We start from the raw sequence: 288,358 nt of genomic DNA on the forward strand, positions 1-288,358 counted from the left end.
GTCCTTGAGTGGCCCGGCCAGAGCCCAGACCTGAACGAACATCTCTGGAGAGACCTGAAAATAGCTGTGCAATGACGCTCCCCATCTAACCTGACAGAGCTTGAGAGGATCTGCAGAGAAGAATGGGAGAAATTCCCCAAGTACAGGTGTGCAAAGCTTGTTGCGTCATACTCAATAAGACTCAAGGCTGTAATCACTGCCAAAGGTGCTTCAACAAAGGGTCTGAATACTTATGTAAATGTGATAGTTTTTTATTTTTACGAAATAAATAAAAAACAGTTTTTGCTTTGTCATTATGAGGTATTGTGTATAGAGGGGCAAAAACTATTTAATCAATTTTAGATTAAGGCTGTAACGTAACAACATGTGGAAAAGGTGAAGGGGTCTGAATACCTTCCGAATGCACTGTACAGTATATATGGGAATAAATATACTGTACCAATGCAAGATCTGAGGTTGTTTCAATGAGAGAACAAATAACATAACGTAATGGTATCAGATAATAATATACTAATAAGAGTATGAACACAGTGAGAACTATCTGGCTACAGAGGACAGTCTGAATGGATAGTGTGATCCCCAAAGGAACTATTTTAAGTGAAGTGATCTAAAATGGTGGAATTGGGTTGTTTCTGTAAAAAAGAAAAAAGCTATTACTAATTTAGAGTGTCTCTTACTCCCCTCTCCATCCAAACGAAGATGGCAAATTACATCAAAATGAAAACTGAAAGGCAGAAAGATATATAAAGGGAACTCTAGGACAGACTGATAGGGAGGCGCAGCAGTCTGTCACACTGTGTTGATTTTTCTACTGATAGGGTCCTTCTCCTGCAGTCACACCCAGACCTGGGCTTAAATACTACTTGAAATATTTCCAATATTACTACTATTTGTTTAAGCCTGCCTGGAGTGCCAACGGTTTACAATTTTGCGACTATTCTATTGGTTCCCTTGTACCAGGCAAGCTCAATCAAGCCCAGCTAAAGTAATTGAAATGATTTCAAATAGTATTTGAACCCAGGTCTGGTCACACAGCTGGGTAATTGCTGAATAAGGGATAATGATTTGTCATCATTCCACACCATTAATCTGAGCATGGAGCCATACAAACCAGTGGCACTCTGTGTCTGCATCAATGATACCACTGGGTGGGTTGTGGAATAGCGAGTAGTAACAATGCTAATTTAAGATGCTGTATATTACATGTGACAGGTTCACTGTAATATCATATGTATTGTGGGAGATTCAATCTGTTGGCTAGTTTTACAGCTCATCTATAGTGTGGGTAATGGGAGGTGGATCAGATTACCCCCCATACTAACACACGCTCGCACGCAGACACAGAATGGCTCACCTGGGACACACAGACACCTGAAGCTAGTGCCCACACTGCGGCAAATCCCGTGGGCACAGGGGTTGAGGGCACAGAAGTCCACCAACTGGGCACAGGTCGGGCCGGTAAAGCCGGCGGCACAGCTGCAGCCAAAGCCCAGGCCGGGACCCTGGGGAAAGCAGCTCCCGTTGTTGTGGCAGGGGCTGGAGGCACATGGGTCCACCCTCTGTTCACACATACTGCCCTGATACCCTGAGAGAGATGAAGGGAGAAAAAGAGTGAGTGAGAGGAGCGAGAAAGAGAGAGCGGGGGGTGGGGGCATCTAGTCTGGTGGCAGGAATGCTGTAGGGTTCTGGGAGTGTGAAGGACCCCATTGTGGGTGTTGAGGTGGCTCTGTGGACTCACTGGGATGTAGCCTACAGCGTCTGTTTTGCCTTCACACATACACAAACCCGTCCCCAGTCTCCCGCCCACAAACAAACAGGCACTGTTCTTCAACACAAGCCAGCAAGCACATACTTAAAGACATGCTCCGGTACTTTGGCGACTAGTAAGTATTTTTTAAACATCCTGCTTTGGGCTGGATGTGTCCATGTGTAGTTCATACATGCATAATCTATGAGAAAGAAAGAAAATCATCTGTCTGAGACACACACAGAAACCCAGCGACTCCAGCAGATTATTCCTCCCTCTCTAAGGTGACAGTGAGATAATGTCCATCAGTCTGGGTGATCCTGAGTCCTCCCTGCATCAGGTAAATGAATCAGCAGACCCTATCTTCATCAGCCCGATGAACTACACACACTTACACAATCACTGACACAATCAACATGCTCCTGGGTTATATTGACTGTGTAACACACACAGGCCAACACACATACATAGGCTGACACAAAGTGCTCACACACTCATATACACACACACACAGTCTCTTCACAATAATGCAGTCTACTCTCTGAGCTACCATGGCGATGATCCTGATAAAAACACCATTCTCCTGAGGAGGGAGGACAGAGGGGAGGGTGGGGTGGAGAGAGGGGAGGAGGGAAGCGGCAAGGAGGGCACCTTGAGAGTGGCAGAGATTGTGGCAGCGATTACAGAAGGTGTGACAAATTGGAGGTTTGATTGAGGGTGACCTCAATTTATGATCAGTCTTTCTCATAAGAGCATCAGGGTGTAGAAGGCTAGTGGGAGTAGAAAAGCCAGGTCAAACCAGGTAGACTGCAGAATTAGACGTTTGCCCAGGTCCCCTGGACGTCGGGAGATACATTCAATACCAGTCACTAGGGGCAACGTGAGCGCCTGTTACCATCGAGCAGGCTCACGGCTTGCTAGCGCGTTGTGGATGGAGATAGAGGTCTTAAAGGTCCCGAAGAAAAAGGTCCCATGTAAAAAATAAAAACTTTAGAGTGACTAAAATATCACACAATATTTTGGGGGATAGAAATGCTCACACTTTTAGAAAAATGACTCTCTCTCATGGCCAACAACCAGGAAGTTTGAAAAGACACCCTGAGTGGGCAGGGAGTTTATATTCATGAGCTTGCCTTGACTTACAGCTCTTTGAAATGCCTATGTCAAGAAACTTGAACACAGTGAGCAGTAAAATCATCTCAAGCTAATTTGGTGATATACAATTAACTCAAACTACATTAAAATTGCATCACTAGCTCGGTTTCCATCCAATTGGCGACAAATTATCATGAGAATATTCAAAGAAATGACCAGTGGTGTGCTTCAACCAAATAGACTTGTTGCAGAGAAAAATCAGTATGTGATGACATAGTGAACACACAAAGACATGTTTCACTTAGGTTTTCATGTACCGGATCAAAATCTACAGTTCAATATGTTTTACACTCTACCGATAGTTTGTGTCAGAAAAACGATTGCTTTAAATAGCAAATGTGCCTACCTGGGACTGGGCACCTGCGCTCTAGCCGACAGCTCGCAGATACAGTGCAGGTAGGCTGTGTGAGTACAGTAGGCTAGTCTACATGATGAGATTATTATGGATAAGAAGGAAAATATTTGTATTTGTCAAATGGCAGTCAAGCAGCGATCATCATGTCACCAGAATAAGACCCTCGATATTTATTGGAAAGGAGCATCAAGATCACCATGCACTTTCACCACCCTGTTATCATAACTAATAACATCTGTAGACTAATAAACTGCATGGTGTAACGACGTTCGTCTGTTGTATGAAGAGAGTCAGACCGAAATGCAGCGTGTAGGTTACTCATGACTTTAATAAATGAAAACGGTACATGAAATAACTGAAATACGAAAACAACAAACGAAACGTGAAACTAATTACAGCCTATCTGGTGACTACTACACAGAGACAGGTACAAACACCCACAAAATACACAGCGAAAGTCAGGCTGTCTAAATACGGTTCTCAAATCAGAGACAACGACAAGCACCTGACTCTGATTGAGAATCGCCTCAGGCAGCCAAGCCTAACTAGACACACCCCTAATCAGCCGCAATCCCAAATAATACAAACCCCAATACGAATACAACATATAAACCCATGTCACACCCTGGCCTACCCAAACATATAACAAAAACACAAAATACAATGACCAAGGCGTGACAGAACCCCCCCCCCCCTAAGGTGCGGACTCCCGGACGCACCTCAAGAGCATAGGGAGGGTCCGGGTGGGCGTCTGTCCATGGTGGCGGTTCTGGCTCGGGACGTGGACCCCACTCCATTAATGTCCTAGTGCCTCCCCTTCGCGTCCTGAGATCATCCACCTTCTCCGCCGACCATGGCCTAATAGTCCTCACCCAGATCCCCACATAACTGAGGGACAGCTCGGGACAGAGGGGCAGCACGGGACAGAGGGGCAGCTCGGGACAGAGGGGCATCTCAGGACAGAGGGGCATCTCAAGACAGAGGGGCATCTCGGGACAGAGGGGCAGCTCGGGACCGAAGCAGCCCGGGACTGAGGGGAAGCCCCGTACTGAGGGGAAGCCCGGTACTGAGGGGAAGCCCGGTACTGAGAGGAAGCCCAGTACTGAGAGGAAGCCCAGTACTGAGAGGAAGCTCAGGCAGGTAGTAGGCTCCGGTAAATCCTGGCTGGCTGGTGGAACTGGATGATTCAGGTTGTCTGGCCGATCTGGCGGATCTTGGCAGACTGGCACTTCTGGCGGATCCTGGCAGACTGGCACTTCTGGCGGATCCTGGCAGACTGGCGACGCTGGGCAGACTGGCGGCGCTGGGCAGACTGGGAGCACTGGCGGCGCTGGGCAGACTGGGAGTACTGGCGGAGCTGGGCAGACTGGGAGCACTGGCAGAGCTGGGCAGACTGGGAGCACTGGCCGCGCTGGGCAGACTAGGAGCACTGGCCAGGCTGGGCCGACTGGGAGCACTGGCCGCGCTGGGCCGACTGGGAGCACTGGCGGCGCTGGGCAGACTGGAGACTCCGGCAGCGCAGGAGAGGAGAAAGGCTCTGGCTGTGCTAAACAGGCGGGAGACTCCAACAGCGCAGGAGAGGAGAAAAGCGCTGGCTGCGCTGAACAGGCGAGGTGCACTGGAGGCCTGGTGCGTGGTGCTGGAACTGGTGGTACTGGCTCGAGGACACGCACAGGAAGCCTGGTGCGGGGAGCTGCTACCGGAGGACTGGTGTGTAGAGGTGGCTCTGGATAGACCGGACCGTGCAGGCGCACTGGAGCTCTTGAGCACCCAGCTTGCCCAAGCTTACCTGGCTCGATGCCCACTCTAGCCCGGCCAATAGGAAGGGCTGGTATGTGCCGCACCTGGCTCTGCACCCGCACTGGAAACACCGTGCGCTCCATAGCATAACACGGTGCCTGCCCGGTCTCTCTAGCCCAACGGTGAGCACAGGGAGTATGCGCAGGTCTCCTACCTGGCATAACTATTATCCCTTCTAGCCCCCCCCAATAATTTTTTTGGGCTGCTTTTCCGGCTTCCAACCGCGTCGCCGTGCTGCCTCCTCATAACTGCGCCTCTCCGCTTTAGCCGCGTCTATTTCATCCTTGGGATGGCGATATTCTCCCGGCTGCGCCCAGGGTCCTTTTCCGTCTAATTCCTCCTCCCATGTCCAAATCTCCAAGTGGTGCAGCCTCTCCCACTGCAACTGCTCTTCACGATTCACAGGGAGAGTAGGCTCAGGTCTGACTCCTGACTCAGCCACTCTCTCTCTGCGCTCTCCCCCATTACTTTCGGTTTTCGCTCTGCGTCGCCGTGTTTTCCTTTTTGACTCCATTAGCCTGTAGCCCTCTTCGCACTGCTGAAGCGAATCCCAGGCGGGCGCCTGCACTCTCTCTGGGTCGGCCGCCCACCTGTCGATTTCTTCCCACGTCGTATAATCCATGCTTCTGCTGTCCATAACGTCCTCCTTTAGCTCCTGCCAGTTTACACACTGCTCGGTCTGTGAGTGGTGGTGGGTGTTTCTGTAACGACGTTAGTCTGTTGTAAGAAGAGAGTCAGACCGAAATGCAGCGTGTAGGTTACTCATGACTTTAATAAATGAAAACGGTACATGAAATAACTGAAATACGAAAACAACAAACGAAATGTGAAACTAATTACAGCCTATCTGGTGACTACTACACAGAGACAGGTACAAACACCCACAAAATACACAGCGAAAGTCAGGCTGTCTAAATACGGTTCTCAATCAGAGACAACGACAAGCACCTGACTCTGATTGAGAATCGCCTCAGGCAGCCAAGCCTAACTAGGCACACCCCTAATCAGCCGCAATCCCAAATAATACAAACCCCAATACGAATACAACATATAAACCCATGTCACACCCTGGCCTACCCAAACATATAACAAAAACACAAAATACAATGACCAAGGCGTGACACATGGTTTCCGAGTCTTAGTGGGAGGGCCACACACCATATCATCACGTGACTCTAAGTTTACTTCAATACAGTGGCGAATAAAATTAAAACATTATATATATGAGAGATTTTGTTTTTAACACATGAAAACACATGAAGCTTGTCTTTATGTCTTTTTTTGGGGGGGGGTTGCCTGTTAATTTTCCATTAATACATGTCACATGTCATTGTTTGCAAACAATGTAAATATATATATATATATTACACACACACACATAATTGAGTTAATAAAGCCATGTACAAACAGGCAGCTCCAAAATGCAGGTGTTACAGCCTAGCTCAGTGCTTTCTGTGGTGGTGGGGCAGATCAGCAGAAAATAGGAGCATTGTACCGTGATTGGCTCAGAATTAAACTGTGATTGGCTCAGTGTTCTGTCACTCATGGGGACACTACGTCACCCGCCTTTAATAAGAGTAGACATCAAGAATGTGAGCCCTTTGTGTGCTGCCATCGAGTTACATTAGAAGTGCCCTTCCAAGAAGGCTCAAGGTCATTGGCCACAGATAAAATTACATCCAATCTACAGTAGCTTTGATTGGACTGATCAAGTCAACATCTTACTTTCAAAATCTTAGCTAGCAGTCATCATCATAAATCAAGACGACAATCTACAGGCAAATCCTTTTCAATCCTTGTCAAATGAAGAGAAATAATGAAGAGAAATTATAGATAAAACGTATCGGTGCTCATCGACCATAAACATTACACAAGTTGAAAATCGCAAAGTGAGTTGATTGGAAGGAATCGGTGACGGTAGCTAACCGCAAGCATATCAACTGGGAAGTCAGACTGGGAAAATACGTTTTGAACAGTCATCCAACTCGGAACTGTAAATCTTTGATGACAATTTTCCATGAAGCACTGCCTCGCACAACAAGGCGAGTCCAAAAATGTATTGTATGCTGCTGCATAAATTATGTAATATGCCAGGGAGATATGGTCAGCCGTATAAGCAGTTTTTTTTAAGGCAGTAAACGAGGCTGAATGAACTGTTTCGCTGCCAGACAAGGCTCTGCTGATAGCCAGCAGTGGTAAGGATTCACTCTGTGGTGCTGGAAAGAAAGCTCTATTGTTGGGACAGCTTTATGTAGGACCTAACAGTTTGTGGGCACCGCTTGTCACCATTATAGTGCAATTCATGTATTGTTTAGTGTTGTGTTGTGGCGTTGCTGGCCCCACCAAGATTTACATGCTAAAAATCACCACTGCTTCGATATGATGGTTATTATATCTATATTTGCGCATAAAAGGCATTTCCACCACCATAGTTCATTTTATAGACACAAAAAAGTCCCACCATGTCAAACAAACAAATTATCTGTCTCCATTTAGAGAATTGTACTGACACTTCCTGTTTCCATCTCAGCTGTCATGATTTTCTTTCATATGGTATGACTTTACTTTGAACGACCCTTCCCGCTCTTTTGTTCCAAGCTGGCTGAAGACCTAGCTAGCCAGTAACGAGCTAACACCAGACACAGATGAAAACCTTGCTAGCCAGTAACGAGCTAACACCAGACACAGATGAAGACCTTGCTAGCCAGTAACTAGCTAACACCAGACACAGATGAAGACCTTGCTAGCCAGTAACTAGCTAACACCAGACACAGATGAAAGGGGAGACATATACGGTAAGTATCTTCACCATGGATGGAAGTGTAAAATTGTAATTATACTGTATTTGCTGACACGCGTAGGAAGGAGGGAAATCACAGCTCGATTCCTTTATCTCTGTAGCAAGATAAGTCTGCACTGCACAGTTCTCACACCCAGCTGCATGGTGGCATTTGCCTTGGGCCTTGTTGTCAGGGAGATTGGCACATAGCCTGTCTTCTCTTGAGAGCCAGGTCAGCCTACAGCGGCCTTTCTCAATAGCAAGGCTACGCTCACTGAGTCTGTACATAGTCAAAGCTTTCCTTAAGTTTGGGTCAGTCACAATGGTCAGGTATTCTGCCACTGTGGACTCTCTATTTAGGGACAAATAGCATTCTAGTTTGCTCAGTTCTTTTGTTAATTCTTTCCAATGTGTCAAGTAATTATCTTTTTGTTTTCTCATGATTTAGTTGGGTCTAATTGTGTTGATGACCAGCTTGATTAGGAGACTCTTCTGCAGGTTCATCTCTCAGTAGGTGATGCCGTTGTTATGGATGGTTTGGGAATCACTTCCTTTTAGGTGGTTGTAGAATTTAACATTGCTTTTCTAGATTGATAATTAGCGGGTATCGGCCTAATTCTGCTCTGCATGCATTATTTGGTGTTTTGTGTTGTACACAGAGGATGTTTTTGCAGAATTCTGCATGCAGAGTCTCAATTTGGTGTTTGCCCCATTTTGTGAATTATTGGTTGGTGAGCAGACCCCGGACCTCACAACCATAAAGGGCAATGGGTTCTATAACTGATTCAAGTATTTTTATCCAGATCCTAATTGGTATGTCAACTTTTATGCTCCCTTTGATGGCATAGAAGGCTCTTCTTGCCTTGTCTCTCAGATCGTTCACATCTTTGTGGAAGTTTCCTGTGGCGTTGATGTTTAGGCCAAGGTGTACAGTTGAAGTCGGAGGTTTACATTAAAAGTCATTAAAACTATTTTTTCAACCACTCCACAAATTTCTTGTTAACAACATCTACTTTGTGCATGATACAAGTCATTTTTCCAACTATTGTTTACTGACAGATTATTTCACTGTATCACAATTCCAGTGGGTCAGAAGTTTACATACACTAAGTTGACTGTGTCTTTAAAAAGCTTGGAAAATTCCAGAAAATTATGCCATGGCTTTAGAAGCTTCTGATAGGCTAATTGATATCATTTGAGTCAATTGGAGGTGTACCTGTGGATGTATTTCAAGGGATACCTTCAAACTCAGTGCCTCTTTGCTTGACATCATGGGAAAATCAAAGGAAAGACCTCTGAAAAAAAATTGTAGACCTCCACAAGTCTGGATCATCCTTGGGAGCAATTTCTAAACGCCTGAAAATACCACATTCATCTGTACAAACAAAGGTACGCAAATATTAACACCATGGAACCACACCAGCTCTGTCAGGAGCAATGAGCCAAAATTCATCCAACTTATTGTGGGAAGCTTGTGGAAGGCTAGATAAACAATTTAAAGGCAATGCTACCAAATACTAATTGAGTGTATGTAAACTTCTGACCCACTGGGAATGTGATGAAAGAAATAAAAGCTGAAATAAATCATATTTTTCTGACATTTCACATTTAAAATATAGTGGTGATCCTAATTGACCCAAGACAGGGAATCTTTACTAGGATTAAATGTCAGGAATTGTGAAAAATTTAGTTTAAATGTATTTGGCCAAGGTGTATGTAAACTTCCGACTTCAACTGTATATAGTTGTTTGTATGCTCTAGGGCAACGGTGTCTAGATGGAATTTGTAGTCCTGGCGGACATTTACATCATTTCAGAACAAATTGCAATTATTTTGGTCTTACTGAGATTTACTGTCATGGCCCGGGTATGGCAGAATGCCCCCCCCCCCCACCCCACCTCTGATCATGCTGACAACTCTCCCCAAGACCAAGCTCATAAGTCGCTATGACACAAGGGCGTATGGGTCAGCAGGCATGATAAAGACACACGTGAGTGCACGCATTCACACATATGCATGCACACACAAACACAGAGGAACCCCCCTCTCCACCACACACACACTTTACCAAGCCTGCACACTAAACCAGATTCCCAGGGGAGCTCTGATATGAAAGGAGAGCAGCTTTAGCAGAGCAGCTGTACTCCAATAGAGTTAGGAGTCTAAATATAGCACCTCCGGCCCTCCTGTTCCTCACTGGAGTGCCAGTCCCAGAGCTGAGCGAGAGACCTCAGAGGACAGACCGAGAGCTAGGAGGACTGCTGGGAGCAACCTCCTCAAGAGGCTCTGGCTGTGTCTGAAATGGTACCCATATATCATCGAGCAGATCGCTCAAGATTGACTTTGAAATTGGACGTCTGTCCATGTCCTGAGGATGTCAATCCCATGACTCAATCCGATTGCGCGGTCGATCCCAGTGGTAGACACTCATTTTCTACAGTCTGGTTTTAACCCTATCCCAAACCTTAACCCTTAACTCAACCATTCAGAATGGATGTCTAAAGTTAATGTGTTAACCTTATCCCAACCCTTATTTTCAAGATGTGACATTTGGAGAAACGTGAATAAAAGTCTGAATCTGAAGTCAAATTGGTAAAACCATGAGATATTGTTGCTTTCCTAATAAAGTGCACTACTTTTGGCCAGGGCTCAAAGCCGCTCTGTCATCTGACATGATTGGTCATGAATGGACATGACACCTAATAACCCAACTTGTCATGTTTATGATACTGCTCTGCTATCAAACTACTACTAGTACAAACTACAGGCCTGCTCACCTGCCATTTGCCTTCAGCAGTGGAATTTGATGATCATAAGCCGTGTTTCTCCTATGCTTGCCTCTGCTATTGTCGTCATCCATCACTTTAGGCACAGCCAAATGAAACCAAATGATCATTAAAGCTCTTCACTGCATGTGTCTCCGGAGACAGTGATAGTTCAAGAGAGGATCTAGAGTAAAGACACTTGTCATTTCTTCTCCAAATAAATGAGACAGTCGAGGTAAATTAACAACAGTACAAGAGTGTCTTTTCCTCACGAACACCATAATTCCAGGTCGGTCATCTCTTTAGCACTTCACAACGTCTCTGTACTAAGAGGTATGCTACAAAGCAGGATCAATTAGTTAGCCAGCTAACCTTGATAAGCAAGCAGAAATAACTATTGATTTCATAGCCAATTTAAAAAGCTAAACTTACATGACATAACATATGTCTATTTGTCTGTCAATTCAATTAGACCATGCCCATTTAAAGCTTATCTTTCTACAAAATAAAAGTTATCAGAATATGTAGACAACTTAGTTGGCTAACTCCATAATCCTGCTTCGTAGAATACAACTCTGCTATACTGCAGGCCTCACATTCACCTGCCAGAAAACAACTGTGAACCCTAACACATTCTTGACGTCTCTCCTGCTCAGTCTCTCATGACTGGATGGGAATCAGATGGACAGGAGCTGTCCGCTCCCACTCCTAGTGTGTGTGTGTGTGTATAAACAGAGGTAGAGGTGAGGCAAGGTGCCTCCTCTTCACCCTCCACTGGCTGATTGCGGTCACCTGCAGTCACATGTTCATTCGAGAATGTGATAGGCTAATTGCCACGAAACCCAGTAAAAAGGCTCCAAATGGCAGGATTACCTAACGAGCCTGTTCAATATTTAGTCTCTCTCTCTCACACACCTCCTTGTCGCACTAATTACCAAGTGCTGAAGCAGTTTCCACCCCCATTGTTGCACCACAACCATGATCTTTCTGTGAAAACAACCAAAGGAAAAAAACTGCTGTGGACGGATAAAAAAAATTCTAGTCAGCGTTGGCGTTCGTCCAACAGTGTAAGATTAATAATTTAATCCGAGATGCGTTGTTAGCAAGACTGTGGATCAGAACTCAGTGACCGCAGGGAATTGTACCTGAAATGTACCAGATTTTTTGGACCAGATTTTACATTCATACCTCTGTTGTTTTATTCATGTGTTCGAAGAGGATTATTCCGGAATGGTTTCGCATGGCAGTGTCTGTGTGGGTGTGCGTATTTATAAAAAGCGTGGATTGGGATGCCCTTATTTAGGAGTACTGTGTTTGTCAGAATTTAGTTTTCACGGGCGTAGATTTCCCATGGGGGGCAGAGCCGGTCGTTAGGGCTAGGACGACTAATTAGACTAGTGGAGGAAGGTTTAAATTAAGCAACGGTCTGGCACAGATAAACACTGAGTAGGCACAGAAACGAACGGCAGCGGAACTAGGATATCCTCACACACATATTCAGACACACACACACAGGACAGTCCAACACACACACACACACACACACACACACACACACACACACACACACACACACACACACACACACACACACACACACACACACACACACACACAACCAGCTAATGAGGCTCTGAATTTTGTTTTTAACAACGTGATATTGTGCAGTACATCCTTGCTATTGTTCATTGCTGTGGATCTGTACATGTTATGGCAATGGAGCATTGCTGTGCTATTGGTACTGGGGTACCTACTACCCTCAGGGCAGAGTTATGATAAAGTACCTACCCTCAGGGCAGTAGCACCTGGGTCCAGCCAGGCTGCTGGAGCAGGTAGCCCCGTTCCTGCAGGGCTGAGACAGGCAGTGGTCCACCTGCAACTGGCAAAGACCACCCTCGAACCCTGGAGCACACAGACGAAACACAGTGTCACATAGCATTAAACCTGAACACACACAGAAGGAGCCAAACATACACCCGCAACCCTTACGCACTGACATGCAAACCATCCAACTATCGCTATAACAAGAACACACACAGAAAAACAAATGTACGCAACACACACACACAGGCCCCCTATGTCTCACACTTCCCCATGACTGTCCATCTTCATTAGCTCATCAGGTCAATTCAAAACAGAACACTCACTCTTCCAAGAACAAGTCAACAAGTCCTGCATCTAGCCAATTACCCCCAACCTTACTACCCATCAATCATGTAGTGCGGTCTCCACATTGCTCTAGATGAGCCTGTGAGAACCCACTGCCCTCAGTCCGTCTGTCAGGCAGGCATACCACCACAGTCCTGTAATCACTCTTCTCTAATAAGATGTGGCTGGCCATCAACAACAGCTCCAGCCTCTGCTTCTATAACAAGGCAATTATCCTCTCAGGTGGCTCAAAGCTGCCCTCACTGGTCCGGGCCCGAAATATTTCTAATTGACAAGTTGAAAGGGTGGACTCTTCTCTGCGTCCCCCATTTCATTTGGAGAGACTCACACACGCAGGCCCCAGGAGGCTGGTGGCACCTTAATTGAGGAGAACAGTCGTGGTAATGACTGGAGCGGAATGGGTGGAATGGCATCAAATACACCAAACACATGGCTTGTTTGGTGCCATTCTCTTTGCTCCATTCTGGCCATTACTATGAGCTGTTCTCCCCTCAGCAGCCTCCTGTGATGCACGCATGTACACACAGACACACAGACACAAACACACAGTAGTTACCTGGAGGGCAGATACAAGTGAAGTTGCGGCCCTCGTCCCCCTGCCTCAGGTCACTACAGATGGCGTAGTTCTGGCAGGGCTTGAGGTGGCAGGCATCAAACTCCTCACAGAAGATTCCAGAGTAACCATTCTCACACTCACAGAAGAAGGTGCTCTGGAGGTCAAGAGGGGTCACTGTCACACACTGACTGACTATAGGTACCAAAACTAGTGCCAGTTTCTCCCAACCACATGACCTGACCAGGATAAACTCATGGCTCTATATGTGACTAGTATAGGGGTTCATGTGATGAGAAGAAAAACTGATGAGACTGAGTGGTCAGATAACATTGTGGAACATAATGCTCAACACTTTGTCTATCACTGGGATGATTCTGGTTACTGGGGCTACATGCGGCTCAATTGAGATGTACAACCCTAGGATTCTCTATTGTTAGTCCTCTAAACCCCACCGATGCCCTTTTCCTCCCAGCTCCCCAAAGTGTGGTGTGCTAAATCACCCTCTAACACTGCACCTGTAGGTGGGAGGGAAAGAGCTAGCAGGCCCTCAGTCTAACACACGTCTCCTCTCGCCCCTCTCTTCTCCCTTCCTCTCTTCTCCCTTTCTTATTTGTTCTCCCTCTCTTCACTTCTCTTCTCTCCATTTCCTCTCTCTACTCCTCTCTGCTGCAGTCTACTCCTCTCTGCAGCAGTGATTATTCTTCTAACTGCAATGCCTCTAGAGACCCAGGGAGCGGGGGAGCCCCGGGGAGCAGTAGGGATGCAGGACTTTATTATTAAGAACTCTGTCTCCATCCCACAATACATTTATATATTTCTCTGTTCCCATGGCAATAAGGTATGGTCTTTATTCTGTCTTGCTTATCTTTTTCTCCACCCAGTCTCCTGTTGCTATGTTACCGCATAGTGTATCATCAAGACAATAGTGTCGCAATCTTTCAATATTCTGCTGAATTACCAGTATATTGAGGGGGGAAATCTGAATATTTTTCTGAATATTGAAAGTGACATGTTAAGCCTTAAAATAGTGTTCACAGGATCAAGCCCAAAGACAAGGGATTGAATCACCAACCCATGAACAGGTGACATCACATATTTGACCCCTGACCTCTTACCACAGAGGGCTGGGTGATGCACTTCCCCTTCCCAGAGCATTGTGGGTCGCTGAAGCGGCTGCCAGGCTCCACACAGCTGCTGGCCTTCACTGTCAGATTGAGACGCAGGGTGACTTCCGAGCCACTGGGGGTGCCCACGCGCAGCACACCTACAACGGGAGAGAGAAAAAAACAAGATCAATCAAAAAACATTTATTCTATCCTAAGGTCCAAGCTGGTTCACCTTGATAAATATGAAAATACGGATTAAATGTGAGCAATATTGAATATTGCCAATGTAACTAGAGAAAAAAGTAGGGGAGGTCAACATGGATGTAGGGACAGAGGCATTGTGTTTAGATAAGGTGTAGAGAGAAGTAATGGTTCCTTGCAAAGAAGATTTTGGTCAAACATGTCCGCTTCTACACAAGTTTTCTATCTTAACACCATCGTACGTAACATTGACCAGAACACCTTGTGTTTGACAAATGTTCTAGGAGGGGTTGCTTATGGATCATTGCCTAGATAAGACACCTCTAGCTTCCATTGAAAAAGAGAAATGTATTTCCTGGCAACTCACTATTAGAGAAATGGAGAGGAACAGGCCATGCTAGCAAATATGAATCAAAACCAAAATAGATTAGTTCTTGTTTTGTTATTTATGTGTCATGTGACACACAGCAGACTGCTACCAGAAGTCTTTATTTTAAAATAGCCTCAAAGTGAAGATTAACAGCTGTTATTAGGGACCTGCTATGATCCAATGAGGCGTGAGCAAAGCCAGGATGAGTCATTGCCACAGCAAAGCCCTGCAGCCAATCAGGCGTCTATAAAAGCTGGTCCCCTAACACCTCACCATTTTCTGGTTAGGTCAGCCCAATAACCTCTGTTCCTCACAACACAAACTCACAAATGCAAAGTCACTGCTCTCTGATGCAGCACTTACATGCACACACACACTTACACTGCATTTAGACAGGCAGATATTTTTTTAGTCTTTTGACCAATCACATCAGATCTTTTCACATCAGATCTTTTTCAGAGCTTAACTGATTGGTCAAAAGACTAATTAGTGGGGGGAAAATATTAGAATTGGGCTGCCTGCCTGAATGCACGCACACTGTAATAAAAAAAATAAACTCACAATTGTAAGGCAACCAACTGCAATATGACTAAGTTTGCTCAACAAAATGCTCACACACAAACTTTTTGTTGTGAGTGAGCAAATTCACAATCCTATTGCAGCTGGTTGCCTTACAATTGTGAGTTGAATCATATACATATATATATTTTTACAATCCACTCTGCCACCATCGTTATTTCATTCACACTAGCTGTCTCAGATGTACGAACGTGTGGTACTTGCGTGCACGAGTGGGAGTGTGTGTGCAGTTGTTCGTGTGTACTGCATGTTTTCGCATGTGAGACAGATTATGTGAGATGCACACAAGCACACACACATATCTCCACAGCAGCCTTGCTCTCAAGGACATGACTAATTTACCATCCAGGGTCTTTGACTGGTAAACAACCAAACACGATGACAGAAAAACGACTCTCACTCTTTCTCTCTCCTTTTCTCTCTCTCTTTAATTCTCTCTCTCCTCCCACACTCCCCAGACAGAGCCGCAGGATCTCAGGCGGAGTGTCTCCGGCCAGCTCAAGGTCAGTGGACAGACAGGCTGAGACCTAATACAGCAGTGTTGGTATGGAGACCACGCACAGGGGTCAAGTAGACAATTCACTAAAGGGAGGGACACCAATTACGACGACGCACCTGCTGGAATCCACCGAACCTTCAGACGTACGTTACTGTAACATTCCTCATTGAAAATAGACTTGACAATAAAATATGCAGAAAAACAACAAACCTGAATTGCAGAGCCAAGTGTTTATGTGCGCCAGCCCCATACAAATGAGCCATTATCATACTGTTTATGAAATGTATGGATATTGTGCTCTTGATTGACATTCCATGCAAATTACTGATCCATTACTGAACACTGCAGAGAATGTGACTGTTAGTATAGAAAACATGATGGAATACCATTCCATCCTAATTACCCAATGGGCTTGTTTGATCAGGGGCGTATATCTCTGACTTTAAGGTACCTTATACCATGAAACTACAAGTATCTTCTAAATAGGAGTATGTATAATATGCACTTTTATCACTACATGTGCTATGCAAATATTCATTCCCTTGGAGTTGAAGATAGCCATCTCTAACGCAAAATACAGTTGGCACCAATGACAGGTTGGCAGAATGGAAGTGATAGCACTATAGCACCTGCACATTTACCACCAAATGGACAGACAGAATAAAGCAACCTATATTCCTACATATGCTTTTTAACAGTTGTATTGAGGTGGCAGGAAATCTTCTGTTCCACATAGGAACAGACAGGATTACGTAAGTAAGTAAATTGAGATGGAGGAGGGGCCTTACTGAGAAAGTAGTTGTGTCCAAGGGGGAGGGAGTGGTCAGGGACCACCAGTCCATCTGAGGCCTGCTGGAACCACATGATGGTTCCCTCCACCAAAGAGGAACGCTGGAAGCCATCCTCTCCAACACGCCAAAGGACGGGCGCTCCACTCACATTCACTACGATCCTAAAGGGAGAGGGAGAGGGGAGGGAGTGTGAGAGAGAAAGAGAGAGTCCTCGAAACCAGACACTTTAGTTACCAGCCTGCTACAGTGCATTCAGAATGTATTCATATCCCTTCATTTATTCAACATTTAGTTGTGTTACAGACAGAATTCCAAATTGATTCAGACACACATAATTCCCCATGATGACAAAGTGAAAACATGTTTTTTTTAATGTATTACAAATTAAATACAGACATATCTGATTTATATATATGCATTGCTTGCTGTTTGGGGTTTTAGGCTGGGTTTCTGTACAACACTTTGAGATATCAGCTGATGTACGAAGGGCTATATAAATAAATTTGATTTGATATAAGTATTCACAACCTTTGCGTTGACACTCCAAATTGAGCACCCTTTGCCTTGATGACAGCTTTGCACACTTGGCATTCTCTCAACCAGCTTCACCTGGAATGCTTTTCCAACAGTCTTGAAGGAGTTCCCACATATGCTGAGCACTTGTTGGCTGCTTTTCATTCACTCTGAGGTCCAACTCATCCCAAACCATTTCAATTAGGTTGAGGTTGGGTGATTGTGGAGGCCAGGTTATCTGATGCAGCTTTGGGGTGTGTTGGTTCATTGTCCTGTTGAAAAATAAATGATATTCCCACTAAGCGCAAACCAGATGGGACGGCTTATCGCTGCAGAATGCTGTGGTATCCATGCTGGTTAAGTGTGCCTTGAATTCTAAATAAATCACAGACAGTGTCACCAGCAAAGCAGACCCACACCATCACACCTCCTCCATGCTTCACAGTGGGAACCACACATGCGGAGATCATCCGTTCACCTACTCTGCATCTCACAAAAACACGGCGGTTGGAACCAAAAATCTCCAATTTGGACTCATCAGACCAAAGGACATATTTCCACCGGTCGAATGTCCACTGCTCGTGTTTCTTGGCCCAAACAAGTCTCTTCTTCAAAATTGTGTCCTTTAGTAGTGGTTTCTTTACAGAAATCTGACCATGAAGGCCTGATTCACGCAGTCTCCTCTGAACAGTTGATGTTGAGATGTGTCTGTTGAACTCTGTGAAGCATTTATTTGGACTGTAATTTCTGAGGCTGGTAACTCTAATGAACTTATCCTCTACAGCAGAGGTAACTCTGGGTCTTCCTTTCCTGTGGCGGTCCTCATGAGAGACAGTTTCATCATATTGCTTGATGGTTTTTGCGACTGCACTTGAAGAAACTTTCAAAGTTTATGAACATTTCTGGATTGACTGACTTTCATGTCTTAAAGTAATGGTGGACTGTCATTTCTCTTTGCTTATTTGAGCTGTTCTTGACACAACTGATTGGCTCAAACGCATTAAGAAGGAAATCAATTCCACACATTTTTAACAACGCACACCTGCTAATTGAAAAGCATTCCAGGAGACTACCTCATGAAGCTGGTTGAGAGAATGCCAAGAGTGTGCAAAGCTGTAATCAAGGCAAAGTTGGGCTACTTTGAAGAATCTCAAATATAAAATATATTTTGATTTGTTTAACACTTTTTAGGTTACTACATGATTCCATATGTGTCATTTCTTAGTTTTGATGTAGTTAGTTTTGATTATTCTACATTGTAGACAATAGTAAAAATAAAGAGATCCTGGAATGAGTAGGTTTGTCCAAACTTTTGACTTTTGACTGGTACTATATGTAAATTTTATTTTCAATACATTTGTTTTCACTTTGTTTTCACTTTTTCATTATGGGGTATTGGGTGTATATGTGTGAGAACACAACAAAATGTCAAATAAGTCAAGGGATGTGAATACCTTCTGAAGGCACGGTATACATTTTATAAGACACACAACCACCATGCTAATAGGATGGAATGGTAGACATGAGTAATGCCTGGTCCTGTCTGTCTCAGTGGGGGGTACTATACTGCTTACTGTGGTGACTGTACAGCTCTGAAGGCCAGGGAGTAGAGTTATAACTGCTGTGGTCAAGGGTCATTACTCATCTGACTTTTGGCCAATCACTGGAAGCGACCGTCTCCCTACACCAGTGGTTCTTAACCTTGTTGGAGGTACTGAACCCCAACAGTTTCATATGCGCATTCATCGAACCCTTCTTAATTGAAAAAAAATCAAATTCAAAACATAGGTATATATTTGACTGGTGCACAAAATGAACCGTGCATCAACATCACTGTGTTCAAAGAACAAAATCATCAAAACATTTTCACACAGATTATCATTTTCACACAAAAACAAAAACATAATAATGAATATTTACTGCAAATCAGTGTGACTTCTGCTGTTGCCTTTCAGAGACCAGTTCAGAAATGCGCAGCTTCACCTTGGCAAGTGCCACTCTCATGTCATTTTCGCAACAAAGTCTGTTCCTTTTCTTCTTTTTTATGTCCAGCATCCTCAAAGGATTGCTCGCAAAGATATGTTGTAACAAACGGTATGAAAATCTCCAGAGCTTTCTTAGCAATAACAGGGTACGTTACCATTTATTGTTGTTGTTCTGAAGAGTTGCTGTTGAACCTGGCTCTGCTGAATTTCAATGATTTCATCGAGGTATTCATCATTGACATCTGTTGTCTCAACACTAAACGTGAACGGCTGTCTCACCCATGCTGGTGAAACGGATGTGAAACGGCTAGCTTAGTTAGCGGTGTGCGCTAAATAGCGTTTCAATCGGTTACATCACTTGCTCTGATGCCTTGAAGTAGTAGTTCCCCTTGCTCTTGTGGAGCGATGGGTAACAATGCTTCGAGGGTGAATGTTGTCGTTGTGTCCCTGGTTCGCGCCCGGGTATGGGCGAGGGGGCGGTTTAAAATTATACTGTTACACTGGATATGACTCTCTTGTAGGGAAGTATCCGTCGAGAGACTTTGCAAGCTCATCTAAGTGCGTGGCAATTGCTTGCTTCAGTTCAGCGGGTACAGAAATGTCTCCGATTCCAGATACATCTTCGATCTTACTTACACAGTCGTCCAGCAGGGGAAAGTTTGCGAAGTTATTGTTCTCTGTTCGTCGTTTCCATAACGGTAGCTTTTTTTGAAAAGCCTTCAGGTTTTCCTCCGCTTCGATGATGTTGACTCCACCGCCCTGCATCTTTTGATTGAGATGATTGAGAGCTGCGAAGATATCGGCCATGTACGCTAAAATGAGAATGAACTCAGAATTTTTGAAGCTATCTGCATGACAATGTTGGTGCTCTTGCAAAAACAGGGACAATTCCACACGCACGGCAAAAACACGATTCAGCACCTGTCCCCGGGATAACCACCTAACGTTAGAATGGTACTCAAATTCAGAGCCCATTTCTTTACACAGCTCACTGAAGATGCGATGCCGCAGAGCACTAGTTCGCACATAGTTCACGCATTCCACTACAATTTTTAATACTTCTGCCAGTTTTGGAGGCAAGGTTTTTGTTGCCAACGCATGCCTGTGCAGAATACAATGCGTAACAATGATGTGTGGTGCATCGGCTTTCACTAGCGCACCAAAACCAGACTGCAGAAACCATATCCCACGAAAGACTGTTGTCTTTGAAGAAGTCATCCACAAGTTTCTTCACATCGGCTGCCTTAGTTGTTGTTGTAAGAGGCTTACAAAATAAAAATTCTTCCTTTATCACGTCGTCTTTCACATAGTGCACAAATAGATTGGAAACCTCTGTGGTCTCGTCGAGTTGAAGGCTGAATTTTGCCGGACTTGAAATCAGATCTGCAACTACTTGAGCCAAGATGTCTTTGCTCATGTCCTCTATTCTGTCGCTGATGGTGTCATTTGAAAGAGGAATTTGGGATAACTTCTGCCTCTTTTCCCAGCATGATATTCGCCATCTTCAACACAGCTGGTTTTATGAGTGTTTCACCAATGGTGTGTGGTTTGCCCTGCTTTGCGATCAGGTAAGCAACTTCGTACGATGCTGTGAGGATCGGTTTGTTGATGGGTACAAAGCCGAGAACAGGCAGAGTAGCCTTTTCATCAAATCTGGCTCTCTTCACCTTGAATTCAGCGAGCGTTGTGTTCTTGTATTTTCCATCTCCATGCAGCTTAAGGAAGTGTTCTCTTAGTTTTGCCGGTGCTAGACTAGAATTGCTCAACTTGGCATTGCAAATCATGCAGTTAGGACACTGACTCCTATCACGTTCGGTTATACATGTAAATCCATATTGTACATATTCGTCCGACCACTTTCTTTTTTTGCTCGACATAGTAAGTATGAAGGGATAAAAATATTAAGAAAGAAATCACAAGACGTACCATCACCACAATCACAAACTGAGCACACCAAATTCCCTGCAGCACAGATAGGCCAAGCGATGTATCTTGATCACCTGCAGCCAATGATGGCCAAGCGGAGCGTGTCATCATGAATCATATGAATCGGATGTTTGTCTTGACCTCCGCCGAACCCCTGAGACTGACTCACCGAACCCCTGGGGTTCGATCGAACCCAGGTTAAGAACCACTGCCCTACACAGACAGACAGTGTCAGCAAAGCAGACGCGCTCCAACTCAACACAAGACCAGCTACACTCCCAGACTCCTCCCTACACTCCCAGACTCCTCCCTACACTCCCAGACTCTTCCCACTGGCTGAGTCACGCACAGATAAATAAACACAAACAGGTAAGTGAGTAAGTATTGACATTTCAAAAGCATTTGATAGCATTGAGCACCATTTTTTGTTGTTGCATAAATTACAAACTTATGGCCTTCGAAATAGAGACCTCGACTGGTTTAGGAGTTACTTAGTTAATAGGAAACTGTTTTGTGGAACAGCACAGTTTTGGAGTTCAAAGAACGTGCCCTGTTGAGATTCCTCAAGGTTTGATCCTTGGCCCATAGCTTATTTATTTTAAAATTGATGTTAATTACAATTTTGATTGTGTACATTTTATATTGTTTGCTGATGACACCAACATCTTTCTGTCTGATAAAGATGGTCAGAAATTGATCATTAAAATGAATCAGTAGTAAAAAAAAATTGGACGACTGGTTTAAAGCAATTAAGCTGTCTTTAAATTAGGGCCGTCAACGTTAGCCAAAATCATGTAAAAGCTATGCCCAATATTACCACGCGAGCCGCAATTTTGGGTTTTGATAACGAACAACACTGTTTAGCTAGCTAGTCATGTTAACTTGACGACTGACTAGGATGCACAAATGTGGATGGCACAGGAAGAACTGAAAAGAAATAGGATAATCAAAGAGATGCTTCAAAGGCAGGCTGCATATACGTGTGTGTGTGTGTGTGTGTGTGTGTGTGTGTGTGTGTGTGTGTGTGTGTGTGTGTGTGTGTGTGTGTGTGTGTGTGTGTGTGTGTGTGTGTGTGTGTGTGTGTGTGTGTGTGTGTGTGTGTGTGTGTGTGTGTGTGTGTGTGTGTGTGTGTGTGTGTGTGTGTGTGTGTGTGAGTGAGAGAGTAAGAAGGTATGGGAGGGAGGAGGAGTGTGTAGGCCTATCTGTGTAAAGTTATCTGAACAGTACAGATGGTTAGTTTTCATAACATTGTTGGACAAGTTGAAAAACTGTTCTTTGTATCCATAGAGCCAGCAATGTTTACCTGTAGTCACACACCTTTAGAATGCCTGAAGCTTTAACAGTACTTAAAGCTGTGTGTGTAGGTCCTGTGCGCAAGTGTTCAACTTTTTCTCCCCAGTTTCGATCTTGTCTCATCACTGCAACGCACCAACGGGCTCAGGAGAGGTCCTCCGAGACATGACCCGCCAAACCGCACTTTTTAACACTCGGCGCTTAACCCGGAAGCCAGCTGCACCAATGTGTTGGAAGAAACACCATTCAAATGATGACCGAAATCAGCCTGCAGGCTCCTGGCTCGCCACAAGGAGTCACTAGAGCGCGATGAGCCAACTATAGTCCCCCTAGCCAAAACCTCCCCTAACCCGGACGACGCTGGACTTATTGTGCGCCGCCCTACGGGACTCCCGGTCACAGCCGGTTGTGACACAGCCTGGGATCAACCCGGGTTCTGTAGTGACGCCTCAGTCTAAAGCGATGCAGTGCTTTAGACTGCTGCGCCACTCGGGAGGCCCACACCTTGTTATTTTTTATTGGACTTTTTTATTAATGTACTGCAATGTTGAGGGAGCAAGCACACAAGCATTTCACAGCACATTTTATACCTGCTGTAAACTGTGTATGTGACGAATACAATAAGATTTTAAATAAGTTAACAAACAATCTCTCTCTCTCTCTCTCTACCATCTTCCATTCAGCCTCTTTGTCATTCCTAAAGTGATGTGTGTGTGTGTGTGTGTGTGTGTGTGTGTGTGTGTGTGTGTGTGTGTGTGTGTGTGTGTGTGTGTGTGTGTGTGTGTGTGTGTGTGTGTGTGTGTGTGTGTGTGTGTGTGTGTGTGTGTGTGTGTGTGTGTGTGTGTGTGTGTGTGTGTGTGTGTGTGTGTGTGTGTGTGTGCATGCATGCATGCATGCAGGCACTATCAGTAATTAGCACACCAATACAACAACGATATTTGCCTACAGCCAAGAACTGTTATGCTGATAAAGACCTCTTATGTTCCCACTCCCCCGTCATTTATAAAGAGACACTATGCATTGACCACTTTGAATGACCAATAAAGGACATTTATGATGCTTGCTTAAATCAGAACACATTGCAGTCAGGCACTATACTTGGGCAACACAATGGAGGTCATTTGCTACCATCCGGGTTGTGACTGAATAATGAAAGACTGCAAGTTCCATGTAAATGACACAGGAGGATAATCATAAGACAATGATCTCAAGGGAAGACAGATGTAGTGCAGTCTCCAGTGTGGTTTTAAGTAGAACTATAGTTCACTTGGGAGAGAGGGAGAGGTTAGGATAAACAAGGGAGGGAGGGAGAGGTTAGGATAAACATGGGAGAGAGGGAGAGGTTAGGATAAACAAGGGAGGGAGGGAGAGGTTAGGATAAACATGGGAGAGAGGGAGAGGTTAGGATAAACAGGGGAGAGAGGGAGAGGTTAGGATAAACATGGGAGAGAGGGAGAGGTTAGGATAAACATGGGAGAGAGGGAGAGGATAGGATAAACAGGGGAGAGAGGGAGAGGTTAGGATAAACAGGGGAGGGAGGGAGAGGTTAGGATAAACAGGGGAGAGAGGGAGAGGTTAGGATAAACAGGGGAGAGAGGGAGAGGTTAGGATAAACAGGGGAGAGAGGGAGAGGTTAGGATAAACAGGGGAGAGAGGGAGAGGTTAGGATAAACAGGGGAGAGAGGGAGAGGTTAAGATAAACAGGGGAGAGAGGGAGAGGTTAGGATAAATGGGAGAGAGGGAGAGGTTAGGATAAATAGGAAAGGGAGGGAGGGGATAAACAGGGGAGAGAGGGAGAGGTTAGGATAAACAGGGGAGAGAGGGAGAGGTTAGGATAAACGGAGGGGGGAGAGGATAGGATAAACAGGGGAGGGAGGTAGAGAGGGAGAGGTTAGGATAAACGGAGGGGAGAGAGGGAGAGGAGAGGATAAACAGGGGAGGGAGTTAGAGGTTAGGATAAACAGGGGAGAGAGGGAGAGGTTAGGATAAACAGGGGAGAGAGGGAGAGGTTAGGATAAACGGAGGGGAGAGAGGGAGAGGATAGGATAAACGGGAGGGAGGTAGAGGTTAGGATAAATAGGAAAGGGAGGGAGGGGATAAACAGGGGAGAGAGGGAGAGGTTAGGATAAACAGGGGAGAGAGGTTAGGATAAACGGAGGGGAGAGAGGGAGAGGAGAGGATAAACAGGGGAGGGAGTTAGAGGTTAGGATAAACAGGGGAGAGAGGGAGAGGTTAGGATAAACGGAGGGGAGAGAGGGAGAGGATAGGATAAACGGGAGGGAGGTAGAGAGGGAGAGGCGAGGTTAAACAGGGGAGAGAGGGAGAGGCTAGGTCGAACATGGGAGGGAGGTAGAGAGGGAGAGGCTAGGTCAAACATGGGAGGGAGGGAGAGGCTAGGTTAAACAGGGGAGGGAGGGAGAGGCTAGGTTAAACAGGGGAGAGAGGGAGAGGCTAGGTCAAACATGGGAGGGAGGTAGAGAGGGAGAGGCTAGGTTAAACAGGGGAGGGGGGAGAGGCTAGGTTAAACAGGGGAGAGAGGGAGAGGCTAGGTTAAGTATGGGAGGGAGGTAGAGAGGGAGAGGCTAGGTTAAACAGGGGAGGGAGGGGATAAACAGGGGCGAGAAGGAGAGGATAGGATAAACAAGGGAGAGAGGATAGGATAAACAAAGGAGAGAGGAAGAGGATAGGATAAACAAGGGAGCGAGGGAGAGGTTAGGATTAACAAGGGAGAGAGAGAGGATAGGATAAACAAGGGAGAGAGGGAGAGGATAGGATAAACAGGGGAGAGAGAGAGAGGATAGGATAAACAGGGGAGGGAGGTAGGACGGGAGAGGTTAGGATAAACAGGGGGAGAGAGGATAGGATAAACATGGGGGAGAGAGAGAGGGGATATGATAAACAGGGGAGATAGGGAGATGCTAGGTTAAACGGGAGGGAGGGAATAAACAGGGGAGAAAGGGAGAGGATAGGATAAACAGGGGAGGGAGGGAGAGAGGATAGGATAAACAGGGGAGAGAGAGAGGATATGATAAACAGGGGAGAGGGAGAGGATAGGATAAACAGGGAGAGGGAGAGGATATGATAAACAGGGGAGAGAGAGAGGATATGATAAACAGGGGAGAGAGAGAGGATAGGATAAACAGGGGAGAGAGAGAGGATAGGATAAACAGGGGAGAGGGAGAGGATGGGATAAACAGGGGGGAGAGAGAGGATAGGATAAACAGGGGAGAGGGAGAGGATAGGATAAACAGGGGAGAGGGAGAGGATATGATAAACAGGGGAGAGAGAGAGGATAGGATAAACAGGGGAGAGAGAGAGGATAGGATAAACAGGGGAGAGGGAGAGGATATGATAAACAGGGGAGGGAGTTAGAGGTTAGGATAAACAGGGGAGAGAGGGAGAGGTTAGGATAAACAGGGGAGAGAGGGAGAGGTTAGGATAAACGGAGGGGAGAGAGGGAGAGGATAGGATAAACGGGAGGGAGGTAGAGGTTAGGATAAATAGGAAAGGGAGGGAGGGGATAAACAGGGGAGAGAGGGAGAGGTTAGGATAAACAGGGGAGAGAGGTTAGGATAAACGGAGGGGAGAGAGGGAGAGGAGAGGATAAACAGGGGAGGGAGTTAGAGGTTAGGATAAACAGGGGAGAGAGGGAGAGGTTAGGATAAACGGAGGGGAGAGAGGGAGAGGATAGGATAAACAGGAGGGAGGTAGAGAGGGAGAGGCGAGGTTAAACAGGGGAGAGGGAGAGGATAGGATAAACAGGGGAGAGGGAGAGGATAGGATAAACAGGGGAGAGGGAGAGGATATGATAAACAGGGGAGAGAGAGAGGATAGGATAAACAGGGGAGAGAGAGAGGATAGGATAAACAGGGGAGAGGGAGAGGATATGATAAACAGGGGAGAGGGAGAGGATATGATAAACAGGGGAGAGAGAGAGGATAGGATAAACAGGGGAGAGAGAGAGGATAGGATAAACAGGGGAGAGAGAGAGGATAGGATAAACAGGGGAGAGGGAGAGGATAGGATAAACAGGGGAGAGGGAGAGGATAGGATAAACAGGGGAGAGGGAGAGGATAGGATAAACAGGGGAGAGGGAGAGGATATGATAAACAGGGGAGAGAGAGAGGATAGGATAAACAGGGGAGAGAGAGAGGATAGGATAAACAGGGGAGAGGGAGAGGATATGATAAACAGGGGAGAGAGAGAGGATAGGATAAACAGGGGAGAGAGAGGATAGGATAAACAGGGGAGAGGGAGAGGATAGGATAAACAGGGGAGAGGGAGAGGGATAGGATAAACAGGGGAGAGGGAGAGGATAGGATAAACAGGGGAGAGGGAGAGGATATGATAAACAGGGGAGAGAGAGAGGATAGGATAAACAGGGGAGAGGGAGAGGATGGGATAAACAGGGGGGAGAGAGAGGATGGGATAAACAGGGGAGAGGGAGAGGATGGGATAAACAGTGGAGAGAGAGAGGATAGGATAAACAGGGGAGAGGGAGAGAGGATAGGATAAACAGGGGAGAGAGAGAGGATAGGATAAACAGGGGAGAGGGAGAGGATAGGATAAACAGGGGGGAGAGAGGGGATAGGATAAACAGGGGAGAGGGAGAGAGGATAGGATAAACAGGGGAGAGGGAGAGGATAGGATAAACAGGGGAGAGGGAGAGGATAGGATAAACAGGGGGGAGAGAGGGGATAGGATAAACAGGGGAGAGGGAGAGAGGATAGGATAAACAGGGGAGAGGGAGAGGATAGGATAAACAGGGGGAGAGCGGGGATAGGATAAACAGGGGAGGGGGAGAGAGGATAGGATAAACAGGGGAGAGAGGGGGATAGGATAAACAGGGAGAGAGGGAGAGATTAGGATAAACAGGGGAGAGGGAGAGAGGATAGGATAAAAAGGGGAGAGAGAGAGAGAGAGGATAGGATAAACAGGGGACGGCTGGAGAGGGGATAGGATAAACAGGGGATCGAGAGAGGATAGGATAAACGAGGGAGAGAGGATAGGATAAACGGGAGAGGGAGAGAGGATAGGATAAACGGAGAGGGAGAGAGGATAGGATAAACGGGAGGGATGGAGAGGGGAGAGTATAGGATAAACAGGGGAGAGGGAGAGAGGATAGGATAGGATAAACAGGGGAGGGATGGAGAGGGGATAGGATAAACAGGGGAAAGAGAGAGGATAGGATAAACAGGGGAGGGCTGGAGAGGGGATAGGATAAACAGGGGAGAGGGGCAGAGATTAGGATAAACGGGAGAGGGAGAGAGGATAGGATAAACAGGGGAGGGATGGAGAGGGTATAGGATAAACAGGGGAGGGATGGGAAGGGGGAGAGGTTAGGATAAACAGGGGAGAGAGGGCGAGAGGAGAGGTTAGAATAAACAGGGGAGAGGGGAGAGTATAGGATAACAGGGGAGAGAGGGAGAGAGGATAGGATATGATAAACAGGGGAGGGATGGAGAGGGGATAGGATAAACAGGAGAGGGGGAGAGAGGATAGGATCAACAGGGGATAGAGAGAGGATAGGATAAACAGGGGAGAGGGAGAGATTAGGATAAACAGGGGAGGGCTGGAGAGGGGATACGTTAAACAGGGGAGAGGGAGGTTAGGATAAACAGGGAGAGAGAGAGAGGATGGGATATACAGGGGAGGGATGGAGAGGGGATAGGATAAACTGGGGGGTGGAGAGGGATAGGATAAACAGGGGAGGGATAGAGAGGGGGAGAGGATAGGATAAACAGGGGGAGAGGGAGAGGATAGGATAAACAGGGGAGAGGGAGAGGATAGGATAAACAGGGGAGAGGGAGAGGATATGATAAACAGGGGAGAGAGAGGATAGGATAAACAGGGGAGAGAGAGAGGATAGGATAAACAGGGGAGAGGGAGAGGATATGATAAACAGGGGAGAGAGAGAGAGGATAGGATAAACAGGGGAGAGAGAGGATAGGATAAACAGGGGAGAGGGAGAGGATAGGATAAACAGGGGAGAGGGAGAGGATAGGATAAACAGGGGAGAGGGAGAGGATAGGATAAACAGGGGAGAGGGAGAGGATATGATAAACAGGGGAGAGAGAGAGGATAGGATAAACAGGGGAGAGGGAGAGGATGGGATAAACAGGGGGAGAGAGATGGGATAAACAGGGAGAGGAGAGGATGGGATAAACAGGGAGAGAGAGAGGATAGGATAAACAGGGGAGAGAGATAGGATAAACAGGGGAGAGAGAGAGGATAGGATAAACAGGGGAGAGGGAGAGGATAGGATAAACAGGGGAGGAGAGGGGATAGGATAAACAGGGGAGAGGGAGAGGATAGGATAAACAGGGGAGAGGGAGAGGATAGGATAAACAGGGGAGAGGGAGAGGATAGGATAAACAGGGGAGAGAGAGGGGATAGGATAAACAGGGGAGAGGGAGAGAGGATAGGATAAACAGGGGAGAGGGAGAGGATAGGATAAACAGGGGAGAGCGGGGATAGGATAAACAGGGGAGGGGGAGAGAGGATAGGATAAACAGGGGAGAGAGGGGGATAGGATAAACAGGGAGAGAGGGAGAGATTGGGATAAACAGGGGAGAGGGAGAGAGGATAGGATAAAAAGGGGAGAGAGAGAGAGAGAGGATAGGATAAACAGGGGACGGCTGGAGAGGGGATAGGATAAACAGGGGATCGAGAGAGGATAGGATAAACGAGGGAGAGAGGATAGGATAAACGGGAGAGGGAGAGAGGATAGGATAAACGGAGAGGGAGAGAGGATAGGATAAACGGGAGGGATGGAGAGGGGAGAGTATAGGATAAACAGGGGAGAGGAGAGAGGGATAGGATAGGATAAACAGGGGAGGGATGGAGAGGGGATAGGATAAACAGGGGAAAGAGAGAGGATAGGATAAACAGGGGAGGGCCGGAGAGGGGATAGGATAAACAGGGGAGAGGGGCAGAGATTAGGATAAACGGGAGAGGGAGAGAGGATAGGATAAACAGGGGAGGGATGGAGAGGGTATAGGATAAACAGGGGAGGGATGGGAAGGGGGAGAGGTTAGGATAAACAGGGGAGAGAGGGCGAGAGGAGAGGTTAGAATAAACAGGGGAGAGGGGAGAGTATAGGATAACAGGGGAGAGAGGGAGAGAGGATAGGATATGATAAACAGGGGAGGGATGGAGAGGGGATAGGATAAACAGGAGAGGGGGAGAGAGGATAGGATCAACAGGGGATAGAGAGAGGATAGGATAAACAGGGGAGAGGGAGAGATTAGGATAAACAGGGGAGGGCTGGAGAGGGGATACGTTAAACAGGGGAGAGGGAGAGGTTAGGATAAACAGGGGAGAGAGAGAGAGGATGGGATAAACAGGGGAGGGATGGAGAGGGGATAGGATAAACGGGGGGGTGGAGAGGGGATAGGATAAACAGGGGAGGGATAGAGAGGGGGAGAGGTTAGGATAAACAGGGGAGAGGGCGAGAGGAGAGGTTAGAATAAACAGGGGAGAGGGGAGAGTGTAGGATAACAGGGGAGAGAGGGAGAGGTTAGAATAAACATGGGAGGGAGAGGGGAGAGTATAGGATAACATGGGAGAGGTTAGGATAAACAGGTGAGAAAGGGAGAGGTTAGAATAAACGGGAGGGAGGGAGAGGTTAGAGTAAACAGGGGAGAGGGGAGAGTATAGGATAACGGGAGAGAGGGAGAGGTTAGGATAAACAGGTGAGAGAGGGAGAGGTTAGAATAAACAGGGGGGGAGGGAGAGGTTAGAATAAACATGGGAGGGAGGGAGAGGTTAGAGTAAACAGGGGAGAGGGGAGAGTATAGGATAACAGGGGAGAGAGGGAGAGGTTAGGATAAACAGGGGAGGGAGGGAGAGGGGGAGAGGTTAGGATAAACTGGGGAGAAAGGGAGAGGTTAGAATAAACATGGGAGGGAGGGAGAGGGGAGAGTATAGGATAACAGGGGAGAGAGGGAGAGGTTAGGATAAACAGGGGAGAGAGGGAGAGGTTAGGATAAACAGGTGAGAGAGGGAGAGGTTAGAATAAACAGGGGAGGGAGGGAGAGGGGAGAGTACAGGATAACATGGGAGAGGGAGAGGTTAGGATAAACAGGTGAGAGAGGGAGAGGTTAGAATAAACAGGAGAGGGAGGGAGAGGGGAGAGTACAGGATAACATGGGAGAGGGAGAGGTTAGGATAAACAGGTGAGAAAGGGAGAGGTTAGAATAAACAGGGGAGGAAGGTACCAGTACATGCAATACAGGGCTCTTACTTGATGGCAGTCTCCTCAGGCACCTCTGGAGAGAGAGTCAGAGTTCCAGAGGTCAGCTCACACAGCTCAGGACTCACACAGTGCAGTCCCTCCGTCACCTGCAACAGGAACAAAAACATACACACATATGCATGCATGGATACACAGAGACACACATACACACAGGCACTCACATACATGGAAATACACAAAGATACACACATGAGGCAGCAAGTGGATAAATGTCATTATTTTATCAGACAAATAAAGAAGTTCTGTGAACTCTGAACCTAGCAAGCTGGTCAGCTGGACTGTTGGGACTAATCGAGTACAGGTAGCATTCATCTCTGACCTGTTCTTTCTCCCACTGCACCACCAAGAGTCTCTGTCCAGCCTTAGGCTGCCACGGCTGCAGCGTCGGAGGGGCCTGCGTGGTGCTGGACACTGTTGTTGGCTGGGAGGGCTGAGTGGCGGTTGTGGGTGTGGCGGGTGTGGCCTGTTCGGGGGCAGGGGGTGTGGCAGGATCCCAGTTGGAGACAGGCAGCAGGTCCAAGGTGCCCTGCTCACACTTCTCCCCCTCGTACCCCTCGCTGCACTCGCAGGTGTACTCCTCGCTCTCACCACTGCGGCTACAGTTGCCATGGAAACATGGGCTGTTGGCACAGGGGTCTGTGAAAAACTGACAACACAAAGAGGAAAGGGAAAATGACTATAGATGACATGGGAAACGAAACGTCCATATCAGACTCAATATATAAACCACTGTATATTATGGTTGCATCTCAAACAACCACTACTTCACAGGACTCTGGTCAAAAGTAGTACACTACATAGGGAATAGGGTGTCAATCGAAACGTAGGCTGTATCCTCACTATTCTGTAACAGCCATCACCATTGGCTCAGAGGATTCTCCCCTTGTCCATTATTAACACCTGGATGTTTATTACAACTTTTCCTGCTTAGGCTGCAAAACCAAGAGTGGCAGAGAGTGCAATGTTCTACGGCAGTTTTATATTTGCAGCGCGTCTAAGATAAGAGAGCTCAGTTTACCAAATCTCATTTTCATATTATTATTATTATTATTATTATTATTATTATTATTATATTATTATTATATTATTATTTATTATTCTTATTATTATTATTATTATTATTATATTATATTATTATATTATTATTATTATTATTATTGTTATTATTATTATTATTAATTATTTTATAATATTATTATTATTATTATTATTATTATTATTATATTATCCTTCCTATTGTGTCTCTCCTTTCATGTTCTTTTCCCTCTTTCTTGTCTTCTTTGCTTTTCACTCTCTCTACTTGCGAAAGCCTGTTGCAAATATGTCCACTCGTCACATGCTAGCTGTATTGTTCTTGTAAACGCCACAACAAATGATACATTAATGCACAGTTATAAACAGGCTTCCCGGTAACAGGCTTCCCGGTAACAGGCTTCCCGGTTATGTCCATAAGTAATCAGAAATGTTCTGCGAACAAACCTAGGGTTTGAACTCATATGTGCAACCAGAGGCACAAGGTTTGTCACTATCACGCACACATTACTTTAATGGACCCTGGCAGTCTCTTTCATGCTGCTTTCTCCCATTAATAATTCACCATATTTAGAGAGAGAAAAAAACTCTGACAAAAGTGTTTGAAGGTGAGAGAAGATCAAGCTAAGTAGGTTCCAAGATGGCGTAGCAGTCGGATGTGTGTTTTGTCTTGTCCTGTCCCGTGTAAATTTTGTTTTCCTCTGGGGTTTTTTCGTATATATTTCATACATATTTCCATCTCACTTTCCATCTACGGACTGAATATACTCTCCTGCAACCCGCCTCACCCAATGTGGTACGGATCTGCTATTTTTATATAGAAGCGGAACCCCCATCAGCAGCTAGCCAGCTAACTAGCTACTAGCTAGTAGTCAGTTAGCTACTGCTAGCGGTCTTCACCGTTAACTCGGACACCAGCCAGCCTCAGCTCAATACCCGCCAGTCTGCACAGCGCAATATCAACCCAGAGCATATCGGACTGATTTTTCTCTACCACATCTCCGGATTCCTATCGCAAGCTCTGAACCTTTACACCGGATCATCGCAGCTAGCTAGCTGCAATCAGAGTGGCTACACCTGGCTAACGTCTCTGTCCCGAAGCAAGGACCAGTTAGCCTTGAGCTAGGCTCATCTCCCGGCTACACGAGATGGTCCACCAGCTAATTCTTGGGCTACAATACCTCTTTTGCGAATTGGCCTGGACCCTTTACTGCCAACACGGAGCCCCACCGATCCATCGTGACTGGTCTGCCGATGTAATCGTCCGAGGTGATTTCAACAAACTCTTCCATTGTGACGCCTGAATCGCCATGTCTCCAGCTAGCGTAGTAGCGACAACTGAAACGGCTCCCTGGCTCACCTATTGCTACTCATTGGACCCTACGATCACTCGGCTACCTATGCCTCTCCCTAATGTTAATATGCCTTGTCTATTGCTGTTTCGGTTAGGGATTATTGTCTTATTTCACTGTAGAGCCCCCAGCCCTGCCCAACATGCCTTAGATAGCCCTTTTGTCCCACCCCCACACACGCGGTGACCTCACCTGGCTTAACTGATGCCTCTCGAGACAAAACCTCTCTCATCGTCTCTCAATGCCTAGGTTTACCTCCACTGTACACAAATCCTACCATACCCTTGTCTGTACATTATGCCTTGAATCGATTCTTCCACGCCCAGAAATCTGCTCCTTTTACTCTCTGTTCTGAACGCACTCAACGACCCTTTTAGCCTTTAGCCGTACTCTTATCCTACTCCTCCTCTGTTCCTCTGGTGATGTAGAGGTTAACGCAGGCCCTGCAGCCCTCAGCACCACTCCCATTCCCCAGGCGCTCTCATTTGTTGACTTCTGTAACCGTAAAAGCCTTGGTTTCATGCATGTTAACATCAGAAGCCTCCTCCCTAAGTTTGTTTTATTCACTGCTTTAGCACACTCCGTCAACCCGGATGTCCTAGCCGTGTCTGAATCCTGGCTTAGGAAGGCCACCAAAATCCTGAAATTTCCATCCCCAACCACAACCTTTTCCTGACAAGATAGATCTACCAAAGGGGGTCGGAGTTGCAATCTACCACAGAGATAGCCTGCAGAGTTCTGTTATACTATCCAGGTCTGTGCACAAACAATTCGACCTTCTACTTTTAAAAATCCACCTTTCCAGAAACATGTCTCTCAATGTTGCAGCTTGTTATAGACCCCCCTCAACCCCCAGCTGTGCCCTGGACACCACACGTGAATTGATTGCCCCCCATATATCTTCAGAGTTCATACTGTTAGGCGACCTAAACTGGGATATGCTTAACACCCCGGCTATCCTACAATCTAAGCTAGATGCCCTCAATCTCACCCAAATTATCAAGGAGCCTACCAGGTACAACCCTTAAATCGGGAACCATGGGCACCCTCTTAAATATCATCCTGACAAACTTGCCCTCTAAATACACCTCTGCTGTCTTCAACCAGGATCTCAGATATCACTGCCTAATTGCCTGCATCCATAATGGGTCCGCGGTCAAACGCTCCCTAAAACACTTCAGTGAGCAGGCCTTTCAAATCGACCTGGCCTGGGTATCCTGGAAGGCTATATTTTTCAAACAGAAAATTGCATCCTGTTATCTTTGTTATTGCTCGTTTTAACCCCAATATCTCTACTTGCACATCATAATCTGCACATCTATCACGCCAGTGTTAATGCTAAATTGTAATTATTTCGACTCTATGGTCTATTTATTGCCTTACTTCCCTAATCTTCTACATTTGCACATAAATGTACATAAACTCAGCACAAAAAGAAACATCCTGTTTTCAGGACCCTGTCTTTCAAAGATAATTAGTAAAAATCAAAATAACTTCACAGCTGTTCATTGTAAAGGGTTTAAACACTGTTTCCCATGCTTGTTCAATGAACTACAAACAATGACTTAACATGCACCTGTGGAACGGTCGTTAAGACATTAACAGCTTACAGACGGTAGGCAATTAAGGTCACAGTTATAAAAACTTAGGACACCAAAGAGGCCTTTCTACTGACTCTGAAAAACACCAAAAGAAAGATGCCCAGGGTCCCTTCCCATCTGTGTGAACGTGCCTTAGGCATGCTGCAAGGAGGCATGAGGACTGCAGATGTGGCCAGGGCATAAATTGCAATGTCCGTACTGTGAGACGCCTAAGACAGCGCTACAGGGAAACAGAACGGACAGCTGATCGTCCTCGCAGTGGCAGACCACATGTAACAACACCTGCACAGGATCGGTACATCCGAACATCACACCTGCGGGACAGGTACAGGATGGAAACAACTGCCGAGTTACACCAAGAATGCACAATCCCTCCATCAGTGCTCAGACTGTCCACAATAGGCTGGACTGAGGGCTTGTAGGCTTGTTGTAAAGCAGGTCCTCACCAGACATCACCGGCAACAACGTAACCTATGGGCAAAAACCCACTGTTGCTGGACCAGACAGGACTGGCAAAAAGTGCTCTTCATTGACAAGTCACAGTTTTGTCTCACCGGGGGTGATGGTCGTATTGTCGTTTATCGTCGAAAGGAATGAGCAGGATCGAGGCCTGTACTCTGGAGCGGGATCGATATTGAGGTGGAGGGTCAGTTATCGTCTTGGGCGGTGTGTCACAGACTCATGGGACTGAGCTTGTTGTCATTGAAGACATCCTCCTCCCTCATGTGGTACCCTTCCTGCAGGCTCATCCTGACATGACCCTCCAGCATGACAATGCCACCAGCCATACTGCTCGTTCTGTGCGTGATTTCCTGCAAGACATGAAGGAACGTCAGTGTTCACGGCCAGGGAAGAGCCCGGATCTCAATCACATTGAGCACGTCTGGGACCTGTTGGATAGGAGGGTGAGGGCTAGGGCCATTCCCCCCAGAAATGTCTGGGAACTTGCAGGTGCCTTGGTGGAAGACTGGGGTAACATCTCACAGCAAGAACTGGCAAATCTGGTGCAGTCCATGAGGAGGAGATGCACTGCAGTACTTAATACAGCTGGTGGCCACACCAGATACTTTTGATTTTGACACCCCCCCCCCTTGTTCAGGGACACATTATTCCATTTATGTTAGTCACATGTCTGTGGAACTTGTTCAGTTTATGTCTCAGTTGTTGAATCTTATGTTCATACAAGTATTTACACATGGTAAGTTTGCTGAAAATAAACGCAGTTCACAGTGAGAGGACGTTTCTTTTTTTGCTGAGTTTAAATGTTTCTGTTGTGTTATTGACTGTACGTTTGTTTATGTGTAACTCTGTGGTGTTGTTTTTGTCACACTGCTTTGCTTTATCTTGGCCAGGTCGCAGTTGTAAATAAAAACGTATTCTTAACTGGCCTACCTGGTTAAATAAAGGTGAAAAAAAAGTAAAAGCCATGTTGACTCCAGTCCAGGACTTATTGGTAATATTCATTATGCACCTAATGGAAAACGGACTGAAACAAGAAGAGACATCTGAACTTGTCTAAAAATAAACCCTTCTTGTTTTCCGTTGCAAAATGTTTTGTCATTGAGTGTGCCCTCAATGAATACGACCCTTGCTTTTGTTATGTGTGAGGAATGGTTCTGTAACCACCGTTGGTGGAAGGTGAGGACCAAGATGCAGCGTGGTAAGTATTCATCATTATTTTAATAAACTGAACACTAAATACAACAAGGAACAAAAGAAACAACCCGAAACAGCTCCGTCAGGTGCAAAACACACTAAACAGAAAATAACTACCCACAACCCATAGTGGGAAAACAGGCTGCCTAAGTATGGTTCTCAATCAGAGACAACGATTGACAGCTGCTTCTGATTGGGAACCATACCAGGCCAAAACCAGAAATACAAAACATAGAAAAAAGAACATAGAACGCCCACCCTAGTCACACCCTGGCCAACCAAAATAGAGAATAAAAAGCCTCTCTATGGCCAGGGCGTGACAGGTTCTTACAGGAGTCAAACATCTTTCTTCCCACCACAGAATTCCAGAAGCACCAGATATCTGCCACCTCAGGCAGTCACACCATTCAAACGTGTGTGTGACTCAGTTCCCATTAGCAAAAGAAACAGAACAAAAGTCTGAGAGTGTGTGAACAGCATGCTGATGATACTCATGTAGAATCCCCAAGTGTGTGTGTGTGTGTGTGTGTGTGTGTGTGTGTGTGTGTGTGTGTGTGTGTGTGTGTGTGTGTGTGTGTGTGTGTGTGTGTGTGTGTGTGTGTGTGTGTGTGTGTGTGTGTGTGTGTGTGTGTGTGTGTGTGTGTGTGTGTGTGTGTGTGTGTGTGTGATTGTGTGAGATTGTTTGTGAAACTATGTGTGAGAGCGTCATTAACAGCCCTGCTTTCCCTAAGACTGACTCACATCTTATTAGCACTAAACTCTCTCAAGTGTTTTCTCATGAGTCTCTATCAGAACCACTTAGAGCACTACACTGGAGGCGCACAGTGGCCCAACAGCCCACTCCACAACCCCTCAGAGAGACTGCTGACCTGGTCACACAGCTGTAGCACGGCCCACAGACCCAGCCACCGCAACCAAGACACACTAGGAAAACTGCCTCTGACGGCTAGCACCACACTCCCTCTGGATTACAGGTCGACCAATTAATCGGCATAGCCAATTAATTAGGTCTGATTTCAAGTTTTCATAACAATCGGTAATCTGCTTTTTTGGACACCGATTATGGCCGATTACATTGCAATCCACGAGGAAACCACGCTGACCACCTGTTACGCGAGTGCAACATCAAAAGGACCAAGTTGCTAGCTAGCATTAAACTTATCTTATAAAAAACAATCAATCTCCACATAATCACTAGTTAACTACACATGGTTCATGATATTACTAGGGTTGTTCTGCATTGCATATAATCAATACGGTGCCTGTTAATTTATCATTGAATCACAGCCTACTTACACTTTGCCAAACGGGTGATGATATAACAAAAGCGCATTCGTTGCAATAATGTACCTGACCATAAACATCAATGCCTTTCTTAAAATCAATACACAAACATATTAACAATATTAATTTTACCCCCTTTTTTGTGGTATCCAATTATGAGTTACTATCTTGTCTCATCGCTACAACTCCCGTACGGGCTCGGGAGAGACGAAGGTCGAAAGCCATGCGTCCTCCGAAACACAAACCAACCAAGCCGCACTGCTTCTTAACACAGCGCACATCCAACCCGGGAAGCCAGCCACACCAATGTGTCGGAGGAAACACTGTGCACCTGGCGACCTTGGTTACAGGAGTCGCTGGTGCGCGATGAGACAAGGATAACCCTACAAGCCAAACCCTCCCTAACCCGGACGACGCTAGGCCAATTGTGCGTCGCCCCACGGACCTCCCGGTCGCGGCCGACTGCGGAAGAGCCTGGGCAGGAACCCAGAGTCTCTGACGGCACAGCAAGCGCAAAATTATATTTTAAGGATTTGACCATATTAATGACTAAAGGCTCGTATTTCTGTGTGTTTATTATATTATAATTATAATTAATTAATTATATTTGATAGAGCAGTCTGACTGAGCGGTGGTAGGCAGCAGCAGGCATGTAAGCATTCATTCAAACAGCACTTTTGTGCATTTGCCAGCAGCTCTTAGCAATGCTTGAAGCACAGCACTGTTTATGACTTCAAGCCTATCAACTCCCGAGATTACGCTGGCAATACTAAAGTACCAATAAGAACATCCAATAGTCAAAGGTATATGAAATACAAATGGTATAGAGAGAAATGGTCTTATAATTCCTATTATAACTACAACCTAAAACTTCTTAACTGGGAATGTGGAACCACCAGCTTTCATATGTTCTCATGTTCTGAGCAAGGAACTTAAACGTTAGCTTTTTTACACATTTTGCACTTTCACTTTCTTCTCCAACACTGTGTTTTTGCATTACTTAAACCAAATTGAACATGTTTCGTTATTTATTTGAGACTAAATTTATTTTATTTATGTATTATATTAAGTTAAAATTGTTCATTCAGTATTGTTGTAATTGTCATTATTACAAATATAAAAATCGTCCGATTAATCGGTATCAGCTTTTTTTGGGGTCCTCCAATAATCGTTATCGGCGTTGAAAAATCATAATAGGTCGACCTCTACTCTGGATACAGTATATACTGTAGGCTAACATCTCTAAAGGTTCCACACACGTAACATAATACCAACATAGCATGTGAAACCTGTCACAAACTCTGTCACCTACGTAACTGACAACATATAGCATATAGGATCATATAACACCCAACATAATACAATCAGTTCCTCTGGGTGTATGAATGGTAAAGCTGTTGGTGCAATTGGCTCGCCTACTTCTCTTGATAGGCAACTACTGCCTATAAGCACAGGGATAGGGCTAACGGTGTGATCTAAAGATATTTTAGAGCAAAAATGTATTGCTTCACAAGTTAAAATGATCAACTTGCTAATTGTCCTGAAGCGAATAAGGATCAATAATATTGAAAGAAGGTTCTTGTGTACATGAGAGACAGAAAGACAGAGAGAGAGAGACAGAGAGAGAGATACAAAGAAAGGAAGAGAGAGACAGAGAGAGAGATTTGAGGCGGTGGGGGAAGTGGTGGTGGAAGAAGTGGGATGAGCTGCTGGCCATTCTTCAGCCCCTCACATACACACACACACACATATACCATTTATTATGGAATTGCTTAGGAGTAGATGAGAGAGCTGTCTCCGAGCAGAACTACCACGGCAAACAAAATGAACAAGCTCAATATCAACTCTCACCGCAGGCTGAGGATTTAGACGGAGCTGCTCTTCCTCCCGGGGGAAGGACTGCCCGTTCCATGATCTCGCCATCACGGTTGACAACTCCATTGTGTCCTCCTCCCAGAGCGCTAAGAACCTTGGCGTGATCCTGGACAACAAACTGTCGTTCTCAACTAACATCAAGGCGGTGGCCCGTTCCTGTAGGTTCATGCTCTACAACATCCGCAGAGTACGACCCTGCCTCACACAGGAAGCGGCGCAGGTCCTAATCCAGGCACTTGTCATCTCCCGTCTGGATTACTGCAACTCGCTGTTGGCTGGGCTCCCTGCCTGTGCCATTAAACCCCTACAACTCATCCAGAACGCCGCAGCCCATCTAGTGTTCAACCTTCCCAAGTTCTCTCACGTCACCCCGCTCCTCCGCTCTCTCCACTGGCTTCCAGTTGAAGCTCGCATCCGCTACAAGACCATGGTGCTTGCCTACGGAGCTGTGAGGGGAACGGCACCTCAGTACCTCCAGGCTCTGATCAGGCCCTACACCCAAATAAGGGCACTGCGTTCATCCACCTCTGGCCTGCTCGCCTCCCTACCACTGAGGAAGTACAGTTCCCGCTCAGCTCAGTCAAAACTGTTCGCTGCTCTGGCTCCCCAATGGTGGAACAAACTCCCTCACGACGCCAGGACAGCGGAGTCAATCACCACCTTCCGGAGACACCTGAAACCCCACCTCTTTAAGGAATACCTAGGATAGGATGAAGTAATCCTTCTCACCCCCCCCCCTTAAAATACTTAGATGCACTATTGTAAAGTGGTTGTTCCACTGGATGTCATAAGGTGAATGCACCAATTTGTAAGTCGCTCTGGATAAGAGCGTCTGCTAAATGACTTAAATGTAAATGTATTCATTCAGTAAAGCATACTGAATTATAGATGGCATAGAGATAATTGAAAGTGATGGTGTGTAGGGTATAACAATAATACAGTTTTAATGTACAATATATGGAGTTAGGATTGGTAAAACTCCCAGGTAGTCCTGGTGCTACACCTGGCCAAATCTTTTCAGGTCTGAGACTAGCACCACGGGGCAGTGGTGGAAAAAGTACCCAATTGTCATACTTGAGTAAAATGACTAAAGTAAAAGTAAATGTCACTCAGAAAAATACTACTTGAGTAAAAGTCTAAAAGTATTTGGTTTTTAAATATACTTAAGTATCAAAAGTAAATCTAATTGCAAAAGTATACTTAAATATCAAAAGTAAAAGTATAAATTATTTCAAATTGCTTATAATATGAAAATCAGATGGCACAATTTTCTTGTTTTTTAAATTTACGGATAGCTAGGGGCAGACTTCAACACGCAGACAACATTTACAAACAAAGCATTTGTGTTTAGTGAGTCCTCCAAATCAGAGGCAGTAGGGATGACCAAGGATATTCTCTTGAAAAGTGAGTGATTTGGACCACTTTCCTGTCCTGCCCAGTGTTAAGCACGTACTTTTGGGTGTCAGGGAAAATGTATGGAGTAAAAAGTACATTATTTTCTTTAGGAATGTAGTAAAGTAAAAGTAAAAGTAGTCAAAAATATGAATAGTAAAGTACAGATACAAAAAAAAAACATTTAAGTAGTACTTTACACCACTGCCACGGGGCCACCTCATTGGACAGAGGTGTAACAATGGGAAGGCCAGTGGGATCAGCAGGCCTGTAATGATTGATAATTGGGCCTGGTCAATTCATCCAGTTTATCAGGCAGTCAATATTTATGGCTGAGTCATCTGTACCGTGGGTGAGGCTGCGGGACAGCCGGCGTGGGCGGTTTAATGGCAAGCTGGTTCAATCTCACACGGACCACACTAAGGAAGATGGAAGATGTTTAGGAAGATGTAAGGCAAGCCTATGCCTTAGTGACAAATACGACATGCTTGCAAACAAACAAACACAACTCAATGTCCCAATCATGGGCCGGTAAAGTTGTGGCAATACTGGAACAAATTCCAAGAGTCCTTTGAGTGTTTTTCTCATACAAAGAGCATTCTGTCTTGAACATGGTTATTACCTGACAATCGGTGAAGCCAATATGGTCTCTCATGTCTCAAAATATTTTCTATCCATTTTATAACGACATATCCACGTTGCCATAGCTACAGTAGCTAGGTAGCCTGAAAGCAATACGCCTTGATGAAAAAAACATTGTGTCTGTGTGTGTAAAGTACATGAGTACAGAAACAGACAATAAAGTAGTAAGAGTACAAAGACATATCTGAGGGTCATATTTCATGTTTTGTCATATAGTAGACACTTATCCAGAGCAACTTATAGTAGTGAGTGCATACATTTTATTTCGTACTGGCCCCCTGTGTGAATCAAACCCACAACTCTGGCATTGCAAGCACCATGCTCTACCAACTAAGCTACACGACAAAGACACGAAGAACGACAACCCTTGATAGACAGCAGGCTCCATCACGCCACGCTGGAATTACTCGTCAAATCCCAGATAAATTGTCTGATCTCTGAGGCACCGCTGCTTGATTTTCCTGAATGTTTCCCGGTACTGCTGACAACCTTCCTGTTGAGGGGGCGCCCAGGACATTAGCATCTATTAGCATAACTCGGAAACACCCAGAAAGACATGAGACTGTCACATAAAAGTTTCATCAGACAGCGCCTCAGGGACACAGACACATTTTCCACGCCAGAGAAGATGTTATTGTTTCTGTGCACCTGCAGAGGCACTGATAGCGAGAGTTGGTTGGCTGTCTCTCTGATAGTTCAATCAGCCGTAAAGCGGTCGGTCGGAAAAACACAATTATAATGTCTCCAAACAGCTGTTGAGAATGAGAGCTTTTCTCCCCCAAATGGATCCCCTGGTTCCACTTTGAAACATGCTCAATCACTGCTTCTGAATGTTGGTATCTTACTCCTTGGGAGAGTATAAATTGTCAAAACTCTTACTTATACAATAGTTTGAAGTAAATGCCAAGTAATGCCAGTATTTTCCCTATCTTGCTTCCTCCTCCTGCCATACTTTACATTTACTGTAAGTGGCTCTCAGGGTTGGGTAGGTTACTTTTTAAATGTAATCTATTACAGTTACTAGTTACCTGTCCAAAATTGTAATCAGTAACTTAACTTTTGGATTACCCAAACTCAGTAATGTAATCTGATTACATTCTGTTACTTTTTGATTACTTTCCCATTAAGAGGCATTAGAAAAAGACAAAAATGTATGTTAGCAATTGAACAACATCTATTGCAGGATAAATCAATGTTAAAGTTTAATAAGCTGGCCATATATGGTTATGTAGACTTCTTCTAACCCATCACTTTCTACTACATATAATAATACAGTTCAATTATATATTTACATTAATAACCAAAGTCTTTCAGAATTCCAGTCATTCCAATAAATGTTATACCCCTTGATCTTCAAGAATAGGACTTGGAAATATGGAAGTATAGATTAGCCAAATTATTTTACCTGAGCATAACCCCAAAACTATAAGGACTTATTAGCCAGCCCAACTTTGTTGTTTATGATTTTGTTGTCATGGACTGATATCTTGATCATATGCAGCTGTTTAAATGGCAAATCCACAGATGAAACAATAACAAAACGGCCGCCCCGACCTCTGTTTTGGTAAACTACAGATTGCTCATTCAAGTCTATCAACAGTGTGCGAGTTTGAGCATGTGTCCATTAGGCCTATGGATTTTTAGTATTTTTATGAGCATTAATTTAATTGAGCACTAAAAGCCTCACCACATTCCTGTTCCCAAGAAAGCTAAGGTAACTGAGCTAAATGACAACCCCCCTTAGCACTCACTACCGTCATCATGAAGTGCTTTGAGAGACTCGTCAAGGACTATATCACCTCCACCCTACCAGACACCCTAGACCCACTCCAATTTGCTTACCGCCCCAACAGGTCCACAGACGACGCAATCACAATCACACTGCCCTAACCTATCTGGACAAGAGGAATACCTATGTGAGAATGCTGTTCATCGACTACAGCTCAGCATTTAAGACTATAGTACCTTCCAAACTCGTCATCAAGCTCAAGACCCTGGGTCTCGACCCCGCCCTGTGTAACTGGGTCCTGGACTTTCTGACGTGCCGCACCATTTACATTTAAGTCATTTAGCAGACGCTCTTATCCAGAGCGACTTACAAATTGGTGCATTCACCTTATGACATCCAGTGGAACAGTCACTTTACAATAGTGCATCTAAATCTTAAAGGGGGGGGTGAGAAGGATTACTTATCCTATCCTAGGTATTCCTTAAAGAGGTGGGGTTTCAGGTGTCTCCGGAAGGTGGTGATTGACTCCGCTGTCCTGGCGTCGTGAGGGAGTTTGTTCCACCATTGGGGGGCCAGAGCAGCGAACAGTTTTGACTGGGCTGAGTGGGAACTGTACTTCCTCAGTGGTAGGGAGGCGAGAAGGCCAGAGGTGGATGAACGCAGTGCCCTTGTTTGGGTGTAGGGCCTGATCAGAGCCTGGAGGTACTGAGGTGCCGTTCCCCTCACAGCTCCGTAGGCAAGCACCATGGTCTTGTAGCGGATGCGAGCTTCAACTGGAAGCCAGTGGAGAGAGCGGAGGAGCGGGGTGACGTGAGAGAACTTGGGAAGGTTGAACACCAGACGGGCTGCGGCGTTCTGGATGAGTTGTAGGGGTTTAATGGCACAGGCAGGGAGCCCAGCCAACAGCGAGTTGCAGTAATCCAGACAGGAGATGACAAGTGCCTGGATTAGGACCTGCGCCGCTTCCTGTGTGAGACAGGGTCGTACTCTGCGAATGTTGTAGAGCATGAACCTACAGGAACGGGCCACCGCCTTGATGTTAGTTGAGAACGACAGGGTGTTGTCCAGGATCACGCCAAGGTTCTTAGCGCTCTGGGAGGAGGACACAATGGAGTTGTCAACCGTGATGGCGAGATCATGGAACGGGCAGTCCTTCCCCGGGAGGAAGAGCAGCTCCATCTTGCCGAGGTTCAGCTTGAGGTGGTGATCCGTCATCCACACTGATATGTCTGCCAGACATGCAGAGATGCGATTCGCCACCTGGTCATCAGAAGGGGGAAAGGAGAAGATTCATTGTGTGTCGTCTGCATAGCAATGATAGGAGAGACCATGTGAGGTTATGACAGAGCCAAGTGACTTGGTGTATAGCGAGAATAGGAGAGGGCCTAGAACAGAGCCCTGGGGGACACCAGTGGTGAGAGCGCGTGGTGAGGAGACAGATTCTCGCCACGCCACCTGGTAGGAGCGACCTGTCAGGTAGGACGCAATCCAAGCGTGGGCCGCGCCGGAGATGCCCAACTCGGAGAGGGTGGAGAGGAGGATCTGATGGTTCACAGTATCGAAGGCAGCCGATAGGTCTAGAAGGATGAGAGCAGAGGAGAGAGAGTTAGCTTTAGCAGTGCGGAGCGCCTCCGTGATACAGAGAAGAGCAGTCTCAGTTGAATGACTAGTCTTGAAACCTGACTGATTTGGATCAAGAAGGTCATTCAGAGAGAGATAGCGGGAGAGCTGGCCACGGCACGTTCAAGAGTTTTGGAGAGAAATAATAAATGCCATTTAGCAGACGCTTTTATCCAAAGCGACTTACAGTCATGTGTGCATACATTCTACGTATGGGTGGTCCCGGGAATCAAACCCACTACCCTGGCGTTACAAGCGCCATGCTCTACCAACTGAGCTACAGAAGGACCACAGAAAAGAAAGAAGGGATACTGGTCTGTAGTTGTTGACATCGGAGGGATCGAGTGTAGGTTTTTTCAGAAGGGGTGCAACTCTCGCTCTCTTGAAGACGGAAGGGACGTAGCCAGCGGTCAGGGATGAGTTGATGAGCGAGGTGAGGTAAGGGAGAAGGTCTCCGCACCAGGTGGTGAGGGTAGGAAACAACATCTCCACCCCGCTGATTCTCAACACTGGGGCCCCACAAGGGTGCGTTCTGAGCCCTCTCCTGCACTCCCTGTTCACCCACGACTGCGTGGCCATGCACGCCTCCGACTCAATCATCAAGTTTGCAGACGACACTACAGTGGTAGGCTTGATTACCAACAACGAAGAGACAGCCTACAGGGGGGAGGTGAGGGCCCTCGGAGTGTGGTATCAGGAAAATAACCTCACACTCAAGTCAACAAAACAAAGGAGATGATCGTGGACTTCAGGAGGCAGCAGAGGGAGCACCCCCCTATCCACATCGATGGAACAGTAGTGGATAGGGTAGTAAGTTTTAAGTTCCTCGGCGTACACATCACAGACAAACTGAATTGGTCCACCCACACAGACAGCATCGTGAAGAAGGCGCAGCAGCGCCTCTTCAACCTCAGGAGGCTGAAGAAATTTGGCTTGTCACCAAAAACACTCACAATCTTTTACAGATGCACAATCGAGAGCATCCTGTCGGGCTGTATCACCGCCTGGTATGGCAACTGAAATTGTATGAAATTGTTAGGTTAGATTACTCGTTGGATATTACTGCATTGTCGGAACTAGAAGCACAAGCATTTCGTTACACTCGCATTAACATCTGCTAACCATGTGATGTGACAAATAACATTTGATTTGATTTGATTGTATTCCATAGGTAGGGATCCGCACTGTGCAGCTGTCGCAAGAGCGCATTTTTCACTGGCTGTCCACTGGTTTCAAAAACAGTGGTTGATAGGCAGCTTAAACTTCTTGAATTCAACCATTGTTGGGTTCAAATACACATTTATATTTGTGAACAGCCATCCACAACAACCACAATCCGTACGGCGCAAATAGCTAAAGAGCAGCAGTGTGATTCACATCTATGCGCTATGTAGATATTAATAATAAATGATATCCGTATCACCACTAATGTCATCCTTACCTCCAAGCGTTTATTCATTCAAGTTGGATAGTCTTTGGATGCCGACAGCTGTCGCACCATTGGAACACATAGCTTGGACTCAAAAGCTGTTCCTGTTCTTTTCCCGCGATCCATCAAACACATTTGATGTGTCATGATAGTGGTCTCTAATTTATGGTCACACTCGCTGACGTTGAACAAATTTAAACCTGCTCCTTTTTTCAATGCTGATTTGAATGTCATTCAGAAAACAGAGAACTGTCAAATATTGTTTTTAAAAAACATCCTTTCTGAATTGAAAAGTAATCCTCAAAGTAATCGTCTAATTTTTCTAAAGTATCTGTAACCTGATTACAATATTGTTGATGGTAAAGTAACAGATTATAGTTACAGTTTTTTTTGTAATCCTTAACATGTAACGTTACTCCCCAACCCTGGTCGCTCTGCTAAATGACAATGAGAAATGTAAATATGGGTCGGCTGAATAGTGACATGAGCTGGTGTTACATTGTGTTACAGCTAGTGTTACATTGTTATAGTTGTTTCTTCAGAAAAAGACAAGGCATTACATTTACATGTTAGTTATTTAGCAGACGCTCTTATCCAGAGCGACTTACAGTTAGTGCATTTATCTTAAGATAGCTAGGTGGGACAACCACATATCACAGGCACTGAACGTACATTTATTCTCAATAACAATGTAATCCATTTTAGAATAAGGCTGTAATGTAAATGTGGAAAAAAATGCGGAAAAAGTCAAGGGGTCTGAATACCTTCCCGATGCACTGTATATTTGGCTTTATCTAATGTGAATATGCATGTACACATCCATGATTGTATGCAGACACGTCTTTCGGGAACTGTTACGTGAATTATGGGAAGTACTCCCTGCCCTCCTCCAAATCTCTCATAGCCAGGTCGGCACCGAATTCTGCTCAGACAGTCTGTGTTTAAGATACTATAAAGATATATTGTACAGATATATTGTTTTACCCTAATTCTGACTAAAACTACACACATCATTAATTATATTTTTACTGACTAAAACTACACACACCATTAAGAATAGTTTTATGATTCAAATCAATTTAATTTGATTTCAGGGTGGAATTTTCTAATCATTAATTTAAACATATAAATTCCATTATCAAATATAAATCCCATTATCAGGAACCCAAACTGGCTGCGCCTGTGCGCCATCGTACGCTATTGTGCATACACGCAGGTTAAAATATCAAAACAAACTCTGAACTAATTACATTAATTTGGTGACAGGTCGAAAAGCATTAAACATGTATGGCAATTTAGCTAGTTAGCTTGCACTTGCTAGCTAATTTGTCCTATTTAGCTAGCTTGCTGTTGCTAGCTAATTTGTCCTATTTAGCTAGCTTGCTGTTGCTAGCTAATTTGTCCTGGAATATAAACATTGAGTTGTTATTTTACCTGAAATGCACAAGGACCTCTACTCTGACAATTAATCCACACATAAAACGGCCAACTGAATCGTTTCAAGTCATCTCTCCTCCTTCCAGGCTTTTTCATCTTTGAACTTATATAGTGATTAGCATCTAAACTTTCATTGTATTACCACGACAACCGACAACAATGTTCGTCTTTCAATCACCCACATGGGTATAACCAATGAGGAAATGGCACGTTTGGTACCTGCTTCTATAAACCAATGAGGAAATGGGAGAGGTAGGACTTTCAGAGGGATCTGTGTCAGAAATAGAAAGGAGTTCTATTTAAGTCCTTGGCGTCGCAGACATGGACATGAATAACATGGATTTCTAAATTTATTTTGCGATGCTTGCGCACGCGACGTGTCCGGTCTGGTCAGCATGTAATGAGAGTTAAACATGCTCGCAAAATAAATTTAGGAATCTATGTTATTCAATTATTGCCCCCACACTGCATTCGCACGCCAACGAGCGTCTAGTTTCCAAGGGCTAAAATAGAAGTCATTCTTCTTCTATGCGATCACCAAAGCCTGGAAGGAGGAGAGATGACTAGAAACGATTCGGTTGGCCGTTTTATGTGTGGATTAATTGCTGGAGTAGAGGTCCTTGTGCATTAAAAATCTGTAAAAATCTGTCGTTCTGCCCCTGAACAAGGCAGTTCACCCACTTTTCCTAGGCCGTCATTTAAAATAAGAATTTGTTTTTAACTGACTTGCTCAGTTAAATAAAGGTTTAAAAAATGTCACACCATCATTAGGACTTATATATTTAAGCAATAAGGCACTTCAGGGGTTTGTGGTATATGGACTCATTTATCGATGCCACACATTCCACGGCTAAGGGCTGTATCCAGGCACTCCTCATTGCGTCGTGCCTAAGAACAGCCATTAGCCGTGGTATATTGCCCATACACCACACCCCCTTGTACCTTATTGCTTAAATATATAACTAAGAGTGATGGTGTGGCATGGATAAATGAGTAACAGTCCAAGCTAGAGAGAGTCTCCAGTTGGGCACCCCCCTCACAAAAATCCCACTGTATAGAACCAATCTACAGTACTATTCACCAGAGTCCTCTAGCGTTCACTGTTCATATCGACAGAGCTGCCACATCATTCATCACAGAACTCTAGGAGTTACAATCAGGCCTATTCAGTCATCAACATTGGTCCCATATGACCAGTAAACACACAGCATGCTCTCCAATTAATGTATCATTTTTTCGGTACAACACAAGAGCTGATGTGCTGTTGTTCTAGCACTCCCCTGCCACCTTCACACTAGTGCTGTTTTGTCCCATCTTCATTAGAGCTCTCGCTAACCATCCCTTCCCCTCCTCCCCTTCCCCTCCTCTCCTCCTCCTCCTCCTCCTCCTCCTCCTCCTCCCCTACATCCTCCTCCTCCCTGTCTTCCCCCGCACAACATGGTGGAATCTGATAACTACCTTCACACCAATCTGTTGATTCTCTCGTTCTGGCTGCTATGGGATGGAGCGTAAGCAGTCAGTCACACGTAACAAGCATGCTCACACAAATAAACAAACACACACTAATGAAGCTGTTCTGTCAGGTACGTGGAATTATGTAAGTACATAACCCAACCAGAAGCCATGGATTACAGGCAATACTCGCACTGAGCTAAAGGTTAGAGCTGCCGCTTTCAAGGAGCAGGACTCTAACCACAGAAGCTTATAGGAAATCTTGCTATGCCCTCCGACGAACCATCAAACAGGCAAAGCTTCAATACAGGACTAAGATCGAATCGTACTAGACCGGCTCTGATGCTTGTCGGATGTGGCAGGGCTTGCAAACTATTACAGACTACAAAGGGAAGAACAGCCGAGAGCTGCCCAGTGACACGAGCCTACCAGACAAGCTAAATAACTTCTATGCTCGCTTCGAGGCAAGTAACACATGCATGAGAGCATCAGCTGTTCCGGACGACTGTGTGATCACGCTCTCTGCAGCCGATATGAGCAAGACCTTAAAAGAGGTCAACATTCACAAGGCCGCTGGGCCAAACGTATTATCAGGACGTGTACTCCGAGCATGTGCTGACCAACTGGCAGGTGTCTTCACTGACATTTTCAACATGTCCCTGATTGAGTCTGTAATACCAACATGTTTTAAGCAGACCACCATAGTCCCTGTGCTCAAGAACACTAAGGTAACCTGCTTAACTGACTACCGACCGTAGTACTCACATCTGTAGCAATGAAATGCTTTGAAAGGCTGGTCATGGCTCATATCAACACCATTATCCCAGAAACCGTAGACCCACTCCAATTTAGCATACCGCCCCAACAGATCCACAGATGATGCAATCTCTATTGCACTCCAGACTGTCCTTTCCCACCTGGACAAAAGAAACACCTATGTGAGAATGCTATTCATTGAATAGCTCAGCGTTCAACACCATAGTGCCCACAAAGCTCATCACTAAGCTAAGGACCATAGGACTATAATCCTCCCTCTGCAACTGGTTACTGAACTTCCTGACAGGCCTCCCCTTGGTGGTAAGGGTAGGTAACAACACATCCGCCACACTGATCCTCAACACGGAGGCCCCTCAGGGGTGCATGCTCAGTCCCCTCCTGTACTCCGTGTTCACTCATGACTGCATGGCCAGACACGACACTAACACCATCATTATGTTTGCCGATGATACAGCAGTGGTAGGCCTGATCACCGACAAGGATGAGACAGCCTATAGGGAGGAGGTCAGGTCTCTGACTGTGTGGTGCAAGGACAACAACCTGTCCCTCAACGTGATCAAGACAAAGGAGTTGATTGTGGAATACAGGAAAAGGAGGACCGAGCACGCCCCCATTCTCATCGATTGGCCGGCTGTAGTGGAGCAGATTGAGAGCTTCACGTCACGTCACCAACAAACTATCATGGTCCAAGCACACCAAGGCAGTCGTAAAGAGGGCACGACAAAACCTATTCCTCTCAGGAGACTGAAAAGATTTGGCATGGGTCTTCAAATCCTCAAAAGGTTTTACAGCTGCATCACTGCCTGGTATGGCAACTGCTCAGCCCACATTATTGGGGCCAAGCTTCCTGCCATCCAGTACCTCTATACTAGGCTGTGTCAGAGGAAGGCCCTACAAATGGGCAAATACTCCAGCCACCCTAGTCATAAACTCTTCTCTCAGCTACCGCACAGCAAGCGGTAGCTGAGCGCCAAGTCTAGGTCCAAGAGGCTTCTAAAAAGCTTCTACCCCAAGCCATAAGACTCCTGAACATCTAATCAAATGGCTACTCAGACTATTTGCATTATCCCTCCCCCCCTTTTTTACACTGCTGCTATTCTCTGTTATTATCAATGCATAATCACTTTAATAACTCTACCTACATGTACATATTACCTCAATTACCTCAACACCGGTGCCACCGCACATTGACTCTGTACCGGTACCCCTGTATATAGCCTCCTATTGTTATTTTATTTCTGCTCTTTAATTATTTGTTACTTTTATCTATTATTTTTTTAGGTAATTTCTTAAAACTGCATTGTTGGTTAAGGGCTTGTAAGTAAGCATTTCACTGTAAGGTCTATACCGGTTGTATTAGGCGCATGTGACAAATACAATTTGATTTGATTTGAATTGGGATAGTGACTCCGAGAATGAACAGGATTCCATTAAATATAGAGGGAAAAAAATAAATAATAAACTGTAAGGGATGGAGCATAAGCAAACCTAGCACACTGGGGACAAAGATACTTTCTGGATGGTGTCATCTCATGACGCAGGTAAAAAAGCCGAACAGGTTACGGTATAGGCTACGGTATAGGCTAGAGTACAGACTACAGTACAAGCTACAGTACAGGCTGCAGGCTACAGGCTACTGTACAGGCTACAGGCTACAGTACAGGCTACAGGCTACTGTACAGGATACAGGCTACTGTACAGGCTACTGTACAGGCTACAGGCTACAGTACATGGTACAGACTACAGCACAGGCTACAGGCTACTGTACAGGCTTCAGGCTATAGTACAGGCTACAGGCTACAGTACAGGGTACATGCTACAGTACTGGGTACAGGCTACAGTACAGGCTACAGTACAGGGTACATGCTACAGTACAGGGTACATAGTACAGTATAGGCTATAGGCTACAGTACAGACTACAGGCTACAGTACAGGCTACAGGCTACAGTACAGACTAGAGTATAGGTTATAACACATGCTACAGTACAGGGTACAGGCTACAGTATAGGCTACAGACTAGAGTACACTGTGCACAACAGCTATATGTAGGACACCAGAAGAACAACATGTCTTTCCTCATAGGGTACAGTATGTTAGCCTCAGTGTTTTCCATCATGCAGTTCAACATAATATCCTCTGTAGCTTGTGTTTTTTGGCCTAGGCTTTGGTTTAGCAGGCTAAAGCATTCTTGTGGGCATGCAGGAGACCTGGATTTGAACCGCATTAGTCACACGTTCTCAAATGTGATAGAGAACTTTGGAAGGGAACATTGAGAGAACATTGAGAGAACGTTCCAGAACATTCCAGTTGGAGGTCAAGCAGCTTCTTCTATTAGATTCAGTGTTCCAGAAACCAGACCAGACAGGACTGGAGATGTGAGTTATTAGAGACGTCAAGTGGAAGACAGAGGAGGGAGTGTTAAACCACTCACTACCGGCAGACCTGGGTCTTGTCTCCGATGGACAGTAACTCTTAAGGAGCAAAAGGAGTAGTATAAAAGGAGTAGTATACCACTAATGATGCACGCAGGCACACACGCATGCAAGCAGGCACACAGGCACACACACACACACACACACACACACACACACACACACACACACACACACACACACACACACACACACACACACACACACACACACACACACACACACACACACACACACACACACACACACACACACACACACAATCAGCCTGAACATTGGTGCTCTTTGGGTCATGAAGGTCTGATGAAGGCCTAGACTGAAGATCTATTGACCGAACTTCAAGTCCCTTTTCATGTCTTTCATGACACAGCCAACATCATGTCCCATCTGAATCTCAGACATACATTCTCTAGTGAAAGCAATCATCATCATTGTAATGTACAACCGCTCCACTTTACATAGACAAGAGTTAATACTAGAAGAGAAACAAGTCTTTTTGGCAAAGATTCCTGTCTACTTCCTTTAGTCTGCGATCAAAGCATGATCATTTCAGACTCCAGAGTCTGTCTTTGTCCGGGTGATTGACAGAGACTGACACCTATCATATACTATGAGAACTTGGGTGAGATCAAGTAGAAAAAGACATTCCAAAATAGAATCTCAAATCTTAAATAGAACCCACCCAGAGAGATGACAAAACCAACTACCACACTGTAAGGCTGCTGCATCAGACTGTAAGGCTGTAAAGCTGCTGCACCAATCTGGGTGGGGGGATATTGAATATTCATAGGGCCAGGAGTTTGTCCCGGCCAAATGACTCGATTAGGAAAAACTTCAGGGGGGGTAGATCAGCTTTAATATTCCAGATAGAGTGTAGGTTCCATCAATGTCATTTCTGCACATGAAAGCGTTGGCCCACCCTCACACACTCACTTCCTCCAGAGCCTCCTGGTCTGTGGCATCAAAGGACGCGCTTAAAAATCTGATCCATGGAAATCACACAAACACCTTCAAACACAGGGGGAAACTCACACCTGTCTTGTTGTATCAATACCAGCCCTTGTGTCCTGTCTCCCTTCTTCCCTCCTCTTTTCCCCCTTCACTTTCTCTTCCCCTCTTTCCTCATTTGTCATGCTCTAGAGTTTCATCATCACAACCCGAAAGACATGAGCATGATAAATCAACATTCTTATGTGAGGATCCCTTACTCCTCCAATAGATCACCACATATTAGGCCACAATCCCTCCAAATCAACCCACATGTAGATGACCAGACAACAGAGAGGATCAAGAGGTATAACTATGGGGAAGGAGAGCGAAAGGGAGCAAGGTCGTGCAAGAAAGAAAGAGAGAAAGTGTCACGGCTGATTTCCTCCTCTTCGTCTGAGGAGGAGGTGTAGCAGGGATCAGACCAAAATGCAGCGTGGTAAGTGTCCATAGTAGATTTTAATGAATAAACCGAAACAGTAGAAACCAATAACCGAAACGTGAAAAACCGAAACAGTACCGTGTGGTGAAACAGACACAGAAACAATCACCCACAAAGTATCCACAGAATATGGCTGCCTAAATATGGTTCCCAATCAGACAATGATAGACAGCTGCCTCTAATTGAGAACCAGTCTAGGCAACCATAGACATACAAATTACCTAGAAGGGAAACAGCCCCATAAACATTTTTAAAAACATAGACAAGACAAAACTAAGGTCAAGGTGTGACAGAAAGAGAGATGGGAGAGGATGAAAGAGAGACGGGAGAGAAGAAAGAGAAGAAAGAGAGACGGGAGAGAAGAAAGAGGAGAAAGAGAGACGGGAGAGGAGAAAGAGGAGAAAGAGAGATGGGAGAGGAGAAAGAGGAGAAAGAGAGATGGAAGAGAAGAAAGAGGAGAAAGAGAGAAGGGAAAGGAGAAAGAGGAGAAAGAGGAGAAAGAGAGACGGGAGAGGAGAAAGAGAGACGGGAGATGATGAAAGAGGAGAAAGAGAGACGGGAGAGGATGAAAGAGGAGAAAGAGAGACGGGAGAGGAGAAAGAGGAGAAAGGGAGATGGGAGAGGATGAAACAGAAACGGGAGAGATGGGAGAGGATGAAAGAGAAACGGGAGAGATGGGAGAGGATGAAAGAGAAACGGGAGAGACGGGAGAGGATGAAACAGAAACGGGAGAGACGGGGAGAGGATGAAAGAGAGAAGGAGAGACGGGAGAGGATGAAAGAGAGAAGGAGAGATGGGAGAGGATGAAAGAGAGAAGGAGAGGCAGGAGAGGATGAAAGAGAGAAGGAGAGACGGGAGAGGATGAAAGAGAGAAGGAGAGACGGGAGAGGATGAAAGAGAGAAGGAGAGACGGGAGAGGATGAAAGAGGAGAAAGAGAGATGGGAGAGGATGAAAGAGAGAAGGAGAGACGGGAGAGGATGAAAGAGAGAAGGAGAGACGGGAGAGGATGAAAGAGGAGAAAGAGAGACGGGGAGAGGATGAAAGAGGAGAAAGAGAGATGGTAGAGGATGAAAGAGAGAAGGAGAGACGGAAGAGGATAAAAGAGGAGAAAGAGAGATGGGAGAGGATGAAAGAGGAGAAAGAGAGATGGTAGAGGATGAAAGAGAGAAGAAGAGATGGGAGAGGATGAAAGAGGAGAAAGAGAGATGGGAGAGGATGAACGAGAGAAGGAGAGACGGAAGAGGATGAAAGAGAGAAGGAGAGATGGGAGAGGATGAAAGAGAGAAGGAGATACGGGAGAGGATGAAAGAGAGAAGGAGAGATGGGAGAGGATGAAAGAGAGATGGTAGAGGATGAAAGAGGAGAAAGAGAGATGGTAGAGGATGAAAGAGGAGAAAGAGAGATGGTAGAGGATGAAAGAGAAGAAAGAGAGATGGTAGAGGAGAAAGAGAGATGGTAGAGGATGAAAGAGGAGAAAGAGAGATTGGACAGGATGAAAGAGGTAGACAGCAAGTAAGAGTACAGAGAGAGAACGAGAGAGAGTATAGAGAGATTGTTCACTGTTCATTTGTATTATTTATTTCACTTTTGTTTATTATCTATTTCACTTGCATTGGCAATGTTAACATATATTTCCCATGCCAATAAAGCCCTTGAATTGAATTGAGAGAGAGAGAGAGAGAGAGAGAGAGAGAGAGAGAGAGAGAGAGAGAGAGAGAGAGAGAGAGAGAGAGAGAGAGAGAGAGAGAGAGAGAGAGAGAGGTAACAGTGTAAGAGAGAGACAAAGGGAAAGCGAGGAGTGAGGGAGAGAGCAGAGGAAGAGGGATATGAGAGGAGGAGTTTAGGGGTGGGCTGTCAGCAGTGCTCTATTTATACCAGGCGGAGGAGGCTGATGTATTTTTCAGGGGATTGCATAGCGCCGTGACGTCACAGGTAATTACCTGGCTGTTTTAGTCTTAGAATTACGGTTAGGAGCTGGGTTAGTTTTAGAGTTAGTGTTAGGGTAGGCGTATCAGTTAGGGAAAATAGGATTTTGAATGGGACTGAATTTTGTGTCGAGTGTGTGTCGAATTTTGTGTCGAGTGTGTGTGTGAGAGAGAGAGAGAGAGAGAGAGAGAGAGAGAGAGAGAGAGAGAGAGAGAGAGAGAGAGAGAGAGAGAGAGAGAGAGAGAGAGAGAGAGAGAGAGAGAGAGAGAGAGAGAGAGAGAGAGAGAGAATGGGAACAGTATCCTGTTCATTACAGTTAATCAGTATGTAGCATCCACACAGTCAACACACATTCATGCCCAGTCACTCCCTCCCAGAGCTCCTCTGCCACATGGAGGAGAGCCAAACACAGCTGGCCTGAGTGAAGATCTATTTCATGCACCATGGTACTTGATATATGAGGTGCCTGTTCACTATGACCTATATACCTGCACCTCCCTGCTGCCTGACAGCCAGTAAAAAGACCCCTAAAGAGCCCTGTTAAGCCTCAGCTTGATGTCATGGAAACATAGAACCGGAACATTCTGTTCCCTGTGTCAAACCAAATTTGTGCTGCAAATTATGATTGTTTCTCTTTTCTTTGCAGCCCTTACAGTAAGAAGAACGCAGCGGTTAGATATTGAGGGAGCTAGGGCAATGTGAAAGGATGAAAGATCAGTCAATAGAGATAGTAGTGGGGCATATTTCCTCTCCCATGGCCATTCGCATGCCTTCACCCCATGAAGGCTACCCAAGTTTTCAAATCAAATCAAATTGTTTGTCACATGAGCCGAATACAACAGGTGTAGTAATATATAATAATAATATAATAATATATGCCATTTATTATTTATTTATATTTATAGTAATAATAATAATAATATATGCCATTTAGCAGACGCTTTTATCCAAAGCGACTTACAGTCATGTGTGCATACATTCTACGTATGGGTGGTCCCGGGGATCGAACCCACTACCCTGGCTTTACAAGCGCCATGCTCTACCAACTGAGCTACAGAACCCCATAGTAGACCTTACCCTACTTACAAGCACTTAACCAACAATGCAGTTCAAGAAATAGAGTTAATTTGTAAGTCGCTCTGGATAAGAGCGTCTGCTAAATGACTTAAATGTAAATGTTAATAAGATATTCACTAAATAAACTAAAGTTTAAAAAATCTAATCAATCAAAAAGTAACACAACAAATGTACATAACAATAACGAGGCTCTATACAGGGGTCAATGTGCAGGGGTACAGGATAGTCAAGGTAATTTGTAAAGGGACTATGCATAGATAATAAACAGCGAGCAGCAGTGTAAAAACAAAGTGGGGGGGCGGGGTAGAAGCTGTTAAGGAGACTTTTGGTCCTAGACTTGGCGCTCCGGTACCACTTGCCGTGCGGTAGCAGAGACAACAGTCTATGAGTTTTGAAAACATTTTGGGCTTTCCTCTGACAACGCCTAGTATATACAGTGGTAGTCGGAAGATTACATACACTTAGGTTGGAGTCATGACAGTGTATGTAAACTTCTGACCCACTGGGAATGTGATGAAAGAAATAAAAACAGGGAATTTTTACTAGGATTAAATGTCAGGAATTGTGAAAAACTGAGTTTAAATGTATTTGGCATAAGGTATATGTAAACTTCTGACTTCAACTGTATGTCCTGGATGTCAGAAAGCTTGGCCCCAGTGATGGGCCATACGCACTAGCCTCTGTAGTGCCTTACGGTCAGATGCAGGGCAGTTTCCATATCAGGAGGTGATGCAACTGGTCAGGATGCTCTCTATGGTGCAGCTGTAGAACGTTTTGAGGTTCTTTTTGAGGATCTGGGGACCCCTGCCAAATCTTTTCAGTCTCCTAAGGGAGAAAGGGTGTCTCATGTACCACTGTATTTGATGGTTTTAGACATTGAAAGCTTCAAATGACATCCAATAGCTTTGCAGCTGTTTTTGTTAACAATAATCATCAACTATAAGTCATGACCATGTTGTCAGGCAACAATAAAAGGAAAGAGTAGGTTCTAGAAATGATGATGACTATGGAAATACCCCTTCTGGCCAGAAGTGACTGGTGATGTAAGATGTAAACGGAAAAAAAACTAGACACACTATATTTAGATTAATTAGGTGAGTTTGATGAGTTCCTTCATAATAGGAAAGTATCATGATTGCTTTGTCCATCCTGTGGAGATATGCAGGAAGGAAGGAAGAATGCTCCACACATCTAAAACTTAAGGCTTGGAGTTTTTACTTGTTCATGTCACCTGGTGAGGAATGTTGTGATATCCCTGTACTGTACAGTGGCTTGCGAAAGTAATCACCCCCTTGGTATTTTTCAAATTTTGTTGCCTTACAACCTGGAATTAAAATTGATTTTTTGGGGGGGGGTTGTATCATTTAATTTACACAACATGCCTTCCACTTTGAAGATGCAAAATATGTTTTACTGTGAAACAAACAAGAAAACTTATTAAGAAAAAAAAGAAAGAAAAAAGAAAACTTGAGTGTGCATAACTATTCACCCCCCCAAAGTCAATACTTTGTAGATCCACCTTTCACAGCAATTACAGCTGCAGTCTCTTGGGGTATGTCTCTATAAGCTTGGCACATCTAGCCAATGGGATATTTGCCCATTCATCAAGGCAAAACTGCTCCAGCTCCTTCAATTTGGATGGGTTCCACTGGTGTACAGCAATCTTTAAGTCATAACACAGATTCTCAATTGGATTGAGGTCTGGGCTTTGACTAGGCCATTCCAAGACATTTAAACGTTTCCCCTTAAACCACTCAAGTGTTGCTTTAGCAGTATGCTTAAGATCATTGTCCTGCTGGAAGGTGAACCTCCGTCCCAGTCTCAACTCTCTGGAAGACTGAAACAGGTTTCCCTCAAAAATTCCCCTGTATTCATGGCACCACCATGCTTCACTGTGGGATGGTGTTCTCGGGGTGATGAGAGATGTTGGGTTTGCGCCAGACATAGCGTTTTCCTTGATGGCCAGAAACCTCAATTTTAGTCTCATCTGACCAGAGTACCTTTTTCCATATGTTTGGGAAGTCTCCCACATGCCTTTTGGCCAACACCAAACGTGTTTGCTTATTTTTTCTTTAAGTAATGTCTTTTTTCTGGCCACTCTTCCGTAAAGCCCAGCTCTGTGGAGCGTACGGCTTAATGTGGTCCTATGGACAGATAGTCCAATCTCCGCTGTGGAGCTTTGCAGCTCCTTCAGGGTTATCTTGGGTCTCTTTGTTGCCTCTCTGATTAATGCCCTCCTTGCCTGGTCCGTGAGTTTTGGTGGGCAGACCTCTCTTGGCAGGTTTGTTGTGATGCCATATTCTTTCCATTTTTAATAATGGATTTAATGGTGCTCCGTGGGATGTTAAAAGTTTCAGATATTTTTTTATAACCCAACCCTGATCTGCACTTCTCCACAACTTTGTCCCTGACCTGTTTGGAGAGCTCCTTGGTCTTCATGGTGCCTCTTGCTTGGTGGTGCCCCTTGCTTAGTGGTGTTGGAGACTCTGGGGCATTTCAGAACAGGTGTATATATACTGTGATTATGTGACAGATCATGTGACACTTAGATTGCACACAAGTGGACTTTATTTAACTAACAATGTGACTTCTGAAGGTAATTGGTTGCACCAGATCTCATTTAGGGGCTTCATAGCAAAGGGGGGGAATACATATGCACACACCACTTTTCAGGTTTTTATTTTTTTTGTTATTTCTTTCATTTCACTTTATATATATATATATGCCATTTAGCAGACGCTTTTATCCAAAGCGACTTACAGTCATGTGTGCATACATTCTACGTATGGGTGGTCCCGGGGATCGAACCCACTACCCTGGCGTTACAAGCGCCATGCTCTACCAACTGAGCTACAGAAGGACCACACTTCACCAACTTGGACTATTTTGTGTATGTCCATTACATGAAATCCAAATCCATTTAAATGACAGTTTGTAATGCAACAAAATATGAAATGGGGATGAATAATTTTGCAAGGCACTGTATGTAGAGCAATGTATATACAGTATTGTATATGGTTTATATATGTTTATACATTTTATATATGTAATTTGTGTAAAGTGATGGCTTCCTATACAGCAGGGGACGCTGGACTCAGACAGAGATCCCCTACCCTCCCCAGGGCTCCTTAGCCCCCCTCCCCAGTCAGCACAGAGACCCAGCTGCTAATGCTATCTAATCACTCTGGTTAGCGCCCTGGGCTAACAACACACCCACTGGGAGGGGAACACAGACACTTCTCGTCCTATTCCTGTCAGTCTTAGGGGCCCTGCCTGTCTGTATTCTTGTCTATCTTAGGGGCTCTGTCTGTCTGTCTGTCTGTCTGTCTGTCTGTCTGTCTGTCTGTCTGTCTGTCTGTCTGTCTGTCTGTCTGTCTGTCTGTCTGTCTGTCTGTCTGTCTGTCTGTCTGTCTGTCTGTCTGTCTGTCTGTCTGTCTGTCTGTCTGTCTGTCTGTCTGTCTCTCTCTCTGTCTGCATTAAAAAAATATATGCTGTATGATTCAATGCCAACTACTTCTCCCAGTCCTGGTAAAAAGCTAAAAACCAGGTGTGAGATCACATTAATCTGCAGGCGGCTCTGATTATATTATCTGATCATCTAAGCTTGGTTTCCAACATCCTCAAGCCATTTCTATGCTTAATTTACTTTACAGAGGACTGTGGAAGTGGAGTTTGTGGCCTGTGCAAGGTTGCTGAGTTAGAGACGGGATACATCTCAAATGGCACCCTAGTCCCTATATAGTGCACTACTTTTGACCAAGGACCATGGGGCTCTGGCCAAAAGCAGTGCACACTATAAAGGGAATAGACTGCCATTTGGGACATAACTGAGTGTACAAAACATTGCACCCCCCCCCCATGTTGACTCCAATGCTTCCCACAGTGTGAAGTTGGCTGGATGTCCTTTGGGTGGTGGACCATTCTTGATACACATAGGACACTGTTGAGCGTGAAAAACCCAGCAGCATTGCAGTTCTCTGGCACCTCCTACCATACCCTGTTCAAAGGCACTTAAATATTTTGTCTTGCCCATCCACCCTCTGAATGGCACACATAAACAATCCATGTCTCACTTGTCTCAGGCTTAAAAATGATTCTTTAACCTGTCTACTCCTCTTCATCTACACTAATTGAAGTGGATTTAACAAGTGACATCAAAAAGGGATCATAGCTTTCACCTGGATTCACCTGGTCAGTCTATGTCATGAACAGAGCAGGTGTTCCTAATGTTTTGTCCAGAGTGTACACACACACAACCTAAGTAGATGTGTCACTTTGGAAGTGATCTATCCACATATCTTTAGTTGGGTTACAAGCAATTAAACACATTTCCTGTAAATCAAGATATTAAGTTTGTTCCCATAACATGAAGTGATGACTGCACTTTCTTTACATAAGACTTTCATATTAACTGGTTACAAAATTGAAACCAAATGGTGACTATCCCAACAATGGAAACCTTCCCAGGTTCTTTAGTATCACAGTACTTATGCGGATATCATTTAAGATTCAGTGCTGGCAGGGAACATATAATCATACAAAATAAAAAAATACAGAACAAATTGCCTGGAATGACATTCACTGTCACTGGTGGCCAAAAAGACCAAACAATAGGACACCCCTCCAACTATTCTGAGAGAGATTACGTTCATCTGTCAAATTCATTATTTGATTCTAGACAAATTATATCGAAAATATGTTAAACGAACCAAAGTGTAGTTTTAGATCATACCAATCAGAAAAATAACTTCAACTGAACAACAATGTCATTCCACTCAGCAAACTGGATGCAGTTTATCACAGTGCCATCCGTTTTGTCACTAAAGCACCTTATACTACCCACCACTGCGACTTGTATGCTCTAGTCGGCTGGCCCTCGCTACATATTCGTCGCCAGACCCATTGGCTTCAGGTCATCTACAAGGCCATGCTAGGCAAAGCTCCGCCTTATCTCAGCTCACTGGTCACGATGGCAACACCCATCCGTAGCACGCGCTCCAGCAGGTGTATCTCATTGATCATCCCTAAAGCCAACACCTCATTCGGCCGCCTTTCGTTCCAGTACTCTGCTGCCTGTGACTGGAACGAATTGCAAAAATCGCTGAAGTTGGAGACTTTTATCTCCCTCACCAACTTCAAACATCAGCTAGCTGAGCAGCTAACCGATCGCTGCAGCTGTACATAATCTATTGGTAAATAGCACACCCATTTTCACCTACCTCATCCCCACAGTTTTTATTTATTTACTTTTCTGCTCTTTTGCACACAAATATCTCTACCTGTACATGATCATCTGATCATTTATCACTCCAGTGTTAATCTGCAATATTGTAATTATTCGCCTACCTCCTCATGCCTTTTGCACACATTGTATATAGACTCCCCTTTTTTCTCTGTGTTATTGACTTGTTAATTGTTTACTCCATGTGTAACTCTGTGTTGTCTGTTCACACTGCTATGCTTTATCTTGGCCAGGTCGCAGTTGCAAATGAGAACCTGTTCTCAACTAGCCTACCTGGTTAAATAAAGGTGAAATAAAAATAAAAAATAAAATAAATAAGCTATCTGTCTGCCCACTTGCCCTTGTGGTCCTGTATGGTTCAGTTGATAATGCATGGCATTAGCATCGTCAGGATTGTGGGTTCAATTCCCCGGGCCACCCATATGTAAAATTTATGCACACACGACTGTAAGTCACTTTGGATTAAAGCGTCTGCTAAATGGCATATATATAGTGTGTGTCTGCTTTTCTGTCTGTCTGTCTCCTCAGGGGGCCTCTGTCATCGGCTGCCATCGACATTGCAGATGGAGTCATGCTATCTGAGGTAAAACAACAGGCCTCCTTTAGATTAAGCCCCCGTTTAGTGTCTCAGGGACCCAGCAAGCTGTTCAAGACGTACTCCAATACACAGAACAAACTGGGTATCATCCCACACCGCCTCATTAAATGCTGTTACGCTGATAAACTGTGTCTGTGGCTTAGATCAGTATGTGTGTCTGGATGCCCGTCTATGTGTCGGTGTGTGTAAACTATAACTCAGTGGAGACGGCAGGCGGATTTGGCTGCACTGTTGCTAAGAGACACCCTCCCCTGGAAGAACGAAGGGCAAAAGTACAGATGATGAAGACACACACTCGCTGGTGGTATCAGTCTTTCCACATCTCCATCCTTATCCTCCAAACATACATATACACATACACACACACACACGCACACGCACACGCACACAAGCACACACGCACACGCACACACACACATAGGTAACCACAATATGACTGCTAATTATTAGGAGGCATGTATACTAATGACCATGGTGGATGTAGGGTGGATACTTGCTGAGTAAGAGCAGTATGTGTTTTACCCCCAGCCTTGTGACGCAAAGCCTAGGGCCATAGAGGATATAAATAGAACTTAGGACAGACAAACAGCAGAAACATAAACACACTGGCAAAAGAGCCTTTCTCAATCTAGGACAGAGAAAAAAGACAAATGTCTGTGTCCTATGACAACAGACAAAAGAGTAATCTTCTCTTCAGTCCTCCTCCATCCCTCACCCGAACTGACATTGACCTGACAACAGCACCAATAGAGGATGAGATCAGAAAGAATAGGCTGGTGTTTGAGTTCCAGATCAGCTGGAGCTTTTTGCCAACTCTCCGAACGTTTGTCATTGAATAATAGTCTGGCAACCAGGTCATATTGGGATGGGTTGTGAGGTTGCCAGGTTGGATTCGGCTTATTGTAGCTCAACACCACAGAGCCTATTAAGGTTGGCAATGAAGGCCATGTTGGCCATAATCACCCCATCCATATGCATAGACCTCTCTCAGCCACAAGATCAAAGATCAAGATCAAAAGGGAAGGTGATGTGTGATGTGGAAATGAGCATTTGGCCGAGTGAGTGCTCTTCTCTTCAGAGAAATATGGGAAACATCACATCAAGAGGACACCACCCTGAATATGAGATAATTGATGATTGGTGATGGTTTAAAAAAATGATCCATCGTATTCGCTGACAGATACTGCATTGATGATATTGTATATTTTCGGGTTCTTCGAAACCAGCATTAATAACATAACAATTATTCTAAATCTGAATGTTTATGCTTTCCTTGATCTATGAACTTGTACTCAGGTGTGAAAAATCCTTGAAATATCTTCTTGACTATCCTTCCACTAGTAGATATAAGCCTTTTATGTTTATTATTCAAGGTGCATATTGGACCCTATTCCAGCTAAACTACTGAAAGAGCTGCTTCCTGTGCTTGGCCCTCCTATGTTGAACATAAATGGCTCTCTATCCACCGGATGTGTACCAAACTCACTAAAAGTGGCAGTAATAAAGCCTCTCCTGAAAAAGCCAAACCTTGACCCAGAAAATATAAAAAACTATATTGAATCTTCCATTCCTCTCAAACATTTTCGAAAAATCTGTTGCGCAGCAACTCACTGCCTTCCTGAAGACAAAACAATGTACATGAAATGCTTCAGTCTGGTTTTAGACCCCATCATAGCACTGAGACGGCACTTGTGAAGGTGGTAAATTACCTTTTAATTGGAAACCCAAATTGGTCTACACGGACAAGTTCTGGCCTGGTTTAGATCTTATCTGTCGGAAAGATATCAGTTTGTCTCTGAATGGTTTGTCCTCTGACAAATCAACTGTAAATTTCGGTGTTCCTCAAGGTTCCTTTTTAGGACCACTATTGTTTTCACTATATATTTTACCTCTTGGGGATGTCATTCGAAAACATAATGTTAACTTTCACTGCTATGCGGATGACACACAGCTGTACATTTCAATTAAACATGGTGAAGCCCCAAAATTGCCCTCGCTAGAAGCCGGTGTTTCAGACATAAGGAAGTGGATGGCTGCAAACTTTCTACTTTTAAACAAAACAGAGATGCTTGTTCTAGGTCCCAAGAAACAAAGAGATCTTCTGTTGAATCTGAAAATTAATCTTGAATGGTTGTACAGTCGTCTCAAATAAAACTGTGAAGGACCTCGGTGTTACTCTGGACCCTGATTTGATCATATTACTCCAGTGGTAGCCTCCCTACACTGGCTTCATGTCAAGGCAAGGGCTGATTTCAAGGTTTTACTGCTAACCTACAAAGCATTACATGGGCTTGCTCCTACCTATCTCTCTGATTTGGCCCTGCCGTACATACCTACAAGTATGCTATGGTCTCAAGACGCAGGCCTCCGAATTGTCCCTAGAATTTCTAAGCAAACAGCTGGAGGCAGGGCTTTCTCCTATAGAGCTCAATTTTTATGGAATGGTCTGCCTACCCATGTCAGAGACGCAAACTCGGTCTCAACCTTTAAGTCTTTACTGAAGACTCATCTCTTCAGTGGGTCATATGATTGAGTGTAGTCTGGCCCAGGAGTGTGAAGGTGAACGGAAAGGCTCTGTATATAAATACATTTGATTTGATTTGATTCTGTTCTGCCCATACACTAGGCTACCAGGATGTATATAGAAAATGACACTAAAATATGAGCTTCTATATGCCAAACTAAACCAACCCGGTTGAGTGAAAAAAAGAGGGGATACAATACTTCAGAGTGAGATACAACTCAGATAAAGAAGGCAAGAGGGAGAAATGCAAGGAAGAAAACTTAAAGAACGAGACAACGAGAGTAGAATACCCAAGGGGTGCTGTAGTCTAGAATAGTCCATGTTGCTGTTCTATTTCTTGTAAGACAAATGGGTGAGTGACAGGGTGAGATGGTCTGCAGTGCTGCAGGGCTGCAGAATGAGATGTTTCAGTCCAGAACTGTCAGTCTGCCTTACAGACAGTAGGACTTATGCTCCCTGCTGCTAATGTTAAGGTGGGATACTACGACTATATACATCAACCTTACCTAACACACTGAAACCACTGCAATTTTCATACCGCCTAAAAAGTTCCACGGACAACACAATCGCAATTTCGCTGCACTCTGCCCCATCCTAGACAAGAGGAATACCATCATTATGCTCAGTGCCCTGGGTCTGAACCCCTCCCTCAACAACGAGATCCTGGACTTCCTGACGGGCAGACCCCAAGTGGTGAGGGGCCCCCCACAGATGCATGCTCAGCCCCCTAAAGTGTATGCATGCTTCCCACCCAAAACAGTTTGGAAGAGTTTGTGCATATATTATGACAACATTGTGTGACGTTTTTGTTTGTTTTGGACTTTGGTAAGCGTTTCGGGCATACACATTGTATGGCCAGCTGAAGTCAATAGCTGAAGTCAGCAGCCAAAGTCTACGCCCTTTCGTCAGTGATTGATCAATAGTAGAGATTATTCAATAAAGTCTTTGTTGTGATTCAATGAGAGATGATGCACATTTTTTTATTGAGAAATACTGCAGCAAACACCTTAGTTAGATCTAAAATTGTGTGACTAAGTTCTCCGTCAAAATGAATGACAAATTTCTTGAATTATCTTAGATTCATTCGGACTATTGTGAGGAAGTGTATACTGGCTATGGCGTCTCAGAATGGACAAAGAGTACTACTTGTTCGGTTCGCTTAACCGACTTCGGCTAGGTGCCAGCCGAGCTGACACCTTTAGAGACTGTTTGCACTCTCCACACATCCAACCTTTACACACAAGCACACGCACACACACAACCACAAATAAACACACACACAAGCACACACACGCACACATACACGCACCAGACAACATCAAATAAACACACACACACATGCACTCACACAGACACACACACAGACCAGACAACCACAAATAAACACACACACATGCACTCACACAGAAACACACACACACATACAAACCACAGTTGACCAGCAGGGGGAGAGAGTCAGCATGACAATCTCCTGTTCAACCTGCTGACTCTCTCTCAGACTGGAAGCAGTCTTATCAGCAATGGAATAAAACAACATTAATTCTAATCCAAACATTATGATCTGATGGTAAAGACCACCGTAAACTCCCTGTGCCACAGTCTCTCTATGGTATTGTAATGATCATGTAAATACTGTAATGAGTACTCAATCTGCAGTGTTCGGATAAAAAGCTGTGTGGGTATTACCATATTCCTTGTGGCCTCTATCTTTCTGCTCCCCTAACAAGCAGGGGATATGAAAGCAGCTCAGACTGAGACTAAAGGGCTGTGTGGCGTTGTGCCTTGAGCTAGCCTTAACTGGATGGCACTGAAATGCTGGAACAAAAGCTGTAGCTCTGTAGCAACCCAGAGACTCTGAGAGCAGATCACCACCACCACTCACCACGAGCCAGTCCCTTCTCCTAGCATACCACATGTTAGTATTCTGCAGCGCCCTGGCCTGTGCATAGCAGAGGGTACCTGGTGGTGAGGGGGGCTGAGGAGCAGAAAGGAGACATTATTGGTGCTGGGAGGGGTTGAGGGAGTGCTAAAGAAAAGGTGCCATCTAGAACCTAAAAGGGTTCTTCGGCTGTCCCCATAGGAGAACCCTTTGAAGAACCCTTTTGGAACTATTTTTTTCTAAGAGTGTAGGGGTGTACAAACTGCTCTCAACCTCGAGATTCAGAAATATATTTTTCCTTTAAAGCTGTGATGCGCAGCTCCCTTAACTAGTGGTTCTGAATACATAGAGCCACCTGCCACTTGAAACAGTTCAAACCGTTTCCATTCCATCACAATGAAAACCCATTATGATAAACCTCCACACAATCTCCAGAAAAGTGCAGAGCTCAAACCAAATCCTCGCTAGGAATCATTGGAAGTGAGTGACCTCATAGAGAGGTATACTTTGTAATGGTAAACACAAAATGCTAGAGAAATGAGATTAAGTGAACCCAGCTCAACAATCCACTATTCACCGTCTCATAATGCTGAAAGGCTGAACAATCCAATAAGAGCTCATTGTGGGCTTGTCTTTAAGCGGTGATACACTCTACAGACTCCCTGACACACATACTTAGTTCAGGTAAACAAACAACTAAGCTTGATTCACACTATATGGCAGTCCTGAACAGTACTATAATGACTTGGATATCTTCTTTTCACAGCTCCCACCTGAACCAGCTCAGGATGAGACATGATGGTTAACTGACTCTAACACTATCGAACAATGGCACACCCTCGGAGGTCAAATCTCACTTTCTTCTCCTCCTACTCTCCAGCACAGAAACATTTAGTCTCCTAAACTCTTGAGCTCATTAGACAAATGATTATTTTAGGATATGATGTTTGACTGATTCTCTCTCTCTCTCTCTCTCTCTCTCTCTCTCTCTCTCTCTCTCTCTCTCTCTCTCTCTCTCTCTCTCTCTCTCTCTCTCTCTCTCTCTCTCTCTCTCTCTCTATCTATCTGTGGTGCGAGTGTGACGCACGGAGGAAGGATGCAAACAGCCAGTGTGTCCCGCTGTCCGTCCGACAAAACAGGTCATTTACCAAATCCCTATTGACTGCTGCTCCAGTTGCCATGGAGAAAGGGGGGGTGAGTGGGATGGGGAGAGAAGAATCAGTTACTCCCCAAAGTGTTTCTCTCATAGGCTGGCAGTGGCGGACCTGTGGTGCTGAGGAGCGGAGTGGTTGCAACAGTACCAAACTACCGCTGCTGCCCTCACCATTTCTATTCCAGGAGAAGGAAACAAGGCCAGCCAAGGAGACACTGATAAGGTCCCTGGCTGAATGTCCAATTAAGAAGGCCGCTGCTGTTCTGTCACTGCTGGTGGTGGTGCAAAGTCTATCCTGAATGTAGTAGAAGTCATTTGGAATCAGGCCTGAGACCCCAAATGTCATCCTCGGACCTTGAAGACGTCCTCTCGGCGTAATAGTTAAGACATTGGGTTGGAAAATGGGAAACCTGGGTTCCATCCCCATTGGTTGAATTTACACAGCCAGTCAGACAGCACACTCACCTCCACACACTTCTCCTTTTCTTCAGGTAGATTGGCCTGTGACCAGGCTCTGATTGTGGGAGGCCTAGCTGCCACCTGTGGGTTTGTAGCTGTCAAAGTTCTCAGCAAAGAGTCACCTTGAAAGTTTGTTTATGAGATACAATGACGCTGGCTGCTGTTTGTGGATGCACCCTCTTACACCTGAATAAATCAGATAGGGGCCTTACAGACTGAATCCTATTGCTATCTACCTCATAACAACAAGCAGTATTCGCTACATGCAGTGAATAGTTGAGTCAACTCTGAATCCCCTTGAGGTATCCTACAAAGAACTGGGTTAGGTAAGATTGAAATGCAAAACACATTCTGCTATTGAGGTCATTATGACCAGTGGTATGTGAAGCAAGGACATTGGCCTTTTCCTTAGGAAACAATCCCACCCATTCAGGTCATACAGTTAGACATGTTTCATCACACGCGTCAGTTATTCAAGCGCATCACCTCTATCACTGGTAAAGATGGTAAAGTTGTTTGAATAACTGGTAAAGTTATTTCTTGCTGATGTAAGGAATCATTAGAAATTGTCACAAAATTCAATGAGGGTCAAAACGCCATGGGTTCATAGAAATAGGTCATGATTAATGAATATAGCCATATCAATCGTAGGAGAGCACATTCATTGATAACAGCAGCATACCACTGCTGGCTTGCTTCTGAAGCTAAGCAGGGTTGATCCTGGTCAGTTCCTGGATATGAGACCAGATGCTGCTGGAAGTGGTGTTGGAGGGCCAGTAGGAGGCACTCTTTCCTCTGGTCTAAAAATGTATATATATATATATATATATATATATATATATATATATATATATATATATATATATATATATATATATATATATATATATATATATATCCAATGCCCCAGGGCAGTGATTGGGGACACTGCCCTGTGTAGGATGCTGTCTTTCAGATGGGATGTTAAACAGGTGTCCTGACTCTCTGAGGTCATTAAAGATCCCATGGCACTTATTGTATGAGTAGGAGTGTTAACCCCGGTGTCCTGGCTAAATTCCCAATCTGGCCCTCAAACCATCATGGTCACCTAATAATCCCCAGTTTACAATTGGCTCATTCATCCCCCTCCTCTCCCCTGACACTATTCCCCAGTTCGTTGCTGCAAATGAGAACGTGTTCTCAGTCAACTTACCTGGTAAAATAATGGATAAATAAAAAATAACAGTTCTCTATAATAGAATCAATGGCCCGATTAATGCCAATAGTTGTAGGTAAGTTCTACTCCGCTCACAACAGTGCTTATTCACGGTAGCCACACACATGTTTGTTTTACTATCCTTGTGGGGCTCAAACGATTGATTCCCATTCAAAATCCTATTTTCCTAACCCATAAAATAACCTTAATCCTAACCCTAAACTTAACCCCTAAATCTAACATAGCCTTTCTCCTTGTGTGTAACAGTGAAATGTCCCCACTTGTCCTTGTTTTACTATCCTTATGATGACTTCTGGTCCCCACAAGGTTAGTAAAAAAAAACACACACACACACATACAAATACACTGAAGATTGTATTTCAATGTATTTCATTGACACCGTCAGTTCTCAGGCTGATGAACCACTTGCCTCCAGCTATGAACAACTCAATATTAGCTGGTAGTACGACATGATGCTTCTGCTCAGCCTGTGAGGCTTGGTTGGTGTGAACCACCATAAACATCTGTGCCTCACAGTACTGTTGTACTGATCCATCTCTTTTTTCTATCATACGCACTCCCGTCTCCTACTTCGCTACTCCTCTCTACTCCTGTTGCCACAGCAACACAGCACTCCTCTTCATGTCTCGCTCACATCACATGCTCCCATTAAAAACCATCTCCAAGGGAGAAGAGAGAAAGAGAGGTGCACATTATGTCATACCGGTATCAACACATTCTAAATGTAATAGAACCAGGATAATATCAGACAGGCAGACAGACAGGCAGACAGGCAGACAGGCAGACAGGCAGACAGGCAGACAGACAGACAGACCAGGCCAGGCTCACCTCACAGTTGCGTCCGGTGAAGCCGGAGGTGCAGGTGCAGCTGTAAGCCCAGGTGTTGGGCAGAGTGTCCTCTGTCTCCAGGTCGGAGGGCTGGGCCGAGCAGGCGCCTCCGTTGAGACAGGGCCGTCCCTCGCAGGGGTCAGGCAGGGGAGTGGCCTGGGTGGGGTCAGCCTCAACCGGGGCAGCAGCCTCCGGAGCCGGGGGCTCCAGATCAAGGGGGGAAGAGAGACCCCCACCCCCGGCACTCAGCAGAAGCAGGAGGAGGTACAGGGGGCGCTGCGTGGGCACAGGCATCCTCATCTTCTCTTATGTATGTTTATCCCTTATTTGTCTCTTGCTCTCTGTTCCTCTTAGCTCTGGCTTAGTGAGTAAGCTGCTGGTCGCTCTGCTATCTCGGTGTGTTGATGGGGGAGCTGAATGGAGAGTGTGTGAATGTAAGAAGCCGGCTGGTAAGGATGCTGTAGACTGGCTGTGTGCACTGCTACTGAGCGAGAGAGCTGACTGGCTGATGAGGAGACTGAGGAAGGGGGCTAGCTACCGCCCCAGCTCTGATTCATAGTGACGACAGGTGATGACACACTATGTCTCTCTCTCTATCTCTCTCTCTCTCTCTCTCTCCCTCGCTCCCTCCCTCCCTCCTTCACACACGCACACATGCAAACACACAGAGCAGCGCACATATATGCACATAAAGTCTACACTTGTTGTATTCGGCGCATGTGGTAAATAAAGTTTGATTTGATTTTGACATGGACGCACACAAACACACCTTAGTTGGAAACTCATCATTCATGACCTCCTTGGAGCTGGAGGGGGGGCTATTCCATATCATATTCATAGAAAACAGATGGCCATTTCTGCTAGTTTTACCACAGAGTTTCAGCTAAGTAAAGCTGGTCACAATTCACATTTGAAATGATGCAGAGTATTTTCTGCACCACATAAGAGACATTCCACAGTGGAACTGGGAACAGATCTCCATCTGCTACACTGGTATCAGAGCAATAATCCAACTGACAAGCTCTTTGAAAACCAAAATTTAAGAAGAACAAATCTTGGTACAATGACTCAATAATCCATGCATTCTGGAAATGCTATTAAGTCCAAAACTTATGGGCGGAGATAGAAACTTGGCTGTATTACAATGAACAAGTATTACAATGAAAATGCACTTCTAATCCATTTGTTTGCATATTTCAAGACATGTCATATGAGGGTGCAGTGAGATACCCAATGGTTTGGACGATATTCTTCCTGTCAATTGCCTTGAAAAAACGTATACTTAAAAACTTGAAATCAACCATTCCACGTTAAGACAATGGAAAAATCATATGCTTCAATATCTAAATATTGAAAGACCATGGGCGATGGAGATGAACGCAATTGAGGACGTGGTGGAGAGTAGTGCAGGCACTGGAGATAGGGGTGAGAGAAGGTGGGTCTGGGCAGGTGTGACACTGTTGATGTTTGTGTTCGTCTGTATGTTGTCTTTTGTACGTGTATGTTTTGTACAATCGTGGCAAAAAGTTTTGAGAATGACACAAATATTAATTTTCACAAAGTCTGTTGCCTCAGTTTGTATGATTTACATATACTCCAGAACGTTACGAAGAGTGACCAAATGAATTGCAATTAATTGCCATGCAAATTAACTGAATCCCCCAAAAACATTTCCACTGCATTTCAGCACTGCCACAAAAGGACCAGCTGACATCATGTCAATGATTCTCTTGTTAACACAGGTGTGACTATTGACGAGGACAATGCTGGAGATCACTCTGTCATGTTGATCGAGTTTGAAATAAAAGACTGGAAGCTTCAAAAGGAGGGTGGTGCTTGGAATCATTGTTCTTCCTCTGGCAACCATGGTTACCTGCAAGGAAACACGTGCCGTCATCATTGCTTTGCACAAAAAGGGCTTCACAGGCAAGAATATAGCTGCCAGGAAGATTGCACCTAAATCAACAATTTATCGGATCATCAAGAACTTCAAGGAGAGCGGTTCAATTGTTGTGAAGAAGGCTTCAGGGCGCCCAAGAAAGTCCAGCAAGCGCCAGGACCGTCTCCTAAAGTTAATTCAGCTGCGGGATAGGGGCACCACCAGTAGAGCTTGCTCAGGAATATCAGCAGGCAGGTGTGAGTGCATCTGCATGCACAGTGAGGCGAAGGCTTTTGGAGGATGGCCTGGTGTCAAGAACGGCAGCAAAGAAGCCACGTCTCTCCAGGAAATACATCAGGGACAGACTGATATTCTGCAAAAGGTACAGGGATTGGACTGCTGAGGACTGGGGTAAAGTAATTTTCTCTGATGAATCCCCTTTCCGATTGTTTGGGGCATCCGGAAAAAAGCTTGTCCGGAGAGGACAAGGTGAGCACTACCATCAGTCCTGTGTCATGCCAACAGTAATGCATCCTGAGACCATTCATGTGTGGGGTTGCTTCACAGCCAAGGGAGTGGGCTCACTCACAATTTTGCCTAAGAACACAGCCATGAATAAAGAATGGTACCAACACATCCTCCGAGAGCAACTTCTCCTAACCATCCAGGAGCAGTTTGGTGACGAACAATGCCTTTTCCAGCATGATGGAGCACCTTGCCATAAGACAAAAGTGATAACTAAGTGGCTCGGGGAACAAAACATCGATATTTTGGGTCCATGGCCAGGAAACTCCCCAGACCTTAATCTCATTGAAAACGTGTGGTCAATCCTCAAGAGGCGGGTGGACAAACTAAAAACCCACAAATTCTGTCAAACTCCAAGCATTGATTATGCAAGAATGGGCTGCCATCAGTCAGTATGTGGCCCAGAAGTTAATTGACAGCATGCCAGGGTGGATTGCAGAGGTCTTGAAAAAGAAGGGTCAACACTGCAAATATTGACTCTTTGCATCAACTTCATGTAATTGTCAATAAAAGCCTTTGACACTTATGAAGTGCTTGTAATTATACTTCAGTATTCCATAGTAGCATCTGGCAAAAATATCTGAAGACACTGACACAGCAAACTTTGTGGAAATTAATATTTGTGTCATTCTCAAAACATTTGGCCACGACTGTATTGTTTGAAAAAGTCATTTTAAATCGTACAAAAAAAGGAATCAGAGCAATAATCAAAACTATACACCCTCTCTTCAAATACTCTAAATTACTAAGCAACCAGTTTCCATGGCGATTCCGAGGGGACCTGTACACTTGACAGGCATTATAGCTGTAATGTCAGCGACTCTTATTGTTTCTCTCCATCACCTTCAGAGGTGAGCCCAGAGGTCAGTTCATTCTCCACCCAACCATGAACTGCCTCTGATGTGAATTACCTCTCACCCTGCTCTTACACCAAACTCTGCTTATGAATGGTTCTAAAGACCTTCAAGGTGAAATAAAACCTTAGCAAGTTGCAAAAATCTAATTAAACAACTTTGCATGATAAATATAAAATAACGGTTATGAGTCTCTTAATGATCTTCAAATACCTTGATGAAATACCATTCTCTCAATCAGGATCTTATGTCAGAATTGTAAAAGCTCAGGAGTTTTAGATTATGTCCCAAATGGTACCCTACTACTACCTACACTACCGTTCAAAAGTTTGGGGTCAGTTAAAAATGTCCTTGTTTTTGAAAGATTTTTTTTTTTTGTCCATTAAAATAAAATAGATCAGAAATACACTGTGGACATTGTTAATGTTGTAAATGACTATTGTAGCTGGAAACGGCAGATTTTTTAATGGAATATCTACATAGGCGTACAGAGGCCCATTATCAGCACGGTGAAGAGGTATCGCCTCTTCACCGTGACCATGCGGTGTGGTCGATATAACGCACGGTGGTCATGAAAAGCACGTCAGCCCTCCGCTGAGTCCCAACTCTCTATTTCCATAATGAGTCTTCGCACCAGCCAGTAAATCTGTCAGCTCAACCACTTTACTCATCTCACAGAGAGAGCCAGGTACTGTAGCCAACTTATCTGCTTGCATGCTTTAAAAAATAAAAGGTAGAGAAGGTTATGGAGTTACTGGTTCTGGCAGTATTGTATGTAACCATTCATGACTCAATATAACTGGGATTCTGACCCGTCATGGTGGTGCAATCCCTTCACTGACAAAGCCATTTATTGGCACATTAGACTTTCAATGGTGCCCCAAGACAGATTAAATGTAAGTCTGATTTAAGTCGTGAAATATTTCCTTTGTAGTTGACTGCAAAGGGACACTTGGACTGTAGAGAAGAAAAAACATTTATTCAGTGGGATCCATTTATTGGCCATTTAGTGATATCACTTGGCAAAGACATTTCTAACTCAATTCCATTATGCAACAAATGATGCAGAACTTAAGGCAGCATTGAGTGTGTGCTACAGGTGAAACTGTAGCACAGCAGTGGACCCTATGCTTATTTGCTGTATCTCCAAAGCCTCACTACCCACTTCCTCAAATCTTACAATAAAAATATTGCCGTTTTGAAACTGCAGTAAAAGTGTAGTAACTGCAGTCTGTGGTATTCTGGACACAGTAATTGCAGAATAACTAGTTATACTGCACTAGAACTGCTAAATTACAGCAGTAAATTTTGTACAGTATTTGCAGCATACTGCAGTTATACTGCACTTGACCTATTTATTCAACAGTGTACTGCAGTTCCACGGCACTCTGAATGCAATCTTTGTTTCGTAAGGGAAGAGGTTAGACTCACCCTGCTGGGGTAGGAAAGGAAAACAAATTCCTCTGGAGGTGACATTCAAGACACCTCTCCGCCTGTCCCCTAGCCATCTCCCTGGCTGTGACCCTACTGAGGTCACGGCCTACTCTGAGGGTCTCAGGAAGAGTCGGGATATGCAACAAAAATTTCCAGTTCACACATGTATTAATACACACTTGTACATGTGTAAAAAAATATATAAAAAAGACAAATAAGCACCAAATTATACTGTCTCTCCCAGTTATGTTGTCTAATTCCATGTCCCTCAGAACATTAATGATTCTAAAAATAAAATAAAAAAATAAGTGAAGTTACCTATGAGGACAATTCAAAAACGTACATTTTACAATGCAAGTTAATATATACACACACTCAGTTCATTATATTATTCATTCGCAAGACCTTTGTCCACCATTCACTGAAACATCAACCCTTCAAGTGCTCCTCTTAATAAACCATGACAGAATTGGGTAGGGTCAGTGGTAATCAACTGTTAATATAAATTAGGTATGTTTTAAATCAAGCAACTCCTACCCCCATTGCTCACCTCCAAGACTCTCAGTCAGATCCACAGAATGAAGGATGAAAGGAAGAACAGGAGGATGGATTAAATAAAGAGAACACAGATGAGTCAAACAGTTACTTTATTTTATGTTCAGGTAAAAACATTAACCTGATGCAGTAAATTATTGCAGATCTTAGAAACCAGCACATGAACGATTGGGCCAGGAGAGAATTGAGTGGGGCCCTCCCCCTGGCCACAGACTGCAGGTGCACAACAAGGTTTGTTCCAAGCCAGCAGCCAAAAAAAAAAGACAGCAAGAAACTGAAAATTAAAAAAAGGTGAAGCAGACATCCCCACCTCAAACCGGGCATGAAACTGCATATAAACTCTTATTCCATAAATGAACTTGAAATGCTATCTGGCCGTGAAACGATAAAATTAGTCCAGCCAAATGGGTGCGCTCAGCTACAATAGGGATTTTGGGGGGGGGGGGGGGCTCAGAGCTTGGCCTAAGCCAGTCAGTCTGTCAGAGCGCACTCCCTCAGCATCCATCTGAGACACACTACTACTCTATCAAAGTGAGAGCAAAAAGTAAGTTAACTTATTCAACACACTGGATAACTCTTATCATGTTTGAGCTGAAGCTCTTTGTAATTATAGACCAGAACACAATTTCAACTTGGGAAAAATATATATATATAAAAAAAAAGATGTCATCACTACCCGCAGTCAACCAACTCCAACTCTCATTTCCAAAAAATGTATACGCAAACACACACAAAAGGAGGGGAAGCAGAACCAAAATGCAACACAAACTGGGGCCGGGCCGTATAATACAGGAGAACAGAATGGAAAACTGACAGACTGAAGGGGAAAGGAGACATGAGAACAAAGAGCTATTCTATCAAATGTGTAGAATGAGCAGTCTGGAATTTTTTTCTGTACAAATTATCTTTGGAGCTAAAGTGAACCTAGCTTGCTCTATGGACCTCCACCACAGACATTCACCACTGAGGAAACATCCCTTTAAATATCACACAGCAACGCATTTTAAAATGTAACTCAAGTTTTTTTTTTCCTTCTTGTTTTTTTTAAACATTACTCTACTGATAATTTTTTTGTTTTGTTCTGTGAGTCATTTAACACCTTTTTTGTAGGAGACAGGGGCAGCAAATATTTAACTCAAGTCCTTTAATTTCTGCAAGCTGTGTTCTCTAACAAGAAGGCTGTACACACTTGGCCTTGATGTAGGTGATTACAAAAAGAAAAAGTAAAAATGAAGTCATGATTTCGTCAGTTTGCTGTAGAAGGCATTTTGAATGGGAGAGATCAGGACAGGTGGAAGGACTGCTGGCCCTCACGGGCCGCAATCAACAGTTTCTTGCGCATTATCTCGATGCTGGAGTAGTCAGGCAGCTTCAGGTAGTTGACACAGGTCATAACCGACGGCAGGAAGTCGTCCGGGTTCTCCGTCGACTCAAATGTCTTCCGCACGATGGTCAACGGCGGGTTCAGACTACGGAAACCTGGAGAGAAGGAGGTGGAATGATCAGAATCAGCTCAAAACTGCCATGGCTGGATTTGTCTGTCGACATACTTTGTTGTCTTGTCCAATTCTCTGCATTTGTGGTTTTCCAGTTGAGTGAGCAGTGTCACACTCATTTGTTTACTAAGTGCATGAGGGTACGACATAACTACAGCATCAGTTAAAGTGCATTGCACACTGAAATGTCACCCAAAGTGTGGGATTGTTCAATTCTCAAATTGGAGAATGGGACCACTCAACTTCGGAGAACAACAAATCTTCAAGTGTGTATGGTGAGTATGTATCCATGACCACTCACCTCCAACAGGCAGCCTTGGGCTTCCTGTTACAAATTGCAGGAAGAGTCTCTGCTGCTCTGCATCGAAACTGCTGAGCACGTCAAAAAGGAACCTCACAGCACGACTGTGGAGAAAAACATAAAAACGTCAAACCACTGCACTCTGACAAGTCCTAAACATGACACTAAGTGTAGGTCTGGTCAGAGCTCTGGTCGGTGGAGTAACTCACCTGTCATGCGTGTAGCCGTGGTCGGGACGACAGCACTCCATCAGGGTCTTGACGTCCCAGGTCTCAGACTTGCTGCCACAAAGCAGCTGATCCAACTACAGGCGGAAAGGAAGAGCACAGAGGAGATTGGCAATGTGACATCCTGAAGAGGTCACCTAAATAAATGCTTTTTGGGATTATTGATAGCAGTACTCACCTCTTCAGGGTAGAAATACTGCAAGTGATGCAGGGGGAAGACTGACTCAAACCCTTCCCTGAAAGATTCAAACTGCCGGGACACACCTTCGTTCATCGTCCAGTAGACCACCAGCTGTGGAGAGAATGGGACCAATGGTCAGCTTCATTATGAGGTGGACACTGTTTTGTGGAGAGTCTATGTAGGAGCGATGTATGTGCGTGTGTCTAAGTAAGTGTGTGTGCACGAGCTACCCACCCTGAGGTACTCCTCCAGATTGTAGATTGTGACAGGGATATCCTTGCCTCCCTTCTTCAGCTCGATGTTGGGGAAACCGGGGAGGGTAAAGTCCAGGCCCAGATCCTCCACAGAGCAGCCGTTCATGTTGAGACTCTCCAGTGCCTGCTGCAGGGTCTCCCTCGTCTAGGAGGAAACAGGCCTTTTATTAATATGGGGAATGTAACAGGAAAAGCATCATCAATCTGATAGGGAGGGGCCATAACGGTTTTACACTCCACCAAACACTCTCCTTAGCAAAACATCACTGACACTTGAGTACAGCTGCAAATTCTGACACACATTAAATTTACGTGTGGACTGCAGAGCCCTTTGCGCAGTGCGTGGGGAGAGCCACTAAGCAGATGTCTATTGGAGTCTAAATCAAGCCTTAAAGCTACCACTATGAACTCCATCTCTGAGAAAGACCTCCATAAGAGTATCCAAGTTCTCATCACCAAAGACAAATGGTAATGACTGAGGTTAGCTGCATCTGGGGAGGTTGTGTATCGGGGACTGACTTGGGAGCGGTCCTGCTCCAGCCTCCTCTTCTGGCGGATGATGTCCTCCAGGTGCTGGATGGACTTCGCCACGCCCGGGTCAATGTTGATCAGGTCGTGGGAGCTGATGGAGGTCTCGTGCCGCAGCATCCACTTGTAGAAGGGCAGCCCCAGGGGCAGGTCCAGCTGGGAGGGAGACAGGTGTTAGATCAGCAGAGGGCTCCCTACTGAGAGGTTCAGGTAAGTGTACAATTCTGCTTGAAAGGTGAGAGCATGTAGGAGGGCTGTAGAAGAGGGGAGTTAAAGTAGGAGCGCAGAAAAAATTAATATACAAATCACCTTTAAGGCAAGGGCTTAAGGCAAGTAATGTAAGTGTAAAATAAAAACCACTCCAAAACAACTAAAAGTGAAGGTCTAGAAGCATTAGCAGTGTAGACTACACAGAGACTGGTCCACTGGTCAGAGGTACAAGTGTTACTGTTTACCAGTCTGAAGTCCATTATAGCCTTGGCCATCAGCTTGCCCAGGAAGCGGAACTTCATCTTGATTTTGGCGATGTGTGCCGGTTTGGTTGTCCTGCCAAAGGGAACGGCAAACAGCCCTCTGGAGCTGAACATGTACTTGGTCCCTTCTTGGCTTCCTGGGAGAAGAGGAAATTTAGGGAGAGGAAGAGTTGTTCCAATGTGGGTCTCAAAGACAAGCTACTCAGCAATGATCAGTCCTCTTTAGGAGCCCATATCTCTGCATGTGACTTCACAGCTGCCACCCAGGCACATCTTGGAAAACTGTAGGAAAGCCTTTAAATCTAAAATAAATCCTATTTCTGTCCAAATTACATTTGGTCGTTTGTTGCAGAAATCACTTTAAAATTATTTTAGGAGCTCCTATTTAGAGACAAATATATTCCCCAGAGGGTTGGAGTAGAAATTGACCTTTTGGGTTGGACAGGGCGACCTCCTCACCCCTCCACAGCCCGAGGTCGGCCCTCTGCAGCTCCTGGGAGACCAGGGCGTAGAACTCCAGAGTGGGACCCAGCCCTGTGCCCACCTGACAGAAGGACAGAGACCGGGGGAGTAAGGGAGAGACAAAAAGAAAGAGGCAGGAGAGCGATAGAGCTTCTATCTAGATAAGTCTAGGGTCATGTTCAAAATCTACCCCCCCAAACGACTCCAAGTTCTGTGGTACCTTATGAGAGGGACAAACTCAAAATGGAGGTGATTGAACAGTGCTCTGTAATGAGGGTGTGAACGCATGTACTGTACCTCGTTCTCATACTGGATCTCCAGCATGGCTCTGGAGCTGCCGAGGTCCTGCATCACAGACTCCGCCTGCTTCAGCAGCTCCTCACGGTTTATCGTTCGCTAGAGACAGGAGGAAGAGCAGAAATGAGGAGTTAGTGAAAAGACAAACAGGAGTCGGTAGAGTACAAAAAGCAGGCTGGATATTTTTAATTGGTGATGTGCACTCCTCTTGGCTACACTTATTAAACCCATTCCAGAAAGGCATACATCGAGTCGATTAGGTGACATTACACCAAAATATTCAACACCTTTTTTCTGTCGAGGCGGGGTGCCACACGGCTGTCCTGGGAATCTGACTGGTTGATCTCAGGATTGGTGTCGAGGAGGCGCTGCATGGCCCGGTCGCGGTCAAAAGCAGTCACATAGAAGAGCATCTGCCGTGTGTCGAATGGGAAGAAGAAGGGACTGGGGAGAAGGGAGTAACAATGATAGTTGGTCAAAATGCAAAGCATCTATGTACTCACCGGACAGTTTATTAGGTACACCCATCTACAATGAACAAAAATATAAAACGCATCATGTTAAACAACAGTGGTAGGCTTGATTAAAAACAACGACGAGACAGCCTACAAGGAGGTGAGGGAGGGCCCTCGGAGTGTGGTGTCAGGAAAGTAACCTCACACTCAACGTCAACAAAACTAAGGAGAGGATTGTAAGAGCGTCTGCTAAATGACTTAAATGTAAATGATTGTGGACTTCAGGGAACAGCAGAGGGAACACCCCCCTATCCACATTGATGGGACAGTAGTGGAGAGGGTAGTAAGTTTTAAGTTCCTCGGCGTACACACAGACAAACTGAATTGGTCCACCCACACAGACAGCATCGTGAAGAAAGCGCAGCAGCGCCTCTTCAACCTCAGGAGGCTGAAGAAATTTGGCTTGTCACCAAAAGCACTCACAAACTTCTACAGATGCACAATCGAGAGCATCCTGGCGGGCTTTATCACCACCTGGTACGGCAACTGCTCCGCCCACAACCGTAAGGCTCTCCAGAGGGTAGTGAGGTCTGCACAACGCATCACCGGGGGCAAACTACCTGCCCTCCAGGACACCAACACCACCCGATGTCACAGGAAGGCCATAAAGATCATCAAGGACAACAACCACCCGAGCCACTGCATGTTCACCCCGCTATCATCCAGAAGGCGAGGTCAGTACAGATGAATCAAAGCTGGGACCGAGAGACTGAAAAACAGCTCCTATCTCAAGACCATCAGACCGTTAAACAACCACCACTAACATTGAGTGGCTGCTGCCAACACACTGACACAACTCCAGCCACTTTAATAATGGGAAATGTAAAATATATCACTAGCCACTTTAAACAATGTTACCTAATATAATGTTTACATACCCTACCCATTATTAATCTCTCTCTCTATATATATATATATCTATCTATATATCTATCTATCGATATAGGAGCTGTTGGATTGCGTCCTACCTGACAGGTCGCTCCTACCAGGTGGCGTGGCGAGAATCTGTCTCCTCACCACGCGCTCTCACCACTGGTGTCCCCCAGGGCTCTGTTCTAGGCCCTCTCCTATTCTCGCTATACACCAAGTCACTTGGCTCTGTCATAACCTCACATGGTCTCTCCTATCATTGCTATGCAGACGACACACAATTAATCTTCTCCTTTCCCCCTTCTGATGACCAGGTGGCGAATCGCATCTCTGCATGTCTGGCAGACATATCAGTGTGGATGACGGATCACCACCTCAAGCTGAACTTCGGCAAGACGGAGCTGCTCTTCCTCCCGGGGAAGGACTGCCTGTTCCATGATCTCGCCATCACGGTTGACAACTCCATTGTGTCCTCCTCCCAGAGCGCTAAGAACCTTGGTGTGATCCTGGACAACACCCTGTCGTTCTCAACTAACATCAAGGCGGTGGCCCGTTCCTGTAGGTTCATGCTCTACAACATCCGCAGAGTACGACCCTGCCTCACACAGGAAGCGGCGCAGGTCCTAATCCAGGCACTTGTCATCTCCCGTCTGGATTACTGCAACTCGCTGTTGGCTGGGCTCCCTGCCTGTGCCATTAAACCCCTACAACTCATCCAGAATGCCGCAGCCCGTCTAGTGTTCAACCTTCCCAAGTTCTCTCACGTCACCCCGCTCCTCCGCTCTCTCCACTGGCTTCCAGTTGAAGCTCGCATCCGCTACAAGACCATGGTGCTTGCCTACGGAGCTGTGAGGGGAGGGGGACGGCACCTCAGTACCTCCAGGCTCTGATCAGGCCCTACACCCAAATAAGGGCACTGCGTTCATCCACCTCTGGCCTGCTCGCCTCCCTACCACTGAGGAAGTACAGTTCCCGCTCAGCCCAGTCAAAACTGTTCGCTGCTCTGGCTCCCCAATGGTGGAACAAACTCCCTCACGACGCCAGGACAGCGGAGTCAATCACCACCTTCCGGAGACACCTGAAACCCCACCTCTTTAAGGAATACTTAGGATAGGATAAAGTAATCCTTCTCACCCCCTCCCCCCTTAAAATATTTAGATGCACTATTGTAAAGTGGCTGTTCCACTGGATGTCATAAGGTGAATGCACCAATTTGTAAGTCGCTCTGGATAAGAGCGTCTGCTAAATGACTTAAATGTAAATGTAATGTAATACATGTATCACTAGCCACTTTGTTTACATACTCATCTCATATGTATATACTGTACTCGATACCATCTACTGCATCTTGCCTATGCCGCTCTGTACCATCACTCACTCATATCTTTATGTAAATATTCTTATCCCCTTACACTTGTGTCTATAAGGTAGTAGTTTTGGAATTGTTAGCTAGATTACTTGTTGGTTATTACTGCATTGTCGGAACTAGAAGCACAAGCATTTCGCTACACTCGCATTAACATCTGCTAACCATGTGTATGTGACAAATAAAATTTGATGTTAAGTGCCGGTCCCACGTTTCAAGAAAAATGTTGTTTTCACATCCCTGTTAGTGACATAATCCATCCATCTGACACGTGTGACATATCAAGAAGCTGATTAGACAGCATGATCAGCACACAGGTGCACCTTGTGCTTGGGAAAATACCAGGCCACTAAAATGTGCAGTTGTCACAACACCAGATGTCAAGTTTTGAAGGAGCATTGACATGTTGACTGGAGGACTGTCCAACAGAGCTCTTGCCAGAATTTCTCTACCGTAAACCTCCATCCTTTTAGAGAATTTGAGAATTTAAACTGTGGGTTTATATAACCAAATTATTTGCAAACTGTCAGAAACAGTTTCAGAGAAACTCATCTGCGTGCTCACCAGGATCTTGACCTGACTGCAGTTCGGCGTCTTAAACTTCAGTGGGCATATGCTCACCGTCGATGGCCCCTGGCACGCTAGAGAAGTGCGCTTCATGCATGAATCCCGGTTTCAACTGTACCGGGCAGATGGCAAACAGCGTGTATGGTGTCGTGTGGGCAAGCAGTTTGCCGATGTCAACGTTAGGAACAGTGCCCCATGGTGGCAGTGGGGTTTTGATACTACTGGCAGGCATAAGCTACGGACAACGAACACAATTTTATCGATGGGAATTTTAATGCGGAGGCAATGTGATGAGATCCCAAGGCCCAGTGTCGTGCCATTTACCCGCCACCATCATCTCATGTTTCAGCATGTTAACCTCTCTGGGATATGTGGGACGCCAGCAAATGCAGAGCGCCAAATTCAAATAAATTCCTATAAAAATCAAACTTTTTACCAAATTAAAGCTACACGTTGGCTGGATTCACAACATGTCAGATTTCAGAAAGGCTTTTTGGCAAAAGCAAACAATGCTATTATCTGAGCATAGCACCATAGCAAACAAAAAGAGAAAAAAACATTTCAACCCTGCAGGCGGGACACAGAAATATATAAATCATGCCTTACCTTTGACGAGCTTCTTCAGTCGGCACTCCAATATGTCCCATAAACATCACAAATGGTCCTTTTGTTCGATTAATTCCTTCTATATATATCCAATGTCCATTTATATGGCGCATTTGATCCAGAAAAATCAAGGTGACAACAAAATATCTCCAAAGTTACCCTTGCCAAAACATTTCAAACTACTTTTGTAATACAACTTTAGGTATTTTTTAAAGTAAATAATTGATAAAATTGAAGATGGGATGATCTGTGTTCAATACAGGAAAACAAACACAAGCATGCTTTCTGTTCTTGCACCTCTATCAAACAGTACACATGAAGTGACACTTGTTCAAGATGGCCATACATTACACAAAGGAATAGCCTCAACCAATTTCTAAAGACTGGTGACATCCAGTGGAAGCGGTAGGAACTGCAAGCAAGTCCCTTTGAAATCTGGAATCCCAATAAAACCTCATTGAAAAGAGGGTGAACTCAAAAACAAAACATGAATGTTTGTCCTCGGGGTTTCGCCTGCTACATAAGTTATGTTATGCTCATAGACATGATTCAAACAGTTTTAGAAACTTCAGAGTGTTTTATATCCATATCTACTAATAATATGCATATCTTATCTTCTGGGGATGAGTAACGGGCAGTTGAAAAGTGGGCATGCTTTTCATCCAAAATTCCAAATGCTGCCCCCTATCCTAGAGAAGTTAATGCATGGCCCCATGTCACAAGGATCTGTACACACTTCCTTGAAGATGAAAATGGCCCAGTTCTTCAATGGTCTGCATGTCACCAGACATGTCACCCATTGGGCATGTTTGGTATGCTCTGGAATGATGTGTATGACGGCGTGCTCAAGATCCTGACAATATATCCAGCAACTTCACACAGCCATTGAAGGGGAGTGGGACAACATTTCACAATCAGACTGAAATTCTATGTGAAGGAGATATAAATAAATATATATTTATATATATAAATAAATAAATATAAAAATAAATATAGAAATAAATATAGAAATAAATATATAGAAATAAATATATATAAATAAATATATATAAATAAATATATATAAATAAATATATATAAATAAATATAAAATATAAAAATATATAAATATATATATAAATATAAAAATATATAAAAATATATATAAATATATATATATATAAATAAATATATATAAATATATTCAGTTGCTTATGTGGGACCTTGGGCCTGGAAGAGAAAATTGAAGTCTCAGTTTACTTCCTGAATTGAAATTGAATTGTCCCCAACCTTGGTCTAGACATGCAGTTTGAGGACATTGCATTTGTGAATACTTGGTCAAATATTCAAGAAAAGCTAGGCGTTACCAGGTCTTGCCGAGCTCTGTGAGCCAGGTGGGGATGTTGCCGGTCATGATGACCAGAGGATCCTGCAGCTGTCGGTTGGCCTTGGCTGTCAGCTTACTGTTGATGAACTCACTGGTGGGGATGATCTCCTTAGAAACAGCATTCTGAAAAAAACAACCTCAGTTTACTGGAACTACAACACAGTGCCCCTTCTCTGATGCAAAGAAACAGGGGGCTAGGTTGTTTGAATGCAAAAAGGACCATTATTGTGGGCAACTGTGAGCACTAAGACAGCTGTCTAGCTAGCAGACAGTTAGTCATATGGTACATTGTGGTTTACCTTCAACAAGCGCTCAACTGACCTGAGCCCTAGGACCATGCCCCAGGATTACCTGACATGATGACTCCTTGCTGTCCCCAGTCCACCTGAGCGTGGCGCTGCTCCAGTTTCAACTGTTCTGCATTATTATTATTATTATTATTATTATTATTATTATTATTATTATTATACGACCATGCTGGTAATTTATGAACATTTGAACATCTTGGCCATGTTCTGTTATAATCTCCACCCGGCACAGCCAGAAGAGGACTGGCCACCCCACATTGCCTGGTTCCTCTAGGTTTCTTCCTAGGTTTTAGCCTTTCTAGGGAGTTTTTCCTAGCCACCGTGCTTCTACACCTGCATTACTTGCTGTTTGGGGTTTTAGGCTGGGTTTCTGTACAGCACTTTGAGATATCAGCTGATGTACGAAGGGCTATAAATACATTTTATTTTATTTTATTTAAAGATATCTTTAGCATTATGTAGAACATGACAGACAGTGGGCAGACATACAGGCTTGTGTCACAAATGGCAACGTACTCCCTACATGGTGGACTACTTCTGACCAGATCCCTATTGGTCCTGGTCAAAAGTAGTACATTATAAAAAGGTTATAGGGTGCCTTCTGGGACTCAACAAGTATGTTCAGTAAGTGCCAGTATCTGCGGGCTGGAGAGGGGATAGGACAGGCTACTCACGTCGTACAGGTAGAACCAGTAACTACTAATGGAGTGCAGCACCCTCAGCAAAAGGTTGACATCCAGAGACGGGTCGTCGAAGGTGATGCTCTCTGGGGGTTCTGACATGAGGTACATCTCCAACGGGCTGGCCACGCTGGGACACACGCCGTCTGGGAGAGGAGAGAGCAAGTCAGGGTCATAATTCGTGCACACTGTAGCAAAACATTTTGCAATGGGAAACAAAAACAAGCGTTTCTTATTGGACAAGGGCAGGTAGTCACTTGTTCGTCCTTTTCTTCCGTTTTGCAGCCAATGAATACGACACAGAAGTGGTAACTAAACTAACATGATACAATGTATATTATGAGATAAGGATTTGAGTGGACAGATTTAGTGTAGGTTAAAGAATGGTCAAATATCCTATGTAGTGCACTACTTTCAAAGTAATAGGGTGTCATTTGAGACTGTAAAAGCCCTTTGGCCAGGGGGTTAGTGCAAAAGTAGTTTTGGAAATGCATTTGATTAATTGATTAGACAGACCATTTCTGTGGGTTTGTGTGAAGAGGTCATCTCAAGTAACTAATTCAGATGGTAAAAAAAGTAAGTAAATTCAACAGTCACTAAGCACCGGCCCACCGATGGATAGCAACTGTAGTCCAAAACCTCGGACAAGCTCATGTTTAAAACCCTTGGAAGCCAAAGAGGGCTATGATTTTATTTTTTAACTATGATACATGAAATATAGAGCATGTTGTAATATTTTTCGAAAGCAAAAATATACTGAGGTTACATTGTTTGCTCGCTAGCAACGTACTAGACCATTTCGGAGGAGCAGAAGGGAAATATATATTTTTTGCACCAATCTCCGTAGTGTAACGACACTGATCGGCTACCATATGGAGCCAACAGTGTTTATTGGGATCTCTTCTTGAAGATAGTGGTTTCCTTATGTTATTATTTCACCTTTATTTAACCAGGTAGGCTAGTTGAGAACAAGTTCTCATTTGCAACTGCGACCTGGCAGAGATAAGCATAGCAGTGTGAACAGACAGAGTTACACATGGAGTAAACAATTAACAAGTCAATAACAATAACAATAATAAAAAGTCTATATACATTGTGTGCAAAAGGCATGAGGAGGTAGGCGAATAATTACAATTTTGCAGATTAACACTGGAGTGATAAATGATCAGATGGTCATGTGCAGGTAGAGATACTGGTGTGCAAAAAAGCAGAAAAGTAAATAAATATAAACAGTATGGGGATGAGGTAGGTCAAATTGGGTGGGCTATTTACCGATAGACTATGTATAGCTGCAGCGATCGGTTAGCTGCTCAGATAGCAGATGTTTGAAGTTGGTGAGGGAGATAGTCTCCAACTTCAGAGATTTTTGCAATTCGTTCCAGTCACAGGCAGCAGAGAACTGGAACGAAAGGCGGCCAAATGAGGTGTTGGCTTTAGGGATGATCAGTGAGATACACCTGCTGGAGCGAGTGCTACGGGTGGGTGTTGCCATCGTGACCAGTGAACTGAGATAAGGCGGAGCTTTACCTAGCATGGACTTGTAGATGACCCGGAGCCAGTGGGTCTGGCGACGAATATGTAGCGAGGGCCAGCCGACTAGCGCATACAGGTCGCAGTGGTGGGTGGTATAAGGTGCTTTAGTAACAAAACGGATGGCACTGTGATAAACTGCATCCAGTTTGCAGAGTAGAGTATTGGAAGCTATTTTGTAGATGACATCGCAGAAGTCGAGGATCGGTAGGATAGTCAGTTTTACTAGGGTAAGTTTGGCGGCGTGAGTGAAGGAGGCTTTGTTGCGGAATAGAAAGCCGATTCTAGATTGGAGATGTTTGATATGAGTCTGGAAGGAGAGTTTACAGTCTAGCCAGACATCTAGGTACTTAGAGATGTCCACATATTCTAGGTCGAAACCATCCAGGGTGGTGATGCTAGTCGGACGTGCGGGTGCAGGCAGCGAACGGTTGAAAAGCATGCATTTGGTTTTACTAGCATTTTGATCGCATACAGACCCTTCGCCAGTGGTTTAAAGACAATGTTACATATAGGGTTAATATAACTGGTTCTCCAAATGCATGTTAGCTAGCTAAGTTGGCTATATTCAAAGAAAATAATGCTCATCTGCTGTTGGCATAAGCCAACAATTAAGAGAGCACTTGGCAGAAAAAGTAAGAAAACCCTGGAAAAACATTGACACATTTATCCTCTTATTTTTGTTGCCACAAAACGACCTCCATATTTCCATGGGTTACCTTCAGATGAGTCCCATGATACTCGTGGGGGTCGTAGAGCAAAACAGAGAACATCCTCGTGAGTCATCTTTCCACTACAGACGTTTTCGTGAGAAGACCAATTTTCGGGAATGTCTCATGGTTGGAAAAGCACCGCTATAACTCAGCCAACTTCCATCTCAGATGCGGAAGGACGACATGGGCAGATAAGGTGGATTTAGATGCAGCCCATGCAACAAAAAAAAAACATCTCTAGCTCAAACTGACTTGTCGGTGGGGATTCTTTAAAAAAAATGTTTACTTAGATTGACGCACGGGTTCGGAAATAAAGTTAAGGATTAAAAACAGTTTGAGATCATTGTGAAGGGTTTTCTCCAGTGGCTTGAAAGATTAATTGGGCTTCGTGAAAATGTTGACCAAGGCAAGGCTTAGCGAAGGGTCTGTTAACTTGTAGCAGGTCAGCTCACTCCCTCCCCACTGTAAGGAGTACATTAGAGTTGTACGATAAAATAAACCAGCAGAACTTGTCTCAGTCTCCAGGCCAGTAGACAACACAGACACCCACCTAGGCCCAGAAGTGGTGGTAGTGGTTCCTACCGTGCCACAGCTCGTCCTGTTTCTTGGCATTGCGGGGCGAGGTCTTGGTGGGGGCAGTCTGTGCCCGGCCCCTCTTCCCTCCCACCACATCCTTAGTGCCATCCTCATCCTCCCTCACTGGCTTATACCTAATGGGATAGAGAGTCTCTACGTAAAGGATATCGTGGAACATGACTACACTGCCATGTCAGTTGCATTTGATCACCAACTCAGCCACCTATTAGACATGTGTGTTTGTGTGTGAGACATCTCAACCCTAACAGCCACCCACTACAAGCATCAGTCAGATATGTTCAGAGCCAAATCCATGTAGATCTAGGTATTGGCGGGCAAGAACATCTATTTCACCCGCCACAATGTCAGGTGGTCAATTTGCAGGGCTCTAGTGTGAGCATTACATTTGCGACTAAAAAAAGACAATTGCACATGTGCTTATACTTAGAAAAATGCTGCAGTAGCCATTTACACAGTATTTCTGCTGTTGTTTCATAGCTGTTTATTGCACAAATAAAAAAGGATCCTACCTCAAGCAGCAACACTGCCTGGCAGGGGAACTAAGCTCAGTGATGATAGATACATTTTTGGAGGCACTGGGCACAGGCATAAAAGATTGTCTAATATACTCTATTTACATTGTTTTTTTCACAAGTTCAGTTGTTTTTCAACGTTAGTTTGAGTCTGCTGCGTCAACTGAGAGCAGAGAAGCCTTAGATGCCAAATCTTAGACATGTGACTGGACTCAGGTGGCCCCGTTACTATGATAACCATGTGCCCTTAAAGGGGCAGCAGAACATTGTGTCTGATCATTTTAATTTTAAAAAAAATGTTTAAAAAATGAAATTGAGCAATACACTATTTCTTACTAATACATTTCTTGTTTTAGAAACATGGTCATCTGTTTTATGTAATTACAGCAAAAAAATATTTTTGCTGATAAAACAAATGAGGGGCTGGTAGATTTTCTCATCTACCTGCCACAGTGGCTGGTGGACCAAAAACACAATTTTAGGCTGTGGTTGTGTTCGTTAATCAGTCCAGCCTATAGACTGGTGTGTGTGGACAGCCAGCGTAAAGGGGATACCATATGGTGTGGGTTTTGGTCCAGATGCCGGCCCGTCCGAGTGGGTTGGCCTCGTCATCTGTTGACTCCCTCTCCTCCTCTGCCTGCAGGCTGAACTGCCGCACCGCCTGGTAAACCGTCATGTTGTAGGGCAGCAGGTGGTCGCCGATGTAGAACTGCAGCCGGTGGCGCACGCTGCCTGAGTTCAGGAACTGGGCCGCCTGGACAGAGATAGACGGTCAAGTTAGGGTGGAAGGTTACATCGTTATTGGTGGGGGAAAGAGGTATTATCCAATATGGAGAGTATTTTGCAAGGACAATGTAGCTTCGTACCAGAGATTCATCAATTTCATCGTCTGAACCATCATCGTCGCTGTCCTCATCCTCCTCTCTTATTCGTCCATAACCTGAAGAGACAAAAGTCCCATTGAGCACGTCAGCATGTTAACCATAAATGTCAGTAATACAAGGAGACATTCTATTCTGCCAGAAGTGAAGGACAGAAATACTCTGGGAAGGAACTTGAGAAAGCAGCCCCATTGGATGAAGATCATCTGTGGGTGACCTATGTTCCTCACAGAGTGAAAGGGCTTAAGTCAAGTCAGTAACTCAATGCAAAGAGACAGTTCCCAATGCTCACCTCGGACCACCAGGTAGCGTTCAATGGCCTGTACCAAAGCCAGGGGGTCAATTTTCACCGGGCCCCCCTTCCACTGCTTCACATTGGTGCAGTCCGGGTGCCTCTGCAGCTGACACTTGAGTTGGTGTGTGTTAAAGAACTTCAGAGCCTGAGAACCTCTGAAGAACACGCATGTCAGACAAGATCACAATGATACAAAAGAGGTAAATACGGGCAAGTCCCCTTTCTTGACCTACACCCATATAGACTTCAAAAGTAAACACGCATTAGTGAATGGCTGACAAAAACGGGGTTTGTGGAACAAAAGGAAGGGATGGAACTTGGTAAATTAACTAACCTGCTCCCGTTGCCGTTGCCACTGGGGAAGTCGTGCACCTTGACAGGGAACTGCTCCATCTGGCTTAGGCAGTTGTTCATCTTGCGCACCAGTGACAGCAGGGGCCCATTCTCAGACGGCTCCAGGCGGCCTGCCGGCTCCATCCCCGGGGTCTGGACAGGCATAACACAGGAGGGACACTTCAACCAAACTGCAAAGACTTGTCGTATTAAACAGGGCACACCGTAGAAACATTTTTGAAACAGAAAAATGTAAAAAATAATTTATTTCTGGGATAAGTTAAGGTAGTTCCTCCCTTTGTCAGTTTTATTCCATTTGTTTCCAACCCGAGTACAACCAGGGTTGAATATTGCCGTTGTAAAAAATAAATAAAAGACAAAGCATGGTTTATCAATCGTGTCATACAGTGCAAGGAGCTATAAAAAAAAGTTGAGCTGAAAAAGATGAAGCTTTTTGTGAGTATGGAAAATGTCTGCAATTCCCTAAAATGTTGTGCACAAATGTGTTTACATTCCTGTTACTGAGCATTTTTTCTTCGCCAAGATAATCCATCCACCTGATGCTATGGTATTAATCTTTCAAAGAGCTGATTTAACAGCATGATCATTACACAGGTGCATCTTGAACTGGGAACAGTAGAAGTCCATTCAAATGTGCAGTTTGAATGGACTTCTACTGCCACAGATGTCTCAAGTTGAGGGAGTGTGCAATTGGCATGCTGATTGCAGGGATATCCACCAGAGATGTTACTAGAAGTTTGAACGGTCATTTCTCTACCATAAGCCGCCTCCGTGGTTTTAGAGAATTTAACAGCATATCCAACCGGCCTCACACCCACAGACGACGTGTATGGTGTTGTGTGGTGTTGTGTGGGCGAGCTGTTTGCTGACGTCAACGTTGAGAACAGAGCGCGGTGGGGTTATGGTATGGGCAGGCATAAGCTACAGACAAACAATTGCGTTTTATGGATGGCAATTTCAATGCATAGAGATATCATGACTAGATCCTGAGGCCCACTGTCGTGCCATTCATTCGCCGCCATCAACTCATGTTTCCACATAACACACAGCCCCATGTCGCAAGGATCTGTACACAATTACTGGAAGCTGAAAATGTCCCAGTTCTTTAAAATGACCTGCATACTCACTAGACATGTCACTCATTGAGCATGTTTGGGATGCTATTGATCAATGTGTACAACGTGTTACAGTTCACGCCAATATCCACAGGGACAACATTGCACAGCCCACAATCAACAGCCTGATCAACTTAATGCGAAGAATGTGTCACGCTGCATGAGGATACACGCTTCTTATTTTATTAATATTTATCTTATTTTTAAAAAGTACCAACTCTATTCCCAGTCATGTGAAATCCATAGATTAGGTCCTAATGCATTCTTTTTTCAATTGAATGATTTCCTTAAATGAACTGTAACGAAATAAAATATTTGAAATTGTGGCATGTTGCATTTATATTTTTGCTCAGTATAAATAAAAAAGGAGCATACATTTCAGCCTTATGCCTTCAGAGCTGTACAAACAAATGAGACTTATTAAAACACCTACTGTGTGTAACATGAGCAAGCAGCTATAGTTCAGATACTGGAAAATTGGGAGTTAAATGTATATTAACAGGGAATATGTAGAAGAACATTAAACTGACAATTCAAATGTCACATATAATTGAAAAAATGACAACGATCTAGGCCTGTGTTTCCCAACTTCCGTTGTGTTGTAGCCCAGGACAAAAACACCCGATTCAACTTGTCAACTAATCACCAAGGCCTCAATGAGCTGAATCAGGTGTTTTTGCCCAGGGCTACAACAAAAATGTGTTAAGTTGCGGATACTCGAGGACCGGAGTTGGGAAACACATGTCTGAACTTCATAATGTAAGGCTCCCGAGTGGCGCAGCAGTCTAAGGCACTGCATCTCGGTGCTAGAGGAGTCACTACAGACCCTGGTTCGATTCCAGGCTGAATAACAACCGGCCGTGACTGGGAGTCCCATAGGGCGGCGCACAATTGACCCAGCATCGTCCGTGTTTGGCTGTCAACTGACTTGACTAGTTAAATAAAGGTTTACATTTAATAAAAATACTACATTATATAAGCAATAGATGCAATAATCTAGTAGGCCACAAAAAACTTGAGGGTGGGATACCTTTTGAACTCTAGGAGAAAAATATACATATACAGACCAGCTGCCATTCATTCTAGCCTGAGTGCTGTTGTGGAATTATCAGAATTAGTTGAGTAACATAGATAAGATGTGTTATTTTCATGATATGCTTGCGAGTTATTTCTCATAAGAATGTATTTTGTTGTACTATAGTTTTGGCCATTGGCAGTTATCTGTTCTATGTCAGGACTAAGTTGCATGGGCCACAGAGAGGGGAGAGGTCAAGGGGTCATCATGTGTAAACATATCTTTTCGGTGTGGCAGTGACTCCCTACTTTTCCCATGGGGGGGAAAAGAGGGTGGCAGTGTCTGGAATCATTCTATGCTCCCTCTTTGTTGACCTATAGAGTCACTCTCCTCTCCGTGAGTCTGTCCTCTGATTGGTTGCATCTAAATGACAATTTGATATACATCATAGGGTGGGGGTAATGTCTTGGTACAAAATGGTACCAAGGACGAGATAAGAGCTTTGTTTAGGAGACCAAACTGAATGATAATTTATAGCCCACTGTCTGACTAGGGGATATTCTCTCTGAAGTAAGGTTTTTTCTCTCTGTGTAAGTTCCTAAGACCTGTGTTTTGTCACGTCGTCTAGGAGGGGGTGGATCTTTGCTATAAAGGATCCCATTTGCCATTGTGTAAAGGACTCAACTTTTCATTAGAGATACTGAACTGTTGAAAGTCAAAATGCTATTGCAAAAGCTTAATTATTATTAAAGGTGAAGATTAAGCATAACTGACTCATGTGATTTGCTCTCTCATCATTTGGTAATTAAGGAAATTTCCACGACAGTGCAAATCCTCATACTGGCTTTATACTGTATTTAGAGCCATGAGATGTATAGCCAATAACGAGGGCCTTGAGTTTATCCTGGTCAGGTCAATCTGAAGTGGTCAGGGAAAGAAATGGATGCCCTACTAGCGCAACATGGCCCATTTGTTTGTGTGACAGCCTTCCTAGACAGATGTTTAAAAAATTAAAAAATAAATAAATGCCCTCAGCTCCAGTCTCTGCCAAAATGGCCTACTAGACTGGAGTTGGCTACATTCAGTCACTGGATACTGAGAAAGGATGAACGTCTTCATCGGGCGAAAGACAAACTTCTGATAATAGAAACAGAATCTCATTCTAGTTCTGTGTTTCAGACCTGCCGAACAGCCTTACCGGGCAGCCATAGAAGACATGCAGGAACCGCTTGAGGCGGATGTCACGGCTGACCAGGTCACGGTCACTGCTGGAGGTCAGGTAGAGCAGCAGCTGCTTGACCAGGCCGCTGTGCTGGATCTCGAACGACGACACGTCCGACTCCGACACGATGCTGCAGATCTCCACGAGGCACTCCACGCCACCGTCCATCTGGTGGAGGATTGGGGGTGTGACAGCCCAAGTCACTAACCATCATACCTTAATGACGTTGTCTTTAGCTAGCAATGTAGATAGTACCCTGTACCGTCAAAACAGCAAAGCAAAACAGCTGTTCTCAAGTTAGTATTAGCAAACAGGGTTTCCAAAGCAGTCTCCAAGGTTTCAACTAATGACTATTTACTTTCATCGAGTGCAATACTACAATGTGGGAGAGTGTTGGGAAGTACAGTACCTGTAGGCTGAGCTGTTGCGTGGCGGTGCAGAGTCTCTGGAGTACATTTAGTGCGGGGTTGCTGCCATCAATGTTTTCATTGTTGAAGTAGCGTGCCACAAACTTACAGGCCTGCTCTTTGATCCAAGCCTTGATCTTGTCCCTGTAAGGGGATGACCATCTTCATCACCACTACTACTATTGGCTGTCTTGTTTTCTCAATTCCCAACTCTCAACTCCCACAAAGCCCATTGGAGGTTGTACAAGGGGAGAGACCTTGGAACCAGGAGGAATCTAAGATTTGACAGCTTGGGTGTAATCGGTTTGACTAAACCAGGGGTCTCAAACAGAGCCCAAGGGCCAAATCCACGAGCCGATTCAATTTTAAGTGCTGCCCTCAGGACCGCCAAACGAGGGGCACGTTTTTTTGGGATTAAACTCGTGCTATGCCGCGTGACAGTCTGTACTGGATGACACCGTCCCCCAAAGCATTCAATATTCTTGAACAGACTGAGGTATGTTTGCACCGTGTGGTGGGGTGTGGCATCAAGCAATGAGTGACACATTTAAAGGGTAGCGGTGCATTTTGAATGCTCATATTTACACAACCAAACCTCTCCATGTTTTTCAACTGATCTTCAGGAACAGCACCGTTGCACACCAATTTTCATACTGAACACAGCCCTAGCTACATTTTCTGAGCGAGCCAATGATAATCTCCACCATTACTACCAACACGGCGATAAAATCATCATCACCACCACGGTTTCCGTCGTACCTGTTGTTGGAGACCGAGTCCTTGGGAAGGGCGCGTGCCAGGCCACTCACACTGGCCGTGCGAGAGGGCTCAGAGTTTGTGCTGTTGGTCTGGGCGCCCAGCTTGCCCCAGGTCTTGGGGTTCAGACTGGCCAAGAAGGAGGATTTGGGGGACTGAGTAGTGGTAGGACTCTTGGCTGTAGGAACAGTAGAAAGGTTAGTCACAGGATGAAAATGACAAAGTGGGTCTCAAATGATACCCTATACTTCAGTGTTTCCCAAACTCAGTCCAGGGACCCCAAAGGGGTGCACATTTTGGTTTTTGCCCAAGCACTAGACAGCTGATTAAAATAATCAAAGCTTGATGATGATTGGTAGATTATTTGAATCAGCTGTGTAGTACTAGGGCAAACACCTAAACATGCACCCCTTGGGAAACTCTGTTATAGTTGTTTGAAACAGACACCAGATTCTCTGGCAGATATTAAAGAATGAAGTCATGCTGTATGTATTTATTTATGTCAAGAAATCATAAGGATCAGTTTGCATTCTGCATAAATATCCCAAATTTTACCAGGACTCCAGGCAAAAAGAGGCATGGAGACCAATGATGCCACAAATGAGAACCAATTTTGAAGCGTCGATTCATGGTTTTACACACAAACAGTCAAAAGGTTGTGACACCTACTCATTCCAGAGTTCCTTTTTTTATTTTTTATTCTACATTGTACAATAATAGTAATGATATTACAACTATGAACTAACACATATGGAATCATGTAGTAACCAAAAAGGGGGGGAAAAAAAGCGTTGAACAAATCTAAATATATTTGAGATTCTTCAAAGTAGACACCCTTCGCCTTGACAGCTTTGCACACTCCCGGCATTATCTCAACCAGCTTAATGAGGTAGTCGCCTGGAATACATTTCAATTAACAGGTATACCTTGAGTTAATGTGTGGAATTTATTTCCTTCTTAATGCATTTGAGCCAATCAGTTGTGTTGTGATAAGGTAGGGTTTGGTATAGAGGATAGCCCTATTTGGTAAAAGACCAAGTCCATATTATGACAACAGCAGCTCAAATAAGCAAAGAGAAACAATAGTCCATCATTACTTTAAGACATGAAGGTCAGTCAATGCGGAAAATGTCAAGAACTTTGAACGTTTCTTCAAGTGCAGTTGCAAAAACCATCAAGCGCTATGATGAAACTGGCTCTCAGAGAACCGCCAAAGGAAGGGAAGACCCAGAGTTACTTCTGCTGCAGAGGATAAGTTCATTACAGTTACCAGCCTCAGAAATCGCAGCTCAAATAAATGCATCACAAAACTCAATTAACAGACACATCAACATCAACTGTTCAGAGGAGACTGAATCAGGCCTTCATGGTCAAAGTGCTGCAAACAAACCACTACTAAAGGACACCAATAAGAACATGAGCAATGGACATTAGACCGGTGGAAATCTGGTCTTTGGTCTGATGAGTCCAAATTGGAGATTTTTGGTTCCAACTACTGTGTCTTTGTGACGCGGTGTGGGTGAACAGACGATATCTGCATTTGTGGTTCCCACCGTGAAGCATGGAGGTGGTGTGATGGTGCTTTGCTGATACGCCGTCTGATTTATTTTGAATTCAAGGCACACTTAACCAGCATGGCTACCACAGCATTCTGCAGCGACACGCCATCCCATCTGGTTTGAGCTTAGTGGGACTATCATTTGTTTTTCAACAGGACAATGACCCAACACACTTCCAGGCTGTGTAAGGGCTATTTGACCAAGAAGAGTGATGAGTTCTGCAGCAGATGACCTGTCCTCATCCCAAACAATCTCAATTGGGTTGAGTTGGACAACAGATTGATGGAAAAGCAGCCAACAAGTGCTCAGCATATGTGGGAACTCCAAGACTGTTGGAAAAGCTAGGTTAAGGTGAAATTCCAGGTTAAGCTGGTTGAGACAATGCCAAGAGTGTGCAAAGCTGTCATCAAGGCAAAGGGTGGCTACTTTGAAGAATCGCAAATATATTTTGATTTAACACTTTTTGGTTACTACATGAATCCATGTGTTATTTCATAGTTTTGATGTCAACTACTTTTATACAATGTAGAATAGCCAAAATGAAAAAATTATTGAATGAGTAGATGTCCCCAAACTTTTGACTTGTACTGTATGTATGCATACATGCATGCATGTATACACACACACACACACACACACACACAGGAATTTCACCTTTACTACTACAAATGTATCATTGACATTTAGCACTATTTGTATCACCTGTGAGAACCATGTGCATCCAGGCTTAGAGACTGATTGTTATTGGAACTATTACCCTGATTGTCTACTTTGTCGTCATCCCTGGGAGGAGAGTACTTGGGCCTTCTGGGCCCTCTCTTAGGCAGACGTTTTCTCTTCAGCACATCACTTAACCGCCTAGGAGAGAGGGAGAGATTAATGTTGTTCTATGGAGGAGTGTGAGAGTGTCCTTGCGTGTGGTATCTGACCTATCATACATTCACATTCACATGTATTTAGTATTCGTGTTCGCTCACCCCTGTGGGCTGAGGTCCAGTGAGTCATCCATGCTGTGCTGGAAGCTAGGTGAGCCCAGGTCTGGGGTGGCGGCCGCCGTAGTGTTTGCAGTGCTGATGGTGGTGGTACACAGGCTAGCCGTGCCGCTGGTGCACGCCTTCGGGGGACTAGTGAGGAAGGCCTCCGACTCAGCCAGGTTCTTCACCTGGTGCATCACACCTGGCAGGGGAGGAGGGCAGAGGTGAGGGCTGATGGAACACAGCAAAATTCGCTCTTTTCCCAATTCTCTGATATTAAAGAAGTTGTTGTGAGAAATTGTGATTCAATAAATCAGGCATAACTAGATAAACAGCGTTCTGTGGTCCACGACATAAGTGTACTGTGGTGTGACATCCCAATTTTGTGACCTCAGTGTTGACGTCGCTAAAAATACATTGAAGCTCAAATAGCAGTGGAGGACCAATCATAACAGGTCCTCTGAACAGCAGCTCCTGGTGCTAGAAAAGAGCTGTGTGTTAAGGATCATTACAGGTCAGCTCCTCTAGGGAGGAGACACCGGCTCAGGCAGGATTTATCACCTTCTCTTCTGAAGAAGACACTGAATACGTCGGGCAGCTTCTGCATGAGGATCTCAGCCATCTGCAGAGAGCCCACTACAATTTTCAGGTCCTGGCTGGACAGCATGGAGGCAATGTGACTGGGAGAAGGAAACAGACCAACACTGAGGTTCAGGTGTGATGTGAAGACGCATGTCGTACTGACTATTTCTTTTTGTCATTGGAGGCAGCAATCTTGACTCAAAGGTTCACCTGGACACCGCGTGGTTCCTCAGCACGTCCTTGAGGAGCTCGGCATCGGCGAAGAAGATGATCCTGAGGATGGCTCGGAGGCACTTATGTCTGACGGCTGGGCCTGCCGACGAGCTGTACACCTCGTACAGCACCCCAAAAAGGGTCTTGATGAAGCACTTGGCCAGCTCAGGGTCTTCCTTCATCAGCTGGGCCCGTGCATCCTCCCGCCTCACCTCCTGGTGACCCCCTGGGGGACAGACAGGGGAAAACTCACGTAAGATTTGATAGTTCTTTTGACTAAAAAGGAGAAATTGGATTCCATCAGCTAGTGCAGAAGACACAAAGAAGCAGCCTGTTCAATTTCACGAGTTCACAAAAAGATGCATTAAGAGCACATCTGCATTGGGAAAAAGGTAATCTGCCCTCAATGGGACTAACTGGTTCAAAGGCTCAATAGAAATACCAATAACTTGGGGCACTGACCCCTTTCTCCACTGGGTCTATAGCGATCAATAAAATGTATATTTTCCAGTGAATAGAGCTAGTCTCAGAACCCAATCAGGGCATCATACAACAGCAACTGACATGCATCATCAGTTGGTAGAGCAACAGCAACTGACACACATGACTGTAAGTCGCTTTGGATAAAAGCGTCTGCTAAATGGCATATATATTATATTACACATACAACTGACACCAGTTTGGGGATAGTCTATGACTAGAGGTAATGGTCTCTCACCAGTAGTGGGGTTGGCTAAGGGGTTGGGTTTCCTCTGGATACCCCGTGCTGTGCCAGTGTCCTCGTTGATCTGCTGCATAGAGTTGAAGTCGATAGTGTAGACGCGGCCCAGGGTGGACAGGCTGATCTCGTCCTCTCCGTTCTGGTGGGCCGTCTGGAGAGGAAGAGAGAACCAGACACCCCCAGACGTTAGTGTAACACTGGGCTGCACAGGGGATTCACACAGCTCACAACATATCAAGACTGAAACAATCCACTTCCTTGTAGTATAGGCAGGGCATAGTTTTTTCTGACTACCTGACCTGAAGAGGACAAACTCTGGGCCCCAAGTCTGGAAGGAAATTCCCTAAAATGGAGCGGAGCAGCATCAAATCAAATCAAATCAAATTTATTTATATAGCCCTTCGTACATCAGCTGATATCTCAAAGTGCTGTACAGAAACCCAGCCTAAAACCCCAAACAGCAAACAATGCAGGTGTATGCATGTCTGTTCTTTACCTCAATGATGCGGCTGTCGATGCGGTTGTAGGGGTGCCACAGGCCCCGGTCGTCCCTCCACTGCCAGATGGCCCCCTCTGTGGCCTGGGCACTGCCCTTCTTCAGCATGAGATCCACAGCAAAGATGCCCTCTCTGGGCAGGCAGGGCATCAGCTCGCTGGTGGAGGGGGAACAACAAACAGTTAGCAAAGTGTATCAAGGAAATTCGCAAACAAGCCATCTGTGACGGGTGCATGGAAGCCGCCATTTTTATGCACATCCACCATTAGGGTAGAAAAGGTTGTTGCAACGTTGAGCGCAGCAGAGGGGGTTCCTTACCAGATGAGTGAGGTGAGTTCATAGAGCTCCTGGGGGCTCCGGGGCACCAGGTCAATCTGCTCCTGGCAGCTACCGTTGGCCGCTCCGCAGAGAAGGAAGCGCAGAGTCTCTGCAATATCTGAACAAAGACTACGTGCTTAGTTTGTCCTCTTTCCACAGGCTATTGGCTTGATACAGTCAGGGACTTTGGCCTTGGAGGCATTTAGACTGTCATTATATAGTTAACTTGCCCAAGATTTTGTAAGCTGCATTTTTAGGCTTCATTCATGTGAGCAATGTAAATGCGTACCAATAGCAAGTATGTTTGTCTGCATGAGCCACTTACTCTGCTTCATGAGCTGCACGGCCAGACAGGGGCAGTTGGAGCACATGAGGGAGAACATACGCACCACCATGATGAACATGCCCGAGCTGAGCACGGGCGGGGTGACCACCAGCAGCTGCTGGATGTTGGTCAGCAGGTCCCGCGAGGCCACCTGCTGTAGCAGGTTCTGTAGACAGCGGTCACACAGAGGTCAGTCATAATGAGTCTGTTCAGGAGGGTGAGAGATGTTAGAGCCATAGAAACGTGTTGAGTAGAACCGCCTCACTCACCTCCTCGTGTTGAAAGTTGTCCACCAGCCTGGCAAAACAGAGACAAGTGCTTTCAACAGATTTCTTATCCTGTACGGGGGGGGGAGAGAAATAACCACATTAGACACGTCTTCACAGGGAACATGCCACAGACAACACCAGTGGTGGAAAAGTCCCAAACGTACATGCTTGAGTAAAAGATAACTTGACTCAAGTAAAAGTGGAAGTCAAAGTAAAATAATACTTGAGGAAAAGGTTTGAAATATAGTTAAGTATCAAACATTTAAAAAATATATTTCCTTATATTATGCAAACCAGACAGCATAATTTGCTTGTTTCTTTAATTAACGGATAGCCAGAATGTAAAAGGTGAATATATGTGTACCTGGTGTGAAAGTCTCTGGGTCAGCAGTGGCAGAGAGTCAGAGACAAAGTGGAACTCGTCAGGGGTGATGCTCTGGCAGCAGTTGGCTGCAATGGCCAAGGCATTCCTCTGGGCGTTGATGCTGAAGAACTCCAGGTACAGTAGACAGTCAGCCAGGCCACCCTGCACGACACAGGAAACACATTTAAAACAAAACAGTTAAACAAGAATTATGGATAACTCACACTTCCATTGGGGCAAAAAAGTATTTAGTCAGCCACCAATTGTGCAAGATCTCCCACTTAAAAAGACTAGGACTGTCATTTTCATCATAGGTACACTTCAACTATGACAGACAAAATGAGGAAGAAAAATCCAGAAAATCACATTGTAGCATTTTTTATGAATATATTTGCAAATTATGGTGTAAAATAAGTATTTGGTCAATAACAAAAGTTTCTCAATACATTGTTATATACTCTTTGTTGGCAATGACAGAGGTCAAACGTTTTCTGTAAGTCTTCACAAGGTTCACACACTGTTGCTGGTATTTTGGCCCATTCCTCCATGCAGATCTCCTCTAGAGCAGTGATGTTTTGGGGCTGTTGCTGGGCAACACATGGGGTTGAGATCTGGAGACTGGCTAGGCCACTCCAGGACCTTGAAATGCTTCTTACAAAGCCACTCCTTCGTTGCCCGGGCGGTGTGTTTGGGATCATTGTCATGCTGAAAGACCCAGCCACGTTTCATCTTCAATGCCCTTGCTGATGGAAGGAGGTTTTCACTCAAAATCTCACGATACATGGCCCCATTCATTCTTTCCTTTACACAGATCAGTCGTCCTGGTCCCTTTGCAGAAAAACAGCCCCAAAGCATGATGTTTCCACCCCTATGACCATTAAATGTGTGAATTCGAAATGGCTTTTCAACCCAGTTTCATTTATTAAAGTGATTGTTATTCTGTATTTCACAACTATCATAAAGCAACCATTTATTAACACTGAGGGATCTCAAAATTCAAAAACGGCTTCCGTTCATCTCATCATTTTTGCACAGGTGTTATTACTAGACATCAGGCCGATGACAGCATTTTTAATATCGTCCGATTCCAATATGCTTAATGCTATATCGTGCATCCCTATTATTTTGCAATGGGATTGGGATGCAATGGGATGGTGTACAATTGGCAACGTCCGTGTTAAAGCATTGTAAATAATTTGTTCTAAAATTTTCTAGGGTAGAGGGCAGCATTCGGAATTTTGGATGAAAAGCATACCCAAATTAAACGGCCTACTACTCGTGTCCAGAAGATATGATATGCATATAACTGGTATATTTGGATAGAAAACACTCTAAAGTTTCCAAAACTGTTAACATAGTGTCTGAGTATAACAGAACTGATTTAGCAGGCGAAAACCTGAGAAAGATCCATTCAGGAAGTAGTTTTTTTTGTTGAGTTTGTAGTTTTTATTCAATGCCATTACAGTATCCATTGACATAGGACTCCATTTGCAGTTCCTATGCTTCCACTAGATGTCAACAGTCTTTAGAAATTGTTTCAGACTTGTATTCTGATAAATGAGGGAGTAAGAGCAGTCTGAACGAGTGGACCCTGACTTGTCACAGAGCTTTTTCATGCGCAATCCTGAGAGAGTGCATTTCTTGTTTACCTTTTATATTAACGACTTTATTGTCCAGTTGAAATATTAAAGATCATTTAGGCTAAAAACAACCTGAGGATTGAATATAAACATCGTTTGACATGTTTCTATGAACTTCACAGATACAATTAGGATTTTTTTGTCTGCCTGTTTTGACTGAGTTTGAGCCTGTGGATTACTGAAGAAACCGCGAACAAAACAGAGGTTTTTGGATATAATGAGACTATTGAACAAAAGGAACATGTATTTGAGTAAATTAATATATTCTGAGTGCAACCATATGAAGATCAAAGGTAAGGGATTCATTTTCTCTATTTCTGAGTTTTGTAACTCTTCTGCTTGGCTGGTTACTGTTTGTAATGATTTGTCTACTGGGCTATGTATGCTTTCGCCCTAAAGCATTTTTTAAAATTATTTTTTTTAAATCTGACACCGCTGTTGGATTCACAAGAAGTTAATCTTTAAACCTATGTAAAATATGTTTTATTTTCTGAATGTTTTATAATGTGTATTTCTGTATTTGGCGCTCTGCAATCTCACTGGATGTTGGCCAGGTGGAGCGTTAACTTGTTGAATCTAGGGGAATTTTTTTTCTCTCAAAGTAAACGGGCTATTTTTCAGGACCAGAAAAAAAGAATATGCATATAATTGACAGCTTAGGATAGAAAGCACTAAAGTTTCCAAAACTGTAAAGATAGTCTGAGTATAACAGAACTGATATTGCAGGAAAAAGAATGGATTTTTCTCAATCAGGAACGCAGCGGTTTCTAAATAAGAGTCGCTTCCTATGCTTCCCTATTGAGCAGTGAATGGGATATCAACGAGATTCCTTTTTCTATGGCTTCCTTAATGTGTTTAGTATCACAAGACATAGTTTCAGGCTTTTATTTTGAAAAATGAGCCTGAGCGACAACATTGCGTCAGTGTCCACCTGATGGCTCTTTGTGTATTTCTCACGCAAAAGACAGAGTTAGCCATTTTTCCACCCGGTCTTACTGAAAAAAGCTCTGTCCTGGTTGATATATTATCGAATAGATATTTGAAAAACACCTTGAGGGTTGATTATAAACAACGTTTGCCATGTTTCTGTCGATATTATGGAGCTAATTTGGAATATTTTTTCGGCATTGTCGTGACCGCAATTTCCAGGTGGTTTTCTCAGCCAAACGTGAAGAACTAACAGAGCTATTTTTGGCTACAAAAATGATTTTTCTGGAAAAAAAGAAACATTTGCTATCTAACTGGGAGTCTCGTGAGTGAAAACATCTGAAGCTCATTAAAGGTAAACAATTTAATTTGATTGCTTTTCTGATTTGACCAGATTGCCTGCTGCTAGCTAGGCATAATGCTATGCTAGGCTATCGATAAACTTACACAAATGCTTGTCTTGCTTTGGCTGTAAAGCATATTTTCAAAATCGGAGATGACAGGGTGATTAACAAAAGGCTAAGCTGTGTTGGAATATATTTCACTTGTGATTTCTTGAATATTAATATTTTCTAGTAAGATTATTTGTCCGTTGCGTTATGCTACTTAGTGTCAGTTGATGACAATTCTCCCGGATCCGGGATGGGTAGTTAGAGATCACTTATTATTTATTTATTTTTTTTACTTCCGTTCAATTTGGCCGGCAACAGTTTTATTTATCAACTATTATTTCCGGCTAATGGAAAACCTGAGACATATCTAACTTAGTCACCACCATCACTTATTTTAAGGTGAGTCCATGAGAGCCGGGTAGGGAGCAGAGATGAGAGAGGCAGAGCTGAGCCAGAGGGAGCAACACTTACAGCCTGCAGGATGGCTTTGCTGTGTCGCCTTGACAACATCTCCAAGGCAGTCAGGGCCTGCTCCGCCACGTCAATGAACTGAATCACCTGAAGCTGCAGACAGAGAGAGCCATTATCATATCCACCACCGTTTTATGACTGAATAAAAATGAAGAGGGAACAAGAACATGAGAAAGACAAGTGGAAGACAAGAGAACAAGGTGTGGGCTAGGAAAACCTGGGTTGCATTCAGTAGGTATTAATTGTTGGGACATGTTTTCAAACATACTAGGCAGTACTGAAATTTGAATGTGTGTTTGGTGCCTACTGAACCTGAGCAGAGTGGGTTATCCTACCTTCTCCAGGAAGACTGGGATGGCATCCACGACTACAGCAGAGGACCGAGGCAGCGCCTCCATCATGTAAGTGAGAGCACGGGAGGCGTGGTTCATCTGAACAGGGGCACGGGGTAAGATACAGATTTCACAAACATAACTCCAAAGGAATCCTTGTTGGCTGGAACCACAGTTAAAACACTACTGAGGTACAGTTATTTGCAACAAAATATAACCAGGAGAGAGTGTGGCACCTTGCAATGTAGGCCTAATGTCATGGTGAAAAACAAATATCACGCCCCCCCCCCCCCCCCAAAGACAAGCTCGGGATACTCACAATGTCAAAGTTATGCTCCATCTGTAACAATGTCATCTGTAAAGAAGAGGGGATTAAGGGATTTAGCAAATCAAGTCACGGTGTAAAATGACTTAAGACTAAAGGCAGACAAAGCATTCTGTGACTCACCAGAGCAGGCACCACACTCTTCACGGGGGAAGCCTCCTAGTGTCTCCTCGTTGCCCATCACTAGCAGCTGGCACATCTCGATAGCGGCCTGGAGCTGCTGGGACTCGTCGCCGGTGGCCTGCAGGCCCTGCAGCAGCTGCTGAGCCTTGGAGCCTGGGAGGAGAGGAGGAATAAAGCAGGTCAGAGTAGAGACTAAACAGCAGGGCCAGTATTCACAAGAGTAGGAGTGCTGATATAGGATCAGTTTAGCCCTTAAGATAAAAGCTAAACCCCTCGCCATATAATGAGATTATATGGCGACGGGGAATCAGACCCTAGATCAGCACTCCTCTGAGAAACATTTTTAATATGGGCCCTGCCAGGAGTGCAGTCAGCACACACTTGGATTAGAGTTGAGTGAATAGCAGGTTAGAAGAATAAAGACAGACATAAGTGAACTCAACATGCCTCCCCTGAGGGAGAATGGAAACATCCTGCTCACTCAGGGCTCCCGAGTGGTGCTGCGGTTTAAGGCACTGCATCTCAGTGCTAGAAGCTTCACTACAGACCCTGGTTCGATCCTGGGCTGCATCACAATCAGCGTGATCGGGAGTCCCATAGGGCGGTGCACAACTGGCTCAGTGTTGTCCGGGTCAGGGGAGGGTTTGGCTGGGGTAGGCCGTAATTGTATATAAGAACGTTCTAAACTGACTTGCCTAGTTAAATAAGTTTTTTTTTTAAGAAATAAAAAAATATGTTAAGTGGTAATTAAATGGATTCTGGACACAGACAAGATGGTGTAGCACTCACTGGCTCCACTGCCTATAGTTCTGTGAAACAGCTGGGACATGCGGGGTCCCAGGGGCCCAAAGAGGTGTGGGGGTAGACCCCTGGCCTCCAGCAGGGCTGTGGGGAGAAAACAGCTAGGTTAGACAACAACCAAAGATCCCGCAACACCAACAAGGGCTGACAGGGAACTCTTAGACAGGAACATTGGCACCTGTATCTAAGGAAAGCTGTGATCGTCATACCTTGGAGTCTGCCCATTTCAGAGTCATCGGACTCACTCTCACCGGATGTGGTCATCCCTACAGCTCCGGCCACTGAGCTAGAAGCTGGAGAAAATTAAGGGGCAATTAAATCACCATTGTCCTCATCAAAATCACAAATGTATCAAACAAAGAGTTCAAGTAAGGATCATACACACATAGGCAGGCCTAGGAAAACAGTCAACGATCTTTTAGTGTACACACACCAAGCAGAGGCTACATCAAGCTTTGGCTGGCTCCTATCCGTTTAGAACAAAGACATACCAGAAATTTGTGGGATAGTGCGAAGGTTTTTATCCACTAAGGGTCAAGGGGAGAGAATCTCTGCTACCACAAGCAGGTAGTGCTACACCTATAATGGTACACGGAGTGTGTCCCTGACCATGTGAGCTGAGAAGGAAAAACACTATGCCCTAGTCGCAGTAGGTACCTGTACCCGAAGCCCCCTGTGGGGCCTCATCAGTGCGGGCAGCCGAGGAGTTGGCACCATCCTGGTTGTTGTCCGAGTCAGCCATCTTCTCTTGTCGGCGAGCTTCGGCTGCCCCGCGCTTGCCCAGGCCTGAGCCTCGCCGACTGGGGGGGGGGGGGCATAGTGGGACTGAGTGACTACACAAACTAGACCACAAAGCCCACAATCAAACATGGCAGCACACAACTGACATTCCTGGTCATAAGGTATCACTAACTTACACTTGTGTTTCGCAATGTGAACATCTGTTCACACACACAGGTACCGACAAGAAGCGTGTTCATAAAATGAGTGAAAACTATGTCATATTTTAGAAAACAGGAAACACTGGACAGTTAATTGAAAGGAATAATTCAACTAAAACCACTAATTCAGTGTTAAATATATATTTGTATTTTTATTTTGTCATAATAAAGGTTGTTAGCAACATGTCGAAATCTGTTGCAGCTCAAGTCGACCATAACACACAATGCAAGGCGCTCTCACACGGGGGGCTAGGTAGCTGGCTAGCAAATATAGCTACACATAATAATGACAAAAACAATATTAGCATGTGAAGTAGCTAGCCAGCTGTAAAAATCGACAAACTGCAGGAGTATAGAACCATGTTCAACCTGCAGATAGTCTGCCTCAAGGAGGGGGGTGCTGACCTTGCTATGGCAACAGCCCATACATGCGGTAAAGAGGTTCATGGAACACTGGGGCAAGAGCAAGGATGAGTCATTGGCAGCCATTCAAATAAATCTGATCCAACAGTGGATATTGATGATTTAGGAGTTCTATAGGCCTCACAAATGTGGTTACTATAATCCGATATGGATATATTTAGTCCTTTTCGGGTTTGGAAAAGTGTCTGCTAAATGCAAACTCCTATTTATATAAGCTGGTAGAATAGCTAGTGTTAGAGATTGGTAGGTGATGTTTTAAGTGTGATGCAGTTGATTGGTGATGATGTTAACATGTATTGGGGTTGACATCCACTCAAGTATTATACTCTGATGTTTACCGCAACATTGTGTGAAACACACAAATAGCCTAAAAGTAGGCACAATAAGAGATTCTGAATCTTTCCCCCATGGGGGAGTTTCCATTGTTTTGGTCGAGTTCCATAGATCCATTTACAGAATCTCTGCCTTCCCACAGACATAGCCCAGGGAAAGAAGGGAGGAGAAACATTCATTGCAGATTTTTTCAACCCTTATTTTTATCAGGTAAGTTGACTGAGAACACATTCTCATTTACAGTAATGACCTGGGGAATAGTAACAAGGGAGAGGAATGAGCCAATTGGAAGCTGGGGATGATTAAGTGGCCATGGAATTTAGCCAGGAAACAGGGGTTAACACCCTTACGATAAGTGCCATGGGATCTTTAGTGACCAGAGAGTTAAGAAACCCATTTAACATTCTATCCGAAAGACAGCACCCTATACAGGGCAATGTCCCCAAACCCTGTCCTGCGGCATTGGGAAACTGAGTTGAATCATTTGGTCCACCGTTTAGTTTGAACACATCTAAGCGAAATATATACTTCGTCACAACAACAGACAGATTGATGCCCATACAACTATTGACTGATTTGGTCATCTGGAGTGCAGGTAATTCTTTTAAAAGCCTTATGAAATGTGATAGTGTTATTCCCCATCTCCAGTGACAAGAACTTTATGCTTTACAAGATGATTTCCTGATTCCACACTGTCAACTTAGAAGTTAAATCATGGTGAAAATAGTTATTTTACCAACTCATAGAACATAACCAAATTGACAGGATGTGTCATGTCTAGAGTGGATTTTGCCCTTTAAACATGTTATGGCTGACAACACTTGAATGCACTGAAAGATCGACTTCTCAGGGACAATTTCATTAGGTATTGCCAAGGAAGCCACCCACTTCCATAAAATATTGGATGTATAGTTTAATACTTTTTGTACACACTGAAATACAGCAGACTACAATTGACTTGGGGCTTTAGACTGGAGAAGTTGAGATGACCGAGCAGTGAGAGGCTGTAGTACCTGGTGCTGGCGCAGGAGCCCGTGGTCTTCTGGCGTGTGCTCCGCCGAAAGCTGGGGAGCTCTGCTGGAGGAGACTCGCTGCGCTTCTTAGTAGACTTCCTCAAACCTGATGAGACACGAGGAGTCAATGAGTAAACAGTCAAGGCAAAAGACAGGAAAAACCACAGAGATATAACACATTTCTAGTGGTTTACTATTGTTCTATCATGATAAGTGATGAAAATGGATGAACTGGTTAAGAGCAATTACAGTGGGGCAAAAAAGTATTTAGTCAGCCACCAATTGTGAAAGTTCTTTCACTTAAAAAGATGAGGCCTGTAATTTTTATCATAGGTACACTTCAACTATGACAGACAAAATAAGAAAAAAATCTAGAAAAACACATTGTAGGATTTTTAATGAATATTTGCAAATTATGGTGTAAAACTTTTGTTATTGACCAAATACTTATTTACCTCAATACACATTGTTATATACCCTTTGTTGGCAATGAGAGTTCAAACGTTTTCTGTAAGTCTTCACAAGGTTTTCACACACTGCTGCTTGTATTTTGGCCCATTCCTCCATGCAGATCTCCTCTAGAGCTGTGATGTTTTGGGGCTGTTGCTGGGCAACACATGGGGTTGAGATCTGGAGACTGGCTAGGCCACTCCAGGACCTTGAAATGCTTCTTACGAAGCCACTCCTTCGTTGCCCAGGCGGTGTGTTTGGGATCATTGTGATGCTGCAAGACCCAGCCACGTTTAATCTTCAATGCCCTTGCTGATGGAAGGAGGTTCACTCAAAATCTCACGATACATGGCCCCATTCATTCTTTCCTTTACACGGATCAGTCGTCCTGGTCCCTTTGCAGAAAAACAGCCCCAAAGCATGATGTTTCCACACCCATGCTTCACAGTAGGTATGGTGTTCTTTGGATGCAACTCAGCATTCTTTGTCCTCCAAACACGACAAGTTGAGTTTTTACCAAAAAGTTATATTTTGGTTACATCTGACCATATGACATTCTCCCAATCTTCTTCTGGATCATCCAAATGCTCTCTAGCAAACTTCAGACGGGCCTGGACATGTACTGGCTTAAGCAGGGGACACGTCTGGCACTGCAGGATTTGAGTCCCTGGCGGCGTAGTGCGTTACTGATGGTAGGCTTTGTTACTTTGGTCCCAGCTCTCTGCAGGTCATTCATTAGGTCCCCCGTGTGGTGGACCAACATTTCACCCAATCCATTTCAGTAGTGATAAGGGGTGTTTTTCCAGTAGAAAAACTGGAATTTCAGTTTACTCCCTAAAGTTTTTATTTTTACCCCAACCCTGATTTTAACTGACAAGTACAGGAGTAGTTAGTGGTTGACAAGTGGCATAACGGTCAAGAGCATAGCAAGGACTGGTTCAGAGGGGGTCAGGACCAGTCACTCATAACAGTAAGGGAGGAACAGTCACACACTGACAGCTCTGGTGTTGTTCTCAGTCGAGAGCCCAGTACCACCGACACTGGGTGAGAGTATAAATAGCCCAGCTCTCATTAGTACAGAACAACCTTCATGCTAAACCTGAGGGTCCCAACAGAATGCAAAAATATGACACCGACTGACCTTTTCAAGTAGCCACAAACGCAACCACACACCTCAGTCATGTCCCCCAGTAACACCAGTTACCCAACAGAATAATCAAAATGGTAATGTGTTGTTGCTACAGCAGGAAGCCTGTTGCGCGCCATCACAGCCACACCGCGCACCCACCATGCAATCTGGCTTACTCACCATTATAGCAGCAGAGACGACAGACTGAGAAGATGTGTGTGTGTGTGTGTGACAGTGTGCACTACAAGTGACAAAAATGTGCCCCTCCCCTCTTAATAAAAGTGGGTGAATCACTCGTACCCCCCCCAGTGAAAACATGATGCCTGCTAGTTGGCCGGCCGTCAGGCAGGGTGGGCCGGTCTAGGTCACATGTTTGGAGCTGGGCCCTGTGGCAGCGTGCCCAGCCTCAGTTACCATCTTGGAATCCCCTACCCCAAACCAGAACACACTGATCCTCTTCCACTCACCCGCATGCACTACATTTGTGACAGCTCCCCACTAAACCACCTAGGAGCTTTAAACTCAAGACTGTACGAGTCTGAACATTGAGCCATGCAGTCACTCTTCTTCAAAACAAACTACAGCCACCGTCTGACCTTCACCTTACACTACAATTACCATAATGTGTCGCTGTGTTGTGACCTCCGTAACCTCAGGGCTGATTCTGTCTGATCTGGCAGCAAAAATGTAATGCCTCCAAGCACGTTAGCGAGCCCTTACCACCTACCTAACACCTGAGAGGCTGTAGTAAATCAGTCTGTCCTTCACAAATATCCATTTGCGCCACAGTCCAACTGGCTACAGTAGAGCCACCAGACAGATTATTTACATCTTCCAGTTTGAGGCTGGCCTGGTACTGAAACCTGAAACAGTCAAGCCAGGTATTTGCAGATCTTTAAGGCACATTTTCTCCCCAATTTCGATCTTGTTTCATCGCTGCAACTGCCCAATGGTCTCAGGAGGCGAAGGTCAAGTCATGAGTCATCCGAAATACAACCCGCCAAACTACACTTCTTAACACCCACCTACCTAACCCGGTAACCAGCCACACCAATGTGTCGGAGGAAACACCGTTCAACTGACGACCGAGGTCAGCCTGCCACAAAGACTTGCTAGAGCAAGATGAGCCAAGTAAAGCCCACCCTGGCCAAACCCTCCCCTAACCCGGACGACACCAGGCCAATGGCGCGCCGCCTTATGGAACTGGAATCAAACCCAGGTCTGTAGTGACACATCCAGCACTGCAATGCAGTGCCTGAGGCCTCCCAAGTGGCGCAGCAGTCTAAGCAATGTGGTTAACCACTACACTTATACTAATCCATACACTCCAGATCTGTAAACTTTAAAGGGTTAGGGCCAAAGGGAACATAGAAGCAAATTTGGAGCACCTATATCAGTTACATGTGTGTCTGTGGGAGTTTATATGCAAGGTTCGCTCTGTGTGTCCATGCATGCTTCTCAGCACCGACTGTCTGCGCAGGGTTAATCCTCGCCTGGTGTGTGTGTATGTGGTGGAGTGTGCCTGGTGTGAGAAGCAGTCACCCCAGCAGGTCCCAGTGCAGAGTGAGTTTCTGTAACTGAAGCCGCAACAAGGTTACTGTGACATTTAATCCCGGAGTGTAACCTCTACCAGAGCACCACAACGACCCTCCAAAGACTGCTGCTCACACTGCCTACAACCTTTGAACCTGAAGGAAGCAAACCCTTGGACCCTGGCTGGCTCACCATTACAAATATGAGCACCCCAAACACAACTCCCCCTTGGTTGAAGGGAAATGTGACACGGTACACACAGGTACGAGGAGAGGGCAGGACAAACTCACTTGCTAGTTTGGCTTGTAGTCCTGAGGGTCCAGGTTTGGAGGCGGTCTCTGTCTTGGAGGAGCTGGGTAGGGACAGTTTGGGCTTTGGCAGGTTGACCTTGGGACTGAAGCGGGCCGCCCACTCAAACTTGGACGAGACGGCGGCTTTGGCCTGCTCCTTGTCACGGGTGCTTCGGCGTGGAGAGGGGCTGGAGGCAGAGCGGGAACGACGTGCCTTGTTCTGGTCTTTGCCCTGCTTGAGCCTGGCACCCTGTGTGGCGGTGGCACTGTTGGTGCCTGTGGAGGAGGAGGAAGAGGTGGAGGCAGAAGAGGAGGAGTCAGTCACCGTGCTACACCCAGCTTTGGCTGAGGCGGCCGACTTCGACGCCAGCTTGGTGGGTTTTGCAAATCTGCCGTCGGTACGGTTGGGGAGCGACCCAGCAGTGCTGCTCAGACAGGGGAGGGAGTCAGCCTTCTTCCGTTTAAGATTCGGTGAAGCCCCAGAGGCCCCGCTCTTCTTGCTCTGGCCGCGGCCTGTAGGCAACTCTGGAGCAAAGGGTCTCTTCTTGGAGGATCTGGCAGGGCCTTTCTTGGCCTCAGTGGTATGGTCTCTGGGTGGGGGGTTGGATTTTGACTTCTTGGCTGGGGTGGGGGTGTAGGTGTTAAGGTCAGGTGCAGAATTTCTCTTCAACCCTCGGGTGGTGCCTTCAGTCTTGGATTGGTGTCCTGTTGGCTCTCGCTCTGATGTACCTGCGGCCTCTGGGTCGCCTTGCAGCACAAATGAAGCCACAGACAGTGACAGACTGCTACTCCCAGGGCGGTGGAGGACAGGAGAAAGAAAGAACCTTTTAGCACAGTGTCCAAACTGGAAAGTGATTAAGTACAACGCTTCCATTCAGTTAATTTAAGCCTACATTAAATAGCCAATGGTGCTATAGATTGAAAAACAATAGTTACATTTTTATCTAAGCGCAATAGTCTGTCTAAAGCAGACCCCACAAACACAGTAAGTGCGAAGAGAGGAGGGGTACCTTCTTGAGCTGTGCCCTCTGGACTGGCCAGAGGCTGAGCTGGGTGCGGCTTTGGAAGCCTTAGATTTAGATCTTCTACTTTCAGGAGGGGAATTTGCTTTATGTTTTACCTGCTCTGACTGCAACCTGTAAGGTGGGGAATTAAAGAGCAAGTGAGTGTGGATTTTGTGTAAATCACTCCATATCATTATTAGAAGACTTGATGAAGTCATTCCCACATCATTGTTCACTCATCCTGTACTGCTCCAAGGAATTCCTCTGGAGAACACTATGCAAAAACAATCTAAATATACTTGAAGATTAATACACAAGTAAAAACCAAATAATGCTTTTTCCTTTAACTCAACACATTGGAAAGGCTTAAGACATTTGTAATACATTAGAATGAACGTCAAGCATTCCCTTACTTGTTCAGACAGACAGATAAACACACCAAAACAAAAACACAAACATGTGAGAACACAGAGATGTGCTGGGGGGGGGGGACAACGATGACTTACCTTCCTACGACTGTATGGTCTTGTGGCTGGGTCGCAGCAGTGTTCCTCTGTGAACGGCGCAGTGACCCCCCTGGATTGGAATTAGGCCGGTTGGACATTGGCACCTCTCTCCTGAAGGGACATACCCTTTCTAGACACTACCATTCACTAGGCAGAGGAGAAGAGAGTAAAGATCAGATCATGGGGGAGACATCAGCGTGCCCTTGCGATTAGCATGATCCCAAACAAAGTTAAATCCAATGGACAGATGTGTTGGCTATAGATGTCAATGCTGCCGTTTTACTCAAAGTATTCCATAAACCCCACTAAATGATCACATGAATTGGGCTGCCTGTGTAAACACAGCCCTGGTAAATGAATCACAAAAATGTACACCTGATACAAGCCCCTGCCTAACAAAACAATCGTATTACTCACATTACCATTTGTTTGAAGGCAGTAAAGGGCAGTATGCAAGATCAATGAGCCTCAGCCAAACATCACACGGAGACATACACCTCTAAATCTGATCAGACCAAAGATAGATGGTAGATTGATCCAATGAGACAATGACGACAGGCCCAAAATAACTGTACACCAACTTAAAACAAAGAAGCATATAGATTTAAAAGCAGTGATGGACCCATTACATTTTTGGCCAATACCGATATTTTACTTACCAAAAAACCCAATACCAATATTTAAAGTTTGTGGCCTTTTAAGCATTCTATTACGGTTAAATAGTTAACACACACAGACGCAGCGGTCTAAGGCACTGCATCTCAGTGCAAGAGGCGTCGCTAGATTCCCTGTTCTTAACTGACTTGCCTAGTTAAATAAAAGGTTACACACACTAGAGGTCGACCGATTATGATTTTTCAGCGCCGATACCGATTATTGGAGGACCAAAAAAGCCAATACCGATTAAAAATCAGCCAATTTTTTTAAACATTTGTAATAATGACAATTACAACAATACTGAATAGACACTTATTTAACTTAATACAATACATCAATAAAATCAATTTAGCCTCAAATAAATAATGAAACATGTTCAATTTGGTTTAAATAATGCAAAAACAAAGTGTTGGAGAAGAAAGTAAAAGAGCAATATATGCCATGTAAGAAAGCTAATGTTTAAGTTCTTTGCTCAGAACATGAGAACATATGAAAGCTGGTGGTTCCTTTTAACAGTTGTCTTCAATATTCCCAGGTTAGAAGTTTTAGGTTGTAGTTATTGTCGGACTATTTCTCTATACGATTTGTATTTCATATCCCTTTGACTATTGGATGGTCTTATAGGCACTTTAGTATTGCCAGTGTAACAGTATAGCTTCCATCCCTCTCCTCGCTCCTACCTGGGCTCGAACCAGGAACACATCGACAACAGACACCCTCAACTACACCAAGTCTCAGAGCGAGTGATGTTTGAAATGCTATTAGCGCACACCCTGCTAACTAGCTAGCCATTTCACATCGGTTACACTAGCCTAATCTTGGGAGTTGATTGGCTTGGAGTCATAAACAGCGCAAGCTTGAAGCATTGTGAAGAGCTGCTGGCAAAACGCACGAAAGTGCTGTTTGAATGGTTACGCACCTGCTTGTCCCTACCATCGCTCAGTCAGATACTTGTATGCTCAGTCAGATTATGCTCAGTCAGATTATACGCAATGCAGGACACGCTAGATAATATCAAATCAAATTTTATTTGTCACATACACATGGTTAGCAGATGTTAATGCGAGTGTAGCGAAATGCTTGTGCTTCTAGTTCCGACAATGCAGTAATAACCAACAAGTAATCTAACTAACAATTCCAAAACTACTGTCTTATACACAGTGTAAGGGGATAAAGAATATGTACATAAAGATATATGAATGAGTGGTGGTACAGAGCAGCATAGGCAAGATACAGTAGATGGTATCGAGTACAGTATATACATATGAGTATGTAAACAAAGTGGCATAGTTAAAGTGGCTAGTGACACATGTATTACATAAGGATGCAGTAATATCATCAACCATGTGTAGTTAACTAGTGAATTTGATTGATTGTTTTTATAAGATAAGTTTAATGCTACCTAGCAACTTACCTTGGCTTGCATTCGCGTAATAGGCAGTCAGTCTCCTTGGAGTGCAACGGTCATTATTGCGTTGGACTTGTTAACTGTTAAGGTTGCAAGATTGGATCCCCCGAGCTGACAATGTGAAAATCTGTTGTTCTGCCCTTGAACGAGGCAGTTAACTCACCGTTCCTAGGCCTTCATTGAAAATAAGAATGTGTTCTTAACTGACAACTGTGTAGCTCAGTTGGTAGAGCATGGCGCTTGTAACGCCAGGGTACTGGGTTCGATCCCCGGGACCACCCATACGTAGAATGTATGCACGCATGACTGTAAGTCGCTTTGGATAAAAGCGTCTGCTAAATGGCATATTATATATTATTATTATAAATAAAGATTAAGTAAAGGTGTGTAAAAATAAATTAAATAAAAAGTCCAAAAATACCGATTTCCGATTGTTATGAAAACTTGAAATCGGCCCGAATTGATTGGCCATTCCGATTAAATCGGTCGACCTCGAACACACACTCGCAAAAGTAATTTTGTTGGTATTTACATATACCCCCATTACCAGTAAAACAATCAAAACATTTCTTTCACTTGCTTGCTGTGCCGTTTTGTTGTTCAGTCGTTTCACTAAACCACGATTTCTCATGGTATGGAATGCCATTTGGGTCTTTTGAGTGTCAAATAAGCTTGTTGACCAATCAGGACCTGAATATGACTGCACGTCACATAATTGAACACGTTAATCAATTTTGTACATAGTGTAATAACTATCACTCGTATTTCACGTCACGATTCGTATGCTATGATTCCGGTAAAGTTCTCGCGCACCTACAGTGCTGGTCACAAAAAAAAAAAAACTTTCTTCCCCAAAAATAGATTAGCAAAAGGACATGTTTCAGTAGCTATATAGCTAGCTAGCGAAAACACCTAATAAACCCAACTTTATAACAGTTCTTATTTAATTAATGGTGGTCGGACGCATCTGTGAAGCTAGCCACATTAAGGATTAGCCACAATAGTTAGCCTTCAAAATAAGTGGCATAATTCTACTATTTGTATTGATTTACATAATTGTAAATTACATACTTATTTTGAAGGCAAACCGCAAATTCCACTACTGTGCCTAATCTTTATTGTGGCTAGCTTCACAACAACCTGCTCGAGCCTCACTAGCCTCTTGAAGCTAGCTGGCTGCTTATAAGGTTAGCTTTGGGCAACAGGGTTAACTGGCAAGCTACCGGTATTTATTTTCATGAATTAAAGTTCAATTTCAATAGGCGAACAAGTTGCTACGCACAAGATTCCTAAATCATTGCTAAGAATAATGAAAATGACTGCAGTTTCTACTGGTCATTGTTTTCAGGCTGGTGCTAGCTAGGTTCCAAACTAAAGCTAGCTACCCCAGAATTTGCAGTTGAACAAGTAATGCCTTATTACCAACGTGGTATTGTAAACGCATCGTCCGTGGCCAGTGTGTGCTTGTTTGCAGACTTGTTGTATAGCTTTGACAGTACTACTGATAGTGGTGGCGCTTGGCTTGCACGTGCAAATTCAGAACACACAGTCTATAACTTATTTGACATACATCTTTTTTGACACGCAAAGACCCAAACGGCATTCCACAGTATGGAGTGAGGCTAATAGCAGTGACTATTACTGTGTAACTCCGGTAGGGCAACATGTGTACTGGTGCTCGACCAGTCGGCGAAAGCCAACTTCACACAAAACAGAGAATGGTTGATTGTCAAGGGCAATGATTTGCATTATCCTGGCATTAATAGATTTCGCCTGAGTTGTCTCACTGAAAATGTCTTAATCTTTTTTTTCTTTCTTCAATTTAAAGTTTTATTAAGTTCTTGTTTTTCAATCAACCAACAAAACACATTCCACATTCACAGATGTGACAGGCTTAAAAAACATGGTTAAAAAATATAACACATTTGAAAAATTAAAAATACAACTAAAATGAAAGATTAAGAAAAAGTAGTTTTATTTGACTTTATGTATTTTCCTTGGTGCATATACACACACACACAAAATTAAAATAAAAACATAACACTTGCAGCAGCACTATCAAGGTTCTTATCAGATATTTCTAGCATTCGCTGAGACAGGCCAATAATTTGTTTTTAGGTTTTACAGTACCTTACACAACATGTATTTGCGCATTTCCCTAGTCACCCCGTTCACTCTGTCCAGTTTGAAATATAGTTGAATAGTGGAGACCAGAGTCTATCAAACTTGGGCTGTCTCTTGTGGAGGTCATAAGTGAGCTTTTCAAGAGGAAGAAAGTCAACAATCTGGTTAATCCACATTTTAAATGTAGGAGGGGTATTAGAGGCCCACAATAGAAGAATACATTTCTTAGCAAAGTATGTAATAGTCATAAGCAAAGTCCTGCTGGGCATTAAGAATATACACAGGGTCATATCAAACTGTACCTCTAGTATTTTCTGTGCAGCAGTATGTATAGAATCTGGCAATCGCTCTACAGCTCCAAAACACATGCATATAGGTTCCACTTTCAGAGGTACATCTTTTACAGTTAGGAGACATTTGTTTTCATTCTATGGAGTCTAAAAGTAGTATAATAAAATTTGTACAAACATTTATAATTAGATTCTTTCATTTTTACATTGGTAGAGGAGCAGTATACCCTGTCGCAAACCTCCGCCCATAACTCATCACTGATAGTCAGACCAAGGTCCTTTTCCCAGATTATTTTCAAAGGAGTAAAGGAGGAGCCTCGTTTCTCAGAAAGGAGTCTATAGATTTAAGATATTTTGCCTTTAATGGATTGTGCTGTGACGAGAAGGGTTTCAACTTCATTCAACTGAGTTCTAAACCTCCTCTTGGAGGTAAATGAGGAAATTACATGTCTAATTTGAAAATATAGATATTTTTTAATGGGATCTTGGCACATCGAATTCCCTGCAGAGCTCTTGAAAGGATTTCAGTGTAGTGGTTTTCTGATGAAATAGGTCTGAAAAGGTAGAATATGCCAAAGATTAAAGTTGGCATCCCTCAGGGCTTTTGGCAAGTCTGGGTTGCCTACTATAGGCGAGTGAGAACATATTTGGGAGGAAATGCCCAGGTATTTCTTAGTCACTCCACGCTAGAAGGGTGCTGTAAATCAAAGGTTTTGGCTATGTTGCCCACTTCACTAAAATTATTAATTAATATAATTGAGCTTAAGGGCAATGAACCACAGGATTGGGCTTCTATCTGAATCCATGTTGACTCGTCTGTTTGTGATCCATGTTAGCATGTTCCGGATTTGGGCAGACCAGTAGTACAATTGACGGGAGGGAAGGGCAAGACCACCCTTAGATTCAGGTTTCGATAGAGTGGAAAACTTGATCCTAGGTTTTTTATTACCCCATATAAATTTGGTGATGCTTTGGTTAGTTGTTTTGAAGATGGAAACTGGGAGATAGCATGGGAGTATCTGAAATAAGTAGTTCAGTCTAGGGAGGATGTTCATACGGATGACATTAATTCTTCCAACTAAGCTAATTGGGAGGGAGATCCAGGTTTGGAGATCGTTCTTGATTCGATCCAGGAGTGGAAGATAATTTTCCTTAAAAAGGCTATTCAGATCTGGTGTTGTGAAGATCCCGAGGTATTGAAACCACTGTGTTTTCCATTGAAAAGGACATAGTGTCTTCATAGAGCTGGTAAGTGTAATATTGAGAGGGCAGACAGTGGATTTGTTAAAATTGATCTTATAACCTGAAAACTTGCCATACTGAGCAATTGTGTCTAAAAGAGGGAGGGATTTCTCAGGTTTGGATGTGTAGAGCAAGACATCATCCGCGTAAAGCGATATCTTGTGCTGCATGCCGCCTGCAGAAACACCCATAATACTTGGATTGCTTCTTATCAGCTCTGCCAGAGGCTCCGCCCCCAACAAGTAGAGCAGGGGGGACAGCGAGCACCCTTGTCTTGTGCCCCGTTCCAGAGGGAATCTGTCAGAGTTCAGTCCATTAGTAGTCACCATGGCATTTGGATGAGAGTATAGTGATTTGACCCATTTAATAAAATTTTGGCCCATATTGAACTTTTCTAAGACTAAAAACAGAAAACTCCATCCTGTCAAACGCCTTCTCAGCATCCAGTGAAGCCAGCAGGACAGAGGTCTTCTGTGCGTTTACTTGATCAATAATATCAAAAAGACGGAGAATGTTATCAGAAGAGTATCTGTCTCTAATAAATCCAGTTTTGGTCCGCTTTTATTATTTTGGGAAGAAGAGTGTTTAGGCTTTTGGTGAGCAATTTGGTAATCATTTTATAGTCGAAATCCAACAAGCTTATGGGCCAGAAGGACGAGCAGGATAGGGCGTCCTTGTTCTTTTTTAGCAACACTAATGCGAGCTGTGTGCATTGAGTTTGGGAGAACTCCGTTTTTGCAAAAATCCTCCAGCATTGAAAATAGGGCTAAGTTGGGGCCAAAAAGCTTTGTAGAACTCTCTGGGGAATCCATCTGGGCCTGGGGACTTGAGGTGGCATGGAGGGAATTGCCTCCAGGATCTCCTCAGGAGTGAAGGGGGAGTTGAGATCTTCTTGGTCAGTCTGATAGGTAGCGAGATTCCCTCTAGGAAAGAGTGGAGTTCTGCCTCAGTGTGTTCTCTCTCAGGTGTATAGTTTGCAGTAAAAAATCATGAAAAGTTCAATTGATATTTTTTGGGTCATATGTGACCTCGTCCTCTGCTGTTCCGACAGCCATGATTGTACGCTCGGACGGCTCCTTTTTTAATTGGTAAGCAAGCAAGCAAGCAATCTACTGGGCCTATTTGCTATACTCGTGGTATTTCTGTTTAGTAAATATTATTTTTTTCCCGAGTGTAGTCCAAATTCAGTTTGGCTTTGGCTGCTTTAAGATGACTCCAGGAGGTGCTGTCTGGGGATTGTTTATGTATTTTTTCACTGCATTCCAGCTCCCTCAAGATCTAGCCTGTGTGCTTCCATTGTTTTTTTCCTTGGAATGGAATCATATGCGATTAGATGGCCTCTTAGTGTGGCTTTAGCAGCGTCCCACATTGTGGCCAGAGAAACAGGAGAATCTTTATTGTATTGTGTGTAGTTATCTATCCATGTAGTTACCAATGTATGGAACACTTCATTTGATAGCATGGAGGTGTTGAATTTCTAGCTCTTTGAACTCAGGATGTTTTTGCAGAGGTCAAAGCGGAGATGGACAAAGGCGTGATATGAAAGTGCTATGGGTCCGATTGTACATGTGGCTGAATTTATGAAACTCTTTGGGATAAAAATGTAATCTATATGGGAGTAGGTGTTATGGATATTAGAGTAGTATGTATAGTCCATAGATGAGCTATTAGTCTCTCTCCAGATATCTATCAGTCCCATCTCTTTAGTAAGAGAGTTCAACATCTTTTCAGATCTTGGATTTGTGGTGGGGACTTGAGATGATTTGTCTAGGGTTGGGTTAAGGGTACAATTAAAATCTCCAGCCACCACGCCAAAGGAGACAATGCTCATTGAACAGGGTTATCATTTTTGACATGAAGGCAGGAGTATGTGTGTTAGGAGCATATATTTTTAATATAGTAATTGGTTGACCATATAGGGACCCAGTTATCAAAATAAATCTCCCCTCCGGACCAGATATGTTTTTGTCAATTATGAATGGAAAATCTTTATGGATAAGTATGGCTGTGCCTCTACTGTTTGATTTGACAGATGAGAAATACACCTGTCCCACCCAAGCTCTGCGGATTTTGGCATGTTCAGCATCACAGAGGTGTCTCTTGTAATAGCACGATGTCTGCTTTTTCCTTTTTTAGAGTTTTTCCCGTTTTATCGCATGCCCTAGACCATGGCAGTTCCATGTCAATAGATTTAAGGTACTAGTCATCGAACAGTAAATAAACTTTAGTGCAAGTCATCGCTGGGTAAAAGTGGATAGTAGTTACAGCTGCGTTCACATAAAAGGAAAATAAATGGTGTACATAAAAGAGTCATCTCTGAACACCCCAGCCGAGTTCCCAAACAACTCGACACATCCCGTTGGATCCATTACCCACCCGCTCAGTCTCAATTCTGTGTTCCGAATAAAACAAAAACCGGGAACAGTTAGCAACGCACAACGTCTCCCTCTCCCCACCAAAGAAATGCCTCATCCTCTCCACCCCGCATTGAGTAAATGACAGTTTCCCTCGTCCAGACCACACTAAAAGAGGGGAGAAAAATAAAGCCAATAGCCCAGCCTACATATACCTCCTCCAAGGGACATGGGGAACACCAAGTAATAATAGCAACAAAACAGGGAAATAAAAGTAGGCTGACACATTAGTAGGCCTAGGTTAGGCTATAGAGCCCATCCCTCTCAGTTAAAGGAAAATAAATATAAATTGGACGGCTATAATGACATTTAGGGGGTGGGTCTCTGGATATGGGCTATATGTTGTCTTACCTCCTTTAGTAATGGCATTAATCGCATTTAGTCATTGGTCCGTTTCTAATTGACCAGGGTTGTCTTTCAAAAAACGTTTTGCCTCGTCGGGAGTTTTGAAGTGTCGCAAGGCTCCTTGGTGAAGAATCCTGAGCTCGTTTGGGCATTTGAATCCCCTGAAGATGCCTCGGTCAATTGAGTATTTCTTCACTTTGTCAAACTCTCTGCGCTTTTGGCGTATTCCAGCTGACAGGTCCTGGTGTAAAGAGAGTTTGGCGTTTCCCACTGTGATGGTGTTGTTTCTCGCCACCTGTAGGACTCCTTCCTTGTCGGTGAATCTCAGGAAACGTATGGTGATTGGGCGCGGTGGTTGTCTGGCTGCTGGTGGGGGCCTCAGTGCTCGGTGAGCTCTCGAGTTCTATGGGCCTGTCGGTGGACAGGTGGAGCCACTGTGGAAGATTGTCTTGCAGGTAGCGGATCAGTGGCATGTTTCCCCTCTTCTTTTTCACCCAGATTGAATAGAACACAATTATTCCTTCGCTCCCTGTTTTCTCTTCTAGATGCTTTATTTTCTTTTTAGCATATGCTATTGTTTCCATGGCATCTGTCAATGTTTTCCATGGATAGGATTCGCCCCTCTGCCTCCACCATAATCGCGGGGCGCCTGGACATCTTGTTGTTGATGTCAGGCAAAGCGTTTTCCAGGATTGTCACCTTGCCCCCTATCGCACTGAGCTGAGAGTTAATGGCATCTAATAGGGTGTTTTGTTCTGTACGTTGGGATCTCAACCCAGAAAGGATGTCTTCGACAGAGTGCGAGGTTGGCATTCGTTGTGCCTCGGGGGGTTCTCTTGCTCCTGGCTAATGGCGCTAGTTTTTTCTTCTTCGAGGCTTTTTCCATCGCTAATGCTCGAGTCCAGGTAAAAATGTCACCTGTAGTGTCTCCTTTTGTAGCCGCCATGACTTTTTCTTACTAAAGCTAAATGAGTTTGAACTTGGAGTGGAGGTAAGATTAGGAATTGTAAACTACTTGTGCGGAGCTCTTAGTTCATGCGGGCATCTCGTTCAAGGGTCACGTGATCCCCCCGTCATACTATTTTTAACAGCTGCTCAAATTTTTGACTGCTCAAGCCACACAGGAGACATTGCGGGCTAGGTTAGGAATAATGTGTTGCACGTGGCATTATTACGTTACATAGGTATGCACTGTTGCATAGACATTGGTTTTTAACGTCGGCGTTAAACTAGACATCGGGCCAATACCAATGTTGGCACTTTTAGCTAATATCGGCCTATTCCGATATATTGTGCATCCCTAGTTAGATTTTAGATTATTACACCTAGCTATATAGTTAGCTAATTACAGCTACTGAAACAGATGTTTTGCTACGTTTTTGGAGAAGAGCAGTTTGCATCCATGAGCTAGCTTGCCTTTTAATTTTTATGACCAGCACTTTTAGGTGCCCGAGACAACCAGCATCAAAGCATATGTATTGATGAAACGGTGTGACATGAAATATGAGTGAGTGTAATAACCACATTTTTTTTAACGTATGTGTTAAATTGTGACGTGCAGTCATTCAGGTCCTGATGGGTCAACCGGCTTATTTGACACATCAAAAAAGTGTATCTTTGACAAACAAAGACCTAAACGGCATTCTATAGAAATCCTGGGTGAGAATGAAACGACTGAACAACGAAACAGCACAGCAAGCAAGCGAAAGAAATAGGTTTGGATTGTTTTACTGGTAATGGGGACATACGTAAATACCAACAAAATAACGTGTGTAACCTTTATTTAACTATGCAAGTTAGTAAAGAACAAATTGTTAATTACAATGACAGCCTACCCCAGACCACTTGTGCGCCGCCCTATGGGACTCCAATCACAGTCAGATGTGATACCGTCTGGATTCGAACCAGAGCCTGTAGTGACACCTCTTGCATTGAGATGCAGTGCCTTAGACCGCTGCATCCATGTGTGTGTTTCAACTATGCAACTGCACTAGAACACTTAAAAGGCCCCTACAGTTGTAAATAAAAATCGGTATCGTTTCTTTTGCCAAGAAAAATATCAGAATCGGCCAAAAATGTTATATCGGTGGATAACTAATCTTGATGTCTTGTTTTGACGTGTTAACTTATTAGCAACGACGTGAAATATGTCTCAAATTGACTAACTTTGAGACTAAATATAACTCACATGTCAATATTTTACCCCAAAGTTGTGGATGAATTGGTTGTTGCTAAAAAACCCACGTGTCTATATCCAAGCCATATTGATGGAGAATGGTGATATCGTACAGGCCACGAATACAAATCATGAGTAAGATAATTGACAGTTCCCTCCAACCTTGATATTGAGATACCAATGGCGTGCTGTTCTGTTGCACAAGACTTGATTCAACCCTGAATTGAATTGCTAAATTTAAAAAGCAAATGCCCAATATCACAAGATAAACGCTGCAGCTTGAAATTAAGCAAATCTAGATATTTACATTTGTCTTCTAATAGAGTGGAGGTGAGAATGCCAGCGAGGTTGAAATTAACAGCTTTAGCGGGGGTTCCAATTTTATTTAACCTTTGATTCACGCAATGCATCCTCAGATCCTCAAAAAGTTCTACAGCTGCACCACCGAGAGCATCCTCCTGACTTGTTGCATCACTGCCTGGTATACAACTGCTCGGCATCCGACTGCAAGGCACTACAGAGGGTAGTGTGTATGGCCCAGTACATCACTGGGACCAAGCTTCCTGCCATCCAGGACCTCTATACCAGGCGGTGTCAGAGGAAGGACCTAAGAATTGTCAAAGACTCCAGCCACCCTAGTCATAGACTGTTCTCTCTGCAACTGCACGGCAAGCGGAATCATAGCGCTAAGTCTAGGTCCAAGAGGCTTCTAAACAGCTTCTACCTCCAAACCATAAGACTCCCGAACAGCTAAACAAATGGCAACCCATACTATTTGCATTGCCTCCCCCGCTATTCTGTTTATTATCTATACAAAGTCACTTCACCCCTACCTACATGCACATATTACCTCAACTAACCGGTGCCCCTGCACATTGTACTAGCACCCCTGGTATAAAGCCTCACTAGTTATTTTACTGCTGCTCTTTAATTATTTGTTATATTTATTTTGTATTTTTCTTAAAAACTGCATTGTTTGATAAGGGCTTGTAAGTAGGAATTTCACTGTAATGTCTACACCTGTTGTATTCGGCACATGTGACAAATACAATTTGACCTAGGCCTACTGCCACCAAAAAGCATTACAGAGGAACTTAACAGCCGTGAGTAAAAGCCCCAACTGGAAGGAAAGGGAGAATGACATTGCAAAAAAGGGGTCAACTTTATGCAAGAATCAGATACTAGTCACTCTTAAATTATGGCTGACATTCATTAATGCACTTCCAAATTAAAGTCATATTGTATTATACGCAAAAAATAAAATATAATTTGATTCTGCAACAGGCAACTTTGAGATTCCATATTATATACACTGAACAAAAATATAAAAATGTGTTTTTCACAAGCTGAAAAATGAGATCCCAGAAATGTTCCATATGGACAAAAAGCTTAGTTCTCAAATTTTGTGCACCAATTTGTTTACATCCCCATTAATGAGCATTTCTCCTTTACCAAGATAATCCATCCACCTGACAGTTGTGGCATATCAAGAAGCTGATTAAACAGCATGATCATTACACAGGTGCCCCTTGTACTGGGAGCCAAAAAAATGTAATGCTAAAATGTGCAGTTTTATCACAAGACAATGCCACTGATATCTCAAAATTTGAAGGAGCGTTAAATTGACTTATTGACTGCAGGATTGTCCACCAGAGCAGTTTTCATCCCTCCATGGTAAACAGCCTCCAACGTCATTTTAAAGTATTTGGTGTTAAGTCCAACTGGCCTCACAACCACGTGTAACAACGCCAGTCCAGGACCTCCACACTCATCTTCTTAACCTGCGGGACCGTCTGAGACCAGACACTCTGACAGGTGATTGAACTGTGCTTTTGAACTAAAGAAATTCTGCACAAACCTTCAGGGAAGCGCATCTGTGTGCTCATCGTCCTCACCAGGGTCTTGACCTGACAGCAGTTTGGCGTTGTAACAGACTTCCATGGGCAAATGCTCACCTTTGATGGCCACTGGCACACTGGAGAAGTGTGCTCATGGATTAATACAGGTTTAAACTGTACCGGGCAGGTGGTGTTGTGTTGTGTGGGCAACCGGTTTGCTGATGTCAACATTGTGAACGGAGTGCCCCAGAGAGGCGGTGGGGTTATGGTATGGGCAGGCATAAGCTACGGACAACTAACACAGTTGCATTTTATTGATGGCAATTTTAATGCACCGAGATACCGTGACGAGATCCCGAGGCCCATAACCGTGCCCTTCATCTGCCGCCACCACCCCATGTTTCAGCATAATGCAAGGGCCCAATTCCTGGAAGCTGAAAATGTCCCCGTTCTTCAATGGCCTGCATACTCACCAGACATGGCACCCATTGGGCATGTCTATTTATTTTGCTCCTTTGCACCCCATTATTTTTATTTCTACTTTGCATATTGTTCCACTGCAAATCTTACATTTCAGTGTTTTACTTGCTATATTGTATTTACTTTGCCACCATGGCCATTTTTTTGCCTCCTTTACCTCCCTTATCTCACCTCATTTGCTCACATCGTATATAGACTTGTTTCTACTGTATGTTTGTTTTACTCCATGTGTAACTCTGTGTTGTTGTATGTGTCGAACTGCTTTGCTTCATCTTGGCCAGGTCGCAATTGTAAATGAGAACTTGTTCTCAACTTGCCTACCTGGTTAAATAAATAAAAATGTTTGGGATACTCTGGAATGATGTGTATGACAGAGTGTTTCAGGTCCTGCCAATATATCCAACAACTTCACAGAGCCAATGAAGAGTGGGACAACTTTCCACTGCATGAGGCAAATGTTAGTCCCACCAGATACAGACTGGTTCTGATTCACGCAACTACCCTTTTCTATATATTTTTTAAATTAGGGAGCCAATTTGTTTTCAGCACTGATTTCCATGACTGATCAAACCTTGTTCTCTCATGCATCTCATCACTATGCAGCAGACAGACATATGGTGAGCAATATTTTGGAACATCAAATCACAATAAAATCTCAGTATGGAATCACAATACATATCGAATCACATTACATATAGTATCAGCAGCTAAGTATCGTGATAATATCATAGAGGTCTGTGGCAATTCCCAGCCCTAGAGTCAACACAGTAAGATGGTAGGTAGACAAACATGCTGATTCGTAAACAAGATTCCTGCTTCCATTAATTAGCTAAACATTTCTTTAAGCAAAGTATCACCATCAATGATTCACTAAAGATCTTACACAAATCCACATGAGCAATATCCAATGAAATATGGCACAATGACAAATTAATATTTCAGGCTCTGCATTCTGAGTAAAAAAAAATAATCATAGGCTACATCACAGTAACGGTTCCAGAAACTCACCTACAATAAACACGCGAGTTTAAGTAAATGCTCATGTTAAGAGTCGAGGGGACTCAAATATGGAATTTGAACAGACTTATTTCATGAGTTGATTATGATGCACGTCTTAAAACATTTGAAACCTGATAAACTAGCTACATGTTCTTCACGCCCGATGTATGCAGTCACTCATGTTAAGACCCAATTTAAATGCGATATTTATCATAAAATAAGAATACAATTGGCAAGCTCGCAAGGCCATCTTTGCCAGGCCTTCTCTGACTCCGTCCTATTCTTTATTTATTCGCCCCAACTGACAATTAGTGTTTTACCATGTTCCACTGTAGTCATATACAATAGACAGTTAATTACTATAATAGCGGTCATTATTACTAGCTTTTATTAGCCTACACTAATTTCAAGCTCGTTTTACAAAGCGGCCTTCATGCTGACGTAGTTAGCACCAGCTAGGTGGTTAGCAAACCCAGTCCCGTAATTTCAATTTGACAGTAAAGTTAGCTACCAATAGACAAAGAGCCTAGTATGGCACCTTCCAGATTGTAAAGCGATAACGTATGACTTAGCTGAAATGTCTGGTTATTAATGTAAAAATACATTTAAGTCCGCAAATAACATGTTAGCTAGCCATGTATGAATGTAAGATGAGCTATGTGACATGAAAATGCGTAGTTGGTGGACTGTTGTCCTAAACATTCAGCTAACGTTAAAGACAACCGCACAAAAACATGTAGTTAAAAAAAACAACTTAAGCATGGGAACCACCTCAAAGGGAATGGCTAGCACATCTAAATAACAATTGTCTAATCTTTCCATCGAAAATGGCAACATCGGTAGGACTAATGTTAACTTCACACCAGAGCAAGCTTGCTAACGTTAACTAGCTTTCTTGTTAGGACAGGCTAGCTACGTTAATTTAATAGTTGTTCAAATGGGATGTCAGACAAACTACATCCAAAGATATTCACACGGCATTAACTAACGTTAATCTGGTCATTTAAGTTTCGTATTTAGCTGACGTTAGCTAGCTAACATAATCTAGTTACATAGCTAACGGTAGTTCGCTGGCTAGTTTTGATAATTATTGTATCGCCTCAGTAATTTGCCAGCTGTCTACGTGTAAGAAACGCAAGGTTTAAAAGTAACGTTAGCTATGTAGCTAGCTGAACAAGCGTTTACTTGATTAGTAATGGCTAGCCAGATGGGAAGCTAACGTTTCTTGCCTCTAGTTAGCAATGTTAAATTTGTTACCTGCTTACTTTCTAGCCTGACGTTATAAATTACTGTAGCTAGCTAACGTTAGCTCTATTAAATGGGGAATGCCATATTCAATAACACGATAACTTTTACACACAAGTTGCAAGGTGGTAGCCAGCTAACGTTAGTATCTAACATAATATTAAAAAGCGGCTAACGTTACATGTTGACCTTAACCCGACCAATATCGGGTTAGGTAAGTTAGCTAAAAAGTTAGTGTTAACCGGCTAACAAATGTCGCTAACTTCGACAATTGCTAACGCCGTTAGCTATATAGCGAGGTACCTAGCTGGTAGCCAACCAACTAGCTAAAATGTTTGTTTCGCCGACTGGCTAACCGTATGCCATTTCCAATTCAAGAGTTATTGTTTGGTTAGCGAGCTTATTTTGTTGCACTAGCTACCTATGTTTATGGAAGAGAAATTGCAACACGAAATGGCCTCTGAACCTTCTTTGCTGCTTGCATCACACAGAGAAAGCAGGAACAGGATTCGAGAGATGACAATTGGAAACCATATTTTTTTCGCGAGACGGATACTCCATTCCTCACAAGTATTTCAGTCTTATATTATAAATGAGGCCCCCCAAACTACTGAATAAGACGCCACTGAACGTTAAATATATTATGTTATTACCTATTTGTTCCAGTGTTGTAGTTGTAACAGACAGTGCACCAACTCCACTCTCTCAGCCTTCACATCAGCTGAGGTACCTGCAACTGCAATATACCTCCGCTCTGAAGTGCCCCATTCTTCCGCTCGGAACTACTTTCAATTTAGATGATAAAGTCGACAATGAAACAAACCTGCGCCAAATAAATACACGTATTCAATAACAATTTACTGAATGTATTTACTATTGTCTACAGTTGTGTTCAGAAAATGTACAATTATATTTCACAGTAGGATAGCGACGAAATATTAATCCGCTGGGTCGTGACCCCCTAATCCAACTGTTTTCTCGAAAATATACATGACATTGTGGGTTGATCATTATTTTATTTATATACCTAAATTATCAATCACTCAATATACAGTTGCGAACAGAATTCGCTTTCATTGTCACACAAAATATTTCGCTGTTGTTTTCTCTCCGTTGTCATAGAAACTCTTTAGCGTCTAAAAATGGCGTCTTTATTTGGCAAGAAAGTGTTTGAAATTAAATAGCCCCCTCCTACAAGATATATATTTTCAGTTTACTGTCACTTAAACTGAGGTAAATTATATTTTATCACCCATTTGATATGTATCTTGGGATTGCCGAGAGTTAAAAACAGATAAGTCAACTTTATCAGCACAATGCTGGACTGTGCCTGTGGAGAAAGGCTACACATCAAGACAGCAGCCATGGTACACAACACTGAATTTGTTAGTGTTGCTCTCCATTGACATGATTGTACTTTTAAATGCTACATATCAACCTTATGTATCTGACATTTCTTTCTGCGAGTAACTTTTCTGTTTCAACATGCTTTGAACATAGATTAAATGCAAGGCTCTGATGATTGGAGAGAACTGAGTTGTATAATGGGCCTATTTATTTTTTAATTTCTCTTCAAGTGATATGGAGATCATGGAAGATTTCTTTGCGGATTGAATTCAAGGGTGCTGCACCTGGAGAAAATAAGATGACCCACGATGACCATTTGCATGATTCCCACATGCAGTGTAAGGTTTCCATTACAAGTCTCTGCCATGAAACTCTTTAAGCCTACATCAGCTACTGTATTTGTTTTTGTGTAGATACACGTGGTTCTGTTGGTGTCTTGAAAAGTGCACTGCCCTGAGTAGGTATGTACTACTCCTTCTCTAGAACAGGTAGGTGTGGTGTTTGGCCAGCAGATTTTACAGTGCACCCAAGCACTGTGCCATGGGAACTTTGATTACCTGGAGCGCCTGCCCAATGACTTACTGCTCCAAATCCTGGCCTTCTTGGAACTGAAGGACGTTGCACTGCTGGCACAGACCACAAAGAGGTTCCACAAGGTGAGCCTGGGCTTTACAAACCCAAAGGTCAGGTTTCTCAGATGAAAATGAAATCTACTCCTGGGAAAAGATTCATATTAAGAGAATTTCCATTTTTTAAATATATTTTTTTACCCTTTATTTAACTAGGCAAGTCAGTTAAGAACAAATTCTTATTTTCAATGATGGCCTAGGAACAGTGGCAGAACAACAGATTTTTACCTTGTCAGCTCAGGATTCGTTCTTGCAACCTTTTGGTTACAAGTTCAACGCTCTAACCACTATGCTACCTGCCGTCGATTGACATTGCTTGCTTTTAAATCCAGGACTAGTCTTAATGTGTCCAGGAAACCAGTCCATATTGTGCACGCAAATAGTTTACAAAAGCACATTTTACTTTCATATGCACATTCTTTCATTAAGGGCCCTGACAAGGAAAATCTCAGGGCTCTAGTTAGGCTATAACATGGCCAAGAAAATATGATCTGGGTTTAGTTAGTGAGCTAGTGTTTGTCTGCCTGTCTGTCTGTCTGTGTGTGTGTTGTATTTCAATATGGAATGGGATATCCCAGCTCTGCAACTCTCCAGAGTTCTGGGAACAGACTGTGAGGGGTCGCTGTGATAAACTCACACCTGACATGGAGGCCCTAGCCAACGCCACGGGCTGGAGGAAGATATTCTTTGCCTTCAACACCAAAGAGAACCAGCAGTATGTACATGGAGGTAGCTAGACACTTAAACAAGACAGTGTTACTCATCTCATAATAAAGATTTGAGGAAATATAACTTTCTCTGCCATTAGCACAAGGAGTTATGTATGCATTTGAATGGTGTGTTGTGTCTCTGTGTTTAAAATGCACTATTGATTGATTTATGTTGTGAATGTGTATTTCAGAGCTTGTTTATTCTCTCTGCAAAAATAAAAAAGTGCCAAATGCTGTAGGCTTCCTTTGAAAAAATAACATTAAATTATTTAGTTTTGGTTTTTGTTATTGCATTTGAGTTCTAATCTAGTATGTTATATGCACTGTTTACAAGTAAAGCCATACTATTACTGAATGAATGCATGTTGCAATGGAATTGTTGAGGTGTTTATTATACTCTCTGGGTGTGACTGTGGGTCGTGTTCTTCAGTTGAAATTAGATACTTGGTGTCCAATCTTTATCACACTCAATAACAGTAGGAACACATTAGTATGGTGTTTTAAATTGTATTAAAAATATTGTTACGTGCATGCCTGTTATAATAAAGAGTATGCTAAAAACAGATTCAGCTACTTATAATGAGCTCATGGGTCAGACGTAATGCTGGAGATGTTTCCTGTTTGATGACCGATTTAGCGTTCCTACGCCCTCTGCTGAAAACTAACTGTACTGAAGGAGCTGTGTGAGGAGGGGGGGACCTGATACAAACACTAGTCAGCAGAGGGAGCAAAGTGGCAGAAATACACATCCGTACTTCAGGATGTGGATCAAGTAAAACAAAGGTGACGTGTGCAGACCAGGTGCTATCAGTCAGACAAATGTAATCCTGCTGTTGAACTGTAACCACACTGGCATGAGTTTGAAGGTTAATCGAAGATAGGCTTAATTTAGCGCATGTATCAGAGAAAAATGTGTGAACCCTCCAAGTGCAAGGGAAGTTTGGTGAAAGGGGATTTTTTTAAGAGCAAACATTTTAGTAATATAATCAGAAAGATAGGCCACATAACCCAAATTCATTTGTTTAAATAAACTAACTCATACCCATCCTTTACATCATAAGAGGATAGTCATGTAAAACAGAACATGTTTATATATATTTTTTTAAATCTGTCTTTACATTGCAACATTACAAAGGACACGATGGAGATGCGTGTATTGTTGTATTTAATGCATGTATTGTTGTTTAAAAACGTGTCTTTTAAGTTGTAAAGATCGACAAATCATTCAATCTTGTCCAAATACCTCACTTTGGGGGTGAAATGGATCAGATTCCCGCACACACACGGCCCTCACTGGTACTGAACTCTATTATTAGCCTGAGTCAGAGTCGCTAAACACCGCCTCCTCAGCTGGGTCTGGGAGGAAAAATATTCATTACGTAACAAAATATCTGTATCTGGCTCCACTTCCTGAACAGCACAGTGGCTAGGCCTGCGACAGCCGACCAGCCCGGAAGCCTCACTTTCTCTCTATTTATATGTTTGGGCTCTCTTTCGTTTATCCCTTGCAACACATTCCCACCACCCCTCATGTCCTCATCTCCTCTTTGTGGGTCAGTGATGCAGCAGGAGTGACGCAGCAGTGTCAGCGCCTCATCGGCCTCCAGACGGGCAGCGTCTCAGGAGTGGACTGGAGGGAGAATTTGTGTGCCCAGGCTGGGCACAGACACACACACACAGGCAGCCAGCCACCAGTAAACAGAGGAGAAGGCGGAAGGTAAATTACATGGCTAGGCAGAGAGAGAGCAGGCCTGGAGCTGGCAAACAACAACTCTCCTTCCTACACTCTCTCTCTCCAGAGGGACTGCTCACTTCCATAGCGATAGCAAAAGGGCCTGTAGGACCATCAGGAAATAAAAATGTTAGTCGGCTACTGAGCATGTGTGAGTTGGATGTGCCAGCGCAACAGTAATGAGGATCAGTGTTTATATACGCTGTGTGTGTGTTTTGAGAGAACAAGGCCTAGTCAGGCTTGCGCTATGGGCTCTGTTTCCCTGCCGATCAATGTTCCTCTAGTCTACTCTCTAGCTGGGCTCTGCAAGTGGCTCCAGACAGACTGAGGCAGTAAAGGCATGTCTTCTTTTGTTGTGGTTTTGAAAATATCCCGGCCTTAAAACAGTTGTGTGTGTGCCCCAAAAAATAGAGGATGTCAGAAGGAATATATCTAGACCATTTCTATTAAAACTAAATGAAATGTTAAAAGTAAATGGTGAAGTCACATCAAACATTGTTGATATGTGATCTGTCTGACAGGGATGAATCTCCAAGCAATTATTCAAGAGTGAAAGAAGAATTCATCCCAGAGAATGGCAACAATGAATCAACAGGTTGGATCATTTTAATTTCTCCAATATCCACAAATAATCATGTGTTCATAGCAATATAAATTTGTCCAAATGATTTGTTCAAATTTCAACCGCTCTTTATGTATTCTTTGTTTGCAAGACATTCGAAGTACTAACATACTGTGGGAGAGGGGTTGTGGTAATTGAAACAAACAGTAGGTACTGCAGGCACTTAATTTGCAATTCTTAAAACAGAAAAACTTGTTTTTAAAACAGCATGGATGGTAAAGGAGGGCTAGACTTACTATTTGTTTTGGGATGTTGAGTTCCCCTGCAGTTCACCAGTGGAAATCGATTGTGCAGGCAAGACTACAAATACAGGAAAAGTGGGGAGGAAGCAGGCAAGACCATTAACCATACATAGCAGGAATGTCTTAACACTGAAGGAAGAGAACGGAAAGACACCAGAGGAAAAACTGAGATAAAGGCATGATAGTGGCCACTCAAACATGTCAAATCATATTTCCTTTGGCTTTAAGAGGCTCCCTCCCAGAACGTGTAAGGTTCGCAACCTTTACTCTTTCATACCACCATGCTGTTAAGGTAGCACTGTTTTCTTCAAAGGTTGCCACAGCAACAAGGTCATGCCAAAGTGCAGCGGCTTATAGAAGTGTGAGGGCTGGCGTGCTCCAGGCTGGTGTACTGCTTACCCAGGCCAATGCAAGCAGACAGGGGCCTTGATCGCACTCAGGTAATGTCAACAATCAAGCCGGGTAGGCCTGCACCAGAAATAGCTGGCAGACAGCTGAGCTTGTGGTTAATTGTGTGCGTCTCGATCACAACCACAAGGCCATGTGACTAGTAATGAGCAGAGGAGAGAGAGAAAGCACAGAAAGTAGGAGTGGACAGAGGCATGGGGATTTTCATGATAAGCTGAAGGAACACTGGTAGAAAGTGCACAACAAATGTCTTCCATGCATTTTATGAGGCAAATCTGTTCTGTGAGACCAAGTAACTGTAAAATGTGCATGGATTTCACACCCGGGTGCAGAAGCCTCATCCCTGACCCTGGAAAGAAAGCAAAGACACGTTTGCAAATTCAAAAACACTTGTAATAAAACCCCTCCACCTTCATATGCATAAAGCAACTGTGTGCATCTACAGCAGCTGGTGGGGCTAGCATTGCCCTGCCTGCCTGGTTTAGCCCCTCCCTCCTGCACTCTGCAGTGCTGAGGCATCCCTCTGTGTTCCCATCCATCAGCAGCCTCCATAAAGATGACGGTCCTCCTCTCCCCCTGCTCTCTTCTACATCCTTCTTTCTCTCACTTTCTCTTACTTTGAAAGTGCAGAAGTAGATGAGAGAAATAAACCATATATAGTCACAGATATCTCATTGATTATGCTGCTATATACAAACGAGCTTTGTAGGCTTATCATGTTCATGAGGCAATGCACACAGATGTGCTGACAAAGAGCGAGAGAGGGTTGAGTGTACACAATAGCACACACAAAGAGAAAGTGCATGTGTGCATAGGCATGAGGCAGATGGAGAGCATGATGTGACTGTTTGAAAGTGAGCTACAGATCCAGCTTCCCTTTTGGACTGTGAGATACAGTATGAATGGTGTCGGTGTAGAAGTTGAGCAGAAATGTGATTGTGGGTGCACTTTGTGGTATGGTTGAAGTTGTATCGCCGTAACCCCGATAGCAGGCGTGCAGCCTAGGTGTTTTCTCTGTGATCTGTGCAGCACGGCGTAGTGCTGTGTGATGTAGCACTGAGCCACTCTCTCTTACCGTCCTCAGCCATGATTAATAAAGTTGCCGTTTCCTGCTTGGCGACTGCAAAGTAGATGCCGCTGGGCTTCAGTTAGCCAGGCAGCACAGAGGCAGCAGACAGACCCATAGTCCAGTCTAGCTATTTTTAAACTTCAATGTGGGAATCCTGTGGTCAATGGTCTGAGAGCTGGGGCAAGCCAGGACAGGACTTGGGTGGAAGAGGAGAGTGCGGGAGTACTCGACCAGGACCTAGGGAGAGACGAAGGACGTTGAAGCAGAGTGAGCAGCGTAGAAATAGAGAGGGAGGGAATGAGAGAGGGAGAGGAGGAAAGAAAGACAACAGCGAAAGCTCTGCCTCCAACGGCACCACTGAGCAGCGACGAGTCTAGAAAAAAAGTGCCTACTTTCGCCTTCCTTTCACAAAAGTTTTTTTTCCTGTACGGTAGAGAATATGGACTATAGTGGAAGGACACTGCGTAATGTTTTTGGCTGTTCGCCTTCTGTGTCAGCTGTTCGCCTCCTGTGTCATTTTATCTGATTCGCAAAGGTATGTTCTGCACATTTCCAACCAATCTTTAACGGAAATACACATATTGCATGGGGTGGCTTGACTGGATTCTGCTATGCCATTTTCGCTTTTTGTTTGACTAGACAGCTTGTATTCAAGACAGTTTCGTTCTCGCCTTGTGGATCACAGAAATTAGGGAATTTAAATTTTTAAGGGTTTGAAATGCATATCGCATGATATTCTAAGGCACAGTGAACTAGGGTGTGGCAAAGAGACACCCGTTCATGACAAATTCAACATTTCCGCTCAATGTGTGAACAGAGTAAAGCACATCAAGATGAGAGAAAATTGGTCATTACAGCCCTTATTGAAAAGAATCAACTGAAACCGCAGATATGCAGGCAATTTCCAGATGAAAATACAAGGAAAGCGGCACAAACCAGGGGAAATCAGCATCAAGGCTGAAGCACATCGCCTGCCATAAGCAGAAGAGAGAAAAGTCCATCGGCTGCTGCATTTCTGCTGCAGACTCACACACACCCTGACACATATCCAGAGTGGAAACAAAGGGCGGAAAGCCTCCATTGCGGTGGTGTTGGAGGCTGGGAGCTCTGCGGTGTTGTGGCTCTCAGACAGGCAGGGCTCGCTGCGAGGAAGGACCAAACCAAATCCCTGGACGGCTAATGCAGTCGCCCACCAGCCCCACCATCCGTCTGAATCTGAATCCCAATAAGTGCTGCGCCACAGCACGTTGCCATGACAACATAGGCCTGTCAGACGGGGAGGCAGGAGGCTGTGTTTCCCAGCGATACGCAAGGCTTCTCTTCTCTGTCTGCTGCCAGCCATATTGTAATCGTGGCACCTAGAGAAAACATGAGCAAAAATATGTATTTTATTAAGATTTATTTTTCTTCAAACAAGTGTGCTTGATCATTTTAATAATAAGTTAAGTGACTACGCATTTTTATGTTTCAATACGGACATTTGAAGTCAAATTAGTGTTTATGGCCTGGGGCGGAATGTATGGTTCATTGCTGTGCAATTATGTAAATCTAACCTCTGTCATTAGGTTATTCATTCTTCCCTGCCTTTTCTGAGTAATATGTAGAGTGTGATGCTTAGGACAGTCAGTTGAAATATAGAGACTGAAAATGAGTACAGTTTCAATATTAAAACACGTAGCTGTAATGTAGTTGAACAAGCAATTGGGTGCAATATGGATGCCTCTAGGGCAGTATTCAACTAAGGTTATATGGAAAATTATATTTTTGACTTACAAATTGGTATCTCATCTCAACATCATGGTCTAATGGCAATCTGGAACAGGGACAAATGGTACCCCATAAACGGGCAGCCATTTTAACCTACCCCAACAGCTCACCTTCAACAAGGATAAAGTAGACTATAGAAAATGGCTGCTAATGCCATGGAAAATTACAGTATCAGCATTTGGTAGTACACATTTATAACCTGCCCTACTATATGCATAACAACAATGCCACAATTGCAGAGCAGACCTATACCATCAGATAGCCTTGTTCTCTCTGTAAGCAAAGCTGTGGTGCGCTCCAAAGCACCTCTGCCGGACATCAGGGATTGCATCTTTGATGTCAGACAGGGAAAGAAGACATTTTGCATTAGGAAGTATGTTGTGACGCTGATCTTAAAATAAACATGTTTCCAGAGACCTCTTTGAATAGAAGTCGGGGACTAAAATCCCGGGATGCTAATAAAAATAGAACTATGTTGCCTAGGCTTCAGCAGCATATAGGCATAATCATTAATAGTCATGCAAACAGAAAGTCAAAAAGAAATGCTGATAGCCTAAATATAGCCTACCTCTAACTTCAGAAGCTACATGCCTTTGCAGATAGGCTTTTACACAAGATGATGCTTAGGTTGACAGAGGTGTTGCCTCAGACCAGTCCACACAGTGACATAGGCCCACTCCCCTGGTGTGTGGGCCTATCCCCTTAGTGTGGCAGCCTCCAGACTGTAGTCTTTCTGCGTTAAGTAGCCTAATGTGCCTCACCAGATTAGGAAACAACAAAACAGAAGAGTCTCCAGGAAGCCATACGTCTTCAGGAATAGGTTCACAAATATATACTGAACAAAAATATAAACGCAACATGCAACAATTTCAAAGTTTTTACTGAGTTACATTTTATATAAGGAAATCAGTCAAATTAAAATAAAAAATGATTAGGCCCTAATCTAAGGATTTCACATGACTGGGAATACAGATATGCATCTGTTGGTCCCAGATACCTTAAAGTTAAAAAGTTGGGGCGTGGATCAGAAAACCAGTCAGTATCTAGTGTGACCACCATTTTCCTCATGCAGCGCGGCACATCTCCTTTGCTCTGCATCAGGCTGTTGATTGAGGACTGTGGAATGTTGTCCCACACCTCTTCAATGGCTGTGCTAAGTTGCTGGATATTGGTTGGGAACTGGAACACAATGTTGTACATGTTGATCCAGAGCATCCCAAACATGCTCCATGGGTATGCAAGCCATGTAAGAACTGGGACATTTTCAGCTTCCAGGAAGTGTGTACAGATCCTTGCAACATGGGTCTGTCTGTGCATTATCATGCTGAAACTTAAGGTGATGGCGGCGGGTGAACGGCACGACAATGGGCTTCAGGATCTTGTCACGGTATCTCTGTGCATTCAAATTGCCATCGATAAAATGCAATTGTGTTTGTTGTCGGTAGCTTAAGCCTGCCCATACCATAACCCCACCAGTGATCATTTACCCACTGAAGTCAGTTATGAACCTGGTGATGAGACAGTTTGTGCAGAAATTATTTGGTTGTGCAAACCCACAGTTTCATCAGCTGTCCGGGTGGCTGGTCTCAGACGACCCTGCAGGTGAAGAAGCTGGCTGTCGTGGTTACATGTGGTCTGTGGTTGTGAGGCTGTGGGAAATATAGCCAAATTCTCTAAAACAATGTTATGGTAGAGAAATTAACATTAAATTCTCTGGCAACAGCTCTGATGGACATTCCTGCAGTCAGCATGCCAATTGCACGCTCCCTCAACTTGAGACATCTGTGGCATTGTGTTGTGTGACAAAACTGCACATTTTAGAGTTTTTATTTATTGTCCCCAGCACAGGGTGCACCTGTGTAATGATCATGCTGTTTAATCAGCTTCTTAATATGCAACACCTGTCAAGTGGATGATTACCTTGGCAAAGGAGAAACGCTCACTATTAGGGATGTAAACAAATGTGTCCACAAAATGAGAGCAATATGCTTTTCGTGCGTATGGAACATTTCTGGGATCTTTTCAGCTCATGAAACATGAGACCAACACTTAACATGTTACGCTTATATTTTTGTTCAGTGTAGTTCTATTACATGCGAGGCAATTATTCCGAAATGTAAAATAGAAATATCTGAAAGCAAGGAGTTTAATTGAATTGGTTTTCAGACAATGGTGAGTGCTCATTTCCAGGTGTACACATTTTTCCAATGTATGGTCAATGCTGTTTTTTCCAACAGAGAATCATCAGACATTCTTCATGTACGGCATTGTAAACATTTTGTAAGGGTAATGTCAATAGGACATTTTTGTACTGTTGTTACTTTTCACTGAGCAAATATTACATTAGTATATTCTCATGAGAACTAAGCATTGTTCTGGTTAATCTATTAAAATAGGCTTGTAGAAAATAAGATAGGGCCTACAGTTCTTCAAGATATGGTATGCCAGCATCATCTCCTTAAACTTTGCTGCCATCTAGTGTGACTAAGTAAGAAGAGCTGGATGGCTTTCTTATAAAAAACACACATTCCACTTAATTTCTATAAGGGCATTACTGCCAAATCCAGCCCATGCTTAATCAAAGTAACATAAACCATATACGTTAGATTATCTCTGTATGAAAGGAAATGTTATTGTTTGCACAATTATAGCCAACTAATATTTTGAATACTAAAGAATCTAACACAGAATAAATAACACAATTTCTAATTCCACATCAGAAAAAGTATGTACCCCTTTCATATGTTTTTCTTAAATTCCAGAATGACAATTTAGTCATTTTTACATTTTAGTCATTTAGTCGACACTCATCCAAAGCAATTTACAGTAGTGAGTGCATGTATTTTCATACTTGTCACCCCGTGGGAATCGTGCCCACATCATGACGTCGCAAGCGCCATGCTCTACCAACTGAGCCACATGGGACTCAGTTGGTACAAATGTAATGACGTGTACATATTATTCATTGTGACTATAAGCAATGGGTTAACAATGTTTCGAAACCTATTTTAAATTTCCTTTATGTCCACTATGCAGATGACCGTGACGTCTCCCTGCACCCAGGGCTTGATGGACAGCTCCCACCCCCAGGCGCTCCTCAGCAGGCTGAATGAGCAGCGCTCCCAGGGCCTCTTCTGTGATGTCACCATCGTGGTGGAGGATGTAAAGTTCCGGGCCCACCGGAACATCCTGGCTGCCTGCAGTGGATACTTCCGCAGCGCCTTCACCTCCACTGAGGTGTGGACTTCCAGCCAGGTGCTGGAGCTCATGGACCTCAGGTCTGAGGTGTTCGCCAGCATCCTCAACCTCCTCTACTGTTCTAAGGTTACATCATCACCTAGCACAGAGGACACTAGATGCCTGATGGCAGCTGGAAAAAGACTGGGGATTCCCTTCTTAGAGAAACTAGTGGAACAAGACAGGCAGGACTCAGGTGGGCCACAGATCCAGACCTCAACCAACCCTGTTAAGACCACAGGCCGTAGTAAGGCCCAAGGGCCTCGTAAAGCAAAGAAAGAGACCTCCAGGCCAGAGGAACCAGACAGTGCTAGAGGCCCGAGGATCACCAATGCTTTCTCTATCACTGAGGTGGGTCACGGGAACAACCTCTTCACCCCACTAGACCTGCACAGGGGGGAGAGGCCATCACCTGATCTTGGACAGACCCCAGCGGGCTGCCCTACCCCCTTCCCCCTCGCAGTGGACAATGAGCCCATGCAGGCGCTGTCAGAGCACTCCTACGCAGTCATTAGCCAGGGACCCAGGGACCCTGAGCACAGGGATGGCAACCAGGAAGACAACAAGAAGGGCACCAAGCCCACACAGTCCCAACCAAGACAACTGGCCAGCAGAAACAGTGGCCCACTCAAAAAGCGTCACAGACTGCGAGCCGCCTTGAGTAAAAGCACACCTCAAACACCGGCTGTAGCACATGAACCTGTGCATCCAACTGGAAGCAGCCCGACATTAATTAAGCCCATTGTACAACATGTGGGAACGTCACCCCCATCATTATACCCGCAGACAAGCAGGACCAATGAGCTGCCTCTAGCCATTGATAATGACTACAGGGAGCTGGACCCACCTCCACTTTCAGCCTACACAGATGATAGCATATCAATCTACAGCTGTGAGCACTGTCCAGAGATATTCACCAATAAAGCACTTCTCACCGTACACACAGAAATGCACAAAAAAAGGTTTGTCAGTCATTTGTTTTGCAAGTTTTGTCGCAGGAAGTTCATGCATTTGAAGCGTTTGCGGAACCACGAGACGGTGTGCACGAAATCACAGAGGAGCTCGCCTGAACACGAGCCCCAAGGCAAAGAGGCCGGGGCAGACCATTATTCAGACAGCATGCCAAGCACGACCAATACAGTAACTAATGTCCAGTTATCTCCTACTGAACTTCCTGACCCTTTCCCTCCAACCAGCCTCCAAATGAACCCCAAGTCAAAAACACTGCAGGCTGTAGATAAGTTAGTGAAACCTAGTGGAGGTCAGAGGGTCTACAACTGCAGTGTGTGTAAACGGGCCTATGTGACCATCTCCAGTCTGAAGCGCCACGAGAATGTTCACTCCTGGCAGAGGGCATACCCCTGTCACTACTGCAATAAAGTGTTTGCCCTAGCCGAGTATCGCACCAAACATGAGATCTGGCACACAGGAGAGCGCCGCTACCAGTGCATCTTCTGCTTAGAGACCTTCATGACCTACTACATCCTAAAGAACCACCAGAAGGCCTTCCATGGAATCGATCCCAGATTGTCTGTGAGTAAGAAGTCAGCAAATGGAGGATTTAAGGGCAGTGTTTACCCCATCAAACTTTACAGGCTTCTGCCTATGAAATTTAGAAAGAGACGGTACAAGACTTACAGTCAGACCTATTCAGAGGAGCTGGAGGGCAGTGAGCAGGCCCCACTGGGCTGCAGCTCTCCCATCCCTTCATTTGATCATGGTGGTGCTATGAGTAACCAAGATGCTGCTATATTCTCAATGCCTGTGACATTCATGGCCACTCCAAAAGTGGTGGCATCAGTAATGCCACGCATCAGTTTTGATCAGCCCTGTGACCAAGATGTAGACCAAGATGCAGGCACAGGAAAACAGGCCTCTCACTCTGAGCATAATGGGCCTCCATATAGCTATTCAACCCCCTTGGCCATAATGCAGGCAGGTGGGGAGTCCCCTGCAATGGACTATGGAGATGGTGCCGCATTCCAAAGGTTTAAGAACCAGGAGGGCAACAGTCACAATCTACCAATCCTAAAAATTAAACCACCCAGCTCTCTGAACAGGCTATGTGAGCTCTCAGCTGCAGCTCAGAGAATTGAAGCCATGACCAGTCAGCTTTTTCTGCCAGGGGCTGAGAGCCTGGTCACTAGCGAGACTGCAGGGGGGGGAACTGAAACATACATTGCCAAGCCTGCATGTCCAGGTCCCTCCGTGGATGGTCACGTTCTACCCCTCTGCCAGATCACAGTGAAAATTGGCAACGAGGCAATCATTCGCCGAAGGATCAAGGGCTCCAAGCTGTTCCCCAGGAAGAGGAAAAGAAGCAGCGGGAACCAGGTAGAGGAGAGGTGTTGGGACCAGGGCCGGCCTACAGAGGGCAGCATGGAGATCTCCAGCCTCCGCTTCAGGACAGAGGTCACTTCTGTCATAGAGCCAGAGCCATGTGAAGACCTCACTGACCGTGACACAGCTGACAGGCTCTGGCGTCCCTATTACTCTTACAAACCCAAGAAGAAGAGTAAGAAACTGAGATCCAAACACAGAAAAGAGAGACGTCGTCTATGCTATTCCATGACATCCTCATTAGTGCCCAGGGCCAGCAAAGACTACCTGGATAAAGGATGCAGAAGTGCTGAAGAGAGCATCTCCAGCGAGGGTACAGAGCTGAAACAACGTCTCAGAAACACCAGCCCAAAGACGGCATACACCTGTGACATCTGTGCAAGCACCTTCATAACGGCATCTGGTCTGAGAGCGCATGTCATTGGCTGTCACCCAACTTTCTGTCGGACCTGTGCAAAGCAGTGTCCCCCCGGCGAAGCCCCCAGTGCCAGCTTTGAGACCGCTGAGGACAGCAGGGATTACGTATGCAAGAGCTGTATGGAAAATGGCTCCTGCTTTGACAATTGTGCCCGCAGCCCCAGCACAGAGAAGCGGTATCGTTGCTCCTTCTGCCCCCAGCGCTTCCTCTACCTCGCAACCAAGAAGAGCCATGAAAAAAAACACCAAGAGACAGCAGGAAAGGGGTACAGCAGCGACAACTACTCCACAGTCCCAAAACGCCAAGCAATTTTGGATTTAGGCTTAAATCTGAAAAAGCATGTCATTAAAACAGAGGACGGGGAGGATCAATATAGCGTCGACAAGGAGGGCAAAGTGCCAGCGGGATCACTAGGCAGGTTCTCAACAGAGAAGATAGAGCCTAAGCATGAGGAATGGGAGGACACAGGTGACTACATGTCAGTGGCGCCCGAGAAAGATATTCCATTTAGAATTAGTGATGGACACTATCAGGAAACTCCAATGTCACCCCCCTGCACCGACACCTTTTCTCCTTCCCCTTCAGAGATGCAGTATAGAAAGCCTTCCCCTTCCAAGATGCAGTATAGAAAGCCTTCCCCTTCAGAGATGCGGTACAGAAAGCCTTCCCCTTCAGAGAAGCAGTACAGAAAGCCTTCCACTTCAGAGATGCAGTATAGAAAGCCTTCCACTTCAGAGATGCAGTATAGAAAGCCTTCCACTTCAGAGATGCAGTATAGAAAGCCTAAAAAGCGCATTGAACACAAACAGCAACATCAGACAAGCCTGACGTCCAAAAGGCAGAATCAAGTAGACTATATCGGTAGAGAGACACCCAGCCATAAGGCCCCTATGACTACACCGGGAGCAGACAGTCATTTTAGCTATGGGCAGTCTTCTACATATCTGAAAAGAGACTCTGTCACTAGGGCAACCACTCCCTCCTCGCCCAAGTCAGAGAAGAGTACATACAGTGCAAAGAAGAGACCTCTTTACAGACATAATACTTATCATTCAGGAGGGAAATACTTTTAAGTGATTATATGCCTATGTAGTTAAACACAATATCAAATCATGTTTTCAAAGTACTTGAGGTGAACTTGATTTAGTTTGGGTCAATTCCTTTGTGTCCATTATTTTGGGCAAACTAACTTAAATCAAACTAACCTACATCAAGCACAGCTTTGAAATCTATTGACATACAGTACCAGTCAAACTTTTGGACACAGCTACTCATTCCAGGGTTTTTCTTTATTTTTACTATATTTATAGAAAATAGTAAAAATAAAGAAAAACCCTGGAATGAGTAGGTGTCCAAACTTTTGACTGGTACTGTATGTCAATAGATTTCAAAGCTGTGCTTGATGTAGGTTAGTTTGATTTAAGTTAGTTTGCCCAAAATAATGGACACAAAGGAATTGACCCAAATTAAATCAAGTTCACCTCAAGTACTTTGAAAACATTATTTGATATTGTGTTTTTGACCTGGGCCTGGAAAACAGATCTGAAATAAGTTGTCAATGGAAAGCAGATATTGAATATGAGGACCTAACTGACAATTATGTAAATATAATTTTCTTCACTTATAACAAAATAGGTAATTTTTCATGTTTAAAAAAAAACTGATTTATTTTTGTACTTTATTTTGCTTTGAGACTAGTTCATAATTATTGTGCTGTCCATATTCTATACCTATGCATAGTTATTTGCACTTTATAATAATTTATAGTTACACTGTATAGGCTACCATTCATATGAATAGTCTGTCCACCATGTTGGTAGTGTCATTGCCACATGCACCATCAAAATGAATGAGTCCCTATGCGTGTCTTAAAATAATATACATGAGTGTTACAAAGTTGACAAACTGCAGTTTGTCAGAGGGAATAAATAATTAATCGATCAACCAGTAGATAATGACAGGAAGAAAACATACATGCTTGTTTTTATATTCCCGTGTCTTGGGTTATTTAGATAAATAAACAAACAAACCTGTCTGGAATTGCAGAGAAGAGCTGTTAAGCTACATTCTCGAATTAAGAGGACAAATTAATGCATGGCACACACACACACCCTCCTATTGTTTAGATTAAATAAGCACACAGGAGGACATCATTTGTAAGTCCTTGCACTGATGCAGTTTGCAGCTGTTACTTTCATAAGACAAATATAAATAAAAACAAATCTAAGCCATCTAATATTTTTACTCTTTACTTTACTGAATGCTCCTACCTTTGTGTTAAATGTTTTACCTAACTTCTCAGTTGTATTACCTTCGGTAAATAAAAGTGTGCAGAGTTTGCAAAAGTGCAAATGCTTAGTAAATCTGACTGTCTGTTTACTCTGGTGCTCTGTTGAATTCAGTTCTACAGTCACTTGGTGGCCTTGAGGGTCAGCCCATCTGAGAAGTTAATTCCTTTCCCATCATCCCTCAACAAAACCCAGCAACATTTTAGAGTTTGGCCCACACAAAGCAAAATCCAGATGTTCCCCTCTCCCCATCCCCATGGAGTCAGAACTGGCCCCGATCTGGTAACAGGTTTATTAGGTAGTACAGTACTTACCTTCTCCTCTGCAACCCCCTTGTTACCTAATGCTACCAGTTTCTGGATAAACCTTAACTACTACTCTCTGCTCCTTCAATTATTACGTTGACTGTGTTAATGAATATAAACCATTGAGGTGGCTGTGAGTCACAGTCCATGAGAGTTTAACTATTTACAATTGGCTACACAGTCTAAATAAAGTTATTGATGAATAATACACACTTGACAAATCAAAGCATAGTCATGGAGTAGTCATCATGGCTGATACCCATAAGGACCACATAACCAAATGCAAAGCAGGTTAGGTTTATACATTGAAACTTCCTCTGGTTTATAGAAACGGCAAATTGAATCACACTGGTCTCCTCTTCTAACACAAGCATCTGGTCATCAAATCTACTTCCTTCATGATGAGGTAAGTGGTCACATAGATAAAAACATCCATATGGGTGATTCCTCACAAAATTAGAACAAAAAGAAGAGTATGATTTGGGGGATTTTCATGAAATGTAGTCTATAAGGTTCCTTTGGTGGAAGATTTGTTGACATATTAGACATTTGCATCTTAAAGCATAATTGAGAAATCATTCATTGAAGCTGGAATGTGACATTTACCCAGGCCTCAATGGTTCATCTGTAGGTGCTACAAAGCAGAAATTGACATATGAAACCACTTGCTCTGCAATATGAGTAGTATTTTGATTACAAAACCAATTTTCTTTCATTAATTTATGAATATTTAAAATATACCATTTTTGATTTGGCTAATGTTTCAATATATTGTTGATCGTAACATACTCTACAAGCACAAAATTCCCAGAATGGGATCTCTGCTACTTTGGAGTTATAATCCAATATGTAAGCATTACCAACAGAGTGAATGTGAAAACAGTTGCCCTCTGCTGCCGATTTGCAGGATGTGCAATGATACAAATAAAGGAGCATGCTATGCCAATTTATCTGAATAAAATGGGCCATAACTTTAAAACTAGGAGACATCCCACTCTGGAACTTTGATATGTCCATATTGTATATTATGTTTATCACTATATAAAAACATTTGACTAATCACAGTTTTTATATTTTCATTATAAGATCATTTGTATTAAAATCAAACTACTACTCATTAAAGAGCAAGCGGTAAAGCTTCAAATAACACACATTTTTGCATTGTAGCACTTACAGATGAAACATTATGGAGCCTTAAACGAGGCCTGGGCAAGGCCAAAATGTTACAAATGTTACAACTAATTATTTCTCAAGTATGATTTAAAGCGCAACTGAAGGCCAACTACTTCTCTGATAGAAAACAGCCCATGTGGCATCGATATTAGTCAGAAACTGTAACGGCTTTCTTGTGGAGAAGGAGAGTCGGACCAAAATGCAGCGTGATGATGATTCATGATATGTTAATGAAGGAAAAAAACTATACATGAAGAAACTACAAAATAATGAAATGTGAAAACCGAAACAGCCCTATCTGGTGCAAACACAAAGACAGAAACAATCACCCACAAAATACTCAAAGAATATGGCTGCCTAAATATGGTTCCCAATCAGAGACAACGATAAACACCTGCCTCTGATTGAGAACCACTTCAGACAGCCATAGACTTTGCTAGATACCCCCACTAAGCCACACACCCAATACCTAACAAAACACCAAGATAAAACACACCACAATAAACCCATGTCACACCCCGGCCTGACCAAATAAATAAAGACAAACACAATATACTTCGACCAGGGCATGACAGAAACATTTATTCTAGTATTAAAATTGACGACAAAGTGTAAACAGGATTACATTTACATTACATTTAAGTCATTTAGCAGACGCTCTTATCCAGAGCGACTTACAAATTGGTGCATTCACCTTATGACATCCAGTGGAACAACCACTTTACAATAGTGCATCTAAATATTTTAAGGGGGGAGGGGGTGAGAAGGATTACTTTATCCTATCCTAGGTATTCCTTAAAGAGGTGGGGTTTCAGGTGTCTCCGGAAGGTGGTGATTGACTCCGCTGTCCTGGCGTCGTGAGGGAGTTTGTTCCACCATTGGGGAGCCAGAGCAGCGAACAGTTTTGACTGAGCTGAGCGGGAACTGTACTTCCTCAGTGGTAGGGAGGCGAGCAGGCCAGAGGTGGATGAACGCAGTGCCCTTATTTGGGTGTAGGGCCTGATCAGAGCCTGGAGGTACTGAGGTGCCGTTCCCCTCACAGCTCCGTAGGCAAGCACCATGGTCTTGTAGCGGATGCGAGCTCAACTGGAAGCCAGTGGAGAGAGCGGAGGAGCGGGGTGACGTGAGAGAACTTGGGAAGGTTGAACACTAGACGGGCTGCGGCGTTCTGGATGAGTTGTAGGGGTTTAATGGCACAGGCAGGGAGCCCAGCCAACAGCGAGTTGCAGTAATCCAGACGGGAGATGACAAGTGCCTGGATTAGGACCTGCGCCGCTTCCTGTGTGAGGCAGGGTCGTACTATGTTGTAGAGCATGAACCTACAGGAACGGGCCACCGCCTTGATGTTAGTTGAGAACGACAGTTTGTTGTCCAGGATCACGCCAAGGTTCTTAGCGCTCTGGGAGGAGGACACAATGGAGTTGTCAACCGTGATGGCAGATCATGGAACGGGCAGTCCTTCCCCGGGAGGAAGAGCAGCTCCGTCTTGCCGAAGTTCAGCTTGAGGTGGTGATCCGTCATCCACACTGATATGTCTGCCAGACATGCAGAGATGCGATTCGCCACCTGGTCATCAGAAGGGGGAAAGGAGAAGATTAATTGTGTGTCGTCTGCATAGCAATGATAGGAGAGACCATGTGAGGTTATGACAGAGCCAAGTGACTTGGTGTATAGCGAGAATAGGAGAGGGCCTAGAACAGAGCCCTGGGGGACACCAGTGGTGAGAGCGCGTGGTGAGGAGACAGATTCTCGCCACGCCACCTGGTAGGAGCGACCTGTCAGGTAGGACGCAATCCAAAGATGCCCAACTCGGAGAGGGTGGAGAGGAGGATCTGATGGTTCACAGTATCGAAGGCAGCCGATAGGTCTAGAAGGATGAGAGCAGAGGAGAGAGAGTTAGCTTTAGCGGTGCGGAGCGCCTCCGTGATACAGAGAAGAGCAGTCTCAGTTGAATGACTAGTCTTGAAACCTGACTGATTTGGATCAAGAAGGTCATTCTGAGAGAGATAGCGGGAGAGCTGACCAAGGACGGCACGTTCAAGAGTTTTGGAGAGAAAAGAAAGAAGGGATACTGGTCTGTAGTTGTTGACATCGGAGGGATCGAGTGTAGGTTTTTTCAGAAGGGGTGCAACTCTCGCTCTCTTGAAGACGGAAGGGACGTAGCCAGCGGTCAGGGATAAGTTGATGAGCGAGGTGAGGTAAGGGAGAAGGTCTCCGGAAATGGTCTGGAGAAGAGAGGAGGGGATAGGGTCGAGCGGGCAGGTTGTTGGGCGGCCGGCCGTCACAACAGGATCATTTTGATAAAGTCACTCTTGTCCAAAACAGTGTCATGTACACGTTTAAAGTGTTGTTTAAACAGAAAACAAATTGACAATATATTCTTTCATAACAGTTACATAAAAATAAAAAGAGACTAGCCTGCTGGCCTTACTGGGTCGATAGGAACATTAGCCCAAGCTATTTAGGAGGGATATCACACCTGGCACAAATTGTCTAGTTCTGTTTTCCTGCCGAGGGGTGCCCTATACCTACACCCAGAGAGGATTAGCTGAAAGTTCGGGTGGCTTGTTCTAAAATGATTTTGTGCAGAGGGCCCTGAACTTAAAGATCTCATCCAGACCTGTCTGTTTGACTCCAAGTACCTTGCTTGCTGTGGTGATAATCCTTCTCAGCATATTTCTCTTGCTGACAGTGGCATTGCCAAACCAACAAACAATACAACAAGTTTAAATAATCTCAGTGAAAGATTCAGTATAGCACAGTCAACATTAAAAGATCCCAGCTTTTTGAGAAAGTAGTCTCTGACCCTTTTTGTAGATCAGGTCTGCACATTTACTCTACTGAAGCTTATTGTCCAAGACGACACCCAGATATTTGTATTTCTCTACAATCTCTATGATCCCAAACAGTTTGAACTACTAATTTTGAAAATTACTCTCTCCAGAAACAAGTCTCTCACTGTTGCCGCCTGCTTTACCGACCCCCCTCAGCTCCCAGCTGTGCCCTGGACACCATTTGTGAATTGATCGCCCCCCATCTAGCTTCAGAGTTCGTTCTGTTAGGTGACCTAAACTGGGATATGCTTAACACCCCGGCAGTCCTACAATCTAAGCTAGATGCCCTCAATCTCACTCAAATCATCAAGGAACCCACCAGGTACAACCCTAACTCTGTAAACAAGGGCACCCTCATAGACGTCATCCTGACCAACTGGCCCTCCAAATATACCTCTGCTGTCTTCAACCAGGATCTCAGCGATCACTGCCTCATCGCCTGTATCCGCCACGGAGCCGCAGTCAAACGACCACCCCTCATCACTGTCAAACGCTCCCTAAAACACTTCTGTGAGCAGGCCTTTCTAATCGACATGGCCCGGGTATCCTGGAAGGACATTGACCTCATCCCGTCAGTTGAGGATGCATGATCATTCTTTAAAAGTAACTTCCTCACCATTTTAGATAAGCATGTTCCGTTCAAAAAATGCAGAACCAAGAACAGATACAGCCCTTGGTTCACTCCAGACCTGACTGCCCTCGACCAGCACAAAAACATCCTGTGGCGGACTGCAATAGCATCGAATAGCCCCGTGATATGCAACTGTTCAGGGAAGTCAGGAACCAATACACGCAGTCAGTCAGGAAAGCTAAGGCCAGCTTCTTCAGGCAGAAGTTTGCATCCTGTAGCTCCAACTCCAAAAACTTCTGGGACACTGTGAAGTCCATGGAGAACAAGAGCACCTCCTCCCAGCTGCCCACTGCTCTGAGGCTAGGAAACACTGTCTCCACCGATAAATCCATGATTATCGAAAACTTCAATAAACACTTCTCAACGGCTGGCCATGCCTTCCGCCTGGCTACTCCAACCTCGGCCAACAGCTCCGCCCCCCCCGTAGCTCCTCACCCAAGCCTCTCCAGGTTCTCCTTTACCCAAATCCAGATAGCAGATGTTCTGAAAGAGCTGCAAAACCTGGACCCGTACAAATCAGCTGGGCTTGACAATCTGGACCCGCTATTTCTGAAACTATCTGCCGCCATTGTCGCAACCCCTATTACCAGCCTGTTCAACCTCTCTTTCATATCGTCTGAGATCCCCAAGGATTGGAAAGCTGCCGCTGTCATCCCCCTCTTCAAAGGGGGAGACACCCTGGACCCAAACTGTTACAGACCTATATCCATCCTGCCCTGTCTATCTAAGGTCTTCGAAAGCCAAGTCAACAAACAGGTCACTGACCATCTCGAATCCCACCGTACCTTCTCCGCTGTGCAATCTGGTTTCCGAGCCGGTCACGGGTGCACCTCAGCCACACTCAAGGTACTAAACGATATCATAACCGCCATCGATAAAAGACAGTACTGTGCAGCCGTCTTCATCGACCTCGCCAAGGCTTTCGACTCTGTCAATCACCATATTCTTATCGGCAGACTCTACAGCCTCGGTTTTTCGGATGACTGCCTTGCCTGGTTCACCAATTACTTTGCAGACAGAGTTCAGTGTGTCAAATCGGAGGGCATGCTGTCCGGTCCTCTGGCAGTCTCTATGGGGGTGCCACAGGGTTCAATTCTCGGGCCGACTCTTTTCTCTGTGTATATCAATGATGTTGCTCTTGCTGCGGGCGATTCCCTGATCCACCTCTACGCAGACGACACCATTCTATATACTTTCGGCCCGTCATTGGACACTGTGCTATCTAACCTCCAAACGAGCTTCAATGCCATACAGCACTCCTTCCGTGGCCTCCAACTGCTCTTAAATGCGAGTAAAACCAAATGCATGCTTTTCAACCGATCGCTGCCTGCACCCGCATGTCCGACTAGCATCACCACCCTGGATGGTTCCGACCTTGAATATGTGGACATCTATAAGTACCTAGGTGTCTGGCTAGACTGCAAACTCTCCTTCCAGACCCACATCAAACATCTCCAATCGAAAATCAAATCAAGAGTCGGCTTTCTATTCCGCAACAAAGCCTCCTTCACTCACGCTGCCAAGCTTACCCTAGTTAAACTGACTATCCTACCGATCCTCGACTTCGGCGATGTCATCTACAAAATGGCTTCCAACACTCTACTCAGCAAACTGGATGCAGTCTATCACAGTGCCATCCGTTTTGTCACTAAAGCACCTTATACCACCCACCACTGCGACTTGTATGCTCTAGTCGGCTGGCCCTCACTACATATTCGTCGCCAGACCCACTGGCTCCAGGTCATCTACAAGTCCATGCTAGGTAAAGCTCCGCCTTATCTCAGTTCACTGGTCACGATGGCAACACCCATCCGTAGCACGCGCTCCAGCAGGTGTATCTCACTGATCATCCCTAAAGCCAACACATCATTTGGCCGCCTTTCGTTCCAGTACTCTGCTGCCTGTGACTGGAACGAATTGCAAAAATCGCTGAAGTTGGAGACTTTTATCTCCCTCACCAACTTAAAACATCAGCTATCCGAGCAGCTAACCGATCGCTGCAGCTGTACATAGTCTATAGGAAAATAGCCCACCCATTTTCACCTACCTCATTCCCATACTGTTTTTTTATACTGTTTTTATTTATTTATTTTTCTGCTCTTTTGCACACCAATATCTCTACCTGTACATGACCTGATCATTTATCACTCCAGTGTTAATCTGCAATACTGTATTATTCGCCTACCTCCTCATGCCTTTTGCACACATTGTATATAGACTGCCCATTTTTTTTCTTTTTTTTTTTCTACTGTGTTATTGACTTGTTAATTGTTTATTCCATGTGTAACTCTGTGTTGTCTGTTCACACTGCTATGCTTTTATCTTGGCCAGGTCGCAGTTGCAAATGAGAACTTGTTCTCAACTAGCCTACCTGGTTAAATAAAGGTGAAATAAAATAAAAAATAAATAAAAAATCTGACCTCTGATAGATGTTGCAGAGGTAGGTGGTGTATGCTTCCTTAAGTCTACGCACATCTCTTTGGTCTTGTTGGTATTGAGGACCAAGTGTGATTTGCTACACCACTCTACAAAGTCTTTTAGGACTGGGCCATGGTGTTCCTCGTCAGCATGCAACAGGCTGATCAAGGCAGTGTCATCAGTAGTAAAGTAACTACATGTAATCTAAAATGTAATTTACATCATCTCCAAAAGTCATTATTAATCATGAGAGAACAATAAACAGTAACTAGTAATGCATCATACTCCCAAGAAAGGTTAAAATCTCACCTTTCTGGTAATTGTTTTTAGAAATTGCTCAGGTGTAGTCAATTTTGAAGACACAAGCTCAAGTACACAGTACAAATGAGGAAAATATGAAATATTTTATATGACGTATATCCTATTCAACAAAACTGTATGAATATGGCCTGAAATGACATATGCTTTCTAAATGTAGTATAATCAAATGATAAAACCTCTTACTATAAGATTTCACCTTCCTTATAACTGTTAAATACATATTTGTTTGTCTAGTGTTAGAGAAAATGTGCATATTTTCTAAAGGTCTCTCTTGATCAAAACACCTGCCCCCACCGCTGTGAACATCAAATAGAGCTATATTAATTTCATATTAAATTTGTCCATCTATGACAAACAGAAATATTTTTTTGTTTAAAATCTATAGAATATTTCAGATTAATGGCTATAAATCAATCTCTGAATATGCTATAGTGATGGAACCACTCTCACCTGCTGCGCTATGATGTAAGGATTGCAGGCATGCACTTTTTCAGTGGATGTGATGTAGGGTTCAGCCAGGAGTTGATGGATAGTCAGAAGAGCAAATTAAATGGTAGGAGCTTCAAGTGGTTTCAGATTTAATGTCCTACGTCACACAATATACTACTGTGTCTGTGGGAACCAAGGTTATTGCTCAATGCATGCCATTTTGAGCTAGTGTCCACAGATCCAATTTCCAAGTGAAAATGTCAGTCGGAACGGTACCAGAACCATGCAGGTCCCCTAAACAGGGGACTTTACATCTAAGAGGGATACAAATTAATGTCAAATATATGTTAACAATCCTTCCTCCAAAGGACCCTTCTATTGATTACATTTTGCGAAAATCCCCAAAATCATTATATATTTTTTTAGTTTCATGAGGAATCACCCATATGGAAAAAAGATAAGGTTTATGATTGAGGTTTTCAAAAGGGCTTGCAATAAAGTGGGCACAAGGGTTTGGTTAGGGTTTTGAGGTCAAGATGGACTGGTGCTAAGGTTAAGGGTTATTAGGACATGGGTTACAGTTTTGAAAAATAAGTGAAGATAAGACTGGGGCTAGGGTTTTCTAAAGTTAATATAAGGTTGGGTCTAGGGTGCTGTTCCAGTGGTGTAAAGAAGATTGGCACCCGAATTGACAGGCACAAGGCACTATCATTTCTGCTTGCCTTGAGCAGGCAGGTGTGCATACCTGTATTCCCTCTGTCCTTGTGAATGTCCTGAATAGTCTTGGATAAGAAATCCACCATCCAAACTGTGACTACCTTGAAATAAGAATGAGATGAGAGAAGTGAACATAGCCAGTTCACTGTATTACTGAAAAAAAGCACATAATCCGAGTTTGAAAAACTATATCAGCAGTAGGCCTGAACATTTTTAAAACTTTCAAATAACAAAATATCAAGAAATGCTCCTATGGCAAGCACAGAAGTTACAAGTATTGTCTGTGCAAATTCCGTGTCTGTAGGTGGGGTACCGAAAGAGGAGGCGCATCCTCTCATCTTAGACACTTTTTTGGATTGTGAATCCTGCACAGAGCTTCCACTTGTTTTACAAACTGTGAGAGTCAGCGCAGTGAATACTATTCACACAAGTCTCTCCAGTCTAGTCTAATGTCAGCGTACGGCCAATAGCGCTCGTAGTGACGCTGCAGTAGGTTGGCCTTTCGCTTGCATTCATAAACGGATATTATAGCTAAGCGTTGAATGTACTAGCTACAGATACAGTCAAGTCGGACCATGGCGGAAGAAGAGGACACGAAAATACGGATTTTACAAAGCCTGCGGGGAAAGATATGTAAGTGCGAACAATGTATTTATTGTATCGGCATTCTTCAATTGAAGGGTTTAACAAAAAAGTAAACGACGTGAAAAAAAGAGGGGCGCGGTACGATCAACACAGCCAGTTCATGAAGATAGATTGAGACATTGTTGTGAATGAATGTTGCCCGGGCCCGATTAAACTTGTTCTATATTTTCAGAAAACGTTGACACAATGTAACTATTTATTTCAATATCACAGCTAGGCTATCTAACAAAAGCCTATGCAAAGACGGGCTAGTTAGTACAGTCAGTGGTTTGAAATCCACACACACGCATCAAAACACATGAGCAAGGACTGGCTAGTTTAACTGTTAGCTGGCTCGCGCTAGTTAGCTACGTTGCTAATTTAGCTGTCCATTTTTTTTTCGAGCAAACGTAAAGTGCTTTCCGTAATTGTGCCACTCCCTATACAGGTAATTCGTTTGTTTCAATGTATCTTATCTTAGCTAGCTATCTAATAATAATTTGTCATTCATAACTAGTTCACGCTACCAGTAGCTAGCTATAGTTACCTTGTCTCGGTTCTCATCTTGCGAAACGCTCGTGGCAGGAAGTTGTCTCCGTATGTTGGTTAGGTTCTGAAATGTAACTGTGTTGAAATAACTAACTAGTTTCGATATTACTCTATTCCAGGTTAGTCATCACTTGAGAAATGATTTTGAAATTTTAAGCCATAACCTTATCCAGCAGGGTTGGCTAATAGCTGGTTTTCGTTACTGTCATATTGATAAGAAATGGGAAAAACGTGAATTTACCCAGATTTTGAAAAAAATATGAATTTCATCAAAGATAATGGATACAATATATTCTTCTTTGAGTGGAACTTTTACACTTTCTGGATATATTTGGTCACAAACACCCTTGTCCATCCTTTGAGCAGGAAAATAACCTGAATTAATCAAAGTTCCATAATGCATTCTATAAGCTCTGTGTGGCCCTTGCAATGCAGTTTACTCACGTGAATAAGATCCATTAAAAGTCATAATCATAAGGACCTGTGGATTACTGAAATTGCTTCCTTCCCATGGATGTCTGGTGCATGCTTTTTTTGCCATTAAGAGACTTCTTGAGGTCCTAAACACAATTCCACATCAAGACCACATCCATCATTGTTATTATCCTCTGCATGTCATTTCATGACTTGCATCTATGAATAACAACTAGCCTATAGCAGATATTTAAGTAACTTTGTCAAAGTCCATTTGATAAAGAATTGGTTTGACTTCATAAACATGCACCTGGCTTTTATGCAGACAGTTTGTTAGTTTTTAATGAGCACAGTACCACACAGGATCTTTTGATGGAATGTTACTGGCACACAAACAATACTGTCAGCTTTGTTAGGGTAGCTGTGTGAGAGAACAACACCATTCACACTATCTACTGCAAAATGAGAAAACAACATGCTAACCATCACATACATAAACCTGTTTTGATTGCAGGAAGTCTAGTAAAGTATGAATTTATCTCAATGGTCTAAAAGATGGGACTCCTCCTTTGATCAGTGTTTTCACTAAAAAGGACTAATCAAAGTACCTGCCCTTGGTTATAGAATACTGTACCACTACTTTACCATTATTCGCTCTGGCTCTGATGCTTACTTCTGCAGATGCTGTCATGCGTGTACAAACAAGCACAGAAGTTGACATGCACAAAGTACTGTCATCATAGGTGTGCATTTAAACATAATAAATGAATGCATTATGCACTTGCGCGCACACAAATTGGCTGCAAAACAAATGGCATTTTCACTAACATGCATTGATTAGCACCCAGGAAACGAGAGAAATGGAGGAACTACCCATGGCAAGAAAATCAGTTTGCCATCTTGCGACACCTATTTTCCTCTTTGGGTTTCTCCTTGTCTTAAATGAAAAAGTGTCAATGGAAGTCGTAGTCTATTCAGTACAAACAGAGAATTGTGTATAAGTGTAACGTTTGCTCTTTGACCTCTTGCCTCTGTGTTTCAATGGCAACCAGTACTTTTTCTTGTGAGGATGGCATGGAGGAGGATGGAGTTAGCGAGGGCTTGAACTCTCCTGCAGGTCAGGCTCACCGGGGCTTAGTGGCAGCTCAGGGCTCTGCTGTAGGTTTTCACAGCCCTTTTCTGGGATTAGACCTATATTAATAGCCCTTTTAAAGAGCCTGATCCCCGACTCTGGCTTTTCTCCATTCAAGTTTGTTCACCCTTACGTATCCCAGACCAATTTAGATCACTGTCAACCACTACACAGTGAATAATATTGTGGTTCACACAGACATTGATGTGTGAAACTATTAAAACATGAACCTGGTGATGTGCCATATAGCAGATGTAGACAGACAGAGCTCTATTACAGGTAGTGGTGTGCAGTCCTTCTTATGGTGCAGTAGTATATACATTTTTAGTGGGTATTTGTTGCTGTGCTGTTGATCCAGGTGCAAGCAGTTTACCTGGCTGGATATTTCCGAGGTGTTTCACATTTGTGAATCAGCGCTCCACTTTCAGAGCCAGGAGCATGATGAGAGGAAGTTCATGCACTGTCCTCAGTATCCTGGCTAAATGCATCAATGAAATGACTAGGCCCCCTACATGCCACATCATGAAGTTATCAAAATAAATCTTCAGAGAAGGCCTAACTTCAGTTGAAACAAATTATCTTTAGGGTGTTTTTTACTTTTTAAATCAGGGCTGTTCAATGTCAGTCCTGGAGGGACAAAAACAATTGTTTTTCCTCCTCTCCTTCTAATAATGAACTACCAGGTAGAAACAAAATCCAGAAGTGTTTAGGCCCTCCAGGACCGGAATTGAACAGCGCTGATTTAAATGTTCACATTGGTATTATCAACCATAGTAACAGCAGGTCGATGGAAAAGAGACCTTGACAATTATTTGACTGAAGTCTATTTTCCACGTTAGCACCACCTGCCTCTCTGACCCTCCCCTCCATATTCTGCAGGTGAAGGCAAGAACCTGGGTCCGTGTTCGGGGCCCAACCGACAGCGGGACCTCTGTACCTTCTGCACCATCAGCCTGGACCAGGAGGAGGTATTCCGGACCAAGGTGTTTGACAAAAGCCTCAGGTAACATTTTTTAAATTTTATAGTAGTATTATTCTAATGATATTATATAATCTACGCCATTTAGCAGATGCTTTTATCCAAAGCGACACAGCCCTGTGCATACATTTTACGGATGGGTGGCCCTGGGTTTAAATCCACGGCTCTGGCGTTGCTAGCACAATGCTATATCAACTAAGCCACAATCTCCCTCCATCCTCAGACTAAAGGTAGTCACTATCTGGCCATGCTACAAAGGTCTGAATTCGGAAGTATGACTTTCTCTCATAAAATATGATTTTAACCACTAACGATAGGCCTAGTCCTAAATAAAGAATACACCATTCATATACTTGCTCATCATTCACAATAATCTAGCCAATTATGTTCTTTGTAGCATGGGCATCTAGTGATCACCTTACAAAAGGGCACATGTAGGCTACCTTTGTATGTTCAAAAGTACCTCACAGCACTGCCTACAAGAATAGCGCAGTGAAGACATTGCTCTTGTCATGTTAGCCTAGTCTATATTGCACTATTGCCATGGTGATATCATATGATGTGTAACATCCTCTTCCTGCAGGGCCCAGATCGTTTTTCATTGATCATTTTGTGTCAATGTCATCAGGCAGGGTAATAACAGTATGATTTCCTTAACATCTCTCCTAATGTTGAAATGTGTTCTTCACGATCGATGTGGAGGTGTCATGTAACACCATTGAAACCCTTTAGCCTTAATGTTTATTGTAACCTGGAGACGACTAGGACTGCCTCCCCAACTAGATATGCTTCTCGAGTCCAGGAAGAACAGAAGGACACCCTGCCGAGTTGGATGTTTGTGGGCATAGTGTCAGTTGGGCAACACCAGACGAGGACAGTGTTAGCTAGGCTAAATCCTCTACGATGAGAGCAGACATATTTGATTTGAAACGAACTATGCTGCTTACAAGCTCCCCATTCAGAGCTGTCTGGGGGAGATGGACACGGGTAGAACCTAATGTTTCTGGTTCCAGTCTCGCTCATCTCACTGTAAACATGGTGCTCGTCTTCTCTAGGTATTTCACAACGCACAGCAGTTTTTTTCTTTTTTCTCTCCACTGTCGCAAACCCGCCTTTCAAAGGGCTCCTTTTAGTGTCTAAGGAAGTGTATCCTCCCACTCTCTCTCTCTACCTCTCTCTCGATCTCTATCTCTCTCTGTATATTTATGGTCTTTCATATGGCTGTAAGACTTGACGAATCTCTCTCTGTAGATTCCCAAGGTTGTTCCCTCCTGCCACTGTCACGTTGCACAAAGTTGTCATATGTGACAACAATTGCAGTGGAGCAGCTATACCGGTACCATATTACTCCCTACTTATGTGGGTTCAAAGGACAATGCCACTCAAACTATATAGAACCTTCAAAATACAGAAAGCATAGTATGATGCATTTTGTGACAATCCGTGAGAACTGTGACAATTTTAGCATTTTGATTGCTGGCAAATGCCAGAAGAGTTTGAGTGGAATTTTTCTTTAACGTTAGGATGTGTTTTGTTGATTCTAGGGCGTATTCATTACGCCGATTCTGTTGCAAAATGTTTCTTAAACGGAAGCGAACTGGGCGAAACGGGGAGGGACCTACCTGAATTTGTCCAATACAAACTCTTTTTTTTGGACTAATGCTTACACCTGTTATCTGTCTGAGAGGGAAGGAACGGGACAATGAAAGAGAGCGAGAGAGTGTGTGTGTGTGTGTGTGTGGAGGCTACAAGTGCGTAAATCCATGTGATTATGTGCACTGAAGGATGCGTGGGCGTCTGCAGCCTGTTGCCAAACCCTCACTGCGGAAGTGACAGGCAAGGCATTTCACCAACCGTGCATGCAGTATTACATAGAAGCTAGCCATACTTGAACAGATCATAAAGTCAAACAGTGTTAATAACATTATCAAGATAATGGAACAAATGTCTGTCTGTTGTCCTGTTTTCGTACTGGTTTGTCATACACCTGCTAGCAACGCTTAAACCTGCTTAGCTTCTACTGTTTTGAGAAGGCTGCAGAATGGTGTAGCTAACAGCCACTCTGGCTTCTCTTTACATAAATTATGCCTCATACCAGAGTAACTACCAAAGTAACAATTTAGTATAATAACCATGTAACAAGCGAGTAACTATGTGCAGTTATGGTACATTACCATAATTGTATTTTCTTGAAAAATATTAATAACCTTGACTGTTAGGCTCAGAAGGGCTCTTTCTCAATTGTCTAAAAACATCTGTCCTCGCCACCTCCTTCATTGCACTGATCTGAAAGAACTGACCAGGTGAAGCCTGATGCGCTTTCCCCATATTGCTTTCACCTAGCAACTATTTCTAAGTGATGGGGAGGAGACAAAAATGTAATAGATTTTTAAGCAATTGAGATTGGGCTCAGGACTGCGAGCGAGACACTTAACCCAATGGAAGGGGGTGGAAAAATGTACAAGGTTTAAGTTGCACCAGCTCCTTTTCAAAACATTCTCGCCTGTTGGCCCATGCATAGTAATGAACACAAATGATCCTGGTCATAGCTGGATGGTACGTCTGCTTGGCACCCTCTCTGCCTGCTCTTCCAAACCACGTGTATGCTGGTCAGTCAGTCCTAGGAGGCCTGGCCACCACAGAGCTAGGCTATATTTAGCACCTGCTGTTTAATGATTGCTGATGGAGGGCGGCCTGTGGATAAGGCCTTGGTTTGTGTTGTCGTCAGTGTGTTGTCTTCTGGCCCTTGAAATAGTATCCTGGTCCCAGATCTGTTTTGTCTTGCCAACTCCTTGTCACATAAGTTGTTTGGCTCAGTTCTGGGATCAGGCTAATCAGTCATAAACCCTTCCCAATGAAAAGCCAACCAAGTTTTCAGTAAATGTTCCCTTTCCACAGAGGTCAGCCTGTTCTCTGAACGTAGCCTAAAGATGGCGTTTTACTCTTCACTTCAACGACCTCCTGTGTGGTTGTTTTCCAGCCCTTTCTACGGAGAGGACTTCTACTTTGAGATCCCACGACCATTTCAGTGTTTGTCCTTCTACGTATTCGCCAAGGGAGTTTTTCAGAGGGACCTGCCTGTCGGTGAGTAGGAACTGACACACACACAGGTACACTATGCTTTCAGCTGGAGGATTTCCAAGTATGTTGACGTCTGTCGGTCCATGTGTGGTTTCAGGGAAAGTGTCCATCCGGAAGGAGGAACTGTGTAAATTCAGTGGGAAGGAGCACTGGTTCGGCCTGCAGCCCGTGGACCCTAACTCTGAAGTCCAGGTGGGTGTCAGTCAGACAGTGTTCAGACCTCTTTATGTGTACCCAGTTGGTCTGGGGGGTTAAAGTTCACCTTCTAGTCATAGTGCTAGTTCCTATATGTGGTCATTTAGCCAACATAAGGCTGTCCAATGGTATTGATTCTAGTTGGTCACCAGTCAGACATTTGGCTTGGTCCAACTGTGTAACTGCAGCAGACACCTCCTCCTCACATCCTGTTGTTGTATTCTCTCTAAGCTGAGAGGCTTGGCAACTGGGCTGATCCACAGGGGCTCTAGCTCAATTGATAAAAAAAAATATCTTCTCACCTTGTCTTCTCCCCTTTAATCTACACTGATTGGAAAATACTTGACAGGTGAAAACAATATGGTGGAAGCTCATTGGTTGGCTTTCACCTGGTCAATTCTTTCAGATCAGTGATGAGGCAATGAGAGGATGTGCTTTTTTTGAAAATTGAGAAAGAACCAGGAGCTCTGCTGTTTCTGATGGCAGGACTTCTGGCTCAAAGGAAGGAGAAAGACTGGAAAAAAGAGGACTTCTGCTCTCCAAGGTGTATTCAATTGTTGTTCTTCTTACCTCTCTGTTACATAATGGTGTCATTAACCTGGTGGTGAGTTTTTTTGTTCTTGAGTGATGAGCAGAGTTTAGGATATTGAAATCTGGCGGAGAACGGGCTGAAATAACCCAGTGTCCTGCTGCCACAGCATCCTGAACTGACCCAAGCCCGCAGACATGTTACCCAATCACAGTAGGCTGTGTAGGACAGTTCCATTTAACCCTATTTCACGCCACAGTTGTAGCATTACATGTTTAGTGGTGCCCTAGTCTGGGCTATTCTGAGGAGTGATTTGCTACAGTGACTCACTCTGAAGATGACCAGGGCTGCCTCCCCAACTAGAGGCACAGCTTGAGTCCAGGAAGAACAGAAGGACACCGAGCCGAGTTGGATGTGTGTGTTTGTGGGCATAGTGTCAGTTGGGCAACACCAGACAAGGACAGTGTTAGCCAGGCTAAATCCTCTACGAAGAGAGCAGCCATATTTGATTTGAAACAATCTATTTTGCTTGCAAGCTCCCCATTCAGAGCTGTCTGGGGGAGATGGACACGGGTAGAACCTAATGTTTCTGGTTCCAGTCTCGCTCATCTCACTGTAAACATGGTGCTCGTCTTCTCTATGTATTTCACAACGCACAGCAGTTTTTTTATTTATTTTTTATCTCCAATGTCGCAAACCCGCCTTTCAAAGGGCTCCTTTTAGTGTCTAAGGAAGTGTATCCTCCCACTCTCCCTCTTTCTCCCTCTGCCTCTCTCCCTCTCTCTCTGCAGATGCATGGCCTTTCATATGGCTTTAAGACTTGTCGAATATTTTTCGATCTCTCTACAGAATCCCAAGGTTGTTGCCTCCTGTCGCTGTCATGTTGCACAAAGTTGTCATATGTGAAAACAATTGTAGTGGACTTGCCCTAGTCTAGACTATTCTGAGGAGTGTTTTCTACAGTGACTCACCCCGAAGTAGGTGTTCCAAGTCTTGTTACATCAGTGATGGACTGCAGTGTGTGCGTGTGTTCTCTCTGAAAAAGGGGTTGAAATTGATGCAGAAACTGCGAGTGCAGTTGGAAATAGGCTGAGAAGAACAGAGTGAGTTAGAAGTGGTTGCTTCTGTGCAGTTGTTTGATGGTACAGGTTGCAGTATCTTGAAGTTGCCCTTTCAGAAGTGCTTAAGGTTAGAGCTTGGGGAGGATAATCTGTTCCTATATCTGTGCCAAGTGGATACTTGTACATGGGCCTAATAGTACAATACAGGCCATGTTTTGAAGGTGAGTGGCAGTGAGCTGGGTCGCTTACATTAGGCCACGCAATAGAAAATGCTTTGCAGCAGAACATTAGTGCTTCTTAGTCCAGGTAGTTTGTCCCTGTTTCAGTCCATTTTCCTTCGTTCGGTGTCTAATGAACACGTACCGAGGGACATTAACTCTGCCCAGCAGGCATGCCAGGGTAGTTCTCACCATGTCGACCAAGGCTTATCTTCCATTAGCAACAACGTAAGCGACAACTATCACTGTCTGAGCTCAACTCATGCTGTATTGTGGAGGGGAGAGGGAGTGCGTGCATTTGTTTTTTTTTCTGCCTCCCTCTGACACCTCTGAAGGCAATGCAGCAGCCTTCACCACATCCGACCTGATAAAGACTTTGAGCGTTGGTTCACATGACAGCTAGCTGTGGCTTATCACACTCCCTAATGCACACACAGCCACTACAAACCTGAAGCCACCATAGAGAAAGACTGGGGAGGTTAGAGGAGTCGGCCACTTTAGAATGAACGTTTAACTCATTCATAGAGTAGGCTGCACTATGAATGTAACCTAACCTCTGAAAGTACATTCTAAACGTATGTTCAGAGAGTACAGGATCTGGAATATACCACCAATGTTGATGGGAGAAATACTGAAGTAATTCCTGTTGACTTTCAGAATGCTCCGATGTCACGTCTCTTCTCTCTCTCCCCCCAGGGAAAGGTCCACCTGGAGATGCGTCTGAATGAACTGATCATAGAGAATGGCTCCATGTGCCAGCAGCTACTGGTTCGGTGAGTACTGATCCAGGGTCAGACTGTTTTCTTCCCCTTGATGGGTAAGGTTAGGGTGGGGTGTGTAGTATAATCTGATCCTAGATCTGTGGTTAAGGGCACCTGTTACCCTAAGAAGCATTGGAAGACTTTAACACAAGTACATTAACACGTGGATTTTCTCTATGCTGTCTTATTTGCTGTCGTTAAGCCTTTGTTTGTGGCTGGGCTAGATCGGCCAACACCATTAAGCCTCCCAGTCAGGCATCAATAGGCTCTAAGGAGCCAGAGCCCAGAGACCCAACCATGGTTTACCCTCTCTTCAGTTCCTCTTACCGCAGCTGTTTTCTCCTACTCGCGAATTCACCTCTGCTGTGTTAATTTTCAACATCCCTCCACACACACACACACACACCGCTCTCACAAACAACTTGTCTCCTCTGTTGGTGTTTGACTGTGCATCCATACTGTAGCACTGTCCCTGAGCACTCCCTTTGGCATTGCATGTGTGTTTGTTTATTTCCAAGAGATTGTCATCGCAAGGGTTTTGTGTGCTTGCATTGTGCGTTAGTCAGTGGATGTTGTTGTTGCTTGGCTACACTCATTCAAACCGCGGCAAGCAGGTTAATGAGGAGGAAGTGATGGCATTTCGACAGGAAACTGCTGTAGCACTGCTCCCACCGCTATGGTCGCTGCAGCTGGTGTCTCAGAACCGCCGCGCTGCCGTCGTTGGCTTGTCACCACTACCTGCTCACTGTTACTGTCTCCTCCACCCTGCCTTGCCACTGTGGGAGGATTAGGGTAGTAAAGCTACTGGTAATTTCCCAAAGTTACCAGAATCTTTGGTAGTTTTGGTAATTAATAAAAAATATATGGCAATTTTAGTAACTTTTGGTTATTTTTATATATACTTTTTTGGGGGGAGGAGGTAATTTATACTTGAATAACTTTTAAACTATTTATAGTATTCATAATATACACTAAGGGTGCAAAATATTAAGGATACCTGCTCTTTCTATGACAGACTGACCAGATGAATGAGTTTTTAAAATCTACTTCAATCAGTGTAGATGAAGGGGAGGAGACACGTTAAAGAAGGTTTCTTACGCCTTTCGACATGGCTTGTGTATGTGTTCCATCCAGGGGGTGAATGGGCAAGACAAAATATTTAAGGTCCTTTGAATCAGTTGAGGCTGCTGAGGGGCTATATTAATTAGGAAGTTGAAAAAAAAAATGTTTTGTCCACTAAAATGTCATACATTTTATAAAAATGTAATAGCCTTACATTAAACATAGGAAACGATAGGGATAATCTTCCACTTCATATTCATCATCCCCCAACATCATTATATGTGAAAATGGCACGTTTTTATGTTTTGTAGTTAAAAATATAGAGGAAGCTAAGTGTTTCCAATGACATAATCAACCATTAGACCATTTAGTAGGCAATGCCAGCTCATAATTGGTTAAAAATCGCATGATGCTTTGGAAACCTGGAGAAAGATTTATTTTTTTACTACAAAACATAGAAATGTGCAATTTTCACATGTTGGGGGTGGTGCTGGAGATGAAGTTGAAACCTTTCCTTACAAAGACTAAATAATGTGCATGTTTACAGTTTTTGTAGCATGTTTAATCTATGTAGCACATTGTGAGTGGTAGGTCCGATTGCCAGAACACTAATATTGATATGAGAAACACTAAGGTCAATCCTGTCAAAGTTAAGTGTATTCTATGGTTTTATGAGTGTTTTCTCCTGTTGCTGTTGTCTCCCCCAGGATAATAGAATGCCAGGGCTTGCCTCTGATCAGTGGACAGAACTGTGACCCGTATGCCACTGTCTCGCTCGTTGGGCCTGCCAGGTAAGACAAGACTAGACTACAATCCTCTGCAGTGGAACATGATTATGAGCTCACTTCAATTGAACCCACATAGCTAATGCAATGTGTCAACATCTTAGGCATTATATCCATTATTCTTTCACATAGACCCCCCCGTGAGATAGGTTTGAGTATATTTCTGACTCTTCTGTCTCCTTAGGTCTGACCAGAAGAAAACAAAGGTGAAAAAGAAGACCAGCGACCCTCAGTTTGAGGAAACCTTTAACTTTGAGGTAAACTTAACTTAATTTACATCTGGGTGCTCATGTCATCTGTTTTCTTCCCAACAGAGGAAAACAGACTAAAATGGGGACAGACTAACAGGAATGCCCACATTTTGTTTTCCATTCCAAAATGTTTTAAACAGTTTTCCATTGCGTGCCCTAATGAACGCAACCTAGGTGTCTGGCTGGTTTTGACAGTTCATCAAATCAGATTTTTTCACATGCACCGAGTATAGCGGGTGTTGATCTTACAGTGAAATGCTTATTACAAGCCCTTAACCAACAATGCAGTTTTAAGAAAATATCAACAAAAAAAGTAAGAAGAATCACAAATATTTAAAGAACAGCAGTAAATGACAATAGCTGGGCCACAGTATATACAGGGGGTACTGGTGTCGTGTGTGGGGGGCACCAGTGTCGAGGTAATATGTACATGTAGGTAGAGTTAAAGTGACTATGCATAGATAATAAGAGAGTAGAAGGGGTGGGGGAGGGCAATGCAAATAGTCCGAGTTACCATTTGATTAGCTGTTCAGGTGTCTTATGACTTGGAATAGAAGCTGTTTAGAAGCCTCTTGGACCTAGACTTGGTGCTCCGGTACCGCTTGCTGTGCGGCAGCAAGAGAGAAGTCTATGACTAGGGTGGCTGGAGTCTTTGTAAATTTTTAGGGCCTTCCTCTGACACCGCCTGGTATAGAGGTCCTGGATGGCAGGAAGCTTGGCCCCAGTGATGTACTGGGGTGTACACACTACCGTTTGTAGTGTCTTGCGGTCAGAGGCCGAGCAGTTGCCATACCTGGCAGTGATGCAATCCGTCAGGATGCTCTCAATGGTGCAGCTGTAAAACCCTTTGAGAATTGGAGAACCCATGCCAAATCTTTTCAGTCCCCTGAGGGGGAATAGGTTTTGTCGTGCCCTCTTCATGACTATCTTGGTGTACTTGGACCATGTTAGTTTGATGGTGACGTGGAAGCCAAGGAACTTGAATGTGTGCTCAGTCCTCCTTTTCCTGTAGTCCACAATCAACTCCTTTGTCTGAGGGAGAGGTTGTTGTCCTTGCACCACTCGGTCGGGTCTCCGACCTCCTCTCTATAGTTGTAGGTGATATAGGCCTACCACTGGTGTCATCAGCAAACTTAATGATGGTGTACTTAATGATGGTGTTGGAGTCGTGCCTGGCTGTGCAGTCATGAGTGAACAAGGAGTACAGGAGGGGACTGAGCACACACCCCTGAGGGGCCCACGTGTTGAGGATCAGTGTGGCATATGTGTTGTTACCTACCCTTACCACCAGGGGGCAGCCCATCAGGAAGTCCAGGATCCAATTGCAGAGGGAGGAGTATAGTCCCAGGGTCCTTAGCTCAGTGATCAGCTTTGAGAGCACTATGGTGTTGTAAGCTGAGCTGTAGTCAATAAATAGCATTCTCACATCGGTGTTTCTTTTGTCCAGGTGTTGAAAGGGCAGTGTGGAGTGCAATAGAGATTGCATCATCTGTGGTGTGGTATGCAAATTGGAGTGGGTCTAGGGTTTCTGGGATAATGGTGTACATGTGAGCCATGACCAGCCTTTCAAAGCATTTCATGGCTACAGATGTGAGTGCTACAGGTCGGTAGTCATTTAGGCAGGTTACCTTAGTGTTCTTGGGCATAGGGACTATGGTGGTCTGCTTGAAGCATGTTGGTATCACAGACTTAGACAGGAAGAGTTTGAAATTGTCAGTGAAGACACTTGCCAGTTGGTCAGCACATGCTCGGAGTGCCCGTCTGGCCCAGTGGCCTTGTGAATGTTGACCTGTTTAAAGGTTTTACGCACATCGGCTGCGGAGAGCGTGATCACACAGTCGTCCGGAACAGCTGATGCTCTCATGCATGTTTCAGTGTTACTTGCCCTTGAAGTGAGCATAGAAGTTATTTAGCTCGTCTGGTAGACTTGTGTCACTGGGCAGCTCTCGGCTGTGCTTCCTTTTGTAGTCTGTAATAGTTTGCGAGCCCTGCTACATCGAACGAGCATCGGAGCCGGTGTAGTACGATTCGATCTTAGTCCTGTATTGGCGCTTTACCTGTTTGATGGTTCGTCAGAGGGCACAGCAGGATTTCTTATAAGCTTCCGGGTTAGAGTCCTGCTCCTTGAAAGCGGCAGCTCTACCCTTTTTAGCTCAGTGTGAATTTTGCCTGTAATCCATTGCTTCTGGTTGGGGTAAGTACATACAGTCACTGTGGGGACAAAGTCCTCGGTGCACTTATTGATAAAGTCAGTGACTGATGTGGTGTACTCCTCAATGCCATCAGAAGAATCCCGGAACATATTGCAATCTGTGCTAGTAAAACAGTCCTGTAGTTTAGCATCTGCTTCATCTGACCACCTTTTTTTTTTATAGACAGAGTCAATGGTGCGTCCTGCTTTAATTTGTGATTGTAGACTGGAATCAGGAGGATAGAATTATGGTCAGATTTGCCAAATGGAGGGTGAGGGAGAGTTTTGTATGCGTCTCTGTGTGTGGAGTAAAGGTGGTCACATTTTTCCCCCTCTGGTTGCACATTTTAACATGCTTATAGAAATGAGGTAAAACTGATTTAATTTTCCCTGCATTAATGTTCCCCGCCACTAGGACCGCCGCCTCTGGATGAGCGTTTTCCTGTTTGCTTATGGCCGTATACAGCTCACATTGAGTGTGTTTTTAGTGCCAGCATTGGTCTGTTGTGGTATGTAGACAGCTATGAAAAATACAGATGATAAACTTTCTAGGTAGATAGTGTGGTCTACAGCTTATCATGAGATGCTCTACCTCAGGCGAGCAAAACCTCGAGACTTACTTAGATATCGCGTGCCAGTTGTTGTTTACATATATGCATAGGCCCCCGCCCCGTGTCTTACCAAAGGCTGCTGTTCTGTCCTGCCGATAGTGTATAACCCACCAGCTGTGTGTTCTTAATGTCGTCTTTCAGCCACGACTCGGTGAAACAGAAGATATTACAGTTTTTAATGTCCCGTTGGTAGGATATACATACTTTCAGTTCCTCCCATTTTATTTTCCGACCGATTGAACGTTAGCTAGCAGGACGAAAGGCAGATTAGCCACCCGTCACTTGATCCTCACAAGACACCCTGATCTTTTTCCGCAACATCTCAGTTTCCTTCTCCAGCTAATGATTGGGATCTGGGCCTGGTCGGTTGTCTGTAGTAGTATATCCCTCCTGTCCGACTCATTGAAGAAAAACTGTTTAATCTGAGGTGAGTAATCGCAGTTCTGATGTCCAGAAGCTCTTTTCGGTCATAAGAGACGGTAGCAGCAACATTATGTACAAAACGACGCAAAAAAAATAAAAAATAGCATGGTTGGTGAAGAGCCGTTAAGACTGCAGCCATCCCCTCCGGCGCCATCACGTTTAACTCGTCTGAGTTGGTATTTGCTGGAGAAGACTGATGTAAATTCTGTCTTGTTGTTGTCCTCAGGTCACAAGGCCCAACAGTTACACAAAAAAGTCTAATTTCCAAGTAGAGGAAGAGGACATTGAAAAGCTGGAGATCAAGTGAGTGTACCGTCTCCCCCTTTCCTCTTCTTTCCTCTCCTCCTTTCTCTTCTATTTTTCTCTTCTCTTTTATTCTCTTTTTCTCCTTCTGCTTTTCTCTCTTTTTTTTTTTTTTTAAACTTTTTTTTCCCCCTATATTTTCCTTCCGACCTTTAACAGAACATCTGTGGGTTGGATTTTTTCCACACACTGACAAACAGACCACCATACCTCCATCTCTCTGGAGCGACTTCTGGGATGTAATCAGAAGAGGATTTTTCAAGTGTGTTTCAACTCAACCAGATTTGATTGGATTGTGTTAGTCACAACCGGTGTAGTGTGTAATGCAAAGTTGGTGGTTAAGGACCTGTGGGGTTTGTGTCTCTGTTTGCGTCACCTACAGCCGACTGACTCATAGCTACATAGCTCACTGGGTTTACAGTCGGGTAAGACTAGGCTGGGCCGAGAGAGGTAAACACACATGCATGACTTTCAGGTTTGGATTTGAGGTGATTTTAATTGCATGTGTATTTTTTTAAGTGTACTGCAATTTGTATACTTCACACCGGTAAGGAGTAACTCATCAGTGTAGTTTGTGTTTATGTGTTGAGATTGATGTGGTTGTGTTTTCCATGAGTGCCAGCCAGCCAATGGTAAGTGGTGTGTTTGGAAGGTGAAGGGGCATTGGTCCCTTTTTTGTAGATTTTTATAGTGTATTTGCAAATATCACATTCACTTAGTGTGTGTGTGTGTGTGTGTGTGTGTGTGTGTGTGTGTGTGTGTGTGTGTGTGTGTGTGTGTGTGTGTGTGTGTGTGTGTGTGTGTGTTCCTCTGCAGAGTTGACTTGTGGAACAATGGGAATTTGGCGCAGGATGTCTTCCTTGGGGAGACGCGGGTATCTGTCAAGATCCTGCGAAATGACCACATTCACAGGGCCTGGTAAGAACGGTGACACATCACAGCTTCACCTCGCACATTGTCTTCCTGATGCTTCCACGCCAGGTCACTCACACTAACTCGAGAGATTTCGCATACTGATGCAACAATATGCAAAGGTGCACGTAGTGTCCGCATGCCCACAGGAGCCCACAGCTCTAACTTCTAACTACAAACACACTGGTTGCATTTCGAAAGTGGCATGCTATTCCTTCTACACTGCACTACTTTGTACCAGAGCCACATAGTCTACTAGGGAAATCGGGTGACTGTGACACACTTTCTTTCTCTCACATGGACACGTCATGCACTCACTGCACGCAGCCACACGCCTGCTGCTGCTGTGCTCAACCTGAAGAATGTAATCTGACTGCCGCGCTAGCTAGCTGAAATGAATAGACTGATTAGCAGATGACAGATAAGGGGACATGACACAGAGGGTCTTACGTACTCCGCTGCTACTCGCCTCGTTTTATCAGCCACAACAATCCGGCGACTCTGACGTCACACCCGTCACAGTGCTGACCTTCTTTTCTGCGTAGATCCGTGGATGCTAGATCAGATCTGCACATTGTGAGGTGGATGTTAAAAAGGCCCATACTCACAAATAATCTGAGGGGTACTGTTGATCTAGGATCATGTTCCCCCTGTCCATGTAATCTTATTCATTATGATTTAAAAGGCACAACGGATCCTACAATATAGCAGTCCTGCTGCAATACTCTTTGTGAATAAAGGAATAAGGGTACATCCAGTTCCTTGATATTTTTTCTACTTAATAGTGAGTTTTTTTACTTGTGTTTTAAAGGTGCTACACATCAGATTTTTAAATTGTTTTGTATTGTAATTTCAGAATTTCCATTTATATCTGGCGCTAATAGTGGAATTATAGTGTTTCACAGTATTACTTGCCTGCCAGTGTTGTGATTGGCTATGATATTCGCCTATTGATTTCTCCTGCCAGAACAGCGTCTGTTGTCAAACTGGGAAAACTGTTCTGACTTTGGCTGTGTTATCTACTGGAAATCACTATCATTTTCCTGGTAGCTAAAATTTGACACCTCTCAATTTCAGTTTACCTGAGAAAATAAGCACTGAATATTGTAGGGAATCATTGTATTATTTTTGTAGCTGTTGTCGGTTTTGGTCTACCAGCTTCAAACAGCAGTTTCTGAAATTATACAAAATCCGACGTATAGCACCTTTAACAATTTATTATTGGAGATGAACCTGTGCCAGATCCTGTCTCCCGGTCTAGCAGCTCTATATCTGTGGTACTTTTTTGGACTGGTTACTTCTGTCGTCTTCAGACTGCTTTGAAAACTGCGATGGTGGTGTTCTGTAAACTGTGTGTGTGTGTACGCCTCTAGGTGATAAGGGATTATGCAGATACTGATCTATGTGTTTTGCATGAGGGCCGTGAGACTAGTGTGTGGGTGTCAGTTTGCATGGAGACAGCAGAACCCCATCTCCTGTAGAGGGAGGGAGAGAAAGCCAGGGATGATCTATACATACACTCTACCATACAGACCCACAACTCGGCTGAACAAAATGTATATTGATCTATTGACTGTCCCAGAATACATGGGCTCAACTGAAGTTTCTGGGTGTCTGAGTACTGCAATACGATTGCAGATTAGAGACAAACATAGCTGCAGCTTTCAAAGCGATGAAGAGTTCCAGCCTGATGTAAATCTGTGAAAACTGCTCCATCTGTTGGTGGCTAGGCAGCTATACAGGCTCACCCAGCTCATTCACACACTGCTTAAACACGCAGCTTAATTGCTCAACTATGCATTGTTTTTCGCGTTCTGTTTGAAATCTTTGCATAGTTTTTTATTTATTTTAAAGCTACTGCACTACCAGAGGTGTAAAACTTTAACTCCAAAGATTTTTTTGATATAAATGCTACTTTATTTTGTTTGTGAACAGGAAGTGGATTTAAAAGTGAAAAAGCACTATATGGCTGAAAATGTCACATTTCATGAACCATGTTGAGGACAGCATTGACAGCATCATTTGCGTCTCACCACTAGGGTTGCGAAATTCTGGCAACTTTGCCAAAACTCCCAGTTTTTCCAGACATTCTGGTTGGAGGACTCCAGATGTCCTGATTCCATGAAGCTTTCAACCGGTATTTCTATATTTAATCCTGGACATAAGTTATCGGAAATGTGCAACCCGACTCACCACTGTCAAATACAAATGTGTCGGCTGGCCATCACTCTTAACGCTGACTGGGTGTGTTTTGTTGGGTGTCTCTGGTCCACAGGTATCTCCTCCAGCCTAAAGGGAACGGGAAGTCCAAGACAGACGACCTGGGCTCTCTGAGGCTCAACGTAACCTACACCGAGGACAATGTGCTGCCATCCGCCTGCTACACACCGCTCCGCACGCTGCTGCTCAAGTCCCCAGACATTAAGGTGCTAACCTCAGACCGGTCTTGTTCACACACCTGGTCTGCCTGAATGGTACATTATGCTCATTAAGGAACTTAAAGGGATGCTAGCTGATACCCATATGCTTCCAGTCATTGTGCTAACGCTAGTTAGCATTGGCTCGGGAAACTTCCTTCATACTGGACACAGACATAACAATGGCATCCACAAGTTCATCTGACTCAGGGGAAGTAGATGCAGGGCCTCATTGCCCAAATCCCCAAGTTTCCCTTTAAGGAAGAAAGTGTACAATAGAGGACGCATAGGACCAACAATTTGTCAAAAACAATTTGTCAAAAACTATCAGTGGCCAACCATCGCCCACAGACCCCACTGTGTATTCCACACCGCTGCCAGTAGTTTGTAATGAGTGGTGGCCGTCTACACGTTGAATTGCGGTCAACTAATAATCATTAGTGCCTGACCAATCATCGCTCACATTATGGTGCCTTTTGAGAATAAGGCCATTTTTCCAGAACCTCTCTCTTTCCCACCTGCCTCTCTCCATTTCTCTCTTCCCCCCTCTCAGCCCATCTCGGCGTCAGCGGCCCACATTCTGGGGGACATCTGCAGGGAGAGGTATGAGGCGGTGCTGCCCGTGGTCCGCCTGCTGCTCCACCACAGCCGTCTGGTGTCCTTCGTCTCCGCCATCACTGTCCTGGAACTGGAGAACACTCAGTGAGTAGTACACACTTCTCCTGGGCCCTATCGGCTCTGGACAAAAGTAGTGCTCTATATAGTGAATAGGCATCCTGTCCTCTGAACCCCGTCTTGTCTGTCTAGGGAGGCCAACACCATTTTCCGAGGCAACTCCCTGGCAACGCGCTGCATCGACGACATGATGAAGATTGTAGGGCGGAGCTACCTGACCGTCACCCTGAAGCCTGTATTGGATGAGGTAATGTACATCCATATGTTACCTGGGGAATAATGTGAGGAAATGGATTATGTCATAGATAAACACTGATCGTAAGAAGAAAGCCCTGCTATGAACCACATCGTAGAAGCTCATTTCATAACCTAGGAACAACATGTTTGAAAATGAATTCAAAACTCCGCATAACAGCTAGTTCTTTTTTTCGTAGATTTGTGACTCCAACAAAACCTGTGAGATTGACCCGATTAAACTGAAAGAAGGAGACAACGTTGAGGTCAACAAGGTACAGTATATATTTGTCCGGTGCATCGCAAGCTGTCTATCAGTGTATTGTCTAGTAGTGGGGTGGTATACAGAAAGAACTGTTATAATAAGTGTTTGCGTGTTCACGATGTGCATGTCCGTCCTCTCCAGGAGAACCTGCAGGGGTACGTTCAGAAGGTGTTCTCGTCCATCACCCAGTCCAGCTCCAGCTGTCCCCCGCTCATGTGTGACGTGTTCCGCTCGCTGCGTCACATGGCCTCCAAGCGGTTCCCAGGTGAGCGGGGCATCACACACATCTTCGTCCTCTCTCCTCACCTTCATCCTACCTCATCCTCAGCAGGATTGCACAGTTCTGGAAACCTTTCCAAAGTTCCTGGGTTTAAAAAAAAAATCCTGTTTGGGGAATTGCTCAACTTTCAGGGAAAGATTCTGGAGTTTTGTAACCCTATTCCTCAGTCACAGCTCTCTTATCAATACTCACTGTGTCTCATCACATTAGAGAGAACGTCCACTAACCACAAATCAAGTTTCTGAGATGTTTTCATACCACAAATGTAGGGTTGATTTTGTGTAAGTCCCTTTTTATAATCATTAGTGTAGAAAGGTCCAGGTCTCTATCCAAAGGAAAAATGGTAGATTAGATACAGAAATATAATGCCAAATTTTCCCAAGTATTATCTAGTTACTTTTACAGAGTGGTTTTTATAAAGTATCTTCCATCAGTAAGCAGCATGTTGTAGAGACCATGTCCACCATGAGGTGGAGCCAGAAGCCTGACTAATGTGCAGGAGATAGTATGTATGACAATGAGACAGAGGCCCTTCAAGTAGAAGCTACTGAATCTGTGAGAAGGTCCTGTTAATGTGTAGTGTTAGAACTTTGTATGAGCCTTGTTCTCATAAACTGCTATGCTCATATGAATTGGCACCTTTTTAATGGTAGGAGGAGCATGACCTGTGTATGTATGTCTGTGTGTTTATAAAAGTGTGTGTACTGTGGACAGCAATGCACAGTCCCAAATCAATTATTGTACCCTTTGTTGATCTGAAAGTAGTGGATGGGTATCAACCCTGATATAGGGTCTTTGCTTACGCCAATCCCGATACAGTCCTTTCAAATCCACTAGGTGAGTCAATAAGGTCCAGGGAACAGATGAGATCAGTCTGGAACTGGGCCTGTCCCAGTTGTTAGCCTGTCTGGTGTCAATGGGTGTATCTGCATTGCTTGTTGTTTTAGGCTGAGTTTCAGTACAGCACTTTGTGACATCGGCTCATGTAAAAAAGGGCTTTATAAATACATTTGATTGATTTGATTAATGGGATAGTTCACCAAATTTTAAAAAAATGACATCCTAGTCAATGGATAAGGACAGGTAGCAAAGCTTTATTTTTATTTGTGCTTCTCCTGTCCCCTCCTCTGTCTTCTACGCCCCCCCCCCCCTCCTTCTCTCTCCTGCAGATGATCCTCACGTCCAGTATTCGGCAGTCAGCAGCTTCGTGTTCCTGCGCTTCTTCGCCGTCGCCGTTCTCTCGCCACACACCTTCCAGCTCCGCCCACACCATCCTGTGAATACGCCCATATGCCTATGTTTTTTACATTTGTGTCACATGGGAGGTATCCCAAGTGTTTGCACTTTAGTGTTCACTTAGAAGTGAAAGTGTTCCTCCTATATTTGGGCTCCCGAGTGGCGCAGTGGTCTAAGGCACTGCATCTGCAGACACCCTGGTTCGAATCCAGGCTGTATCACAACCGGACGTGATTGGGAGTCCCATAGGGCGGTGCACAATTGGCCCAGCATCGTCCCGGTTTGGCCGGTGTAGGCCGTCATTGTAAATAAGAATTTGTTCTTAACTGATTTGCCTAGTTAAATTAAGGTATAAGAAAAAAATATTAATTTAGAAGCGGGACCTCACTGCTGCTAAATCATTAACACGACTCCCAGAAATATGATTAGAAATTATTACGTCCTGCTTTTCAGATAATTGACAAAATCTTGCACTAAGTGCTTTTTCTACTTACCCAGAGTCTGATCTCATGGATACCAATTTTGTCTCAACATGCAGAAGTTGCTAACTAGCCTTAGCGCAATTGCTAACTAGCATTAGCACAATGACTGGAAGTCTTTGGAAGAGCTATATTTTGTTATTGTGCTAATGCTAGTAAGCATTTACTCACAAAAATACTTCAAACTGCACACAGAGACATAGACAAACTAAGGGATAACATTTTTGACTAGGTAAGTTGAAAAAGAGCTTTATTGCCAAAATCTGTTTAAAGTCAGTGACAAGTTATAACATATATTTGTAGCAAACCAAGCGAGCAGTGCCCTCGAATGAGAGTACGGCCACTGCTTGCTCTTCATCTCCCTTTAGTGCAGTGGCGGGCATCAGTTATATTTTAAGATGGTGTCAACATAATTACATTTTCATGCATTTTGGTTTAAGATTTTTTTTTTTGCAGTTGAATATCCCAAATACTTTACATTTTACTCATTTAGCAGACACTCTTATCCAGCACGACTTAATGTAGTGAGTACACACACATGCTAGTTAATGCATACATTTTCATATTTAGTTCATACTGGTCCCCTGTGGGAATTGAACCCATAACCCTGGCATTGCAAGTACAATGCTCTACCAACTGAGCCACACGGGACCACTTAAACTCTTCCATGAACAAATCGCACCAGCAGTTACCAGAGGCTACAATGGAAAAACAAACATTGACATCCAGGAACACTTTTGAACGACCAAGTAGCTCCCAAGTAAAGTAGGTTAGGCTACCGACAATGACTAAACCAAGCACGAAACACTAGTCGACTGTTTGATTATAAAGTTGTGCTAGGCCTAGCCTACTATCAAACTGAATTGTTAGCCAAGTTGTTCTAATGAATCGCATGTAGCCTATGATATTACTGTGTTGGCCTAATAGGCATTTTACCGTGTCATTTATTAGTAAATGTACCTGTACTGAAGCCTAAATGTTAGAATTGGGTCCTACAGGTCATAGGCCTATTTCTTTGTTCAAAACCATAGGACAATCATTTCACTTAGATTACTGCAGTAAACCCATCCCTTAGCTTTCTGGAGGGATATGTGGTTAAACATGAGCATCGCTCAAAGCATTTCATACTATTTTAAAATGTTAAGAGTCTGAATATTACTGCGGAAGTAGATGTTCATTGGTCCTTGAAAAGAAGGCCTAGAGCATCTATCATGGATTCAGGAAGGTGCGGTGAGGGGCCAGAGGTGTGTACTACTCTCCTCTAATCTGCCAGCCAGTGGTTGCACACATACAACAACCACTGAGCCCCCCCATAGGGGGCAGTGTTGGACCAGATCTCTCTATGGTCCAGGTTAGCCAGGTGTTGTAAAACAGTGGATTTTCCAGACATGTAACACTGTGTGGGCGTGTGGGACAAGGCTCTTAGCTTTAATCTCCCAGGGGAGATAGTGAATATGTGGAGCTATCCACAGGTGTCTATCCACGGGCCACTGGCCTCCCACAGAGAGGGGGAGGAATGCAGAAGGAGCCCTGTTCATTATAATGAGGGAGAGAGCCAGAGGGGGGCAGAAGAGAAGGAGGGAGAGGGGAGAACCCTGGTCATTATAGTGAGGCCCACCTGGCAGCGTCCAGTATTCTACTCCTTGCGTCAGTGGAGCACACTGAAGCAATTTGACCTCAAATTGTGTGCATGGTACTCAAAATGCATGCAGGTTGTTAGGTCTTGTGTGTGTGACACTGTGATGGCAGCAGCCCCCAGCGTCTCATAGCCGCCCTCTCTTCAAGAACTACAGGAGCCTGGCAGAGAAACCAGGAGCCTAGCCTGTGTGTGTGTATATATGTATATATGTATATGTGTATATATATATTTATATATATTCAGTTTGAATGATGGCAATTTGCATATACTCCAGAATGTTATGAAGAGTGATCAGATGAATTGCAAAGTCCCTCTTTGTCATGCAAATGAACTGAAACCCCTTCAAAAAACATTTCAACTGCATTTCAGCCCTGCCACAAAAGGACTGGCTGACATCATGTCAGTGATTTTCTCGTTAACACAGGTGTGAGTGTTGACAAGGACAAGGCTGGAAATCACTCTGTCATGCTGATTCAGTTCCAATAACAGACTGGAAGCTTTAAACGGAGGGTGGTGCTTGGAATCATTGTTCATCCTCTGTCAAATATGGTTACCTGCAAGGAAACGCGTGCCGTCATCATTGCTTTGCACAAAAAGGGCTTCACAGGCAAGGATATTGCTGCCAGTAAGATTGCACCTAAATCAACCATTTATTGGATCATTAAGAACTTCAAGGAGAGCGGTTCAATTGTTGTGAAGAAGGCTTCAGGGCGCCCAAGAAAGTCCAGCAAGCGCCAGGACTGGCTCCTAAAGTTGATTCAGCTGCGGGATCGGAGCACCACCAGTACAGCGCTTGCTCAGGAATGGCAGCAGGACAAGGTGAGCACTACCAATCAGTCCTGTGTCATGCCAACAGTAAAGCATCCTGAGACCATTCATGTGTGGGGTTGCTTCTCAGCCAAGGGAGCGGGCTCACTCACAATTTTGCCTAAGAACACAGCCATGAATAAAGAATGGTACCAACACATCCTCCGAGAGCAACTTCTCCTAACCATCCAGGAACAGTTTGGTGACGAACAATGCCCTTTCCAGCATGATGGAGCACGTTGCCATAAGGCTAAAGTGATAACTAAGTGGCTCGGAGAACAAAACATTGATATTTTGGGTCCATGGCCAGGAAACTCCCCAGACCTTAATCCCATTGAGAACTTGTGGTCAATCCTCAAGAGGCGGGTGGGACAAAAAAAAAACACAAATTCTGACAAACTCCAAGCATTGATTATGCAAGAATGGGCTGCCATCAGTCAGGATGTGGCCCAGAAGTTAATGGACCTCATGCCAGGGCGGATTGCGTAGGTCTTGAAAAAGAAGGGTCAACACTGCAAATATTAACTCTTTGCATCAACTTCATGTAATTGTCAATAAAAGCCTTTGACACTTATGAAATGCTTTTAATTATACTTCAGTATTCCATAGTAACATCTGACAAAAATATCTAAAGACACTGACACAGCAGACGTTGTGAAAATTAATATTTGTTTCATTCTCAACTTTTTGGCCACGACTGTACACATGAGACTCTGTGTCAAGTGTTTCCCCTATAATAATTTAGCAGGGGTGCACTGCTGCTGTGCTGTTGTGATATAAACTGGGTTGTATTCATTAGGGCATGCAACAGAACATCTATTTTATTTATTTTTTGCAATGGAACATGAACATTTGTGTTTGTAATTGACTAAGTAATCCCTCCCTGTTTGTTTAATTTTATTCAGTTTGGTTCCTAATGAACATGACCCTGGTATTTGACCGTGCTTTGTACACTCCTCTGTCAGGACCTTGAGGTCTCCCGAACACTTACTCTCATCTCCAAGACCATCCAGACTCTGGGGAGCTGGGGGAGCCTGTCCAAAAACAAACTGGTATGTATGAATGTCTCTTATCAGCCTCTCCAACATGCTTATCAATCTTCCCTTGTGTATATCAGTCAGTCAACATGTCTATCAATCATTTAATTCCCACTGGGCACAGATGTCAGTTCAACGTCTAAATTTGATTTACATTTGGTTGAGTTGTCAACTAACATGAATTCAACATGAAATCAACAAAACATTTCACTAAGTCATTGGATTTAGGTTTAAAAGTTGGGTGAAAAAAAATACATTGCCTTTTACGTTGATGACTTTTTGCAAATCCAATTAGTTTTCCATGTTGATTCAACATCATCATAGATTTTGGGGGGTTGAAGAGTACGTGGACACAATGTTGATTTTACATGTTTTTGCCCAGTGGGTTGTCTGTTGGTCCGCTCTGAGCAAAACTAACGCTTTGTTTTGTCTTTAGTCTAGTTTTAAAGAATCCTACATGTATGATTTCTTCAAATCATTCCAAGAAGACAAATGTATTGAAAAAGTAAAAAAGGTGAGTTTTTGGTTGTGAAGCGACCTTCCTATTACATTTTGATTTTGTAGGCCATGTGTCAAACTTAAGGTTTTACCAACCTCATGTTGGTAAATCTCTTTTCCATGTTAGTTTTGCATCTATTGCTGATTTAGCATGGTGTTTCCATCGTGTGTGTGTGTGTGTAGTTCCTAGATGAGATCTCCTCCAACGTCAGTAAGGAGTCCAGCGGGGTGGAAGACTCTGTGGTTCTCAAAGAGGGGTGAGTGGCTCACATCCAGTTATTGATTATAGCTAGTGGAGTAAAGATAATGTGTCCTTTTCCTGGACTGAAAGTTATTTTTAGTCCAGGACTAAATCTTGAAACTTAATTTTAAACGTTTGGTGTCATAACTAGGGCCAGGAGTTTGTCCTGAACAGAGGGGTTTGTCGTTAAGCGGGATCATTAACTTAGCTAGCTAACTAACTCTAATAAACAGTCCTGTATATTGATTGGTTGATTTTTCTGGTTCATAAAGAAAGCTACACATAAATATTGGTTGATAGCTGTGAAGTTAAACTTACTGTACCAATATCAAGTCACTATTTATTTTGCTACAGGGAGATACAGAAGCGGGCCCAGGGAAGGAAACGCATCGGCAAGAGGAACTTCAAGAAGAGGTGGCTCAGAGTGACCAACAGGGAGCTCTCCTACCACAAGCACAGAGGTGAGACATGCGCACACATACACCAACCACACACACACACCACAACTACTGAGCCCCCCCATAGGGGGCAGTGTTGGACCGGATCTCTCTATGGGCCAGGTTAGCCAGGTGTTGTAAAACAGTGGATTTTCCAGACATGTAACACTGTGTGGGCGTGTGGGACAAGGCTCTTAGCTTTAATCTCCCAGGGGAGATGGTGAATATATGGAGCTATCCACAGGTGTCTATCCATGGGCCACTGGCCTCCCACAGAGAGGGGGAGGAATGCAGAAGGAAGCTGTTCATTATAATGAGGGAGAGAGCCAGAGAGTGGCAGAAGAGAAGGAGGGAGAGGGGAGAACCCTGGTCATTATAGTGAGGCCCACTTGGCAGCGTCCAGTATTCTACTCCTTGCCTCAATGGAGCACAGCCATATATATACATACACACACACACAGGCTAGGCTCCTGGTTTCTCTGCCAGGCTCCTGTAGGCCTTGCAGAGAGGGTGGCTATGAGATGCTGGGGGCTGCTGCCATAGCAGTATCACACACACCAGACCTAACAACCTGCACGCATTTTGAGTACCATGCACACAATTTGAGATTAATGTAAACTGGTTTGAAAAACTATCCAAAAATAGGCTTCTAGTTGGCACATTGTGGTTTTTGACCTGACTGTCTGAAGTTGGAGCTGAGCCAATCAGAGGACTTGAGCGAGGATGAAACAAATATCTAGGTCTCATCTTGTTGTCATTGGTGACAAAGCAATGTTGCAGTAAAGCCTAGTAATCAGCCCTAACTTGATGGATTAGGTCAGGGATGGAGGTCTGCAATAAATGTAATAGGCCTAGTCTAGTTTCATATTCCAAATAGCCTACAATAAGCTACACTACAACATTGTATCCAGTAAATCCCTAAACAAAATGAATAAGCCAGTTTACATTTTCACTAGACTATCCACATAAATATATCTATTTGTTAGAATAATCATTACCCCTAATGTAACCATAAAAAGGCGAGTCATTGAGACCACCTCAATTTTTTATTTAATTCATTTAAAAATAAAAATAAGTATTTAAGCGGTGGATCAGCTTAATTTTGCTGAAAGATTTGTTGCTTCCATCAATGTAAATGTCTGCATCATTTCCAGTCCCCCATATTTTTGGGGGTAAATACATATCCATATACAGTGCCTTGCAAAAGTATTCTGCACCCTTGAACTTTGCGACCTTTTACCACATTTCAGGCTTCAAACATAAAGATATAAAACTATATTTTTTTTTTGTGAAGAATCAACAACAAGTGGGACACAATCATGAAGTGGAACGACATTTATTGGATATTTAAAACTTTTTTAACAAATCAAAAACTGAAAAATTGGGTGTGCAAAATTATTCAGCCCCCTTAAGTTAATACTTTGTAGCGCCACCTTTTGCTGCGATTACAGCTGTAAGTCGCTTGGGGTATGTCTATCAGTTTCGCACATCGAGGGACTGAATTTTTTTTCCCCATTCCTCCTTGCAAAACAGCTCGAGCTCAGTGAGGTTGGATGGAGAGCATTTGTGAACAGCAGTTTTCAGTTCTTTCCACAGATTCTCGATTGGATTCAGGTCTGGACTTTGACTTGGCCATTCTAACACCTGGATATGTTTATTTCTGAACCATTCCATTGTAGATGTTGCTTTATGTTTTGGATCATTGTCTTGTTGGAAGACAAATCTCCGTCCCAGTCTCAGGTCTTTTGCAGACTCCATCAGGTTTTCTTCCAGAATGGTCCTGTATTTGGCTCCATCCATCTTCCCATCAATTTTAACCATCTTCCCTGTCCCTGCTGAAGAAAAGCAGGCCCAAACCATGATGCTGCCACCACCATGTTTGACAGTGGGGATGATGTGTTCAGTGTGATGAGCTGTGTTGCTTTTACGCCAAACATAACATTTTGCATTATTGCATTTGTTCCATTTTGGTTTCATCTGACCAGAGCACCTTCTTCCACATGTTTGGTGTGTCTCCCAGGTGGCTTGTGGCAAACTTTAAACGACACTTTTTATGGATATCTTTAAGAAATGGCTTTCTTCTTGCCACTCTTCCATAAAGGCCAGATTTGTGCAATATACGACTGATTGTTGTCCTATGGACAGAGTCTCCCACCTCAGCTGTAGATCTCTGCAGTTCATCCAGAATGATCATGGGCCTCTTGGCTGCATCTCTGATCAGTCTTCTCCTTGTATGAGCTGAAAGTTTAGAGGGACGGCCAGGTCTTGGTAGATTTGCAGTGGTCTGATACTCCTTCCATTTCAATATTATCGCTTGCACAGTGCTCCTTGGGATGTTTAAAGCTTGGGAAATATTTTTGTATCCAAATCCGGCTTTAAACTTCTTCACAACAGTATCTCGGACCTGCCTGGTGTGTTCCTTGTTCTTCATGATGCTCTCTGCGCTTTTAACGGACCTCTGAGTCTATCACAGTGCAGGTGCATTTATACGGAGACTTGATTACACACAGGTGGATTGTATTTATCATTAGTTATTTAGGTCAACAATGGATCATTCAGAGATCCTCACTGAACTTCTGGAGAGAGTTTGCTGCACTGAAAGTAAAAGGGGCTGAATAATTTTGCACGTCCAATTTTTCAGTTTTTGATTTGTTAAAACAGTTTGAAATATCCAATAAATGTCGTTCCACTTCATGATTGTGTCCCACTTGTTGTTGATTCTTCACAAATAAATACAGTTTTATATCTTTATGTTTGAAGCCTGAAATGTGGCAAAAAGTCGCAAAGTTCAAGGGGGCCGAATACTTTAGCAAGGCGCTGTACATACACGTATGCATACATGTATACATACCTATGTAAATATACATACTTTATTAAGAATATACCTTTATTATTCCCCACAGACCCTACCACCCTTACCCCAATTGGAGTAAACCAATAAACACTTTAGGCTTCTACCTTCAGTTTATACATCTTATACACATTTTACAGACACAATCTATTTTACAATAGTTATATTTAGTTTGTGTTTAGTCCTTCCTCTATTTCTGATGTCCATCCAGTTTGATTTGTAACTGCTATTTCACAAAGTTTCCAAACCTATATACATTTTACAGACCCCATATGTTTTACATTGGTTATCGTGTAATTAGTCCCACCCTTCAGCTCCATTCAACCCCTCCCATCCATCTCTTAACACCAACCATTTTGGAATTCTATTTGCCATATTTTTTAACTGTGCTGTGATGCTTCACAAAAATACTGAACCTTTCTATTCTCATAGCTTTTACAGATTGTAATTTAAAAAATAAAAAATCTTGCTCAAATTAATATATTATTGATTGATTGACTATGGCTTTTCATATCACCCTGTATTGCTATCTGCAGCGTTTAGTTCTAGGGAAATGTTGCAATTCTTCAGCCATCCCTGGACCTGTGACTAAAAACGAGCTACATATGGACAATACCAAAGTAAATGATCTAATGACTGCCTCCTCACAGCAAAATCTGCAGAGCTGGGAAGATTGTACCCCCATATATATAACATTCAAAGTTTTGAATCGGACATTATTTTGCGTTCCTTCTGAGAGATTCTTCTGCCAATATCATTATTAGGCTAAATAATTAGCATTTGCCTATGATTTGAGTAGTATACCTCCAGTCCAAGTTAAGTACAGCTTGCCTCCTTTGGATCTATCAAGTTGGGACTGCAAAGCCAAACCATGTTCAAGTCGAGTCTTGTGATCTGTTTGGACTTTGTCATACCTTTCTGATCTCTGAAAGCGAATAGCAGCCAAATGGTTCAGGCCATACTTTACATGGTATGATGGCCTGGACGTTGCATAATGCAATGAGCCGAAGGTCTTGTGTAACACTGTTTTTCCCTCCTCTAATTATTGTGTAGATGTCAAATGATTTTTCGATCCGTTACGTAAATTGCTTGGAACGGCCCCCAGCCAAATCCAACCTTTTCGTTCAGTTACTGCTGCTCCCAGTTCCCCGGCACACTCTACCAAAACTGTTCCCTCATCCACTCTGCTCTGTCGATTTGGGTGTGTGTGTCAGAGGGCTGAGGAGGTGTGTGTGTGGTGAGGTAATATTCAGAATGGATTTTATATACAGTGCATTAGGAAAGTATTCAGACCCCTTGACTTCTTCCACATTTTGTTACGTTACAGCCTTATTCTAAAATGTATACAAAAAATATTTCCTCATGAATCTACACACCATACCCCATAATGGCAAAGCAAAAACATATTTAGACATTTTTACATGTGTGACATGGAGCCAGTGGGTTTGGCGACGAGTATGAAGCGAGGGCCAGCCAACGAGAGCGTACAGGTCGCAATGGTGGGTAGTATATGGGACTTTGGTGACGAAACGGATTGCACTGTGATAGACTGCATCCAATTTGTTGAGTAGGGTATTGGAGGCTATTTTGTAAATGACATAGCCAAAGTCGAGGATTGGTAGGATGGTCAGTTTTACGAGGGTATGTTTGGCAGCATGGGTGAAGGATGCTTTGTTGCGAAATAGGAAGCCAATTCTAGATTTAACTTTGGATTGGAGATGTTTGATATGGGTCTGGAAGGAGAGTTTACAGTCTAACCAGACACCTAAGTATTTGTAGTTGTCCACGTATTCTAAGTCCGAGCCGTCCAGAGTAGTGATGTTGGACAGGCGGGCAGGTGCAGGTAGCGATCGGTTGAAGAGCATGCATTTACTTTTACTTGTATTTAACTATGACAGAAGAAATGAGAGAAAAAAATCCAGAAAATCACATTGTAGGATTTTTTAAATGAATTTATTTGCAAATTATGGTGGAAAATAAGTATTTTGTCACCTAAAACAAGCAAGCAAGATTTCTGGCTCTCACAGACCTGTAACTTCTTCTTTAAGAGGCTCCTCTGTCCTCCACTCGTTACCTGTATTAATGGCACCTGTCTGAACTTGTTATCAGTATAAAAGACACCTGTCCACAACTTCAAACAGTCACACTCCAAACTCTACTATGACAAGACCAAAGACTGTCAAAGGACACCAGAAGCAAAATTGTAGACCTGCACCAGGCTGGGAAGACTGAATCTGCAATAGGTAAGCAGCTTGGTTTGAAGAAATCAACTGTGGGAGCAATTATTAGGAAATGGAAGACCTACAAGACCACTGATAATCTCCCTCGATCCGGGGCTCCACGCAAGATCTCACCCCGTGGGGTCAAAATTATTATTTTTTATTTTACCTTTATTTAACCAGGCAAGTCAGTTAAGAACACATTCTTAACCTCAATGACTGCCTGGGAACAGTGGGTTAACTGCCTGTTCAGGGGCAGAACGACAGATTTGTACCTTGTCAGCTCGGGGGTTTGAACTCGCAACTTTCCGGTTACTAGTCCAACTATCTAATCACTAGGCTACGCTGATCACAAGAACGGTGAGCAAAAATCCCAGAACCACACGGGGGGACCTAGTGAATGACCTGCAGAGAGCTGGGACCAAAATAACAAAGCCTACCATCAGCAAGGGCATTGAAGATGAAACGTGGCTGGGTCTTTCAGCATGACAATGATCCCAAACACACCGCCCGTGCAATGAAGGAGTGGCTTTGTAAGAAGCATTTCAAGGTCCTGGAGTGGCCTAGCCAGTCTCCAGATGTCAACCCCATAGAAAATCTTTGGAGGGAGTTGAAAGTCCGTGTTGCCCAGCAACAGCCCCAAAACATCACTGCTCTAGAGGAGATCTGCATGGAGGAATGGGCCAAAATACCAGCAACAGTGTGTGAACCTTGTGAAGACTTACAGAAAACGTTTGACCTCTGTCATTGCCAACAAATGGTATATAACAAAGTATTGAGCAACTTTTGTTATTGACCAAATACTTTATTTTCCACCATAATTTGCAAATAAATTCATAAAAAATCCTACAATGTGATTTTCTGGATTTTTTTTCTCATTTTGTCTGTCATAGTTGAAGTGTACCTATGATAAATTACAGGCCTCATCTTTTTAAGTTGGAGAACTTGCACAATTGGTGGCTGACTAAATACTTTTTTGCCCCACTGTATGTACGTACATGCATACATACATACATATTTTGGGGTCACTTAGAATTGGCCTTTTTTGAAAGAAACACTTTTTTTTACCATTTTAAAATAACATCAAATTGATCAAAAATACAGTGTAGACATTGTTAATGTTGTAAATGACTATTGTAGCTGGAAATGGCAGATTTCCTTTTATGGAATATCTACATTGGTGCACAGAGACCCATTATCAGCAACCATCACTTCTGTGTTCCACTGGCATGTTAGCTAATCCAAGTTTATAATTTTAAAAGGCTAATAGGTCATTAGAAAACCCTTTTGCAATTATGTTAACACAGCTAAAAACTGTTGTGCTGCTTTAAAGAAGCAATAAAACTGGCCTCCTTTGGACTAGTTGAGGTTCTGGAGCATCAGCATTTGACTTCGATTACAGGCTCAAAATGGCCAGGAACAAAGCACTTTCTTCTGAAACTCGTCAGTCTATTCTTGTTCTGAGAAATGAAGGCTATTCCATGGGAGAAATTGCCAAGAAACTGAAGATCTCGTACAACGCTGTGTACTGCTCCCTTCACATAACAGCGCAAACTGGCTCTAGCCAGAATAGAAAGAGGAGTGGGAGGCCCCGGTGCACAACTGAGCAAGAGGACAAGTACATTAGTGTCTAGTTTGAGAAATGAACGCCTCACAAGTCCTCAACTGGCAGCTTCATTAAGTAGTACCCGCAAAAACACCAGTCTCAACAGTGAAGAGGTGACTCAAGACACACTGATGTAGGTCGAAATAGACAACACCCATGGACATTTAGCAACATCTAGTTAGTTGGTCTTGGCAAATTAGCACTGGTGTGGTTGAAATGATTCAATAACAAAGTTGAGTACTAAATGCAAGTTTGAATGATATTGGAAAATGATTGATTCAGATACAAGGCTAAAGCTTAGGTTACAAGTTATCACCTGCACTAACAAAGCCATCACCTACAGAGAGATGAACCTGAAGAAGAGTCCCCTAAGCAAGATGGTCCTGGTGCTCTTGTCACAAACACAAACAGACCGCACAGAGCTTCAGGACAGCAACACAATTAGACTCAGCCAAATCATGAAAAAATGTAAAAGATAATTCATTTCCAACGTGTCAAGTAGAATGCTAGGAACTAGAATGCGATTTGGCCTTACCTGACCACTGTGACAAACCCAAAATGAAGAAAAGCTTGACTATGTATAGACTCAGTGAGCATAGCCCTGCTATTGAGAGTCCACCAAGGACATACCTGGCTCTCAAACCCACCATTTTTATAAACTCCCATATAGATATCTATATAACAGAATCTGACTGTTGCGTTAACTTCCAATAACATCCTCGTACTACATGACGTCACCACAACAGCACCTACAGAGTCACATTTGGGCCGTCTGATTGGTCCAGAAACCGATGGGTTGGGCCAGAGCCAGAACACGTGGGTAAAGCGAAAGTTTCAAAATTTGTCATTGGCTTTGATACTCAAATTGGTTAGATCCAATCCCTGATTACTTTGTTTTGTACAACGCCCCTTCTACCTTACGTCACCATAAATGACTACAGTTGAAGTAGGAAGTTTACAGACAACTTAGCCAAATACATTTCAACTCAGTTTTTCACAATTCCTGACATTTAATCCTAATAAAAAATCCCTGTCTTAGGTCAGTTAGGATCACCACTTTATTTTAATAATGTGAAATGTCAGAATAATAGTAGAGAGATAGAGCTGGTGTAACTGAGTCAGGTTTGTAGGCCTCCTTGCTCACACACGGTTTTTCAGTTTTGCCCACAAGTTTTCTATAGGATTGAAGTCAGGGCTTTGTGATGGCCACTCCAAAACCTTGACTTTGTTGGCCTTAAGCCATTTTTGCCACAACTTTGGAAGTATGCTTGGGGTCATTGTCCATTTTGGAAGACTGATTTGCGACCAAGCTTTAACTTCCTGACTGATGTCTTGATGTTGCTTCAACATATTCACATAATTTTCTCCCTTATGATGCCATCTATTTTGTGAAGTGCACCAGTCCCTCCTGCAGCAAAGCACCCCCATAACATGATGCTTCCACCCCCCGTGCTTCACGGTTAGAATGATGTTCTTCGGCTTGCAAGCCTCCTCCTTTTTCCTCCAAACATAACGATGGTCATTATGGCCAAACAGTTCTATTTTTGTTTCATCGGACCAGAGGACATTTCTCCAAAAAGTACAAGGAGGCTGGAGATTTGTGAGAAGACAACCTTTTACATATTGAATTCGGGCTAGAAGGTCGAAGGTTTGAGACCTACTCCCTGCTGTTTCATTACTTTGGTGTCAGAAGTGATCAGACCTTGCATCCACGACAGTGCGTGTGCTTGGTCAATGAGCACGTTCCTCTAAGACGTAGAGTTGCAAGCTAGCGCGACAACGCGCTCTTTCAAAGGAGGGAGTAGTGTAACAACCCTGGGTTTATAAGTGTGGATATTGACTCTGTCACTTGAGCATGCGGCACAGTCGATTTCGGGCTAGAAGGTTGAGGGTTAGAGACCTGCTCCCTGCCTGTTTCATGTTGATAAAAGCAGTGGCATGTATTAATGGTTGCAACGCCAGGCTTTTGACCAAGAAAAAATTTACCAATATATATTTTTTTATATAATAATAATGTACCCTTTGTCTCAGTTTCATAATTTCCCATCAATTCGCAAGAGACTGAATGTATCTCACAAGAGAACTCATCCAAGCGAGCGAAACCATGCCCCTCTACGTGTAGGCCATCTATCTGATGCTGTCTGGTCCAAATGAGTATGGCATTGTTGCTGTCCATATCATTGAATCCAAGGGGAGCCAGCAAGCATTTGGCCTCCCTTGATTAAAAAAAGTGACTAGCTAGCTAAAATTGTACCCTTTCCTAAATTAGCCTTGGATGGAGATAGGGATTTGGACTTGTACCATACTTAATTCTCTGTATAACAGGGATTCTGATCCAACCATTAATTCATACATTGTTGTGCCCCTGGCCTAAGAGGATGGAAGTTCAATATGTAGCTAGATCCTAGCTAATGTTAACTAGCTAACATTGACCATGAATGGAATTTAGGCTAGCGAGCAAGCATTTTAGCCAGGTAACCTAGGACAAAAAAAATAAAAGCGTGTACTGAATCACAGAGTGATAGACCGTTTCGTCAACTTGAAACGGAGGAGGATAACATTTGGCGTGACTCTACAAGTAATGAGTTAACATGTTTTTCTACTTGCACGAACGCGCACACAGAAATCAAAACCATTGACAGCTAAATTGTTTTTGGTATCTTTTAGTTGCCACTGTATTAGACTAAGCAGAAGTGGTTTGATGTGTGTATCTGTGCTTACAACTGTATGTTTGTGAACGGTACTGTTTGCTTGCTTGTTTGTGTCTGTCGGTGTTCCTTGTAACATTGTTTATGTAAATCCCGGCCTCTCGACTCAGGGCAATGGGCCCTAAAGCTCCAGCCACTCCTTCTACTCCTTGTCTCACTCTTTCTCAAGTATTGGAGCTATGTAAACTCTCATGAATTCTTTGAAGAAAGAAACCGCTCCCAATCTTTTTAGTCAGGTCCTGGTCTCCTGAGTGTGCTCCCAACTGCTTACAAGCTACCAACTCATTCACCGCCATGTCAACAGTCAGTCTGGACACATTTAATTATCAATTTATTTTGTTTTTATTGGAAAGTGGGAAAACCCGCTGTCAGCGTGTGCATCCATCTTGAATTCCATAGGGAGGTAGCTGTTTTTCATTGAACCGGGATGCACTTGAAACCCATGGTTTGATAAACACAGGGTATGCGAACAACTGCAATTTTAAATGTGTATTTCATCATATCAAAGTACATATTTGGTGAAGGAGCCAACTTCCTGATGTTAATTTATCATATTTAGCATTGGGTGTGTAGGTTTGGGAGATTGTAGATTTGTATTCTATACTCCCACAACATACTTCTCACTCATTCCTCCACAATCACATGACTTAGATGTTAAACATGAACATGCATGCACATTACATTTGTTTGTGTTTTGAGTGGTCTCTGGAGCTGTGCTCTGCCACTAAAGTGCTGGCTCTCCTACAGCAGAACAGGCAGACAGATGGGGCCTCTTGGTTGGTGTCACACTTTTTTTTACCTTTATTTAACTATGCACGTCAGTTAAGAACAAATTCTTATTTACAATGACAACCTACTGTTCCCCGGTAGGCCAACTGCCTTGTTCAGGGGCAAAATGACAGATTTGTACCTTTTCAGCTTGGGGAATTGATCCAGCAAGCTGACAAGGTAAAAATCTGTTGTTCACTCTAAATCGAATCAAACTTTATTAGTCACATGCGATGAATACAACAAATACAACAGTGCAGTTCAAGAAGAGTTAAGAAAATATTTTTCAAAATAAAGTAAGACCATAACAATAACGAGGCTATATAGAAGGGGTACAGGTTAGAGGTAATTTGTTCATGTAGATAGGGGTGAAGTGACTATGCATAGATCATAAACAGTGAGTAGCAACAGTGTACAGAACAAATGTAGGGGTGGGTGTCAATGGAAATAGTCCAATGTCCATTTGATTAATTGTTCAGCAGTCTTATGGCTTGGGGGTAGAAGCTGTTAAGGAGCCTATTGGTCCTAGATGCTCCGGTACCACTTTCCGTGCGGAGGCAGAGCGAACAGTCTATGACTTGGGTGACTAGAGTCTCTGACAATTTTATGGGCTTTCCTCTGACACCGTCTATTATATAGGTCCTGGATTGCAGGAAGCATGGCCCCAGTGATGTACTGGACTATACGCACTACCCTCTGTAGGGCCTTACGGTCAGATGCCCAGCAGTTGCCATACCTGGCGGTAATGCAACTGATCAGGATGCCCTCGATGGTGCAGCTGTAGAAATTCTTGAGGATCTGGGGACCCATGTCAAATCTTTTCAATCTCCTGAGGGGGAATAGGTTTTGTCGTGCCTTCTTCACGACGATCTTGGTGTGCTTGGACCATGTTAGTTTGTTGGTGATGTGGACGCCAATTAACTTGAAGCTGTTAATGGGGGCCTGTTCTGTAGTCCATGATCAGCTCCTTTGTCTTGCTCACATTAAGGGAGAGGTTGTTGTCCTGGCACCACACTGCCAGGTTTCTGACCTCCTCCCTATAGGCTGTCTCATCGTTGTCGGTAATCAGGCCTACCACTGTTGTCGTCAGCATACTTAATGATGTTGTTGGAGTCGTGTTTGGCCACGCAGTCGTGAGTGAACAGGGAGGGCCGAAATGCACACCCCTGAGGGGCCCCAGTGTTGAGGACCAGCGTTACAGACGTTTTGTGGATCTGTTGGGGCGGTATGCGAATTGGATTGGGTCTAGGGTATCCAGGAGGATACTGTTGATGTGAGACATGACCAGCTTTTCAAAGCACTTCATGGCTACTTACGTGAGTGCTACAGGGCGGTAACCTGCCTAAATGATGATCTTTGCTTCCTTGGGCACAGGGACTATGGTGGTCTGCTTGAAATGTGGATATTACAGACTCAGTCTGGGATAGGATGAAAATGTCAGTGAAGGCACTTACCAGTTGGTCCGTGCATGTGTTGAGTACACGTCCTGGAAATCCAGCTGGCCCCGCGGCTTTGTGAATGTTGTTTAAAGGTCTTGCTCATGTCGGCTACCAAGAACATTAGACAGTGACAAAAACAGGGTTTGGGAGGTGCAGCTGAACCACCATGACATCAGGATGCACTTGGGCTCTGGTGGTGCTGTTTTCAGGGCTTTGTAATAGTCAGTGCCAAAAAGGTTTGAAAGGCTTTTTGGAGGTTGTGAACGATGTCTCCTGTTGCTGTAAGTGTTTAATGTGACTCATAACTTGAGTATGGGTTTCAATTTCTAATGGAATGGAGAAGGACGGGGGTCTGTGTCAAGGGATTATGATGGTTTAGTATGCACATTTATCATTATGATCCCTGCAGATGGAACTAAACACTAGGACTACTTCTCAAATGGCAACCAATTCCAGAGGGCTCTGGTCAAAAGTAGTGTGCACTATGTAGGGTGCGCCCCAAATGGCACCCTCATCCCTATCTGTGTGTCCCCCTAGGCTAACGTGTGTGTGTGTCTGGGTTCACTTTCAGACTAGTAGTGTGTCTGATTATTCTCCCATGTTTTTCTCATAATATTGGCAGGAGGTTTCAGTAAAATTGTGACGAGAACCATCGATCAGAATGTTAAGATCTGCATCTGGTTGGCTAGACATATATTTTTTATTTAACTGTGCTAAGTGTGTGTGCGTGTGTGAGACTGAACTGGAAGGCAGAAGATATGCAGAGAATCAGATTGCGCTGGAGGTATGAGAGGTGGGGCCAGGGGGTGCCTCGGCCTGGAAATGCAGAGGAGGAAGGTGGCAGGCACAGAAAGGCGCTCCCTCTTAAATGAGAGATTGGGATGGCAACATTCATCACATACCCAATGCACCTGGATTCACGTATGCAAGGGAGAGAGAAGGAAGGGGGAGGGAATGTGTGCGTATGTGCAGTGAAGTATCATCAGTGGGTCAGACACTTCACTCTATCAGTTAGATAAAGGGAAGGAGTGTGAGCTGATAGGTGGAGATTGAAGAGAGACCAATGGCAGGAGCTGATACTGAGACTGCTTTTATAACTGTATATGGTTTTGTGTTTTGGCCTGGCTATTGTCAGACACCGTGACGGAAATGGTTGTCTATCAAGTTTAAAGACTGTTTTCTATTTTTGTTGGAAGGGTTGGTGTGAAATGTAATGGGGTCAGATGGTGTAAGACCTCAATGTTCCTCCTAGTGATGCAGCTTGACCAAGACATGAGTGCTAAGGGTGCACATAAGGGTAAGAGTCCAATGTAGACATTTTGTGTGTGTGAGTATATTGAACATTTCTTTCTGTTTTCCAAGGGAAAGAAGCACTCTGCATTATCCCAGTGAAGAATATCCGGGCTGTGGAGAAACTGTACGAAAGTGCCTTTAACCGCAAAAATGTAAGCAGGACTGTCTTTGTCTGATGTGGTCTGTTTAGAGCCAGGAGTTTACCCTGGCCACCTACCTGACCAGTAAACGGTCAAGCACAGTTAACCTCTGGGCCCTTGCATTAGCCTATAGTATTTCCTGGTCAGGTCAAAATATCAGGAAAAACTCCTTTGGTTCTGTGTAAGTTGTGAGGGAAGTTCTTTGAGTTTCCGCATTGAATTTGAACAGAAACGTGAGTACTATGAGTTTCTGTTACTCAAAAGAAAATCGTAATTGTCCGCAAAGGGCAATTAATTTGCACCTTATTGACAGCCTGTCAGATTTTTTGTTTGTGTGTGTTATTGACAACCCCTCTCTCCTCTCCCCTTTTTAGATGTTCCAGGTGCTCCACAGTGAGAAGCCTCTGTACGTGCAGGCGGGGAACTGCGTGGAGGCCAGTGAGTGGGTGGAGGTGCTGAGCCAAGTAAGCCGCTGTAACCCGGACCGCCTGGGCACCTTCCACCCCTCGGCCTACGTGGCGGGGGCCTGGCTCTGCTGCAGGAGCCTGAGCGACAGCCAGCCGGGCTGCAAACCCTGCACACCGTGAGTACTCACCCCTGAATCTCAAACCAACCTCTACTAGTCCCTAGATCAGTGTTACCCAATAACATTTTATAAAAATCACCAGTATCACCACACGTAGAGGGACATACAGTGAGCTCCAAACGTACTGAGACAGTGACACATTTTTGTTTTGGCTCTGTACTCCAGCGCTTTGGATTTGAGATGATACAATTGCTATATGAGGTTAGACTGTCGGCTTTCATTTGAGTGTATTTTCATCCATAGTTGGTGAACAGTTTAGAAATTACAGCACTTTGTGTATATATTCTCCCCATTTTTAGGGAAACAAAGTATTGGGCCAAATTCCCTTATGTGTATTAAAGTAGTAAAAATTTAAGTCTTTGGTCCCATAGTCATAGCACACAATGACTACATCAAGCTTGTGACTGTAAACATTTGTTGGATGCATTTGCTGTTTTATTGTAAATAAGAACATCATGCATTAATGTGGATGCTACCATGATTATGGATATCCTGTATGAATTGTGAATAATGATGAGTGAGAAAGTTAGAGGCATAAATATCATACCCCCTGTTATTGTAACCTCCTCTGTTATTGTAATGGTGAGAGTTTAGCATGTTTTTGGGACTATGATATAAAATGCTAACCTCCCAAGTTATTGTAATGGTGAGAGGTTAGCATGTTTTGGGACTATGATATAAAATGCTAACCTCCCAAGTTATTGTAATGATGAGAGGTTAGCATGTTTTGGGACTATGATATAAAATGCTAACCTCCCAAGTGTAATGGTGAGAGGTTGCATGTTTTGGGAATGATATAAAATGCTAACCTCCCAAGTTATTGTAATGGTGAGAGGTTAGCATGTTTTGGGACTATGATATAAAATGCTAACCTCCCAAGTTATTGTAATGGTGAGAGGTTAGCATGTTTTGGGACTATGATATAAAATGCTAACCTCCCAAGTTATTGTAATGGTGAGAGGTTAGCATGTTTTGGGGGTATGATATTTGTGTAACTTTCTCACTCCTCAATATGCACAATTCATTCAGGGGTATCCGTAGTAATGGTTGCATCCACATTAATGTAGATGTGTTTAGAAACATATGACATTCTTATTTACAATAAAAGTGACTCTAAAATGACAGCAATTATTTATTTCTATTGGGGACAAAATAATCTGAAACGCAACCAAAACAAGCAGCAAATGCATCCAACAAGTTTGTAGAGCCACAAGCTTGATGTAGTCATTGTGTGCTAGGAATATGGGACTAAATACTAAACTTTTGGCTTCTTTAATAAATGTGTAAGTGAATTTGTCCCAGTACGTTTGGTCCCCTGAAAGTGTTGTAATTTCTAAACGGTTCACCCAACATGGATGAAAATCCCCTCAAATGAAAGCTGACAGTCTGTTCTGTTCTCCAACACTTTGGATTTATTTACAAAAACAACAACAAAATTGTCACTGTCCCAATACTTTTGGAGCTCACTGTATGAACGTTTATGAATTTAATCAATGTTTGAAATTATTATTGGGACACGTAATACAAATTATTTATAACTATGTTCCGGCCCCCGACCGTTCGCTCAAGGAATGATTGTAATTGGTGACCTCTACCCTAGGTGCTTGTGTAGATCGGGTAGGTTTGTATAGATGGCTGTATGGTTCATTTGATTTATTTTCAGTCAATTCATTGTGATGGCTAAAAATACATCTTGTAACTGCAGATAGTAAGTCTGATTACTCCTGGGCTACAGCTCCCAAATATTAATTTATAGAACTTAAAAAGAGTTGAGCACAGAACATTTTTACATGGTTCATAGTTCTATCTTGGAATTTGCCATATTTTTTGTACTGATGCTATCCTTCCCTCTCAGATCAACACAAGTTCCTAGAAGATAGAGGCTGCTTCCTCAAAGAAATTGACCGTATCACAATCACTGCCTACTTGTATCAGACACCTGAGTCTTATTCAATAGGGAGCACGTAGCGAAATTGGACAATTCCAGCACGCGTTATTGGATAATTCCAGGTTCTTTTTTTCTTCCATTTGGTGCCTAATGAATATGACCCGGTCTTCTCTCCCAGTACCTTGCTGGCTAACCTGCAGCTGGACATCGACTGTGACCGCGAGACAGAGAGAATCTTCTCCCTCCTCACCTCCAGCTACTCCAAGCTGCAGAAGATGGAAGGCAAGTGGGATTCTACCAGTCAATTGCCCAACTCTCACATAAATGAATATAAAAAATATTCTTATCACAATAGATTATTTCTATAGTGGCTTATTGCATGAGGCATTTTCTCTTGAACCGTACGTACCCTGCCGGCTCAGATATTTTATTTTCATTGTCCTTTCCAGCTCAGTTCCTGCAACTATTGTGTATGACTAACTAGGCTAGTACAGCTCGGCTTGGCTCAGTTTGGCCCTTTAGTGGGAATCTGGCAACAGTAGCTTGGTGTGATAGCCTGTGATGATGACCTCATGTATCTGTCTCCTGTGATTAGATGCGTGTGCCAGCATCGCTGTGTACCAGGGACCTCCGAGGGAGCAGGACGACTACTCCCTGTTCACCATCCAGGACCCCAAGGAGACATTCCACACAGTGCAGCAGATCACACACATCCTGGAGGAGCTGCAGAGAGAGCACGACACTCGCAGCGGCACCGCGCAGTACGGCAGCCAGTAAGTACACGCACGCACTCTCAAATGCATACATACATATGTGTATACACGGACACGTTTTCACATGTACTCACATGCACACATGGATACACACATGCGTAGAGGGCCACGTAAATATTTATCCTCTTTGCTTTTCTGTGTCTTTCTAGAGAGAATCCGATAGTTGGGAAAACATCCTAACCAGTCTAGGTGGGTCTGTCTGGCCTGAGTTCAACACTGGAGCCCCAGGGTGGCACCGTCGGGATTGGTACTGAGAACGCTGCCTGCCTCCGCGAATACCAAGAACGCATTACCCCCAAGGTCGTGCTCTGCACCCCCGTCCACCACCGTGTGACTGGACGGACCGTCCAATAGAGGAAGTTAGAATTGTCACCTGACCCTGACCAGAAGCTCTCATTGGTTCAGAATAGGAGACCCTTAGTTGTTTTTTAAAATTCTCTTTCCCCGCCTGTCTCCATCCCTCTCTCGTTCTCACACACCACTGCCCTAATCAGAGGAGAATGTGCTTGCTCTCGTCTTCTACTTGATTTGCACAACAAAACTCAATCATTTCATTGAAATCTACCCTTTTTCTACAGTTCGGTGAAGACCAGACAACATCATTAGTTGGTGTGTGTGTGTGAATAGGCTGCTAAAATAATCCCTTTTATACACTTAATGTTTTCGATCATCAACCATCAAGATGAAGCTCTCAATCTCTTGGGGCTTCACTGTTTGACGTCTGTTTACAACTAAACAGCAAGCTGATTTTGTTTATCTCATTTTCTATAAAAGGGAATTTTTCTCTCCTCCTCCTCTACCCACCTCTATATTTTGTGCTTTGAACAAATGCAGGTGTTTCAGAGTACAGTTAAGTGGATGAAACCGATCTGCCTTATTTTTCTTAATGGATGTATGTGTAAAAGTCTCTCTCACATCCATCCTCGGGTTAGGGAATAATGCCCAAGCACTTTACATATTTGGAATATTCCAGATGGCATCATTTTAGATACGTGGTATCAGTAAACCCCCCCACATTGATCAGTTAAATGATCTCGTTTACGTTCTCGTTTCCATTCCTGTACGATGACGTTTATAGCCTGTAGATTTTAATAGCTATTTTTCTTACACCAAAGATGAAAATTTCGTAGGATCGACTTGGGAAAAAAAGGGTATAAATGTATTTTGAATACAGACTTTTTGAAAATGGAGAGAAATGCAGGATATATTTAGTTCATGTACATCCTTTTAACGATGTAGACGATTTGATTGAGTAACGTTCTAATGTTCTCTGGAAATGCAGAGGGGCCGTGGTCGGTAGTCTGTGACAACCGCTTCATCATGTAGTGATGTCACTGCATATCAATCACCATAAATCACAACAAGATAGACAATCCCCTTCACTTGCCAATCTAGCCCCTTAGATAGTCAACACTGCATCACTGGCCCACATTAACTAGTAGTCAAAGCTCAGGGATGATAGACGAGTTTCCCACTAGTACACTGAACAAAAACATAAATGCAAGATGCAACAATTGCAAAGATTTTCCTGAGTTACAGTTCATATAAGGAAATCAGTCAATTGAAATGAATTCATTAGGCCCTAATCTATGGATTTCACATGAGTGGGAATACAGATATGCATCTGTTGATCAGATACCTTTTTTTTAAAGGGTAGTTGCGTGGATCAGAAAACCAGTCAGTATCTGGTGGGACCACCATTTGCCTCATGCAGTGCGACAATTCTCCTTCACATAGAGTTTATCAGGCTGTTGATTGTGGCCTGTGAATGTTGCCCCACTTCTCTTCAATGGCTGTGCAAAGTTTCTGGATATTGGCGGGAACTGGAACACGCTGTTGTACATGTCGTTCCAGAGCATCGCAAACGTGCTCAATGGGTGACATGTCTGGTGAGTATGTAGACCATGGAAGAACTGGGACATTTTCAGCTTCCAGGAAGTATATACAGATCCTTGCGACATGGGGCCGTGCATCATGATGCATAAAGTGATGGCAGCGGATGAATGGCACGACAATGGGCCTCAGGATCTCGTCACAGTACCTCTGCATTAAAATTCCCATCGATAAAATGCAATTGTGTTCGTTGTCCGTAGCTTATGCCTGCCCATACCAACCCCCCCCCCCCCCCCCCCCTGTGGCACACATTTATTTGAGCAAACCACTCACCCACACGACACCATACACATGGTCTACCATCTTCCCGGTACAGTTGAAAACCAGGATTCAATCCATGGAAAGCACACTTCTCCAGTGTGTCAGTGGCCTTGGAAGATGAGCATTTGATGTCAAACTGCAGTCAAGTCAAGACCCTGGTGAGAATGAAGAGCACGCAGATGAGCTTCCATGAGATGATTTCTGACAGTTTGTGCAGAAAGTCTTAGTTGTGCAAACCCACTGTTTCATCAACTGTCTGGGTGTCTTGTCTCAGACCATCCCGCAGGTGAAGAAGCCGGGTGTGGAGATCCTGAGCTTGCGACATTACACGTGGTCTGCAGTTGTGAGGCCGATTGGATGTACTGCCAAATTCTCGACAACAACATTTTGGTAGAGAAATTAACATTAAATTATCTGTCAACAGCTCTAGGGGTCATTCCTGCAGTCAGCATGCAGATTGCACGCTCTGTGGCATTGTGTTGTGTGATAAAACTGCACGTTTTAGAGTGGTTTTTATTGTCCCCAGCACAAAGTGCACCTGTGTAATCATCATGCTGTTTAATCCGCTTGAAATGCCACACCTGTCAGGTGAATGGATTATCTTGGCAAAGGAGAAACACTCACTAACAGGGATGTAAAGAAAAGTATAAACAACATTTTAGATAAATAAGCTTTTTGTGCATATGGGACCATATGGGACATATGGGCTCATGAAACATGGGACCAATACTTTACATGTTGCGTTTATATTTTTGTTCAGTGTAATTACGAGTTGGGGGGCGTTCAAGTGGATTCCCGCCCCCCCCCCAGTCGTATGTGGTAAATGTCAAATCAAAGTTTTTATTTGTCGCACAGACAGATTCGCAGCTGTTAAAGCAGGTCCAGTGAAATGCTTATAAAGGATGCAGGTCCGATAAATATAATTTCTGGTGAGTGACCACCGATTTAATGTCCCAAAGTTGTTTTTGGTTGTAGGAAATAATACTACCTAATTCTACCACCTTCCCACTTGGTTATGAACACAGCATTAGTCCACATAGTCGCACCATTCTTTATCATTTTATCAGTCAACCCGTAGGAACGACAGTGTGTAAACAGTTGCCTAGAAACAACAAGAAGGGAACGTGTATCACTGTTAGTACAGGGTTAACCATGTTTCAGATAGTTTTGTTTGGCTTGTGGAACTATTTGCTGTCAGAAGTTTTGTCTTTGGTCCGTCATATATTCCAGACATGCATGTCCTGTATATTTAACTGTATATTTTTTTTATGAGTACATTTTGTATGTATGTTTGTTTTTTTTACACTCCAAAAGAATCTGTGTTGGTGTGTTGCGGCACCTTGTTCTTTGTCTTCAGTGGTACTAGGAAGCTGGCTGCTTTTCATGTCAGAGTCTAATGTTTGGTAGCTTGCTGGGGAGTCTACATCTATAGCTTATGCAACGTTACAGAATTTAACGTTGTCTGGAACACCAGGGTCGTGTTCATCACAGCACACAGCGGAAAACTTTTTGCAATGGATAAAGAAAATGGGCAACTAGCTGTGTCTGTTTTCTTGCATTTGGTGCCTAAATGAACAGAACCTAGGTTAGGTCCCACCTGACTTTGTTTGTCAGCGGTGTTGCTGAAGGCTCTTGGCCTCATGGTTCTTGTCCTTTGTCGGCCGATTCTAATGTGTAGGTAAAGATGTCATCATGAGTGAGCTTTTGGTTCATTGGTTATCTTTCACCAATCTCAAACGGTTTTCAATCATGAGGGAATTTTCAATCACCGCGTCATCTCCTCACTTTACCTTTGACAGTCAGACGTTTTATCATGATGTATCTTTAACGTTGTCAGAACCTTTTTTTTCTTTTTCTTTTAGAGCCATGAGAAACAGGCCTTGACTAACCCCCCCCCCCGAAAGGGAACAAGGATTATCAGAAACATGTCTTACATTATCTGTGTGTGTGTGTATAGCCCATTTAACAAAACATGGGAAGTCGAGTGATGGTTAACAGTCGATCCCTCGACAGGCCTTCATGTGAACAGTATCTGTGAATTCATCGCCATGACATAATCCGCAGTCTTTTGAATGTTAAATTCAATCATTGCAAAGAGAATCGGTTATTTTCATATTTCACCCCTGTAAACCTACCATTGCATACAGGACTGGAGTACCTATTTTTGTTATTTAAACTTTTTATTTTATTTTCCACAACCAGAAGGTCAAATCATATCTCCTGTTTTTTTGATTCGTTCATTTGAAATAATTTACAATAAACATGTTGCCAACCCTTTCACTTCGCGTGTGGTCTTTACTAAATGTCAGCTCTAGGGGAGGCGGAGTAGAGTAGAAACATTAGCCTGGACCCAGATCTGTTTGTAACACTTTGCCATCTCCTATAGCCATTGGAGTTGGTAAGATGCCACAAACAGATATGGAACCAAGCTATAAAGACATTGGAGGGAACACAAGAAGGGGCTATATTATGTAGCAGGCTGCTGTTTTATTGGGATGAGTTTTGTTCTGGAGGCAGAACTGCGCGATTTCTGATAGATGGGCCGACTGCATAGTCAAATTGTCTATATTGTAAAAATAAAATGAGCTTATTGGTCAGAGTTTTAGGTTAGGATTAGCAGTGTGGTTAAGGTTAGGTTTAAAATTGGATTGTATGACTTTGTGGCTGACTGCTAGTGCCTACTGCAGAGTTACCTGCAGAACTAGATTCATGACGCAATGCTAACCTTCTATCCTTTTCATGAGACCATTAGAGCTGTACAGTCAACTAGCCAACAGTGTATACTGAACTCTGCGATGTAGAAGTTGTTTTCAGTTTGGGAAATGGGTTTACTATTGGCAGCACTTCACATGGAACAACTAATCATCCGCAAACCATTAAAGAAAATGTTTCGTCTTGCCAGTAATTGCCTCTGTCACTTCAGTGGACTCATCTCAATAAGAATGACTTGAACGTCTGTGGCATGTTTGAATTTAAGTCTCTTCCCCCAGATGTTCTCTAGCTTTTGGAAGTACTGTAGATATGCTGTAATGTAGATTTCATAAATCAGTCTGTGTAGATCAGGGGTGCCCAAACTTTTGGACTTGGAAACCCCTTAAACATGGTTTATCAATATAAGATCATTCTGGAAGACTGGCAAGCCCAATCTAATTTTGTTGGGGGCCATGTTTGGCCCGCAGGCCCTGCTGTAGATCGAGGGAGAGACGAGGAATAGTGTGATAAGCCCGCCTCCCCTGTCCTAACCAAGGACTGCCCATGTTCACAACAGCATAAGTTACTCTTTAGCCCTGGTACACTTTTCAAGCACCAGCTGCATTCTGCTGAAGGCACATATTGGACTGTCACTTTTGATAACTTCCGTGACCAAAAAGTACATCTTAATACATTCATCTGTGTGAAGACAAAGACAGTTCTCTTTACACAACAAAGTTGTAACTGATTGACTAAGTCAGAACATATGTTTGCTGTTTTCTGCATTTGTTTTGTCCCTGTCATCGCACATTGCTTTGATGTGTTACTTCGATGTCGACCACATAGTGTGAGACTTCTCAATTTCCACCTGCAGTCTACCCTTCCCCTGCAGATTAACACCAGTCTTGCTTTTCAAATGAAAGAAAGCATGTAATATCAAAAACATGTTGGAACAAATCTCTTTATGATGCCACAGCATGACTTACGACGGATTTGGAAGCCATCTTTTTTCTGACACCAAACCAATTCCTTAAATAGCCTATTGAGATTCAAGTGTTTAAAAAAATATATACACTTGCCAAGAACAATGACTTTAAAATGGGTCAGTGTTCCCTCTGTGTTTGGACCAAAGAATTACATAGTGTCCAAACCACAGACACTATCTGACACACACAAACACACACACTCCTTGACCCAGACATTGACCTCCACATCATGGTTTATTTTGTTGGCTCATCTCCATCCTTATCTGCCAGGGCCAGGTTTGCCGAACTCTGGGAAAGAGACCAATTTCTCAAGACTTCTCAGCTTCCCTGTATCTCTTGTCTCATCAGGTGATGCTCCAGCCCAGTACATAGCCTAGAGGGCCAGACGAAGGACCAAAGAATCGGACTTGAGACGAGCATACAGCATAAACCCCTCAAGGAACGTCTGGTTAAGAGAATCAAGCACCCCAAAGGACAGTGAAAAGAAGTAGACGGAAGTAGATTGTTTGCATGGAAGAGGTTAGTGCTAGCACTGCTGACCCTAGTGATGTGGGTTCATCCAACGCTTGAACGGATACTGGAGGTAAGAGACGAAACAATGACATTATTTTACTATATGGTTTTACTCACACAGGGTTGGGGAGATACTTTTGAAAAGTAGATTATTTGTCACTAGAAAGGATTCATACGTTTTCTCAATGATATTCAATTCAGCATTGAAAAGGGTGCAAGTTTGCTTGTTCCAGCTGAGCGAGTCTGACCACAAATCAGAGACGAATAGATGACACACCAAATGCATTTGATGGATTTTTTTTGTCTTCTAATGCATTTTAAGGAGAAAGTAATACAAAAGTAACAAAGTAATCAGATTACGTTACTGAGTTTGGGTAATCCAGAAATTAGGTACAGATTTTTGGACAGGTAACTAGTAACCATAATGGATTACATTTAGAAAGTAACCTACCCAACCCTGCTAACACAGTTACTGTGAGTATACACACACACACACACACGTACACACACAAGTTTTTTCCTCCATCTAATTAGTGCAGCAATGGTTAGAAATGGTTTGGTAATGTAAATGTCATTTTTGTTGGTTTAGCTAGCTTTCCTATCATCACAAATTGTGCCTACATGTTGGGGAGTAACTGATTGCATGTTCTTAATGTTTTGTGTATGCTCAATAAGAGGTAACGCTGTTCTGATAATGTCTCTGTTTTGACATCTGTAGCTTTGACTCTGGGTTTGAGCTGCGTACTCTGGACCCAGGGGGGTGATATTCTTTGGGGACATCGACGGGCAGCAGAACTACTTCCTGCTGGCGGTGGTCCATGGGAATCTGAGCGTCCAGACGAGCCGCGGGGACAGACAGGTCCTCGTCACCTCAGGGCCAAGATTGGTGATGGGGAGTGGAAAAAGGTGAGGCCCTGAACCGTACCCACTAAATTACTTTGACAGTAGGCTATGTTATAACCATAACATAATTACCATGTGGAAAATGTACAGATAAATGCCAAAATAAAGGAAACACCAACATAAAGTGTCTTAATAGGGCGTAGGGCCACGACAGCTTCAATGCGCCTTGGCATAGATTCTACAAGTGTTTGGAGCTCTATTGGAGGGATGTGACACCATTCTTCCATGAGAAATTCTATCATTTGGTGTTTTGTTGATTGTGGTGGAAACCCTGTCTTTGGCGCGCTCCAGAATCTCCCATAAGTGTTCAATGGCGAACGTGCATAAAGATGTCAAAATTCTAATATGACTTCATTGTTTTACCAGTATGCAATGAGGTTTTGAACTACGGCGCACAATATTGTTCAATGTGCCAATAAATCAGCATAATCTACTTTTTCGTTTTTTCTAATTGCCGGCATCTTGAAGCTAAAATGGGGATCATGTTTACTGTGCTAGAGTAATGGATAATGTACAGTCGTGGCCAAATGTTTTGAGAATGACGCATATTAATTTTCATAAAGTCTGCTGCCTCAGTGTCTTTAGATATTTTTGTCAGATGTTACTATGGAATACTGAAGTATAATTACAAGCATTTCATAAGTGTCAAAGGCTTTTATTGACAATTACATGAAGTTGATGCATATAGTCAATATTTGCAGTGTTGACCCTTCTTTTTCAAGACCTCTGCAATCCACTCTGGCATGTTGTCAATTAACTTCTGAGCCACATCCTGACTGATGGCAGCCCATTCTTGCATAATCAATGCTTGGAGTTTGTCAGAATTTGTGGGGGGTTTTTTGTCCCACCCGCCTCTTGAGGATTGACCACAAGTTCTCAATCGGATTAAGGTCTGGGGAGTTTCCTGGCCATGGACCTAAAATATTGATGTTTTGTTCTCTGAGCCACTTAGTTATCACTTTTGCCTCATGGCAAGGTGCTCCATCATGCTGGAAAGGGCATTGTTCGTCACCAAACTGTTCCTGGATGGTTAGGAGAAGTTGCTCTCGGAGGATGTGTTCGTACCATTCTTTATTCATGGCTGTGATCTTAGGCAAAATAGTGAGTGAGCCCACTCACTTGGCTGAGAAGCAACCCCACACATGAATGGTCTCAGGATGCTTTACTGTTGGCATGACACGGCTGATGGTAGTGCTCACCTTGTCTTCTCCGGACAAGCTTTTTTTCTGGATGCCCCAAACAATCGGAAAGGGGATTCAGAGAAATTATTTTACCCCCGTCCTCAGCAGTACCTTTTGCAGAATATCAGTCTGTCCCTGATGTTTTTCCTGGCGAGAAGTGACTTCTTTGCTGCCCTTCTTGACACCAGGCCATCCTCCAAAGTCTTCGCCTCACTGTGCATGCAGATGCACTCACACCTTCCTGCCGCCATTCCTGAGCAATCGCTGTACTGGTGGTGCCCCGATCCCGCAGCTGAATCAACTTTAGGAAATGGTCCTGGCGCTTGCTGGACTTTCTTGGGCACCCTGAAGCCTTCACAACAATTGAACCGCTCTCCTCGAAGTTCTTAATGATCCGATAAATGGTTGATTTAGGTGCAATCTTACTGGCAGCAATATCCTTGCCTGTGAAGCCATTTTTGTGCAAAGCAATGATGACGGCACGTGTTTCCTTGCAGGTAACCATATTTGACAGAGGAAGAACAATGATTCCAAGCACCACCCTCTTTTTGAAGCTTCCGGTCTGTTATTGGAACTCAATCAGCATGACAAAGTGATCTCCAACCTTGTCCTCGTCAACACTGACACCTGTGTTAACAAGAGAATCACTGACATGATGTCAGCTGGTCCTTTTGTGGCAGTGCTGAAATGCAATGGAAATGTTTTGGGGGGATTCAGTTCCTTTGCATGGCAAAGAGGGACTTTGCAATTTTTTGCAATTCATCTGATCACTCTTCATAACATTGTGAGTGTATGCAAATGCCATCATAAAAACTGAGGCAGCAGACTTTGTGAAAATGTATATTTCATCCTCCAACCTTTTGGCCACGACTGTACAGCATGAGATATTTGTGGTAAGTGCAAGGGGGCCGCCACCTTTATGCACCTCTGCAATTGGGTTGAGATCTGGTGACAGATGGCCATGGCATATGGTTGACATTGTTCTCATGCTCAAACCATTCGGTGACCACTGGTGCCTTGTGGATGGTTGCATTGTCATCCTATGGGGGCATAGCCATGGTATCCAAAATAATGCCCTGCCCAGCATTTTTATACGCAACCCTAAGCATGATGGGGTATTAATTGCTTAATTAACTCAGGAACCACACCTGTGTTGAAGCAACTGCTTTCAATATACTTTTGTATCCCTCATTTAGTTACGTGTTTCCATTATTTTGACAGTTACCTGTGATAACCATGCAATAGCAATGTAATAACCATGTCAATACAATGTAAGACCCACATGGGCTATGTATTAGTTATCCAATACCAATGTATTATCCAATGTAATGACCATGTGGGCCATGTAATAACCATGTCAATACAATGTAAGACCCACATGGGCTATGTATTAGTTATCCAATACCAATGTATTATCCAATGTAATGACCATGTGGGCCATGTAATAACCATGTCAATACAATGTAAGACCCACATGGGCTATGTATTAGTTATCCAATACCAATGTATTATCCAATGTAATGACCATGTGGGCCATGTAATAACCATGTCAATACAATGTAAGACCCACATGGGCTATGTATTAGTTATCCAATACCAATGTATTATCCAATGTAATGACCATGCAATAATAGTGTTGGTCTAAGGGCCAGCGTAAAAGCCATGCCCACATATGACCCCTGAACTCATCTAAATCTAACCTGTACATTATGGATGCCGATTACAGTGATGAAACAGGAGGGAGCAGTGGCTGTGCGCGTGGGCTCGGAGGCAGTCGTCACAGTTCAGCAGTCCGCTGAGAGCCACATGGCCGAGGCAACAGAGTTACACATGGGATACGCAAATGTACAGTCAATAACACAATAGACAAATCTGTATACAGTGTGTGCAAAGGAGGTAAGGAGGTAAGGCAACAAATAGGCCATAGTGGCGAAGTAGTTACCCTGGGGGTGAGTCTTGTTAACACCCACCTGACTGACAGGGAGCAGAATGGGAGGATGTGAGAGGACCCATGGGAAGGAATGTGTCTAGAGGTGTTAGGACCTAACAGGGACACAGCAGGGTTGCAGACAGGCTGGAGGCGGGGGTGAGAGATAATTAAGGTGTAGAAGGGGTAGTGCTAGCATGTTGTGGGAGGTTTTTGAAGGGAATTTGTGTCTGCACAGTAAAGGTTAGGACCTTTACATTCCATGGTTAAGAGCAACAGTAATAAAACACAGGGTTGCAGATGGGGTGGGAGGCCAGTGGGACATTAAGAGAGGGCGTGAAGGGGTAGTGTCACGGTTTTCTTCTATCTCCTCCTCTGACGAAGAGGTGTAGGAAGGATCGGACCAAAATGCAGCGTGGTAATTTTCATACATGTTTAATAACGAATAAACACGAACAATACAAAAAACAAGAAACGTAACACGAAAACCGAAACAGCCTATACTGGTGCAAACTAACACAGTAACACAGAGAGAGGAACAATCACCCACCCAACACTCAAAGAATATGGCTGCCTAAATATTGTTCCCAATCAGAGACAACTATAAACACCTGCCTCTGATTGAGAACCACTTCAGGCAGCCATAGACTTTTCTAGATAACCCTACTAATTCACAATCCCAATACCTACAAAAAACCCAAGAAAAAACACACCACATAAATAAACCCATGTCACACCCTGGCCTGACCAAAATAATAAAGAACACACAAAATACTTAGACCAGGGCGTGACAGAACCCCCTCCCCCCCAAGGTGCGGACTCCCGGCCGCACACCTAAACCCATAGGGGAGGGTCCGGGTGGGCGTCTGTCCACGGTGGCGGCTCCGGCGCAGGACGTGGACCCCACTCCAACAAAGTCTTAGTCCACCTGCAATCGCGTCCTTTGATTGGAGACCCTCACCGCCGACCTTGGCCTAGAAACCCTCACCAAGGACCCCACTGGACTGAGGGGCAGCTCTGGACTGAGGGGCAGCTCTGGACTGAGGGACAGCTCTGGACTGAGGGGCAGCTCTGGACTGAGGGGCAGCTCGGGACTGAGGGGCAGCTCGGGACTGAGGGGCAGCTCGGGACTGAGAGGAATCTAGGGATTGAGAGGAATCTCGGGACTGAGAGGAAGCTCAGGCAGGTAGTTGGCTCTGGCAGATCCTGGCTGGCTGGCGGTTCCGGCAGATCCTGGCCGACTGGCGGTTCCGGAAGATCCTGGCCGACTGGCGAATCCGGAAGATCCTGGCCGACTGGCGGATCCGGAAGATCCTGGCCGACTGGCGGATCCGGAAGATCCTGGCCGACTGGCGGATCCGGAAGATCCTGGCCGACTGGCGGATCCGGAAGATCCTGGCCGACTGGCGGATCCGGAAGATCCTGGCCGACTGGCGGATCCGGAAGATCCTGGCCGACTGGCGGATCCGGAAGATCCTGGCCGACTGGCGGATCCGGAAGATCCTGGCCGACTGGCGGATCCGGAAGATCCTGGCCGACTGGCGGATCCGGAAGATCCTGGCCGACTGGCGGATCCGGAAGATCCTGGCCGACTGGCGGATCCGGAAGATCCTGGCCGACTGGCGGATCCGGAAGATCCTGGCCGACTGGCGGATCCGGAAGATCCTGGCCGACTGGCGGATCCGGAAGATCCTGGCCGACTGGCGGATCCGGAAGATCCTGGCCGACTGGCGGATCCGGAAGATCCTGGCCGACTGGCGGATCCGGAAGATCCTGGCTGACTGGCGGATCCTGGCTGACTGGCGGCTCTGGCTGCTCCATGCAGACTGGCAGCTCTGGCTGCTCCATGCAGACTGGCAGCTCTGGCTGCTCCATGCAGACTGGCAGCTCTGAACAGGCAGGAGACTCCGACAGCACTGTAGAGGAGGAAGGCTCTGGCAGCGCTAAACTGGCGGGAGACTCCGGCAGCGCTGGAGAGGAGGAAGGCTCTGGCAGCGCTAGACAGGCGAAGCGCACTGAAGGCCTGGTGCGTGGTGCTGGCACTGGTGGTACTGGGCCGAGGACACGCACAGGAAGCCTGGTGCGGGGAGCTGCCACCGGAGGGCTGATGCGCGGAGGTGGTACTGGATAGATCGGACCGTGCAGGTGCACTGGAGCTCTTGAGCACCGAGCCTGCCCAACCTTACCTGGCTCGATGCCCACTCTAGCCCGGCCGATACGAGGAGCTGGTATGTACCGCACCAGGCTATGCACCCGCACTGGAGACACTGTGCGCTCCACAGCATAACATGGTGCCTGCCCGGTCTCTCTAGCCCCCCGGTAAGCACAGGAAGTTGGCGCAGGTCTCCTACCTGGTGTCGCCATACTCCCTGTGAGCCCCCCCCAAGAATTTTAGGGTGCTGACTCCTGGGCTTCCTTCCAAACCGCCGTGTTCGTCTCGCCAACTTCATTCTCCTGTAACCTTCCTGGCACTGCTCCATCGAATCCCAGGCGGGCTCCGGCACTCTCCCTGGGTCGACCAACCACCTGTCTACCTCTTCCCAAGTAGTGTAGTCCAGATTCTGCTCCCATGTCCCAAAATCCTGACATCGCTGCCTCTCTTGCTCCTCGTAATGCCGCCTCTCTGTTTTTGCTGCCTCCAGCTCTGCTTTGGGGCAGCGATATTCCCCAGCCTGTGCCCAGGGTCCTTTTCCATCCAGGATCTCCTCCCAGGTCCAGAAGTCCTGTGATCGCTGCTCCTCCTGCCGCTGCCTGTCACCACGCTGCTTGGTCCTGTCGTGGTGGGTGATTCTGTCACAGTTTTCTTATATCTCCTCCTCTGACGAAGAGGTGAAGCAAGGATCGGACCAAAATGCAGCGTGGTAATTTTCATACATGTTTAACAACGAATAAACACGAACAATACAAAAACAAGAAACGTAACACGAAAACCGAAACAGCCTATACTGGTGCAAACTAACACAGTAACACAGAGAGAGGAACAATCACCCACCCAACACTCAAAGAATATGGCTGCCTGAATATGGTTCCCAATCAGAGACAACGATAAACACCTGCCTCTGATTGAGAACCACTTCAGGCAGCCATAGACTTTTCTAGATAACCCTACTAATTCACAATCCCGATACCTACAAAAAACCCAAGAAAAAACACACCACATAAATAAACCCATGTCACACCCTGGCCTGACCAAAATAATAAAGAAAACACAAAATACTTAGACCAGGGCGTGACAGGTAGTGGTAAAATGTGAAGTGAGGTTTTTGGAGGAAAATGTGTGACTGCAGAGGGCTTGGGAACAATGTTAGTAAGTACACTGGGTTTGCATCACAAAATACACCCTATTCCCTGTGTAGTGTACTACATTTGACCTATAAATCAAATTAAATGTCACATGCGCACAGGTGTAGACCTTACCGTGAAATGTTTACTTACAAGCCCTTAACTCCCGAGTGGAGCAGCATTCTTAGGCACTGCATCTCAGTGCAAGAGGCATCCCTGCAGTCCCTGGTTCGAATCCAGCTGCATCACATCCAGCCATGATTGGGAGTCCCATAGGGCGTTGCACAATTGGCCCAGCGTTGTCTGGGTTTGGCCTGGATAGGCCCTCATTGTAAATAAGAATTTGTTCGTATCCAGGCTGCATCACATCCAGCTGTGATTGGGAGTCCCACAGGGTGGCGCACAATTGGCCCGGTGTTTGATTAGTTCTGCAGTCTTATGGCTTGGGGGTAGAAGCTGTTAAGGAGCCTTTTGCTCCTAGACTTGGCGCTTTGGTACCTCTTGCCTTGCCGTAGCGGAGAGAGCAGTCTGACTTGGGTGACTGGAGTCTTTGACAATGGACTAACGTGCCATTTGGGACACAGCCTGGGTTGCGGAAGAAGAAGGGCATAGGGTGAAACATTGAAGGCTCACTAGTGGGACACTAGCTACTATGCCGTCCTTAATTATTGCGATAGTCAAGCATTTTTCATATTTTTTGGCTCTATACAAAAGTCTAAATTGAGTGAATTGCACCATTTCCCTGTCCTGCTAAGCATTCAAAATGTAACGAGTACTTTTGGGTATCAGGGAAAATATAAATAGGAAAATACAGATACCCAAAAAGTACTTTAAAGTATATTTACTTAAGTACTTTACACCACTGACTGTCTGTGGAGATGGGAGTTAACCAGGGATCTGTCTGGTTCTCATAACATTAGCTTTGCTCATCTAATCTGTGTGCGATGATAACCACTGTGCTCTTTCAAACACTAATAATGATTTTCAGAGTTGGACCGCACAGCCTGAGCCGGTTCTCTGACACACCAACTTTCTCACCATGATAAGAACAACAAGATCAAAGCATAGCACATGGCTCGGTGTTCAACCACTCCTAAGAGAACATGAACTGTAGATCATATCACTTGAACACTATTTTATACCCCACACAAACAGCAAGCCATGGTTAGGAGCAGCAGTAATAAAACACAGGGTTGCAGATGGGGTGGGAGGCTGCTGGGACATTAAGAGAGAGCGTGAAGGGGTAGTGGTAAAATGTGAAGTGAGGTTTTTGGAGGAAAATGTGTGAGTGCAGAGGGCTTGGGAACAATGTTAAGGTCAACTAACCCATAAATGTTTCCAAGGACCTAAAATATAGGTCCCAGAATTTTTCCCTGTCAGGGTGCGTGGTCAGAAAAAAATCCTGAGGGTTAAAGCCAACAGAGGCGACTCCAGGAAAGTAGGACCCAGGGGCAATATGTACCCAGCACCTCTGCACCTTAGAATCCTGCAGGCTCCGCTCCAGGATGCTGGAGTGCTGACTGACTCAGTCCCAGCTCCACATGCAGCCATCCAGAAGAGGGTTCAGCTTGACAGACAGACAGACAGACCGAGAGGAAATTGTATAGAAAAACAAGCCCCATGTGATTGTCCTTCACTACATAGCACTGTTTTTAGTCTAATTCAGATTAAGAGGGACAGTGGGTTCATTCAATGAACAGACACATGCTGTTTGTGTAGAGTATAAAATACCATGTTAAAATTCTATGAACTGCAGTTCATGATGTCTCAGGAGTGGTTGAACTCTGAGCTCTGCTTTGATCCTGTTGTTCTTATCATGATGAGAAAGTTGGTGTGTCAGAGAACTGTCCCAGGCTGTGTGGTCCAACTCTGAAAATCATTATTAGAGTTGACAAGAGCACAGTGGTTAACATTACACACAGATTAGAGAAGCAAATTTCACATTATGAGAACCAGCCAGATCCCTGGTTAACTCCCATCTCCACAGAGTCTTACATTCTTCATATGGTTAGTGTCCCACTAGGAAAGCTTCAACGTCCCACCCCATGCCCTTCTTCTTCTGCAACCCAGCCTGTATCCCAAATGGCACCCTATTCCATTTATGGGTAAAACGTAGGACACAACACAGGGAATAGGGTGTAATTTGTGATGCAACCCCAGTGTACTTATTAATATAGGTCATTGAAACAGTTCTGTTTGTCAACAATATCACTCCAAAATACATATTTGACTTAGAATTAAAGATTTTGGTAAAGAAGTTTCCAATGATTTTATGTCATAGTTTTCATACTCCCATTCCATGCATAATTTTCTTCACAGGGCTTTACGTTAGAACCTGTATCTGAATTTTTTAATTTTTTTATGTTATAGATTTTCAGATATGAGAACAAAAACAGAACAAACCCAACCTCTCATTCTCTCATCCATCCATCCCTACTTCCTGCCCTCCCATCTATCCTTCTCTCCAATCCATCCCTACTTCCTGCCCTCCCATCTATCCTTCTCTCCAATCCATCCTCCCTTCTGCCCTATAATCTACCCTCCCTCCAATCCATCCCTACTTCCTGCCCTCCCATCTATCCTTCTCTCGAATCCCCGTTCTGCCCCCTGAACAAGGCAGGTTAGGCGGTCATTGAAAATAAGAATTTGTTCTTAACTAACTTGACTAGTAAAATAAAGGTGTAAAAAAGTAAATGGGATAGAAATGAGAAAACAGAAAAACATTCATAAAAACAATGGAAAAAGTTCAATAAAAATTATTATCAGCACAAATGGCCACCAGAACAGACATGACTGCTTACCAAACTATGCAAGTTACTCTAAGTAAAAGACAGGCTCTCATCGTATTGTATTAATGGAGACCAGGTTAAGTCAAACTTATGTTGGGACCCAAGCACAGTGTACCTAACCTTCCCCAGAGGCAGAGATGACATCACCTCCTTAACACACTGCATAAAGGAGGGCGGCTTTGCAGACTTCCAGTAAAAGAGGACAAGGCGGCAAGCCAGCAGCGGGTAAGTTCCCCAAAAATGTCAGTGAAGGTTGTGGCTAACAGTTGTATTACACATATGTGAGAGTGCCTAGAAAATGGCAGTGAACGGGTTGTGGCTAACAGTTGTATTACACATATGTGAGAGTGCCTAGAAAATGGCAGTGAACGGGTTGTGGCTAACAGTTGTATTACACATATGTGAGAGTGCCTAGAAAATGGGGTCTCACAGTCACTGGACACATGTATTTAAATTCTAAGCGGAAACACAGAACTTCTCTCGCAGGAAGAAAACAATTCATACATTTGCCTCATTTATCAGATGCTCTTATCCAGAGCGACTTGCAGGAGCAATTAAGGTTAAGTGCCTTGATCAAGGGCACATTGGCAGATTTTCCACCTTGGCTGCTCAGGGATTTGAATCGGTGACCTTTCGATTACTAGCCCCACGCTCTTAACCACCAGGCTGCCTGCCATCCCCACAGAGAGTTTCACATGCTCCCATACTGTAGCTACTGTCCCACTGCATTTCATTCTTGCCATTACTTCACTAACTTCTGAAGCTGAAGTTTAAGTACTTGGATCAGGTGCTTTCCTTATTTTGTCAGTAATGTAAAAAGGGTGACAACATTCAATGGTCTGTTAAAGGAACACTGCATTGTTGTATGAACAAGAAAGTGCACCGGTTAGGGTGCAGAGTGATATGCATGTTATGTTTGTCTTTGTGTCTGCAGTGCTGCTGGGAAATTCTTCAGCTGAGCCAGATGGTGCAGACTGGACTCTCTCTGTGGAGCTAGCTCTCAGAACCGTTTCAGCCAGAGGCTCTCTCCTCATCCTCGTAGACACTCAGAATGACTACATTCTCTCCTTGAAACTAAACCACCTTTCACAGGTAACACACAGGAACTATACAGCCTCACGGCCCAACTGATCTGGACCAGCTTTTTGTTACGTTATTGTCTCTATCTTCTCTCAATCCTTCACTATTACTGCTTTGGAAATGTTTATGATCTTGAAGAATGGTACAATGGCAAATCCTAACAAATGGCAAAGAGATGGTCAACACATACACACATAACATAACTCATTCCTATTTTACAATGGCTGCCTACCCCGGCCAAATCCTAACCCGGGTGACGCTGGGCCAATTGTGCGCCGCCCTACGAGACTCCCAATCACGACCGGTTGTGACACAGCCTGGATACACATACAAACTCACGCGGGTCACTCAAACACACATGCATCCACACGCACACACACATACACGCAGCAGCAGGTCACAAAGAAGTCTCTCACACACACACACACTCCTGCCTCCATAGAGTCTGGGAACTGACTTGATTAGCCCAATGCTCACATGTTGTGATGTCATGCAAAATGCCAAACATGAAGAGGTCAAACTTTCCGAAAGAGGCTTTGTTCAAATTATGTCACTGTCAGCGTGCCATACTTTATAATTTAACTCCTGGAAATCCCCCCACATATATACATGATTCTTTCTGCTGTGTAGAACAAACCCTGACTTTGACCTTTTACGTCTTTTTAAGGCACAAACAGATGTGTTGCTGTTTCTTTTGCAGATTGTTTTATTGATACCGATTGTTGATCTGGCATTCGCCGTCTCTGTTTATGAAATTTGTATCCATTTGACAATGTGTTAACAATTTTTCTGGACCAATGGAGATCCTTTTAAACCCAAACGAAGCATTATCTCCAATCCCTATCCGAACACAGCCTTATGGGGTGATATAAAGCAAAAACAATCTCTCCTGGGTAAGTTTGTATTCATCCATTGTTAGTGTTTCCTGTGCCCTAGGAACTGATGCTGCGTTTGAGGGGGACTCTATTCTAGTTGTGCAGCTACCCCCAGGCCCTTTGCTCTGGTGAGAGTCAATACCTGCAGCTGTAGGTGAGGCCAGAACAGCTGGTGATTGGCATGGGAGTAACCAAGGCAAACATGAAGTTGACAAATGGGGACTATAAGCTCATGAAGAGGGTGTTGAGCCAACCAGGGAGCATGGTGTACCTGGGGGGCGGGCCAGGTGAGAATTGAGTCTCAAATGATACCCTACTCCCTAGATAATGTACTACCCTAGGCCAGATACTTTCTCTTCAAATCCTATTCACACTGTCTTCCCACAACAACTGATCCTATTTCTCTTACTCTTTCACCATTCTACTCTTACACAGCACTGCTTATAAGACTACATGAGACCACTTAAACCACTGTTTACTGTTTGGCCATTGTCTGTCTCTCAACGTTTTACTCTGTCTCATATGGCTATCTATGTAACATCTGTAACACATGTTACTGCAGAGTGCATTTATATTGTATTTTCTAATAGTTGTAATTTTATTTGTATTGAAGCATCTCTAACATGTGAGGGATGTTCATTTGAAGAATAAGAGAAGGATTGCATTTTCTTTGTGTAGATCGTTTTGTATAACTTTTTTGGCAAACTTTGGTACGTTACCACAAAACCACAGCATGGCCTCTTTCACTTTATTTGCTGCATATGTTTCTGTCATTTCCAGCAGAATTCCCCTCTGAGGTAAAGCTAAACGGTACAGCTGAATTACCATGTCCACTCTTAAGTCTGCGAATGGCAATAAAGCATTTGTTGCCTTTTATAGCTATTTGAGTAGCATTGCATTTTTTTACAGACATGCTCAAATTGGTTGGTACCCTTACAGCTGATTGCAATGATGCTTAATTCCTCCTGAAAAGTGATTAAATTAAAAGCTATTTTATCATGTGCACTTGCATGCCTTTGGTATGTCATAGAATAAAGCAAAGAAGCTGTGAAAAGAGATGAATTACTGTTTATTCTACAAATACATTCTAAAATGGACTGGACACATTTGTTGGTACCTCTTAGAAAAGATAATAAATCATTGGATTATAGTGATATTTCAAACAAATTTGTTTCTTTAATTAGTATCACACACACGTCTCCAATCATGTAATCAGTCATTCAGCCTATTTAAATGGAGAAAAGTAGTCACTGTGTTGTTTGGTATCATTATGTGCACCACACTGAACATGGACCAGAGTAAAGTAGTCACTGTGCTGTTTGGTATCATTGTGTGCACCACACTGAACATGGACCAGAGTAAAGTAGTCACTGTTTGTTTGGTATCATTATGTGCACCACACTGAACATGGACCAGAGTAAAGTAGTCACTGTGCTGCTTGGCATCATTGTGTGCACCACACTGAACATGGACCAGAGTAAAGTAGTCACTGAGCTGTTTGGTATCATTGTGGTCACAACACTGACCATGGACCAGAGTAAAGTAGCCACTGAGCTGTTTGGTATCATTGTGGTCACAACACTGAACATGGACCAGAGTAAAGTAGTCACTGAGCTGTTTGGTATCATTGTGTGCACCACACTGAACATGGACCAGAGTAAAGTAGTCACTGAGCTGTTTGGTATCATTGTGGTCACAACACTGACCATGGACCAGAGTAAAGTAGTCACTGAGCTGTTTGGTATCATTGTGTGCACCACACTGAACATGGACCAGAGTAAAGTAGCCACTGAGCTGTTTGGTATCATTGTGGTCACAACACTGACCATGGACCAGAGTAAAGTAGTCACTGTGCTGTTTGGTATCATTGTGTGCACCACACTGAACATGGACCAGAGTAAAGTAGTCACTGTGCTGTTTGGTATCATTATGTGCACAACACTGAACATGGACCAGAGTAAAGTAGTCACTGAGCTGTTTGGTATCATTGTGTGCACCACACTGAACATGGACCAGAGTAAAGTAGTCACTGTGCTGTTTGGTATCATTGTGGTCACAACACTGACCATGGACCAGAGTAAAGTAGCCACTGAGCTGTTTGGTATCATTGTGGTCACAACACTGACCATGGACCAGAGTAAAGTAGTCACTGAGCTGTTTGGTATCATTGTGTGCACCACACTGAACATGGACCAGAGTAAAGTAGTCACTGGGCTGTTTGGTATCATTGTGTGCACCATACTGAACATGGACCAGAGTAAAGTAGTCACTGAGCTGTTTGGTATCATTGTGTGCACCACACTGAACACGGACCAGAGTAAAGTAGTCACTGTGCTGTTTGGTATCATTGTGGTCACCACACTGAACATGGACCAGAGTAAAGTAGTCACTGAGCTGTTTGGTATCATTGTGTGCACCACACTGAACATGGACCAGAGTAAAGTAGTCACTGAGCTGTTTGGTATCATTGTGTGCACCACACTGAACATGGACCAGAGTAAAGTAGTCACTGTGCTGTTTGGTATCATTGTGGTCACCACACTGAACATGGACCAGAGTAAAGTAGTCACTGAGCTGTTTGGTATCATTGTGTTGCACCACACTGAACATGGACCAGAGTAAAGTAGTCACTGTGCTGTTTGGTATCATTGTGGTCACCACACTGAACATGGACCAGAGTAAAGTAGTCACTGAGCTGTTTGGTATCATTGTGTGCACCACACTGAACATGGACCAGAGTAAAGTAGTCACTGAGCTGTTTGGTATCATTGTGTGCACCATACTGAACATGGACCAGAGTAAAGTAGTCACTGAGCTGTTTGGTATCATTGTGTGCACCACACTGAACATGGACCAGAGTAAAGTAGCCACTGTGCTGTTTGGTATCATTGTGGTCACAACACTGACCATGGACCAGAGTAAAGTAGTCACTGTGCTGTTTGGTATCATTGTGTGCACCACACTGAACATGGACCAGAGTAAAGTAGCCACTGAGCTGTTTGGTATCATTGTGGTCACAACACTGACCATGGACCAGAGTAAAGTAGTCACTGTGCTGTTTGGTATCATTGTGTGCACCACACTGAACATGGACCAGAGTAAAGTAGTCACTGTGCTGTTTGGTATCATTGTGTTGCACCACACTGAACATGGACCAGAGAAAGCAAAGGAGAGATTTGTCTGAGGAGATCAGACAGACAATAATAGACAAGCATGGTAAAGGTTAAAGGCTACAAGATCATCTCCAAGCAGCTTGATGTTCCTGTGACAACAGTTGCAAATATTATTAACAAGTTTAAGGTCCATGGAACTGCAGCCAACCTCCCTGGGCGCAGCCGCAGGAGGAAAATCAACCCCAGATTGAACAGAAGGAGAGTGTGAATGGTAGAAAAATAGCCAAGGATAACTGCCAAAGAGATCCAAGGTGAAGGTACGTCAGTTTCTGATCGCACCATTCGTCGCTTTTTGAGTGAACGTGGGCTCCCTGGAAGAAGACCCAGGAGGACTCCACTCTTGAAAGAAAATCAAAGCCAGACTGGAATTTTCTAAAATGCATATTGACAAGCCACAATCTTTCTGGGAGAATGTCTTTTGGACAGATTAGTCAAAACTGGAGTTTTTTGGAAAGTCACATCAGCTCCATGTTCACAGATGGAAAAATGAACCTTTCAAAGAAAAGAACACCATACCTACAGGGAAACATGGAGGAGGCTCGGTTCTGCTCTGGGGCTGTTTCGCTGTGCCTGGCACAGGGTGCCTTGAACCTGTGCAGGACACAATACAATTTCCAGAATGCCTTGATAGTCTTTAGGGAAACGTACTGCCCAGTGTCAGAAAGCTCTGTCTCAGTAGCAGGTCAATGGTCCTCCAACAGGATAATGTCCCAAAACAGGATATTGTCCCAAGAATGGATAATAACAAAACATTTGACTATTCTGAAGTGGCCTTCTGTGAGTCCTGATCTGAATCCTATCAAATATATATGGAAAGAGCTGAAACTTGCAGTCTGGAGAAGGCACCCATCAAACCTGGGACAGCTGGAGCAGTTTGCTCAGGAAGAGTGGGCCAAACTACCTGTTAACAGGTGCAGGGGTCTCATTGAGAGCTACAGAAAACGTTTGATTGCAGTGATTGCCTTTAAAGGTTGTGCAACAAAATATTAGGGTAAGGGTCCCATTTTTGTCCATGCTCTTTTCATGTTTTATTATTTACAATATTATGCTGAGTAAAAAAAAAAGCAACGCCTGATTTCTATTAAATATGGTATAAACAATGGTAGACCACTGTGTTATTATTTGACCCTGCTGGCCATCTATGAACATCTTGGCCATGTTCTGTTATAATCTCCACCCGACACAGCCAGAAGAGGACTGGCCTGGTTCCTCTCTAGGTTTCTTCCTAGGTTCTGGCCTTTCTAGGGAGTTTTTCCAAGCCACCGTGCTTCTACAGCTGCATTGCTTGCTGTTTGGAGTTTTAGGCTGGGTTTCTGTACAGCACTTTGAGATATCAGCTGATGTAAGAAGGGCTTTATAAATACATTTGATTTGGATGCCAATTACTTTTGTCAGTTAAGTTATTTCAGAGAATTGTGCATTCTTATTTTTTGTGGCTGGGTGCCAATACATTTGAGCACGTCTGTATGTGTTGTAATTTCCCCCAAAGCTGTCCAGATGGTCAAAAAACATTGTATTCTTTCGCACACTAAGTTCCTGAACCATTTCTTAATGTACTGTACGGATGAGATGCAAGTTCTGTGTATTACCTTATACTGCCTATGAAACTAACTAAAGCAAGACAGAAACGCCTGGGACAGAACAGCTACTCTATATTCTTCATTGACATGAGAGGGACATGAACACCAAAACACAAGGCACTCATCTTCTTACCAGACAGAAGCACTCACATCCAGTTGCAGACCTGGATTCAAATTTAAATCATTTCAAATGCTTTAGCTGAGCTTGATTGAGCTTGCCTGGCGCAATGGAACCAATAGAATAGTCGCAAAGGTGCAAAACCTGCCCACCTGGCACTCCAGGCAGGCTAAAGCAAACGTGCAAAGTATTTGAAAGATTTCAAATAGTATTTGAACCGAGGGTTTCACAGTTGCCTGAGAATGGGAGGAGTCTAAACCAATGTTCTTGTGTTTTATTTTTGTCCTGCGGAATTCTTTGAACCCTGGTGAGGAAAGAGGTTTTTTTATTTGGAAAGAAAAACCCCAGATAATTACTCCATCCATCTTCTGTTTGTACATTTCCACAGTTGTTTCAAGTGGAATTGTGCAAGTAAATTACATTTGGATTTTGGGTTTATTGGTTTTTAGCCCTCACGAGTGGAACGTTTTATGAATCAGTCTTCGCTCCTTAAAATCAAAGGTGTATGTGTGTGAGTATGTCTGTCTGTCAATTGGAGGGGACATCTTGGGGAATTTTGGAGAATTGTCTCAGCTCTGTACCTTGTGTTTCTGTAACCAGGGGAAGCACATTGCAAACAACATGTCTAAAGAAGGAAGAAAAAACACACAGAAGCTTCAGTTTGTGAGGTATGCATTGATTGGCTACGGGCTTGATACTTCCGGGCACATCCCCCTCTATGCCTATTGGGCTCAAAGAAAGAACAAAGTTCTTATTACTTAATGAGTTTTGGGCCCTAATGAAATAAAGGTCAACAATGTTACGGCAATGAAGAGGCCAGGCAGGCAACATCAAGCAGCATCTCTAATGAAGCCCAGAAGAAACTAGAACAGTATGGCTGTCGGTCCATTAGTTAATTTAATCAGAAAAAAAGACTTAACATGACTTGTTATTACTTTATTAGCAGATACATTTGATTTTAAGATGTATAAAAAAAGTACATGTATTTTGTCAAACCACACATTTCACAAAAGGTCTTAAATAATGAGCCTTTTCACTCGTTTGTAGAATGCACAGCATAAGACCAAAAGAATTGACAAATCATTTGAAATAGCTCAACGTATTTACATTTCATATACAGACATTTTACACCATACCCAACAACTATTCTAAAATAAACTCCAAAATACAGATCCCCCTGGATGTGTTATGACTGTCATGTCTAGGGCCAGGAGTGCCTGGAGGAAACACCTGGCCCTAGTTGTATGACAAGTTGGCAACAGAACGCTGGAATAGGGAGGTTCATTCAGACAGAAAAGTTCTGTGGTTTGTAGGGCAGCAGGTTATAGAGCGGGGCGAAGGGAGGGGGGTTGGGGTCGGGATGGAGGGGTACTGATGGATCACTCTGGGGGAACTCCTTCCCCGCTACTGGGGCAAAGTATAAGGAGGCTCTCTGAAAGACGGAACAGAACAGAAAACACAAGCTTAGTTGGATTCAGCTAAACACTATTGTTCCATTTGCTCATTTATAACTACACTCTACGTCTAGGTAAAGAATGGTTACAAAAATATTTTGAATTGAAACCCATGACCAGTTTGAATGGATAAGCAAATAAACGTAATAGATGCCAAATAAATAGATGCCAAATCAAACTAATCTTAGTTTTAGGGAAAAACAATATTGTTTTATTTGTAACTGCACTAAACTTGGGAATAATTACAAACAGCAGGCTTTGAATATCACCTCTTTGAGTGGACAAAGGATAAGAAAGGAAAAAAGTTAAAAAGATTCCAAATAAAAAGATTAGATTCCAAATGGAGGTAGTTCTAATGTTTCTCAGACAAGTTCTTGTTTTCTGGGGGTTTAATGGTTGGATGCATGAGCCTGGTATGATCTACTAGGGCTACTTGGTGCTTTCTGTCTTTCCAGCAGCCAGTAGTTGCAAAGCTGGGTTTTAATAAGAGGGTAAGGTAGACAGACGGTGGGCAGAGGGGGAGGGCAGCAGGATAATATGGGATGGTAGAGGGAGCTGAGTCCTCCCAGAACATCTGTGAGTTTCCATTCAATGTACAGTATCTCACTCCTTTCTCTCCCCTAGGGTTTTACAAGACCAATTACCAGTAACAGGACGACTTGAGCTCAAGACCGAAACATAGTTGCTGTTGAAATATAGTGCATTTGGAAAGTATTCAGACCCCTTCACCTTTTCTACGTTTAGTTATGTTACAGCTTTAATCTAAAATGGATCAAATAAAAAGGGCTTGTATAAGTAAGCATTTCACTATAAGGTCTACACACCTGTTGTATTCGGCGCATGTGACAAATACAATTTGATCTGCAGAGAAGAATACAAGTGTGCCAAGCTTGTAGCGTCATACCGAAGACGACTCGAGGCAGTAATCAGTGCCAAAGGTGCTTCAACAAAGTACTGATTTAAAGGGTCTATAAAACTAATGTGATCTTTTTTTAAATTATATTTTTTTTATACATTTGCAAACATTTCAGAAAATCTGTTTTTGCTTTGTCCTTATGGGGTAGTGTGTGTAGATCGATGGGGGGGGATTCAACCATTTTAGGATAAGGCTGTATCGTAACAAAATGTGGAAAATGTCAAGGGGTCTGAACACTTTCCAAATGCATTGTACATATTTGGCGTCCTGGAAAAACCTTGGCAGGCTCTATTTTTGGCTGGTGTTAAGGAGGAGCTAGTGTCAAAGGCATGCTCTTTGGCAATTTCGCATGCTCTATTTTCCAACCCTTGCACCAGCGTTGGTATTTTACCCTTCTTATATTAACTTGCTTGCTCTGTGGCAGGAGTGGAGATATTTGAGGTGTGCCAATTTCAAGCAGTGCTACTGGTGATACTTAAGACTCTGGTCTTAGCGGTAATGCAATTGGTTAAGTCAATAGACATTCCCGTTTTTTTCTTTATATTGGATATTATTATTTTTTCTGATTGGCCAGTGAGTGGCCAAGCCTCGACACACCCACAACTTGTTTACTTACCAAAACTCGAGCCCGTTAGCTACTGCGCCAATCATTCTGATTGTGAAAATTAAAAAATACAATCGGACACACAAACGTATAATGCTACTGCCAGATCATTGCATTAGATGTATTATAATATAGAGCCCTGTATCTCCAAAAAGAAAAGTTTTCACAAACTGATTAGTTAAATATATTTTCAGATGGATTACAGTACAGTCCCGGATATTCACAAGGTGTTTGGAGTGACTTTGATTGGTCTTAAAGTCATTCAACTTTCACTGCACATTTTTGTTTCTGTTTTTTTTTTTTTACACACATTGAAAGTAGTCATTCGCTTGAAGAAAATAAACTAAAAGTTTACAAGGAGATACAAGGTTTATCCAGGATGGCAATGATTTATTTCTACAACCTCCGCTTCAGTCTTGGGCTTAATTGATCTAGTAAAATCATAGCAGAGAAATGGGTCCGATTCATTATATGGAAACAGCAACTGTGTGTCATGAGCCTTACCTGTGTGGGTAGGCAAGCAGGGTTAGGGATAGGGACACACTTTTTAGAGTAAAAGTCACTACAACACTGAAGATTCAGTGGAAGCAGCAATTTTATTGTTGTGTTTTGCAATAAATAGGTTTCATGATGTGTTTATCATGCAATTCATGTGGATGTAGTTTTTTTATGTGTTCACTATCTGTGAGAGATGTTTGCTTTGACACTTACCCAGTGGGTTTTGCTCTTATCTGTTCCAATACTAACAGGTGTGGAGGGTGTGAGCAAACAGAATTACGAGTGTGTGTGTGTGTGTGTGTGTGTGTGTGTGTGTGTGTGTGTGTGTGTGTGTGTGTGTGTGTGTGTGTGTGTGTGTGTGTGTGTGTGTGTGTGTGTGTGTGTGTGTGTGTGTGTGTGTGTGTGTGTGTGTGTGTGTGTGTGTGTGTGTGTGTGTGTGTGTGACTGACCGGGTAGAGGTGTTGGTGTCCTTTGTTGGTGTTGTCCATCAGCAGGGGGGCAGTGGCGGAGGAAAGACATCCACCCTCTGAGAGATGAGATGACAGCAGGGTCACTGAGCTGCTCCTCTGTCAAACACATACACAAAGAGAGACAAACACATTTTGGAGTGTTGTGAAATGTGTTGTGATACTATTGTGTGTATTCTGAAATACACAGGATATCTGACATTATGTTGTCACCTGGTCTGGCATCAGCAGTCTGCCACATGGATGAACCCCCCCCCCCCCCCAACACAAGCGCACAAACAACCACTTGTTCACACACACACACCCTGACACGCTGCTCATCAACCAGACGTGGTGGGGAGAGAGATTTATAGCGATGCCGTGTTATTTGGATAAGACAGGAAGGGTTGGGGGATCCTGGGGTGGAAGGGGAGAGCTCAGATTTCCAAGAAACAATTATCTCTGACGTTGATGTGTGTCTTCCTGGGCTATGCCCTGCTGTGTCTCCCAGCTCTATCGTGCCACAACACAGAACATAAGCTCCTTCTTCTAATTCAATCAGGGCCGGTTAGCTGTTCTGGTTCTACTGGGGACATTTAACATAGGATGATCGCCAGAGAGATATCTTTCTTTCCTCTTAAGTGAGTCATGACATTTCTAATCTGGATTGCCGGGAAACTAAAAGACACACTTTTGTATTCGATTTGATCATCAGAAAGGTATGAAAATGTCTTTCCCAACCCCCATCCACTCCTTCAAAGCGTTGCTCGGATATGATAGCAGACAGACCTGGGTTCAAAAAAGATTGTAAATACTTGATCTGTGCTTGATTGAGCATGCCTGGCTTAATGGACCGATAAAATAGTTCCAAAACTGTAAACCCTGCACATCTGGCACTCCAGGCAGCCTAAAAACAACACTGACAGTATTTGGACGATTTCATAGCAGAAGAACAATGATAGCAGAAGGTCTTGTAAAGTTTAACGGCTTCCCGGACCACACCCCTACCGGCTCACACTGTTCCATCTTGACACCATATGTCCATAGGAGTCCTCTTGATACATCATCTGGGAGATTGTCTGTAATTTGATACCTCTGCTACTCTCCACAACTATCTCTTGCTGTGTTTGTCCTCAACGGAGGCTTCACCTCCACTCCTCTGGAACACGGTACACCTTGTATGGACTCACTGTACCCTACTGTATCAACACCAGTCACATCAATAGCACTATAGGTTCAATCAAGCAACAGTTATGCAATTTGCCTCCACTCACTTAAAGGAACCAATACTCTAGATCCTTCATCGCTCGAGTCAAAAGTTGTGCACTATAATAGGGAATAGGGCTTCAAACACATAAAGCACTTAAAGTGAGTTGTGTTTTCAGATCTCAGAGGTCTTCTATTGGGATAAGTCCATGTCCCAGGTCATCTCTTTTGTAGATTCATCTCGATCAAATGGAAAAGATAAGCACTCTGGGCTCCCGAGTGGCGCAGCAGTCTAAGGCACTGCCTCTCAGTGCTAGATGCGTCACTACAGACCCTGGTTAGATTCCAGGCTGTATCACAACCGGACGTGACTGGGAGTCCCATAGGACAGCACACAATTGGCCCATCCGTCGTCCAGGTTAAGTCGTCATTGGAAATAAGAATTTATTCTAACTGACTTAACTAGTTAAATAAAGGTTAAATAAAATTAAATAAATGTAACTTCCAGATTTGTTGTGCTTATGTTTTCCATTCATTTGAGGTTGAGGAGGCACATACAGTGGGGCAAAAAAGTATTTAGTCAGCCACCAATTGTGCAAGTTCTCCCACTTAAGATGAGAGAGGCCTGTAATTTTCATCATAGGTACACTTCAACTATGACAGACAAAATGAGAAAAACATATCCAGAAAATGACATTGTAGGATGTTTAATGAATTTATTTGCAAATTATGGTGGAAAATAAGTATTTGGTCAATAACAAAGGTTTACCTCAATACTTTGTTATATACCCTTTGTTGGCAATGACAGAGGTCAAACGTTTTCTGTAAGTCTTCACAAGGTTTTCACACACTGTTGCTGGTATTTTGACCCATAACTCAATGCAGATCTCTTCTAGGGCATTGATGTTTTGGGGCTGTTGCTGGGCAACACAGACTTTCAACTCCCTCCAAAGATTTTCTATGGGGTTGAGATCTGGAGACTGGCTAGGCCACTCCAGGACCTTGAAATGCTTCTTACGAAGCCACTCCTTCGTTGCCCGGGCGGTGTGTTTGGGATCATTGTCATGCTGAAAGACCCAGCCACGTTTCATCTTCAATGCCCTTGCTGATGGAAGGAGGTTTTCACTCAAAATCTCACGATACATGGCCCCATTCATTCTTTCCTTTACACAGATCAGTTGTCCTGGTCCCTTTGCAGAAAAACAGCCCCAAAGCATGATGTTTCCACCCCCATGATTCACAGTAGGTATGGTGTTCTTTGGATGCAACTCAGCATTCTTTGTCCTCCAAGCACGACGAGTTGAGTTTTTACCAAAAGGTTTTTGGGTTTCATCTGATCATATGACATTCTCCCAATCTTCTTCTGGATCATCCAAATGCTCTCTAGCAAACTTCAGACGGGCCTGGACATGTACTGGCTTAAGCAGGGGGACACGTCTGGCACTGCAGGATTTGAGTCCCTGGCGGCGTAGTGTGTTACTGATGGTAGGCTTTGTTACTTTGGTCCCAGCTCTCTGCAGGTCATTCACTAGGTCCCCCTGGGTGGTTCTGGGATTTTTGCTCACCGTTCTTGTGATCATTTTGACCCCACGGTGTGAGATCTTGCATGGAGCCCCAGATCGAGGGAGATTATCAGTGGTCTTGTATGTCTTCCATTTCCTAATAATTGCTCCCACTGTTGATTTCTTCAAACCAAGCTGCTTACCTATTGCAGATTCAGTCTTCCCAGCCTGGTGCAGGTCTACAATTTTGTTTCTGGTGTCCTTTGACAGCTCTTTGGTCTTGGCCATAGTGGAGTTTGGAGTGTGACTGTTTGAGGTTGTGAACAGGGGTCTTTTATACTGATAACAAGTTCAAACAGGTGCCATTAATACAGGTAATGAGTGGAGGACAGAGGAGCCTCTTAAAGAAGAAGTTACAGGTCTGTGAGAGCCAGAAATCTTGCTTGTTTGTAGGTGACCCAATACTTATTTTCCACCCTAATTTGCAAATAAATTCATTAAACATCCTACAATGTCATTTTCTGGATATGTTTTTCTCATTTTGTCTGTCATAGTTGAAGTGTACCTATGATGAAAATTACAGGCCTCTCTCATATTTTTAAGTGGGAGAACTTGCACAATTGGTGGCTGACTAAATACCTTTTTGCCCCACTGTAGCTGGATCTACACAACCTGAAAACATCTGAGAAACTTTGAATTTGGAGTGTAATTTCCCTAAAATGTCCCTATAATGAATAACACAGTATACCCTTGATTCAATCCGTAGAGCTGAAGACCTGCGCTGCAGCGCGATAGAAATTTAAAGGCAATGTTCCCGCGTGCTGCATTTATGGTATGTCGGCTCAATCGAAAATTATCTTGAAATTTCAATCGCGCTACAACTCAGACCTTCAGCGCTACGAATTGAATCAAGCCCAATATTAACCTGTGAGCCCGAGGAATGTACCCATATAAATAACACGGCAAAGTATTTCAGAACCATGGACAGCTACAGTTAGCCAGTGCAGGAGAAAGGCGCTGATGGTTCAGCTCCACTACAGGCGGGCCGTGTCCCGCACCCAACACCACTCATTATGAGCTGTTGCCACACACCTGTGGGCTACTGAGAAGAATGTTTGGAATGGGCAGGAGCAGACCTGCATGGCAAGAGAATGCCACCTGATTTGGATTATTTTTCCCAATCCCCTTTCTCCAGGTTTAATACAATATGGAATAAAATCTGGATATGATTTAACTGCAAGTACTGATTAAGACTCCTGATAGTACACCACAAACCTTTAAGCATTGCACAAGTACATTTGCGTGCAATTTTAGCCACAGCCTGTCTCTCTCACCTGGTCCTTGATGCTTCCCAGCACAGCAGTGGTCAGGATACCCAGGAAGAAGGCCACCAGGTTGAGGCTGGTCAGCACCCAGATCAACACGTACAGGGACAGCACGTCCCCGCAGCTCCGCACACCCACAAACTCATAGTAGTTGTTCATGTAGCCCCCACTACAAGATAGGACAACAGAATGTCACTAACAACAAATCCTTTAACAATATTATTACATTTATGCTATTAATATGCCATTCATAGAATAACATTAGGCTACTTTATAAAGCTATATTATTAAGCTAGTATGAAATGAGTTGGGCAGGACCAGGAGTTCTCACAGACCATTGTTTTTTATTTCACCTTTATTTTGACAGGGAAGTCAAACTGAGACGAGGGTCTCTTTTTCAGATACAATATACAAGATTACAAAACATATTAAGAAAAAGACACATTCATCAACATAGAGGTCATTACTCTGAACGCACCAAGTGAGACAAGTGGCCTCGTTTATAAAAATGTTCTCAGATTTATACATGAAGTTAGTCGTAAGATCATTTCCGACTGTGTGCTTACGTTGGATTCATAAAACATACTGAGCATAAAAAACCTTGCTTGCGCAGCTTCTAAGAAGCCCATTTGTAACTTACGCACCTGTGATCCATAAATCTCAAATGAATTTTGAATTGACGGCACCTGAACATGCCTTACAATCAGCGATTTCCCCTTATAGAATGCTAGCACAAATGAGGGTTTAGTCAGGAATAGCCATGGACTGAAAGAGAAAAGCAGACTTTTTGGAAGTCGAGATCACGGCGATGGTAGAGGAGATTGAAGACAGGCAACACGTGTTATTCGGTGGACTAAATAGTGGGTTGACAAACAAAGCCAAACAGGTAGCTTGGGAGTGGGACACCGCTGCAGTGAACGAGGTGGGGCAGCAAGACAGAACTGTGGCTGATGTGAAAAAGAAATGCAATGACCTTAAACTGCAAGGGATAAAAAGAATCGCCATACATAACCAGCAGGAAAATCACCTACATCAAGTCTAGACTTGGCATAGAGATAAGATCATTTCCACGTCAAAGTAAGGTTTAATAAATAACTACTTATATGTGGTTTTCTGCATAAGTCATACTTAAGATCAAAATGGATTGTAAGTCCGTTTTATAAATGAGGTCCCAGAGCATCCACATAAAGGGCACAACAAAAACTAAAATCAGCTTTCCCCAACTCTGTGGAGACCGAAGGGGCCTCCAGTGTTATTCAAGCCTGGTTTGGTCATTTGTACGTCTAAATTGAATTAATGATGATAGATACATAAGAAGTCTCTGCATGAGTGGTTTCGTAGATAAACACATGAAAATGTTGCTCTCTCCTTACATACAAAGAGGCCCAACTAGTGCTGTTACGGTGACATTTTACCGCCACACTGGCGTTCATGAGTCATGACGGCAGTCAAATTCCATGTGACCGTTTAGACACGGTAATTAGACTTCTCCAAGCTCTGATGCTGCTGATGGTTATTAGTGGCCTACCGAACTTGCTAACTGCTACCAAACTTGCTAACTGGACTCTATTGTCCCTCTAATCACTCTGACATCAATGCAAATGTATTTGAAAATCTAATCACACTTCATGAGAGCCCATGAGCTCATGTTGCGCAACATTTCTATAGGCTATGCAATTGCGTGAGAAAACAGAGTGATGGTCTCTATTAAAAAGGTGTCTGGCTAGACTGCAAACTCTCCTTCCAGACTCATATCAAACATCTCCAATCGAAAATCAAATCAAGAGTCGGCTTTCTATTCCGCAACAAAGCCTCCTTCACTCACGCCGCCAAGCTTACCCTAGTAAAACTGACTATCCTACCGATCCTCGACTTCGGTGATGTCATCTACAAAATTGCTTCCAACACTCTACTCAGCAAACTGGATAGAGTTTATCACAGCGCCATCCGTTTTGTCACTAAAGCACCTTATACCACCCACCACTGCAACTTGTATGCTCTAGTCGGCTGGCCCTCGCTACATATTCGTCGCCAGACCCACTGGCTCCAGGTCATCTACAAGTCCATGCTAGGTAAAGCTCCGCCTTATCTCAGTTCACTGGTCACGATGGCAACACCCATCCGTAGCACGCGCTCCAGCAGGTGTATCTCACTGATCATCCCTAAAGCCAACACCTCATTTGGCCGCCTTTCGTTCCAGTACTCTGCTGCCTGTGACTGGAACGAATTGCAAAAATCGCTGAAGTTGGATACTTTTATCTCCCTCACCAACTTCAAACATCAGCTATCTGAGCAGCTAACCGATCGCTGCAGCTGTACATAGTCTATTGGTAAATAGCCCACCCATTTTCACCTACCTCATCCCCACACTGTTTTTATTTATTTACTTTTCTGCTCTTTTGCACACCAATATCTCTACCTGTACATGACCATCTGATCATTTATCACTCCAGTGTTAATCTGCAAAATTGTAATTTATTCGCCTACCTCCTCATGCCTTTTGCACACAATGTATATAGACTCCCCTTTTTTTCTATTGTGTTATTGACTTGTTAATTGTTCACTCCATGTGTAACTCTGTGTTGTCCACACTGCTATGCTTTATCTTGGCCAGGTCGCAGTTGCAAATGAGAACTTGTTCTCAACTAGCCTACCTGGTTAAATAAAGGTGAAATAAAAAATAAAATTTAAAAAGAGGTGGATCCCATCAGCTTTCTATAAGCTAGACCTACTATATTTATTTCTCAACTTCCTAATATTAAGCACATTGCTTCTCTTTACAACAGGAGTATAGCCTACCTAGCTGGAATAAAACATGAACCATGCTTTTTAAGTGCATAGATGACATGTATTTTTGCCTCTGCCCCTGTTTGAGACAGGTGCATAGTAATGGCCCATTCTAAATCAAAACAAATTTCACACATATATTATTTAGTATATGTAAAAACAAGATTAAATCAAGAACAGTCTGAAGGCTGACAATATTGGCCTATCACTTGTGAATGATGCCCAGCTAGTGTGCAGTAAGGCAAGAAACAACAAATGCCTTTTTTTCTCAATTTTTTCAAATCATAGTCGCACACCTCATGTAGTCTAGCCCATATACCTATATGTTTTTATTTTTTTATTATTTTATTTTACCTTTATTTAACCAGGCAAGTCAGTTAAGAACACATTCTTATTTTCAATGACGGCCTGGGAACAGTGGGTTAACTGCCTGTTCAGGGGCAGAACGACAGATGTGTACCTTGTCAGCTCGGGGGTTTGAACTCGCAACCTTCCGGTTACTAGTCCAACGCTCTAACCACTAGGCTACGCTGCTGCCCATAAGGTTTGTATCGCAGCTAAAGTGGCCAAATAACGTCTTAACATTTTAAGCACATGAAACTGGTTTACAACAGGTGTAGAGCCTAACTGGCATACATTGGCAGAAGATCATTTTCACCATAAAAATCCACCTTTATAATAAACACATTACATGCATAGTCACGTTTGCAGTCACTTCTGAGAATGGTGTTTTCCCACTAATTGATTGCATTTTGGAATATTGGCGCTTATAGCCTACTGCCATATGCACATTGCTGCAATTATAGCCTACTGCCATATGCACATTGCTGCAATTATAGCCTACTGCCATATGCACATTGCTGCACTTATAGCCTACTGCCATATGCACATTGCTGCACTTATAGCCTACTGCCATATGCACATTGCTGCACTTATAGCCTACTGCCATATGCACATTGCTGCACTTATAGCCTACTGCCATATGCACATTGCTGCGCTTATAGCCTACTGCCATATGCACATTGCTGCGCTTATAGCCTACTGCCATATGCACATTGATGCACTTATAGCCTACTGCCATATGCACATTGCTGCGCTTATAGCCTACTGCCATATGCACATTGCTGCGCTTATAATGTGAAGGAATAGACTAACAGTTTATCAACATTTTAAGCTAGACGTTCTGATCTGTTGCGTCAGCCACATTGCTCACATTTTTTTAATGCTAGTGGTTGTATTAATTTGGGATCTATCGCATCCCACAACTGTCCCAGACTATGTTTGGAATATTTATTTATTGTACAAAATAGATAAACTTTTGCACTATTGGGATAGTAGATCTCCTGACATGTCAATGATGTGTCGTGAAACAGTGTTTTTTGATGAAGGAATTGTCTGTATAGTTTTGTTGGCCTTTTCCCCCAGCATTGTCCCAGCCATATCCATGGCAGCAGGAAGAATTAAGTCCTCCACAATATTATGGGGCTTGCCTGTCCTAGCCACTCGGTAGCTCACCATATAAGACGCTTCTAGCCCCTTCTTATTAATGGTATCTGTTGCTTATATACATGTCTTAATTCTCGCTCAAAAAACTCCCGTGGCTTATTTTTCAAATGGGCATGTGTTGTTTCAAAATGTCTGCGTAAGAGTGAAGGTTTCATCGAGCTGTGAGAAAACACACTGTGGCTGAGGAAAGGCACTACTCCCAATATACACTACCTTTCAAAGGTCTGGGGTCACTTAGAAATGTCATTTTTTTAAATTAAGATAAGCACATTTTTTGTCCATTAAAATAACATCAAATTGATCAGAAATACATTGTAGACTGTTAATGTTGTAAATCACTATTGTAGCTGGAAATGGCAGAATATTTATGGAATATCTACATAGGCGTACAGAGGCCCATTATCAGCAACCATCACTCCTGTATTCCAATGGCACGCTGTGTTAGCTAATCCAAGTTTATAATTTTAAAAGGCTAATTGATCATTAGAAAACCCTTTTGCAATTATGTTAGCACAGCTGAAAACTGTTGTTTCTGATTAAAGAAGCAATAAAACTGGCCTTTGTTAGACTAGTTGAGTATCTGGAGCCTCAGCATTTGTGGGTTTGACGACAGGCTCAAAATGGACAGAAACAAAGAGCTTTATTCTGAAACTCCTCAGTCTATTCTTGTTCTGGGAAATGAAGGCTATTCCATGCGAGGAATTGCCAAGAAACTGAAGATCTCGTACAACGCTGTGCACTACTCCCTTCACATAACAGCGCAAACTGGCTCTAGCCAGAATAGAAAGAGGAGTGGGAGGCCTTGGTGCACAACTGAGCAAGAGGACAAGTGCATTAGAGTGTCTAGTTTGAGAAACAGACGCCTTTCAAGTCCTCAACTGGCAGCTTCATTAAATAGTACCCGCAAAACACCAGTCTCAACGTCAACAGTGATTAAGCGACTCCGGGATGCTGGCCTGCTGGGGGCAATAACACAATGCCACAGATGTCTACATTTTGAGGGAGCGTGCAATTGGCATGCTGACTGCAGGAATGTACGGCAGAGAGAAAGCAGAGGACTTTCTCACTGTATGGATCCTGCCTGCACATACACTATACGAGCCGGAGATTACCAACTTGGTGCTGTAGAAGCAAGCAGTAAATTGCAGAGCATTGAGCCAAAACACCGGTCAACAAGTTAAAGAAAGACAGGTAGTAGGAGCATTCGCTTACCAACGAGCAGCATGGTGTGATTGAGCGTGGAGTGAAGGAACAGTGAATGATGGCTCATGAGGGCAGTGGGAAGAGAGATGAGTTGGTCTGTACACCATTCAACCTGGCTATTCCTGACTAAACCCTCATTTGTGCATGTTTGAGCCTACTTCAGCTTAAATAGGGCAGAATCATTGTGATAGCTAATGTGTGAAGAGCATTCTGGCACAAAATGCCTTCAAAGCATCACACGGGTGGGTGGGTTCTACACATTGATGATGTGAGGGGTGAGTTACCACATATACGGTATATAAAGTTATTTTAGTTAGATGATTAAAGTTAGTTAGATTATTACCGGTTGGATCTGTGGCTTATCAGACTTGCTTTCAATGAGAAATCTGTTGGGTCGTACACAAAGCTACATGATGGATCTTTAATGTACAGTATGTGCATCTTTGACTCACTTGGCACAGTCATAAAGGTCGCAGCAGTAGCAGGTCCCACTGCGTACCTTCATAGTACATGACTCCGTGAGACCCTGGCACGGCACCTGCAAGAGGAGGCAGACACTCTAATCAACAGCATTGAGTGACAGGCACAGTACAAGCAGAGATTAGTCAAAGGTGATAGATCCCTCCCTTAAAATGTATTTTCCCCCTGCCAGACAGTATGTACTACACATATTTTCAGAATTGGACAGGATAGCTAACTCAGTAAGTCATATTGCTATGCGTGCAGTTGTACTTACAGAGGCATAGTAATTCTCATAGATGTAGCTATTTCCACTTGTGTAAAACTGGCATCTCCCTGCTTTCAGAGGACGGACATCCTGGTGTGGGACAGACAGAGAGACATGATATCGTAATGCATGAGAGAATTGACTAGACTGCAGTTTAAACACAGCTGCAATGACTCCATCCAGTTCCAGCACATCCCTTTTGAATAGCATTTGCCAATTAGACTCCATATCATTCTGGCATTGTAAAGTTCTCCTATAAAACAGATGATGGATGTAAAATATATATACACTAAGTGTACTAAACATTAGGGACACCTGCTCTTTCCATGACATAGACTGACCAGGTGAATCCAGATGAAAGTTATGACCTCTTATTGATGTCACCTGTTAAATCCACTTCAGTCAGTGTAGATGATGGGGAGGAGGCAGGTTAAATGATGATTTGTAAGCCTTGAGACAATTGAGACATGGATTGTGTGCCATTCAGGGGGTGAATGGGCAAGACAAAAGATTTAAGTGCCTTTGAACGGGGTATGGTAGTAGGTTCCAGGCGCACCGGTTTGAGTCTGTCAAAAACTGCAACGCTGCTGGGTTTTTCCACTCTTGACAGTTTCCTGTGTGTATCACGACCCAAAGGACATCCAGTGATACAACTATGGGAGGCATTGGAGTCAACATGGGCCAGCTTCCCTGTGGAAAGCTTTACACACCCTGTAGAGTCCATGCCCTGACAAATTGAGGCTGCTCTGAGGGCAAACGGGAGTATAACTCAATATTAGGAAGGTGTTGCTAATGTTTTGAACACTGTGTATACAGTGGTGTAAAGTACTTAAGTAAAAATACTTTAAAGTACTACTTAAGTAGTTTTTGTGGGTATCTATACCTTACTATTTATATTTTTGACAACTTTTACTTTTACTTCACTAAATTCCTAAAGAAAATAATGTACTTTTTACTCCATACATTTTCAATGACACCCAAAAGTACTCAAAAGTTACATTTTGAATGCTCATCCCTACTGCCTCTGATCTGGACACTAAACCCAAATGCATAATTTGGCTGGCTATCCGTACATTTTAAAAACAAGAAAATGGTTCCGTCTGCTTGAATTAATATAAAGATTTTCAAATAATTTATACTTTTACTTTTGATACTTAAGTATATTTTAGCAATTACATTTACCTTTGATACTACAGTATATTTAGAACCAAATACTTTTAGACTTTAATTGAGTAACTTTCTAATAAGGTATCCATAATTTTACTCAAATATGACAATTGGGTATTTTTTCCCACCACTGAGTATATACTGGAACCAGAAGATGGATGTAAAATATATATACAGTATATGTTATGAATTTTGCAGGTTTTGCTCAGGCATTGTAAACAGATAGTAGTGATGTACTACGCTGTTCAACACATACTGTAGATAAGTATATCAACAAGTTGGACACTACATTGGAACAAGTCAAGTCAACTCTTGTTATTGACATTTGTAAGTACCGAATGCATACATATGAAGGATGTTTATTTGATCACCCAGTTGCAGGAGAACCTTCCTGAAAGTAGTAAATGTAAAACTTTTAGTGCAATTTCCACTTTTAAATTTCAGACTTAATTTTCTCTTATGAAAAATGTATCAACCCCCACAACAATGTTGATGAATTCTAATCCACATAATAATTTACATTTCCTTTTGCTGCAGGATTACCTTCCTGCGGTAGCAAATATGCTCAAATTAAGATCCTGCATCTGTACAGTGCATTGGAATGTTTCTGTGACAAAAGCTGGCATATTATGTTACGTCTAGTCTATGAGACCAGGCTGCTATACCCAAAGACTTACTTCTGTCTGCTTTGGCTATATTCACTCTTGATAACAGTTTAGAGAAAAACAGAAGAAATGCAGAATTTACATAATTAAATATTGCATAAGGAAACCTTCACTTAGACACATAATACATGGCATATTGACAAACCTTGTTCATTTGGAGGTGTTATTGATGCTTTGAATTTTACAATTCAATCTCTGTTTCTTTAAATGTTTTTAATAGGGTTTTGATAGAGGCAAACAGTCCTAGCTGAAGCTGGGATCAATGGTCTAATAAAATAACTTGCTTGCTGGGTTTCCCAGCCCTCCTTCCACTACATACTAACACAGACGCCCTGAACAGACGCCCTGTACGTTAAAGTTTATTGCAAGTATTGAAGCTATATTGTGCTATGGATGGCAAAAGGAACATTCGATCTTGTGTGAAATTTTCGGTTGGGTTGACACATTGAAATGGGAGAGGACGCTCTCTCATGACCACACTCATCTACAGGGAGTGAGACTCAATCCAAACTGCTTTCAACATTACAGGCAGGGTGGGTCAATCTCCATCCACACACACACGATGGAACACTCATGCATGAACACTAATATTACAGCTATTCTCACAAACACTCTCATGCACAACATCAAGATCAGAGACTGGGGGAAGAGAAACTGAGATCAAGCCCTACTACTGACTGAATAAATGAGAAATAAATGAGTTTTCCCCCCTAAGATTGCTATTTTCACACTGAATGAGAAATAAATTAGCTTTATTAAGTAAGATTTTCATTTCCGTTCACAATTGTCTCAAACCCCCTGTGATCTGTTGAGTTGAAAGACACATGTGGAGCAGCAACGTTACTCACCACGTTGAAAACGATGAAGACGCCATCCACCACCAGACACAGGAAGGAGGCAATGATCCCGAAGCTGAGGAAAACAATGGCCGCCACAAGCTGGAGAGAAAGGGAATAAGACATTATTAGAGTAGACAGAAACATACATACATGACTGAGCACATGCTAGTTGGACTAATGTTCAACAACAAAACTAGGAAGACAGTACACTGTATATATCCTCCCAAGTGGGTTGTAGCAATCCCACTGGGCACCAACATCACGTCATCGTCTCCTCCACGTTGGTTCAAGGTCATTCACATGAAATGGCGTGGAAACAACGTTGATCCAACCAGCGTGTGCCCAGAAGACCAAATTGTTGTTACAATAAACACACTTGGGAGCCTATATTGATTTAAGACATCATGTCAGACAAAGTGCAAACAGCTGTGTCAAAGCAAACTTTCACTCAACTCAAGTGAAAAGAGAGAGACGCAGGTTGAACGGTATGATGATGATTAAAATATGATTAAAAGAGAAACACAGTATGAAGGAACACAGAGAAACACATGTAAAAAGCACAACAACTGTTTATGGTCAAAAGCATGTTATGTGCCCAGTGCCAATTAACCCAAGCTCTGTTGAGTAAAAACAGACTTCCTTTTTTAACGTAATAGTATTTACTTGCAACCCATGACTGGTTTCTGTCTTGTCTGACAGTTCAGCTACCCTATCCTAACATCTAACGTGAGATGAGTTATGAGAAATACAGTATAAGCAATCATATTCCATGGTCGAGGAACATTTTTCATCTTAATCCAAGTTGCTGGTACAAGAGTCGACTTAAACAACAGATCCACTCAGGAGATTCACTCGGTTTTCTTGGGCATCTCTGATCATCTCACATGGGCCCTAAAAGTTGTCTGGCTGTGAAATGATGTCCAACATAGCTGAGTAGATTCAACAAAATGTCACCCAGTGTTAACACAATATCCCCACTGAGACAGAGAGAGAGAGCGAGAAAGAGAGAGAAAGAGAGAGAGAAAGAGAGAGAGAGAGAAAGAGAGAGAGAGAGAAAGAGAGAGAGAGAGAAAGAGAGAAAGAGAGAGAGAGAGAGAGAGAGAGAGAAAAGAGAGAGAGAGAGAGAGAGAAAGAAAGAGAGAGAGAAGATAGAGAAAGAGAGAAAGAGAGAAAGAGAGAGAGAAAGAGAAAGAGAGAGAGAGAGAGAGAGAGAGAGAGAGAGAGAGAGAGAGAGAGAGAGAGAGAGAGAGAGAGAGAGAGAGAGAGAGAGAAAGAGAGAGAGAGAAAGAGAGAGAGAGAGAGAGAGAGAGAGAAGATAGAGAAGATAGAGAAAGGGAGCTGTGGCTGCCAGCAGACAAAAATAAACAGATTGTGGACCTACGGGAAGCTTGGTCTGGGATGTGTTCATTACCCACTCTGCAAAAACTGGTTGCATCAATGTTGTTTCCATGTCATTTAAAAAAAATCCATCTGATGAAGTTGGATCAATGTGGAAAACTGATTTGATTGCAAAAAGTCATCAACGTCAGGGAGTTTCATATTTTTTAAAAATTGAATGACATGGTGGGGGGGAAATTACTTTGCAATCACGTTAATTGACATCTCAACCAAATATAAATCAAAACTAGACGTTGAAATTATATTTGTGCCCAGTGGGTAGGCAGCAAATTGAAGAAAACTGCCTGAGATTGGAAGGAACTACAGTACATTGACTTGCCTTCAGAAAGTATTCATACCCCTTGACTTATTACATATTTTGTTGCGTTACAGACTGAATTCAAAATGGATTAAATAAATAAATAAATCACCCATCTACACATAATACCCCATAATGACAAAGCAAAAACATGTTTTTATAAATTTGCAAATGTATTGAAAATAAAATACAGAAATATCTAATACTTTGTAGAAGCACCTTTAACAGCAATTACTGATGTGAGTCTTTCTGGGTAAGTCTCTAAGAGCTTTCCACGGCTGGATTGTGCACTATTTGCCCATTATTATTTTCAACATTATTCAAGCTCTGTCAAATTGGTTGTTGATCATTGCTAGACAAACAATTTTGTCCTGCTGAAAGGTATCTCCCAGTGTCTGGGTTGAAAGCAGACTAAACCAGGTTTCCCTCTAGTATTTTGCCTGTGCTTATCTCCATTCCAATAAATAAAAAATATCCTGGAAAAACTCACATCCTTAACGATTACAAACATACCTATAACCAATGTTCCCTCAAAAAAAAAATGTGGGCACTGAGCAAACTTCAGGTCTGCCGAGCGCAAACGTGAACGTTTTGAAAATGTTGTGAAACTTCTGCCGTGCATTTACTGTGAACACTGAGGCTGTACCCACTTTAAGTTACAGTTATAACAGTGGCCAAGTAGGCAAATGTGGCTATTTGATCATAATGAAGGCCTATCAAATGGAGAAAATGCATCCCATAACATTTTAACAGCTGTTCTATCATTCAGCCTAATGTAGCAGACAATGAGTAGTGTTCAATGTAGGCCTTCATTCCATGAGACTTTTGAAAACAATATATATTAACCTGTCTATCCACTTGTCCTTCAGACAGGATGGTGACTGAAAATGTTATTGTTTGAGGCAAAAAAACACTTTACAAAAATGAAATGCATTATTATTCCCATACCATTACTACAGAGAATAAGACAAATGATGCTACTTAGCTTATTCAAGCCTGTCTCAAAATACACTGCTCAAAAAAATGAAGGGAACACTAAAATAACACATCCTAATTCTGAATGAATGAAATATTCTTATTAAATACTTTTTTCTTTACATAGTTAAATGTGCTGACAACAAAATCACACAAAAATTATCAATGGAAATCAAATTTATCAACCCATGGAGGTCTGGATTTGGAGTCACACTCAAAATTAAAGGGGAAAACCACACTGATCCAACTTTGATGTAATGTCTTTAAAACATGTCAAAATGAGGCTCAGTAGTGTGTGTCCTCCACGTGCCTGTATGACCTCCCTACAATGCCTGGGCATGCTCCTGATGAGGTGGCGGATGGTATCCTGAGGGATCGCCTCCCAGACCTGGAATAAAGCATCAGCCAAATCCTGGACAGTCTGTGGTGCAGCGTGGCGTTGGTGGATGGAGCGAGACATGATGTCCCAGATGTGCTCAGTTGAATTCAGGTCTGGGGAACGGGCGGGCCAGTCCATAGCATCAATGCCTTCCTCTTGCAGGAACTTCTGACACACTCCAGCCACATGAGGTCTAGCATTGTCTTGCAGTAGGAGGAACCCAGGGCCAACCGCACCAGCATATGGTCTCACAAGGGGTCTGAAGATCTCATCTCGGTATCTAATGGCAGTCAGGCTACCTCTGGCGAGGACACGGAGGGCTGTGCGGCCCCCCCAAAGAAATGCCACCACACACCATGACTGACCCACCGCCAAACCGGTCATGCTGGAGGATGTTGCAGGCAGCAGAACGTTCTCCACGGCGTCTCCAGACTCTGTCACGTCTGTCACATGTGCTCAGTGTGAACCTGCTTTCATCTGTGAAGAGCACAGGGCGCCAGTGGCGAATTTGCCAATCTTGGTGTTCTCTGGCAAATGCAAACCGTCCTGCACGGTGTTGGGCTGTATGCACAACCCCCACCTGTGGACGTTGGGCCCTCATACCACTCTCATGTAGTCTGTTTCTGACCATTTGAGCAGACACATGCACATTTGTGGCCTGCTGGAGGTCATTTTGCAGGGCTCTGGCAGTGCTCCTCCTGCTCCTCCTTGTACAAAGGCAGAGGTAGCGGTCCTGCTGCTGGGTTGTTGCCCTCCTACGGCCTCCTCCACGTCTTCTGGTGTACTAGCCTGTCTCCTGGTAGCGCCTCCATGCTCTGGACACTACGCTGACAGACACAGCAAACCTTCTTGCCACAGCTCGCATTGATGTCCCATCCTGGATGACCTGCACTACCTGAACCACTTGTGTGGGTTGTAGACTCCGTCTCATGCTATCACTAGAGTGAAAGCACCGCCAGCATTCAAAAGTGACCAAAACATCAGCCAGGAAGCATAGGAACTGAGAAGTGGTCTGTGGTCACCACCTCCAGAACCACTCCTTTATTGGGGGTGTCTTGCTAATTGCCTATAATTTCCACCTGTTGTCTATTCCATTTGCACAATAGCATGTGAAATGTATTGTCAATCAGTGTTGCTTCCTAAGTGGACAGTTTGATTTCACAGAAGTGTGATTGACTTGGAGTTACATTGTGTTGTTTAAGTGTTCCCTTTATTTTTTTTGAGCAGTGTACAACACTGCCTATTACAGACTACAACGGAAAGCATAGCCGAGAGCTGCCCAGTGAGACAAGCCTACCAGACGAGCTAAATAACTTCTATGCTCGCCTCGAAGCAAGTAACACTGAAACATGCATGGGTGCATCAGCTATTACGGACAACTGTGTCATCACATTCTCCGCAACCGATGTGAGGAAGACCTTTATACAGGTCAACATTCACAAGGCCTCAGGTCCAGATGGATTACCAGGACAGGTACTCCGAGCATGCACTGACTAACTGGCAAGTGTCTTCACTGACATTTTCAACCTCTCCCTGTCTGAGTCTGTAATACCAACATGTTTCAAACAGACCACCATAGTCCCTGTGCCCAAGAACACTAAGGTAACCTGCCTAAATGACTACCGACCCGTAGCACTCACATCTGTAACAATGAAATGCTTTGAAAGGTTGGTCATGGCTCATATCAATGCCATCATCCCAGAAACCCTAGACCCACTCCAATTTACATACCGCACCAACAGATCCACAGATGATGCCATCTTTATTGCACTCCACACTGCTCTTTCACACCTGGACCAAAATTAACACCTATGCGAGAATGCTGTTCATTGACTACAGCTCAGCATTCAACACCATAGTGCCCTCAAAGCTAAGGAACCTGGGACTAAACACCTCCCTCTGCAAATGGATACTGGACTTCCTGATGGGCCACCCCAGGTGGTAAGGGTAGGTAACAACACATCCTCCACACTTTTCCTCAACACGAGGGCCCCTCAGAGCATCGTCATTAAGTTTGCTGATGATCAGTGGTAGGCCTGATCACTGACAACGATGTGACAGCCTATAAGGAGGTCAGAGACCTGACTGTGTAGTGCAAGTACAACAACCTCTGCCTCAACGTGATCAAGACAAAGGAGATGATTGTGGACTACAGGAAAAGTAGGACCGAGCACGCCCCCATTCTCATCGACGGGGCTACAGTGGAGCAGGTTGAGAGCTTCAAGTTCCTTGGTGTCCACATCACCAACAAACTAAGATTGTCCAAGCACACCAAGACAGTCGTGAGGAGGGCACGACAAAACCTATTCCCCCTCAGGAGACTGAAAAGATTTGGCTTGGGTCCTCAGATTTTCAAAAGATTTTACAGCTGCACCATCGAGAGCATCCTGACGGGTTGCATCACTGCCTGGTAATGGCAACTGCTCGGCCTCTGACTGCAAAGCACTACAGAGGGTAGTGCGAACGGCCCAGCACATCACCGGGGCCAAGCTTCCTGCCATCCAGGACCTCTATACCAGGCGGTGTCAAAGGAAGGTCCTAAGAATTGTCAAAGACTCCAGCCACCCTAGTCATAGACTGTTCTCTCTGCTACCGCACGGCAAGCAGCACTGGAGCGCCAAGTCTAGGTCCAAGAGGCTTCTAAACAGCCTCTACCCCCAAGTCTTATAACTTCTGAATAGCTCATCAAATGGCTATCTAGACTAAGGACCCTTAGTCCCCCCCCCTCTGTTATTATCTATGCATTGTCACTTTAATAACTCTACCTACATGTACATATTACCTCGACACTGGTGCCCCCGCACATTGACTCTCTACCGGTACCCCTGTATATAGCCCCGCTTGAATTATTTGTTATTAACTGCATTGTTGGTTAAGGGCTTGTAAGTAAGCATTTCACTGTAAGGTCTACACCTGTTGTATTCGGCGCAAGTGACAAATAAAATAGGATTTGATTAGATTTTTAGAAAGAAAAAAAAAAGCTCTTGACCTGACTTGCTGTTCAAAGATGTCTAGAAAAGCACACATATTGTATTCTTGTAGGAAGCAACCACTCCCCCATTACTGACTAGAAATTTGCTATAACTTGGCTAATAACTCACTTACTAGCAAAGAATATGAACAAATGTACACACCTGGCTGGCTACATGCATCTAGTCATGCTGTAAACATAGACCAGTTCAAAGTGACTGACACAGATTCATATATGGCAATGGTGTATTTGCATATAGGGATTCTGCAGCTCTGATTGGTTATGGCGCACTGGTCTGTGTAGAGTATGGGCCTGAGTCGTGCCTGTCAATGCAATTGAATCCTACTCCAATGCGTTCTGCCTACACAAGAATCTCTTGCATAGTTTGCTTTGTTTCAGTATGTTGCATTGAAAGCGGCTAATATTGCGTTCATTTCGTTCACCATTCGCACAGTAGAGGGGCACGTTGATAATGTTAACTAAAGGGGGAAACTAGAAAGCTGAGTGAAGTTCAATCTCATGCTTCTCTGCGCAGGCTGATATTTATTTTGCACGGCAGTCCTGGGGGAGCTGCACACCTGCACACATGCGTAGCTTAGAGGGAACAATGCCCATAACATGATGCAGCCACCACTATGTTTGAAAATATGGAAATTGGTACTCAGTATCATGTTGTATTGGATTTGCCCCAAACATAACACTTTGTATTCAAGACAAAATGTGAATTGTTTTGCCACATTTTTTGCAGTATTACGTTAGTGACTTACTCAGTTTGGGAATACTTTTTATTCTGTACAAGGCTTCCTTCTTTTCACTCTATCAATTAGGTTAGTATTGTGGAGTAACTACAATGCTGTTGATCCATCCTCAGTTTTCTCCTATCACAGCCATTAAACTCTGTAACTATTTTAAAGTCACCATTGACCTGGCAACTGAGTTAGGAAGGACGCCTATATCTTTTCAGTGACTGGGTGTATTGATACACCATCCAAAGTGAAATGAATAACTTCACCATGCACAAAGGGATATACAATGTCTGTGGAACATTTTTGATACACACAGGAAACAGTTGAACATGAAAAACCCAGTTGCGTTGCAGTTCTTGACAAACTCAAACCGGTGCGCCTGGCACCTACTACCATACCCTGTTCAAAGGCCCCTACTTCCATACCCCGTTTAAAGGTCCCTACCACCATACCCCGTTCAAAGGCCCCTACTACCATACCCCGTTCAAAGGCCCCTACTACCATACCCCGTTCAAAGGCCCCTACTACCATACCCCGTTCAAAGGCCCCTACTACCATACCCCGTTCAAAGGCCCCTACTACCATACCCCGTTCAAAGGCCCCTACTACCATACCCCGTTCAAAGGCCCCTACTACCATACCCCGTTCAAAGGCACCTACTACCATACCCCGTTCAAAGGCCCCTACTACTATACCCCGTTCAAAGGCACCTACTACCATACCCCGTTCAAAGGCACTTCAATCTTTTGTCTTAACCTTTCCCTCTCTGAATGGCACACAATCCATATCTCAATTGTATCAAGGCATACAAATCTTTCTCTAACTTGTCTCCTCCCCTTCATCTACACTGACGGAAGTGGATTTGACAGGTGACATGTATAAGAGCTCATAACTTTCACCAGGATTCACATGTTCACTCTATGTAATTGAAAGAGCAGGTGTTCCTCATGTTTTGTACACTTAGTGTGTATATGTATAAAATGTTGTTTTTTCCCCCTCTTTTGTTACTGAATATTACTAACAGAAACCGATTAAATGATTTTGGCCAAGGGATCAGTGGAATAAGTTTAAAGGGTGTAATAAAATACAATGTAATATTATGAATCTATCATTTATGGTATTAACACTGGGCAACATGGACCTGGGAGACACACTGGGATATTTGTGAAAAATACATTTTTAAAATACACCTGGTAAAGTTTTCTCTCTGCCTCATTTGTAAAATTGCAGGAAATTAGCTTGAAAACTGCAATTCCAAGAGGCGGACCTTTAAAATGTTCCTTCCCAGGGCCCGAAACTTGGTTAGTCCGGCCATGCACGGCCAAATTCATCGTAAAACTCCTATTTTCTTTATCTCACTTGAGTTGTGTTCTGATTATGAAGGGGTTCCTATTTAATTTGCTATGACAATAGGTGTCTCCAGTCCCAAAAGTTTGAGAACCCCTGCCCTAATAAACACTACCCTAGCCTCAGAGACCACTCGTAGCAGAAATATTTAGCCATGGGCTAACCTCTGCACCTCGTCAATGGTCTGTGATCTCTGATGGGAGATGAGCCTAAGTCTGTAAGTAAGTAGCCTAAACTAAACCAGGGTGGTCGGGCAGGACTGGAGCCCTGGTAGCCATTCTGGCCAATAAGCTAGTCCGTGACAGCCACTGAGGTAATGTCGAGTATATGAAAATATCAGTTTAACAGATAGCTGGATGTGTCTATCTTGGACATGACTACAGACATGATTAGAATTAGACAAAATAACAGTTGCCTGTTATACTGAACAAAAATATAAACGCAACATGGAAAAATGTCATTGATTTTACTGAAATTAATTCATTAGGTCTTAATCTATGGATTTCACATTAATGGGAATACAGCTAAGCATCTGTTGGCCATAGATAGCTTTTGTTTTTAAATGGGCCTCACAATGGGCCTCAGGATCTTGTCACGGTATTTCTGTGCATTCAAATTGCCATCGATAAAATGCAATTGTGTTTGTTGTCGGTAGCTTATTCCTGCCCATACCATAACCCCACCACCATGGGGCACTCTGTTCACAAAGCTGACATCGGCTAACTGCTCGTCCACACAACAACATACACGTGGTCTGCGGTTGTGAGGCTAGTTGGACGAACTGACAAATTCTATAAAACGACGTTGGAGGCAACTTCTGGTAGAGAAATTGACATTAAATTCTCTGGCAACAGCTCTGGTGGATATTCCTGGAGTCATCATGCCAATTGCACGCTCCCTCAAAACTTGAGACATCTGTGGCATGGTGTTGTTGTTTTTGGTGATTATGGAACATTTCTGAGATCTTTTATTTCAGCTCATGAAACATAGGACCAACACCTCACATGTTGCAATTATATTTTTGTTCAGTGTAGTAATAACTGACAGACCACACTCTCTATCTCACCCTATCCCCCCCCCACCACCCCATCTCTGTTTACCTACATTGAAGTATCATTAAAAACGCTTCTTTAACATTTATTATGATTTTAATTTGTATTTCTTATAAGATTCCAAGAACCGTAACAAGACACAGAAATGAGCAGGTGAGAATAATTAGCAGCAGACTGCTTTACTTCATATTACAAGCTCACTAAAGTTTACAGTTTTTCTAAATTCCAAGAAAACTGTGGTAAAATGTATTGATAACAGAACAACAGCTAACAAATACCCATCTGGAATAATTTTAAAGAATCATTAATTAACTATTGTTTGTGTGTGTGTGTGTGTGTGTGTGTGTGTGTGTGTGTGTGTGTGTGTGTGTGTGTGTGTGTGTGTGTGTGTGTGTGTGTGTGTGTGTGTGTGTGTGTGTGTGTGTGTGTGTGTGTGTGTGTGTGTGTGTGTGTGTGTGTGCACTGCAGGTATTGACATCCTTTCCAAGCCAGGCACATTTACTCCTCTATGCTGGGGTCCCCTCACTCTCTCAATCTCCCTGTCTTACCTCGACCTAACAAGTTGCTTTCTGTTTATACACTCAGTATCTCTCTCCTTTTTCACAATGTTTTCCTCTGCTGGATAAAATGAGATGGTATGGAGAAGCCCCACACATACACATCAATCAATATCCTTATCCACTATACATGCATGCACACACACACACACACACACACACACACACACACACACACACACACACACACACACACACACACACACACACACACACACACACACACACACACACACACACACACACACACACACACACACACACACACACACACACACACACACACACACACACACACACACACACACACACACACACACACTACTCTGTCCATCTTCTCTAACTTGTTAATGACTAGTCCTGCTGTGTGAGGTGGAGAGTCAACCCAACCGAACAGAGTACCATAGGATGTGGTTTGGACTGGAAAGGCAGAGTTGGCCGTGCTGAGTCTGTTGACTTGAGCTGGTTGAAGATCAGGTTCTTTAATTTTGTATTATATTGATTGGTGTGTAAAAGATTGGAATGCTCAACCCTGAATTCTACCTTATAAACAGTGTTTTTGGTTGCAGCGATTATATGTTTATATGTATATGTTTCACTTCAAATAACAGCTGGCTGCAATGATTTAAATATTTATAGAAATAGATCTTTCAAGACTATTATCCAATGAGTTTTACGGTTTTTCCTTTTATATTTTACAGGCCAGACCATATTTCTGGCTTTTACACAAAACAGAGGTTGTGGCTGTGGCTTGGATACCACACCACTCGATATTCTTAATCCTCCCCACTCTCTATGACAGATTTAAAAAAGACAATTAACTGAAAGATGCATTATGGAAATACTTTGAAACCAAAACTCAACTCCAAGTAATCTCTTTTAAAACAACTCATTTGGTCATTAGCCCTGTAAACACGGCGCATTAATTCATAACAAATGGTCCACTATCCGCTAAGTCAGGTGTTATAGTGTTGGGATGGGAAAAAAAGCCTGCACACAGCCCGCAGTTACCCAAATCAATCTCTGCTGTGCATGATGCAATTATAACCAAGAGGATGAAAGAGAGAGATGGATCAGGCAAGAACATTATGGGATAAGCAGAGGAAGAGAGAGAGACCATTCAGGAGGTAGGATAGTACAAATGTGACAAATGAGTGAGAAGTAGTAGAAAGGTACCAGCTGTTTTCGGTTTTCCTCCAGGCAGAGTCCAAGAACACCCAGGAAGGATCCAAACGCCAACTGCAGAGATCAAATAGAACAGCCACTGTTAGAGAGATGCCAGCGATTGGCTCTTATTGTAGAGAACTTTATGCACTATTAAAAGCCATGCAAAGTCAAGAGATAAATAACAACTCCGTTCACTGATGTTATTGTTACGCAAAGATTATCCCCTGGTGGACTACTACTACTACAGAATTGGAAGTGTCAATGAACTGTGCAGTTGAATCACTAATGTACCCACAAATCAGAATTGAGTTGCGGTGATCCAGCTGAAGAAATGCCAAGGTTTAAAACATGGACATAATAGAAAATGCACCTGTTAACAACATGGCTGTGGTGCCGTAGAACTCTCAGAAAGGAATGGGCTGTGTGGGATAACGAGTAGCAGTAGTTCTGGTGTTTGGGTTTTTCGTCACTGGTTATTTGGACAAATGGCAATTTCGCAGTTGTTAGCATATTTTGAATTTCCGAAGGGAAGGGGACATTCGGGGCCGTAACTTGCAAAGAGAGAAGGTGGAGCGTCTCGTTCTAGCATCTCTTGATCCAATCTCTTAACACATATGGACCCACAACTTAATCGAGCAGCTGACCAATTATACAAAACTTTAGTTCTGGGTTAAACAAGATTATACACTTGGACATTATCTGTCTTTATATCAAATCTACTGGAAATATTTACTGGCTGTGATGCAAATAACAGCTGAAATATATGTTGTTTGTCTGTCATGTGCTTTAAGATCAGGGTTTGTTCTCACGACATTTATGAGACTTTAATTGTCATAATTTGGAAGACATCTTGTTTTGAGGACAACGACTCACAAACCACAGTTTCCCCATCCGTCAATAATTTCTGGAGACCTGCCTTCTTGGCATTGCAACTTCTTTATTTTCTTAAGGTCTGTGTTGTTTTTTTATGACAAAAAGAGAGAACATTTGTGAAAATGTGTTTGTTGTTATTAATAGTTCATTTATATGTATAGTGAGTAATTTTCAACAAAATGGCAGATGAACATAAGTATGATGATGATGATGATAATGATGAAGATGTACTTACAATGACTCCAGAGGTGTATCCGGTGATGCTGAGGCTCTCTGTGCGAGTGGTGGTGTAGATCCCCAGAATGACCAGGACCAGGGACAGACAGAGCATGCCCAGTACCAGCCATATCGCCATCCTGTTCCTCCTCTTCATCAGTTCTGAACCCACAGATGCATAATCAGTCACAATACCATTTCACTGTACAATGGATACTTAGTCCAGGTGAGTTAAAGAAGGGTTAACACTTGGGGTCCACTATAACCAGAAGGGGCCCACTAAGATTTGTCCTCAGTATCCACGTTGGCCCCACATGTGATTGCCATGTTGGGTTTTATGTGGGCTCATTTTGGGCTTCATACCCACGTGTGGGGCCAACCAGGATCCTGAGGAAAAAACGTTTTGGGTCCCTGTTGGGTTTTACTCATGGGGCCTGAGGAAAAGCCGTTCAGTAACCCATTTGGGCCCCACATGGAAATGTTGGATGGGACCATTTATGATAAAAACAAAATAAAAAGTTATGTTTTACGGAGAATCTAGCACAGGGAGGGAGCAGATATGGTCCAGTCCATGATTTACAATTTTCAAAATAATATAGATTATTAATATGATGGTAATAATAACATTTAAAATATATTAGGCCTAATTTATTGTTCTTACTGTCACACTGAAAAGGCAGTGTAGATAATACATATTCAAAACTCTCAGACAGAGATTAACTCCACATCTGTAAAACAGCTCTACCAAGTCTGCAAATGGATAATTAGCCAGTATAATAACCACAATAGGCTGAATTCTAATTTGCGATCAGTGCATGTAAAAATCTCCTAACGAAATCAATACTTGAGTTACACGTCAGTAAGTCTTCTTTCTATTGGCAGGTCTCAAATTACAACAATGTAAATCTTTAAAAATGAAAGGTAAAACCTGCAAATAGATGTCATATTTTCTTTATTTGATTAATGATTAGGCAAAGCTGCTTTGGGGATTATAAACTAGGTCAAAATTCTGCACACATAATGTTTTAAAATAAGCATATAACTTACATAGTTTTCATGTACGCAGACAAAAATCACTTGCATTTTCCTTCACCAAAACGAAATCCTTTAAACAAAGCTATTTAATTGTTGCTGTCATAATTTACAAAGCGTAATATGGTAAAAAAAAAAAAAAAAAATCTAAATCGTCGGCCTAATTCAAGTACAGTAGTTTACACTAATTCGCAGTATAGCCTACCTGCTTGACTGAGAGCGGGCTTCTCCCGATCCGCTGCGTCCCGAATGGCTCCGGTTGTCATGCTCCCCAAACGGATGCTCCACGGAGTAGTATAATATCCACAATATCCCTGAGTGAGCCAATGCGCTACGTCTACTGTGCTGATATCAGAATACCTCCGCACGGTCTGTTGAGCATGGAGCTCTTCAAATGTTTTATAAGAGCACTGCGCGCACGGTTGGCCAAAGTGTTACCAAATATGCACGCGTAAAATCCCGCTCCAAGTAGGCTACAGCTACGATGATGCGCTGCTCACTTGTTACAAAAGGACTAGGCTAATAATGGGCGTTTTCTTCTTATGTCATTGAATCTTACTGTGAATGCTTTTATGGTTAATTCAATTGTCCGGTTAAAAAAACAAACGCTTATCTTACGAGAAATTGCATGGGCTATTTTTTACACTCCTACATTACTATACCTTGAGATGTTTAAACTAAAATTAAGATGAACCTATATGTGTTTTAGATTCAACATCATGTATCTATTAGTCCTGGATGTTTCTTTGTTTTTTGGTATTTTAATTATGAATGTGACCCACTCGCTCTTCGACTTTCCTCTGTGGTTCTGCTTAAAGCCTAGATCATTATTATTGTATATGTACTCGTGTGTTACATTATTCTGTATTAATCTTTCTGAAAAATCACAGTCTTAGAGATGATATAATAATGTATAATTTAAGCACACGGGAAAGGTGAAAGTTGTCATATAAATCTAGATGGATGAGATTGCATGGACAGAAACTAGATTTAGACATGAGTATCGCTGATTTCCCTTGTTTGGGAGAAACACTCATAATTTTCAGAGTAATACAACGCAATAATGTGGACCAATAAACATCATTTTTAAAATATGTTCAGCTAAGCTGCAGTTCATGTCAACATGCATACATTTTTTCTCCGTGCATTTGTAATTTTGAATGGGAAAAACTCTAGGCCCAATTGGTACAGTTTACCTAGTAAGTCTCAGTCTCAGAGTTGTTGTTCCTGGCCATGCTGGGTCATGTAATGTATGTAATATCTTATGCAATACCTAGATGTGCACAATGTTAAATTTTTCAGTACATCTAAAGGATGTAATTTTCACTTGATGGGTGATTAGGGTTGCAAAACTACCAGTAATTTACCAAAGTTACCAGCATTTTCAGACACTTTGATAATTAACAGGTAATCTGTGGCAATCTATGGTAACTTTGGACTTTTATACTTGAATAACTAATATTTTCATATAAAGTATTAATTTTGTATATCCGTATTGTCCATGAATGTCTAGTGGATCAAACATATAGTTCAAGAGAAAATAGCCTAATTAATGAACAAAGCATCTAATCAACAATGCATTATTTTCTATTCACTCCAACTCTTCCAACAATAGACTTATTTCGCAAATGCCACCAGTTCGTCACCAAAATATTTACAACAAAGACATAAATATAGCTAGTCAAATAAATAAGTGGTTAAAAATATAAAGGATATTTAAAGCTGAAACCTAAATATTAAACACCAATGGTATTCACTAAGTAGATTAGTTATATTTAGGATCATGTTTTACAGTTTTATCGTTCTGTTATATATTTTTTGTATTGTATTTTTTTATGGGCTATATATACAGTGGGGCAAAAAAGTATTTAGTATACTTATTTTATACTTATTTTCCACCATAATTTGCAAATACATTCATAAAAAATCCTACAATGTGATTTTCTGGATTTTTCTTCTAATTTTGTCTGTCATAGTTGAAGTGTACCTATGATGAAAATTATAGGCCTCTCTCATCTTTTTAATTGGGAGAATTTGCAGAATTGGTGGCTGACTAAATACTTTTTTGCCCCACTGTATATTGTACCTGTGATAAAGCCAAACAGGGGGCGGAGATAATCATACACTGGATAATCTGAAGTACCCAAAAAGCCCACTAGATGTCATCTGACAACTTTCAAGGATTTTATGTAATTTACTCAGAATTCTGGTGGTTGAACAATGCTTGACTTGGCAGGAGCTCACAGGAGCTGTGTACCGGCACCTCAAATGTTCAACTGCTTGAGTTCCTGTTCCTCTGAGAATATAAGGTCAAAAGTATTGTCAGAATGAATATATTTCCACGGCTGAATATCTGTACACATAGGAGGGCTATCCATATCAACATGAAATTATATTTACAGACACTAGCATTTTCTTCCCCCTGGCTGAGTATATAGAGAAATATGCTGTCTCTTACTGGAGTCCCTTGTGAAACCTAACCAGCGAACCATCCATTGATCACATTTATAAATAAATTATCTGGGCTCCCGAAAGGACTGATCTCTAGAATATACAAACAACTTTTGGAAAGCTCATATTCTGAGCTAACCATTAAAAAAGTATGGTCCACAGATCTAATTGAATCTGAACAACCCTTTAACTGGAACAGAATATGAATAAATATGACCTTAGCATCCAGTAATCCAAAACCTCAATTTATTAGTTTTAGTTTGTTCACAGATTATATTTAATACCAAGGAAATGATCACGATGAAATTGGCACCGACTCCCAACTGTTCATAGTGTCTTCTAAATCAGGTAGACACATTCCTTCATATAATGTGGTCGTGCCCTGCAGTTAAATGCTTCTGGATCAAAGTTACAAAATACATTTTTAAGCGCATGAATTCAATGCTTTGCATCTACTATGTTACAGTTGAAGTCAGATGTTTACATACACTTAGGTTGGAGTCATTAAAACTCGTTTTTCAACTACTCCACAAATTTCTTGTGAACAAACTATAGTTCTGGCAAGTTGGTTAGGACATCTACTTTGTGCATGACACAAGTCATTTTTCCAACAATTGTTAACAGACAGATTATTTCACTTATAATTCACTGTATCACAATTCCAGTGGGTCAAAAGTTTACATACACTAAATTGACTGTGCCTTTTAACAGCTTGGAAAATTCCAGAAAACAATGCCATGATTTTAGAAGTTTCTGATAGGCTAATTTACATAATTTGAGTCAATTGGAGGTCTACCTGAGGATGTATTTCAAGGCCTAACTTCAAACTCAGTGCCTCTTCGCTTCACATCATGAGAAAACCAAAAGAAATCAGCCAAGATCCCAGAAAAAAATCATTGTAGACCTCCACAAGTCTGGTTCATCCTTGGGAGCAATTTCCAAATGCCTGAAGGCACCACGTTCATCTGTAAAAACAATAATAAGCAGGTATAAACACCATGGGACCACGCAGCCGTCATACGGCTCAGGAAGGAGACGTGTTCTGTCTCCTAGTAATGAATGTACTTCGGTGCAAAAAGTGCAAATCAATCCCAGAACAACACCAAAGTACCTAGTGAAGAAGCTGGAGGAAACAGGTACAAAAGTATCTATATCCACAGTAAAACGAGTCCTATATCGACATAACCTGAAAGGCCGTTCAGCAAGGAAGAAGCCACTGCTCCAAAACCGCCATAAAAAAAGCCACACTACAGTTTGCAACTGCACATGGGGACAAAGATCATACTTTTTGGAGAAATGTCCTCAGGTCTGATGAAATAAAAATATAACTGTTTTGGCCATAATGACCATCTTTATGTTTGGAGGAAAAAGGGGTTGGCCTGCAAGCCGAAGAACACCATCCCAACCGTGAAGCACGGGGGTGGCAGCATCATGTTGTGGGGGTGCTTTCCTGCAGGAGGGACTGGTGCACTTCACAAAATAGATGGCAACATAAGGAATTTAGAATTATGTGGATATATTGAAGCAACATCTCAAGACATCAGTCAGGAAGTTAAAGCATGGTCGCAAATCAGTCTTCCAAATGGACAATGACCCCAAGCATACTTACAAATTTGTGGCAAAATGGCTTAAAGACAACAAAGTCAAGGTATTGGAGTGGCCATCACAAAGCCCTGACCTCAATCCTGTAGAATATTTGTGGGCAGAAATGAAAAAGCGTATGCGAGCAAGGATACCTACAAACCTGACTCATTTACACCAGCTCGGTCAGGAGGAATGGGCCAGAATTCCCCCAACTTATTGTGGGAAGCTTGTGGAAGGCTACCCAAAGCGTTTGACACAAGTTAAACAATTTAAAGGCAATGCTACCAAACTAATTGAGTGTATATAAACTTCTGACCCACTGGGAATATGATGAAAGAAATAAAAGCTGAAATAAATTATTTTCTCTACTATTATTCTGACATTTCACATTCTTAATATAAAGTGGTGATCCTAACTGACCCAAGACGGGGTATTTCTATTAGGATTCAATGTCGGGAATTGTGAAAAACTGAGTTTAAATGTATTTGGCTACGGTGTATGTAAACTTCCGACTTCAACGGTACTTAGCAATGATAGCTCCTTGAATCTCTCAATCAATCAGTGACGATTACTGACGCAAAATAGATGTTGGCTCTTAGATGGCAACCCCCTGACTCCCTAAGAGACTCTCTCCTAATTCAACAGTTGATACAGTTAATATTAGAAGTTATAACATTTAATTATTGATAGTGGGAATGAATGGTACTAGTCAAGGAACAATTGAGGCCTGGACAAATATACTAGACTCTGTAAAGAATAATTTCAGCTAAAGCCAAACACTTAGAAATAAGCAATCCATAAAACCTTCAGAAAGTATTCACACCCCTTGACTTTTTCCACATTTTGTTATGTTACTGCCTGATTTTAAAATGTATTCATTGAGATTTTGTGTCACTGGCCTACACACAATAGGGCATGATGTCAAAGTGGAATTATGTTTTTAGAAATGTTTACAAATGAATTAAAAATGAAGAGCTGAAATGTCTTGAGTCAATAAGTATTCAACCCCTTTGTTATGGCAAGCCTAAATAAGTTCTGGAGTAAGAACTCACTCTTTGTGCAATAATAGTGTTTAACATGATTTTTTAATGACTCCTCTCTGTACCCCACACATACAATTAATTATCTGTAAGGTCCCGTAGTCGAGCAGTCAAACATATATTCAACCACAAAGACCGGGAAGGTTTCCCAATGCCTCGCAAAGAAGGGCACCTATTGGTAGATGGGTATAAAAAAGCAGACATTGAATATCCCTTTGAGCATGGTGAAGTTATTACACTTTGGATGGACAACCAGAACTTTCTAACTCATTTGCCGGTGAGGAAGGAAACCGCTCAGGAATTTCACCATGAGGATAATAGTGACTTTCAAACAGTTACATTGGCTGTGACAGGTGAAAACTGAGGATGGATCAATAACGTTGTGGTTACTCCACAATAATAACCTTCAGTGCCTTCAGAAAATATTCAGACCCCTTGATGTTTTCCACATTTTGTTACGTTACAAACTTATCCTAAAATTGATTAAATACCTTTTCCCCTCATCAATCTACACACAATACCCCAGAATGACAAAGCAAAACAGGTTTTTAGAATCACATTTACATAAGTATTCAGACCCTTTACTCAATACTTTGTTGAAGCACCTTTGCCAGCCATTACAGCCTCGAGTCTTCCAAGCTATAAGCTTGGCACACCTGTATTTAGGGAGTTGCTCCCATTTTTTTCTGCAGATCCTCTCAAGTTCTGTCAGGTTGGATGGGGAGTGTTGCTGCAAAGCTATTTCCAGGTCTCTTCAGAGATGTTCAATTGGGTTCAAGCCCGGGCTCTGACTGGACCACTCAAGGACATTCAGAGGCTTTTCCCAAAGCCACTCCTGCATTGTCTTGGCTGTGTGCTTAGGGTCGTTGTCCTGTTGGAAGGTGAACCTTCGCCCCAGTCTGAGGTCCTGAGTGCTCTGGAGCAGGTTTTCATCAAGGATTTCTCTGTCCTTTGCTCCATTCATCTTTCACTCAAACCTGACTAGTCTCCCAGTCCCTGCCACTGAATAACATCCCTACAGCATGATGCTGCCACCACCATGCTTCACCGTGGGGATGGTGCCAGGTTTCCTCCAGACGTGATGCTTGGCATTCAGGCCAAAGAGTTCAATCTTGGTTTCATCAGAGCAGAGAATCTTGTTTATCATGGTCTGAGAGTCTTTAGGTGCCTTTTGGCCAGCTCAAAGTGGGCTGTTATGTTTCTTTTACTGAGGAGTAGCTTCCGTCTGGCCACTCTACCATAAAGGCCTGATTGGTGGAGTACTGCAGAGATGGTTGTCCTTCTGGAAAGTTTTCCCATCTCCACAGAGGAACTCTAGAGCTCTGTCAGAGTGACCATTGGGTTCTTGGTCACCTCCCTGACCAAGACCCTTTTCCCCTGATTGCTCAGTTTGGCCGGGCGGCCAGCTCTAGGAAGAGTCTTGGTGGTTCCAGACTTCTTCCATTTTAGAATGATATAGGCCACTGTGTTCTTGGGGACCTTCAATGCTGCAGAAATGTTTTGGTACCCTTCCCAAGATATGTGCCTCGACACAATCCTGTCTTCAGACCTCTAAAGAAAATTCCTTCAACCTCATGGCTTGTTTTGTGCTCTGACATGCATTGTCAACCGTGGGACCTTATACAGACAGGTGTGTGCCTTTCCAAATCATGTCTAATCAATTGAATTTACCACAGGTGGACTCCAGTCAAGTTGTAGAAATATCTCAAGGATGATCAATGGAAACACGATGCACCTGAGTTCAATTTCGAGTCTCATAGCAAAGGGGTATTGTGTGTAGATTGCTGAGGATTCGTATTTATTTAATCCATTTTCGAATGAGGCTGTAATCTAATAAAATGTGGAAAAAGCAAGGGGTCTGAATACTTCCTGAACGCACTGTAAATGAAAGAGTGAAAAGATTCCAAAACACGAATCCTGTTTGCAATAAGGTACTAAAGTAAAACAAACAAAACTAAACTAAACTAAACTAAACAAAAAAATTTGCAAACAATTAACTTTATGTCCTGAATAGACACATCACTGAGTCCCACTCTTCATATTTTCAAGCATAGTGGTGACTGCATTATGTTATGGATATGCTTATCATCGGCAAGGACTGGGGAGTTTTTTTAGGATAAAAGAAATGGAAAAAAGCTAAGCACAGGCAAAATGCTAGAGGAAAACCTGGTTCAGTCTGCTTTCCAACAGACACTGGGAGACAAATTCACCTTTCAGCAGCAATACCCTAAAACACAAGGCCAAAAATACTCTGGAGTTGCTTAACAAGTCAACATTGAATGTTCCTGAATGGCCTAGTTACCATTTTGACTTTAATCGGTTTGAAAATGGCTATCTAGCAATGATCCACAACGAACTTGACAGAGCTTGAAGAATTTTAAAAAGAATAATGTGCAAATATTGTACAATCCAGGTGTGCAAAGTAACAGCTGTAATCACTGCCCAAGGTGATTTTAACATGTATTGACTCAGGGATGTGAAGACTTGTGTAAATTGCTACTTATGTAAATTTGCATATGCAAAAAATGTTTCCACTTTGTCATTATGGGGTATTGGAAGAAAATATTTAATCCATTTAGAATTTAGGCTATAACACAAAACAATGTGGAATAATTTAAGGGTATGAATACAGGTTCATTAAAGGCACAAAAAAAATCAAATGTATTATTACTTAACTCTGTATGTAATGTTTACTAGGCATTTTTTGTTATTTTGAGTGGCAGTCTACGGGTACAAAAAACTTAACCGCAAGGCCATGGATTATTCATTTGTAGAGATAAATTGCGATCTGGTCAATGTGGTTCTGGACATAGTTATGCTGAGATAAACTGGACATCGGGAGTGTGAAGAGTCCCTTAACAAGGACCATTTCTGGGATTTTTAAAATTCATATCCAAATATATTCCAAAAATTGTCAATCGTCTTGACTTGGCTGCACATCTTGTTCCAGGAGGATCCATATGGCAATATGAGAGCAGCAGCTGTCTGTCTGCCAGGGTCTAGGACTTTTGCACTGAAATAATCACTGCTGGCCCTATGTGATCCCTATCGCATCTCTGTTGAGGATGCTGAATTAACTGCGTATATTCAGCAACTGCGTCGGAAAGCCAGGTGGAGGGCAGGAATTCCCATCCCTTATTGAAGTTTTGGACAGCTGCAGCCCTGGCATTTTCCTCTTCTGCACTACAGAACATATGAAAACATTCATCAGATCTTGCATGCTGACCGCATGTCTCAACAATCTAGCCCTGTCATTTGAAAGGGAACTCGGTGACTCTTTGGACTATGACGAAATCATCTCCATCTTCAACACCAAGCCTAGGCGCCTTGTGATTTAAAACATGAAACACACAAGAAAGGTAAGTCTGAATACCGTTTATTTATGTCTGCCTTGGTAGGACAGGCCACGTTTATGTTCGCTGTTTCAAGTCATCCACTGTATTCACACCCACCGTGTTATTAGGCTATGTATAATGATTCCATGTTTCGTGCCTGAATGTCTATACAGTAGTGTTTGCTTATTCAAAGTGAGCTATTCATTTCATACCCGCCATACAGTTCAAGATATAGGCCTAATGTTTTTGTATTGTATTCTGCATGTCTGTTTTCATATGGCAAAAAGTGTGTACTTTCCATTCTTCCTTGCTTCTTTCTGCAGTAAGCTGTTTGCAAATATTCCAATCCAATGCCACACTGACGTCTGGAGGATGCGCTGATCATGGTCCTAAATCCACCTGTTGTGCCTGTACTGTAGAATGCTCCTTTGAGAGGGGAGTGGTTATCTGATCAGATAATATGTTGATTTTTTTCATGACATTTGGAATGTCGACCTGAATACTTCATCCATTATCTGTATTTTGTGAGTATAATTTTTCCAATTTTATCACTGCACTTGTCTGCTGCTGTAGAAGCTCTCTCTCTCTCTCTCTCTTTCTGAATATGCAGGTGACAGACATGTTGTATATTTCATTATGTTTGTTTACTGTCGGACTCGGACACAGTAAGGCCTGTTTAGTCAGTGGTGTTGTCGTAAGCGGTTGTGTAGTTGCGCAATTGCACTGCCTATTTGGCAATGACAATGGGTTTGTTAGATAATAAGTGAGATTTGTAGTGTTTATTGGTCACATTTATTACGTGTAATGTGTTAAATTATGCAATGTAAGTGCACTCATCACTCATTTTCATGTAAATATGTTGGGGTATTTTTATGGGAACATTTTTGCCCAGCCACTTTTACATACACTCAGCCACACATCCATTTCTGCCTACACAGCTGGCCACCACACCATGATGAGTTGCCATGATAATATGCAGAAATCCTCTGCTTTGCTTCCATGGCTTTGCTTCCATGGCTTTGCTGTGGTTTTGTGATATGTTCCCAGTGTCTGCGATTATTTATAAATGTATAATTCACTTTAGTCATTGTACTTCAGTCATTGCTTTGGTCTGTGTTTTCAATTTATCAGACAACAACATGAGGAATAGGCCTATTTTTGTCCCCCTTCCCTCCAATGTGCCCTCCAAATTGTTATAAAATGTTCTGCTGCTGGTGAAGCATGTGATAATAACATGAAATGCATGTTTTAAGGATGGCTCACGCCTAATTTGTCTACTCATGTTCCACACGACATGGTGACACGTAATTAATACATCATGATTTATGGCTATTTCAGACCTATTTCAGACCATCTGTTTTGCACATGCTGATCGAGTAGTAGTTGGATTATACGACTAGGATTGTTATGCTGGTGAATGAGGACCCAAAAGCGACTTAACGGAAACAGAGTCTTTATTCACGTCTTAAACAAAAGCGATAATCCTAATGCAAAAACAGAAAAAACTGAAATCCACTCGTCAGTAGAGAGGACTGACTGGAGACGCGACCACAGACTGCAGGTCGCTTCGGGAAGGCATCGGCCGTAGCTGACTTTGACACCTGCTCACACGCAGCATCTGAAGAAGGCAAAACACGACAGGGCGGAACAAGGACACAGAACAGCGAACATCAAGCAAGGATCCGACAAGGACAGAAGCGGAAAACAGAGGGAGAAATAGGAACTCTAATCAGAGGGCAAAATAGGGGACAGGTGTGAAAAGAGTAAATGAGGTAGTTAGGAGAATGAGGAACAGCTGGGAGCAGGAACGGAACGATAGAGAGAGAGAGCGAGAGAGGGAGAGAGGGAGGGGGAGAGAGGGATAGAAAGAGGGAAAGAACCTAATAAGACCAGCAGAGGGAAACGAATAGAAGGGAAGCACAGAGACAAGACATGATAACCAATGACAAAACATGACAGTACCCCCCCCACTCACCGAGCGCCTCCTGGCGCACTCGAGGAGGAACCCTGGCGGCAACGGAGGAAATCATCAATCAACGAACGGTCCAGAACGTCCCGAGATGGAACCCAACTCCTCTCCTCAGGACCGTAACCCTCCCAATCCACTAAGTACTGGTGACCACGTCCCCGAGAACGCATGTCCATGATCTTCCGTACCTTGTAAATAGGTGCGCCCTCGACAAGGACGGGGGGGGGGGGAAGACGAACGGGGGAGCGAAGAAAAGGCTTGACACAGGAGACATGGAAGACAGGGTGGACGCGACGAAGATGTCGCGGAAGAAGCAGTCGCACAGCGACAGGATTGACAACCTGAGAGACACGGAACGGACCAATGAACCGCGGAGTCAACTTGCGAGAAGCTGTCGTAAGGGGAAGGTTACGAGTGGCAAGCCACACTCTCTGACCGCGACAATACCTAGGACTCTTAATCCTACGTTTATTGGCGGCTCTCACAGTCTGCGCCCTGTAACGGCAAAGTGCAGACCTGACCCTCCTCCAGATGCGCTCACAACGTTGGACAAAAGCCTGAGCGGAGGGAACGCTGGACTCGGCGAGCTGGGACGAGAACAGAGGAGGCTGGTACCCAAGACTACTCTGAAACGGAGATAGCCCGGTAGCAGACGAAGGGAGCGAGTTGTGAGCGTATTCTGCCCAGGGGAGCTGTTCTGCCCAAGACGCAGGGTTTCTAAAAGAAAGGCTGCGTAATATGCGACCAATCGTCTGATTGGCCCTTTCTGCTTGACCGTTAGACTGGGGATGAAAACCGGAAGAGAGACTGACGGAAGCACCAATCAAACGACAGAACTCCCTCCAAAACTGTGACGTGAATTGCGGACCTCTGTCTGAAACGGCGTCTAACGGGAGGCCATGAATTCTGAACACATTCTCAATGATGATTTGTGCCGTCTCCTTAGCGGAAGGAAGCTTAGCGAGGGGAATGAAATGTGCCGCCTTAGAGAACCTATCGACAACCGTAAGAATCACAGTCTTCCCCGCAGACGAAGGCAGACCGGTAATAAAGTCTAAGGCGATGTGAGACCATGGTGGAGAAGGAATGGGAAGCGGTCTGAGACGACCGGCAGGAGGAGAGTTACCTGACTTAGTCTGCGCGCAGTCCGAACAAGCAGCCACGAAACGGCGCGTGTCACGCTCCTGAGTAGGCCACCAAAACCGCTGGCGAATAGAAGCAAGCGTGCCCCGAACGCCGGGGTGGCCAGCTAACTTGGCAGAGTGAGCCCACTGAAGAACAGCCAGACGAGTAGAGACAGGAACGAAAAGAAAGTTACTAGGACAAGCGCGCGGCGACGCAGTGTGAGTGAGTGCTTGCTTTACCTGTCTCTCAATTCCCCAGACAGTCAACCCGACAACACGCCCTTCAGGGAGAATCCCCTCGGGGTCGGTAGAAGCCACAGAAGAACTAAAGAGACGGGATAAGGCATCAGGCTTGGTGTTCTTATTACCCGGGCGATAAGAAATCACGAACTCGAAACGAGCGAAAAACAACGCCCAACGAGCTTGACGTGCATTAAGTCGTTTGGCAGAACGGATGTACTCAAGGTTCTTATGGTCAGTCCAAACGACAAAAGGAACGGTCGCCCCCTCCAACCACTGTCGCCATTCGCCTAGGGCTAAGCGGATGGCGAGCAGTTCGCGGTTACCCACATCATAGTTGCGTTCCGATGGCGACAGGCGATGAGAAAATAAGCGCAAGGATGGACCTTATCGTCAGAATGGAAGCGCTGGGATAGAATGGCTCCCACGCCCACCTCTGAAGCGTCAACCTCGACAATGAATTGTTTAGTGACGTCAGGAGTAACAAGGATAGGAGCGGATGTAAAACGCTTCTTGAGGAGATCAAAAGCTCCCTGGGCGGAACCGGACCACTTAAAGCACGTCTTGACAGAAGTAAGAGCTGTGAGAGGGGCAGCAACTTGACCGAAATTACGAATGAAACGCCGATAGAAATTAGCGAAACCTAGAAAGCGCTGCAACTCGACACGTGATTTTGGAACGGGCCAATCACTGACAGCCTGGACCTTAGCGGGATCCATCTGAATGCCTTCAGCGGAAATAACAGAACCGAGAAATGTGACAGAGGAGACATGAAAGGCGCACTTCTCAGCCTTCACGTAGAGACAATTCTCTAAAAGGCGCTGGAGTACACGTCGAACGTGCTGAACATGAATCTCGAGTGACGGTGAAAAAATCAGGATATCGTCAAGGTAGACGAAAACAAAGATGTTCAGCATGTCTCTCAGTACATCATTAACTAATGCCTGAAAGACAGCTGGAGCATTAGCGAGACCGAACGGCAGAACCCGGTATTCAAAATGCCCTAACGGAGTGTTAAACGCCGTTTTCCACTCGTCCCCCTCTCTGATGCGCACGAGATGGTAAGCGTTACGAAGGTCCAACTTAGTAAAGAACCTGGCTCCCTGCAGAATTTCGAAGGCTGACGACATAAGGGGAAGCGGATAACGATTCTTAACCGTTATGTCATTTAGCCCTCGATAATCCACGCAGGGGCGCAGAGTACCGTCCTTCTTCTTAACAAAAAAAAACCCCCGCTCCGGCGGGAGAGGAAGAAGGCACCACGGTACCGGCGTCGAGAGAAACAGACAAATAATCCTCGAGAGCCTTACGTTCGGGAGCCGACAGAGAGTATAGTCTACCCCGAGGGGGAGTGGTCCCCGGAAGGAGATCAATACAACAATCATACGACCGGTGAGGAGGAAGGGAGTTGGCTCTGGACCGACTGAAGACCGTGCGCAGATCATGATATTCCTCCGGCACTCCTGTCAAATCAACAGGTTCCTCCTGAGAAGAGGGGACAGAAGAAATAGGAGGGATAGCAGACATTAAACACTTCACATGACAAGAAACGTTCCAGGATAGGATAGAATTACTAGACCAATTAATAGAAGGATTATGACATACTAGCCAGGGATGACCCAAAACAACAGGTGTAAAAGGTGAACGAAAAATCAAAAAGGAAATGGTCTCACTGTGGTTACCAGATACTGTGAGGGTTAAAGGTAGTGTCTCACATCTGATACTGGGGAGAAGACTACCATCTAAGGCGAACATGGGCGTGGGCTTCCCTAACTGTCTGAGAGGAATGTCATGTTTCCGAGCCCATGCTTCGTCCATAAAACAACCCTCAGCCCCAGAGTCTATCAAGGCACTGCAGGAAGCAGCCGAACCGGTCCAGCGTAGATGGACCGACAAGGTAGTACAGGATCTTGATGGAGAGACCTGAGTAGTAGCGCTCACCAGTAGCCCTCCGCTTACTGATGAGCTCTGGCTTTACTGGACATGAAATGACAAAATGTCCAGCAGAACCGCAATAGAGGCAAAGGCGGTTGGTGATCCTCCGTTCCCTCTCCTTAGTCGAGATGCGAATACCTCCCAGCTGCATGGGCTCAGTCTCTGAGCCGGAGGGAGGAGATGGTTGAGATGCGGAGAGGGGGAACACCGTTAACGCGAGCTCTCTTCCACGAGCTCGGTGACGAAGATCTACCCGTCGTTCTATGCGAATGGCGAGTGCAATCAAAGAGTCCACGCTGGAAGGAACCTCCCGGGAGAGAATCTCATCTTTAACCTCAGCGTGGAGTCCCTCCAGAAAACGAGCGAGCAACGCCGGCTCGTTCCAGTCACTGGAGGCAGCAAGAGTGCGAAACTCTATAGAGTAATCCGTTATGGATCGATCACCTTGACATAGGGAAGCCAGGGCCCTAGAAGCCTCCTTACCAAAAACTGAACGATCAAAAACCCGTATCATCTCCTCTTTAAAGTTCAGATAATTGTTAGAACACTCAGCTCTTGCCTCCCAGATAGCTGTGCCCCACTCCCGAGCCCGACCAGTAAGGAGTGAAATGACGTAAGCAATCCGACCTCTCTCTCTTGAGTATGTGTTGGGTTGGAGAGAGAACACAATATCACACTGGGTGAGAAAGGAGCGGCACTCAGTGGGCTGCCCAGAGTAACATGGTGGGTTATTAACCCTGGGTTCCGGAGACTCTGAAGACCAGGAAGTAGCTGGTGGCACGAGACGAAGACTCTGAAACTGTCCTGAGAGGTCAGAAACCTGAGCGGCCAGGGTCTCAACGGCATGGCGAGCAGCAGACAATTCCTGCTCGTGTCTGCCGAGCATTGCTCCCTGGATCTCGACGGCAGTGTTGCGAGAATCCGTAGTCGCTGGGTCCATTCTTGGTCGGATCCTTCTGTTATGCTGGTGAATGAGGACCCAAAAGCGACTTAACGGAAACAGAGTCTTTATTCACGTCTTAAACAAAAGCGATAATCCTAATGCAAAAACAGAAAAAACTGAAATCCACTCGTCAGTAGAGAGGACTGACTGGAGACGCGACCACAGACTGCAGGTCGCTTCGGGAAGGCACCGGCCGTAGCTGACTTTGACACCTGCTCACACGCAGCATCTGAAGAAGGCAAAACACGAGAGGGCAGAACAAGGACACAGAACAGCGAACATCAAGCAAGGATCCGACAAGGACAGAAGCGGAAAACAGAGGGAGAAATAGGAACTCTAATCAGAGGGCAAAATAGGGGACAGGTGTGAAAAGAGTAAATGAGGTAGTTAGGAGAATGAGGAACAGCTGGGAGCAGGAACGGAACGATAGAGAGAGAGAGCGAGAGAGGGAGAGAGGGAGGGGGAGAGAGGGATAGAAAGAGGGAAAGAACCTAATAAGACCAGCAGAGGGAAACGAATAGAAGGGAAGCACAGAGACAAGACATGATAACCAATGACAAAACATGACAAGGATGCCTGGGCAACACCCCGTTCATGATAGATGTTGGACCTAGCCTAGGCCTACCTTGTTGAGTTGTAGCCTGTAACTGGAAGGTTTACCGTTGCCACTAGAGCTGCATAGTTTAGACTATGCTACTGCTTGCTTCTCTGCGTCGCTATCGCGCCATTTGAGGAGCCGCGAAGTTGCATGCAGGTGCTGGCCTACACTATGTCCCGGGCGTCAAATGATAAATTATTACCGTATTTCCATTCCAAGCCTTATGAGTCTGTGTACATGCGAATAATGTATTTACTGCGTTACAACGGAGCAATCAGCAGCGTTTTTCAAGAACTGAAAAATTGCTTGTTTTTGTTACATTGTTTTTTAAAACTTTATATTTATATTTTCACAAGTGGGTGGAGTTAAATGTGGAATGCTTGTCATTGATCAAATGCACAGCCAACTATTCCTGTCCTTTCAAAATAGCAGTTAACCTTTCTAACTTCATTCTATTAATCTACTATCTATTAATAGCTATTAATTCATACATTAATGCCAAGATAAAGTGATATTTCTCCAATTATATTCTAGATTTAAAATGATAAGATAGTCACAAAAATTATAGCGTTTATCGACCTATTCATGAACTGCTGTTACATTTTTTCCCCTGTTAAAACAGGCAGAGCAAAACATTTAGCATAATCTCATGGGAGCTGCACAGCTAAAAACACAATGGGTCTTCATAAATTCAACCACAGTGCCCTCAGAATGTATGCATACCACTTAACTTATTCCACATTTGGTAGTGTTACACACAATACCCCATAATGACAAAGTGAAAACATGTTTTACATTTTTTTTGCAAATATATTGAACATTAAATACAGAAATATCTCATTTTCACAAGTATTCACACCCCTGAGTCAAAACATGTTACAATCTCCTGCCAGTGATTAGAGTTGCTGTCTTTCAGGGTGAGTCTAAGAGCTTTGCACACCTGGATTGTACAATATTTGCCCATTACTATTACTTCAATTCTTCAAGCTTTGTCAAGTTGGTTGTTGATCATTGTTAGACAACCATTTTCAAGTCTTGCCATAGAATTTCAAGCCGATTTGAGTCAAAACTGTAAATAGGCCACTCATGGAGACTTTTATCTCCCTCACCAACTTCAAACATCAGCTAGCTGAGCAGCTGATTCCAAGAACACAGGATGAGATGTTACTATCCTTTGTGCAAGCACTTCCAAGAGTTAATGAACAGTGAGCGTGGTGAAATTTGGGGAGCGCATCGTCAGTAGTGTACCTTTGGTTCCTAGGGTGTTTCGGCCTTTCACACTATACACCCTCCTCAAAGGCGGCCAGCGACAGGGTGATCAATCCTACGCTTGCGTCCCATTCCCAATTAGTCATAGGAGTTGCCTTGTTGTTGATAGCAAACATCCCATGGGACTATGCATGGCAGGGGCGTCCTCCTCCCTGAGTCAATCATTGTTGACCGCATACCTCCTGGCCCTCTCACTTCGGCCCAGCTGGGGTCTTTCCTCTTCATCCAGAGCCACTGACTGCTGCCTTCTGCCGCCTCTGATACAGCTTTGATTGCCGAACGCTGGCTCTGGCCCTTAATTCCCAGGTCTCTAAGCAGTCTGGTTGTAGATGTTGCCACAAAACCTCTGCAGCCCACCTCCACTGGTCGGACTTCTGTGTTCCAGCCATGATGCCGTGCTTCGGCAGCTAGATCAGCATAGCGCAGATGTTTTCGCTCATAAGCCTCATCTACTGAGTTTTCCCAGGGTACTGTGAGCTCAATGATGAAGACCTTATTGAGTGAACGGGACCAGAGCACCATGTCAGGTCTTAGGGTGGTGGTTGCGATCTCCGGAGGAAACACAAGTTGCCGGCCAATGTCAGCTAGCATTTTCCAGTCGCGGGCCAACGCAGCTGGTCTCGCTCTAATGGTGTAGAGCCGCTCTTCGGTGGTTTAGCCCCTTCGCGGACAAAGTTTGTCCGTAAGGAGTGTGATGCTGCTGTGGGTGGTAGGGAGTTGGTGGCAGCTCGCTTGTCCTCCAGGGCGGACGCAAGGTTTTTAAGGACTTGGTTGTGACGCCAAGTGTAGCGTCCTTGGGCGAGGCTTGTTTTACAGCCTGTGAGAATGTGCCTGAGGTTGGCTGGCATGGAACAGAGGGCACAGTCCGGATCTTCACCATACCATTGGTGAAGATTAACTGGTGTTGGAAGGACGTCATATGTTGCTCTGATGGAAAAGCTCAACCGCCTCGCTTCCATGGCCCACAGATCCTTCCAGCTGATCTTCCTCTTCTCCACACTGTCCCATCGAGTCCACTGTCCCTGTTTGGCAAGAGAGACTGCCTTGGCCCACCTTGCAGCCTCCTCCTGATGGCGTACTTCCTGCACTACCATCTTCCGCCGCTCTGGTGCAGTGGCCTTACTCCAAGCAGCACGGCTAGTTAGCCCAAGGCCTCCTCTCCCTTGCTGAACATGACCCACAATGTCAGCATGTCTGAGGGCTGCTGTTGCCTCCTGGACTGCTTTTCCTGGCCTCCATTTGCGCCCAGTTGCCAAGGTCGGCGCGTTGTTGCTCACCACTGGGTCTCGAGATTCATTCAGTGTCATTTGGAGCCTGGTTTTTGCACACTTGAATTCCTCTGTTAGACTGGTGAGGGGCAGCTTGAGGACACCATCTCCATAGAGGCCTATGGTGGTAAGGCATCGTGGAACTCCAAGCCACTTCTTTAAGTAGCCTGTGACTCCTCTTTCCATCTTCTCCACTGTTGAGATTGGAACCTCATACAGTGCTAAGGGCCACAACACCCGGGGTAGGAGTCCAAACTGCAGACACCAGGCCTTTAACTTTCCAGGTAGCTGGGTGTTGTCGATGGACTGTAGGCTACTACTGATGTCTTTGCGCAGCTGTTGCACCTGGTCTTTGTCCTTCAGGCTTGCATCATACCACCTTCCAAGGCTTTTTACCGGCTGCTCAGACACTGTTGGGATTTGGTCATCTCCGATGAAGAATTTCAGGTCAGAGAGTACTCCCTTCACAATCGAGATGCTGCGTGACTTGGATGGTTTAATCTTCATACGGGCCCAGCTGATGTTCTCCTCAAGTTTTCTGAGCAGTCTCCTGGTGCATGGGACAGTGGTGGTCAATGTTGTAATGTCGTCCATGTAGGCTCTGAGTGGAGGGAGGCGGAAACCAGAGTCGACTCGCTGTCCACCAGCAACCCATTTTGAGGATCTGATGATAACCTCCATTGCCATTGTGAATGCCAACGGAGAAATGGTACATCCCGCCATTATACCTACATTCAGGCACTGCCATGAGGTGGTGAACTCTGAGGTGGTGAAGCAGAACTGCAGATCCTGGAAGTACGACTTCACCAGGTTTGTGATGGTGTCCGGTATGTGGAAAAATCTGAAGGCAGACCACAGGAGTTCATGGGGCACAGAGCCAAATGCATTGGCGAGGTCGAGGAAGACTACATGGAGGTCCCTTTTCTCCACCTTGGCCATTTGGATCTGATGCCAGATCATGCTGGAATGTTCCAAGCAGCCAGAGAACCCTGATATTCCTGCCTTCTGTACAGATGCATCGACGTACGTATTCCTTTGTAGGTACTCAGCCATCCTCTGGGCAATGACCCTAAAGAAGATTTTTCCCTCGACATTCAGTAAGGAGATTGGGCGGAATTGGCTGATGTTCACTGCATCCTTCTCCTTAGGGATCAGGACCCCGCCTGCCCTACGCCACACTTTGGGTATTATCTTCTTCTGCCAAGCTGTTCTCATAAGCCTCCAGAGGAACCTCAGGACGTCTGGTGTGTTCTTATACACTTTGTACGGGACTCCATTTGGCCCCGGGCCTGATGCTGTTCTTGCCCGTCGAACTGTGTCTTCCACCTCTTTCCATGTCGGAGGGCTGGTCTCAATATGATGTTCAGGGTTCAATGGGTGGGATATCTGATGGGATGGCCAGATGTTCATGTCGCTTGAGTCAACGTTTGTTATTCTCAGGTGCTCCTCTAGGTCTTTCTTTGTTGTTTTTAGAGCTCCACTTTTTTCTTTTGTGAAGAGACTTTTAAGGAACTTGAAGGGATCTTTATAGAAACGAGTTCTAGTTTGTTCTTTTTCCTTCTGCGTTTCCGTAGGTTCTCTGCTCTACGGAGGGATGCCAACCGGGTTTTGATGTCAGCTTGAAGTGCCTCTATGCCCTCCTTTTCCACTTCCGAGGCCTTCTTCCACTGTTTCTTAAGCTGCCGCCTTTCTTGAACGAGGCGCTTGATTTCTTGTTGCCTTCTGGAAACTGGTGGGGTTGGAACCTTTCTCCCGCCTTTGCCTCTTCCACTCCAAATCTTTCTGTCCCGTACTCATAGATGATGTCCCCATCCTCTCCAACTTCTTCTCCACTGTGCCTCGAAGTTTCTCGAGGGTCAAGGTAAGGTCAGTATTCACTGTTTCCCACAACTTCTTGTCACTGGCGCCAGGCCACTTCACATACGGTCTGTGCCCTGGTAGTCTCCTCTCGACTGCAGGTCTGGGAGGCTGGGTGAGTTCCACTCCTGTTGTTGGTTCCACCTCAGTTGCTACTTCGGTGCTTGAGTTTACGTCCTCCATGACAGTGGTACTGATGCACTGCAAACTATGGTTTGCGTCCAGTTGCTGTGCTTCATTCGACTGATTTGATCGCTTTCGCAGAAAGTAATCAATGCGAGTTCTCTGTCTCTCTTTACCCAAACACCCCTTCTTCCCCTGGTGGATCCTCAACCCATGGTGTGATGTAACTTTCCTCCAACCACAGACACATACCTGCATCTGTTTATGGCCCACTGTTGCAGCAGAACTTGTGACAGTTGCTGTGGTGTTCTCTTGTGCTGTGCTCTCATTACTCTCATTAACCGATCGCTGCAGCTGTACATAATCTATTGGTAAAATAGCACACCCATTTTCACCTACCTCATCCCCATACTGTTTTTATTTATTTACTTTTCTGCTCTTTTGCACACCAATATCTCTACCTGTACATGATCATTTATCACTCCAGTGTTAATCTGCAATATTGTAATTATTCGCCTACCTCCTCATGCCTTTTGCACACATTGTATATAGACTCCCTTTTTTTCTCTGTGTTATCGACTTGTTAATTGTTTACTCCATGTGTAACTCTGTGTTGTCTGTTCACACTGCTATGCTTTATCTTGGCCAGGTCGCAGTTGCAAATGAGAACCTGTTCTCAACTAGCCTACCTGGTTAAATAAAGGTGAAATAAAAAAATTAAAAAAAATATTTAAAAAATGAACATTCAATGTTGTCTTGGTAAGCAACTCCAGTGTATATTTGTCCTTGTGTTTTAGGTTATTGCCCTGCTGAAAAGTGAATTTATCTCCCAGTGTCTAGTAGAAAGCAGACTGAACCAGGTTTTCATCTAGGATTTTGCCTCTGCTTAGCTCTATTACATTTATTTTTACCCTAAAAAAATCTGTTGTCCTTGCAGATGACAAGCATATCCATAACATGATGCAGCCACCACCATGCTTGAAAATGTGAAGAGTGGGACTCAGTGATGTGTTGGATTTTCCGCAAACATAAGACTTTGTATTCAGGACATATAGTTAACTATAATATAGATAACTTGTGCAGTTTTAATTTAGTGCCTTGTTGCAGACAGGATGTGGACATGGTATGGAATATTTTTAGGCCAGTGACAAAAAATCTAAATTTAACCATTTTAAATTCAGGCTGTAACACAATAAAATGTGGAAAAAGTCAAGGGGTGTGAATATTTTCTGAAGGCACTATGGATGAGCCATGACTAGAATTCAATATATACATAAAAAGTGAGTAAAACAGTATGTAAACATTATTAAAGTGTCCAGTGTTCAATGAACATAGGGCAGCAGGCTCTAAGATGCAGGGTAGAGTACCCGGTGATAGTCACTGTTACCAGCCGGCTAAAGTTTAGGACAGGTTACTGGGCGTAGGCCGGCTAGAGGTGACTGCTTAACAGTCTGATGGCTTGGAGATAGAGTCGGTTTATCAGTCTCTTGGTCCCAGCTTTGTTGCACCTGTACGGTCTCCACCTAGATGGTAGCAGGGTGAACAGGCCGTGGCTCAGGTGGCTGAGGTCCTTGATGATCTTTTTATCCTTCCTGTGACACAGGGTGCAGTAGATGTCCTGGAGAGCAGGCAGTTTCTTTACCTCACTGTCTGAGTGAAGGGACAATTTTGGGTTGTCAGTGATGTGTACGCAGAGGAACGTGAAGCTTTTGACCCTCTCCACTGCGGCCCTGTCTACAGTATGTGGATTGGGGCGTGCTCTCTCTGCTGTCCACAATCAGCTCCTTTATTTTGTTGACGTTGAGGGAGAATTTATTTTTCTGCCAGGGCTCTCACCTCATCACTGTAGGCTGTCTCATCATTGTTGGTAATCAGGCCTACCACTGTTGTGTCATCAGCAAACCTGGCAATTGAGTTGGAGACGATGGTGGCCACACGGTCATGAGTGAACATGGAGTACAAGAGGGGCTGACCCCAGTGTTGAGGATCAGCGTGGCGGAGGTGCTGTTGCCTACCTTCACCACTTGGGGTCAGCCCGTAAGGAAGTCCAGGACCCAGTTGCACAGGGAGGGGTTCAGACCCAGGTCCCTGAGTTTATTGATGAGCTTGGAGGGATCTATGGTGTTGAAGGCTGAGCTGTAGTCGATGCATAACATTCTTACACAGGTATTTCTCTTGTCCAGGTGGGATAGAGCAGTGCAATGGCGATTGCGTCATCCATGGATCTGTTGTGAGGTATGTGAATTATAGTGGATTTAGGTTGTTGGGTAAGATGGAGGTGATATGGTCCTTAGCTAGCCTCTAAAATGCACTTCGTGATGACATAAGTGAGTGCTAAGGGGCAATAGTAATTTCGTTCAGTTACCTTTGCTTTCTTGGGTACAGGAAAAATAGTGGACATCTTGAAACAAGTGAGGACAACAGACTGGGAAATGGATGCCAGCCAGCTGGTATAAACATGCTCTGAGGATGCGGCTTGGGATGCTGCCTGGGCCGGCAGCCTTGCGAGGGTTAACACGCTTAAATGACTTAGTCACGTCAGCCAAAGAGAACGAGAGCACACAGTACTCGTGAGCATCGAGGGCCTGCGTCGGCGGCTAGATGCTGTTTTCCTCGAAGTGGGAAAAAAGGTGTTTAGCTTGTCCAGGAGCAATGCTTTGATGTTTGCAACGTGGCTGGCTTTTCATTTATAATCTGTGATTGTCTGGAGTCCCGGCCACACCTTGTGTCTAAACCTATGAATTGCGACTCCACTTTGTCCATGTACTGTCATTTTGCCTCTTTGATTGCCTTACTGAGGTCATAGCTGGTCTGTTTCTAAACAACCATGTTACCCGTCACCTTTCCACGGTCATGCAGTGGTTTGCGCTTTCAGTTTTCCACGAATGTGGCAATCTGCCTACGGTTTTTGGTTTGGATTTAAAGTTTTAATCGTCACAGTGGGATTAACATCCTCTATGCATTTCCTGATGAACCCAGTCACTGAATCAGTGTATACGTCAATACTATTCTCAGAGGCGAACTGGAACATTTCCCAATCCTTGTGATCAAAATCATCTTGAAGCATAGATTCCGATTGGTCAGACCAATTGTGAACAGTTCTTACCATGGGTGCTTCCCATTTAAGTTTCTGCCTTTAATTGAGGAGGAGCAGAATGGAGGCGTGATTCTAATTTGCAGAAGTGAGGGCAGGTAGGGCCTTGTAGCCATCCCGGAAAGGGAGAGTAGCAATGATCCAAAGTTTGTGATGCGCGTGTAGCACAGGAGATGTGTTGATAGAACTTCGGTAGCGTTTTTCTTAGATTTCCTTTTTTTAAAGTTCCCAGCTACAATAAATGTGGCTTCCAGTTTGCACATAGTCCAGTGTAGTTCCTTGAGAACCGTCGCGATTCCGTAAAACAGAATATGTTACCGTCCCTGATGTCTCTCTGGAAGGAGATAAGCGCCCTGAGCTCATCTACTTTATTGACAAAACTGAACATTAGCGAGTAATATACTCGGAAGCGGTATATGGTATGCACGCCACCTGAGTCTGACTAGGGCCTCACTTCTTCCTCTGCGTTTTGAATAAAGCTGCCTCTGGAAGTTCAAACAAAGGATCCAGGTCAGGGATATTGAATTTCTGCTCTAATTTCTGGTGAGTGATCACCAATCTAATATCAAAAAGTTATTTACGGCTAATACAAGAAACATTCTGAGCAAATAATGTAAGAGATAGGAGCTAGGAACAGGGCAACTGTGTCTGTTGGCGCCATCTTGTCATTATTCTGTTTCTTGTTGTTCAACAAAAAGCAAACTGTTTACAGTGCTTTTGTTACATTACAGCCTTATTATTTCCCTCATCAATCTACACACAATACCCAATAATAATGAAGCGCCATTTTAGACATATTTGCAAATGTATTAAAAATAAAAAACAGAAATACCTTATTTACATAAGTATTCAGATCCTTGATATGAGACTCGAAAATTGAACTCCGGTACATCCTGTTTCCATTGATCATCCTTGAGATATTTATATAACTTGATTGGAGTCCACCTGTGCTAAATTAAATAGATTGAACATGATTTGGAAAGGCACCTACCTGTCTATATAAGGTCCCGTAGTTAACAATGTATGTCAGAGCAAAAACCAAGCCATGAGGTCAAAGGAATTGTCCGTAGAACTCTGAGACAGGATTGTGTTGAGGCACAGATCTGGGGAAGGGTACCAAAACATGTCTGCAGCATTAAAGGTCCCCAAAAACACAGTGGCCTCCATCATTCCTAAAGTGAAGAAGTCTGGAATCACCAAGACTCTTCCTAGAGCTGGCCGCCCTGCCAAACTGAGCAATCAGGGGAGAAGAGCCTTGGTCAGGGAGGTGACCCAATGGTCACTCCATAGTTTCTCTGTGGAGATGGGAGAACCTTCTAGAAGGACAACCATCTCTGCAGCACTCCACCAATCAGGCCTTTATGGTAGAGTGGCCAGACGGAAGCCACTCCTCAGTTAAAGGCACATGACAGCCTGCTTGGAGTTTGTCAAAAGGCACCTAAAGGACTCTCAGACCATGAGAAACAAGATTCTCTGCCGTGGGGATGTTTTTCATCTGCATTGGCTGGGAGACTATGTCATGATTGAGGGAAAGATGAATGGAGTAAAGTACATAGTGATCCTTGAGGAAAACCTGCTCCAGAGTGCTCAGGACCTCAGACTGGGGAGAAGGTTAAGCTTCCAACAGGACAATGACCCTAAGCACACAGCCAAGACAACACAGGAGTGGCTTTGGGACAAGTCTCTGAATGTCCTTGAGTGGCCCAGCAAGAGCCCAGACTTGGACCCGATCGAACATCCCCATCCAACCTGACATAACTTGAGAGGATCTGCAGTGAAGAATGGGAGAAACTCCCCAAATATAAGTGTTCCAAGCTTGTAGCGTCATACACAAGAAGACTCAAGGCTGTAACTGCTGCCAAAGATGCTTCAACAAAGTACTGAGTAAATGTATAACATTTCTAAAAACCTGTTTTTGCTTTGTCATTATGGGGCATTGTGTGTAGATTGATGAGGGGGAAAATACAATTGAATCCATTTTGGAATAAGCCTGTAATCTAACTAATGTGGAAAAAGTCAAGGGGTCTAAATACTTCCCCGAAGGCACTGTATGTGGTTTGATTTCAGATTAAAATCCAATAAACAAGTAATTACTCATTTCTCGTTTTTATCTGGTCATCTAATAGGAAATATTAATTGGCCAAAACGTACATGGACCTAAAATGTACACTGATCTACTCTGCTGATTAGTCTACTCCATTTTAACGCAGGAAAGGAACGATCTAATATTACCAAATCTTTTCTGGAAATAGACAACATCAATGTCCATGAAGGCTGAGATATCACAAAATAACACTCTGCCGTTGAACCTAGGGTATACGAATACATTAGTATACATTAGAGACATAACATGTAATTGCTGCCGTATGTATGTACACTGAGTGTATAAAACATTAAGAACACTTGCTCTTTCCATGACATAGACTTACCAGGTGAATCCAGGTGAAAGCTATGATCCCTTATTTATGTCACTTGTTAAATCCACTTCAATCAGTGTAGATGAAGGGGAGGAGGCAGGTTAAAGAAGGATTTTTAAGCCTTGAGACAATTAAGCCGTGGATTGTGTATGTGTTCCATTCAGAGGGTGAATGGGCAAGACAAAATATTTAAGTGTCTTTGAAAGGCTATGGTAGTATTTGCCAGGAACACCGATTTTTGTCAAGAACTGCAACACTGTGTATATCAAGAACGGTCCACCACCCAAAGGACATTCAGTCAACTTGATGTGGGAAGCATTGGAGTCAACATGGGCCAGCATCCCTGTGGAACGTTTTCGACACCTTCTCAGCAACATTTAAAATTGTGTTTTAAAAAAAACATTTAATAAAAGTACAGACTCAGAGCTACAAAAGGGTATATCATACACTGCAGTTGAGGAGCAATGGGAAAGTAATTCTGCTTTGAAAGCTGATTAACGTGTAACCCCACGTTTGAGAGAATGGCCTTTGAATGTTTTGGTACACCTACTGGAGAGCTCTTTTTTGTCTACACCTATTTAGCAACGTTCACACCCTCTTAAGCCTTTGCCCCACCCATCTCCTTAAGGATTCACGTGAGTCCATGTGCTAAACAGAGTGAGTAAGGTCGTGTAGTAAACAATCAAAGATTAAGACTAAAAGTGGTGAAAATAGTAGCCTACAATAATATTGATCTATTCCTTGGCCTATATCCTAATCTGACTTTGGTGCAGGTCATGTTGTTCTCCACATTACTGTCTCTGGTAAACACACACTATATCAAATAAAATTAAAGTTTATTTGTCACACACACAGGATACAAAAGTTGTAAACAGTAAAGTGAAATGGTCACTTGCATATTTGCATAGAAGCAGTATCAAAAATAGAAAGTGTAAAGATAAATATATTTTGTAAATATTGTATAATTATCAGATGATGCTTATTTGTTTTAGTAGTGTAAAACAGTAGTGCTTCCGTCCCACTCCTCGCCCCTACCTGGGCTCGAACCAAGGACTCTCTGCACACATTGACAACTGACACCCACGAAGCATCGTTACCCATCGCGCCACAAAAACCCCGGGGAACAACTACTTCAGGTCTCAGAGCGAGTGACGTCACCCGATTGAAACGCTATTAGCGCGCACCACCGCTAACTAGCTAGCCATTTCACATCAGTTACAGTAGCAATATCAAGATTGTACTGAGTTACAGTTCAGTCAACTTAAATAAATTCATTAGACCTTAATCTATGGATTTCACGTGACTGAGCATGGGTACAGCCATGGGTGGGCCTTGGAGGGCATAGGCCATCCCCTTGGGAGCCAGGCACACCCACTGGGGATTGGCCCAGCCAATCAGAATTAGTTTTCCCCCACAAAAGGGCTTTATTACAGACATAAATACTATTACAGCCACCCCCCAGACAATCTCGCAGGTGAAGAAGCCTGATGTTGAGGTCCTGGGCTAGCGTTGATACACATACTGCCAAAATCTACAAAACGACATTGGAGGCAGCTTGTAAACTCAGCAAAAAAAGAAACGGCCCTTTTTCAGGACCCTGTCTTTCAAAGATAATATGTAAAAATCCAAATAACTTCACAGATCTTCATTGTAAAAGGGTTTAAACACTGTTTCTGTCATGCAGGTGAAAGAGGACCCAAAAGCGACTTGGCGAAAACAGAGTCTTTAATCCAGTAAAGTAAATACAAACAAAAAACACAACTTTCACTCGAAATGACGAGGACAAACTGGAGACTCGATCTTGAACAGCAGGTGAACAGCAGGTTGCCTCGGGAAGGCACTTGAACCAGACAGACTCAGACACCTGCTCACCACGCAGCATCTGAGGAAAACACGACACGACAGGGCGATACACAAACACAGCACGGTGAATTCTAGACAAGGAACCGACAGGACAGGAACGGAACACAAAGGAAGAAATAGGGACTCTAATCAGGGGAAAGGATCGGGAACAGGTGTGGGAAGACTAAATGATTGATTAGGGGAATAGGAACAGCTGGGAGCAGGAACGGAACGATAGAGAGAAGAGAGAGCGAGAGAGTGAGAGAGGAGGGGGAGAGAGGGGATAGAAAGAGGGAAAGAACCTAATAAGACCAGCAGAGGGAAACGAATAGAATGGGAAGCACAGGGACAAGACAAGATAATAAATGACAAAACATGACAGTACCCCCCACTCACCGAGCGCCTCCTGGCGCACTCGAGGAGGAATCCTGGCGGCAACGGAGGAAATCATCAATGAGTGAACGGTCCAGCACGTCCCGAGACGGAACCCAACTCCTCTCCTCAGGACCGTAACCCTCCCAATCCACTAAGTATTGGTGACCCCGTCCCGAGAACGCATGTCCATGATCTTATGTACCTTGTAAATAGGTGCGCTCTCGACAAGGACGGGAGGGGGAGGGAAGACGAACGGGGTGCGAAGAAAGGGCTTGACACAGGAGACATGGAAGACAGGATGGACGCGACGAAGATGTCGCGGAAGAAGCAGTCGCACAGCGACAGGATTGACGACCTGGGAGACACGGAACGGACCAATGAACCGCGGAGTCAACTTACGAGAAGCTGTCGTAAGAGGAAGGTTGCGAGTGGAAAGCCACACTCTCTGGCCGCAACAATACCTTGGACTCTTAATCCTGCGTTTATTGGCGGCTCTCACAGTCTGTGCCCTGTAACGGCAAAGTGCAGACCTCACCCTCCTCCAGGTGCGCTCACAACGTTGGACAAACGCTTGAGCGGAGGGAACGCTGGACTCGGCAAGCTGGGATGAGAACAGAGGAGGCTGGTAACCCAGACTACTCTGAAACGGAGATAACCCGGTAGCAGACAAAGGAAGCGAATTGTGAGCGTATTCTGCCCAGGGGAGCTGTTCTGCCCAAGACGCAGGGTTTCTGAAAGAAAGGCTGCGTAGTATGCGACCAATCGTCTGATTGGCCCTCTCTGCTTGACCGTTAGACTGGGGATGAAACCCGGAAGAGAGACTGACGGACGCACCAATCAAACGACAGAACTCCCTCCAAAACTGTGACGTGAATTGCGGGCCTCTGTCTGAAACGGCGTCTAACGGGAGGCCATGAATTCTGAATACATTCTCGATAATGATTTGTGCCGTCTCCTTAGCGGAAGGAAGTTTAGCGAGGGAATGAAATGTGCCGCCTTAGAGAACCTATCGACAACCGTAAGAATCACAGTCTTCCCCGCAGACAAAGGCAGACCGGTAATGAAGTCTAGGGCGATGTGAGACTATGGTCGAGAAGGAATGGGGAGCGGTCTGAGACGACCGGCAGGAGGAGAGTTACCCGACTTAGTCTGCGCGCAGTCCGAACAAGCAGCCACGAAACGGCGCGTGTCACGCTCCTGAGTCGGCCACCAAAAGCGCTGGCGAATAGACGCAAGAGTGCCTCGAACACCGGGATGACCAGCTAACTTGGCAGAGTGAGCCCACTGAAGAACAGCCAGACGAGTGGAAACAGGAACGAAAAGGAGGTTACTAGGACAAGCGCGCGGCGACGCAGTGTGCGTGAGTGCTTGCTTAACCTGTCTTTCAATTCCCCAGACTGTTAACCCGACAACACGCCCATAAGGAAGAATCCCTCGGGATCAGTAGAAGCCACAGAAGAACTAAACAGACGGGATAAGGCATCAGGCTTGGTGTTCTTGCTACCCGGACGGTAAGAAATCACAAACTCGAAACGAGCGAAAAACAACGCCCAACGAGCTTGACGGGCATTAAGTCGTTTGGCAGAACGGATGTACTCACGGTTCTTATGGTCTGTCCAAACGACAAAAGGAACGGTCGCCCCCTCCAACCACTGTCGCCATTCGCCTAGGGCTAAGCGGATGGCGAGCAGTTCACGGTTACCCACATCATAGTTGCGCTCAGATGGCGACAGGCGATGAGAAAAATAAGCGCAAGGATGAACCTTATCGTCAGACTGGAAGCGCTGGGATAGAATGGCTCCCACGCCTACCTCTGAAGCGTCAACCTCGACAATGAATTGTCTAGTGACGTCAGGAGTAACGAGGATAGGAGCGGACGTAAAACGTTCTTTTAGAAGATCAAAAGCTCCCTGGGCGGAACCGGACCACTTAAAACACGTCTTGACAGAAGTAAGAGCTGTGAGAGGGGCAGCAACTTGACCGAAATTACGAATGAAACGCCGATAGAAATTAGCGAAACCTAAAAAGCGCTGCAACTCGACACGTGACCTTGGAACGGGCCAATCACTGACAGCTTGGACCTTAGCGGAATCCATCTGAATGCCTTCAGCGGAAATAACGGAACCGAGAAAAGTAACGGAGGAGACATGAAAGAGCACTTCTCAGACTTTACGTAGAGACAATTCTCTAAAAGGCGCTGTAGAACACGTCGAACGTGCTGAACATGAATCTCGAGTGACGGAGAAAAAATCAGGATATCGTCAAGATAGACAAAAACAAAGATGTTCAGCATGTCTCTCAGAACATCATTAACTAATGCCTGAAAAACAGCTGGCGCATTGGCGAGACCAAACGGCAGAACCCGGTACTCAAAATGCCCTAACGGAGTGTTAAACGCCGTTTTCCACTCGTCCCCCTCTCTGATGCGCACGAGATGGTAAGCGTTACGAAGGTCCAACTTAGTAAAGCACCTGGCTCCCTGCAGAATCTCGAAGGCTGATGACATAAGGGGAAGCGGATAACGATTCTTAACCGTTATGTCATTCAGCCCTCGATAATCCACGCAGGGCGCAGAGTACCGTCCTTCTTCTTAACAAAAGAACCCCGCCCCGGCCGGAGAGGAAGAAGGCACTATGGTACCGGCGTCAAGAGACACAGACAAATAATCCTCGAGAGCCTTACGTTCGGGAGCCGACAGAGAGTATAGTCTACCCCGAGGAGGAGTGGTCCCCGGAAGGAGATCAATACTACAATCATACGACCGGTGAGGAGGAAGGGAGTTGGCTCGGGACCGACTGAAGACCGTGCGCAGATCATGATATTCCTCCGGCACTCCTGTCAAATCGCCAGGTTCCTCCTGAGAAGTAGGGACAGAAGAAACGGGAGGGATGGCAGACATTAAACACTTCACATGACAAGAAACGTTCCAGGATAGGATAGAATTACTAGACCAATTAATAGAAGGATTATGACATACTAGCCAGGGATGACCCAAAACAACAGGTGTAAACGGTGAACGAAAAATCAAAAAAGAAATAGTCTCACTGTGGTTACCAGATACTGTGAGGGTTAAAGGTAGTGTCTCAAATCTGATACTGGGAAGATGACTACCATCTAAGGCGAACATGGGCGTAGGCTTCTCTAACTCTCTGAAAGGAATGTCATGTTTCCGAACCCATGCTTCGTCCATGAAACAACCCTCAGCCCCAGAGTCTATCAAGGCACTACATGTAGCACCCGAACCGGTCCAGCGTAGATGGACCGACAAAGTAGTACAGGATTTAGATGGAGAGACTTGAGTAGTTGCGCTCACCTGTAGCCCTCCGCTTACAGATGAGCTCTGGCTTTTACTGGACATGAATTAACAAAATGTCCAGCAACTCCGCAATAGAGGCACAGGCGGTTGGTGATCCTCCGTTCCCTCTCCTTAGTCGAGATGCGAATCCCTCCCAGCTGCATGGGCTCAGACTCTGAGCCAGAGGAGGGAGATGGTTGCGATGCGGAGCAGGGAAACACCGTTGATGCGAGCTCTCTTCCACGAGCCCGGTGACGAAGATCTACCCGTCGTTCTATGCGGATGGCGAGAGCAATCAAAGAGTCCACATCTGAAGGAACCTCCCGGGAGAGAATCTCATCCTTAACCACTGCGTGGAGTCCCTCCAGAAAACGAGCGAGCAGCGCCGGCTCGTTCCACTCACTAGAGGCAGCAAGAGTGCGAAACTCAATAGAATAATCCGTTATGGACCGTTCACCTTGGCATAAGGAAGCCAGGGCCCTAGAAGCCTCCCTACCAAAAACTGAACGGTCAAAAACCCGAATCATCTCCTCTTTAAAGTTCTGGAACTTGTTAGAGCAATCAGCCCTTGCCTCCCAGATAGCTGTGCCCCATTCTCGAGCCCGGCCAGTAAGGAGTGAAATGACGTAAGCAACCCGAGCTCTCTCTCTAGAGTATGTGTTGGGTTGGAGAGAGAACACAATCTCACACTGCGTGAGAAAGGAGCGGCACTCAGTGGGCTGCCCGGAGTAGCAAGGTGGGTTATTAACCCTAGGTTCTGGAGGCTCGGCAGGCCAGGAAGTAACAGGTGGCACGAGACGTAGACTCTGGAACTGTCCAGAGAGGTCGGAAACCTGAGCGGCCAGGTTCTCCACGGCATGGCGAGCAGCAGACAATTCCTGCTCGTGTCTGCCGAGCATGGCTCCTTGGATCTCGACGGCAGTGTAACGAGCGTCTGAAGTCGCTGGGTCCATTCCTTGGTCGGTTCCTTCTGTCATGCAGGTGAAAGAGGACCCAAAAGCGACTTGGCGAAAACAGAGTCTTTAATCCAGTAAAGTAAATACAAACAAAAAACACAACTTTCACTCGAAATGACGAGGACAAACTGGAGACTCGATCTTGAACAGCAGGTGAACAGCAGGTTGCCTCGGGAAGGCACTTGAACCAGACAGACTCAGACACCTGCTCACCACGCAGCATCTGAGGAAAACACGACACGACAGGGCGATACACAAACACAGCACGGTGAATTCTAGACAAGGAACCGACAGGACAGGAACGGAACACAAAGGAAGAAATAGGGACTCTAATCAGGGGAAAGGATCGGGAACAGGTGAGGGAAGACTAAATGATTGATTAGGGGAATAGGAACAGCTGGGAGCAGGAACGGAACGATAGAGAGAAGAGAGAGCGAGAGAGTGAGAGAGGGAGGGGGAGAGAGAGGGATAGAAAGAGGGAAAGAACCTAATAAGACCAGCAGAGGGAAACGAATAGAATGGGAAGCACAGGGACAAGACAAGATAATAAATGACAAAACATGACAGTTTCCCATGCTCCCATGAACATTTAATGAACATGCACCTGTGGAATGGTCGTTATTAAGACACTAACAGCTTACAGACGGTAGGCAATTAAGGTCAGAGTTATGAAAACTTAGGACAATTAAGAGGCCTTTCTACACCAAAAGAAAGTCCAGAGTCCCTGCTCATCTGCGGAACGTGTCTTAGGCATGCTGCAAGGAGGCATAAGGACTGCAGATGTGACCAGGGTAATAGATTGCAATGTCCATACTGTGAGACGCCTAAGACAGCGCTACAGGGAGACAGGATGGACAGCTGTGGCAGACCACGTGTAACAACACCTGCACAGGATCGGTACATCCGAACATCACACCTGCGGGACAGGTACAGGATGGCAACAACAACTGCCAATGTTACACCAGTAATACACAATCCCTTCATCAGTGCTCAGACTGTCTGCAATAGGCTGAGAGAGGCTGGACTGAGGGCTTGTAGGCCTGTTGTAAGGCAGGTCCCTGTACAGCTACGCCCAAAGATGATGTAGCAGTGCAGATGTGGTTTGTCGTCCTCTCGTTTACTTTTGATATTTTTCATCTTTTATATATATTTCAATTTATTTTTCAATCTCTTTTCCATTTTAAAATTAAATATACCTTCCGGTAACCCGCCTCACTCAATGTGACACAGATCTGTATTTTTTTATACCTTATAGCCAAAACTTTCATCAGAAGCTAGCCATCAAAAGCTAACTAGCTATTTAGTCATTGTTAGCCACTGCTAGCGGCCTTTACCCTCTGCACAGGCACCAGCCGTTTTTTAGCCTGGATAATACCTGCCAGCCTCGGACTGTTTTTCTCCACTACAACACCAGATTCCTGCCGTAAACCATGGACCATTACTCCTGATCATCACAGCTAGCTAGCTGCCACCGAGTGACCCAGCCCCGAAGCTAGCCCTGAGCCAGGCGCATCTCCCAGCTAGCAAACAAAATTACTACAACTACAATACCTCTCGCCATCTGGCCTGGTTCCTTCATCGACACGGCGCCGCGTCTTACCACCATGTCGGGTCCTCAGACGTAATTCCATCCTCTGTGCCCTCAACCGGACATCGGAGCAGACGCTTCTACTCACCCCGGCCTGCTAAATTTTAACGCTGTGTCTCCCGCGTGCTAGCGTAGCAAGGACTACCCGCAGCTTCCTTGTTCCATCTATTGCTGTTCACTGGACCCTATGATCACTTGGCCATATAGCTGATGCCTGCTGGACTGTTCAATTATCACAGTACTCCACTTTGTTTACTTTTGTTTATCTGTCGGCCCTAGCCCCGAACTCAGGCCCTGTGTGTAGTTAACCGACCCTCTCTGCCCATTCATCGCCATTTTATCTTGTTGTTGTTGTCTTAGCTGATTAGCTGTTGTTGTCTTACCCGTTGTTGTCTTAGCTAGCTCTCCTAATCAACACCTGTGCTTGCTTTATGCCTCGCTTTATGTCTCTCTCAAATGTCAATATGCCGTGTATACTGTTGTTTAGGATAGTTATCATTGTTTTACTTTACTGCGGAGCCCCTAGTCCCACTGTACATGCCTCAGATACCTCCTTTGTCAAACCTCCCACACATGCGGTGACCTCTCTCAGTATAACCAGCGTGTCCAGAGATGCAACCTCTCTTATCATCACTCAGTGCCTGGGCTTACCTACACTGTACCCGCACCCCACCATACCCCTGTCTGCACATTATGCCTGGAATATATTCTACCACACTGTTAAAAGATTTTTATGAAGGTTTAAGATAAATCATTAAATCATTCTACCCTGAAACTTAACCATTAGGGATTAGAGGTTATGTAGCATGGACAAGGAGTAATTAAAAATAATAAACACAGGTCTGGGAAGAGAGGAATGTATGTGTGTGCCGAAAGAAAACAAAGAGGGGCCTCAACCTATGTTTGAACCGACCCGGATATAACTCTGGGGAGATAAGATAGGACAGGGAGAGCCCCTCCAGGTTTCCCTTATTTGGGGGGGAATGGAACTGTCAGCTGAGTGGTAATGTACTGTGGTGAGACTTCAGGAGAAAAAGATAGAATCCAAATGTTAGTGTGTATGTATGTGCGTAGGTTAAGAGAATGTTATAAAAGGAACATCTTTGTAAATGCACAAGCGAGTTCTCGCAAATAAACTTGGATTTGATCAATTGTGAGCTGGGAATACTCTTGGTTTAATTTAAAACCAGAACTTTACAACCTCAGACCGATTAAGATCATTTAAATTTAGGAACATTGATTACAAAGTTCTATAATCACACACCCAGAAATCTGCCCCTTTTATCCTCTGTCCCCAACGCACTAGACGCCAGTTTTGCTAGCCTTCAGCCGTACCCTCATCCTACTCCTCCTCTGTTCCTCGGGTGATGTGGAGGTTAACCCAGGCCCTGCGTGTCCCCAAGCACTCTCATTTGTTGACTTCTGTAATCGAAAAGCCTTGGTTTCATGCATGTTAACATCCGAAGCCTCCTCCCTGAGTTTGTTTTACTCACTGCTTTAGGACACTCCGCCAACCCTGATGTTCTTGCCGTGTCTGAATCCTGGCTTAGGAAGGCCACCAAAAATTCTGAGATTTCTATACCCAACTACAACATTATCCATCAAGATAGCACTGCCAAAGGGGGAGGAGTTGCAATCTACTGCAGAGATAGCTTGCAAAGTTCTGTCATGCTATCCAGGTCTACGCCCAAACAGTTCGAGCTTCTAATTGAAAAAAATGATCTCTCCAGAAATAAGTCTCTCACTGTTGCCGCCTGTTATAGAACCCCCTCAGCTCCCAGCTGTGCCCTGGACACCATATGTGAATTGATTGCCCCCATCTCTCTTCAGAGTTCGTTCTGTTAGGTGACCTAAACTGGGATATGCTTAAGATCCCAGCAGTCCTACGATCTAAGCTATATGCCCTCAATGTGACACAAATTATCAAGGAAACCACCAGGTACAACCCTAAATCTGTAAACATGAGCACCCTCATAGATATTATCCTGACCAACTTGCCCTCAAAATACTCCTCTGCTGTTTTCAATCCGGATCTCAGCGATCACTGCCTCATTGCCTGCATCCGCTATGGGTCTGGGGTCAGACGACCACCCCTCACTGTCAAACGCTCCCTAAAACACTTCTGCAAGCAGGCCTTTCTAATCGACCTGGCCCGGGTACCCTGGAAGGATATTGACCTCATCCCATCAGTCGAGGATGCCTGGTCGTTCTTTAAAAGTAATTTCCTCACCATCTTAAATAAGCATGCACCTTTCAAAAAACTAAGAACAGATATAGCCCTTGGTTCACTCCAGACCTGACTGCCCTTGACCAGCACAAAAACATCCTGTGGCTGACTGCAATAGCATCGTATAGTCCCCGCGACATGCAACTGTTCAGGGAAGTCAGGAACCAATACACGTAGTCAGTCAGGAAAGCAAAGGATAGCTTTTACAAATAGATATTTGAATCCAGCTTTAACTCCAAAACGTTTTGTGACACTGTAAAGTCCATGGAGAACAAGAGCACCTCCTCCCAGCTGCCCACTGCACTGAGGCTAGGTAACACGGTCACCACCGATAAATCCATGATAATCGAAAATGTAAATAAGTCTTTCTTTACGGCTGGCCATGCTTTCCTACTGGCTACCCCAACCCCGGCCAACAGCTCCGCGTTCTGACCTAGAATACGTGGACAACTACAAATACCTAGGAGTCTGGCTAGATTGTAAACTCTCCTTCCAGACTCATATCAAACATCTCCAATCCAAAATCAAATCCAGAATCGTCTTTCTATTTCGCAACAAAGCCTCCTTCACTCACGCCGCCAAACTTACCCTAGTAAAACTGACTATCCAACCGATCCTCGACTTCAGCGATGTCATCTACAAAATAGCTTCCAATACTCTACTAAGCAAACTGGATGCAGTATATCACAGTGCCATCTGTTTTGTTACCAAAGCCCCTTACACCACCCACCACTGCGACCTGTATGCTCTAGTCGGCTGGCCCTCGCTACATATTTGTCGCCAGACTCACTGGCTCCAGGTCATCCATAAGTCTATGCTAGGTAAAGCTCTGCCTTATCTCAGCTTACTGGTCACGATAACAACACCCACCCGTAGCACGCCCTCCAGCAGGTATATCTCACTAGTCATCCCCAAAGCCAACACCTCCTTTGGCCGCCTTTCCTTACAGTTATCTGCTGCCAGTGACTGGAACGAATTGCAAAAATCGCTGAAGCTGGAGACTTACATTTTCCTCACTAACTTTAAACATCAGCTATCTGAGCAGCTAACCGATCGCTGCAGCTGTACATAGCAAAGGAACAATGCTTACTAACAGGGATGTAAACAAATTTGTGTGCAAGACTTGAGAGAAATAAGCTTTTTGTGTGTATGGAAAATGTCTAGGCTTTTTTATTCCAGCTCATGAAACATGGGACCAACACTTTACTTGTTGTATTTATATTTGTCACGCCTACTCCCTCCGGTGTTCGATGTCACCGGTCTACCAACCACACATTCTGCCTTTGAACCTAGGCTATAAGAATTCCCTTATTAGAGAAATAATATGTCATTGCTGCCGTATGCATTTCCATGACATAGACTTACCAGGTGAATCCAGGTGAAAGCTATGATCCCTTATTGATGTCACTTGTTATCTTGGCAAAGAATAAATGTTTACTAACAGGGAAGTAAACACATTTGTGTATATGATTTGAGATGAATAAGCTTTTTGTGCATATGGAACATTTCTGGGATGTTATTTTATATCAGCTCATGAACCATGGGACTAACACTTTTACATGTTGTGTTTATATTTGTCAAGCCTACCTCTGCTCCCTCCAGTGCTCGACATCACCGGTCTACTAACCACCAGCCCTGGCAACTATGTTTATGCACACATGATTAAGCACACCTGGTCATCATTATCTCCGCGATTACTTCCCCTTTATTTAGCCCTCAGTAGACATCAGTCATTAGGTAGTATTGTTTTCTCTCATGTTATGTACAATGCTCATGTTTTGTTCA

At 43.9% G+C, this 288,358-nt stretch overlaps 5 protein-coding genes, 1 long non-coding RNA gene and 1 other non-coding gene across 10 annotated transcripts in view; 2 read left to right on the forward strand and 5 right to left on the reverse strand.

Annotated features, from left to right (window-relative positions):
• The window catches only part of LOC123992880 (delta and Notch-like epidermal growth factor-related receptor), an 80,175-nt gene extending 8,783 nt beyond the window's left edge, over positions 1-71,392 (reverse strand). Inside the window, exons 1-8 of the mRNA XM_046294487.1 lie at positions 70,889-71,392; positions 31,166-31,492; positions 30,835-30,932; positions 16,870-17,033; positions 14,442-14,590; positions 13,327-13,480; positions 12,390-12,503; positions 1,355-1,585 (exon numbers count right to left, since the gene is read on the reverse strand). Coding sequence (XP_046150443.1) covers positions 1,355-1,585; positions 12,390-12,503; positions 13,327-13,480; positions 14,442-14,590; positions 16,870-17,033; positions 30,835-30,932; positions 31,166-31,492; positions 70,889-71,188 — 1,537 coding nt within the window. The 5' untranslated portion in view covers positions 71,189-71,392. The remainder of the gene's footprint in view (positions 1-1,354; positions 1,586-12,389; positions 12,504-13,326; positions 13,481-14,441; positions 14,591-16,869; positions 17,034-30,834; positions 30,933-31,165; positions 31,493-70,888) is intronic.
• Positions 71,393-76,210: 4,818 nt separating this feature from the next.
• On the reverse strand, positions 76,211-130,468 carry LOC123992881 (E3 ubiquitin-protein ligase TRIP12-like). The gene is given in 43 exon segments (XM_046294488.1): positions 76,211-77,614; positions 77,933-78,036; positions 78,142-78,236; positions 78,338-78,451; positions 78,575-78,739; positions 79,114-79,278; positions 79,578-79,732; positions 80,025-80,139; positions 80,355-80,453; positions 80,642-80,798; positions 85,625-85,767; positions 86,627-86,778; positions 89,458-89,585; positions 90,539-90,738; positions 90,851-90,924; positions 91,158-91,315; positions 91,495-91,646; positions 94,843-95,034; positions 95,276-95,417; positions 96,033-96,207; positions 98,346-98,446; positions 98,566-98,764; positions 99,124-99,242; positions 99,355-99,583; positions 100,076-100,229; positions 100,575-100,731; positions 100,893-101,010; positions 101,218-101,383; positions 101,487-101,555; positions 101,851-102,012; positions 105,281-105,373; positions 105,616-105,711; positions 105,932-105,967; positions 106,061-106,087; positions 106,089-106,213; positions 106,850-106,945; positions 107,071-107,154; positions 107,519-107,661; positions 109,572-109,677; positions 112,974-113,758; positions 113,984-114,109; positions 114,484-114,630; positions 130,355-130,468. Coding segments are annotated over 42 exon segments (6,171 nt in total). The 5' UTR covers positions 114,582-114,630; positions 130,355-130,468; the 3' UTR covers positions 76,211-77,417.
• Positions 130,469-132,998: 2,530 nt separating this feature from the next.
• On the reverse strand, positions 132,999-156,559 carry LOC123992897. 2 transcript variants are annotated; one of them, XR_006831332.1, is made up of 3 exons: positions 156,510-156,559; positions 155,367-155,439; positions 132,999-137,818 (listed from the first exon to the last, which is right to left on the reverse strand). It is a non-coding gene; the product is annotated as an uncharacterized LOC123992897 (long non-coding RNA). The 2 variants fall into 2 exon arrangements; XR_006831333.1 differs by lacking the exon at positions 132,999-137,818 and adding an exon at positions 154,791-154,935 and having other exon boundaries at positions 156,510-156,554.
• On the forward strand, positions 133,739-145,408 carry LOC123992883 (zinc finger and BTB domain-containing protein 38-like). Of its 2 annotated transcripts, XM_046294493.1 has the most exons (3): positions 133,739-134,104; positions 134,641-134,714; positions 141,264-145,408. In XM_046294493.1, the coding sequence occupies exons 2-3, from the start codon at positions 134,694-134,696 to the stop codon at positions 145,293-145,295; spliced, it is 4,053 nt and encodes a 1,350-aa protein (XP_046150449.1). In that variant the 5' UTR covers positions 133,739-134,104; positions 134,641-134,693; the 3' UTR covers positions 145,296-145,408. The 2 variants fall into 2 exon arrangements, with proteins under 2 accessions (XP_046150449.1, XP_046150450.1); XM_046294494.1 differs by lacking the exons at positions 133,739-134,104; positions 134,641-134,714 and adding an exon at positions 136,622-136,995.
• Positions 155,827-199,587, forward strand: LOC123992886 (ras GTPase-activating protein 2-like). Of its 2 annotated transcripts, XM_046294499.1 has the most exons (24): positions 155,827-155,971; positions 158,937-159,060; positions 162,017-162,120; positions 162,215-162,309; positions 164,817-164,893; positions 166,651-166,734; positions 166,913-166,985; positions 170,431-170,507; positions 171,324-171,425; positions 173,695-173,845; positions 174,390-174,538; positions 174,644-174,758; positions 174,946-175,020; positions 175,152-175,275; positions 176,460-176,566; positions 180,417-180,503; positions 180,925-181,002; positions 181,170-181,243; positions 181,582-181,688; positions 194,618-194,700; positions 195,063-195,271; positions 197,341-197,444; positions 197,758-197,935; positions 198,085-199,587. In XM_046294499.1, the coding sequence occupies exons 1-24, from the start codon at positions 155,914-155,916 to the stop codon at positions 198,113-198,115; spliced, it is 2,466 nt and encodes an 821-aa protein (XP_046150455.1). In that variant the 5' UTR covers positions 155,827-155,913; the 3' UTR covers positions 198,116-199,587. The 2 variants fall into 2 exon arrangements, with proteins under 2 accessions (XP_046150455.1, XP_046150456.1); XM_046294500.1 differs by lacking the exon at positions 155,827-155,971 and having other exon boundaries at positions 158,943-159,060; positions 161,935-162,120.
• Positions 177,583-177,658, reverse strand: trnaa-ugc. Its single transcript has one exon. It is a non-coding gene; the product is annotated as a tRNA-Ala (tRNA).
• Positions 199,588-222,065: 22,478 nt separating the features above from the next.
• On the reverse strand, positions 222,066-251,511 carry LOC123992890 (transmembrane protein 255B-like). The gene is made up of 9 exons (XM_046294504.1): positions 251,249-251,511; positions 250,031-250,173; positions 248,932-248,994; positions 238,042-238,131; positions 235,371-235,451; positions 235,087-235,172; positions 229,148-229,307; positions 225,109-225,225; positions 222,066-222,619 (listed from the first exon to the last, which is right to left on the reverse strand). The coding sequence occupies exons 1-9, from the start codon at positions 251,307-251,309 to the stop codon at positions 222,473-222,475; spliced, it is 948 nt and encodes a 315-aa protein (XP_046150460.1). The 5' UTR covers positions 251,310-251,511; the 3' UTR covers positions 222,066-222,472.
• Positions 251,512-288,358: the final 36,847 nt, after the last annotated feature.

This window comes from Oncorhynchus gorbuscha, linkage group LG13, assembly GCF_021184085.1.
Source record: "Oncorhynchus gorbuscha isolate QuinsamMale2020 ecotype Even-year linkage group LG13, OgorEven_v1.0, whole genome shotgun sequence".
Lineage (NCBI taxonomy): Eukaryota > Metazoa > Chordata > Actinopteri > Salmoniformes > Salmonidae > Oncorhynchus > Oncorhynchus gorbuscha.

Coding starts and splice junctions, on each gene's coding strand:
- LOC123992886 (XM_046294499.1), top strand. CDS start 155,914: ATGGCGGAAGAAGAGGACACGAAAATACGGATTTTACAAAGCCTGCGG. Junction 166,986..170,430: donor AGGAAACCTTTAACTTTGAG/GTAAACTTAACT, acceptor TGTTGTCCTCAG/GTCACAAGGCCCAACAGTTA. Junction 197,445..197,757: donor CAAGCTGCAGAAGATGGAAG/GCAAGTGGGATT, acceptor TCCTGTGATTAG/ATGCGTGTGCCAGCATCGCT.
- LOC123992890 (XM_046294504.1), bottom strand. CDS start 251,309: ATGACAACCGGAGCCATTCGGGACGCAGCGGATCGGGAGAAGCCCGCT. Junction 235,452..238,041: donor TCTTCATCGTTTTCAACGTG/GTGAGTAACGTT, acceptor GTCCCACACCAG/GATGTCCGTCCTCTGAAAGC. Junction 229,308..235,086: donor GACCTTTATGACTGTGCCAA/GTGAGTCAAAGA, acceptor CCTATCTTGTAG/TGGGGGCTACATGAACAACT.
- LOC123992883 (XM_046294493.1), top strand. CDS start 134,694: ATGGCAACAATGAATCAACAG. Junction 134,715..141,263: donor TGGCAACAATGAATCAACAG/GTTGGATCATTT, acceptor TCCACTATGCAG/ATGACCGTGACGTCTCCCTG.